The following is a 212,652-nucleotide window of genomic DNA, read 5'->3' on the forward strand; positions in this document are numbered from 1 at the left end:
AAATGAAATCCGTACAAAATTTTTATTTACAAGTGTACATTTACAGGCGTCAAGAATTTCACTCGTTAACTACTGAAACCTATTTGTAGTTTTGTTTTTTGTAAAAGTTTGTTTTGATAACATTCTTTTAACAAATGCTGAACCCTATCGAGTGCTCTTGATAACTTTGTTTGACTCTCGTAGCTTCACTGTTTTCTACATCCTCACTCATTGTATTGCGTTTTTTATAAGTCTTAGATGTACTTGAAAATATTAGTTAGTATAAAGATGTCATCTTTTTTAAAAACAAAGATTGTTTCGATTATCCCTACAGTTAGCCCTTGCTACCATTATTTTATAATTGTTTGTACACAAGACTGACTCTTCACTTTCTGTGTTCTTTATTCCGATACCATTCTTCCTTATTCTCATCATATCCTAGTAATTCCAAGAGTTACACTTATGGTCTCGTAAAGATATCTTTGGTAGGATGCTCCTCTTGTTGGTCATATTCAGTATTAAAATCGTTATAATCATTTCATTCTACAAAATTTAACGTTGTTACGTTAACTTCTCTGATAACCTTTATTTTAATGACTGCAAAAACTTTTTCAATACATGCGAATTGGAAAATGGAATGTATATTTCTCTCTTTGAATCAGTAATAAACAATTTTTTACATATATATGTAAAAACACACAGAGATATCTTCATTACGCAGTAGTACAACCTAGACCCGCGAATATTAACGCTATATGTTATTGTATTTTTCATAAACCTCAATACCAAGAACGTATCCTACACAGATGTGACTACAAGTTGGCAACTATAAACTAAATGCTAACAAGTAATACATAAGTCCTCATTAGGTTGGCTTCGTACCAATTTCATTTTTTTACAATGGCATTTTCTTACAAGATAGTGCTTCACTATAGTTCTACCCGTTGCAAGGCGGAAATGAAGTGGTAGGTGGTGGATGCACTACCTCAGTATTAGCCAATTCACACTTTTCTTGAAGACACCCAAATTGTAGTCGAAGGAAACACAGAGACAAGCAAAGTGTTCCAATCCCTCGCTGTGCGCATGAGGAAGGAGGAAGAGTGTCGCTTTGCCCGGATATGAGGAAGAGCTATAACTAAAGGGATGGAGGCCCGCCGTGCGTCTGTTTGTCGAATAATAGAAAAATAAAATAGCGAGGGGATTCGGGAATTAAAACTTGTAATTCCCCTGAACATTCTTCAGAGTGTATCCTGTAGATGACCGAGAGACAGTATATATTAAAGTATAAATAAGTCAAAGAATGACTTAACATATTCTAAGTAAGCTAATAAACCAGATAATAAATACTTCTCTCTCGTATAATAATTATTAAAAAAAATATAGGGTTAATTCTGAAACAAAATATATTTAACAATAATACTCATAAACTCCACATTCTAGACACTTTTCCAACTAGAAGAGCATCTAAGCAAGCGGTTCAGATATTTACACACTATGTATATAGTTGCTAGTAAACTTATCCTTTCACGAGAATCTCGCTATTTCTCACAGGGCGCATTACACAAACTTTATAATGGCCGATAACTGAGAAAATAGGACTTGAAAGCATATCACGAATATTAAACATACAATTTTAAGATTTTCATACACCCACGTCGGTGTTTGTGAGATAAAACATAAGATCGCCTGTAAGTCTTGTTCCCAATGTTTATTAGTCTTCAGTGGTAAGTTTAAAATACAGAATAAAACATAAGATTCGATAAAAACTTCTTAAACTGTATTAAATTAGTAACAAAGAGATATCATCGTGATGGTCAACAATTACTTTAAATAAAACTAACATCTAAACTTAGAAAAAAAAGAAGGTAGGGATAAGGCGACAAGTGATATAAAATAAAACAGAACCTTCCATTCCTTTTGACAGATAGAAATAAAATACACACTCAAAAGTTCAAAAACAATATTATCCAAGCTATATAAACTAAATACTAGCACTGTCACAACAGTTCCCGAAGAATAACTGAATCAATAACGGAAAGTCTATTTCTCAAGGAATATAAGAAATTACTTGAAGAATGTGTGGGGCGGCTCCGAGAAAGGGGACTGCAATTTAATGTTAAGTAATTTAATATGCTCGTAGAGTAGGGTGTAAATGTTATGGGAGTTGTCAAATAAAATGAAAAAGAGTTAAACTTGCGTGAAGTAGGAATAAAAATAGCTTCGCAAATAAAATGTGAAGAAATTCCCACTTCAACAGTGATAATAAAACTGGGCCGAAAAAAACACGGTATGTAAAAATGTGGACCAATAAACTTGTGTTTGAGAATGGTTTAAGGTACGATATAATATATGTTTGTAACATATTCATGAAGAAAATTGATATTTTAAAACAGATACGTAATACCTTGTCTTGTAAAAGATCTGGAACTCCAGAGTGCACAAAATGTTCACATTAGATTGAGAGAAATATTGCCAAAGATATGGACCTAAGATAAATTACAAGATTGTTCAACTCAGAAGCAAATCTGGTGTTTGATAACTTTGGATAATAGGTGTCAAGCTTGTAAGCAACACAAAAGAGTTATTTACGTACTTTATTGACTGTGGTATGCGACTTTAAATTAACAAATATTACAAGCCCTTTAAGATACTCGTTATCATGCTTATGAGGTTGCTTTTGATATCTGGACAAACCCTTGATCAGATACTGAATTGGTGACTATGGAATTACCTCTAACACCGTCAAACAAAATTGAAAATCAGCCTTTAGTTGAAGGAGTAATAGCGTAACAAACATAAAGTCGAACTGAGAACTCTCCTATTGGCGGTATGTTAAAAAGTAACCCAAGTTATTTTTTATGACATTGCGTACTTGCGACTGAAATTCTCGCCAAATTAGTTCAGCCATTAAAGAAATCAACAGCAACAAACAAACAGACAGACAGACAGATCGACAGGCATAAATGTTGCCATTGTATTTCGGTTCTTTCATATGCAGTTAATGAAAATTTTGATTATTTGAATATTATCTATTATAAGAGGAAGCATTAAGAAAGAAGTTTGCCTAATATGTTCACAAATATCCAGTTATCTAGTTATATATATAAAATTATCCACAGCAGACAAATGTGTAAACAGGGTCAACATAGAGGTTTATACATTTCTGAAAAATATTAAATTCCTTTTACAACTTCAACCCCCGCTGTTAACAAATAAAGGCAGCAAAAATTTATCAAATGTTGACTAATTATAATCAAACAAACGAAAGGATATTATCATATTGACAGAAAACTATTTTTTATTATAATAAAACCTCTGAAGAACACACTAATACTACATTTACATTCTCGCTTCGTAATTCGTCTTGTGCTTCGTCTGGTATCACAGCTCGCACCTCCCTCGGTCGCACCTCCGGACTCGAACGCTGCGAGGCGCGAGACAAGACGGGAGGCAAGCCGCGAGCGACTATTTACACTCTCACCTTGTGCTTTTACTCGTGCCTCGTCTCGCGACTCGTACGGAAGTGTAAATCTACTATAAAAAGCAGCAAGCGCGTGGTCACGTTCCTAGAAAGATGGTGACAGTATAGCACGATGTACATATTAGAATACGTAATAACATGTCAACAACATCCTATAAAGGCAATACTAATTTGCACTGCTTACTTACTATTTATTTTTCTATGAATATCAAACGCTAAAATGGTATACATATTTTTTACTACTTTTTATAAATATTGCCAAAAATAGAAGTAAATAAGATTTCAACCAAAGTTTTAAGAATGTTCAAAAAGTCCAACACAATACATAAGAATAAATAAATAATGTATCTTAAAATCATGTCTGTAATCTATGAACGTCGAATATATACGGGTTTATAATTAAATCGTAAGTACATGCGGTCAATCAAAATTTGCGTTAAAATTACAAAAACACACAGACAATAATACGATTCATAATATAGGATTGTCATTACGTTAATGAAACGTATGTTAACTATAATGATGGCTACCTATGAGACAACAACAAAATCCCAGAGTATATTTGTGCGTCGGCCTCTAGACCAGACCTATTTACATATATATTCGCGAATTTAAAAGCGCGTTGTGATAATAGAGCTTACGGTTCCTTGGGAAACCAACATCCCCAAAGACCATGCCATCAAGGTCAACAAATATTACGAGCTCACAAACGAACTCACTCGAAATAGGTTCGTCGTGGATGTGTACACGGTAGAGCGAGAGTTATAATGGCTAAACTTCTCTACAACCTACTAAAAGACTTGGGCCTGTACAGAACTCTTATCAATTCATTCTTGGAACGTACTTCGAAGGCAGCCTTAGTTGATTCTTTTCAAATTTGGTTAGGTAAAGAAAGGACCTTGGACGGTGGAGGTGAGCGTTTAATGCGAGTTAGATAGGGGCCCCTTTAAGCTGGGCTTATGCCCGCCGAATGTCTCCCCAGTGAGAGGAGCCTGCGGGTGTCGGAGGGGTAATCCGATGCCCGATGATCCAGGCAAGTGGAGAGCTGCAGGTCTTGCGTTCTGGCAGGCAGCTCTTGGAGAAGGAAGGCGGGTGTGGGTGGGGCCCATCTTTCCTACCGAAGGCGGAGTCCCTAGAGGCTCGTGCGTAGTGAACGGATGAATGGCAGGCCGTCCCCGTTACACTACCTTACGCACTGCGCTGAGAACGTCGAGGGGTTTTAGTGGGTGGAAATTCCACATACCCCGGCCGTGTTCCCTCGCGGGCGGAAGTCTTTGAAAGATCTCCCCTCATAAAAAAAGGGGGGGGCCCTTTAAGCTCACCTCCTCCTGCTCCAAACTCCTCTCCCTGCAACGCGATAGACCCGGCATCCGCACGGTAAAACCATTGAATGCTAAGAGATTTCGTCTCACAACCATGTCAATGACATTACTGCTTTGAAGATGTTGGCAAACCTGAACAGGAACTCAATTATTTAAATCCCATATAATATTTTGAATATATTATGAAAGCCTCTGTTACATAAATTCATTAATAATAAACACGTTTTATTACGAACCGCGACACCTGGTCGTTAATATAATGAAGGTTTAAATCCATAGTAATCAAAGTTTATGTTTTATTCGTTTAATTATGTATAAACTATGCTAGATTTATCCGAGTCTAAATATTAAGTTTTTCCAACACTAAATCCGAGTCGGAACTAATATTAATTTGAACAGTATGGCGCCGAGACTAAGATACTCTGTTGTAATTTAATTATCTACTTAGAGCAATATATTGTGATACGAGTATAATAATTATTTGATACCGCTAACGATTATATTATTTTAATCTCATTGCCCTATTAATGGTTCAACGCAATATTAATTTAATATTATTGGGTATGTATGTTTCAATCAGGTGGACAGAATTACTTTTAGACTCTTAATGCGGTTTAAGACCTGAACATATACATATATATATGTCTATATACATATATATATATATATATATGTCCAGGCAAGTAAGACGTCGTTAGGTTCTCATTATCCAGCACCAAGAACATTTACATTTTCATTTTAGTTGACAATAAACTCTGAGTATTATCTTTTTTAGACAGAGAATTATACGGTTGATTTGTGTTGTTGAGCTGATTTTATATTTTCACACCCATTATCATATTCGTATTTCCTTAATGTAATCTTGCAGATACTTTTTTCGAAACTTGTCTTAAAGTGTAATAAAAAGTCCTTAGAAAAACTAAATATTTGAACATTTGACTGCAATTTCTACTTTTAAAACACTTTTCCATTAAGGAGTCCCATTGGTTATCCTGTTTTATATTACGTTCACTTCTAAGTCATTGTAGTCTTAACTAAATAGAACTGCAATATTTAAGATCCCTCGTTTTACTTAAAGTGTTTTCAAATTCAATTAAAATCTAGAATTTTCAGCTAATAACTGTAATTAGATTTTTTTTTAACATCATGTACGCCTCATACTTCTTTGATGCGTTTCTTTCTCAACCAACGTAACATTTACCGTAATTCCTGTAAATTGGCTCTGAATGCAAGCTGAAGAAATTTATTCAATAATTTTGTTAATATCTTCGGTACATCAAGTCACCAACACTATTCCAAAGTAAATACTAGCTGTGTCCGCGACTTAGTTCGCGTAGAAAAAGTACCTTACTACAAAATTTTTTCATAAACAATGTTAGAAGTCGTATTAGCAGTTTCAGTGAGTATAAACAGGCTTCTTGCATTACTCACTCGAGATAAAGCTACATATAACTGTCCATAAGAAAAACAGGGCGTATGTAGATCTACACCGACACAAACCATGGTTTGTCCCTCGGAAATCAGTACATTAATTAAATAGAACATGTCATTATTAAACCCATTAAGTGTTCAATGCAAGTAACTTTACATAATTTTGGTTCAAAGTAGTTTAAAAATATTCCCATGGGAACGCGGCATTTTCCCGCGGTAAATGGTACCCTTAATGTTGCATCAGGTGATCAATAACCCCCACATAACATTTTATTGAAATCCGTCTAGTAGTTTTTAAGCTATAAGTGTACAACAGACAGACAAACAGACAAAAATTTCAAAAATGATATTTTTGACATCTGTTTCTTCTAAGAACACCCCTATAGAGATTTATTTTTTATTTTCAATTTACAGAATTGACCCCGTGAACGATTTTATTATATGTAATAGATATTTCAAAAATACTGTCATGTAACATACACACGCGGACATGCGAAAGTCTTTTGTTTATTTATACAAGTTATCTAGAAATTTAAACTTTAAGTCTTCACGTATAGAGACAAGTTTCGAATAATTGTATCAAATAAAAAATTCTCAGTACTTTTCACAAACCTAGACTTCTAGACACTATATAAAATATTAAGCTCCCAATACGTTTTCATACAAACCCCAACTAATAAAATATCGTTACCATCGATTAACGCTGAAATGATCCTCGACAAACAGGAATCGTAAACGGATTCTTAAATTATTTCAGGAACGAACCCACTTTCATTGTTATAGAAATTAATAATATTTGAGCAAAATTTTGTACAAAAATATCTCATATCCAAAAACCACAACGTCAATACGTAAAATTTATGAGAAATGTTAAGAAAGTTAATCACGCAAATTGTAACAACTATTGTAAAAATTTATATAAAACACAGAAACAAAAATTTTAAAAGATTTTATGTCCATGTGTCATCATAGATTGCGAAGAGATAAACGAAGTTATCAGCGCTGCTTTACTCGTATGTTTGCTTAAAATTGAATACACACTCGTTTATATGTGATATTATATTAATTATATATTATTCTACGTGACTATTAAAATCTTATTGCGAACAAACACTCTATGTAAAGTGATTTTTTTCAGCTGAACTTCGTCCGATGACAAGGAGAACAATTGGTTGCCATTACCCTACCTTTGAACCTTTCCTATCTACTCAGGTGTTTATGAGTCACCTGGTCTTGTTTCCCGTATCATTGTTTATTCGTTTTTAATGATTAAGGATTTATAATTAGCATAAAGCCTACCACTAAAGTGAAACGGCAAAACATTCAGCGGCTCTTGATTCATTGGAATTCTAAACATCTACAATCTACACTCTGTGCATGCATCCGTTTTCTCGCAGTGAAGAGATAAATGAAAATTTATTCAGAAAGCTGTTGAAATAAAAACTATCCTAGTTTCATTTAAGTAAATAACTGGTTAATATCTGACACGTAACGCCTTCATGAAAATTATATATCCTGAAAAACCTAAAGGCAAGAGATTCTTATTCCTGATCTATCCCACATAATACGGGAGAAAAATTAAGACTAACTGACAGAAGAAACTTTCATCTCATATAACTGTCATCGTTTTTGTTTTAAAGTTACCAAAATGCTTAATAATATCAAATATGTAATACTAAATTTGCGAAAACCTAGTCGAACTTGTAAGTAGTTATGCACTGATGACACGAAATCTGTAAGTCTTAGTTGAATCCAATGGACTTGTGTGAATGAGGTGTCGTTACTGCTAACTGCCCAGTAATAATAAGATCACCATCAAATACAGAACATATAAATCTATTTGTGATGTGATGCCCTAAGGGAGGAAGTCTCGTCCTAATAAACCCCATCCCTAACATCCTTCCTCATTTAATCGTAATTGGCACTCACTAAGAGCTGAAACACATTCACGGGCTGCCGACAACGACGACCAATTACCAGAAGATTTATGCATAGGACACATCTGTTCCATTATAATATTATGCGAGTTAATGGTTTTTGTTAAAGATTCAAATGTTTATACAATAAAATACATAGCTTGATTAACCAATATTCTTCTTAAAATACCAAAAATTCAAAACAGGATAAAACCAAAAAAAAATGATTTTGTGTTTTTTATCGCCGAGAGTGTGGAGTATCTCACCCAACATCCATATCTCGATGTGGATCAGTGATAAGATCAAGCGGTAGGTCAATATTAGTATATGTTTGTCTTTTGGACAATAGTCACAAAATGTATAAAATTGCATTTTTATTATCGTTAACAGTGCTAATATCTGCCTCGCCGCAGACGTTCGACAGGAAGCACTTTAAAGTGGGCATTGAATATGAGCGTATGTATCAATTAAATTTTAAGCACAGTTTATTGCTAGTTAAGGTATCTAGTCTTTAATATAACAGTGTTAACTACACGCCAAAATACAAAATTATAAGTTTTTTCTCTCTAAAACCAAATTCAGCCAATTTTTTTACCATTATGTATTTATCGGCGGCACCAGATCTATCAATTCCCTGTGTGTAATACATATTGATTATGCCACTAACCAATTATTATCTGGATGTCAGTTCGTTCGCACGTTACTATATAATTAACCTGAAAAGCTGTAATGATTGATTGTCTGCTTATTACGCTATTGTGTTGGCGAAAGAAAATATTGAAAAACATAATTTTTCTGATGGAGCATTCCTATGGCTCCAATAATTGCCGTAGAAAAATGTAATAAAAATTGATTACTCCTTTGAAAAGAAAGAAAAATACGCGATGAGACCATGGACATAAATAAAGGTATAAATATATTTACATTACATACATATATGTCAAGGATACATTTTCAATCGTCACGGTTCTTCGCGATAAAGATTTATCTCGTGTGATAGCATTCTTCTGTAAATAGCATTCCAGTATTTCCTGCAGAATTTTTATTTCACCGTTTACAATAAATATATTTATATGTTGTATAAAATACTTAAAACAGTTTTTTTTTTACTAATAATCTCATTGAAATCATTGATTCCTTTTTTTGGAGTCTGAAATATACAATTACCGAAAAAGACTTCTTATTGTATAGAGATTTCCAGATTTAAATGTTAATGCATGCTCCGAAAACAGGATGTAATAGTAGTCAAAAAGATCAATCGCAGTCACGTGGGAAGAATGTATTGGAGTTATAAAAGAGAACATGGAGGATGGGGGTTTGACTATCTGAAACACTGAGAGAAGGCCCACAAACTGTGACCACATATGACCCAGCGGTGAAATAAAACCCAAAAAAGCTTGTGACAAGGTCCTGGCAGTTCAGCTGACGTTTGTATTAAAGTTTGGACGGAATAAAATACAAATACCTCCACTCAATAAGTAGCATAATATGTAAGACGACTATGGAAGTATACAAATATTTAAAGAAAGAAAGAAAGAATAGATAGGATTATTAAAAAGAAAAAAATTAAGGATGAAGATATAGATGATAGTAGGAATAAATGCAGAGTAATGTTAACGTGTGGCTATTCTCTTCTGCTAGCAGTACTGTCACTGCAGTCATTAATTTCTATTGTTCTCCATATCAAGCGAACTCTTGGCTAATACTTCAATGTTTCCTTTATGAACCAATGTTATTTCACCGTAAGTTAGTATTTCGATATATCTCAATACTTCAGTGCAATTGCTGTGTTTAGTTACGATGTTCCTCACATTTTCAGAACAGACAAGTTGAGGGTTAATTTAAACGAAAATGTATATATTTGTGTCTCTTATATAGCCTCTGTTGTATAAGATATTTTCTACTCGGCTGTAACCATACTACTTAAGTGTGCGGCCACAAAATTGTATAGCCTCTTCAATTTACATTTATAAAACCTTTAGAGAAATCGTCGGTAAAAACTTGATTGAAAACTACAAACAGTGCTAAAAAAATTATTAGAGTGATTTTTTTGTAGTACCGATTATTACACAGCAAATGTGATTAACGTTGTGCTCGTTTGGATCGTTTTTTATTATTCAGTTTTTGGAAATAATAAAAGTTTCATTCATTATAAAATATATGTATTAACCAAACAAAATACATTTCCCTTATTTACTACACCTGAAAACTTAGTGCAATGAACCGGGGAGTACTTGTGCTGTTATTTATATTTAGGAGGTCTGATAATAAATGTCATGGAAAATGTCAATCGATATTTTATACCTTTAGGGCGTAAATACATATGTATATGTAAACTATTTTTGAAAGCATAAACGCTAAATTTTATAAAAATTGTTAGTAATTTTTCCATATTTATTAGCTACAAATATTTCATCCCGTTTTTTTTTAATTCCTTTTTTTTAGAGGTGGTCAGTTTGAATTAATATTTATATATATATATATATATATAGAATCAACATATTTTTATTTTCAAATATTTAGTTTCTACACTCTTTAAAAATAATGAATTGAAAATATTCACCGAAAATTTATATAAATAATTATAGCAATCACTATTATTGTATAATTTTCCACGGCTTAGGTTCTCTACCGATGACCGGAGGCTCTGACAGATACAAACACAGAAATAACTTCGACCCATTCTACGTAACAGTCACTGCATCCGCTAAGGTGAGTACATACTATAAGGAAGAAAATAAGTCTCTAATATTTCTGCATACCTCCAAATAAACTGTGCCATAGGAGACGTTTACTCAAGATATTCTTCAAAGCTATGAAGTAGACCTTCTAATATTATAGCAGTAGACCTTTGTAGGATAAGAAGGAATTGACGCCATTTAATCTTTCTTCTTTGTATGTAGTTTATCTTACAGAATAATAAAATCGACGGTTAAATATAATAAATTCAGTTACTCTAAGCAGAAAACTTCTGATTTAAGGTCTCTTTTAACTAACTTTTACTTGTTGCTTAAAGTAAGTCTTCCTTTTATTATTATAAAACAAGTTTAAAATTAATTTCTATAACATTATTACCGTGATACTCACTCTTAGTACAAGTTTATAGTTAACGAAAGTTTTTTTGGTACAGGAATAACATCTTATTTGCCTATTCTGAACCTAAATACTTTCGGTATTCGAGTACTGAACTCACGAAATTTCGTAGTAAAATATTTTAAAGTAAAAAAAAAAACAAATAGAAAGTAACTTGAATAGAATACTTTATACAGCATCCTAGTATATTAAGTAAAGAGGAAAACTTGAGTTTCCTGGTAACGTATGTTTATTTTGATCGCAAGTGACAATCTTACTGCACCCTGTATCATCACGTTTGTGATGTCTTTTAACAATATCTTGTATTAAAGGAAAATGTTGACGTTAGCAAAATATTCCACAATTCAAGTGTGAAAAAACCATAGCATAAATAAAAAATATACTTTCATTTACTAATGTGAAGTTTGATTAGAAAATAACAACAGCAACATACCTCACCTTAATATGTAACGTACGTACGTAGCTTGGATCGCCAAACTAAATGCGGAGAGTTTGTTTGTTTTCTTTTCACATATTATTCATATGATCGTTTAAGACCATTTTATAGTTTAGGAGAACAAATTATAAGTGACTGTGTGTTTATTTTTATATATTTTGATCTAAAGTCTGAAAGCGTTGAGATGTATTTTTAATTTAAACAGACACATTCATTATATCTCTATATTTAAATATAAACATTAATCCGACTGTATTAGTTGAGGTAAACTGATAACTTCAAAACATCTACAGATATATGTTAATCTCATTACACTAACATCACACCTACTTTATAAATTTTCAAGCTATCCTCCAACTCGTCATTTAAAGATAACCGTAGTTAGTGACTCTTAAAGATCGACGTCAGGTGCTTGTGGACAATTGAGCTTTATAATACTTATGCGGAAACTATAGAAAAAGGTTAAAATTAACCATAAAAAATCTGGTAGTAAACCCTTAAACCAAAGTTTTTTTAAGTAGAAATAGTGTGTGTATAATGTTACCTGATAAAATAAATTTGCACTCATATTGACTTAATGATATTTGATCACATATACTTATATTTACAGAAGAATTACGTGATTTCCTATATGGAAGTATCAACAACAACAGACGCGGATGGCGATGTGGTGTTCAGTCTGGTGCGGGGAGACACCGGCTCCAAGAGTTTGGTGTTCCAACTTGTATCCAACAACACTGAATTCCTGTCTTTCTCCTACATAGTGTATGGCATCAAGGAGGATGAGTACAAAAAGGTGATCAATATTTTTAATTTATGATTAGGTCGTTCAATAGAACTGATATACAACCAAGAAATTATATGTATGTAACTCAATGGTAGGAAAAATATCTCAACATTTTCTATGAAAGATAATTTATAAGTTTCTATGCAAACTGAAAGTATATTTTTCTTAAAATTCATTAAAGCGCCATCTATGTTACCATTTTCAAAACATGTTCCACCAAGTTAAGGTAGAGCAGCTTTCTCTTCAAAAAGTTACAATACAATTCCATAGATGTATCTAGTAGCTTGTTAACAAACTGAATTCCGTACAAATGAACAAAAAATAATTGAATATTTATATTTCAGGTAATGAATATAATAACCCTCCCAAGAAACAACAGCTGGCGATCTCAATGCCAGTTTTATTCCATTGTAATACTTATCTTATTAGCATTAGGTTATAAATAAATCACATACGAATAATGACATCAGGATTTTATTCTCCTACTTATGTATCTATTGCTCGATATTAAGTATATACATATAATATATGGATACAATAAAAAATATATACATGTATCATGAATCAGCTGCGTTAAGTTCTGCTTCTTAAAGTTAAAATTTTCTTGTTTGTTTTTGGTTGGTCAGGCGAAAATATTCTTTTAACTATGAACCATATTTTTGAGGCCATGTTTTAAGTGCATATTTTGAGGTGGTATAGTAAAGAGTATTATTATTATATTTACTACTACTACTTTAAATATTTTTCTAGCTATTTCGTTAACATTGCTACAGGTATCTTACTTAAACTCATCTAAAAGGAATGTCTACGCAGAATAACTTCATTACTTTGTATTTATGCGTAAGACAGATGTAGAATCTTGTTAATGGTGTTCAGATACTTTGCTAAAGCCCCTGTACTAGTACCATTACTGGGGCAATTATTGACACTAACACAGTCTCCATTGGGACCTCTCAGGTACCCCGGGGCGCAAATGCAGCCAGCGCTGCAAATTTTAGTACAAATAGGCGCCGGTTCGGAGCAAGTCGGCTCACATTTAGCGTTACAAAGATCGTAAGCCTCATTCTGGTTGAAGCAGTTTTCTGTAAATAATTCGAAATAAAGTAAATTTTATAGGATTTAGGTCTCGACCGGAGTAAACGTATTCATCTGACTTTGTTCAAGCAAATTTTGAGATCATGAATTACCTAATCTCATTTCATTATCAGAAAATTCTAAAAGCCATAAGAAATACTAAAATTACATTTTTTACTTAAGATAAAATTGATCTTGGAACACCCTCTAAGAATTTGAATTATACTTACGGGGAGGACATTTATCCAAAGTTACACATTTTTGGCTAGTCTCATCCCGGTAGTATCCCTCCCGACAGAAGCAGCCCATACTGCACGTCAGGCCGCATATCTCGGGTTCTGGTACGGAGCAAGACGCTGCACAGGCTGTTCCGCAAGGAAGGAATTCCTCATTCTCGCCGCACGTTATATTTGTTACTGGAAGATTCAGATTTCATTCAGTTCAATACAATTGGTAACATTTTCTTGAAAAGTAAGAGCATCTTCCAAATCATCTTAATAGCTATATTTATGTTTTAACCACTTTTTATTTATTTGTGTCCAAAATAAGGTATTTTTTGTAAATTCTTTTTCATACTATGAGAGAAAAAAATTGGAAAGTTGTTTTTGAAGAGCCGAGTGATTCTTATTTTCTTATTGGTACAACCAACATTATATACTGCTTGTAGATTAAATCTACTTGTTTCTTTTATCTTATGGTTTTTAATTGAAATGTTTCTTTTTTTTTCTGTGTTGAAAAACCCCACATAGTTGATCCCTTAACAACGTGTATGTTTCCAACGACTCACCACAACCATCACTACTGACGCAGGTTCCATTCCCATCTCTCAAGTATCCTGATAAACAGAAGCATCCCTCCACACAGTCGTCATTACACTGAGGGCTGGTATCCGAGCAGTTCGCAGGGCACGCCGACCCGCAGAGAAGGTACTCCTCATTGTTGGGACAGTTTTCTAAACAAAAACACATATTCTTTAATTGTATATTATTTGCTGTGATCCAAATGTATATCTCAAATTATTATATTTTTTTAGACGAATAATCGGTTTTGCATGGTGGGAATATTGATGAATAGAAGAAGAATACAAAACAAACAACATATTTCAGTTCAATAAAATTCCGATATAGACAATAAAATTCACTGGCAATTTTGAAAGTATTCATACAAATTAATAAAAAAAAAATACGTCAATAAAATGCCAATTATTGATTGTCATTAACGGCCGCTTTATAAAACGCCGTCGTCATGATTGGCATGTTTGGAGTCATATTAATTTCATGCTTAAATTTTAATCAACGATTGAATTACAAATGTATGTTTGTTTTGTAAGATGTGATATGAAAGCAATTTCTGTTTACGTTCACGTGTGTGTGCTGATGAGTTTATACGACTGTTTGATGTTAAGTGAGTAATTTGGTTTAATATATTCGATAACATTGAGATAAAATAATAATATCTTTTTATTATTATTGTCGTAAATACTTGGACTTTTTTATTAGAGTGTACGGTCAGTGGTCTTGAACAAAATTAATGTTTTTACGTTCGTCTAACAAAAAATCGGGCGACCTCGTTCCTAAGTTTGTTTTCTATTATAAGACTCGGAAAAAAATCGCCGTTGTGATATCGGAATGGGAAAAATGTACTATTTATCAACAAATGTAAATATAACGGCGAGAGTGTCTGATACAGTTTTGACATATGAAAATTAAAGAAAATCCTGGTCGATACTTGAAAGACTTCTTTATATTTCCTAATAACAGTTTTCGTTTTTTGCACAGAGAAAGAATGTCCCCAAGATGAGGTCCACAAATCGTGTTCCTTCTACGAGGAGTACACCTGCTGGGAGACGCCCGAGCTGAACAAACGAGTGAAGACCACACCTAAGAGACTCACACACTGTAGATCTGGATGTTTTTGCAAGTGTGCTAGTTTTTTATTTAGTAGACTCATACACACACATAGGTAAATAATAAGAGTTAATGAGTCCCTGCTCAAACAACCAATGGAAAAACGGTCTGTTAACTTCGTAGTTATTAATTACTATGTCTTTACGCCTGCGTATGTCAAAAGAATTTAATAACTTAAGTAATTCATTTATCTTACGAATCCGCTGTTATAAAAACAAATGAAACAAGAAGGATTTTTCATACCTTATTTTTTGTCCATAAATAATAATACGTCATTGACTAGGTTTTAATGGAAGATGTTTGTCTTAAATGATTCTTTATATGATATTTTTAGCAAAGGTTTCGTCCGATCCTATCCCGAAGGAAAATGTATCACTGAATTGACTTGTCGAGATCAAGAACTTTTGGCCACCATGAGAAAGATACCTAATAAAACCTTCGACTTTTAATAGTTTAATTTTTTGGCATAAAAATATTTCAGAAAATATGAAGCATTACTTTATATTTGACCGTTCAGTTTGCATATAAATATATTGAGAAAAAAAACGTGAATATAGAATCCTGTTGAATAAAAGATTCATCGCAATAATATAGAAAACGATAGTAATATTCATATGTCAAAGTTACTCACCCTTAGCTATATAAATGCCCGCACACACAGATACGCACAAAGCAACATGTAATGCAAAGAATTTCAACATTTTACTAAATTTTTAATGAAAAACAAGTTATCGAATTAAAGGCGTGATGTCAAATGAACCGGGTTTCGTGATGCACTTGAATAGTTGTAAAGAATGATGAAAAAATCGCGAAATCCTTGGCAGTAACGAACCGTTGCGTCGGAACAAAAAGAACGTCTCCTATAACCAAAAACAGGGAGGAAATCATATTGTCTAATAACAATAAATCGAATTAAATAACATCCGGTAATTCTTTTTCTTATGATTAACAGGTAATCTGTGACATTTTACACAAAAGATCATTTATAAAAAAATTTTGATTGAATAAATTTTTAGTCAAGGCTAAGAAACTACGAGTCGTAAAAAACATTTTAGCGGAAAAGATAATTTAAATAAAACGCAAAAAATTAAAGGAATTAAAGTTATTTTTAATACAAAGATTGGGAATATACTCTAGCATAAAACTACTGTACAGGTTTTGATGGAACTTTATCCTTCGATTAACATTACAGGTTATTATGAAAGCTGATTCGGACACGGCAAGTAGTTGCAACTGCTTCGTAGCGGTCTCTATGTAATACAAATATTGTATCTTATGAATTTTGAATCAAAATAGAATTAAGACTACTCACAAATCTATGAAATAGCTTAATAAAGGTAAAAGCATAAGCTCAGTACGAAAACGTAAACATTTACTTCAACCACACTCATCCTACTAAGTGCTCCACAAGTGGACTGAGACGACCACCTATCTATAATGCGTGCGTCAACTATCGCGTTACTGCGGAGCAAACATGTTGACCGAGGTTATTAAATGTTAATATAATAAAATATCACTATGTTTATATCATAAACATATTCTAGAGTTCAGGATTTATTTAATTTATCTTTTCTATAACACGTTGCCAATAACCTTAGCAAAAGCAATTCTTATAGGTTTCTTTTTTGTTCATTTTATACTTATTTGGTTTTTCTCTCTCTACGGTTGAGGGAAGACGAAAGTAATTTTCTATGTACCATAACAAACGCTCGGAATTAATAAAGATATATTTTATTTATACTCTTAATTTAAGACCAAAGTTCTTATTTGACATGTATATGACAAATTTATGGACATTATTTTTTTGTAGTCTTAAACTGAATTTATATTAAGTTTTAATCATTGAAAAAATATATTCTCTATAAATGTAAAGTTTTCCTAGGGAAGAGTTCATACTGAAAAATCGACAATAATTCGCAAACACTTGCTGGCATTCGTCACATCTCGTGTCAAACTGCAGATGATGGATGTGGCAGGAATAAAATAATGATGATTTTACTGCAGGAACTTGGAACGTCTTTGGTAACTCGCTAAACACTATTTACTTACCAACTCTCGTTTCATTTGTTATATCTATAAATCTCCATCATTGTGTTTGTATAATTTTCACATTTACTGGACACAAAATTAAAAAAAACTATGAGCCTTTGCTTTATTTACGAAATGTAACGTACGACATAGAATATTATTTTAGATTGAAACAATCACATAATTTTTCCTCGCTTATAATATGGTTCTTCATAAATAAAATTTGTGCGAGCAGTTGTTAGTATAGTATATATACGGACTTAACATACATACTTATATATACGGACGCATATTATATATAAAAACATAATAAAAATTCTCAGTATGCGAGCGGGTAAATATCAAATCAACATTTTTTATTCACAGCTCAAAACACATTCACAAATTTTTTTAACACCCAATTTCCAACAGCTGAAGTATGTATACAGTCTAACTCAGGATATTATTATTGTAACTTTATATGTACATTTTCTTTTTGTTTATGTTTTATTCTATACCTGACACATAAAAAGATATCCTCGTCAAATACTTATATCGATTAAACACATATTCAAGTTTCTTTTGAAATTAAACTTCAAATATAATTGTATTGTAAACGACCGAGTTTTTTCGAACGTCTATCGCATGTCGCATTATATTTGCCGCGAAGTAAGGTGTATCAGTAAAAAAGCTTGCCTCATGTCTATGTGTCTCAACTATGTACTCACATAAATCATTAAAAAAATATTGTTAACACGGGCCCTTAACGGTTTTGAGTGTATAAAACTAACATAATATATACATAAGTATTACTGTACTATGATACAATCAGATCAGACTTACAATCTATAAAAAATTAACCGAATTAACAACTCCCTAGTATTATATCCATAATAAAAAAAAAACCTCGGTAACAAATCCAACACATTCCAAGCCATTGTGGTCGCCTTAATTTACGATATTCATATTGCTTTGTTTTAAATGAAAAAATATTATTTCTTCAATGACATGACTGCGAGATACGACCTTCGTCATTAAATAATACGAACCATATTCGCTTGATGGATACTTTAATAAATGTTATACAAATTAGACTAACTAGGATGAAATTTATTTATGATTCCAATTTGCTATTTAAAAATACAACTTCATATTTTTGCGAGCACATTTCTATGTGTAGAGTTAATTTAGCTTTCCTTATACTTAGTTAAGTGATTTTTATAATGTTCACGAAAAATATTGATAATGAAAAGTCACAACAATTTTAATATTGTAATATTTATGGCTGCATACATTAACGATATCTTGAGAGTTAAATAGAATTAATCAGCCAGGTTGTAGATATTCCTAGAATTAGTATGAGTTGGCATCATCTTAACAGCACGCGAACGATCAGCTCGCACATCACAGAACGCACTACGCAGTATGCTTTGCCAGTTTGTGATTCCTACGCTTTCGTACAATACAGTATTAATATATGTTATTGGATAAGAAATAGAATAGATTTCGTATGTAGTGTGTCGAACCAAACTTATGGTAAGCATGCTCATGATCGCCTTGAATAATAATGAATGAGATGATTTATAAATTAAAAACTTTATGAGTATTCGTATTTCGGTAGGCGATGAGATGAGAACTCGTAAAATGTATAAAATAATATAAATAAAAATAACAATATTCATGTTTTATAACTAACGTCTTATATACATTAAAGCGGAAAGCCATTACAATAGCAAGAATTGTCTATGTGTAATGTTAAATCCTCGATTAGGCTTGTAGTCCAAGACAATCCCAACGAGAGAAAACAATTTCACTGTTGGTCAAAAATTTATTCATCTCCCTATCTTTCACTGTCTTTCTAGTTCTGTCTCAGTCGCATGAAAAAAATGTGAATGTAATTTTAGTTAAGAAAATAATATTTTTATAAACATTTGAAAAATTCGTTTTATTAACATGTCTTAGTAAAAAGTAAAGTTTTTAATTCAATTACCAATACTAACAGGAACAGTTTAACATCATAAGAGCTTCACACGATCTTTAGCCTAACCACAAGTGCATTGTCAAACTAAACACAAACAGTTTCTCGTTTTTTATGAATATGAATTGTGAAACGACTTATATTGAGAAAATAATCACCGTAACGCAGGTGAAATTATCACAAACTTAGAATAATCTCCTTCGGCTTAATTTAAGTCAGAATTTTTACTTTCTGGGTAAAATGTAATTTATATATATATGTGTGTGTGTACAAAAAACACTAAGGAAACTTAATTACTTTTTTCATGGAAAATGCCTATAAATTATCTTACTTCAAATTGTGATCTCTTGATTAAGCAGACCTGTTTTTGAGCTCACAGACAACATTGACCTACAGGAATAAAGTACTCCTCATCATACAGCAGACACTCAATTATAATAAGCATTGTTACAAATAAATGTAAAACCTTACTAATTACGAAAGTGACTGCAGTTCAAGTAATAAAACTTATAAAGTATTAGGCAAATTGAAACTTAGTACAATAAGCCTAAAGTTTGTTTTAATTTAATTTGCCTTCTACTTTAAAAAATTATTAATTTTCCCCATAATATTCATGATCCTTACCCTACTCTGTTACTTTGTGCCCCTATTACAAACTGTTTATGGAATTGAATTCTTGATTCTAGCTCTAGGGCATCTTTGTCTTTTGGGAGCGATGTAACGACGTCATCGTGGGATTTCCTCAGGACATGTCTCTTGGAAACTCTTAGATGTTTATAGAGCTCCTATAGCCATTTTAGGTTCATCCCAAAATTATTGCAATCCCTGAATAACGCTGACGAATCAGCCGATAGCGCGAGCCCGAGCCACAACTTCGACATCTTTATGACGCTTGCATCTAACTTTGACATAAGGGTTTTATTAAAATCATAGACGAGGAAAGGCCAATTCAAACGTAATATTAGATAATTATCGTAGATCCAAGCTTTTTTAACGTTACTAATCGGTTGGTTATCGTCCTTGTTGAGGTCGTTCAACAAGCTATCTACTATTCCTGCTAAGGATGGAGTACGATCTATATTATCTATCTTGCGACCGAGAGATTTAAATGGAGCATTTTCCGTAACCGCAGAAACGCATTGAACGCCTAACGATAATCCCGGATCGTATGAGGTATATTTTGTATATCGCCTACCAAGACACAGACAGTCAAAATAAGTCGAGATGAAACAACGAAAATAAATTAAAAGACCAATATTTTCTTTTTTACTTAAAACTTTTAGATTATAGTTATTGTAATATAATGCAAGCTTACTATATAACTCGCTTCCAAGAAACAGAAAAAGCCCATCTCAATATTATATCTTTACTAATGCGTTAAGTTCCATCCAAAAATAAAAATTTCAACCTTTTATGAAGCCCGAAAGAAATCGTGTTTTTTATGTTTATATTCTCGTTCTAATATTTCTGTCTCAGCGTGTGTTTGCTTATTATTTGTTTCTCCGTTTTGACTTCTGAATCATTCAGGTGAATATGTTGATTCAATAGCTGGTGTTTTTAAAACGTTCGTAAACATTCCGTAGGTCTCATACTATAATTTAACAAATCAACTGATAGAGTCTCGTATTTTTTCATCATATCATACTATTGAAACCACTGACCACTTTCTTAAATCCTTGTTTTATTTCTGTCCATTCATGTGTTAAATGATCCCGGGTGATAAGGACATAGTTGCAAATGAAAATATGTTATTGAATGATAAAATTATTGGTGAGAATGCGCTAACAGGTTGCACCCAGAGTCAATGTACCTACTGTAAATGTTCGTGTCACAATCTAGTAATAATAAAGTCTGTATACAACTAGATAATTTATGTCAATCAGTAGTTCTGAATTGGTTGTGGAAATGTCGTTTACTTCAACCGCTCTCAAATCGCTATGAAGTTTTGTTCATCTTCTTGCGGGGTCCAATTCATAGAGTAGTCATGTGCTTTATATAAATAAGGCTTCTCCACGTTATATTCAGGCTGCATTGAACAGCTTCCAACTTACCTCTCCGTTTCCCCACATTCACTTAACTCTGGTCTGGATGCTAAGCATTCTAAATAATTGGAAGCAATAATGGCCATCAACAATAAAACCTTTTTGATAAATTATATTATTAAATTCTTGAAATTATTTCAGTTTAAATTAATAATTAATGCAAACAAAATAGTGTATAATGTATATTTGTAATAATATGACTTTCATAGACATTTTCTTTTGTGAATGTAACTTTTAATTGAGATATAAAAGCGATAGTAATTCCGTAAATCTTGTACGTTTAATGCTTGTATCACAGAACCGTTTTAAATGATTTTTGATGAAAAATAACCTCAAGGAACAACATGGGCTAGATGTTGGCGAGTTAACCGACATCTACTTAAACGAGGTTTCCCAGAAAAATTAATGATAAAAAATAATGATTTAGAAAGCTTCAAAATAACATTATCTATATGATTATAAGTAATAATTAAATATATGTTATTTAATTTATGTTCCGTGAGTACCGTGAAGTAGCACATTAATATTTATATAGCTACAGACAAAAGTATTGTGACTATAAAAAGTTCTGTAACGTCATATCACGTGCTAATGCAATATGCATGTCCCCTGCATCATGAATTATATCTTAAATGAGGCGTGGGATGACACCAGCCTGTTCACTCATCAACAATGAAACAAGCAAAAGTATTTCTACCTGTGTCAAAGTTGTAATTATATTGTGAACTCTCTAAATCCCTCAAGAACTGCTCCAGATTTCTAAATCTATAACTTCGTAAATAAAGCCATGATAACAATTTGATCCCTGAGGACTAAAGCTGTATTAGCCGTTAAGGTTTTTTTTTCAAATGAATTTTCAGTCGAATAAATGTGAATTATTAAATATGAATCCTACACTTGTTGATGACGGAAGAAAATATTAGAAAGTTATACACACCTCATTAATATACAGTGCTTAAACAAAAATAGTATGACCAAAATTTTACAGAACATACGTACGTAAAAGTGTTTCGTGTCAACTAGATCGCTAAGTACAAGTTAGTATTGTAACCTGAAGACCGACGGTAGAAAGTTTCTCGAGATGAAATAGATTTATACTCGGTTTTTTCTCATTTAGCGTCTTACAAAGACTATAAGTTTAAGGTTTTTACGTACCAAACATTTTCTATATATATTAGTACGTTCTTACATCATGTAAAAATAATATTACTATTCGAATTAAGTTTCTTTGGTGCCGTCAATCAGTTATTAAATTTTTTAGAACCGTCGTCTACAACCTGAATTTTTATATATGTATATATTTTTTTCGTAATTTTTAAATAAGTATCATAATAAAAAAAATTGTACTAAACAATTAATTTAACAGACCGCTCGACCTTCATTGTTTAATTATAGTGAATAAATATATTGCTTAAAATTAAGAAAGAATCTATTTAGTATAAAAGAATTCTGTGTCCACAAAATACAGCACCAAGTATTAATGTTAGCTCTTATGACAACAGAAAACAAATATAAATTACATATATCCCGGGGTACTTCCGCTTCCCAGATTCTAGACGCTGACGTAGCACTAGGAACAAATAAGCTCCACACAACACTACACCCGTATACAACAGGTCACACTACACTATATAATATTATAGAAACGCAATTTTTCTCATATCCAAACTGAGTTATCACGCTTCTAAATCTTATTACCTATACCTTGTGTTAAGAGTACAAGCGACAGCTTCAAAGATTATGTAGATGTCTTTAAAGTTCAGTATCTCATAGTGAGATAAGGAAGGAACACAATTATTTCTTGAAATAAAAGAAAATGGTTGGAAAATAAAGGTTCTTGAAATTCTAGAGAAATTTTGAATTTCGATCCGTCCGTCTCTTTGATTAGTCGCAGCTCTCGGTTTACTTACATAGATGAAATTTTGGAAAAATACTGACCTTGTGTAAAGTCACAGTAATAAGGAAATGCAAGAATGGCTGCCTATAGAAAGTCAGAATATAATTGTTTATTACTTTAGCCACAGAAACTATAGCACTAGGACATTAATAGATAACAAAGATTTTATGTCATTCCTATTCATAACAGTGGCTCACCCAGCGCTATCCATAGTAAAGATTGACTACCAACCAATTTCTCCCCATGGCCTTTCTCTTCCAACTTGGACCACAACCAGCCACGTTCTAGCACACGTTGCAGGCGACTGCATGCAACAGACCCAGCTACCAATACTTCGTTATTAGACCCGCCTTCGCAAACACCCTTATACTGCTGTAAATAGAAATTTCATTTAATCGAAATGAACTTCTGTCGAATATATCAGAGGGATATTTCCATGCATCAGTCTGTAACATGTACGGTGTATTAGGTATATATCTGCGAGTACTCTTGTTACTTCGCTTTTGTTAAGTCTAGAATTGGTTCCAGTGACGAATAAAAAACAAATTTAATCAAAAATACACACACTTATACATAATTGAATGAACTCTGTCTATGGTTCTATCTTTGCATGACTCACCTGGGAACGGTATGAACCAAAATTGATACGGAGGTAAGTAAAATAAATTATAAACAAACGTTCTTTTTTCTGTTTCAATACATCTTTTACAATAATAATACTATTTACATTTGTATCATGTCAAAAGTATATTTTGCTTATTCACACACAAAGGAATATGACTTCTATGTTATAATAATTATACAAACTGTTGGTTTTAAATAAAATAACTTGTACATTATAAGTTATTAGCATATCGCTTGACAAACTCATAACATCTGCGTTGTGTATTAAACCTAAAAAAAACTATAAATTTCTCGCATTCCCCCAAGTTCATCTCAGTTAAATGGCGCATTGTTGAGTGGCTGAGACCGTCTGGAACGCGACACTCCCAGACCGAACAAAACTCCGCTTTTATCTCAAGGACTATAACAAGAATAGTTTAAGTCTTCATTTGATGGTCAGTCCAAAACACCAGCCTTTGACTATCTTGGTTTTAAACTTTCGCCTGAATGGAACCTACAGGTCTCTCTTCAAACGAAAAGAAGAAAAAAAACAGCAGTTTTAAACAATGATAAATCTCAGCTATTCTTATATTTGAAATCAATGTAGTATAATAAAAGAGCGTAATTACAACAGTTCAACCCCTCCCACAATATAATGCCTGAAGAAGACGCTCGTAGCCTTTTGTTTGAGATGTTCTATTGACTATTGTTTTGCTTTGTGTATTAAAATGCTTTATGATTTAATAATATCATCGAAACTAAAGGATTCTCGACAAACAGATAACGACAAAGTAAAATATGAGAGAGAATTGAAATAGATTTTGATATAAAAATTTTAAAACCCATGAATTGTTTGATATAAGTTAGCTGAATATTTGTTCTGTACCAAAACAAGCACGATAGTCCATAACTTCATGGTTTCCTGAATCCATAAATAATAAATTAGTATATATGTTTCATAAAGCCGCGCGAGCCGGACGCGAGGTGAAACGCACACAAAGGTTTTGATACTGTAATTTACATTTTCACTTTAAATTACGATGCAGTGAATACAAATTTTAGTGAAAATACATTTTTAACAAAATATTAAACCTCATCTCTATACTAAAATAAACGTTTCGAGAATAATCACTGCTATGTTTTGATTGAAAACGAGATACAAGTGTTTTAATTAAATCCAAATGTCCTTCGGCTGTTAATATCGCAATATTTTATAACCACACGCTAAAACAACAAACGAACTTGCGCGATGCAACCACGAAATAACTAAATAAATTTAAATAATTTTATAATAACCGCAACTGTTATCAGATTCGGAGAAAATCTCGCTTATATTATAAATGCAAACTTTATGAATATGTGTGAATATTTGTCGCTCCATCGCTTAAAACCTATTGAAATAATTTAATGAAACTTTTCATATCTATTTTGTATACCACAATGATACAGAGGCTGTGATTTATACCTACGTATTGAATACTTAGTTCAGAGATAGTTGTATGTACTATGTGGTATGAAGTTACGTACCGTAGAAAAATAATAGATGGCGCTGTAAGTACACAATATTTATTTCTATCTGAACGCAACACCGAAAACAATTGGGACGAAATCGATAACAAAAACGAGTATAATGTATGAATAACTCCTTAAACTGCCTAAAGATTCCTAAACCAACATTTTTTGTACTAACAAATAAATAAATTACAGTAAAACTTCACTGTAAAACATAAATATTTTATATAAATTGTGTAACTGTGAATATTTCCTTAATTTTCCGAGACGTCATCTTTTATCTTCCATCATTTCGATAATGACACTTGACAGTTCCGTGTTAAATTGTCAAGAGAATAAATAAGACAGATATTTGAATAATAACTCACTAAAATTCAAACTCTGGATTTACTTTCATTTAAAGGTATTCATAACTTAATAGATTTTGACTTTCATTTAAACTAATATAACAAGAGACAACAGGATTTATTCCGTGTGTATGTACATATTTGTAAATAGGAAGCAACGTCTTACCCACTAGGACTTATCCGAAAAATATTAGTTTCATTTAAATGAATAAAACTCGCGAAAATCTTAGATCTCATTATACTAGACTTACTCGAGGCTTCACCTACACAACCCTAAGAGTATTTTATCTTTGATGACAAGTAATAGTCATTTACTATTTACTTTATTTACTATTTTACTATTTAATTTACTTTATGTCCTCAAAATACCGATTCAAGTATAAAATAACAAACTTTCTGAAATCAAATATGTAGTCTTCTTAATTTATGAACATTGTGTAATTCTATTTTTGTAATCGGTACAAGAATAAACAAGTATCTATGCGTGTCTTGATGACAGCCTTGAACTTCTCTTTTCTAAATGAATGAGAGAATTTGAAAATAAACATATAGTTTACGTGTAAGAAATCACGCCAAATAGGTTTTAGGTGACGCGGTCAGAAGCCTATTACTTCAATTGTGTCACAAAACCAACTTATAAAATTACAGTAATTATAATAGTTAAAGTAAAAATACTAAAAAAAAAACATCGAATAATTTGTCGTTGACGCTCACTCGTAAACACCAAATAAAATAATCAATTCTAACGAAACAATAATTTAATGTATTCCTAGTGAAAAGTACTTGAACGTGATGAAAGTTTTCGCCTAAAATATAAAAAGACCCTTCAATCACACGTTTCTTTTAGAAAATTCAATATGAAAAACTAAGCGCCTGGAAAATTCTTTTCACGCAAGTTTTTCAAACGCCTGTCAGAACCTTATCGCCTGTAGTTTCGTGAAAAAACGCAACCGAAAAATGCGGGCTCGGTGAAGTTTTGCTTTTATGAAGCTTTTAAAGGAATATAGGAGGCGTCACTTTACGTTTTTTGTTCCCTGTTATTTGTCAAAACTTCGTAATGTAAAAAAAAAATTGTGTTACATAAAAGCTCATCGAAAATTAAATTATTTAATATCACATTTTTATCTCTATTAGTGATTTTTCTAACAAAACTATGATCTGATATTGATTTATTTTCAGACGTTCCGACATAATTTACCTAATTTTACATAAAAAGATCTGAACGTTTTCATAAAAAATAATACCAACAATTCGTTACACATCAAACGAATAACAATATAATAGTTATGGATTAATCATCCGTTAGTCACATAATCTCCAGTTAAGCATTACCTTAAATTAAACAGAGATTACGCTGGCACATGCCCAACTAATTACTTACTGCCTTAATATTACGTAACAAGTAAACTTGGCTGGATAAGGCTTCTTACAGAAACAGACGGTTAGTTCTCTTAAAATTAAGAGAACAAAGACAATTATCGAAACAAGTGCGACTACAGTACTAAAATATAAGTGCATCTGATGAGAGCCTTATATTACCAAAGAATTAATGCTTTCATTGTGAGGAAGACGAAATTAGCTGCTGCTTTTTATTTTATTGTAAATGAATCGTTATAAAGAATTTATAACTTAAACAAGTAGATGACATAATATAAAAGATATTGTAGTGTTTTGTAACTTTGATCGATGTTTAATAAAAAAAAATACGTCGGTTTTACATAGTGTTTGTATGAACGACAAAAATGTATTATTTCTTAAAAACTAATAATGATATCTCGTTTTAACCAATTTTCGTTGAAAGTTTTCATTGAAATCTACAGCGTATATATTTTTTGTTTTCTCACTCTTGTTTTAAAAGTTAGAGGGGGGGGGGGCACTCATTTTTCCACTTTGGAATCTTTCAAACAATTGCTTTGACGAAAAATGGTTATAGGAACCTTAATTTCTTTTTAAACCCTATCCATAGACACCCATCACGTATAGGTTAGCTGAAAAAAATTTTTTTAATCAGTTCCATGTTTGGGCCCCCCTTTAATTTTTAAATTTATAAATTTTTATTCAAAATTCGATTAGCGCTTACCAGAATACATCAACCTACAAAGTTGCAACTATGCAGGCCTAACAGTTTCGGAAATAAATGGCTGTGACATACGGACGGACAAACAGACATAACGAATCTATAAGGGTTCCGTTTTTTCCCATTTGGCTACGGAACCCTAAAAACAAAAAAATAATTTTTGTTTAGTGTAAAGGAGAAATAAATAGACTTCGTATGTTACATATTAATAAATATTTACATTGATCAATTATCATAATATACATATTTTTGTAATGTGTATCGACGTTAGCTCTCCGGCTTTAATAGCGTCATCGGGATGTAAGGGTTTAATGAATTAATTAAAGAGCAGATTTGAAATGTTTAAATTTACACAAAACATTCACAATAAAAACACAAATAACTGAAACGAATTATTGAACAAAGAAAAGCATTATACAATCACGAAAAGCGTAAGAAATATAACACTGATGAAGTCTGTCATCGATAAGAGATAGACTTCATTGATTCCCTTTATTTAAATTATAAGGTTCTTAGCATGCATAAAATTTTATCTCACACATGTTTAATTTAAAAAAAAATCTTAAATTATCAAACTTCCTCAAACTTGTAATCGGTTAATGAATGTTAAGGAAAGCGCCACGCTTTACAACCCCGGTTGTAAATTCACACTTGTTTAGCAAAACAATATAGCTGACTCTTTTCCCGCGTTCTGTTTGTTATCTACACTTCCTGGTATGATTTACGACGGACTTTTTATCTTAAAGAAAATTGCACAGAATATTCTACCGATTACTATTTTTTATAAAAAGCGAAACTTACTGAAGCTTCTATTATATAGATTCAATTTAGTGGCCATCTATCGCATGTCGCATTACAACGGAAACCAGAGTGGGATGTTTTCACTCTCGGCAGAGTAGGCTCACCTCGACTAGCTCGCTTCAACTGGCCGTGTGTTCCGCAGTATTTGTATGCTGTGCTCAGTGATTTAAAAAATATATACTGTGCAGAGGTTTTAATAGGCGCCTCTCACTTGAATGTGTATATTTATAATAGGTCCCGTCCTCGGCGGTGTAAACTGTAACACACCGATTGATATAAAAAACATCTTTCAATATCTTTTCTACTAGTGATTCAGGTAAATCACATCTATTTTCGACTAAGTCAAAGTAAACTAGTTTTTCAACTCCTCTATAGAGTAATTTAGTGAACATTTTTATTTAAACTCCCACGACCCCAAATAATATTTTACTTACAAATTGCTTTCACAGATGTTTTTTTATTCTATTTTTATTCATATATTACATTCGATGTCAAAATAGATTTTCAATTTATCTCTATCTGACAGAGCTGAAAAGATTACGATTTCTAATTCCTTTGTCATCAATAGGTTCAGAGTCCTTTGTTAAAATAAGAACCTTTCTTGTTTTGTTGTCCATTGTTTGCTTATAAATAGTCATGTCTAATTATTTATCTGCCGTTTATAAAGGACGTCTATATAGGATAATTTATAAAGAAGTGTCTGAATGATTTAAATGTTAACGTGTCCAAACTTAAACAGCCCTTCGTTAATTACATAACAAGACGAATTTCAAGGTTCTGAAACTCGTCGTATTTGTCGAGACGTTATCCTTAACTTGTCGGAAGATGGCAAACAGGCTAACTTGTCTCTTGTCTAAGTTCGGAACAATTTAGGTAACTTTGAATTTCCCTTAATCACCAATAGCTTCCAGTTTAATACTGTATTGGATTATATAATTTACAGTTCGGCGAATAAAGCTATGTCTACATGTTTGAACTCTGACGTCTAACTTAATAGCAAGCTGAGATCTATCTAGAATTAATAATAACGTTTCTATAAAAAAACACCAAATATTCATAGATTAAACTTTGAATTTAGAAAATCTAAATAAAGAGAAAGCTACAGGATGTTGCGAAATGTATCACGTGTTATGATGATTCCATTAAGTATTTATTGATGTCTTATTTTATGAGATACACTCGTAAATCGTGTGACCGATGTATGTCCACGTGGATCGTTAAAAACCAAAAAGTGTTCCATCGATCACGTGGCGGATCCGTTACGACACACGACACGATATATCGGCAGTTCTGATCTTTGTAAATATTTTGTGTGGTACATGAAGGAGCTTTAGAGACATGATAGAAGTCTGGCAGGTTATTTACAATAAAATATTTTATCATAACAGCTCCATATTAAGTGGATTATCAGAAATATAACTCTTGTAGTATTTTATAACGCCCGCTCACACATTTCCACAGTCATTAAGAAAACATGGCGTGCGCCACAGACATTTGTAAATCGATCACAGCCTGATTATATTTTTTGCTAAAACATTGCATGTTATCATTTTTATGATAAACATAATATATTTTAAATAACTAATGATATATTTTATTATAACAAACTCAAAGAAACCATAATATTTGCCAATGTAAAATCCATATAAAAAACTCACTAGTGTAAAAACAGAGAATGACCCAAAATAAATACAATATATAAAAAGTTAAGCCTGACGCCAATAAACTTAAATTATAAACATCGCGTGTGGTCTATTGGACAAGACTCTGCCCACAGAATAGATAATTCCGCAGACAAGAACCGCGTAATAGAAAGTTTATAAGTCGCTTGGAGCTCACTTCCACAGTGGGAGTAATGTCACCAACCTGTTCACCTATTTGTAAATATTCTGTTTAATTTTAATATATCACTTATTTAACATATAATATGTTGTTGTGGTCCTAGCTATCAAACCTCTCTAATGTTATTAATATAATACATTTTGTATCTCTTCCTACGTCTTTATTAATGTACGTGTTAAATATTTTACCCTTTAGTTTACGGTATACACAATATTTATTAATAACATCCAAAGTTAAAAGATACACTCACACATACATATACCTATATACATTTATATTTGTCTTAAAAGATAAAAGAGAACTGGCTATCATGTATATACCCTACAGCTTCATGTAAGGTTAGACACTGTGAAGGGCATTCAGTGATGCTATAAGCGATCTTTACCCCTCATCACAAATAGTATAAGTAATTTCATTAACAAATGCTGCACTTAGGGCCGACCCCTAAAAGAATAAATTATGAATTATGATTCCTTTGTCCCTTTTAATGAAAGATATTTTTTATTCCATTGCCTCAATTTACATATCCCTTAAAGCTGAATCTAAAATGGCCTTTAATTACTTTATTAACAGTCACTCCTCACATCCTTATGGAAGTAATCGGAAGTCATAAAATGTAATTTTGTCCTAACCTGTACGTAATATGTAAGGCTGTGCATACATCGTGTATAAAGGAGAACTAATAAAACACTAATTAATATTCAGATGTAATAGATACATAGGAAAAAATCACCGACAATAGCAGAGGCCACACCTGTGAGCTCCGGAGTATAGCGTTCCAGTTTTTGCTAAATAAGCTGTCGTGCTCCGGGAACTTCAACGCCGAGTATAAGCACAGCGTTGCGTAAATAAGCACAACATAATTTTATAAAACATGTTGATTTAATGTATTTCCGATAAAGCATCCGACCAATATAAATCCTGATATAATTAAATATAAATGAAAACATATAGACTTCATATTTTAATTAATTTAGAAGCCCGCGAACAATAACATGTGGAGTAAAAAAACGGTACAGAAATATTTAAATGGAATTGTCATTGACAAGACCGAAAGAAAAATAAAACACAAGCAAACGAAGCTGAGATATAATCAAAACAAAAGGATATTTCACGTTAACTTATTTCTTTGTTTACTAAAACGAATCGTATTGCCGAACTTAGGTTTGTCATATAATTGGCTCGCTATCACCTACCCACACGTAATACGTCTCGTGGCTCGTCTTACACTTGATAGTATTTAGTATTGAACTCAGTTAACCCATTTATAATCTGGGATACTGTTAGATCCGCACTTGGTGTGTGAGGTTTAAACGGGGCTGGTGAGTCCTCACAGAAGATCACAGCGGAGGGTCACAGGTTACAGCCGCAATACCTTTGACTTAAGGACACAGCATATGCTATCTCCTGCCTCATATCCTCACACTGCCGTTCCTGGCTGCAGTAAAAACATACACACAAATATATACAATTTACGTAAGCATGACAATTTTTAACACATAGGAGTATCTGTATTTTTCCCTTCGATGACTTACACAATCTATGTATCTATAGCTATGATTAATTAATTAATTTAATTAATTAATTAGAAAATATTAAATTCCATTTATTAAAAACATGTTATATATAAATAAGATTATTTGTTTTTTTTTTATTACAATTTAGTAATAGTTTTTTCGATACAACTACATTATCTAATTGTATCGCTGTAGGTTATTTAATTTACTTTGTTAATCCTGAAACGCATCCCAGTTATCATGTTTCTTAATTAAATATAGATTGTTATGAAGATGGGAACATGAAATATATAAAATTATATATATATAGATAATTTATGTTATTTAATTATCTTTTAATGATATATCATTTATTATATTTCAACATATTTAAATAAATAATAATTTATGACCTTCAAATCAAAAATTAAAAATCAGTTTTTAATTAACAACAATAGAAAATCATTTATTTCATATTTTATAAGATATTTACCTTTATTTCTATTTACCTTACAGCTTTATTACAATTTAAGAGCACCACATTCGTACAATCCGTTATCTAATAGTTATTCATCTACAAACCTTCGTTGATCCTATCGTGTCTCAATCTCTATTTATCAATGAAAAACTAGCACCGTGCCGCATGTCTGTATGTATATAAGAAAGTCTCTGTTGAGCTTTTTATAAGAAAAGCATTGTTGTGCTTTATTTCCTTATCGTTTTATCCAAAGTTGTCATTTGAACCGTCTATAATACGTAACAAACAACGAGTGGCAAAGGAAATTATGTCTGGAGCGAAGCAATTCAGTTGAAAGTAAAATGAAATTTATTATCAAAATCAAAACAAAAACAAAACAAAGCAGACCGCGGGCGAGCAACAATTACTCATAAACTTCGCCAATAACTCAATATAGCTGCTCTGAAACCAGCCGGAGTCAGGGCTGGCAACGTTGCCTTATACACAACAACAATCGTAATTTAATAACGACATATTGTGCACCGGTCAATTCTATTGTAATGACCCTGTAAAGTCTCTTTCACAGCATATCTGATTCCTTACAAGTATATAAATGACTGCAGTTGTATATATACATGTAATTATTACATGAGTTCTCTATATGTAAATTGAATAACCATAACTTCTACACGGTAGAAACCACGACGTCATAAGTAAAGAGACCCTAAAATATATAACCTTTTTTTCACAGTATAGTTTCTCTACATCGTGATTTTTTTTTAATTTCTGTTCTCAACAGATCACCCCTAACTCCGCGTCAATAGAAGTGGAAAGCCTGCACCAGCTCACTACGAGGCACCTGACGAGATTTAGACAGAGAGCTTTGTGTACTCGATAAGTTATATTAATTCTATAATCATTACAAAATAATTAAATAAAAATCACTTTCGACATTAAATACAGAAAATAAACTTAATTATATATAGTAAATTAAAGTGCAGTTGCCTGTAAATTGAAATGTATTTTAAGTTAACTTTGATAAAAATAAAATTATGACATCATATCATCATATCTTTTCATGATTATCAAACTTAAATTAATATATACCTAGTGTATTTTGTTATATGTATAAGACTATTGTTCCAACGGCATATATTTTATATATTGATTAACGTCTCCTTAACTATATCCGAATATCGTTTATAAAAGTTCTGATAGTGTTTATAATATCTCAACTCAAAGGAATAAACTATATAGGAAAATATTTTTAATAACAACATCTTTTTGTATAAATTCCTCATGTAATCATACTTTTTGTATGATAATCCTAAAGATATATATTGTTCGTAACTCTGTACGCTTAGATCAATTTGAGATCTACGGAAATCTCAGGATAGAGACTTCACAGTTCCATATTAAGTGATATAACTAAACAGCATTCAGACTGCTCCGACGTCGATAAAAAAGTTTGCTGTCAACACTATCTTACGAGACACCGTATAAAGAAATTGGTATTGAAAACTGATAATTTATGGGAAAATCAATATTAAAACTAACGAATCCACTGAGGAACTCCAAAAACAACCGAAATACCTATGAAATAGGGTCAGATTTACGATAATAATATATTTTTTAATAAAACCCTCCCAATCTGACAGGTGACAGATAATAAAAGATAACGTATCACGTAATAACATTACAAGATTTGACATCAAAGTGTGTTAAATAATGAAATTATATGGAAGTAACAGTATAGCACAGAGAGTGGAGAGGTAGTTGAATATACTTAAAACAACAGCATCAATTTCCTAAAGGAAAGATTAAAGATTTAAAGGAATCGATACAACAAAGAAATATAAAGAGTAGGATTATGGAATGAGCATGTTATCTCCAACTGAAGGACTTGACTTAACTGATTGATATCGTTGGTGGAACCAGTGAAGCACAGGCGATTACTAATATGACATGATGGAGACTGCTTCAGAATCTTCACAGAAAGTAAGCATGCCTGCCATACTCTCGTTACTACGTTCAGATATATTGAAGATTATCCTGTCATAATATATTATTGTATTCCTCTAAACAACTTCTTAGGTATCGCAAAACAGCGACCTTACCACGTGTTTGCACCGTCAAACCAAAGGTAGACAGTTCATTCATAAATCTCCTCAAGATATTATGATTAAAAACTATCAACTGTGTGTTTGATAGCTGTAACAATATGAGAGCTTTTTACCTTATAATACGTCACAGGTTTACTATTGACAAACATATTTTATCACTAGATATATTAAAGTGAAATTTCAATTTATAAATAGAGATATAAGATTTTTTATATAAACGATTGAAATATTCCGTTATGATGATCAATTTACTCATATTAACTTTAAAAAAATTTCAGCATTAAGGTATAAAAAGTGTTTTAAAACCGAACTGTCTGGTAGCCATTAAAATAATCTATATAACATACTTTCTGGTTTCAGAAACTTTAAACAATATTAGTAACCTGTAAAGCCATCAACGTTTTAAAATTAAATAACAGTTTGAAGTAAACACGAGAATAAAAAAATATCCGAAACTATTGAAGTGTTAACCTCGACCGTCTTTTAAAATTTTTATAATGAACTGAAGAGTGAGGTGTCGCCGCAACGTCACACAAAAACATCACTTACAGATGCTGCATCTTAGTTTTTAGAGTGAAATAATAATTTTTATCCACACTAAGAGGTCAACACTTAGTTACATCTTACAGATACTGTCCTTTAACTAACTTCTTGACTTAATATTTTTTTATTCACCATAACAAAATTCAAAAGTATAAATGAAACTAAGATTTTCGGATACTACGAGTTTTTCATTATTTTATAAGTACATTTAGGTACAGAAACCGTGATCACGGGCAGACTATGTAGTTAAATAACAATAATAAACGCGTAATATCCGGACACATTAATTTAATTTAAACGCGTACTCAACACGCGAAGATCTCTTATATCTTCAATATAAAAAAATAAACACAATAACCTTAAAAATGATAAAAACGAACTTCTACATGTTCCAACAAAACAGAGGTTCATTGAAACCTGTTTATATTTCAAGTTAATATTTTATCCGCAGACGTTTTAACGATCAATTATAAATCAATTTGTCATGTAATTAATGTTTGATTGTAATGGATGTATTGAGAGTTCAGACGTTATCTAGTTTTTACCATTAACGTTGATAACTCTATACTCAGGTCGGCATTGGTCGCCAACATCCAACTAGTGGACCAACGTCCCATATTTTACATTCATAACTACTGGAACTTTAAATATATAAGAATCGTATGTTAGGATCATCGAGCTATTATGCATATAACATTTTCTAAGCCACGGACTGTTGTATTTAATAAATGTTTAACAAAGTTTAAACTTATTAATAAACATTCAACATAAATTAATGACCAACAGATCGTGTAATGACTATTTAAATTAATCAAAATCCGTATAAATGTACCAATGATTGGGCCAACGTGTGAAATAGACATGGGCCAGCATTGGACCCAACAATACTCATGCATTCATATCTTAACGAGTTCTCGCACGACATGAGGGCGCCACAAATAGTAAAACTCGGCGATAAAGATAACTTAAAATTAGGAGCACACTGTACGAGCATTCACACACGACCTGACCTACATTACTCTGGTTTACAATTTTATTCTCACTAATGAAATTCATGAAGCATCATTTTAACCAGTATTGAAACTAGATCTAGGTTTCAACAGCTTTAGAAATACGGAGGAACTTCCTGCAACTTTGGTGTAATAGAGTCATCATTAGGCGGTGTACTACATTCACTACTTCAAAATATATGTTTTTGGTTCAGTATAGTATGATTATTACAAGTCTCTAGCGACCCAGCGCATTAAGAACTTCCCAAAGAAACGGGATAAGTATCGATACAACTTTCATAGCATCACTCACAGGTTTGAGGAGAGAGTGATGTCAATTTTATTAGAAAACAAAGCCCTGTATGATCAAAAAATCCTCATTAAATCTAGACTCAGATTATTACAGCACCGTTCGCGTTGTCAGTTTTACATGTTTCATCAAAATATTTCTAAGAAAATCTCCAAGGAACCATCAGTATGGATTTGTATCTATAAAGTAATCTATCCCCCGCTCTTTAATAATATGGTCGATATAAAAATCCGCGGAGAAATATATTTTATCACAAAAAAACACTCGCGACCGTAAATCGAAGCGCGGCCCGGGTCTCACAAGAGCGGAGGGAGAGGTTCATTTAAAAATATCTTGAAAAATTATTATAAATATATAATAGCACATATTAGTAACGAAAACTAGGTTACGACTGTTTTATTATGTTGTAAATATTTGTATTATCTCATTCTAAGTGAAACTGTTTTGAAGAGAGTTAATTCATCCTTGTATATAATAATGTATCCGAAACCGTACTGTTATGTATCTGTACTGCTTAAAATGTTCATGTTTTTATACAAACGAAAACACAAAAAAAAAGGATAATTACAATTACATACATACATATGTATATATATATAGAAGTAGCCATAATTAAATTGTACGTTTGTTAGTTTTAGATAAAATACAGTAAGATAAAAATATAGATAAGAAGAAGAAAATTAAAACAAATGAATAAATTGATAGTTAAATATGAAGTTCACAAAATAATGAAGTCGGAAACCTAATGGGATAAAACGGATGTAATCCCTACACAAATAGGTCACATTACATATTTGAATCCTTTGGTACAGATGCTGTATTGAATTCAGTCGCTGTATTGTTTAAAACCAAACAGTTTGATAGGCGTGTGCCGGGCTAGTAAACGGTTGTAGGGATAGCAAACAAATAAATATAATTAAAGGGCTCTTAAATTATTATTTTTATAACTTTTATATCACCTACAGGGTTTTGCAGGTGTATTTATTTAGCTAATATATATACATACATATAAAAAATCTATGAAACTATACCTTGATTGTGAGAATGTGAAATATTTAGTAGTTTTTTTAAGTTTATATGACATAACTCCGATACAAAGGAACCCATACCCTATATTGTATGTACAGTAAATTTAAAACCTATAAATTGTACGTATATGTAGTCGGTAGAAAGAAAGGGTTGAAACGCAATCGGAAACGTTCAAACTATTATAAAAGGCATCATTTGAATGTGAATAGCAAGTGTCGGATTACAACCACTTCAATTATAAAACATTTACGTTTGGGCAAAACGAGAACTCCATAAAATGTATAAAATGTGAGAGTTTAAAAGGAGATAAAAATGTTACTGTGCTGTCGTTTATTATAAGCCGTGTTAACCGGGGATTTCGTTTATATAATAAAATGTAAATCTTACAGCTGTTGATTTATCAAATATAAATAATACTACACGTACAGAATAAAACAAAATACTTATGTAAGCTCCAGCGCGGTATGTACTTTTGCGGATTGAGAAATATTCAATTTAAATCGTAGTTAACAAACATATATAGTATATAAAAAATCCATAAATTTAGTCAAACAAACACACACATCAATAGAAGTTAAGGATATAATAAAATTACAGGAAACATTTCCAGTTGTAACCTCAAACGAAAAGGCATCAAAGTAAGCCAGGAAACCAGAACTACCGCACAATAGAGACCCACTTCAAACCGACGTCACACGGAATAAACTCGGAATCAATCGTCCGAAATACGTCCAGCCTGTTCGGAACGACGGATCATGAGACCGAAATACTTACCTCCATAAAAATATGTCACTTGAAACAAAGACTAAACATATCTGACACACATCGAATTACGTCTTTGAAATACGATTCGATTTTTGTTTTGCAATCAACGGTATACGGAACTGATTCGTCTTTGACGGTCTGAAAACTTAATATCCTCTGGAATAACTGGGTTGAGAGCACTTTAAATTCTTTGTTAATGAGGGTGTATTGATTATTGAGAGCTTGAACTAGATTTACAAGGGACAGCTCAATTTTACTTTTATGCTTTGTGAAGAACACATATTAGTTCGAGCTTATCTCTCAACGTTTGATATTTCGCGCTAATTACACCGGAATCTAGACTGACCGCGCAGTCCGTGCTTACAAAATAAAAGAAAATAACGAATGTATGCATTGAAATAAGTACTTTATAATTATGTCATTAAGTTCATAATTGGTATTGTTTTGTCCTCATTCGTCTAACCATAAGTGAAGATTTGACTTTTTCTGTGTATAACTTGTAACAGCTAATAAGTGATAATCTGAAATTAATTCCGTTTGATCTTAATATCAATAATGCAAAGAAAGAAGTCAATTCTGTTTGTGTCTGTATGTTTTGTTTTCAACATTAAACCAGCAGTACTTTATATAATATATATGTTTTCGGTAAACAATTGATTCGGATATTTTCAAGATCCAGAGTTTAAGAACTGCCGGCAATAATTAAATCAAAATAAAGTTGAAATTATGTACACTTAAACGAAACAGGATTTAATTTACTGACATTTTTCGTTATCAACGAATAAAATTATTAGAATTGTAATATTAGAAAATGAATCGGACAAAAAAATCGTATTTTCGTGTTTTATGTTCCGCTGCCGATACAAATGTTTTTAAAGCTGGTAACACACAAGATTTAGCCGTTTGACATCAGCTGGTCGATGACACGACTCTTACCACAACATTTCCCGTATATGAACATAAAACTAACAAAACAAAGTTTTAATTTATTTGATACAGCAACTAATACTAATTGTTAAGATAGTACAACCTTGACATTTGACAACACAACCGTACTTTAGTCTTAAACCAGTAGTTTGTTTGTCATTTTCAAACGTCAGATTAAGAACAAAATACAATACATAGTTACATATCATACATAGATCTGTATAATAATAATTATAGATACATATTTAAGAAGCTTTCAGGTGTAAATAATTAAAAACTTTATATCTCACAGAGTGTGACATCAACGCCCAGTAAACTACAAGCATATCTCCCTCTGTTTGTATATCAATATCTCAAACGATTTCGTGATAATTGATGATATTTTTCCGTTAATGAGTTTCTTAGGTAAATTTATTTCACAAGCACAATAGCACACTGCACTGACCAAAACATCACTAAAGTATACGTCTTGACATTCAAAACATATTTAATAACAAAAAAATATTATAAGTACATCATGAGTTCGTGCTCCGAGAGCATTAGATACTACAATTAAACCAAGTCACGGCCAGTTGAAGTCGGGGTGAGTACCTCGACATATGTCGTGACACACGGACGTCCGACATTATTATTAGATCACAGAAATTGGAAATATATATAGTCTTATAAGGTATTACATTTACTAGTATTTTAATGTGTTACTGTAGAAAGAAATGAGAGAATTTAGTTAATAAAATAAATAATGTAAACATAGGGTGTAACTAGACAGATACTAAACAGGCATCTGGCGCCGCTGGTGAAACCTGGCTTCCTTAGCCTTAGACGAGACAGCATTCCAATGATCGAGCAAATTACTTTTTATACAGATGTCCATTATATACCATAATAGCCATTTAAAATATTTAATGATCTCCTATGATTTATGGCTATAAAATTGTTTTGACTTTTTTGCGTGACACTTAAATCTAATTTATCCCGTGCTACTGGTTCTAATGACTTCATTATTGGCTGCCTCTAGTTTTCACCGGTTTATCATTCTTGAATGAATTATAAAAACTGTCTCTCCTTGTACGACTTAAAACTCGCAACCTGAATACTGTCTAAGCGTTTTCCATTCATAAATTTTTGCTTTAATCGTATTGCCAAAGATAAGTCGATCGCTTGCAGACTTAAAGTTTTTAAATTTTCTACAAACACTATCAAATCTATCTCAATTCCAAACACATTAAAATTTTAACGTTTGTGTACACAGACGTACGCTTAGGTTTCGTTTGTTGTACTTACGTATTAATATATAATAGTGTTTGTTTAGCTGCGGCCGTCAAACGCTCGGCTGCTTAGTAAAACATTACTTCACGTTTAAACTTAACGTAATTATTTATTTAAATTCGGAATAAACATGAAGACATAAGTGAATATATATTCTATATAAATTATTTTATCAACAATCGTCAACATAGACAGGCCAATGATAGGACAATGCTTACATCCATTAACCTGGTCTCTAAAACGTCGTGACGTGCATCATTCTTCATACATCGATAGTATATTAAGTCCAAGTGTACGAGCTCACCTTGACACACCCTAAGGAGCTCATGAAAACATCGGTATCCTTAGTCCGAGCTTACATCACTATACGTTTTACGGAGCGTTACCAGGTTTTCAATGTTCAATCTTCGCAAATGTTTGTATAAATATCGGTTATTGAATAAGTAACTAGACACGCTCTATATGTGGTGATGATACGAACTTAAAATATACATACAGAAGAGATTTAGACCACACTCACTGCTGTCATGAGACTAACGATTATATGGGAGAAAATTGGTGATCCGTATTCATTGCTAATCGATATTAGGAGTGGTAATTTACAAAATACGAGGTATCCTGCTTGGATAATGGTTTAGAAGATATTCTACATAATGAAGTCCTTAAAGTATGGACGCGAACTTAATAAATGTAAGGAGTTTCTTTAAGAAATCTAAAAACAAATTAATGAAACATCACATAACAAATCAAAATAAGCTGATTGTGCGGGCTCAGGCTCCGGGCTCATCGGAATAGGTCAAAAACAACGCTCTGGAAATCCAAGACTGGTAAGCATTACGCCTGGTGACACAAAGGATTAACAAAGTATCGCTCATACAAGAGGAGAGACCTGGAATCCATTGAGGTTATACATCGATACTATAAATAAAATCACTCAATAAATAATCATCATAAATTATAACAATCACACAATATAAATTTAAACCGTTCAAAAAATACAACTAACGGTTCAAATCTACAATTAAGTATCATTAGTTATGACTAACCGTGGTTTTAAATCCGCATCGAACATAAGTTAACGCTATTATAATATAATTTTCTCATTACGTCCGTACGTAACTACTGGCCGGCATCCAAATATTGATTAAACGGGACTTGGAATTGATATCGACGAGCTTTTATTGTTGGTGACTTTAAATAACTGTGTCTCAGATTAAAATCATGTTTTTTACTTCAAGTAGCAAATCCCGGTGCCTTATTTTTTGATGTTTTGATCAAACTGTTTTGTCTATGTTATAATTTATATGTTTATTTTGTATGTCTTGGTTAATTTCATCTCACACTGTCGATATAACCAATCTAAAAGTTTGTGTGGAAACTGACTATAGGCATTCAGAAACTTTACACAGTATAAAGTATTTACTAGAATATTGTATGAACGTTATTTTAACCGAATTGTTTAATCGAATTTAAAAGTTTAAAAGCTAGAGACAATTGAAAAGAAAGATTTAATATTCAAATACATATATATATCATACAAGTTTTGAAAATATATAAAAGTCGGCCGTAATAAAACGAAAACTGAATAAAATCCAATCGGCCGCCGGCTCTTTCGAGATCATGTCTTGACTGAAACCGTTAAAGAAACCAGCCATAAAGAGTAGGGTCCTCGTAAATCGTGCTAATATTGACAAAACGAAATTTATGGTCGGCGTTGGACACATTCTGGACAAACAAATTGGATGGAAGACGTATTGTCAAAACGTCCTCAAGGAGCCATCTATCAAGAGGGAAAGTATTGCCCAATACTCGACATACGTGGATATTACTCATTGCCTATCAACATCAATAACATAATGACTTAGAATAACTTAAAACAAACATATAATGGTCTGTTACTGGTTAACTCCACATTGACTAGAGTTGTATAATTCTATATCCTTAGTCTATGTTTGAATTGCCAAATTTATGGTAGTAACGTATGAGTAAGGTTGATAATTTTTAATTTAAAAATCTACTTACATTATAATATTAACAAACAAGTTGTATATCGAAGGATCTGCAGGTATCTGTACTAGTTTTGTAATTTGTTCGTAGTGTACAATAAACATGGCCAAAGCGTCAAACAGAGACATTAGTGTTGTATACGGTGTTTAGTAATTACACGCTTACTCATTTCAAGTTGTAAAGGCCACACTATTTACGGTCAAATTAAGCTTTGTTATCAACTTTTTGACGGCTATTATATTTCTATTTCATTTTCACAAATTTTTTATATATAAACGGGAGAATTGAAGGAAGTACAGGTTCTATTCTATTGATAAGCAATTATGATCCTTAACAAATTTCGAAAATCGTTGTTCGAAGCCCAAAATTATTAGGACAGAATAACTGGCGTTTTAATAAAAATAATCTGAAGACAAGAAAAATATACATAGATTAATTTAAACATAAACTCACCTAATTATTACAAGAACATTCAAGTCGAGTGTTTAACGGGGACCAAATTAATTACGAGCAGTTGTTTCAAATTAAAAATCATGTAATTTTTTTTAATGTACAGGTCACGTGAAGCCCGGCTCGTATTAGAGATGTAATCAAATGTAGACATATCACGTAATTTCTATTAACCACAGGACGCTCCGCTTTTAGTGCACACCGCAGCTACAAATTCCAGAATTCGGAGTGGACGCCGGAGAGATTATTAATTTAATATTTAATACATTATGGCAACACTTACATCTTACTTCAAATATACGACGCCCTTGAAAACATTTAATGCTCTAGTTGAGTCTAAAATATAGTATTTTTCGTTTTGTTTATTTTTATTAAGTGTAGGAAAATTATAATTATATTTTTTAATAATAACAATCAAACATTTGTTAACAATAAAATAATTCTTCTGTCACAATATTTTTTTTTGTGTTTAAGTTTTGTATAATTAAACAAATACGTATTTTTCATTAAACATTTTGACTCTGAGCGACTATCTGACATACAAAATTCAACATTACCAAAAATACAAATATCGAATATCTAAACAAAGTTTATACTTCAATAGGTATTTGATTAGCAAACATAATCTGACGACATCAAACCTGGTGGATTCTTGACATAATAAATCTTGGCTCGAGATGTAATATTGTACAATTAATATATTAATACATTCAAATGGAAACGTTGGACAGAAAAACCATTAAAATTATAGTAGTTAATTATAAAAATACGAATTAGATAACGCTGAGCTTTGTATTCGTTAATTAATCCGGATCCAATCAGATTACAACAATAGAAAGAAGTCTTTCCTACTATGAAGGAATATTTATTCAGAGGAGGCGACCAGAAACATTATATGTATTTGCTAGACGTGAAACTAAAGTCTAAATATTAGGAAATGTATTCGCTATAAAATTTACTACAAGATATTTGGGGCGACGTCATTTCCTGCCGTTTAATTGTTCGGATATTCTTGGAGTTCATTAGTTTTCGTTGAGGACCTTAACGATAACGTACCTTCAATATAATATACCATGATATTTTAGTAACATGCCTGAAAATAATTGTGTTGTAAGTTTTAGGTTATTTAGTACTTCAACAAACCCTACTTACTATGAATGAGAATATACGAACCTTTTATAGAACCGTAACATCAGAATTAATAAATTAGTTCCTATCATGAAGCGACGATTAATTGATGAACTTATGTCGCGTACAGCAACAAAATAAAACGTTGACTCATACAATAACAATCAAACAACAGTTATTCGATAATAAAAGTGTCAAACAAACATTCAAACAGAGGCACGTGTCCTTTAATTTGTTCCCCCATAACAGGCCCACGCTCCACACTCCAGGGGCGCGGTACACTCTCCGATACCCTCATAACTTTTTATGTGAACTTCGTATTGATTTGTTTTAAGTGCACACGTCCGCTCTACGAGACAACTATTCGGCGTTGCTATAATGAAGGCAATTTTAATAGTTCTGTTTACCTGTATTTATAGATTATTATAAATATTTGAACACATTGTTGTCATCTTCGGTAGTATAGTGGTCAGTATCCCCGCCTGTCACGCGGGAGACCGGGGTTCGATTCCCCGCCGGAGAGTTATCTTTTTTTGTATTGCTTCAATAAACTTTCATGACATAGAAAAATAATAAAACAACTGCAATAGAATAAACTCAACGCATGTGATAAGGCACATGTACTCTTTTTATTGTTAAAAAACTAACCAAAAATAGTTTTATTTTAAACGAGCGGAAAACGTTAATGAGGCATGTTCAAGCTTTAATAGACGATAATGTACCCACGATTGTTCTATTCTAGTGTTGCGCGTGCGCATTTCCGGTCTCAGAAGTCACTCGAGGGCTCATTGTAACAAGAGAACCCAAAATACATGCATTATACATTCAACTCTAATGAATAGTATAGCAATTAACAGGAATACGTCTAATGAAAAAAATATTATCAAAAACTATATCTCTCCGGCGGGGAATCGAACCCCGGTCTCCCGCGTGACAGGCGGGGATACTGACCACTATACTACCGAAGACGTTATTATATTCATGAAATAAGCAACTTGGTTCTGTTATATTATTTACAGACAAGATTATACGTCATTATAATGTTGAGTGTTACGTTTATTATTAAAGTTTTTATGAATGCAAAATATACGTTCCAATTTCATTTGCAACACGAACCGATCACGCAGTTAATTATTAAGCTAATTATACAGCTGATCGGACCCCAGGTGTCCCGTATAATAAATTGCTACTATGCCATACTCTAATTAGGGTTCACCCTACAATAACTGGGTATACAACATATGGCATTGGTTAAGAACAACAAACTGTTTACCGGCATTCTTATTTATAGTGACACAAAGTTCAATTTCCTTTGACAATAATGTAAGTTTACTCTGATGATATAAAATGTGAGTGACAAATCGATTTTTAAAATTAATATTCAAATGTATTATCATAATGTACGCCATAGATCACGTTTTTATTCTATTTTGTGATATATTTTATAAATATTTCTCTATTAATTATATATAATAATAAATAATTTATAATGCTGTGTGGGCGGACGTCGTCCTAGCGACTCGTCATAAAAGATATGACAAAATAATTAAAACGCCTACAAATGCCAGAAACGTGTACTATTATATTAACATTGTATTATATATTTAATTTAAATTTACTCCAGAAACTTAACAGCGAAGATCTCACTCTTTTCCATATTCATGTTTCTTACTGCGAGAAAACTTAGCGTTTATATTTTACTCGAAATTTTAAATGTATTTGCATTTTTTAAACAGCTCCATTATGGTTAACACAAATTGCTATCTTCACTACATACGCAGCGTTTCTCGTTTCTTATTAAATAACGCTCATTACAGTGTGAACACTCGGACTTTTGGTAAGCTTAGGTACGATCTAAACTTAGTATTTGTGAGTAAAATACATTTACTTTGACGTAATAATTGAATCAATACGTCATTTTAAAGTTACACCGCCCGTGTTCTATTCAATAAACGCTATAAACTTTCCCTGGCCGGGATGGCTTGGCCTCGTATCAGTGGTTTGGGATTTATTACTCCGGCACTATCCCTGGGATTAAAGAAAGTCAACCAGGGTTACTCACAAGGTATATGGAATAGAATAATGCATTGAACTATCGAAACAGTCATTAAATTTTTATCATTGATTTGCTATTTATCGAAATTTCACAGACTCTAAGTAATTGTGACTTCAATATTAAACAATAATAAATAAAATTTTACTTCTCATATACTAATTAAATCTTATTTTTGACATATACGATATATATATTTTTAATATATCCTCGTTTTAATAATAGGTACGTCAGCACTCACAATCAGCGTGTACGTTTGACTGTTCTAAGCGAGGGACTGGGTGCTGAATAGGGTTATAAAAGTTATTTTCGGCTGAAGTCGCGCTCTACTGTGAACTCAATACTTAAAACTAAAGTTACGAACTCTCTTCGATTTACCATTACAGTGACAATGGCCATTAATACAACGATACCAGTATACAGCTATGTATTTATTATATAATATAGTTTCATTTGTTTAAATATAATGTTTTTAAAATATAAATATTTAATTAGGATTGTATATAAACGGTAATAAACAAGCGAATATAACAGTTAACTGTTCTTGTGTGTTCGGACTTATTGCTTAGATTTTAAGATAGATACGTCCAAGGGGACCAATTCTCAAAAAAGACCGTTGACATTAAACTTTCCGATGTTAGCAATTTATTATTTAAGACTATCGCAATATTTATGTTAGTGAGCTTAAATTACTGCCTGTGTCAAAACTACTAAAATTTTATCTTCTTTGGATTTTATTGTATATTGTCTGTAAGATTTTAATGAGTCGATATCTTTACCAAAAAAAGCGTGTCTCTCCGGCGGGGAATCGAACCCCGGTCTCCCGCGTGACAGGCGGGGATACTGACCACTATACTACCGAAGATGATGACAATATTGAACAAAAAATTGGCAATAATAATTATGGTTTATAAGAATATAATATAAATTGAATCTTATTTATAATAATTGAGTGAATAATCAATTCTGATTTTTTTTATGCTATGGCTTCATTAGCACTGGAATCGAGGAATATTTGCTCATGTCGACGTTTTTATTTGTTGGACGAATTTTAATCTTGACTGCTGTGTGAAAACACGAAGAAATTTGTCGAATGGAATAAAGGCGTTAATTTATTTATTTATTATTATTATTATAAACAAAGACTAGTTATATTTTTACCAGCACCTTTCTTTATTCTTCTTCTCTAGATTTGAGAATGTTAGCATTCTACTTGTGTCATAACAGAGCTTTTAAATAAATAATTTGTACGCAGACATTACCCGTTCTAATTTAAGATATATTTAAAGCACATTTCTCACAAAGATACTGACAACAATTTATTGACTTGAGGTTCCAGCGGTCAACCAAAAACCGACATTTCTTTATGTCTTCCGTCTCTTTGCCTTCAGAAGTTGTCGTGCAGTGCCATCCCCCCCCATACCACTCCCCTCCAAATACGTCCTAAGCCGAGGTCCGGCCTCTTACAAGCATCCTTACCCCTTGGGACGGAAGTTCCTTCAGGCCCATATTTAAACGGTAGGTCCGATCGGGAGACGGTGACGCTGTCAAAGCTAATAGGGCTTGTAGCTACAGTCAAGTGGGAACTAAACAAAAGTCTTTTGTCAGACGAAGGACGAGATAAAAGAGTGATGCAGACACAAGAAAAGATTCTGAAATAGAACAGGTTCTAAAGTTCAAAACTCACAGCTTTGACATTAGAACCAATTTGTCGCGACATTTTTTAATGTGAGGTGGATTACGACATGATGACATAAAACGTGTAAAAAGTATGTCTCTCCGGCGGGGAATCGAACCCCGGTCTCCCGCGTGACAGGCGGGGATACTGACCACTATACTACCGAAGATGATATTGGTTTCAAAATATCTGCAGCGTATAATAAAATTGATATTACAATAACTATTAAAGGTCTATTATTTATGGTTTATTTCCATATTTATATCTCTAATAGTAAGTCATTTACATCGAGTAAACATCTGATTGAATTTGACATCAATTAAGAATTCAGTAACAACATATAATAAAATTTTATCCTTTGAAATGTAAGTTTATTTATTTTGTCGTTCCTCACGAAAGAATCCTCAAAGAGGTCTGAGAGAGCACTTTCTTAAAGACACACTCGTTACATCTGGGTGGTCTTTTTGGTGAAATGTAAAACTTCCCTTACCTTTTAACATTCATGTTATACATTAAATTCGTAGCTATGCAATCTTTTTATAACCAACCGAGTCTCAAAGTCGATACATATGCCTGTATAATTTACACAAATAACTAATTACTTATGGACCGGTTTCGTGATAAATATTAAAATGTCCCATGTACCCGTGAACCGCGCACAAACCTGTAGTTTTACATGTATATATTAATTAAGAATTGTCCGTATTATAATCTAGTCAGACAATGGTCGGAAGTTGAGATTTATTCTCGACTTATGCAAGTACACTTCCTTGGAAAGTTCATTTCGAACATCTGCTGTGATTTTAAATCATTAAGGCGTAGTGCACACTGAGCGAAGAGCACGGACGAAGATTGTAATGCCTCTTCTCAAAATACATCTTTACGACTGTATTACAACCATTAATACTTTTATAATCTGATGAGTATGGAGAAATGAAGATTAACTAATGTTTATAGATTGTGATCATTGGTCAACTATATATATAGTTCGAAAAAATATAGTTGTATTTTTTGTCTTATTTTGTTATCTGTAGTAAAAAACTACCTACATTTTATATGTTGTTTTACGATAACAAATTTAATATTGTAGAATAAACACCAACTAAGGTTTACGAGAATATTATGTTTGTTTTTCATAGACACGGCATAAAATAAAGAAAGTTGATATACATACATATTTGTAACGAACCACTTCATTATTAACGCCTGAAACTAAATAGTCTTTTGTCTTTTCAGATATCTATGCTCATCACGAGTTGCAATCGTCACTACAAACAAACTGTTGCCCGTTATTCAGTCAATGACACAAGTTAATATTATAATGGGCGAAGATTAAAATGAAAAACTATTAACGCTCTGTATTGTGACGTTGCGTACTTGTGGTAAACATAACATTTACATTATTTATATTTTATACATTTATAGGTGGTAGAGCCTAGCTGTGGTCAGATAACTACAGCTCAAACATAGGCTGGCTCGACCGGGGAAGTACCACCCTCTCACAGAAGATCGGCGTGAAGTAGTCATTAATGACTGCGTATCGTCCGATGACTGAGAGAGCCGATTGCCCTTTCCCTGTTCCCACACTTTCCTGTCATTCCTTATTCCCACACCTCCCTTTTCCTCAACAACCAAGGTTGGCAACGCATCCACAACATCTATGTTGCGGATGTCCATGGGCGACGGTGACTACTGCCCATCAAGTAGACCGTCTGCTCGTTTGCCAACTTTTACATAAAAAAAACATACTCCTCAAGGTATTGGTGTACAAAAGAGTATTTCTTTAACATAAAACCAGCTGACAAAATATGATAAATTCTTTGTACATTGACAGTCACGCTTGTATCAACATTGTAGTTTTGTTTTATATTGGAACGACTTTGCATTATTTATTTAAAGTCAGATTTTGTTTCTTGGAATTGAAGATCCGATTATCGGTTTATATTGGAGAACTTTCAATTTTAATATTTTTATTCGTCTTTTCAAATTGCAGAAGATAATTAGATATTCAAACAACTTATATAAATATTCATTGTATTAAGTGTTTTTTAAACAATACTATAATATTTTTGGATTTAACTTTATTCATGACTTTTATTTGAAATTAAATTATTATAAATAATTTAATTTTTATACCTATTCGAATAATTATTGTTCTGAATGGCAGGGATTCCGATCTGTATACATATGTGCTAATTTCAATACAGCCATATGTTTTTAATATACACATATAAAATTACCTAAATTACATTTAGCGATTAATTTAAATAATAACTTTAATATCTGAAATTGTCATAAACCAAATGTCACTAAATCTAGACAACATTAGTCCCTCCTCTGGGTTTCGTTTTGTCAATGCTAAACCATTTAAACTGCTGAATTTAAATTATTCTGTTTGACAGAGTTAAAGTTTATATCCTAGGAAAATAATATAATTATTATTGTTAAAAATATCTAGGACATAATTACCTGAAACTGTCGCATCAAAAGACACGTGGAGCGGCTAAAAATGTTCAATCTCATGCGATCGTTTAGGTCCCAGAATAACGAAGTATTCGATGGAGTAAAGAAATGTGTAAAAGCGAGTACAAAAATAAAAATGCCTATTTCAGTAAATCTCCATCCCAGCAGGTGTGCCAGTTAACCTCAAAATCAACTCTCAAGTCGTAAGGATCTGGCAAATGCATTCCTTCACCTGGCACTGTTTAAACTCTAAAACCGAACCTCTCCCGAAGTCAAGTGAGGCAGGAGAAGAAAAAAGCTTCACGCTTTATAACGTATAGTACACATCATCAAGAGGTAGCGATTTAAACATGTTGTGAAGGCGTTTATTTAATGTTTACTATTAAATTCTTTTTATCAGCTAATAAAAAGCAGTATTGGTTTATTTTAATACAAATTCATCATCATCTTCGGTAGTATAGTGGTCAGTATCCCCGCCTGTCACGCGGGAGACCGGGGTTCGATTCCCCGCCGGAGAGACACCTTTTTGGGGATTATTTTTATCACCATGTATATAACGTGAAGGTCACATGAATATCGGCATGTAAATAACGACTGTATCCCATCAAAAATAATAAAATAGTCGCAAATAATGTCCAAATAGTGACACAACCTTTGGTCTTCACTACCAAGATTATTTCTTCAGATATTTAAGACACCCTCTCACCAAAGGTTTCATCTCCAAATCCTCATCATTCCTGCTCTCTTTAAGTGTATCAAGTGTTATTTCCGCGTCTCTTTACAGGGTGTTCTGAATCCGCTCGAACCTCTCTTGTAACAAGTAACGCCCTGGTCATTGTTCTTTTGAGTTCACGTCAAATTAGTGTTATCCACTAATGAAGGACGAAGGATCAGGACCGAGGTGTGAGGGGCGAGGGGGAGGGGGGAGGGGTAGGTGAGGGGCAGGACTCAATGTACTTTATTTTGCTATCCGATAGTTTTATTTCTGGTCTTTCTTATAACTATTTGTTAATTGAATCAATGTTATATAAACTATATTGGTACAGGAATAGAAAATTCTAGACTTGACAGGACTTCAGTTTGATTTTAATTCTATATAAAAATAAATTATAAAAATGTTATAAGTTGCAATATAAATGTATGGCAACATTTTTATTACGATATTATAATAGTAAGTAAACTCTACTAGTTAGTAGTATATAGTTTACTCCGTGAAATAGCTTATATAGTTTTTTATATCGGGTTAAACATACCGACCTTCTTCATTATATACAAATTAAAATCATTTATTGATAGCTTCTAATGTTATAGAGGGCATTTTTGTATGTTATGTATAGACGAGTGAATGTATGTACGTCTGTTGCTGTTGTCAGCAAAAATTACTGAATCGATTTTAATGAAACTTTACAATAGTATAGACCGTGCATTGAAATAACTATCAGTATATCCTAGTATATCGATATACTTCCGCGTGAAGACCTCATAGCAGTTTTGTGTTGTCAAAAGTCAATAGGGATTGATTACCATATATCTATTTCTTTAAGTAACAAATGTTATTCTTTTCTCTGTTAAATTAGTTCCAGAGGAAATGCGGACGAAGTCGAGTAAAAACTTTAAATTCTAAATTTAAATACCCCAACAATATAAACCGATATTATCTAGTAGTGAAATATTCCTCGAAATATTATTATCATAAATAAGTACCTACAATAAAAATAAACTCATCATAATTCATAGACATAATAAAAACTGTATACATAAAATACGAATATTAAGAAAAAAGAAGAATAAAAGTTTCCGCGAGTTCGGCAAAAAACATGTAGAAAATTGTGAGTTCAGTCCGAACAGCTTCCGAGATGTTTACGAATTGCCTACTTGAGATTATTACCGACTCGAAACATCACAAAATACTCGAAGAGAAATAAAACACACTCACGCAATTATAACGTGCTGAGATTTTAAAGCGACGCAAGTGACTTTGATGTAATCCTTTGTACTAATAAATGTAGTCTAAGATACCTATTAGACACCTAGTTCTTGAACAATAAAAGGATATAATAAAAGCAGAATATCTCTTATACTTGTACGTTACTACAACATTTAAGTTTGATGTGGACTCCCGCAAGGTTACCACATGTAAAAAGCTATTACAAACAAACAATACAACACTATACAAAACAAATAACCTAAAAATACACTTTCATAAACTTATCAATACTAAGGATTTACGTAAAATATGTAAAGTATAAAAGAATGTTACATTTTTTTCATTAAAAACGCCAAATTTCATATCTCACGGTACAATGTGGAACAATTGTCAATTTAAAGTCAAGCCACTTTCATTACAGAAGACCGAACGATAAAGCAGGGTATAGACATTGTATGTATTACAATTATTTTCTTTTAACTGTAAATTGTATTTAATAAATCTGCCTCCAACTTTTGGTTTTTCATGTTTTCTTTTCCTTATATAAAAGATAATGGGAATTAAGAAAACAATTCAGCTTTAATTAGAATAGAACGTTGATTCAGATTACGAAGTAGATTTTATTTTTGTTTCGTCGAATGAATAAATGACAAGATATTAAAGTTAGCTTGTTTCGTTGGCAAGTTTTTACAAAACAATCTATTCGCAAGTTTCAATATTATTTTATAGTATAATGGCAATTGGCAAAAAACTGTGTATCTGTAAGTGTGTAGGTCGAAGACGTAAACTTACTGAGCGAGCATAATGGTTTTGTTAGTGTCGAATTGAGTGTTTAAAATGGAAATTATATAGATAAACCAGTTTTACCATGAGCGTAACTAATTGAATATAAATAAAATGGAAAAAATTATTCAAATGTATTAACTAAGTATAAATTTATACTCACTCGAATAGCACTTATTTTATTTTTTGCTAAAACGCTTCTAAAACCCGCCATTTCAGTTTCAACTTAAAAGTTCTGTGTTTAAGAAATTGCCAACCTATCTAACAGTGTTACTAAGACTGGGAAGTAACATATTCAATATTTAAGGTCAGTTTTATTTATAAAGACTTTTTTCAAATGTAAATGGCACTTTTAAACAAAAAAAGTCTCTCGACAAAATCGTTCACCATTCAAAAAACATTGGAACACGTGGCTTCATAAACTTAGCTTCAACAAAAACGCGCCAACTCTCAATTTGTGCAATGATTGAACCAAACAAAATGCGTGCCATGTGGTCATTCCCGGTCACAGCTAGCTTCATTCTGTTCTTCCATCTCTTTCGCACTCGCCATCTAATCGCACATCGTGAAATTTCTCTTTCACTCCCGTCAGTCAGCAACGCTTCACTGTCGGTGGTGGTTGTGCTGGTCGCTCTGTGGTTCGCGTAATAACTTTCGTAGAATAAAAAAAAACTTGAACATTTATCTCGTCTTCGATAGTTATGTGATTGTATTTTAGTGAACAGAAATCGTGTTATTTGATATTATTGTGTTATGGAATGTTGTTTATTGTGCTGTGTATTTCAGTTGCTTTTTGACGGATTTTTAACGGTAGGTATTTCTTATCTTTTCTTTACGTAGCTGATTGTAGTGATATCGGCCGATTGTAATAATGTCGATGCTTGCGTTCGTGAGAGATGAACGTTTGATAGTCTTATTAATATTAAAATAACCCGCATAATAAAACGAAGGCTTCGTGAAATCGATTTACAATCCTAGACACTTGTGTAAACTTTAAAAATACAACAAAGTTGAACAATAGTATAACTTATTACGAAATACACGTAATTTTGGACCCGCAAGTCTCGTAGGTGGTACACATTTATAAATAAGATGCTTTCGAAGAAATGTAGACGGTGATTTATTCTCTATTCTAGGAATTCAATGTCGTCTGACTCCTGCTATAAAAACAGGCTGTTAAGATTTTCACTTTAGAGCTCCAATGCGAACGGTTAAATTAAAGCCATTTTAATGAATAATGTTAATTAAATAATATACGAACTACGAATAGGTAATACTATGTGTGAACTATGAAACCAGATTACTCTTGTTATCTTTAGGTAATACAATCATAATGTGTACATGCAGTTATGTAAGTGTTGTATGTTCTTGACATTTAATAGCGTGATAATAAATATAGAATTAACAAGGTGAAGAATGTAACGTTAGAAATGTACTATTGTGTACAGTTTACGACTTGTACAATAATAACTATGTGTATAATGTGACGTTGGATTAAGACGATAAGTCTCGAAAGCATTATGTAATCTGTAATAAGTATATATCAATGTAAATATTACCCAATTTTTTTGTATAAATAATTATATTTATTAATTATGAAATTAAGTTTGTTTAAGTACTAAATAAAAGTCAGTCACTTCACCTTGAAGCGTTATACCTTTCGTATTGAATTAACACTATTGTTAATTTATGAATAATAATCTTTGTCCTAACCACGGGTGTGTGGTCTAACTGAATAGCTAATAGTTTATATTATTTGTTGGTAATGTTGTATGAAAAACTGTGGACTGATAGTGTTTAGTTCGATGTAAATAAGTGGTGACGATAGTGTGAATGCTAAGCGAGCTGAGTCCATGCAGGTTAGCGCTAGTGAATATTTATCATTATTGAACAATTATTAGCTGCCTGTGTGTGTCGAAGTCTAACCGCGGTTTGGCTAACACATCTTGGTGTAGTGTTGCCCGCAGAGGATTTGCGGCTAACATATTAATTATCAGCTACTACGTTCTTTGAAGTCGGTTACAGTGATACCTCGCTTGCATCTGACCGACAAACTCGTTAGTAAGTATATTTTGTTGCGTTATTGCGACCCACTGTCACGAAACGTGAGACACGGTTAATTTTTTTTAGAAATTAGCATGTTTTATGTAAATGTTATAAATCAACTTTCATTCTGTACACCTACATGTAGTTTGCGGAGTCACTATACGCACGTAGCGTTTCGAGTTTTTCGTAAGTAATTCACTCATATTATCAAAATACTACTGATTGAAAACTGAGAACGCTCCGTTTGTAGTGTGATGCAAACAAGTGGTAAGTCTGGTTTAGATCCGTCACAACTTGTTAAAAGTAAATGTATAGCAAATCAAAACATTTATTATAATTCTTTAAAGCACAATGCATTATGTTTATATATAGTTGTACATATATAATTTACAAACCTAAGCGTTTAGTGTTAGCTCTGTGGTTGTTCTAATATATTCAAACATTTAAACCTTATCTCTGTTGTAATAGGGTCCATAATTGAATGGAAACTCCTTGGAGGTATTTGATTCTTTTCTGAGAAGGCTTCAAACTTAAATTCTTTGTAATCGCATGCTTAGATTTTCTATTAACAATAATCAATTGTGTTTAAGTCGGTTTTTATAAGTTGTATCTGTAAGTTATAACCACTAAAACTACAGATAATTTTATTGTACTAACCTTTTGAAGGTTTTTTGTATCTTAGTTTTAGTATTAAGTAGTCACGGGAAAAACCAGCTTTAAATATTGGGTGTTTCCGTAAGTGTAGTTTAAAGAATTGGTTTTATTTAATTCTTGATAATATTTATTGCTCGGGAACTTATTTTCCAAAAAAAAAATGCAATTGTTGGATTTATTTCATTTTATTTTTATTTAAGTTGAATGTTATTTTGTAAATGTGTATTTGAAGGTCTGTGTACTGACATAAGTAACTATTAAGATTTTTCATTTATATAATGTCGGTATGTTGTATTGTTATACAAAGTATATACATATACCTAAAACAATTCAATTTCTTGAAATAGCTAGATTCATACATCATGAAAAAACTGAATTATTTTTTCTATATAATCTATAGCAAACATATTAAATTTAACTTAATAAGAAACACTTAAGTCAAGGTTCAATTTATCGAGTATTTTATGACCGGTTCAGTTTAATGTGTAGTTACTTTAACTACGTATTTCGTTAACTGCGCTGGGTTAACACTGATAACTTATCAATTAGTTTATTTAAAAGTTAAAAACTGTTTTTCGTTTAATTATTCCATATAACGTGAAACGCGTTGTATCTATTGTTTTATAAAGCCGACGGTTAAAGTGCGGTTCAACTGTAACTATTACTGGGACCGAGTCTCCTCGACCGCGGTTGAAGTTTGAACCGGTTAAAGCGGAGGCGATTATGCGATTATTCAACTATGGAACTTCAGCAATTATTGAATCATTCGTTGTATTTATAATATTTTTCGATTACCTCATTCGTCTGTCTTGACGTTTGCACCTCTGGTACGGTTGGCGATTACATCTTGGTGTTTGCCCTGGTTGTTGTCTTCTTAGAGTACTTAGTATTGGCTCCCCGGACCTGTGTGTTAGTCTGTTTGTCGTTTATGCGAGAATTAGGTGTCGATGTAAATCTAATATACATATATATATATATTTATATATATATATTATATGTGTGTGTGTGTGTGTGTGTGTGTGTGTGTGTTTACATGCAATTGAAATCGTTCGCAAGCTAAGTTAAATTTGACAACGATTTTCATATGTATAACTGTTTTAAAAACTGTTCAATATCATTTTGCTATATACACATCTTCATTGAAAAAGAAACATTAAAAGAATGTAATAGAATTGTTTATTGACAGAAGCCTTGAAGTCGTAATGCCTAAAGTGTCTCATTCAAACCGCGTAACTCATTCATTACACACGACACTCAACACTCAATAAAACGTCACTGACACTCGAGCGTAACAGAATATATTTCCATAAGGCTATGAATCTTACCATTCATTATAAAAATCGTTATTTAAAACATATTAAATTTAACCGTGATCTTACCGTTGATAAGTAAAACGTTTGCTAATTGAATATCAAAGCGTCCGAATCGAGTAAAACAGTGAAATCGATTGTAATGAAATTTATTATACAATAATCGATTCAATAATCGTTTGTTAATTTAATTAAATTAAGAAAACAGAGATCGTTGTAATAGTGTATATATGATCAGTACATACACCAGGTTAGTGTTTAATTTACATAATCAGGCATAATGGAATTCTTACTTAATTAATAGTTTATGTTAGTTATATTAATAATAATTGTCGCGTGGTAGTCTACTGAGAATATTATATTGAATTGTTGGTGAGCTCTCCAATATCACAGCGACCGCTGGAACGACGAATGCAAAGTTACTAGGAAGAGTTAACATCGAACACACTGTCAGTTTGAACGTGTTTCATATATGAAGATTTTTTTTATATGAAATTATATTAAAGTTAACATACGTATGTATTGAATCAATTCCATGAATCAATTTGCTCTGTCTTATACCTCAAATTGATTAGATCGTGGTTATGTAATTTTAATTGATAATATACGTAGTAACCATATTGTCAGGACCCTGAAGCATCATCGCGATGAAATCACAGCACACATGTCAGATCCTTCCTTTCAAGTCTACATTTGAACGAATCTTTTGATTTGATACATTAGTGTAAATTTCTTTTAATAGTACAGTCTCGTCTAATAGTTTTGTCATACTGACAACGGAGTATCTAAACAACCAATTCGTTATTTCACTAACGCAATAATGTTATTAAAACTATACCGTAATAATACTATTTCGCGGATTATGTGGCGTGTTATTATATTATTATTTATAACAAATCACTTTCGTGTACCAAGATATGCGATTACACGCAACTAATGTTATTTATATACATATCACTTATTATCCCGGTGAAGCGGTGATCTCCCGCCCTCTTAAGAGGACGTCAGTTACTCTACAATTCTTTATGTTTTTTTCTGATCCATTAAGACCAGAGGGTGTTATTTTAGTTTCGGAACTATTTCCGTTTGTTAAATGAATATACGATAATAGATTATACGTTTTTAAATTTATTTTAAAATAATTTAAATTCAGTTTTGTCTTAATATATATGTATAATGTTTTTTGTTACATTGCTCGCGTATTTTCCGCTCAGCTACCCTCTCCGCTCGGCAGTGTGAACTCTATGCCAGCATGTTAACCTCGAATAATTCGCATAACAAGTACAATGTGAAAAGAAATGTTAAAAATGAACCGGTATGATACATTACCGCTACTTTCACATGTCGCTCTATGACTTTAATCTTATAATTGAGATTAATTACAGCAATAATGCGCTTTTCTTTGATTATATTTAAATAAAAAATAAATTAATTTATTACTAGAAAACGAACCTTCTCGTAATTTCCTTTCAAACAGTAGTAGTATGCTTACTTCTAGGAGTAACTGTTGGTAATATGCTTTCGTTTTAGAGTTTATCGTGAAAAGACAAACGGACAAGCACTTTGTTTATAATATCTAGTGATGAGTGGAAGTAATGAAAAAACAACGTAATAAACGGTCCGAGATCTCGTCCAGTAGGAGTCGAACACCTGCCAAATAGGGTTTGTAATAATTGTCGTCAGATCAGCTGGAGTTGCGCCAAAATTGTTTACACCATTTTTGGGCAGAGGTTACTGACCTTTCCCACTTTAATCTTAAGTAACGTACTATAAGGAGTCGCTCATCGTGTGTGTGTGTATTTAAGAGACGTCCTTAACATTATTCGTTTACGTTTGTAATGTCTAAGTGAATGTCGGACCGTTCCTATGTAAACGCTACGGAGCAAGGTTTCACATTCTCTAAAGGCTTAGCAAACAATAAGTTCATATAAGAATTGTTCTAAGCCAAGAGTATACACTGTCCTTTTAATTTACGTTTAATGTTATAAAGTCGATAAAAATATAACGTTTATTGACATATGTTCTGTATAATAGATGTGTACCTACCTTTATAACATATCGTAACTACCATATAAGTCGAATAAGCGTAATTTCAATACATTTCTTAAATTTTTAAAACAACGTCAGTCGTATATAATTTTTTAATACTTACATAAGTTTAAATTACGGAGTCGTTATCCAAATTAGTTATGGAGATACGCCAATTTTAAAGTGTTTTGGCAACCATTGAGACACGCAGTCACATGAAAGGCCTGACTACATATTATATCATGATGAGGTGGACACGCTTACAGACGGACTAATGGTTTTACGATTCCATAATATGGAATATGAGCTTTAATAAATCGCAATCACTATACTTATTCAGTTGGCATCGTCACACTACATACAGAGCGTTAAGAGTTTTTCATTCATACATTTACGCTTACTATGGTATACGTTTCGTATGTAGAGTCGATGTCGACTTGTGGTAAGCGTCTAGGTATATTGTTAACAAACTTACTGAATATCTCTTATATATTTATCCTCGTATCCATCTAGTATGAGCCATGCCATAAAGAATCCACGCTGTAATTTTGTTTCACATAATACGATAAATGTTAATAACTTCGCTCTAACCACAATTAATAATAAATCCTATGAATCTATATTTAAAGTCTATATTCCTGTATACTCATCGTAGCGGTCGAGCGACCATCAAATTCAAGTTAGTCTAGTTTTTTTCTATAGAACCTCATACATTTTTAATTTTGAATAATGTACGAAACTTTATTATTCGATGTTACCATATTCTTTTTGTTTCTAATAATATTACTACACTCAAAAACTACTATATCTGTAATGTTACAGATAATAAAAGTTTGTAACGTCAAAATCTTTTACATATCAGAGTTAATATATATTTAAATCCAAAGTCTTAAAGTTGGGTAACTTCTCAAGCTGAAAGCCTTTCTTATGAGTTCAGACTAGACAGTTCCATCAAGTCACTGCCAAATAACCTATTGTATACCTAATAACTCATGACGTATCGTATGTCCGTCCGTGTGTTGTGTAACGGAGCTACAAACAATTACTCCTTTTATTGTATTACTGATTAAAGTATATATATATTTTCAATTCACTTTAAATCGTCGTTTAAAAAACTTTAATAGTAATTTCATTAAACGCTGTTTAAAACTTTTATCATCAAATGTTTTTAAAAAAAACTAAGTTTAATGTCAGCATATAATTCTATAGTTATTGCACACTGAAGATTATAACAATTCTATCAACAGAAATTAATATTTATAAAATATTTTATCATAGGAATAACAAAACGTTTTGAACGTATTATCTGTAGTGAGCCCCGTTTAAACTGATGTGCCCACACTAAGCACTTAAGTCAACGCCACCTTAAGCACTGACATAATTACAAAGCAGTATGACGCTAATGATATAACAGTGGCATTAAACAGCCCAGAAGGAATTTATAGAAAACTAGTTATTATATAGATTTTCCTATCCGCATGCTAGTTGCTCGGTAGATTTAAGAGATCACGTAAACGGATAATTTGTATTTATTATGGCGAGTGAATGTACCTCTCGGTGTGGCTTAAGGTTAACGAGACGCTGTCTTCCTCTATGTGATTTGTTCTAACGTTATTCTATGTTCATTACGTTTTCATTATACAAAACTGTTTATTATACACTAATTATTATATGTAATATTGAATCGATTGTAACTTAATTAATTATATGTTATAAGTTGATATAATGTTTTGACAATCATTTTTTATTTCACTAAGTTCTCATGTGATGACGTCATTTGACAGTTGCTGTTTTAAACATGGCCGAGCGATCCTGAATTTCGCGCCTATTAACCTCAACCAAAGGGAACAGAATCCCGTCCCACGATAATATAACTTATATACCATGCAATAGAGATTTAATTCGCATTGTGCGGTTTAAAAAAATATGATACGTGAATGTTACATTTAATCCGAAATCGCTACATATGGCGGATGTTGTTTTTGTAAGGTTTCGGGACTGTTATTTGACGTTCTTAATTAATTAGACGAGAAAAATTACATGAATAAACATATATGTATTATGCATCAGCAGGTACACTAAATACATAATAAAAGATGCTTTGAAATAGCTATTAGTGCGAAACCTTGACAACAGTTTTTTTTTTTCCTTTAAAACATCCTTCACACTTTCCTCATTTTTGAACGAACAAAATATGCAGAATGAGATAAACCGAGGCTTTGAGAAAGAGATGGTAAATATTACTAATAGTTTTGCTAATGTGTGGGAAAGAGAAGGAAGACAAAAGGCGCAGGTGGTAGATGGAATAACGCGCGGCTTACAGATAGAATTCGTGAAGTTGGCAACTGTTTTGATAGTTTATAGTCAAGTTAAAATATTACGGTATTTAAAACAGTTTTTGTTGAAATGTAAATTCAATTAGCGTCTGGATATATTCTGGATTTATTTGTCGTTTGAAACCTTTGCAATTTAAAGTTTGCATTTTTATTAAGTTATTATTCGACAACAAAATTGAAATTTATGTATTTGGAGGTTTCTGAAAGGAACTTGTTTAGGACAAAAAAAAAGGTAACAAAAAGCCGTTTATGATGTACGGTTATTTACCTGGCGTGTTCAAGGACACACGGCTTCAAGACAGCTGTAACTACCAAGAAACAACAGGTGCTCGTTGAAAATCTCATTTAGTTTTTTTTTGCATCTTCTCGGAATATGTCATTTGTGTAATGCTTTTATTTTAAGTACAAACATAAAGACGATTATTAATAATTATTCTTAATATTAATGAATAAGTATCGTATCAGATACAAGTATAATTGTCAATGAAATCAATGCATTTCAAACCCTCGTCTTCAGCAGATGGTGGGCTGTAGACTATAGTATTGTGAGTGTAATGTAACAATGAAGGACTCACCCGGCAGTCGTAAGACACCTGGACTATCAACGCGTGCTCCTCAACACACGTCGTCACTTTTTTGGATGAAGAGATTTTATTTTCGCTCCTAATATTGTTAATGTTTAATAGCATTTTTTTCATTGATTTAACATATAACTATAGCGAGCTTTTTGTATTGTATCTATACCGTTATATCCGTGATGTGTAAGTGTTCGTTAATAATTGGTTAGACGATAACCAAGTACATATCTGTATTTTTTATTTATACGATGAAACTATCGGTTTTTGATTTGGATGGAAGTACTACGGATATATTTATTCCGTAAGTCTAATGTATTAATTAATAATACTATGATATATGAACGCAATCCGCCAATATTGGTTCTGTCAATCTAACGGGGGTCCGTTGATTATTTTGACGCTATACTTTTCTGCCCTTGCGCAAGTTGCAACATGTTCACTATACAGCGTGTTCATAACTAAAAATATACAGTGTGATTATCATTTCTATGATACTAAAATTTCAATCAAATATATTTCTCTTAGACTAAATACGTTACATTCTTCATTATTAATTTCTAAACATATCAGTACATTTTAATTACTATTTGTCACTTATACGGTAACGGTTAGTTTCAGCAAATTAATCATGTATATGCGTGTAAGAGATTTATGTCATAATCTATAATTAAACGAGCGAATCTAATGAAGACTTCGTGTCTCACGCGACATCACCTTCATTACTGATCACCACTCATTATTATTAGATAATATATAGCCTGCTTTAGTTTTCTAATTCCACACAACAGCCTGTGTTAACTTTAAATGTACAAATCCGAGGATAAAGTTGCTGTCCCCGGGGGGCCGTACACGTTTATTGAATACCCCGTAATGTATGGCCCATGGGGCTTTTATGGCGTACGCTAGAATCTTTCTTTACAGCGGCCGCTCATTTCAAATGACTCTAAATATGATTTACTATACGAAAATATATTATATATTATTTTTTATATCACTGTACGTAATGTACATATATGATGTGTATTATCAGTTTATTATACATGAAGGAAGATCAAATGGATCAAATCAACGTGATTTTTCGTATAGTGCAAAGCTCAGACATCCCAAAAAGAACTTCATTAAAAATTACTTATTAATTAAATAATTATTTTCACATCATTCAAAACATATTTTTCCTAAATGTAGATGAATATGATTTATAATTTTCCAGAAAATGAAGTTATAAGTAATTTATTAATAATTATTTAACATTAAAAGTCAGCGTCTCGGACGATTGTGAACGAATTTGAATAATGTAGATGTTTTATTGAAAACCTTAATATTAAAGAGCCAATTAACTAATCGTCATTATTATTTTTTCGTTATAATTGAAAACGGAACAATATTTTTATAAGCATATATACATATGTCTTAATACATACATATGATATTCTTTGTGGGTAATATATATATATTGCCTGTCTGTCCATACCCTATACAACACTTGTAGCGTTTCCGACTGTCAGTTGATTTCATTCACATTAATTCATAGCTCCTAAAACATTCAAACGCCAGCCGCGAGTCAAAAGTTTCAGCTTTCAGAATTAATGACAAGCGTATCGCGTCCCGGTAGGATTTTAACTTAATTCAATTCAATTGTTTATTTTGAATTAATAAAATAAGTTATGACAGACAAAAAATGAACGAGCCATACCTACTTTATTATTATAAGTAAAATATGTATATATTTTTATAAATTGTGGTCACGTATTTAAAAAGTGCATACATATATGATGCGTGTTTAAAAAAAAGGCTATGTTTATTTTACTGAATTTGAAAAATGTCTGGAATTAAGAAAATACTTATTTAATGCCAATAAAGTAATAAGTAAATGATAAATATAACTAAAACAAAATATAGAAAAAAACATATAAATTAATAAATGTTTTTCAATTAAATGTTGAACGTTATATAAGTTAAACCGGCGACTTCGCCCGACGCTTGTTAAACTAACGGTTAAGTCTTTACCGACAACTTTTAACTTCGACTCAACTCGCCGTTATTAACTTTCCCCTTTGAGTTTCTTATTTTATTTTCTTTTTCGTTATAATTAATAAAGTATATTTCTTTTCAGGTACAAAGTGTTTCGAGTGAAACAGTTCCGTCGCCATGGCTTTATAAATCATAATGGCGCTGCTGAGGCGCTGCAACGTCGCTTGACGATCACTAACGAAAATGGCGGACACCAGTCCCGCCACTTCAATCATCGAGGGGACTGTTAAATTTCGGGACGGAAAAAAGGTAAAGAAATATAATGTTTTATTATTTAGAAAAATATTACAACAGAAAAATATTCAAAGAGCGTACGTGTTGTATCAACTTTTAATGCACTTGATGACCGTAAACTACTCGCGGTCCAAGTTACGGGAGAGTGATCTTTATGTGCACGACACAAGCAACATTATGGCTTATCAGTGTGATAATATTTTGCGTATCGGCAATATCGATATTCAGAAATATGTCGCTGATAAGATAATGGACACCTTCACCGCTGCGGTATCACCACGAAAATATATTATGTTATATATATATGTACTAATAGTCGTAACTAAAGAAAAATGTCTTTGACTTTCTCATTAAATAAAATAATCGTCTTAAATCCTACTATATACTCTATTTGTCGTAAATATATTTTATTTAACAAATATATTATTCATTGTTTATATCACGGAAGTGTTTGTATGACACGTCGGACGCCATGTTAGTCATTCAGCATCCTATGATGAATAACTTCCGTTTCGTTAGATATATGTTATAACATAATGCTAATATCCAAACTAACGTGAACCTTGACCCTTGGCTTTTCGTTAGCTCTATATTAAGTCTAGACTGGAAATATATTCTAAGGTCGTAAAAACAAAATATATATATTTTATCATTGAACTATTAATCATGTGATATCTTGAGACAAAGATATTTCAATATTATTTTAATCTTATATGTGGATTTAAGTAAAAAAAATAAATATAGCAACACCAGTATAACTAGACACATGTAGATATATCAGCTGTACTGAAAGGTTATCAGGCGCATGTATTTTTGAGAATGGTGACGTCTCATGATAAGCTGAAAGAAACAATAAGATCATTATCTTAAGAGATCTGTCATCGTCAACACTTGAGAGTGAAAGAACTGGAACATCTGTAGATATATATATAAACTTCTGAGGATAGTTAACATGACTATGTATTTACTTACATACATACCGTTCTTACGTAAATTACAATATAATATTCTTATATATAAAAAATATATAATTAAATTCCAGTGCGCAATGTATGTCCAAGATTTATATCCACCACAGGGTACGTGATGCTGGTGATAATCTTCATCATCTTCATCACCATTCCTTACTACTGTCGATTCGTTTAATCGTAATTTATCTGAACTCACTCTCCTCCGTGGTGATCACGATATTTTTCAAACCTCCCTCGCTCCCTCCTTGCTCGTATCGTCCTTCTCCTTCTTATCACTCTTCTATGAAGAGCCATGCTATAATCTCTTAGAGATATCCAGAACCCCCTCTCCCATACTCCTCGCACCCTGTCTGATATCACTTCCTAATCTTTGATCCGAATACAATCTGTTAGATCTATAATACCTTACTGGAATCAACATTTAATATGATAACATTAATATTTTATGTATGTAAGTTAATTTAAATGGTTCTATCTCTTTCTTCTCTGTTTCCTTCTCTTTCCATCAGTTCTGCAGACAAAACTCCCACGTGAAACATGTCCGCAGGCAGAGCCGCTTCTAAACTTCCAGGACAATTTCAAATAAGTTTAACTTAAAGGGTTGAAATGTATGTAATATTAAAACTACGCGTATTGAGTACGGTGTAAGTAAATGCTAGTACAATACCGTTATCTTGCTTCAATGAAGCTTCGGCATACGATTTGTACAAAGTGTATAACACGCATACAGTCTAATATAGAGCGTTATGTAATGTAATAAAGTCTACATTCCCTTGTAAGCGAACGTGTGTATTTTAAAGTCTAAGCTGAATTGTACCTTACGGCTGTGAGATACGGTTTAAATCGCAATGCAATTCTAAAAGTTAATTCGTTCCAAACCGTCTCCCTGTTTCCTACTGCGTGTCTTGCGTTCCGTCTTTAACCGCACTACCGCGGTGCTGTTTTCACATTATTTTTCAACTGTTATTCATATATATTGCAATATTATAATATACTATTGTGATGTGAACGTTTGACGCACTTTGAGCTATAACAAGATGGCGGCGTAACTATGACGTCAGTACACGCAGCAGTGTCACCGTTAGATATTTGAAGTTGTAAATTATTAAAAAATATTTAAATATAAATATGTTGTTAGTCGAAATGTATTAACTTGTGATCGACTTAAAATATATAATAATATTTGATTAAAATAAAATGGTCTATTAAATATTTAATTTGTTACCGAAGCCGTTGTTATTATAACTATTTTGTAATTATTCAGCAGATATTTTTACTATTCTCCTTCCTATATCAGTTCATCTCTATCCGCCGAGAGGACGTCGGTCCTGCGTCTTGAATATTTCATCCAACTAATATTTTTCTACCTGGCAACATTACAGGGTGTAATTTTTTTATATGTACATTCAAGTTATGTTTGTATGGCACACAGTTTAAACTTTTCGATCGTTAAAATTCACAATTACTTTATTAAAAAATGACATAACAATAGTTATACGTATCTTTAGTATACTTAAAAAACTACAGCCAGTCTTTCATAAGAAAATATATTTCTAAGAAAACTATGTATTGTGGTAACGTACGTGTTTATCTGGTTCTAAGTTAACCAATACTCATATATTGAAATCAAATGACCTTGAATCCTACCAATTTCTACTAAATATATGATATATTTGGTAGAAATATTTTAATAAAAAAATCCCAAATTTGTTAAACCGAATCGCATTATCTGTAATAATTGACCTCTCCTCGTCCCGGACCCTCGGGCTTTTAATTCTGCTGAAACGTATTTCACCCTTTGAGTGTATACTACGGGTAACTCGTTCAATGTTTATTCTTTATATTGAATTTACTTTTGTTTCATTTGTAACTGTTATTTCACTTTTGTATTTACTGACTTGACTTAACTGTGGTCTCAAGGTTCGACAGCGGCCGTAATTAAATTGATTTACAAAGTTTAATTAAAAATATATAAAAAGGATTGGATTTAAAATTTTGGGTTATCGGTTAGTGAATTTTTAATAAAATTATTAAATGTAATGTGTTTTTAAATATTAATTTACTTTGATTATATAGTCAATAGTACTAAGAGGTTGTGTTTGCCCTTGACTTGAGTGTTGAGCAACGACTTACTGAGATTATCACATTATATACTGTGAAGTCGTTTGATTACGCAACATTAACCTTATTTACAAATAAGAGGCAGAAGATTTTTTATCTTTTAAGAAAACATTTATTTAATACTTTTTTTTTTAAAATTAAATCTAGTTCACGTGAATAGTAAGCTTTAGAATTATTGTACGAGTCATTATTGTATGAAATGAACAAATAATAACTTTTTTTTGTCAAATAATAATTACGATCTGTCCCATATCTTGTTCTATCAATAATTCACAGCGACTACAATGTTTACCCAATTTTAAATGCGGTAGGTTGTGAGTTTAACATCCAAATCCTCATCGGTAAAGTTTGTTGTGAACGTCCGTATATGTGCCGAGTATGTTCTGTTTGCCTTTCTCATGGTTTATGAGAACTAATAGACTATTTTATTCAGGAAATATTATAGTATGGTCGTGTGGCCATAAAATAAAACTCTCATCTTTTAATCCCAATTACAGTTTATGTTACAAAGACTATAACAAGAACATTTATACATACATCTGTGTATGTACATATCTATATTTAAATAAATAATTAGTTTATGACCGAGATTCCGTGTGAGTGAACATAAGAGTTGCGCTCAGATAAAAATGTATGGTGTCTTAAAACAATAAGTATAGTAACCTACGTTATAGCCTTTTCAGCTTCAGCAATATATATACTGCCTGCAGCGCCATCTGTTGATATGATTAGTGACTCTATACCATCCAGGGCGCCGCGCCGTCCAAATTCATCCAAAAAATTCACTCAAATCGGTCCAGCCGTTAAGGAGTTCGATGACATACAAACGTACAGAACATAACAGAAATATATGTATAAAGATTTGAAAATTATCAACACATTGATTGATTTGTAACAAGAATATGAACATGTAAGAGTTGTAACAGGACAGGAGCGTGTTTAGGAACTCACTACAGGTGACCAGCGCGGTGGGTAGTTCGATACTAAGTCGAGCGTGAACCGCTTTGTTACACCTCTGTTGCAATGGACACGGTTTTCTTATAATAACATCGACCACAGCAACAACAAACGCTTTACAATATAACTGAGCTATAAACGATATATATAAGGTACGGGCGAGTAGAGCGTTTACACGCGATCATGTCAGGATACCTTCGATACTTCTATTAGAATGTAATCTTCTAATTGCCTCTCATATATATATTCAGTACTTCTGTTCTGAATTAAAAGCACTCTTATATCGCTACCACTATTCATGATGTAGATTTGAAACTACCAAAGTTTTTTGATTAGTTTGAGAGTCCCAACTTCAACCATAAACCACATCGTTTTTAATATTATACGCCGTTAATATTCAATCAAAGAATTATACATGGAAACGTTTGTATACACTTTCATGTCAGTATTTTTTTTATATAATTACATATATTTGAATATCATTTTCATAGATAGTAATTATTAATTATAATGTACAGATATATTAATTATAAGATATAATATAAGATATAATAATTGGACAAATATTTATAAGGGGTTTTCCAATAGGGACGCTTGAACTTTGACAGCTGATTGCGGCCATGTTGTTTAAGTGACAGCTGTCAAATGCAGTGTGTTATATTCATTCCGTCCTCCCAAATCACCATGGCAGGTTACAGTGTCGAGCAGCACGTGCAAATCATAAAATTGTTTTATGAAAATGGGTCTTCAGTTCGAGCAACGTTCCGCGCACTTCGCCCGTTTTACGGTCGCGATGATCGTCCTGCCGAGTCGACTATCCGTCGATTGGTGGACAAATTCGAGTCAACCGGGTCAGTTAACAATCAGCCGGTTCCCGTGCGTCAACGTAACGCGAGATCTGCCGAGAATATCGCCGCTGTGCGCGACAGTGTCCTCGAAAACCCGCGGCAGTCAATTCCGCGTCGCGCACAGGAACTCGGCCTTTCGCAGACGACAACTTGGCGAATTTTGCGTTGTGACTTGAGCCTGCACCCGTACAAGATCCAGCTGACCCAAGAGCTCAAGGTTAATGACCATAGACAGCGCCGTGTGTTCGCTGACTGGGCATTAGAGCAGTTGGAAGTTGACGCCGATTTTGGCAAAAAAATCATCTTCAGCGACGAGGCGCATTTTTGGATGAATGGCTATGTCAACAAGCAAAATTGCCGTATTTGGGACGAGACCAATCCACACGAGGTTCACCAAGTGGCAATGCACCCGCAGAAAGTGACTGTTTGGTGCGGATTTTGGGCCGGAGGCGTGATTGGTCCGTATTTTTTCGAAAACGATAATGGTGTGGCCGTCACCGTCAATGGTGAGCGATACCGGTCGATGATAACCAACTTCTTTTGGCCTGAAATCGAGAATATGGATCTGGACAACATGTGGTTTCAACAGGACGGCGCTACGTGCCACACAGCACACGCTACGATGGAAGTTCTGCACGATCAAGCGCCCTTAATGGAAAACCCTATACATACATCATGTATAAATAAAATTAATTAATTAATTAATGTTTCAGTCGTTAATTGCAAGTTGGACGTTCTTGGCTCTTCTTTGGTAACTGGAAGTTCCCTTTGTATTTATTTAGTCAAAGATATATTTGGATATATATATATAAGAAATAAGTTTAATGTCTGTTGGCTAATTGATATTTTATCCAATTCGGAAGTGAACAAAACTAAGTCTTTATTATTTAGTCCATTTGTCGCATGTTGCATTACACGCGGTCACGACTGCAGCCGCGGAGTAGATACAACGGGAATGCGCCCACAAGACCACCTTGTTTATAATAATAAATACTAATAAACTATGAAAAGAACAAAACAAAATATATCAAGATATTATTTTTATTTCTTAAAACTTATTACATATGCTTTGTTTATATATATTACGTCTGATTTAACATGGCGTCACTGGCAATAAAATCACTTTCTATACACAAAGTTGCAAACACCAGGTAATAACTTAGACCGATCTCATAGGTTCATACTAGATCCAAGTCTAAATCAGACTGAAATAGAGAGTGAGAAGCAGTTAAGGTGCTTACGTTTAAATCGAATTTATACATCCGGTGGGAACATGGCACTTGTATACATTTAACAAAGTACTCGTCTCTAATTTCAAGATCTTGGATACGGTTGTCTCCACTCACAATATGTTGAAGACTTTTTCTATGAATATAAAGTGAATAACAGATGCAAGTTTTTACTAATTAGATACAGCTATATTTTGATCTACCCTCATAAGTGATTTATTGCTGAAGTAATTAATAGGTTAAACTTGTTTGAAATAACATATTGTTTAGACAATTAAGTTTTACAACTTCCAAATAAACATAAATGAGAACAATCTTACATTGGTTCATATTAATATAATATATTCAATTAGTTTTCAGTTCTCGTCATGAATCTTAACACATCAATGTATGTTTATTTCATACGAAAACCTATACACCGACCGTACGTATGTTACGATGCAGTCTAATAGTAAGGCCTACTATTATCTTCAGAATCATCTTCCTTACATTCTCAATATCTTTTAAACACATCGTCTGCTAATGTTCCTATATTTTTCTTGTCTTAATCTATAACACCTCTTTCTCCCTAATTATTACCTTCTGAAAACAATATTTTGTATTTAGGATGTTTTAACTACTTCCAATACTTTTAATTTAATAACCATAAAAGTATTTTTGATATGTATTAAAAATCTAATTATTAACAAAATATATAGTGAATGAAACCTCTGTAGATTGTTTGAAATATTTAAATAAAAAATCCTGTGCAGCTGTTCACATCCTTCAAACATGATCTTCTGTCACTCGTGCCCATGAAACAGTTTTGGTTTTGAAGGGATACAATATTATTGTTGGGTTCAAATTGTAAACAATGATGCTGACAGTGTCAATGACAAGGCGTCTACATTTCGCCGTTCGCGGATACCGCCTCTTCAATAGAAGCCTTTTTTATTACCTCATTTTAATTACATATAAACGCTCTTTTAAGCGTATATAACATTAACTTTTATATTCTCATAATTTAATATTATTTTATTTAGAAGTATGTAACATTTTTATTCATATTATTATTATTTTATATTAATTTTTATTATTTATTACCCTCCGTTACAGCGTGTCATAAAACATAATTACGAGATGTGAAATATAAATAAAATAACTTAAAAATTTTAAAATCCTGCATATTAATTTGAATTAATAAGTTGTTATTTATTAATACTTGTAACATTTATAAAACTACTTATTTTAAAGTGCAAATATTAATGGGTTCAATATAATCATAATGGGGTCCAAACTTTGTCATTACACTTCCAGAGACTTTGTACTATATGTACAATATTATTTATTACACAATATGTTGTAAATAAAATGAAACATCATTAAATACTCATCTTTAAACTTAGTTTTTATTAAAGTGTAACTTTCATTACATAACCTATAATTCACTTTTCTGCCTATTGCATGTCGCACGTAGACCCCGTAGTGGAGTGGGGGTAAAGAGTAACTCTGAAGAGTGGCGGCGGATATGGCGACGCCAAGTGCTCGTATCAGATAACTGTCTAGTATATATTATTACTAATTCGTGCTAATGAGTTGCGATATATGCTTGTTTGGTCAGTGATTTAAATGAAAATTGTGCTCAGTTTTTAACACGCGTCTTGTATCACAATGATGATACTTATTGCTTGTGTATGTTTCTGGTATTCTAAAACAATGTTTAGTTGAACCTCTCTAATATTTTTTCCTTATAATTCCTATTTTATATTATAAATTGAATGGCAAAAATCCTAAAATGTCAGCTGAACCCTAAAGGCTAAGACTAGCATCATGTTTAATTACACACTCAATTTTTTCTATCCATGTCCACGTAAGCCAGCATTTATGAGATATTTTTTTCTTCCTGACGTTTATACTTCCCATACTCTGAAATATATTAGAAAAACTAGTGTACTATAAAAAATGTAACTATCATTAAACGAATATAGACATGCCATACATTACAAATGCAATAACAATTTCAATTCAATTAGATTTTTACGATAAAATAACATTCTTATGATAATACATTGATTGTTATGTGCTGTGAGTAAAATGAGGTAAGGTTTCTCTGCCACATTGAAATATAATGTATATTTTTATTTATAATAATATTCAATGTCTTTTATTGCGTAAAATGTTATCTTCGATTGTCTAACTGCTTACTTAATGACACAATCGACAGACGAAATGAACGCACAATGTTCCTATTATGTAATAATTATTCCAACCAATTAAAATTGAAAACAATTTGATTTTCACGTATTTCGTTAATTAATGAATACATAATGTGTATATATTTTTTCACATTACTTAATATTAACTTTAAACATGTCTTGAACAAAATCGTTCATTATTATCACATATATGTGTTATAATAATATCTTTTATATTGTTTCAGTGGAAATCACGATGGTGTGTAATGAGGAAGCTGTCTCCTGTAGCAGGTATGTCGAAAATTAATTGTTACTTAGCCATATTTGAACCAATGTCCTGTAATATAAATTTAAATAGTGAAGTTTTAAATAAGCGGAGTAGGTATTTGCTTAATATTGTGTAGTGTATAATATATTCAGTAAAGTAGTCTTTGAGACGCAGGTAGTGTAAGAGGGTCGGTCTAGACTTGGAGAAACTTTGCTTGGCACGACATTCTCTATTAGAGTCACAATAAGCAGTTCATCACATAAATAAATAAATGCTATCTAAGGCTGGCTATATAAAACGCCTAGCAAATAAATTTATGAGTCCTATGACGTCGCTTTCAAAATTTTATTGTAAATTACTTCATTATACGGACAAACGTTCCTACTAGACTGTTTTATTAGAACTGAACGTGTACTTAATACATGAAGTGAAACAAAGCCGCAACATGTCATTAGTGAATTCGGACATATCGAACGAAAATAAACAAAGCGTGGAATTACCGATAATACTGACTTAATCACGTGATTTGTCGCATCACAGGCGAGTCGTTTATATTATATCTTATAGTCTGGTGTTAAAGTCCGTTTTGCCATTTGATGTATAATCTACCCTCACTTATCTGAGATTAATTAAACGAAGGGTTCCGTAAGTTTGTGATAAGCCTCGGACCCTAATCTTACTTTAAGTGCAATAAAAGCTATATTTATAGCTTTCGAGCATTCTGATACAACGTTACAAACAAACTACCCTCGGAAAATACAAAGAGAAAAATTATATTGAATATAATTGTTGAAGTTGCGTGTAATAGTAAAGAATGTTCAAAGCATATTTACTGTCTCATGAATAACGGGATCCAGTTCTCACGGCGCCTTTTCGTGTGACGTCGTTCAAGGCCGCCCAGTCTCTACTAGGAAGATCGCAGTCTCTTAATGTTCATTAATACATTACTAGTTCTATTAAACCGCAGTCACGATTGCGTGCTTGTTTTGTTACCAGCTGTTTTAATGACGGATCATTCCTTATTCATTCTTCTTTATAATTTTTCATACATATCTCCTTCTGGAATCTTCATCATTCATACCTTTTGTGATTCAATCTCTTTACAAAGTTAGGAACAGTTACTCACTTATAAACCTACATAGACACTGCCTTTACTTTGATAATAGATATTCTTACAAAAACATAAGCTTTCAAGAATTATAAGAAATGATCACAAAATACTGAACTCATTACAACCATACATTATGCAATGTAATTAATTTGAAGTTTCACTAAAGGATTATACAATTTTACAATTTACTTTATAACTGAAATGAAAGCTGTACAGTAATGTTAAATATCCGAGCTATGCTTGAGTAACAACACAACATGCAGATAACATTTATAACCGGTCGCGAGCCGTGTAAGAAATGCAAACCACAATTATTATACGAATTTTTAATTAAGACGTCTTGCTCGGATGGGGCCTTCATTCATGCTTTATGTTTTCAATTGAACTTATAAAAACTGGATGTTGTCGCTCTGTGCTCCTTTCGTGGACATACAATGAGCTATATTGATACCTGGGCAGCAAACCTACAACAGATATAAGGCATATAATATATATATAGGATACGCATACATAATATACGTAACATTATTTTTTCACTCAAGTCATATTCACAAGTTGTCACAAATATATAACAATTTATAATATGCAATAGATAATTTTAATGTAACGAGTGTCGTTATGGTAGTCTATTAAAAGAGAGTGATCGCCGGGATATATTGGTTAGTTAATACGCAGGCTCTGACCGAATACAGTGATAGTTATAGCGTTAACTGAACTGCATCAGTAGATTTAATTTAACTGTGTCAAAGTGAATTTAAGATACATTGTCAAAAGTTATAATATACTAATAAAGAAAGAATTTAATATTTTTATGTGGCCGTTCTGTCACGGGTGTTTACATAAAATAATTTACGTTACTTATAAAACATGATTAATCTATCGTACGAAAAGTAAAATTTCAATCTTGAAATAAAAGAGTTGAAAAATATAATTTTATTATAAAAGAAATATCATATTTGCAATGCTTCAGTTGATAATAACTTTAATGTTTAAGTATTAAAGTACACATTTCTTTTGCCTCCATCTTAATTTATAACTGTGTATAATGTTTTAATTTAACTGCTTTCTACTCTATTATCAGAATGTCCTCCATCCCTTTACAGTCATGTAAAGAGAAGACAAAGCGGGCTATGATGTGTGTAAGAATATTTACGTGAAAACAGAATCCGCTACTGTCATTCATTATGCAGAAGCAAAATATATTTGATATAAAAAAAACATCTCATTTGATACTCTCACCACGGTCGGTTACCGAGAAATATATATTTTCAACGATAAAATAATTCCATTATTAGAAACATGTTTGTTTGTCACATCTGTCCGCATCCCGCAACGGCTGACATTGCCATATAATATATAACATATCAGTCTTAAAATTAATAAAAATTCTAACACGACAATATCAAAAGGCGTGTCGCCCGTGGAATATTAAATCTAGACGATAACTTCATATTGAAAGTCGACTTTCAAATTAAAAGAACAGTTCAAGATCTATTCAAATACAAACAAAGAGCTCTCAAACAAACGTTCCTTGAAGTAGAGTCGTTCAGAGACAGGCAGGCAGACAGATGATCACGACACCGTGAGAACTGAGACCATCTACATTATGAATGTTTGTCTTGTGATGTGTAACTCATTTAGGTGATATCTCATAAATTACAGCCAGCTAAAAGATGCTGCGACTCTACTGTACAGACAGCTCTGGAGTGTACGGACTTAAATAAAATGTTACTCCACGCTATATAAATGTAACAAACGTTCGGAGTTTTTTATTTTAACTAAACTAAGCGAAAATCAATGAAACAGTAAAGGGTTGCTAATTTGATACATCTAACGGCTTTCAAAACACGAACGAAACCTGCTCTATGTATTTATAACACTATGGTCCGTGATTATGACATTTAACGGATTCCCTTATATACAAACATTAGAAACTCACAAACATTATTAGTGTATTCAATGTTAAAGATCATCTAATGACCGTCTCACATATAAACAATTTATAGTTTTAATAGTTTTACTAATATCAATTCCTCTGTCGCCATATGTGTAGCTTAAAATGAATCAAAATTCCTTTACTCAATGCTGATCATTGATAGAATTTTTCAATATATGTGAAAATAATATAATAAACATGATTTGTTATGCTATTAATCAATATATATAGGTGTGCTTTAAATCTATGCAGCCTATTATAACGACCTATACGCTTTGCAACAGTAATCAAATATCAATACAAAGCTTTCAATTAAATCTATAGATCTGTGCAAAAAATCCTTGACCTTTCTTTATTAACCAATACTATATTGTATAGTATATATAAGCTATTAGACAGTCTCATGATAGTTTTTTTAATACCGTGTGTATGTATGTACCGGTGTCGTCTCTATAAATAAGTGAATCTGCTTTCCCGAGAAGCCAAGGTGACATCAGCGTCAGGGAATCCGAATCTATTTTAAAAGTAACTATAAATCTGCCAATAAGTCGTTTGTTTTCTATGATTGTTCACTGTCCTTATAACTGTGACTAATTATTATAATATATACACATATATATATGTGTATAGCAATACTAAGCATCCTCATTTTAACTTCTTAAAAGTTTCTGTTAGTAGATTACAATTTTTTGTACCAAATATTTTTTAATAAGTACTATAAGTACTATATCTTTTAAGGTTATAAATAATATTTGTTTTTGAATTGTCTCACCTAAATGCTGGTTGTAAGATATTTTGTAACTCCCCGTTTTTTGAAGAGGACAAGGGAAATAAAACGAATACGAGACTCTCCAACGTAAATTGAGAGCTAACAGCTTTCATAGCGCGTGTTTTATATTGTGTACACTGAATTTATTGCTTAAATAATATCATTAATGTAGATGAGATGCTCTTTTAATAAAGGCAAACCAAAATCACCTCAAAAACTGAACTTAAATTATATATACTAAGTCGAGCGATTTTAGTTCCAGCTATAATGTAATAAGATTTAGAATCGGTTGGTATTATTTGTGCTGAATCAGATTTGATCACTGAACATCATAGTTGTACATTGATGCAAATATCGCTCCGCCCTAGTTGTTACAGTTCTGTGCCGTCATTGTTGTTGCTGGCGTCTTTATTAACATATTTTTATTATTTTTATATAAACACGTGTCTCGCAATTAATCTTCAACGTATATATTTTAACTGTTCCCGTTTTATTTGACATAATCTGACTGCTGACACGTAACGATATATTTCATAGCATTCGATCGAATGAAAGGAATCGGTGGGATACTAAACTTCTTCATTTTAATTTCTTTAACGTTTGCGATGACTCAACTTTGTTAAACTTGTCAATGTTCAAATAAAACTGCGGTTACCGAAATAGAACCTTATTTGAAGACATTAAATTTAAACCCACCTACCTCACCGGCTGCCTCCCATACTATATTGATCATGGATATTATCAATCATTGTTCATGAGCTCGTTACTTCACTATTCATATTTCCTCACTGTTCATAAAGTTCCGTCTGTCTGTTCGTCTTCGTTTTCCCATATAAGTTTTAATTATATTCGGCATTAAAATGTTTACTTGCTCGCTGCTTCAAAGTAGTCACATACTATATATTTCTATAGTTCCTTATCAAGATGTTAGTATCGGTGAGCGATTTAATTGAATATCAAGTGACAGCAGACGTCCCATCAACTTAGCTAACTCCCGGACAACTTCGACTTTAATGACTTCCTAAGCGTTATTGAATTTATTTTTGTTATTAATATAATAATTTTAATTCAACATAATTTATGATACTCGTTCTAGTTACACCTTATTTTTAATATATTTTAAACAATTATAGACTCTATTTGTAAGTATTAAGGTTACATTTAATTTATTCGTTAAAATGATGGGAAATTTTAATACAAAATGTGTATTTAAATCATATCGCGTTACGTTTGTAACACAACACTGTGGACGTCTGTTTTAAATGAAGCTGTTCTGCTCTATCTGTCTGCATGTGTGCGTGTACCTCATGAAATTATTGTACATGTTTGTCTGTTTGTTACCTGATAACTACTATGTTTTATTATTATTCTCTACACTAATGTTCTATTTTAGGTGAAGTTAAAATGTTAACTTTTAATTAATACCCATCAATATTCATCGAACACAAGACTTTCCAAGTCGAGTTAGCTCAAAGGGATGTTACAAGGCTAACTACATGCTTAAAGTTAAAATTACTGCATCGGAAACTGTGTCTTATCGTATTACCACAAGGCGTGTTATCGAATGTTCTTAGATATCTTTAATACATCACGTGCTGTCTGAACTAACGTCATTAATGTTGTCAACACAAAAAATATCTTTTTTAACATAGAGATTTAATACTTTACCTTAATAAGAGATTATGAATTGATTATGGATAAGACTAAAGTTAATGAGTTTACACAAGTATTACTATTATAGGATATATGTAGCATTCGCTATACAATGATATATAATAATTTTGCTTAATACACCGACTAGAGTCCGGTCACGATAGCTTAGTTGGTAAAACGTCTGGAACTCGACATTCCGCAAATAGCAGGTTCAATAAGTGTTCATTGTATATTTTATAATTAAAATTCAAATATGATTCTCAACTTAACATTATAGAAAAACAACTGAAAATATTTTTAACGTCTATACTAATGAAATGATATTTATGTACTTATTAAGACATCAACACAAAATTATTAGTTATATTTTAAATATATTTTTTAAATACTTAAAAAATAGTTCTCTCCTTATTTAATACAAAGATATGAAAGTTTGAAGAAACAAATATTTCTGTAACTGCGTGTTCACTGTTCAGTAATCCGTTTTAAAATGCTTTAAAATTGAAAATATATTAAAACATGGTCAAAGTCGCGTTTCTAGCCAGCATTAAATAAAACATTGTTGAATTATTCATTGATTTTAAAGCTAACAATATCCACTCGTAGTATATAGCACCTTAATATGACGTTAATAGTTAAAAGTATACATGAATTAAATGCAATCTGGATTTTATTACCTTACGCGCGACCACCTCGAGTCCTGGAAGCAGCTGCTGTCAACACCTGCTAAGGAACAGGTCTTAAGAGATTGTCGTCCGCGTTCATTGAGGACGTTACACTCACAAGCTGATTATTTTTATTAAAATAAAAAGCTATTGTAATGTAAAATGCATCGTTTCACTTATTATGACGATTTCTTTTAGTTAATAATCTTATAAAGTATTTGTACTAATTTGAAGGATGTTCAGATTTTAAATATTACATGATTTACATTTAGTTTAAAAGAACAGGTAATTTTTTTAATTAAAGAACCTAATACAGTATGTCTTTGACTGTGAGATGAATCTTTAATAACAACGGTCCGTTCTGCTCTCATTTTTAATTCATTTAGGCTGCTTACCAAAATTATATCGACACATAGTTTATTGTATGTACTTTTTATTGTTTAGCAGATGTTTGAGTGATTCCATTACATATAAACTTTGCTAACCAGACAAAACATAATACAGATATCTTGATATACATCCTAACTAATCTTTTTTACAATCGGTTATGTATATGAGAGGTTATATATATCGTAGCGACCTCGTGTTGCTCAGTGTTATCTCAGACACGAATTACGAAGGTGACAGGTAACATGTTAATAGCTAATACAAATCACCGCTTAAAATTTTATGTCAAATATCTACATTTACATAAGACCTTCAGTAAAAACTATCACACCCATATATATATAAACCAGTGTGGTTTGTATTGAGATTTCCGAGAAATATGCAGGGTTGATCTGAATTGTATTAGTTATAAGTCAATAAAGGTCAATGTTTCTCGTCAAATTTCAATAAACATACAAGATTCTCTAAATAAATGTAATGAAACTATACATTTAAATAAGAACCTCCCTTTTCTATGTCGATAAAAATGAACACTGGTCTCATAACACCTAATATACGTCTCCACGTGTCAGGCATCTGTATAATGTTTGTTTCATTCTGTCGAACAGAACAATATTGTTAACTGTTTTCAAATGTCCTGTTTACCTGAATCTACTCCATGTAACCCCCTGTATACCGTCGTGTTACAGGGAGTTCACTGTCCTATACAAACAAACAGTTTTTAATATAATTTAAACTCCTAAGTGATCTCGTCGACGTCTCTCACGTAAACAACTATAAAGGACTTGTTTACACCGCCCGCCACTTTGTTTACGATACTAAGTGTTATATTGTTCTAATTTTGGCGTTAGTTTTTTATGGTAGCAACATCAAAAGGGCCGATCAAACCATCTCCACCTTAAGCTGACCGTCTTGGGTCCTCGTCTCCTATAACCTTATCAGGTTACATCAAACGCCTCCGCTATACCTATTTCTGAGATCGTCTGTGATCTTTTGTAAATTCCCTAACCTATTGGAAGCTGTGTGATATTAAGATCAAAATCAGTTCTGAAAGCGTCTCTGTATGTTTGAATATCGATAAATTATTTTAACTGTAGTTTCCACATTTAAAATCCGACTTTATTTGTAGTAAATTATGACAAAACTTTCTTCATTACAAATTTTCAAAACTATGTATGTATATACATATACATGGTATATATATATATATATATATATATATACATATGTATGTATGTGTGTGTGTCCTTAAGGTAAAAACTATGTATATTTGAAAATACTCATGTATTAAAATAGTTTTGTAATGCTAATATTGTTAGAACAATGCGGGTTGTGTTATTGTCTAGCCTGTAGAGTGTAGTCTATAGTCCCAGGTTGTGAGGTCTGTGATGCTAATCGCTGTATAAATATAGGATATCAACAATGAAGAGGAGAAAGCTGTGTCTGAAGAACAAGAAATTACGGGAAAGTCTCAGAATTACAAAGACGATCGTTACATGCATTACATGTCCGTATAGTCGAATACAACAGACTACACGGCTAACAATTAAAAAGTATTATACACAGATGATAAACAAAAAGGTAATTTTGATAAAAAATAATATAGTCTCTATGAATGTATTTTGTGTAATACGTTATAATTAAGTGATTGTTCCTGAACGGTTGCGGTCACGGAGGTTGTATCCGTCAAATGCCTTCAAACAAAGCCCCCGTTCCAAATACCGCTGTCTATTGAATTGATCCTTTGTCCCTGTGAGTTTCACATAAATTTTTGCTAATTGTTCAACGTTTTGGGTCAAAATCCCATTCTGTGTGGAATGTTTCGAAAAATCGCTTATGAAATATATTTGGAATATGTTTAAGAACTCTGAGTGTAATTCAGCTTCACATATATTTGTGAATTTACACTTTCAACACAATGAAGCGTCTTAAGACATATTAAGTTTTAAAATAATATATACTATATGCTGCTATTAATGTTACACCAATATTAATTCCGCGATCATCGAACAAATTATTGTATTTCAAGAATCTAACGTTTTGAAAAGAAATCAAAGCATTCGTGTAGACGTGATAATCCACAATCTATAACTGCGTTGTAGGGTGTACAGTCGGCCGCGCAGAGCGATATATAAATGTTAATCGGTCGGAAGTATTTTATGATAGTCATTCGATCGTCGCCCTATCGGGCTCCTTAAATTCTATTTCCTTTGACCAGCGTTCTATCTTTAAGCGAATGGTGTTATACTCTTGGATTCACCGGAAACACGTCATATGATATAATTATTACGTCATTTTTAATAATTTTTTTGAAATACTTATCACGATTTATATAAGCTCATAAAATACTAAGTTTCCGCACTTTGTAAGTCAAGTTTTTCTTAAACTTCGACTATCTATAGATTGATGTTAGCTGTGTAGAATATCAATAAAGAGCTCGGATGTCATATCTTGCTGTACATTAGTTGTAGTAGTAGGAATGAAGCGATAACGTCAATGGCATCGAGAATTAGATTCAGTTGAAATATCTGTCTGAGTACTAATAGTTGTAAAACAGTCTGGGAAGTTGGGGACGACTTAATTCAGGAACAAGACAAATGCATTTGCAAGATTGTCCGGTTATGTTTTATACATTCCCTCCTGTTAATGTGACATGCACTGTCATAGCCCGTATGTATGTACATGTTCCGGGTGATATATTAAACTAATATTTTATTATTCATACACCAAATACGAACAAACTAATGGTATAAATTAATTACAATTTAAACATCACTTAACACCAACATTACATATAATACTCCGATTCCGTTCCAGTTATGAGATATTAATACTGTGCAGACCAAATAAAAATGATCGGCGGCGGAATTTCAAGTGTGCTCCGATGTTTCCCACATCCGGCGCGAGATAAAAACACGCTTAGCTTCATAAACATAGAACACACAATCCGTTAAACTAGCGTCTGTAAAGCTTAGTTAGTTCTAAATGTGAGATCTAGTTCCTCTGCAGTTGTGAATGTTTCCTTGTCTCTAAATAAACACGTGTTCCATTACCCGCGGTAAATAGCTACAATAATATATATTAATAATATTCTTATTTTTAATACAATAAATTGATTTATTCAATATCATATTTTATTTATTGATTATCTGTATTTAAATCTTAATCTAAATCCTGTTACAAACAAACGAGTCAACTTCTTAGTGTTAAGGTCGACAACAAACGTATGAGAATACGAAAGTCACTATGAATTTATTACAAACTAACAGTGTCGGTGACATCGTTTATTAATTGAAGGATAATATTCTTATTACCCCAACTACGCGGTAATCGAATTTCCATCAAAATCTATCCAGATCAAATAAAATATCGAATTTGTGAAAAACAACCAATACTTCATTTTCACTAATCAATGTATATTCTCTATTAACTCATTCTTCTCAGCGTGTACTGCTATTATCGAGGAACACAATATAATCTTTCTCCTTATATTATATACACCATGACCATGAAAACTGATTCCCCTTTGTTTCGTGTTTATAAACAGCTCCCGTGGCACGTCTAATACATTTCCAGCTACAAGCTGATATGACTCAAACCTTTAACACCTATTACAGAGTTAGAATTAAACAGCAATATTCAAGAAGTACTGTTGTCGAACACTGAAACGACCAAAGAGGTTTTACTATCAAATATTAAAAAGATCTTATATGAGATGCATATTCATTGAGAACCGCTGCCCCTTAAGTCGTTCGAAAACCGAATTTAAAAATAGTGCTGCCATTAGTTTAATGTGAATATTTTATCTATTTTAAGATTCCCTCGGGAGTGATAAGTGTTTACTCTCTTGTTAAATATTCATTGTCCCCGATGAACAACCAGATAGATGTCTATTTACAAGATCTTACTTTATACATATATTGTACAGCTGTCTGTCCGTCTGCCTGTGATGCGATCAATCAGGACGTATTAAGGGTTGGATTGAAATTAGGACGAAGGTTGATGGCTTGGCTGAACTGTTCACAAAAAGTTTCAGATTCAACACAACACAACAATATTATAAAATACAGTAAAAATTTCGAAGCAAACAAATCTTTATATCGTCAAAAATTTAACTGAAAGTTATGGTGATATTATTTAATTAGTTATGAACTCGAAATTAATGTCGCGTTTTTAATATTCTGTTCATTATTCTTAAACAGCAATGAAATTTGATAAACACAGAATAAAGTTTTCTTCATACATATTAATAGCGATCTACGTTTTGCAGGATGGTTGGTATACATGATAAATAAATTATTAATGTAATAAACATGGGGTTAGACTGAATATAATAAGTATTTAAATCACACGCGCAACACATACAAAGTTAGCTCTAAGTATTTGAACAAATCAATGAGACTATCAATCATACACGAATAGCGTTGTTGCGGGCCAACGGCATTTTGGCTTTGGCTGCTCTGCCAGGCGCCTTTCACTTGATCCCCACTCTGCGGTCAGTTGTAACGCGATACGCGATAGAGAGACGGAAAACTGTTAAAGTCATGTAATAAATGTTTCGGCCTAATATTTTATAAAAAAAGTATTTAGTTGTACATTACTTTGACTTAGTTTTGTGTAGTTTCCATTATTATTTAGAAAATATATATAATATTTAGACAAAAAAATAAAATCATTGTCATCATTAAATAATTATATGAATAGATTACATACGAATCATAAAATCTATGTACAGAAAATGAAATCAAATATCGCGTGAAACGTAAAAATGTCCCATAGTACAGTACATTCACCTTTAATTCAGCGCCATGTTCCAATTGGAGCGTTTCTTGCGCGCGCGCACCAAGTAATTGGTCCACAGCTTTGATCTCGCCGCGCACGAATTACCACTATTTCGATTACGTCTTACAAATTTTTAATTGAACTATTTTTACACAAAATGTTTGAAACGTTTCGCTTACGTTTACTATGTGGGTTAAAGCTTGCTGTCATTCTATTTGACGTCACTCAAAATAAAACCGAGACATTTAGAATTAGGTTATATCTGTTAAAATTACGTGTGCCAAGTTATTAGGAGGTTGAATATTAAAACCGCTCACCCGGAACATTCAAAGACAGCAATCTTATAAATGATCAGCTGTTTGAGGAAATTTAGCAGAAATATTTCTTTAATGAGAGTCCAATTAGCCAGTCTATACGCAATTATTGGCCACACCGGCGTTACCTTGTCGAATAGAACTATCCGGAAAATATTCAGTGAAAGCGAAGCGGTATCTAAGTATCGTATTATAATATGTAATAGGAAATCATTTGTTCACATTATCGTCGCGTGCGATCTTTTTCCTCCTTGTTGCTCCACGTTAAACCGGCGGCTAGACTTTTTAATACATCACTCCATCAAGCTGCACTCTATTTAAAGGAGAGCGAGCCCTCCCTCCGCCGCTCGTCATTGAGGAATGGCAGGAATACTTTGATTGACGTGTCGGTAACGTTTCGAGGGAATCCATCGGGGGTGGCTTAGTCGTGATAAGAAAAATTGCCCACCGCTGTAGTAGAGTGAACCGAGTGACGTAATTTATTCCGTGGAGGTGTACCGTGATAGCGTCGTTTGGGCCTGTAATGATTTGTATACGCTCGAAAGGAATGCTGCACGTCGAAGTATTATATTCGTGCCCGACGGATTTCTGAATAAATACGTCATTACGGATGAATATGTCGGCGTTTCGATAACCAAATTCTGTTTTCGTGAATCTAAATAAATAAAAACATGTTGTATCGGAGCTGTCGGTAATATATTAGTCGAGTTGTGTCGACGCACATTTCTCATCTCCCGGTTCGTGATTTTATTTATGTTTGTTGGTAAAGAAACATTCACGATTGAAGTTATCGAACGTTCCAATAACAAACAAACTTACATTTATATTACTCGGTTACTGATGTTAATGTGTTTTATAAAGAAATGTTTTCGCCTCCGACATCTGCCAAACTATTATTAGGTATTCTGTCGTTTCCTTCTTCAGGTAGCTTTTCCCGGGAGAGTTCAGTTCAGAGTTTCAGGAGTCTGTATGATGGCGGGCTGTCCACATCGGTCAACTGCTGATTTAACATATATCGTACTTAATATGTTAATCGGTTACCATATAATAATTAATGAACACAATCTCAGGAAGATGTTTCACGCATGAAGTAATATTCTTGTCTCCAAACTTATGAAAACAGTCTAAGGGGTTGTTCAACCCTTCAAATTAGATATTAATTTAGTATCCCGCCCTTCTCGAGGACTTAAGAAGGGTACGAAATTAATCGCTCGATTTTCTTGATAATTCAAATTATCCGAGAAGATTGCCATCTGCTTAGGTTAGGGGTAATTTTGTGATTTATTTGTAACGGGGGCAAAATTTAAATGAACGCAGATAAAGAGAAAACATTTAAATTGTAATAATTTTGTTGCTATACACACTTAAAAGATAAAATCTGTGTTTGTGTAAATTTTGTTTGTATTCTATATTATTCTAAGTTACAAAAACAATTCATCAATTAGCTATCAATCTTCCAATAAATTATGCACTCCAATACGACACAGAAGTGGCCGTGAAACAAAAGTTTAAAAAAACATCATCATCATCAAAATCGTCGCAAGAGTCTTCGCAGACTCGTCGTGGTCATCACGTATCAATCAGTGATCCGTGATACATGATGACTTTCTTGGAAAGAGATAGTTGCAGTGGTTTCCCCTTGCCTCCTGCACCAGCACTTTTTTGGGGTTATTTAGACCCCAAGGCTTGCTGTAGCCTCTCTTTCAGCCAGTGGTGCCTAAATACTCTTAGAAAGTACATATGACTCGGGAAAGATCACATTGGTACTTGCGAGGTTTCGAACCCCCGCCCTCACGTATGAGAGGCGGGCCTTTTAATCTCCAGGCCACCGCGACTATAAAAAAACAATATAATAATTAATAATTCCAACTTAGTATAAACTGAGGTAGAAATCCAGAAACTCTGAATGCTTGCAGTTATGATTTGGTCAGAATAATAAATAGTTAAAATTCAATCAGGTTAGTTAAATATAAGAAACTAATAAATAAAAACACACTGTGAGTGTCCGGGGGGTGACCGGTCACCGGGGGGAGTTCTGGACGTGCTCACCCTAAAACAGGTGCGTCAATTTTAAAATACTTTGAACAATTTACCTTCGTGTGGTTCAAGTTATGAACTGCTGTAAAAGCTTTTTGTTCATATATAGCTACAGTTGGAGGTGTGAATCGTCACACTAGATACAAATAGCCACCAGTTTTCCATCCAAATATATGAGATGAAAAAACTACATAATTTCTGTATTTAGTATGTCAATGTCAGCCCGTGTTAAGAGGAAAACATATTTAAAAACAATTTACGAAATGTTTAACTCGTTGTTTGGCAACACGGTTGGGCAGAGTTAGAATTTTCTCACTGCTGATCGCGTAACAGATATATAAAAAAATCAGCCTATTCAGTTCAAAGGAAGAGTGAACATTCCTCGCAAATACTGACAGGCGACGAATAAAGTAATAGAGTAATAGAGTAATGGCTAGCTTAAAAGTACAAATAGGTTTCTATATTGGACTCGCCTGTAAGTTCCTGACTTGTACTAGAGGGCGGAGGGCGGAGGGCGAGGGCTCAACCCTCAGTCGGGCGTCCTGTCGTGATCGGTGCATTAGTGACTAAAGTGTCATTTTCTTACGCAACCTTATCACGCCTGGACCGAAAACGATAAAACTGAACGACACCCCATTATACGAAATATTTAAACAACGGCCTATACATTTTCTCACCAAATATTTACGATCTTTCTTGAAATTTCGGTATACGTAAGAGTTAACTGTCAGTTTTGATGTCTTAGTAAGCGTTTTATATTTATTACAAAAATCTTACATACGACATAAAAAAATGGGATGACTTTCTCAATATTGATCATTGTTTGTTCCATCAAAATCTAAAAAATACTTCGACTGGACTATTCGCAGTCAAATAATCTTACACTTGAGAATCTTTGTGTAATTTGATTTCATCGATATGTCCGAAGACGCGGGCTACGCGTTACTACAACTTATTTATGAACCAACACTCATTTTACCCTTCAAGTGATTTTAAACTGCAGTCAGTATATATTTGCCAACCGGACGTTGAACTCTGTATCGGAATAAATGTTTGTTCACCAACAGACTTATTGAGCTTACGACTCGAACACAACTCGCTCGCGGAAGAAATATTGACAACTGCTTGCACCTAGTTCCGCTCTCTTAACATAAATACAACTACAATTTGAAGATTTTTCGATATAACGGCTGACATTAAGTTTTGTATTTGTCTTCGCGGCTGACAATATTATTATAAAATTTCACAAATATCAGCCGATGCAATACTTAAAGCGTTACAAAACAGCATAAAAATAGTAAGTCACTTTATTATTTTGAATATAGTCGCACCTTGAATAAAAACAAAAATGGTTTTAATATCATAGGACTAGAAATATCAATCTGCATAACTAATACTTGTAGCGAATATAAAGCAATATAATATAGGCTGGCGATACGAAAATAACTCAAGCGACCGGGCGTCGTATTGTGTCTATTTTGATATAAAAAATAATAACACACTTACATTACCTCAATAACAATCTCCGTTCTGATGTTTAAATTAATATTTAAACTGCTACTAATAAGATAGTTCTTAGGACTAATTAAAATTCCAGCGATGTCTCAATCAAAAAACATGCATATTTATATCACATTAAAGTTTCATAATAATTGTTTATGCTGCTTGAAAGATACGGAGGTTTTAGAACCGTTTATTCAAAGATATATAAAGTATATATTATTAATGTGTAACGTAAATTAAATTCCTAACACAAAAAGTAAATGAAAGCGGTCGCAGCAAGTCTGGAGTCCCACAGGACATCATAAATCTATATAAAACTATTGCACTACGGTCTCGGTCCGATGATATGATGCATTAACATACACACATACACACAGACACACATACACACATACACACAGACACACAGACACACATACACACATACTCACATACACTTTTTATCATCTCTATAGTCTTGTTAAATGTAGAATAACATAACTACATAAGATGAATAGTTTATAAATATTATTTTTGCAAAATTACAAAACTTTAGACATAAATTGAATTTATTTTATTAAAGTAATGAAAACGTGCTAAATGAACATATTTGTTGAGAAACTCGGAGACCTCCGTCACTAAAGACACCTCTCCAATACAACGCCTTTAGAAACCGTGTAACGTTTATCAACAAACTAATAATTAGTTCTGGAGCTATTTATAAAGTGTAATTGATAGACGTACATTCATATGAGTAGAGAGTTATTCACATTCAAAAGATGAATTGTGGCTGCTGCGAGGTGTTTAGTTATTCATTATATTAATGAGTTTCGGAGATAAATCTTCGACGAACACACTCACTGTTAATTAACTGTTTTTATTGTACTAATTGGTCCTTAGAAGCGCTTCTTGTTTGTACATTTCTATTGTATCTTCTCCCTGACAGATATCTTTATTTTTCTTTTACTTCTTAGATTTCACACATAATACTCCTATACACTATTCTTTTTAACAATCGTTCTTCAATATCTTCCCGAATATCCTGCTGAATCTTACATCAGCTGCAGTTGTATTAGGTGGTGATAGTTCACATCAAGCCTCATAAAAATCTGCTTAGTCGTTATGGTGTCACAAAAATCGCTTCAAAACAAAAACCATCTTTGTATGAAGAATACAGTGACCATTTAAAAAGTACTTTGAGAAATTCCCGAGAAGAATATTCATATACTTAACCTTATACAAAATATACTTTGAAATAAAACATTATATAACTGTTTTAATATTATTGGTTCCATCGTATGTTTTGTTATTCTCTCTGAATATTATATCTTTATATATATAATTGTTCTGTACTTTTGTATGTCACTCATCTCCTAAACGACTGGACCGATTTGAATGTATTTTTCTTCATGCTCTCGGTTGGCGCCCTAGATGGTTTAGATTCACTAATCATCCCAGCAGATGGCGCTGGAGTCGGTATCGAAGTTGTTTATTATGTGAAAGCTGCAACTTGTACTTACTTGTACTACTTGTATATTTTTTTTACATTTTCCATGCATTTATCCCTGAACGCAACTCCGATGTTCAGGCGGTGGGAGTTGCGAGCAAAAACTAGTATATGTATACTATACATGTAACAGCACATTAATAAAATTAAATAAATTTTTGAAGATTATTAATATTAAACATTTCATAGATATCAATTGGGTGCGAGATCTTTATTACCCTGATTATTTTTACATGAAGTTATCATTTAATACGCTTTAGAGCTTTGTACATGACGTCAGTGAAATTAGATTGTTCGATGTACTTAAATTATATATGTGTGTGCGTGTGTGTACATTGGTGCGTGGGTTTGTGTGTGTAATGTTTTACACATCACAGCCATGATAACGTTTATGCGTTTGACCAGATTTAATAAAATCATCATACGTACATCACGTTAACAAATACAAAACAAATCCTACACGCCACAAACGACTTTATCATATATGACATAAACTCTATAACCGCTTAAGACATCTCTGTCCGTCGTGTCGACTGTACAGCCTGTCCGCAAGTAGCCAACTCTATTAGACACAATTGTCCTGAGACTTCACATGCAACTAACACCATCATTATAATATATATATATTAAAATGATATATATAGTGTGTGGATTATTTGATATAAAAATACTTAGATAAGCCATACAATACATTATTTAAAATGTTGAAAACTTTTTTTAAATAACAGATGATAGTATTATTATAAATTATATACTTATAAAAATATGTCGATTTTATACTACGAAGAAAATAAATGAAAGATAATCGTAAATCGTTATGCATAGCACCTATATATTATTTATAATCACAATCAGGTAAACAAACAAGATTTTAAACTTCTAACAGTATAAACCGATGTAAAGTACGAAAAAATAAAATAAAAAGCGAAATTAAAATTGCACCAACGAAAAGCAAAGAAAACATCGACAATGTTCCGTTGCGTGACGGAAAACCAGCGATGCGTTACAATTCACAATCAATTTGCATGTTTGTGAAGTTTCCTACATTTTGGTGCATAAAATATACGAGACAAATGTTGCATTATACAACATACGGGCGGATTTCATTTATATATATATTAATAAGATAAAAAAAACTAAAAGAGTCGCCGTTCAGAAAATAGTGTAAGCATTATATGAGTTAGGTTGGAGGTTTACATTCAGAACTTAAAATCGGTAAAGTAACCTTAACATGCTGATAGTTTAATTGTTAATGAGGTCTAAGACTCCCGCGAGTATTCATTTAAATGAAACTAATATTTTTAGTATTATACTACGCGTATTTTATTATTAAAAAAAAAACGACATACATAAGTAACCGAAACGTCGCTAGTATGTAGTTTTTTAAAATAATAAAATAGTTTTATTTAAGTTCCATTGTTTCTATTTCAGCACCAGGATCAGATATCTAGGACTTTACTTAATACCTCGGTACAATTTCTCCACAAAACCGCAAGCTATATTTAGTTTGTTGAGGTTTACATGCGAGTAGGTGACGTTCTGATACAATATGCACTCATTAATACATTAAACTAGCCGTTATCCGCGACTCCGTCTGCGTAGAAAAAACAATGAAAAATTTTAACGCCGCACGCGCCACGGCTCGAGCGATATAATACTCAATTTCAGTATCAGTGTATTACATCAGCCACCCGCCAATAAAAGTCCCGTCAAAATCGGTCCAGCCATTTCAGAGAATACCCGGAATGAACTGACAGACAAAAATCGTAAAAAATGTTATTTAATGTATGTACTGTATATACATTACTCTGCATGTACTCAAAAACGGTCATTTCAATAATACAAACAGACACTCTAATTCTATTTATATGTATAAATATATTATGTCCCTTTGTAAGTTACATAACTCGTAATGAGTTGTACCCGTAAGTTAAGAATCGCTTAGGTTAAATTCTTCGACATTTTCTTGTAACACATATTTCGCAGCATCCCGTCTCTCATCTTAATATCAAACATCAATTAATGTATTCCATTAATCATTACCAATTAGTCCAAGTGGTCCGCTGGACAGCTGGTATGGTCATATCAATATCGCACTACCTACATACAACTTTAATTAACCTTCAAGGCTATATTGCTATTCTAATTGTCTGTTTGCTCGTGTTGAATGCATCCCTAACTCCTAAACTGAACTAATCGAATATATCTCAGTTGTTTAAGAGGCTGTGTTCCAGATGTGTCAGGACTTTGAAATGATTACGCTTTTAATAATGATGATTTAATATACAAGTCATCTGAAAATAAAATAATATTATGACATCACTTAATTCTTTTATACCTAATCATATGTAGAACAATCTGCCTTATTTGCATAATTGATTATCAGTACACCTCTTTATATCTCTCTTGTCTAATATAAGGTAATATGTCATTTTTTATGAGCACCATAGTGTCAGTCGATGGAAGAACGATTTATAGCCGGTTGTGATTTATGGTACACAACAGGCTCACTTCCTCTACGGAGATAGAGCCTCTAATTCGAGGCAAGCGAACCCGCCGGGAGTGGCTATATAAAATAACTTGGTGCTTCATTTTAATATAAAACATATAAATTATTTCATTAAATTAAAATCTAACAATAACATTATACATTTTATATGTTACAAATGTTATTTTTCTTTAATAAAATATGTAATTTACAAAAACGTTCTCGTAACGGACTCGTAAAATCACGTTCCGTTTGGCTAAGTCGTGGCGTCATTTACTTAAGATAATTCGTTCAAATATTATGTACATTAAACGAGTACAGAACAAACAGACATATTACATTGATGTTAACTTATCATCCACATTATAATATATTAATATTAATCTAGCTTGTTACAGCTGATTCGTTTGATATTGTAAAGCATATCAACTTTAGTACTAGTTCTCATCGTCTACTTAGATACTGACAGTTTCAACGTGTTTTATTAAATTTGATTTAAACCGTCGTCGCGTCGGTTGAAATGAGTCATGCAGTAACATACACAGTGAGTAACCTTTACGGTCACCGTAGAATCGCACCGTAATATTGTCCACTATAAAGCAACAATAGCTTCTTTTACATATTCATATAAAATGCGTTTTAATTAGTTCTATAGACCAACGAAATGAGAAGCAATTTTTATTTTTATGAATATTTCCGTATTTCATAATAATAAAGATATCTTGTTTTATGTACGTATTTATGGCCGCTGAATAAACACTATACGCTTATATACAATGTAATCCACATCATAAAACGCTTGTAGTTTGTTGAGAGAATATCTGATTCAGCTGTAATAAACATCTCATACAGACATCAATACACAGTAACTACACCTTACATTATAATGATTTTTACTTTAAAGCAATTTGAACTTTAAATCATATTCAAATGCAATATATAAAGTGAAAATTTCGTTGACACGAGCACGCTTTGAATCTAGAATCTCCGGGATAAGGGATCGCAGTTGCTCTTCCAAATAATCAATCGTGTTCTACATTTCACATTTTATATTCTCTATGTCAGTTTTTATTTATCTACAGCGTGTGACGTCACTCCCTTTGTATTATGGCGGAATAAAAGATAAAAAAATATAAAAAAAATCAATCGACAGTTTCGTGTAAAAAGCTACCTTTATGCGAACGTAACAGAAAGTTATACTTGTTAAAAGTTTACGGACCTAATGCTCTCACGAATAACTTGAATTTGTTTCGGAAAAAATATGGATAAGAAATGTTTTACATATCGACACCATTATGCTATGTGAGGAAGGTGTTTTTCCACGACACGTGTGTCACGTCACGGCCGCGTCACGTTAACGAGACGACACCGTTTCTATCGGTTTGTTTGTCACTCGCGTGTTATTAGTAAACAGTGTCATATATTTAACGAAGCCGCATGTCAGTAACGATGTTGATCTGGGAGTCATTAGCTCAGTAACTCAGTAATGGCATCCTTGTATCGTTTTACGATGTCTATAAAGAAATTAAAATGATTTCCATATATTTACGAATGAACATATTTTTTGTATTGCACAGATGTTACAGTATTGTAGTCCTTTTTATTCTTCTTGTGGTAAAGTTTAGAATCAATTTAAATACTATGTTTGTAAACGGTTTAGTTAGGCTAACACGTTTAAGGGTAGGGCGTTAAGTTAAAGCTGCGCTGTTCTTAAAAACTTTTTGTTTTTTTACAAATATCTATCAAAATAAGTATAATTTTTATTAATGAATATATTTTATTTTAATGAAGAGAAAAAACAGTGTCGAAATAAATTAGCAGGTCAAAGTAAACTCGGGATCATTGGATATTTGTTTTCGTTACCCCCGCGTTACCCCCGCGTTACCCCCGCGTTACCCCATACATCTCGCAGGGAGTTCTCAAACGCCTTTGTGTTTCTCGCTTCGTATTACCGGCTTTTCTGATAGCGTGTTATTAAATTTGCTCTCAGGTAGATTTGATTCCAAAAGGGAATAATACATTGCTTTTGTGTTATAACATTTTATAAACACCCGAACTATTCGTTGTATTCTTATATGAATCAGAAATTTCTTTCTCTCATTTTTCTTTTCCCGAAAAATTTATAATTTTTCATTTTTTTTATTGAAACTGCAATTCCTTAAACGGTTTGATTCAAAAAGTTTTATTTACCAATTTCTTTTAAATACTGAGCTGACTGTAGTTTTTTAATACAAGCTTTTATAACATCACCCTTATTTATCTGTCTATCGCATGTCGCATTACCGCTGGACATAACGTACGAATAAAGTCAGGGGTTTTTAGAGACTAGGCGAGACCGTAATATTAATATTTCCTTTATTTGTGTGATACTGCCTTTTTATCCTGCGTCCATCACCTATATTTACGACGTGTTCCTTCTCACTTCCTTCCTTTTAAACTATTGTTATTATCATTTTCAAAGACTTTCACTTAAGTCGTGTCAATAATTTTTTATTTAATCAAACCTCTGAACGTTCGTATACTTCCAAAACGTTTCAACATCCCTTCAAATCTTAATCTCAATCAAACTCTCTATAATAATGTTGATATATCTGTCACGTTGTGTACATTGCCAGTTTATTGCAGTAATGATGAGTTCCCATGAAGTTGGCGCTTATGTGACAATAGAGGGCGCTCGGAGAACTATTTCCACATAAAATTTAATACACAAAAACCATATAAAATAAATCAATGTGTATAATTTTCCGTGAAAATTATTAAAGGTTGGTTTTGAACCATTTATTAACAGTAGTTAATCAAAAGACATATTTCATGACTTTAGCATTTATCTGTAATCAAAATCTTTCATTTTCGTAAAAATTAATTTCGACACTAAGTATAAAAAAATATGTTTCTCTTGTTTATTACATACATAGTTTCTCTTTAGCTAGAACAAATATAATATTAGATTTTCTATCAATATTAAAACCTTTTTTCAAAAATATTTAAATATGATCCTCGGAAAAACAAAGAGGGAATATTCAGTCGACTATCCAGTGAATGTTAAATACGTTCTTATTGTTATGGCGATAAGGATCATGGTCCTATGTCGTAGACACATCAGATCTCATTGTTAATTCAGCCACACTTAGTACGTAACGAAGGACGACGCTCACACTTTGTACTTAATGCTTAGTTAAACGATAAATTTTATATGAGAACGGTATCAGAACATATTTAGCGAGTGTTTTATTAATGTCCTATATGTTTGGGATCAAATATCATTATTACTATGCATAGGAATTTATAGTATTGTAAGAGTTATTCAGACTTAAGAGTTTACCGATACGCTAACGACACAATTGCAGCAGTTTTATTGTACTGGGAATGTCTTATCTCGTAAATTTCAAATAACTTTTCATATATACAAATAAAGTGTGTAAAATTTTTATTTTCTAAAATGATCTCCTTTTACTCATATTTTTATTTTTAAATAAATAAAACAAATAAATTATGCCATATCTTTTGAATAGTATTTTATATATCACGGGCAGACGAGATGTGATGTAATCACGGTTACTGCAAAGTTACCGAAACATCGGAAGTGTTTAGTTTTTAAAAATAATAAAAAACGCGTAGTAATCCGGAAAATAATAGTTTCATTTAAGTGAATACTCGCAAGTCTTAAATCTCATTATAGTAAGGTAGTATGAAGCGATACAAACAATTGTCGTTTTAATTAAGAAAACCTCGAATATTGTCTAAGCTATGAATATTATTTTCAATAATGTTAATTATATATCTATTGACACTGATGTCGGTATATATGTAGTGTACCGATTCAATGGACAGGTTAATATGAAGGCGTTTGAGAGCATTCACAAAAATGTCACGTTTTACGTACGTGCTGAGACGCGGAGTCTGGAGAGAGTTACAAACGGACAGACACGCCAATATTATGTTGTATGGGCTCTCCGTAGATCAATACTGAATATTATATATTAAATAATAACATTTCTTATTTAGTTTATATTCTGATAGAAATTGTATTAAAAAAAATGATTTTTAGAATATTATATAAACAAAAATTCATACATAGAAAAAAATTATAAGTTCGGCGACTTCATTAAATATAATAAATGAAACGTACATTTAACATTACATTCATTGATATTAAATGTAAAACTACATTTAGGTATTCAATCGATAAACAAGCCTCTACATATAAATTGGTATTGATTGCGTTTAAAAATCCGTTTTAATATGATTGATACAAAATTATTTACATATAAACATTAACTAATGGAGTGTCTGTTTGTACTATGAAAATAAACTATTTTCTACTAAATTTTATCGTATGTAATTAAAATAAGATGTAATTTTTGTCTGTTTCGACTAATCTCTGTAACGGCTGGGCAGATTTTGAAAGAACTTTCACTGGTAGCTAATGTCTTCACGTGCCGTTAATTTTAGTAATATTTATGAGAGGTTTCGTCCCATTATAGATAAGTAGTTAAAAATCTACTGTTCTACAGACGAAGTCGTTGGTACAGCTTGTATTTTATAATAAGTACACTCCAACCAATTAGTCTTTCGTTCTTTACGTCAATTTAAAGTTTTTAAGTAACAGAGCAGAACGTTTTAGTTAATGAAACTCTACTTTATAATATACACGAACAGTTCGTGCATTCACAGTTACAGCGTAGACGATAACACCCTTGTATTAAGTTCAATAGACAGTTTACATTACGTACAAAATATGTTTACCCTGGTTCAGCAACTTCATTAAAATACTCTAAAACGGAAGTTCAACGTTACTAGTTTTATTTTATATAATTCAGTGTCCTTACTCCAAGTATTTTCATCACACTACAATCAGAGTTACCAGTTCTTCATGAATGAAGCTACGTCGATACTATTATATGCGAATGAACGATATACTTAACACTCTTCGTATTAAGTCAAATATGAAAACTTTAGCAATTACTCTTAACATATAAATATATATGTTACAAACAACGTATATTTGATTATCAATGTCATACTAGAAACGTCGTAACAGGTTAACACAGATAACTGTTGGACGCTTACAGATCTAATAAAAATACTCCCGACTTGGAAAGCTTCACCAAAATGTGTTTAGCAAATATACATTTTATTCATTTATAAATACTTGTGTCACGTTCTTTGCTGCATATTAATATAACGTTTGGGAATATATGATAATAAATATTTCATATGTTATAGTGTAATGGACAGACGATCAGATACACACAGAACGTTACACGTGCCGAGATCCGGGGACTCCCCGTGTCCTTCATGATTTATTCGAACCCACAAAATAATTCCATACATGTTATGAGTTTTTTACTATTGATTCAACTTGTATAAGAAATCTATAAAAAGTCGTAAATATATATTAAAATATATTCGAGAAAAACCTAGTTGAATTCATGAAATTAATAATTGTATTGATTAAATTCTCTTTAATTGTTGAATATATATATAACTAAAATTAAACAAAAAACTGAGACAGTATGCTTAGTACAAGTCAGCATCATCACACAATACGGAGCGTCAACAGCTTCGTAAATGGTCGCACTTTAAGGTAGGTTATGGAATTAGAAACGAGAAATTCTCCGTATCATGACAATACAAACTTGTGCTAAGCGTACTATTTGTGTTAATAATAATTTTTGCAACAATCCGAAATTAACACACAACAAAGGATACAGAATCTGCTATTTAAGTCGTGTAAAAATCTATAAATTTGAAATGGTTACAAATTAAAATCTATTTATAGATAATTAATTTTGCTATCAAGTGATTTATAGTGGAGGCTGCATTTACATTACAATACGACATGAAATATTAACAACGAAGAACATCCCTCGGGATCATAACACACAGGTTACATGGAAATGTTTTACACTTAGAATGCATTCAATAAAAAAAATATTTAAATTAAAAATAAATAAATCAAAAGAATTCCCAACTCCCATTTAACATCTCATTTCCAGCGCTCGACATTTTTTCCGTTTTTGATAAATTGCCAAATTTTAAGATTCCAAGCCCCTCCGTTAAGAAACGTCATTTTGAAGCGCGTCTTGAACCTAACTGAATTGCTCTCACTAATTAGTTCGAACGCGTTTAATGTATAATATAATTACAAAAAAGAAATAATAAAACAACCGGTCGTAGTATGTTAGAAAAGTTGTCCTTGGTTATGTTCCTCTGAACTCTAAAGACGTCACCAGAACATTTTTTTTTATTTAAATTCACACCGAATCTCCTCTTGAGGAAGGTTCAATGTGAATAACGTTAAGGACCTTCTGTTTTCTATCCATTATCTTACACTTAGTGTACTAGTTGTTAAAACAATTTCGACTCTTTTAATACTGCATTAGAGTCGAATGTTGTATAGTTTTAAAATACCAGAGACACATGACGTCCACTACATCAAAATCGAGCGTTCCATTTTCGAATTAATTCCGAGCCGTTTTCTAATTGGCGCGACGTGACTTGTCTGTGTTCAGATCTAATCAACGTGTTTGAATTTCGAATGTAATTTCTATTTGGTCCTTTGTGTCCGCCCGCGCTCGCCGCGGACTACATCCCGATACTCCCTCTATCGAATTCATTGGAACAGATTAACAAGCTATTTGACAGCCGCTCAACAGTGATTATATTACACAAATAATTAAAATTACCTTCACAGTATTAAATTTAATACACTTGTTGCGACGCAGAAAATAATTGCAAGTTTGTTTTTCTATTTTTGTAATATCGTTAAGTTGAACGCTGGGGATCATTAGCGCGCCTCATTAAAGGAAGGTTCGTGTAACAAAGTTGTCATTACACAGCCGCTATGAAAACTGAATAGTTTTAATAAATTTTCTCTAAAATATATATATATATATATAGTTGTTTTTTTATGTTATTATATATCTTGATATCTTCACGAGTTCGTAAACTCTTGCAATTATAAATATAACACGAAACTAACTGTTAATTTAGGTGTACATTTTTGACGTTTCGTAAATCCCACCAGATTGTGTGCACCTTCAGCTGTACAAGGATCTGAAGGAGCGTCAAAAGAGCGGACAGACAAAGGCCTCGCTGTCCCTCCAGCAGTACTTGGGCTTCGAGTCCGGCTTCACCCTGGACAAGGAGTCTAACACGCTGGCCATACTCTGCGAGGACGTGGTGCCGGTGCTGGCCTTCGACACCAGGGAGATGCTGATGCAGTGGAGAGTTAAGGTATACGAAGTTATTATATAACAGACCAGTCTTTTGAAACTGTTTAAATAAACTATAGATTATAAATGAACTTAAGAAAACTCGCGATTGTATGAAACCGATGTTGTTAATGTGAAATAGCTTATTACATTGATGTGCAAAATGTATAATAAATTTAAAAACAATACGTTAGTGAGGCAAAAAATATATATATACCTATATTCGTGAGCAGAATATGAAAAATATTTTTCTCTGATGAGTTCGTTGTATTTAGTGCTAAATCAATGATTCGTATAACCAATCCAGGTACAACATAACCTGGGCAGCAGTAAGGAGTTCGCGGCGGTGATTATATCTTCTCCGTCAGTGAAGCCAGGTCCAGTGAGGCTACACGCCTGCGGGCCGAGGCTGGCCCTGTGCGGCTCAAGGCCCCCAGAAGTTCTAGCCTTATGGGACATCAAGCTACTGAGGTGAGTCCTCGAATAGGATAGACATACACCTGCATGTCAACAGCAGACAGCATAAGAATTTAGAAGATTCACTTGTAGAGACTTATTGGCAGTTATAACATATAACTAGATAAAGCGAGAATTATTTTAGAATGTATGCAAAATATTACGTATGTTGTATGTATGTATTCATTGACAACACACCGAATTAAAGCTGAGGCGCCAGCGGCTGGAGAGTCGCGGACAAACATACGTTTGCCGTAATATATAACGAATGATGATCTTGTTCACATTATATTAGAAACTCCTTCATACCTCACTGAACGATACGTCAATAGTTAATTCAGATATCAATGTTTGAGATCACTCAACACTATGTCCTGGTGACGTCACACACCCCCCCCCCCTCCCCCGTCGCACGCCACTCGTCCTGTAGTCGACCTATTTTTCGGTTGCATCTGCTGTGACGTTTAAATCGAATGCCATTTACAGTCTAGTGAAGTGAACTGAGATACCTGCATTGGAAATATACTCGTAAACATAGAATACAGATAAATATATTAATCGAGTTAAGAAAAAAAATGTCCATATAATCCGTCGGTCGTGTTAAATTATTCCGAACTAGGATTCAGTTGAAAGTTATAATTAGTTACATGGAGTTCGTCGCGGAAGCGTTGCGCCGCCCTCAGAGTATAAACGTAATATTTTTCCTCTCATTCCTTCCGAGCTCTTTCTTACTGAATGGTCGTAATACAATCATCTCCCGGGCCGCGTCGAGTCTACTTCGATGTTTGTATTGTTAAATTCAGCTAGTTCACTGTTTTATATAGCGATGTTTCTCCTCACCGCCCCCCGCGGGATTTCATTCTGTTGAACGCAAGTAATAAAGCGCCTCACGCGAGCTTCTGTGTTTTTTTTATAAAATTTCACTCCCCGTGAAAGCTACCCGCGTTCCGTTTGCCGCTGAACATCCGCAGCAACAATTGCGCTTTAAATTATTATAAGTGTTCCATGATACGTGTGTTTTGGTATTTTTCTTTTATTATTAAAGTCTGAAAGGAAAGTCTTCAGTATTCATAGATACGATACTTACGATTCTCGAACAGAATACATCCGGTCCTTACTCCAGACGCCGCCAGGCTCGGAGAGATTTAGAAACCGTCTTCTGACGTTTTTAAAAAGTTGCGGAGATAATTCATATAATTTCGTGGCAAGGGTTCCGTTCCGGCGCCGCGGGATGATTTAGGGTCAAGTTATCTGAACTTCCGCTACGAATATATCACGAGGATTAAAAATTACCACAGCCAGGGCCGGGTGAAGTTTCCTTTAATATAATGGATTGCTTAATAGAATTACTTTGCCAATTACTAGAATTCTATACAAGCACGACTCAAATAATACCAGAGGTGAGCTAGCGTAATACTTGAAAGCCGCAAACGCAATCGGCACGAGTTCAGAGGTCGTTCACTAATAGGGGTGAGGTCGGGTGTACCTCACTAACTGTCATTTGTCGTAGAAGGCATTAATAAATTAAGAACACGTCGCAATTACATGGATGAGGCAATTTATATAACACTACGAAAATACATTAAAAATCAGAAGTTCCAGCATAGTTGACAATGAACGTTTTTAGAGTGATGAAGTCAAAAATATCTCGTAAACTAAGGCCTACGTCCCCAGTGACAACGCTCCTCATACGAACCGACACCAGTACTATTTATTTCTCAATGAGTTTCCATATCTACATATATACAATATTAACCGTCGATACTTCCGTTTTAATCTGCGACACACAGCGGCCATGATTTATGTCCTATAATATCGGCAAGCAGCTTATTTACAGCGATATTTTAGGATCACGTCGAAGGTCTAGGCTTTTTGAAAATATTATTTCATATGGCATTAAAACAACATAGTTTTCGTTTGAATTAACATCCAGACATGTACGAATTCAGCGAACAGCTTCGACGTTGGGTCGGAATTAAGCTCATTAAATAAAATTGGTGCTGGATCTCGCCGTGGTGGTAAATTGATAAAGAGCTTCCATCCATGAGCTGACAACCACGGGACATGATGTATGGTTGTCATTGGACGGCCGCCGGGTGATGCGATCGATGGTACAATTAATCTTCACCAGGATATTGGAGCCGTTTTAATTAATGCTCACAATTATGATGCACGGGATTCAGGCGCCACGGCGGGAAACGAACCTTTCCGAGTCCCATACAATGGAAATATAGTCAACTTTCATACCCGGTGCACCTTAAATCGGTTGTATCTGTATACTATATTGTTGACTGCTAAATAAAACCTTGGTCCACACAAGCTTTACAAGACGCTGCTGTCCTATATATATATTAAATTATAATCAGATCTTGTTTATCTCTTTCGACTAAATTGTCGTAAATAATCAAATAAACATACTCATCTGGTGTGATTTTATTTTGCTGCTAATAATGTTAGTTGTATCTGTTGTAACTTACAAAGCGGCTATCGACTAATTACATAATGAGGATCCCGCTCCAACAATACATGAGGGATTAAACGAGCGAACAGACGCTGTCCAAGATACGACCTGGAGCGTTACCCGTATATTAACATGTATTAACAGAAAAACTTATCCTCAAGTAACGTTTCAAATTAATGTAATAAAAAAACCCTACCAGTCTAATGTTAATGAAAATCTATTTAAGAGATATCACAGAACAAAGAAACAAACATTCATCACAAAACACACATTTATACTATATCACGTCGTGTTTATCACACCCGTCCCCTGTACCACAAACGCCCCGCAGCGACACCACCCTACCACGCTAACTAGTTGCGGGAGGAAATATTTAAGCTTTGATATCCCGACGTCAGACATCACCAAATATTATATTGTTTGTTGTTTAATTAATAAGCAACTCAATGTTGTTAATTACAATTAATATATTTTGATGCCCTGATACTCAAACAAGGGTCGATGTATGGCTATACCGCTCGGATCACACTCGGATGTTCCGATTCCAAATCATTTAAGAAAGTTATGCTAAAATATTCATCAGTCGTTATTCAATTCATAAATATTAATTAATAAAGTTTTAAAGTCGATTAAATAATACGTAGATACTGTTAAGCGGAATCACATTACCTCTGTATAAATAGAAGCGTCCCGAGCATCACGGGGAGCGAGTATTTGAGTTGCGAATTCAATCTTGGAGGAGAACTCAAAGAAGATCTAACATCCTTAATTTTTATCTCTTTATTCCAGCAATTAACCTTCCCTGAGTGCCCTTAACTTTCAACGGTTCGAACGGCTTTGTTCCGCTTGGAACCATTTATATCACTCCCGTTCTACAAGAGAAAAATCTTTTTGTTTTGACGTATGTACATATAAATGTAAGGACTCGCTACTGAATAGATTTTCATTAAATTTAACTAAAATATATCGCATTCACGATAAAAACTAAAGGTGTAATTTATCATAACATAATTGTTATCTAAGAGTTATATCAAATAAAAGATAGATAGATGGCGCTCTCGTTTCGCTACTACTTTTATAAATTCCTAAGCACAACTATTCAGTTCTCACCAAACACCATTCTAAATTCCATATGGACGAGGTCGCGGGCAAAAAGTTATACTTTAATATCATTAACTAAAAATATTTTTTTATAAAAATTGTTTCAAACAAAATAGTGGTACCTTAAAGCGCGTTCCATTTATCACTTGATCTGAGTTTTACTACACAAGTTAAAACACATATAATTCCTGTCTTAACTGCGGACAAACAAAAACATATTTACAAATGATGATGGACGTGGTTACTGTTACTTCTCAATTCAAACATTAGGAAGAGGTTAAGATGTTATATATTTTGTTTAACGTCCCGCATCAGCGACTTCCTCTGTGCTGCCACTAATCACACGAACAATACAAACTCCGGCCGCCATAACGAGGATCTACAACGGGATTGTATTATTTATTTAGTGTCTGTCGTGTCGCGTAATAAAAACAGCGACATCGGGGTGTCGTAAACTGTCGCAATCATTCCGCCAGCGGAGTGGCTCGGATTTAAATATTTTATGTCTCTCCAGCCAAAGCTTACAATTAAGATGGTCTGTTTATAGTCGCTTTATTTATTTGCTTATAACTTTTTCGATAGTAACTTTTATTATTAAAGGTTTACAGCGAGCGCGTTTCGGAACGAACCTTTAGGAATCCGCTTACAAAATTTGAATTTATAACAAAACTGAAACAACCGGTGGAAATCCCTTCTATATAATACAGTCATTTTATTAGGTTTTTATATTTCAATTGTGTTTGGATCGTTCAGACAGGTAGCGGTATTCCCGGTGACGTCACAGGTTCCGCACACACGCACCTCGTTAAGCACTATTCGCCGACTTTACCTTTCCTCGGAAACCAAGTGAATCTTGATAACCAAGATGGCGGTAGGTGGTCGGAGGCGCAACTTACGTTGTGTCAATAGATTAAGCTGTTATCAGCGAGTCAGTTAACTCACGCCGTGCAGCTTCGTGATGATTTATCCCCCGAGTTGAGAAACATTGATCAAACATGCCCACAGATTATAGTCGAGTGTAAGTTACGTTGGGAGTCGCGTTTAAAACTAAAACGGGGTGTTGGGTGATGCGACAACAGGTATTGATACGAGTGATAGTACAGTCATACTATTGTGTCTCGGCTGGTAATACGGAAAGAATACATTAGTCATCATAATACAGTTCGGCGGACGGAAGCTGCTAAGTCGTAGGACGTGTAGTTACATCAATTAAATTATGAGGCATTATAATATTAAGGCTGCCATTAAAGTTGAACGTGGCGCGCCTCCCGACGGTCTACAATGAGGTTCTCGAGGAGCAGCGGGCACTTAGTACTAGTTATCTTTGTAGTAAATAAACAAAATTAATATACGTGTATAGACATATAACGTAAGTGCTTTCGTACATTTTATTATATGTATTTATGTTCTGAATACTCGCCGTTATATGACTAGCTGTACATTCAACACAAACAAAGTAATATATATCATATCTAATAGCGGTATATTCCTGTACCTCGATAAAAGTTCATTATCGACGTTAATTGCGTTCTAAAACCAGGAGTAATGATGGACTCTTTGTTCCCAAAGTAATTGAGTTTGAAAACTCTCCCGATACTTGTACGGTTTTTCACACCGAGATATTGTTCTGTTGATTGGCTTTGAACGGATGTTAAATTTATTGATCCCGTAAGATCGATCGGTTGAGATGCATCTCACAGCTATACAGCGTTTGAACTATTTAAGATGATGCTATATTTTTAATTTAATTAACTCTATAACTGTTTGGGACCGAGAATATTTATGTGTAGGACATGTTAATCGCTGTTCATATAGTGAGAAATTGATGATACCTGCTCTGAATATGAACGACGGAACTAACACAGATGACGATTACAAACATTAATGTACATAAAATGTGTTGTTTAGTGTAGTGAGTTAGATTCTCGTTGCAATCGGTGTCTGAGACAATTGACGTAGAAATATATATAGAGAAACTTCTCACACAGACAACATACAAACTGTCTGTGGTGCTGAATCAATTAAATTAATATGAAAAAAAATTCCCTCTGAACTAATTTTCCAAACTATTAAATTGATTTTAATAGGACTCTATCGGGTAGGTTGATTTGAAAAACCTTAAATGATTTTATATCAACAGAAAACCTACTAAATTGTAGAACGTTATTCACCTTTTTTGACTCCGATTAAGACAAGTAATAACTATAACAGATTTTGATTGTTCTTGCATAACTAAATATCGTGATATCAAATGACATTCAATATTCAATTGATTGATCACAAATATAATGCCAGCCTCGCGCACAATAATTCTAATCTACATTTTACACATAGTTTTATACCCCGACTCCGCCTCTACATCCCGAGACATCGCAGCGTTTGAAATTCAAACGTTGAATGTCCAAGGAAATGAAATTCCCTCGAGGTCGTTATCAGTCCACTCGCAGGATATTAAATTTTTAATGTTTTATTTTGTTATCAGTTTATTTTCGTGTATTCAGTATCCGGTCACTTTGACGGTTAACGACTAAATTTGTTAAATGTTAATAAATTTGTTAAATGTTAATAAGAAAATAAAAAGAAAATTAAGCATGAAATGTACTAACAAAAAACTCAGAAACATGAACAATATCGCACGGTTGTTTCAATTTAAAACCTAATAGCAAGCCATTACAATCCGATGTCCATTTATCACAAAATAATTTATATTGCCGATACCTTACAAGGTGAATACGCGCCCGAAACACTTGCTATACAGTCGTTTGCACGTGATTTACGAACTGAAAACGCACAAACCGACGGTGTTGAGTTTAATTCAACACACGGTTAACAACGACTGGCTCGGAGACTATTTCGGACTTGGTCAAATTTAGTTATTTTGTAAGGCAATGTGAATACTGCATCAATCACATTGAACGCAGACATTAAAACTACGTAGATTACAGTAGTTCAGATAATATAATATATAGTAATCCGTGCGAGTATAATTGGGTAATAAGTTGAGAGTCGAGGTTGTGATACTCTCTGTTTCTCTAACGAGTTTTTAACAAGCCGTGAGTTCTTGATGCCCGATTGTCGTCAAACCTGACCTTCATCACAGAACCTATTTATTTGTATATAGTTGATGAAATAACTTTCAATAATTATCTTATTTGATACCTCACCTACCGTCCTGTACCATGTTTCATAACTTTATACACGTAGCTGTATGTTAGTCATAAATTTGTTTTATCGCAGGAGATTCGGTATGGTCGATAAGCGGTTCTGTGTGGAGGGGGGCTCTCGTTGCGGGAGGGGCGAAGGCCTATTCGTGTTCGCGGCGGAAGGAGGTCGTGAGTTGACCGAGCTGCTGAACGTGTACACTCATGAGGCTCACTCCAGACTCAGCATCGCCTCTAGGAGTGGATCAGGTACGCGAACATTGACATATTACAAATATATAGTTGTGAGAACAAATGTGAAGACGAATATATTAGTGATAGCTGGACGTATTATATTTGGTTGTCGGATCTGATTTTAAGCTGAAATAAATAGCATAACAGTGATTAGTTGTTAAGAACTTTAAAACTGTTTTATGTGTTGGCTTCATGGACGTCAACAAAATAAGCACTCTTATAAACCCTTGTAAACTCGTTATAAACATAAAGTTATCAAACAGTAACTAAGCTACATCTTTAATGCCATTAGTTCTGGAGAAGCGTTTCTCGGACACCAACTCGTGTATGGAGGACTGTTTCAACCAGTCCCTCCGCTCGGTGTCCCCCGCCTGGCCCGCCCCCACCAGCCACACTATGCACTGTCTCTCAGACTTGGACTCCAGTATGGACAGTAATGACGACAAGTTCCGACGACCGACCTCACTGCCGCGCTGTTCCAGTTGTGTGGGGAAGATCAGTCACTTGACCAGGTCAGGAGCTTTACCGGTTAATGCAATGAATCTGATGATCGACAGAAAAATTACCGTTCGTCGTAACATGATCCCCTTTTTTCCAGATCATCTACAATGAACACACCCGGGTCAATGATGTCTCCTGTATGGACGATGGACAACATAATGGAGAAGAGATCAGATTCAGATCGGGCGTCAATCTATTCGAGATCCAGTGGTAGTGCCTCAGAGTACTCCGTGCCGCGCAGCGCCTGCATGCTCGACAAGAGCTTCGAGGCCAAGCGCGGAAGCCCCGTCGCAGGGTGTACCCCTACCGTGCCGGTGAAGACCGGCTGCACCTGCTGGCAGCAGACGAGGACCTGCTGCTGCAAGAAGAAGACCTTCAATGGACCATACGAGAACTACGACGTACCAAAGACACCCATGCCCTTAATAAAGGTATCAAAACGAGTAGTATCGGTTATGTGATGTTGAGCAATTCATAGCGATGAAACCTTATACTGAACATACAATATACGTATCTATAATACTGAATGTCGTTTCAGGAACACCCCGCGGACTCCGCGGAAGCCTCCAGCTTGTACGACACTCCAAAGAAACTAAAATGTCTGACGGGACAGTGCGCGTGTTCACACAACGACAACCAGGAGGAACAAACACACACAGCATACACGGAGACAGGTGACACTAACGCCAACTACGTGAACGTGACGCCCCAGCAGGATATAGACCTGAGCAACTACGCCAACATAGACAAAGCCACTCTGGATGAGTTCGAGAGCTCCCTGAGGATACTCCGCAGCGCCGGGTTCAGTCAGGAAGAACTGGACGCGCTGGAAGACATACCGGAACACGACCGCGACATGGCCGCGGCGCCCAACGACGCCGCGCATCCGCCGGCCGAGTGCTGCAACCGACACGCGAGCTACATGCACATGGAACCTCTGGAGAACAGCAGCTGCAGCAACAGCAAGCACTCGGACAACATCAGCAGGATCAGCCACGTGTCGGATCCCACGCAGCAGTCGGAGTCAGACAACACCATCAGCACCAGGAGGTCCAGCTCAGCGGACTTCACCAAGAGGTACGACGACGACAGGCTCCAGGTCAGGGGGTGCTACACCCCCACCGTCATGAGGAGGAGCTTCAGAACGGATCGCATCAACGACGACTCCGCCAAGAACGGCGACACGGACAAGGACAAGGACAACAAGACACCAGCGAAGACGGAGAGCGTCACGCTGGTGACCAAGTTAAGGGACGCCGTGAAGATAAGGCGGTCGTCGAGCGTTCCGAGCAAGTCAGATAAGAACAGGGATTCGTCGAGCTCCAACGACTCCGGCGTGTCGACCGGCTCGCTGAAGCATCACAAGGGCGACTTCGAGTACGACGCCGCCAGCGGGAAAGCGGCCAAGAAGAGCAAGAACAGGTTCCGCAACACGCTGACCCCGGTGCGCGCGCCGCCGCTCAACGGCAACTCCTCGGACCCTCTCAAACACTTGACATTCCAGTTCGAAGAAGTCGCCGCCATCACGACGTGCGGCCCCTGCGACGACGACACCCTCACCAAGACCAAGAAGCGGGGCGGTGAGTTCCCACACACGCTACAACATAGAACTAACCAAGACCCCTCCTGGCCAAGCCGCTCCCATCAATCAATATTCCCTTACACTCCAGCCGAGCCGCTCTCTCCGTCCAAGCCACCACATCTACCAAGTAATCTCCAGTACCTAAACCCATTTCATCACAGCGATCTCATCAAGGCCGCGTTCCGCACTGATAACTTCCCGATAAAAACACTCGCTAATCTTATCGGGAAAATCGATGCATTGCTATCGATATGACCTTCCTTCACAAAGACAAACATTATATGTAATGTTACATTTACCTTCGTTTGTTGCTATAATACATTCAATTCATTTACATTACCGCGCAGCTGCGTCGCCGGGCGAGGCGGAGGGCGCGCGCCACAGCCAGGCGACCAAGAGCAGCTCGTCGGGCGCGTCGGACACGTCGGACTACATGGAGTCGCTGTCCGTGTCGTCGTTCAGCTCGTGCGACGCCTGCGACCGGCACGCGGCGCGCCCGCGCTCCGGCAAGGAGTACGCCACCATCGACCGGAGCGCGCTGGCCGGGCCCGCCGTGTGAGGCGGCGGAGGCCGTGTGCACTATAAACGAACTGTTTCTGTGCTGACCTCGGAAGGTTCCCCGCACCGTGTTCCACCCCGAGCGGGAGCGCCGCGTCCCCGCGCGAGTCGCCGGCGCTCGTTCCTATGTATATACTTAATTAGAGAATGATTTTTACGAAGTGAGTTAGCCGTAGTGCAGACCGAATTTAGCTGAGTGCGGCCTGAACGTGGCTCACGCTGACGGCTCGGTGTAAATGTAAATTATAAGATGAAATGTAAGTCGCACGACATATGAGACGTTTCATTCGGGACGAAACTCGTCACTCGGCCGGGAACGATTTAAAATCGTCACGGGCCGAGTGACCGCCGCAGATCAATTACTCGATGTAAATGTATCGTATATTTTATTACCGTAGTGTAGGTCGTAACCGACGCTAGGGACTTCAACTCTTTGTGCCTTCACGTACAGTGTTATCGTCTCGCGTGTTACCCTCGGAGCCAGCCGAGCCGTGGACCGGTATATAACTTCGTCAACACCGGCGAGTGGTATATATATATATATATATATGTCGCCTCCGTGAACTCGTAAGCAATAGTAACATAATAAAGTCTATTCTTGTAATACAAAATTTATATGAACCGCAGCCATTTTGGATATTAGCGACCCAGCTTCGACTCCTGCCGGTATTTTTAAATACGCTAAAGTGTTTTATATTACGATAAATATATATACTAGTTCTTAAGTTTGGTTTTTCTTATAATTTTGGAGAGTGAATTGTTTAAAACAAATCGACTATAGTTGCTGGTTACAATTTTTTCTCTGAAATAATGTTTTGGTGGATTTTTGTCTAGTCAAAAATGTTCCGGCGGCCATATTGTAATGTTCGCCAACAAAGATTTCCAACAAAAAATTATATATTTTTTTTTATTTGGAAAATATTTAATATTAATATGAATTACAAAAACAAAATTATTTATTACGCAACAGAGGATTTTCATAATAAATCTATCAACACCAGTGTCATTTTGTTGCCAGTGATAAAAATTACAGCTGCCTACGTTTGTTCCGCGCTCGTTACAACATGGCCGCCTCACGCGGGTTGGTGTCTTAGTTCATGTGATGACTTTCGTATTACAATACGTCGCTACTATATTTTATTGTAGTTTATTACAACTCAGAGAAATACAGCGCATTACAAAGAAACTTATGCATTTTTATTCCGACCATATTTTTAATGACAAGTCGTATTCTCATTTACCCGATCCCATGCTCGTTTCCCGTGTGTTTCCAGGTGTAGTGAGTAGCATCGCGCCGCAGCTGTTATTGTAGTATATGATTTCCATGGTGCGGGAACGTCATTCCGGTCCCTCTCATTAGCAGAATTTATTATGCACTGCCCGTCGGAACGGTCCCAGTCCTACAAATAATTTTAACATATTAATATTAGTTTTCATAACTGATATGAATTATAAACAGGATTTTATTCTCATTCAATTTACTTATTTACGTCTCGATGAAGTGTATACAATAATTACAGTAGATAAAAACAATTCTAAACATAAATTTTTCTCGTAGAAAACTTGTTATTTTATCAAATAGATGTGATATTAAAATATGTACTAAAATTTCACCATGTTAATCATCATCTTCGGTAGTATAGTGGTCAGTATCCCCGCCTGTCACGCGGGAGACCGGGGTTCGATTCCCCGCCGGAGAGAAATACTTTTTTAGAATTTCATTTCTTCTTAAGCAATTTTCTAAATGTAAACATATTTTTTTTATTTTATAACAAATATCTTAAAATAAATTTTATAAAATCATTCAAAATAATCCGCACATTTATATTTAGACAAAATTTTATGAGGTTGGAACCTCCATATGTTGATCAGAGTTCTTTATGAATTAAATGCAAGAAAATCTAATAGGAGTCCCTTTGATAACGTAATTACATGTATCCTGTTGATTGCTGAATGTAATCTGAGTTCCTTACTGATCCGTTCGTATCCCTGCAGTTTAAATGCACAAGTTAATTACTTTCCGCAATCCCTGGCGCTACAAACGAGTTCTGTGTGACAAATAACAAACTTTAGGAGTTTCAATTACACAGAGTGTTTTATTTTATTAAGATTGTGCACCTTATAAAACACGTTTGGATTAAGTTACGTGCTTTAAAAAAAGAAACAGTCACGTTTTTTAAATACATATGTTGAAGGGAAAAAAGTAGTCTGTATATTATTAATTACCTTCTTTATTACAATTTAGGTAACAGCCATAACCTAAGTTCCGAATATTTTTAAGCTACGATTCTTTTACTATGCATTGAATCCTCGTTACAAAAATTTCATAAAATAAAAAAAAAGTTTTGAAGTAACTAATATACATATACCTACTATGCCGAATTTAATCATAGGGTTGTATACATTCATATTAAAAGACAAAGTAAGCGAGCCCCTGACCTCACCTCTCCGGGCCCCTTGTATCGTTAAGGTCTAACATCGCTCGTTAGGTTACTGTACGGTGATATCAACATTGAACATACTACATTTACCTTTGAATATATCACGAACAGCCTGAAGGGCTTGCAGATGCTTTATGTTAAAGGTCAAACAATCGGTCCCCGCGCTCCTTACAAGTGTTCATATCGAAATGTTATAACAATACACTCATTTTAATTTATAAATTGAAAGCTGACATTTGATTACAAATGTGAAATTATATAAGGTTGTTTGTGTTAGGGCTATGAACGGGTCACTGGAAAATAAATTTATAGAGATATTGATCTATTCCGTAATGTTGTGAGCTTAGAAATAATTATTGTTAAGATAAATAACTTGAAAAAGCTTACACACATTTAAATCGACATAACATTAGTGAGATAAATTCATTTTATTCACAAATTTCATAAAATATTTAAGCAACCCACCATAGATTATTTTTAAATCTGGTCAAAGTTGATAAGAAACATTAAACGCGAGGTTTGTAACGAGAGATTATCTGGTGCATTAAGAAAATTGTGATCGGATGATTTGTAGCTCAGTTCAATGGTTCTTAGAAAGCCAATAATGTCAGTGAATAGATAATATAAATGTATTACAGGGATTTGAACAGAAACAAAACGAAAAAATAATACTAATACACTTGTTTAGAAATGTTTTGGTAATCCGAGAACGCCATTTTATATTTACAGACTGTTTCTTAGAGATTTAAACAATCATGACAATATGGCGGACGACGTGATGCGGAAATAAAACATTACATTTTGATGAAACATTCTTACGGATATACACTGTCATAGTAATATTTTGGCAAAAGTTCATTAATGAGTGATTACTGAACATTAAAATTTCACAGTTACTTAGGAATTTATTGTAAAATACAATTTGGCAAATAATTTGCGAAAAATATACATATATATAATATTTATGTTTATAAATTACTTAAAGGTTTTGAATACTGGTTTAAATAGTTTATTACTTTGGGAAAAACGTTTTTAAATGACTCAATTCTGCATAAAGCTTGTCATTAACAAGAAAGCACATAAAAAGACAAAGAGTTGTTCTTGACTGTTCCTTCAATGTTCAATCAATATGGAAACAAACGTGGACAGTAACATTTTGATTTTATTATTGTCATTTGTATTTCATAATACTTGTGAGTACAAAAATAAAGTATTTTGTTTATAAATGATATAAGTGATTTGTTATAAAACTAGTTACCCACTTGTTAGTAATAATATAAAGGGACTATTCCTTTTTCATTCTGACCATTTGATATCTACATATGTTTAGGGTCTGCGTCTAGAATTTAATAAAATATTTGAAAAAAAAATGTTAATGAAACTCTTTACATTTTACAAGATGCGGGTAAAATATCTGAAGGTAGTGCAGCCATCCATCACAATTGTTCAGAAAACGAAGTGTTTGTTAAATGTAAGTCTTGTGAGGTGTCTTGTGACGGTCTGAAGGTCTGTGAGGAGACCTGCCGCAGTGGATGTGTCTGCAAACTCTTTAGGGACGGACACGGGAAGTGTGTTGATTATGAAAAATGTCCGCCTCTTACAATATACAACAACGGTAAGTGAAAGTATTCGGTCCTTGACATAAACTTTACTGTAGAAAATAATATAAAATTTTGTGACAAAAACTAGCCAGGTTTGTTATTGATTTGATATGATGGGACCATCTCAAAAAGTCGGCTGTGTCAAAACTGATCAATAAAAGTGAACACGGATGTCAGCTGTTTCCGACACCACAATCGCTTTATAAATTGAACTGACTTAGAAACGAATAGCAAATATAAATTTTAAAACAAGGATTTCCAGTAGGGAGTGACATTAGTAACCTAAGTCATACAATAAATTAACAACGAATTGTTAAAACTAATCTTTATTATGTCCATATTTCCTGGTGACGTGTTAACTCCCTCCATGTGTCCACATGTCAAGTGAATCCCAACTCGGGCATGTTCTCGAGCGTGTCCCCGTTTTCTCACTCGTCTATCGAGGACTGCGCTCCTGACGAGGTGTTCTCGTCGTGCGGCTGGTGTGAGCCGTCCTGTGTCGAGCCCTCACCGAGCTGCCCTTCGGCCTGCACGAGAGGCTGTCTCTGCCGCCCACCGCTGCTAAGACACCACAGTGGACATTGTGTCAAGAAGGAGGACTGTGTTCCACGTGTGTATAACAATATAATATCATCGAGCGGCTCGTACGACAGTAACGATCACTTCATAATGATGAAATCTTCTATATACATATATAGTTTAAATGAAACTAAGTTTTTCAATTCAGTGTTCATGCTCACGGTTGATAGCTATCCGAAAAACTTAGTTTCATAATTAAATGAGTACACGCGAGAACCACAGTAAGTGATAGTAGTTTTTACAGAAAATAAGCCAATTCATAAGAATAAATGAAATTCAAAATGTAAGTAAAATATGAAGAACAATTTGACAGATTTTCCTCAAATCTGTCAAATAACCAGAAACGGAAATCCTTTAAACGGAATCTAAAAATACGGTAAATGATCAATGATTGTGAGTGTGAGATAAAGTGAATAGCATTACTGGTGTCTTTTAAATATGTTAGTGTAAAAACTTATTTATTTAGATATTATTAGTTTCTTCTAAAAGTATTCCAGGCCATATGATAAATATTTGAAAAGTAAATGAAATACTAATAGTACTCCAATTCCTAAAATAAAGTGTTCGACAGTGTCCCTCGGGAACTGTAGGCTGAACAGTAAACTGTAAATACTCTCCAGCTGAACCCACTTACAGTGAGAGGTCAATAAAAGTCTTGAATTGTAACAGTTTATTTATATAAAATTAAGGAAACTCTGACATGTTACATTTAGAATCAATTAGAAGTTGATATTCGAATATATTATTTATTAAATCAGAAAAATCTGAAAAGAAACGTTAGAAAAAAATAACTACGACAGTCAATGAGGAATGATTTAATTTTGTATATTTTTAAACTTAATTCATTACTTGTGTTGCGAGATGTTGGTGAATATTTTACTGTCATACGAATGTTACAGGCAAATGTTCACAACCAAACGAGGAGTTCGTGTGCAGGCACGGGTGTGAGGGTCGCTGTGTGACTTTTCCGTGTGAGAGACAGAGCAGGTGTCGTCTGGGATGTCACTGTAGACGAGGGATGTTGAGGGACAGCAGAGGACAATGTGTCGACCCTGAACAATGTGATCATGAATGATTTCATTTTATAATAAAATATTCAATTACAACTATGACTTTCTTTAAGCAATTAGAACGTCAAAAGAATAATTTTCTTAAAGTAACTGGTTTTACAGTTCTTATAATACTAAATACATTATATAAAACCACAATTATGTGATTTAAAAAAACAAAGTGTAAAAAAAAAGGTTTCTCTCCGGCGGGGAATCGAACCCCGGTCTCCCGCGTGACAGGCGGGGATACTGACCACTATACTACCGAAGATCATGAGAGGTTTACAAAATTTAGAAACAAAATTGTTTGGTCCTTTAAAAAATTTAAATTACTTTATGCAAAATATTAAGTTCGTAAATCAAAACCACTATTCTCTAAATATGTAATAAATATTTAAATATATATAACTATGAAAAATTTTAGGAGCTCTAGCATAGAATATGAGAAATTTGTCAATACCATGGCAATACTTATTAAGGACGCTACTATTATCTGTAGTGTCAAGCCTCCTGCCATAGTATCACTTCACTTTCAGTGATCAGTTTCCCGTCATAATTTGGCAATCCGTAAAGTACTGTAGTTTCACTGTTCTTAAAAACTATTGACGTTACAAACAATGAGTGAGAAGTTGAAAGAAATTCGTGAAAGATCACAAAAACGGAAGAAACTTCTAATACAGACGGTAAAGACATCATGACATGTGTTCTGGTTAGTGCAACTAATGAAAAAAATACTCAGTCCGGTGACTTTTTGTATCTGAGAGTATGTAACCTGTTTGATTGTGGGTTTTATCTCAATAGCGGTTGAGGTATTTTATTATTTACGTTGTCGTGTCTATGATGTAGAATATATATTAAGTGAAATTGTTCCTTATTATCTAGTTACTGTAACCAACTCTTAAATAAAAAATATTATAAACATCTCATAACAGCTCGATGAGAAATATAATTAATCTATCTTTTCATGTCTTAACCGACCCTTACTTCTATAGAACTCAATATCAATTCGCAGTTAGGTGTTTCAAGTGTGGGCGAGCTGCGTAATGCTCTTGGCGCCACCCTCGACGTAACACCTAAGAAACAAGCCTCCTCAGAGTACACCTCTGATGGCAATGAGAAACCTGTTCACAAGGAACCAGACAGCCTCGTGTACACTGATTCATCCACATTCTTGAAGGTAAGTTATACCAATGACTACAACGTAATGCATACATAAAGACGAAATGGTTTCTGTGACAAACTCTAGCAAGTAACTTATAAGTGATAATTCAAGTTAAAAGTTCCTAATCTTAGCTTAGACACTTAATGACCTGGTTTAGACATATTTCAGTTGCAAAACTGCTCTCATTAGCAGGCTGTATAACCTTTTGGTTATATTGTAGAATAGTAGATCAAGAAAATATAAGCTCTGCATGTCAGCTATTTGAGAAGCCAATTAAAAAAAACAGTGTCCTAATTCTGCTTCCTATAAAATGTTATACCTTTGATAGTTTTAAAGCTAAGAAGACTAAGTCAGTTCCAGTGTTTGTTTTCTGGAAATTTCTAATAAACTGGACCCGAATAAATGCGTAATTAGATACAAATTAATATTTCATCAATTAATTTCAATTTATAAGTAGCTAGAGTATATGGAGCTGATATCTACTGGATCTACTGGTATCACCGCCTTTTATATTAGGATGTGTTATAGTTTCCTATTGTTTCAGTACGACCAAATCTCCTAAGTGTAAATATTGATTTCATTATAGGGAACACAGTCTTCAAATCCTCACAATGACTACTGCCAACATTTTGTGGACACGGGTCAAAGACCACAGAACTATATTCGGGATGTAGGACTCGCTGATCGGTTTGAAGAGTATCCTAAACTCAGAGAACTGATCAAATTGAAGGATGAACTCATCGCCCGGACAGCAACACCGCCTATGTACTTAAAATGTGATTTGAAGGTTGGTAAATGATTTTTTTTTTATATTGATTGGATAATTCTTGACCGTCACTCGATGATGTGTAGTTGGTGAATGCAATCTCCTATTCACTCAAGCCTTAAATAAACCTAAATTTTAATTGTTGAGAAACTCAGTACCAATTCCAGGAAGGTCGAAAGTAAGAACATGCCCTCTGTATGTCTTGTTGTGTGATAATAAAAAGGTTATGCAGGAATTAAAGTGTACTCAGCCTGCACACGAAAAACGTATCCTATACCAAGATGCGAACTTAGTTTTGTATTACGTTACGGGAATACCTCATTACCTGATAAGTCAGCGTTTTATATTTTGCAAGGGTGGAGTCAGGGTGAACGGACTCCTTGACGGTAATAACACACGCTCGCTTTTGGTTGATGTTAATTTCACCAGATTGGCATCGCCCTCCTCGAAGACTGACGTATCACTGATGTGAATATATATATAATATATTACTGAATAGCGTCCGCGCGTCGCGACGGATCTCAAGTAGAGCAGCAAACCTGCGAAAAAGATGTCGCAACTCATCCTATCTGCTGTCTGGTACCGCCACATTCCCGTTACATTGTGAAACTCGTGATTGAGCGGAAGATATGTCTGAACAAACTTAACTAGACACTAGTCAGAGGATCCCAAACACGGTTGGATGATTTGATAATTAAAGTGAACACTCAGAAATATTGTTCAGTCAGTACATTATTATAACAGATCAATTTTAAACTCGCGCGGAAATAACAGAAATGAGTTGTGGTGAAGATAATGTGATATTAAATTCCAGACATTTGATCTTAAGACGATGGGTAGCAAGTTTGACGTGGTGCTAGTGGAACCTCCTCTGGGAGCCGGCTGGCGCTGGAGGGATGTCCTCGCCCTGGAGCTGCATCACCTGGCTCAGCCCCGGTCCTTTGTGTTCCTGTGGTGCGGAAGCTCGGAGGGTGAGTGTCACGTTTGTAGTAAATTATCAACTAATATCATATTATTGTGAGTTCCGTGTGGTACAGGGTGGTTCCTAAAATATAAAGCTTTATTTAAATTTCACAGTATGTGTATTTTAAATCGATTCGTCATAAGTATTGTTTGAGCTAGGTGGAGTTAGCGTGCCAGTTGTTCCTAGAGTAGTACACTTACAGGTCCCCGGTCAGGAAACAAAAGAGAGATAACTCTGTTGGTATACATCTCAATGATATGAAAAAGTTTTAAGTTTTTATAATTCTTTTTATTTTAACAATAACATACAAAAAGATTGTTAACTATTTGCAGAGAAACAATGTTTAAATCAGGTTTTCCTGCTCATGTGATATATATATAATTATTTTGCTCATTACTTCATAACTGTTTTATACAAAATATTACTCACAAATTCTAAAGGTTTAGATATGGGAAGGGAATGTCTGAAGAAATGGGGATTTCGTCGTTGTGAGGACATATGCTGGATCAAGACTAATATCAAAAACCCAGGACACTCCAAGAACCTGGAGCACAACGCGGTGTTCCAGAGGACCAAGGAACACTGTCTCATGGGAATCAAAGGGACGGTGAGGAGGTCGGTGGACGGCGACTTCATACACGCCAACGTCGATATAGACCTCATCATATCTGAAGATCCCGAGTTCGGCAGCACGGAGAAGCCCATCGAAATATTCCACATCATGGAACACTTCTGTTTAGGACGAAGAAGGTACTCAATGATAGTTTAAATAAAGACTCATGAGTTATGTACTGCGAGGGCCGCTTACTACATATTTTTTTATATCTCACATTCCAGAGTCCATCTGTTCGGTCGAGATTCCACGATCCGTCCGGGCTGGGTGACCATCGGCCACGAGCTCACCAACTCCAACTTCAACGCGGAGCTGTACGCGTCCTACTTCACGGAAGGTCGCGACACGACTGGCTGTACTGAACGGATAGAAGCCCTCCGACCGAAGAGCCCTCCCAACACCAGCAAGACACGACCCAGGGGCCGGGGGGGCTTCAGGGGTCGCGGGCGGGGCCGGGGGGCCCTCTAGCGGAGTCTCGACCCCAACAGAAGCGCGATAGTGTCGATGGGACTAACGTATACAGCCAATGTTGATGTTACAATGAACACGCGAGTGTGGACGAGGCCTGACTTTGTTATAACGTATACAGCCAATATTGATGTCAGTTTATGACATTGTTGTGTTTTGTAACGCGGACACTACTCGTTATAATGAGTTACATTATATTTTTTAATAAAATATTGACGAAATAAAATAATACAAGTTTTATTGCATGTACCATGTTCACTATAACTTTTTATGTGAGTGACGGACTTGAATCGTCTTACTCGTTGCTACTGAAAGATAAAGTGCAGGAAATCAACTAATAAATATATCGTCGCTTTTAAAGTAAATAGTTTTCTTTCCTTTTTTAAAAACGTTTTTTAATTTTTCCATCGTTACGGACAGGGTTCTATTATATGTAATCGTAAAGCAATATCTGTTTACAGTTCTTATATATTTCCTTGTCCTCAGTCGTCGGTGTCTTGGGCTCGTTACACATTAAGTATGTATTCACTGTCACTCCCCTGTCACTGTCACCTCGCTGTCAACCCACTTCGCCTGTCACCCGCGTGTCAAATAATATAAAAACCATTCATCGCAATCATGTAATCTGTGTCGAGCCGGCCACATGTCAGTGAACTCGTCTAATCATTAAGATCACACTCAATAAAGATATTTTTCTAATCAAATCATGACATTTTATTAAAAAATTATGAAAATAATATACTTGTCGCTTCGTAATATATAAATCCCTCGGACAACTTTAGCCGCCACGTTACACGGAACCACCCCGGTCCGTCCCGGGAGCGGTAAATGAAAAGCGTTTTATATACATCAATATATTTTATTTTACATAGGTTGTCTTTAAATCAACTCGACTATTCTGAAGTTCATCAAAATATAAAAAAGACAAAACAAAAAATATGTCATATGAGATCTTTTACTTACTAAGATAAGAAAAAATTTACATATTTTTATTTTAATTATTGTGGAACTAAGAATTTCATACGATTCATAAAAAAGTTTTTTTTAAATAATTCTGCGCGGGGGGCTCCGCCGGCGCGGTGACGAATCATTGATTGCTATAAAAAAATTTTGAACACTTTTTTCCCAATAAAATGGTTGATCCAAAACATTGTTCTATTATACAGTCTACCCACACTTGTGCTCCCCCTGCCTCCCGCGCCTCCGCCTGTGAGCGCCCGTGTCAGCGAAGCCCCTCGCGCTATATATCTGTACTCAATTGACACACTCCTGTTCCTATCATAACCGCACATTGTCAAGTCTTACAATACATAATTCATTTTGTTATCATTATACAAGGCATATTATTCCTCTGCGCCGCGGCGCGCCGTCACAGACGCGCGGTGACTCTGTTATAAATCGTATCATTAAAACCCTTCACGGTCACCGCGGGCTGCGGGCGCCGCCGCGACACGAGTCCTCCCTTTAAGTATAATCGTCATAAGATCACATTTTTAAGGCAAACAACAATCTTTTAAAGCTAAACAGTTGATTGGGACAGTCGGGGGGTAGTCGGAGAGAGATAACGAAGGTATCCCGAGAACGTGGAATGAGGGTTGGACATCGCCGGCTGAGTTACATAGCGTTTCGTATGAATCGACGCCCGACTAAGGAAGGATCGGAACAGTTGGACTTGTCTTCGACAAAGACGCGTCGGAGATACCCGGACGAAACACATCGATCAAGCGGACGAATTAGGGATCTAGCAATATTTACATTTTATTCGGATATAAAGAAAAAAAAACAAAAGTGACGTACATTAAAGAATTAAATTACATACTAATTAATGAGAAACATGTTAAACAGAAAATCATGAACCTTATAGAAAATAAAGTAAAACAATTTATTTCATTTGGAAGCATTCGTGTGACAGCTTTAGCCTTTAAAAAAATTTTAATACCTTTACGATATCCTAAAAATAACGAGGCTGTTTCTAACAACAGAGAGCATAAATATATTTTGTAAAAAGAACAATTTAAAATTGACAAAATCAATAATGAATGTCTAGCTCCGTTCTGTTGTTCAAAATCATCAACCCTTCACGTTTAATGTTAAATTTATAATAAAAATATATATAATAATAATAATTCCGTTGTTTCTATGACGTCCCTAAGCTAACCTACGACACCTTACACTATGTTGTTAATACTAGCACTCCACCCGCCTCCCGCGACACACCGCGCGCCCTCGCTTCCAAAACGGTCCGATAAAAGAGGAGGGATTCGCTTAGTAACGTTTTGTAATAAATATTAAGAAAGAAATCTTTCCTTCGTTCACGAATCACGACAAACACCTGTCCGATATATGTGAATGTTAATATGTAGTTTTCTACATAGAGAATAGTCAAAAATCAAAATAGTCCCAAATTCCTTCAATAACCCTCCATCGTTTCTGATGAAGTCCTCTTCCTGTTTCTGAACAGTCCCTAACGTCATAGAAAATATAACTGCGGACGGCCGTCTCGACCCGAGCCGAGACATCGCCTAACTTACAATATAGACAAATAAAAACACAGATCTGAACAACTCTAAAATAACGATATTTACAAAACCAAATATGTCTCACTGCCGAATTTACAAAATAATTGATTTAATATAATTAGATTGTATAGTAATTTGCACTTTCAACCCGTTTCGTGTAGACTAAGTCGTTACATCTGTCGCTGAAGGATACTCGCGTCCCGTGTCGGCGCGGCGGTGACAGACGAGACCTAATGTTGTCCTTCCAGAAATATTAAATCAAAGTCTGTTTCCTATCAAATTAAACTTCCCTAACCGTAACTTAAGGCATGAAAACACGCGTCACTTTAAAAAAAAAATTTTTTTCGTAATAAAATATATACATACTAGATTGTTCGTAACCGTTTCCTACCGCCAAGTGTCCACACTCGAGCAAGTCATCCGCCCTGCTATAACATTAAACGTAACACGTGTAAGGTAGGTACATTCACTTTCTTTGGATAGCGTTTATTTGGATTCAAACGAGATAAACATATTGTTGATGTCAACTGTTTTGTGATTTTTCTTAATGAGAGACTGCCATATGGGGCTTTTGCCAAAACGTAGGTGTTTCTAAAAATTTCGCCGGTAATTTGTTTCCGAAAACGCAAATTATGAAATTCCAATACCAAATAAGCTAAAACTAAATTCCCATACAACGCGATGATAGCCTACAGAGATGGCAGTTAATGAGATCTATGAAAACCTGCGGCCCCGCGGACCGAACGAATAGTTACGGACCCGACCACCCCGGACAAAAGAAACCATATGGCTCCGTAAGGTATAGACTCGCCCGGCACACCGAGCGCGGCGAGCGAATCTAAACCTTAGTGGCACATGAATAAGATTCATTTCGTATTGAGGTGATCGGTCCTATGGTGGGATCTGCCTCGCCAAACGACAATGTATTCCTCTAATTAAAATTATAAACTAATCGAAACCAGTAAGTTATCGCGCAGCAACAGAATCGGCGAACGAAGCAAGCCATGTGTGAGGAAGCGTTTGTACTGTCTTGACGCTGACTCCTAGCCGTGGAGGGGAGGGGTAACACAAGACACAGGGAAGCACCGCCGACCGAGCTAATGCGCATTCAAATGAGAAACATTCAAATTTAAGACGGCGACATTAAATTATATTCGTATAACAAATTAAATTGAAAAAAAAAACAAAATACACTAAAACTATTTCTTGTATCGACGCATATTTTTTCACATTAATCATTACCATTCGTATTTATCATGTACACACTCCCAAACGTTCCAAGCCTCCTCGATGTCGGCGATCGAAAAAATAAACCCAGAAAACAAAAAAAAACCCTACAGTTAATAAAAAGGACGACGCGAATCTGTCCGACACTGGCCATTAACTATCAACAGTCTAATAAACACCGGAAACACGTCATCGGATACAGTACAGAATTTCGAGAGATTAAATAATCGAAATATTTCAAAAACCTCATCCAAAAAAAAATTATAAAGATGCAAAGAAAACGTCTCCCGGAATTACAGAACACATCGCGTGTGCTCGGTCCGGTCGTGTCCGGGCGCGACCCGCACATATACACACACCACGTGGCTACGTTAACACACACAGAACACTAACTGCTCGGCACTACGCGTCCCCGGCGGCTCCGAGCCGGCCAGCTCTCACACAACACAGCGACACTCACAGGTATGTAGATTCACCTGGAAAAAATTCAAACAACCCATTTAGCGCTGGAACGTTACAGATGCCACGTTCTACAGGCGACCTGGACCGGCGAGCGCGGTCCCTAGAGGACGTATGAAGGCGTTCAACAATAAAAAAATAAAACGTGGCATGTGTGATGCGTTCAGGAGAGCGAAGCGTGAGGCGGGGTGATGGTTACGGTGACGTCACACACACACACACACACGCACACAGACGGCTGTCATCATTAATAATATTAACACGACTGTTTACATGTGTGGGTGCCATGTTAAATGAATATTATATGCACCTGGACACAAGACACATCCCACAAGGACAACGGTATATACAAGATGGACGCGGAGCGGACAGAAAACCACGGTCACAGGCAACATGTATAGAGAAAATATCTTTAAAATTGTAGTTTTCTGTTCGTCCCGTGTGTTGTGGCATGCACATTAATAGAAGCGGAATATAATCTGTTTAACACGTGAGGGTGGGATTAAACAAACAGACCTGAAAAAAGCACAAAAAATTAGAAAAATAGAGCAGGCATCGAATATTAAAAAAAAATAATAATGTGGTGATAAGAACAAGCGGTGCCGGGCAACTAGAAACCAACATAAGAAACGCTCTCACTGCAAGCGGGTGACGGCCTCCGCGGTAGTGTTATAGGTAAATGGAACTACCGCCCTGCGGCGCAGGCGGCACGCACACACACACACACACGCACACACAAACACACACGGGCAAAGGAGAAATGTCTTAGTGTCAAAATGTATTTTTATTTATGGATTGACTGTTACAGAATACACTGTACTCTATTTATGAATGTTCTCTAGTGATGGTCGGTGGTGGGGATGTGGTGGGTGCGTGGTGGGGGCGGTATATAAGCAGCGTTCCTGCTCGGCTGGTTATATTTACGTGTGGTCGAGGTCTCTAGCGGGCGACAGCGGCCGGTAGCGCCCCACGCGCCCGCACGACGACGCTACAACCACATACATACATATACACCTGACACGACCTCTAGTCACTACACAGGAGACACATGGACACACTGTTTATAGTCAACCTGCCGAGGTCGAGGCTACTCTACATGTAACGGGAAATGTATCTCCTGCGCCCATCTCTTTGTTTTAGTTAGTCCGTGACTCTACTATAGATGGTTTGTAATAACTGTATGGAGCAGTTCCTCAGACACACCTCGGAAAGTATAGTCTCTGTATTTGAATATTAATTATTATTGAAAGAATTTTGACTTTAAAGAAGGCGTCGCTTGTTGTCATTAATAAAAAAAATAACAAATGTGATGTCATATGATAACTTTGTAATAAATAGATTGTCGCTCGCGACATTTCTCTGTTAAGACGTATTTCAAATGTTACGTATTAGGGTCGTCACAATGTTTTTTTATATAACATAATTATAGTGATTAAAAATTTATAATCACGTTACATTACTGGATGATAACGTACATGTTTTGTAATGATACTAATTTTATTACCAAACGGGACATATGTGACAACCCTTACACTGAACGTTGTTTATGGGGCTGTGCCAACCCTTTTCGTTATTAGCGCTAACCCAGGTTTGGATTTCACATTTAATTTGGAATAGTTTACAGTAAAACCATGAACGTGTGTCAAAATACGCCAGACTTCTTACAGTAATAAAACGAACATATCTGACCCATAGTCGAGACCTACCTGAAGAGGCGGCACTTACCCTATCACTACACAAACTGATTTGGTATATTAACAGAACAAACGAAACTAACACCTGCTACCGACTATCGATGGAATTAAGGTTTGCTCCGAGAAGCGGTCGCTCGGGCCGTGACCGAGGTCACCCGGGGCTCACGTGACCACAACCATCACAATAACTGGACAGGAACGCCCACGCTGTGTTAATCGATAACTATTCTGTATCCTATGGTTCTGTCAGTCGTCCCTATTCTTCTTTTTCCTGCTCTCGCCGAACTTGCCGCTGAACTCTCTCCACGAGGCCCTCATGTCCCCCAGCGACAGACGCGGCTTGGTGAGAGGGTCCTTGCACTTCTTATTCCTATCGTATTGTTTGGCGTCGTCCCCGCGGTACTCCATAGTGTCGGCGTCCTCCCCCGCCGGGTACTCGTCCCCGGGACACACGTCGTACCGCGCCATCGGTACGTTGAAGTTATTTCTGTCGTCGTAGTAGCCACTGTGAGTGTACTCCGGCAATTTCTCTAAGCGATAGTCTGCTAGTTTGTGTCCGCCGAACATGACCGGCTCGGTGTCGGTGTACAGGAGGTCCTCGTCACCGTTGGTGTTCGTCTCGGGAGGGTGGGTAGTGTGTGTCGGGGGCGGGCGGTCCACCCTCGTACAGTCTCGAGGGAAGTGTTCGGGATATTCGGGCACGTTTGACAGATAGCGGTAGGGAGGGGAGTGCTGCGGGTCGGGCCCGGGACGTAACCGGGGAGGGAGGTCGGAGGGAGCGAACGGATCGCTCCGGGGATAGAACGGGTTCGACCCCGGTAGAGCGTCGCATTCCCGCTGGCGATGGTACTGGTGACTGGTGTGAAGCTGCCTGTCGGAGTCGGCCGCGTCGGATATCCCGCGGTCTATCTCGGGATCTATCTCGGGATCTGTCTGGAGATATTTGTCCGTAGTGTAGTCTGTCTCACCGGAGTCCCACTCCTGCTCGTGTTCCGTGTCCGGGTCCGAGGAGGAGCTGGCCGGAGAGGACCCGCGGGGAACGCTGAACGTCGACGACTCGGGCAGCTTGTGAACTATCAGCTCCACCTGGAGAATCAATGAAGCGATCAATGATAGAATCACTATCCCAGGGTTTGCTGACACTTCGTTCAAAATAAAGGCGATTTACGGAATGTAGGATTTTTGAATTTGTTATCCGTCACACGAGTTCTGTGAGCCGCACCTCCGGCCTGGATCCCGAGTGGACCCCGGCATACACTCCAACAGCGCGAGGTCCTACCAGTAGTCCTACGGTCCCCTGTCTACGTGACGTCGTAATGCCGAGTGCTCACCTTAAAGTCGGCGCTGTACATTTTGTGTTGCTTGTCTTTGTGCGCGTCGTCCAGCTGCCACTTGTCCAGCGTCAACTTGAATGTTTCTTGATTTTGACCTGAAACAGAAATTGCATCTTCATAATTTCGCCGTCGACGGGAACGAGTAGGCCCTATGGTTTTTTACTCCATTTAGCTATTATAAATATTAAAGTGTCAGTTTCCGGTGACAGTCTATCGTCACACATGTCACATACATTTAAATGTTTTTTTTATTATCAATGAAACTATAGTATTTGTTAGTAGTCTGTGTGACTGACTGTCGATGGGCGCGGGCACGTTGGCGGCTCCGACGCCGGCGGTGACGAAGTACGTGTTGAACCAGAAGTGGAACAGCCTCTCCTTCCTCATCTTCATCTTGGGCTTGCAGTACACGTCCACCCGCACGTCCCCGGCCAGCGGAGCGCACGCCGTCGCCACCACCCGCGCCACCGACTCGTGGCGGCGCACCTCGTGGCTGCCCAGCGACGTCTGGCCAAACGATATCGGTCCTTATTATTAACGGGGTACAGATATAAACTACATCAGACAGAAGCTCCTCTCTCTACATAATCGAATTTGCAACGAACCTACTAGGAAGCACGTTCCAAGAATGGGCTGGTGTTAGTTCTGGACAGGCCCGAGTCTTTTAGCAGGTTGTAGAGAGATTTGGCTGTTATACCTCTCATATTATGATTGGTGAGCGTGTGTATGTGTGTGTATGCCGTTACGTGATAGTGACCTTGTGGAAGGGGTCAGCCTGCGTGACCGTCAGCTGCAGGGTACACTGCGAGCCGTTGAAGGCCGGCGGAGGGTACATGAGGATCTCCCGGACGTGCACCCTGGTGGCGCGGTACGAGAGCCCTCCTCGGACCAGCGCCGCGTAGTATTCCACGTAGCGTCGCTGGGACGGGATCGTAACACCTGGACACATACATACATCATATATGTACAGTGATTTTAATTTAACTATTGTTTCCATATAGACTTGACAAGTAAACTATCAGCACAGATGGAATACAACCTCTGATCATAGCGACGAGTTAATGGGAAATACCTATCTAAATGTTAGTTTCAAGTGTCCTTTTCCTGGTTACATGAATATTAAGTCTAATTATTACCGCGTACGATGAGTCATACCAAACGATCCTCGCGCCCAGCATCTCACCCGCCTCTAAGCTACCTGTACTGCTACAAAGCTCTACCACAACGCGTATGTTAACGTTCGCTACCTTTCTCGTCGTGTGTGCGTTTGTTGCCATAGTATTTAAGAGCCTCATCCGCCGTGGTCTTCTGTCCGCTGTACAGCAGGTAGCAGCACACCATTGTACCTGAAAGTATTTAACATGTCATTGACACCGGCGTTGCTTATCTCCTGAACCAACACGGGGGGGCACTAGTTGGGTTTTATATATTAATATAAAATGATTGTTTTTTATATTTAATATTACTAGTGTTAAAAAAATTACAAACAAAAATAATTTATCACCTATGAATAATAATAATCCATTTCCGAGTGTAAAAAAATAAATAAAAATATCCTACAATTTTTATTACTTATAATGTAAGTAATTGAATCTCTTCGGTATTCTAAGTTAGGTACTTATATCGTGATATATATTGTCACATATAAAAAAATATAAAATAAATGTTTCAAAGACCCAAATAAAAAACGGTAGCAAAAAAATACCCTAAAATAACCCTCTTCATCGGAACGTACCTCGATGTTAGGACTTTACCGCAATTTTTTTATACAAATTTTTTGGGGTGACCGCAAAAAAAAAAAAGAAAAAAAGGGATCCCAAGCAAATTTACGACGCCCCGCGAAAACCGACGCCAGCGATACGACCAATTACAGGTCGTAAAGAAATCTCGTAATTACACAACCCGAAAAATACAGCCGGCCGGGTCGCGTTGTGTTCGCATCACAATAGGAACAATTTAAGTCATAAGCTACGTATGTAATCTGCTGGCTGCTGCCTTTGTCCGGGCTCCCCCGCAGACTGCCACACGGAATGTGGAAACCCACTCCGCCGCGGCCCATATATATTATAGGAATTCATGTAAATCGCACGCCGCGTGACCTTTGAATGCGCCCGCTTGTATTATATGTTAATATATTGCTATTATATAAATTACTCCTCGTTTCGTCGTGTTTTTTATCAACGCCATTAAAATAGACTTAACCAACTCGTATGTATGTCCTATAGATTCATGCTTGTTAAGTAATTACCCCCCACCACCCCCCACCAATATTCCGAGTTACACTGGTGCTGAACGCTATGCTTAAAACAACATATTGTCTTGTGTGTTAATGAAATTTTTAATAATTTCGATCACTATTCACAACAGTAAATCACACGGAGTGATTAGTAAGTTTTAATTTATTTCGAAATTTAATGTTGTTTTAGGGAAAAAATACGAAAAAAATATTAGTATTGCCGATTAATTATCTACTATATACTTTTTTTAGGAATTCAAATCTACGAGGGGAAACTCGAGGACAGAAACGAGTGAGTGTATGTATGTATATACATATATATATATATATATATATATATATATGTGTGTGTGTATGTGTGTGTGTGTGTGTGTAGTAGACCAGATAAAAGCTCACCGGTTCTTCCTTTGCCAGCCTTGCAGTGCACGGCGGCCACGTTCCGAGGGTCCTTGCTGAGCCAGTTGTGAACGTCCTCACAGAACGGCTGGATCTGACCGATCTTCGGCGGCTCGTGGTCCTTGAACGCGAACACTTGCACCTGGAAATGCGTACACCAGATCTTTTTTATAAGGTCACGCCTGGTTTTGATGCTCACATTACTGTATTAAGTGGCTTGAGTTATTATATTTCTGTGACGGAATAACTGTACCATCATCTATGGAAACCATGTCTGTTGCAAGGAACACCTTTACTATTATGTCTCCACTTCTTTTGTCGTCGTTAGGCTAAATAATTCATAGAAAATCCGATAGTCTATCATGATTCATGAGATACACCCTAGTGACAAACAGACAGATCGACGGAGTCGTTACTAAGCTAATGTTTGACTCTTTGAATACTGAACCCTAACAAAGTATTTACATTCCATCGGAGAGATTTATTTATGTCGACTTCACTTCAAGTAATTTCTAGATAAAAAAAAATGTCTCACGTTACAAGTGATGTTAGTACCATTGATTAAAAGTTTTTTAATTTACATTGAAACAATAGCAGTTTATTGTAGCCACCGATGTAATATATTTTATGATTGAAATAAAATCAATTTAACGAATGACAGACAAACAGACAGGCATCATGTCTCCCGTCTCCTGGCGAGTTATTTGACAATCACAAATATACCGGTAGCCAAATACGAGGTGGGGTGCAGTGACCTCTGCTATATACGTGGGCGTCTCCATTAAACCTCAACAAATAATAAATAGTTATAGGTCTGGTTATGGCTTGTGGCTAGTTGCTAGTGGCGTCCCACAGTCGTGGGTATTGTAAATATTTTAAACAAATTTCGTGCTCAACTCAATTTCTAATTGCTTGTAAATAAAACCGGAACGATTCATAATAATTTCCATGGCTCGGTCAATTGATGACGAAATTTACAGGCGACGACACGATCACGATCGCCATACGACAGCTTCACGACATACGACACACAAGGAAAATTTTACATATAATACTCCGCTATTCTCCTTTCTATAACACCGTATAACATCTATATAATATAAGTTCTAATTATTTATTAAAAAATGTCGGTAACATCACAATGGTTACTTATACATTGTGGTCGGCATCAATTGCTCTCGCCGCCTCTGTACGGCTTCAGAGATTGATCGAGCTAAGCTTTTCAGTGTGCAACATGATTACAATAATACTATCTTATATATACTTTAAAATTATATAAACAAAATCACTTAATACACCCGTGTGTCATATTACTTGCTATGTATAAATGTACCGTTACAAACATTATTTTATTTCTATTAAATGTTATCTGTATTAACACGTATGTATTAACAAAAATATCTGAATGTTTTTTTAAGGGAGTGAGTCGTGTTTTAACGTAGGGAATTAGTTTTCACCATACGCGTGGAAACATGAAGCGTCCATACAAACAAAGCTAAAGCCAGTGTTCTCGATAATGCTATGGTTCAATTATCTGTCTGTTCATTTGTCCCGGATAGTGTACATCTTGAAGACGTGTGCTGCAGACCTTATATTCATTTAGATTATTCAAGCATTCTCGTTACTACTTTTGATATATTAATTTTAACATATGTTTGAAAATAATTAAATCGGTCTGGTAGTATTTAAAAAAAAAAAAATTTCTACAACTGCATGAAGTTAATTAATTATAACAAGAAATTATATCAAATAAAATATTAATGTAATATTTATTATATATAAGTATACGTGTTCTATACGAATCAATACCGAGCGCTCGACATATCGAGAATACATTCCAAGCATACATTGTTCAATGTTCAGTGTTCAATGACACTACAGAGTAAGATATCGAATAGTCCGTATAACAATATATCAAACGTATATAAGTGATATAAACCGTACTTATAAGACATCTTAACCATAAAATTACAACAAAATTTAAATATATTTTAATAACCGCACATATATCAGGAATTATCCAAACCCTGGAATCTCCTCATCATACGTTTTTCCAGGACGTGAGCCTGAAACTCTGCTCCACATTTAATACACATCATTGTTTATATTTATCGTTGAAGTTTTGCGTTGAGACGTGGAGCGAATCATTTAATTCAATAGATCTTTTACTATACTATATATTTGTACTAGAAAATCATTGAATTTCAATTACTATTTACAATACATATATATGTGCGCTTAATATGAATCTGCGTCGTTACACTCGTTACGGAGCGTTTCCAGTTTATAATTTTTTAACCTACGTTGATACAGCAATGTGTTATGGTTTACGAATGAGAGACGTGCTCCGTAGCGTGCTCCGTGCGGAGTGACCGCTGGCCGTGCGCGCCTGCGGTGGACACAGTTAGCGGTAATCGCAGTCACATAAAACACCGCGGGTCTGATAACAGTGCGGTCGACTTCATCTCGGCCGTTTAACAGAATACTATCGGGGTTCCTTTACACGTCACAAAGTAAACCTGTATATATATTACATTATATATAACTTCATCATTGTATTCATATGTAACTAAATCGCTATCAACGAATATAATTTTCGCGTGATAAGCCAGTCCAATCCCGAGTCCCGCTGTATGATGCTATCATGGCATCCTTATCAGCGAAGGGCGGCCAGCAGCCAGGGCGAACCGTGACCGAGTACAGTCATCAGTGGCTCCTTGTTTTTCCCATCAGCGACGTTCAGTCCAAGCACGCGTCCGTAACATGATACAAAAATAAAACCAGCGAAAATAATCGATCTAACCGGAACAATAACAAACGAATAAAAATAGCATTGATTGAACTCACAGTAATATATAATAAATATGCAACAGCGATGCTATAGAGTATAGGTATTAGTATTATAGTAATATTTTATCTACGTTTCAGGAACATTTTTCACGCTTAGAAAATAAAAAATACCCTTAGAATATCACAACGAATTGTAATCACTGATCATGCGAAAGTAGCGACCTCTAGCCTCTTAAAATAACACGAGCCACCAAAGACATCTCAAACAGGCACACAGACATAATGTAACACTTAATTTGATAGATACATTGTATACATTTAAATTAAACAATTAACAGACAGACAAGGAAAACCTGTTTTATTATATATTGGCATAATAAACACATAATGCTCGGAGGCGACACGACACGAGGATACAATTTTTTAACTTATTCTAGTAATCAATAACAAAGCTAGTGGGACGTTTAATACCACTTATATATAGATATGTATGTTTATATAGACAACACTGTATAACGGACGTCTGCGAGTCCGTCTGACTCGTTAGCAAAGACACGGCTGGGACGGATTTGATGAAACTTTTCTTCACAATAACATTTATATGAGCATTGCAATAACCATATTTAATACAGACCCTACGTATGAGGCAGGCGGGGACCGTTTATATCTGTAATGTTTTGAACAGGACATTGTAAGCTGTTTCAAACATTTAAATCTCTTTCAAATTTTTCCAGGCGGTAGTGAGTGGTGACTGATAATCTCACTCGTTACATCGATGTTATGTAATCTAATTCAGATCTGACGACTTTTCCCTCACGTTTCGAAAATTATACGCGGAACAAAATGTTTTTTTTTTGCCAAAATATTAATTTCATACAATATTTGATAATGATATATATAGTTGTTTATATATTTCTATCTTTATAATATCTTAGTTTTCTTATGCAAGGTTCAGAATCATCAGAAAATCATCTAAACATCCAACTTACATAATTTTGTTTATAAACAAGGAACGTACTCAATAAATACCCATGCATATATTATATATATAAGGACTCCAAATACACATATGGATAAGTCGCGTATATAAAAGTTACTTATACATATGTGTGTATAAATCAGCTTACATCTAACCAGTCTACATGTTTCTAGCGTGCGCAAGAAAAAAAAAAAAAAAACAACCTTCTATTAAATAAAAGTCAATAACAATCACGTGTGTAGTTGGAACGCATTTAATTTAAAACCGTTACAATAACAACATTGTCGCATGGCGTTATAAGACGTAGAATGAGAAAAAATATAATAATATACATATATTATACAGTAATCAGAGATGACGCAACATAAAATACTATTACATTCATATAGACCGTAATAAAATATAAATCGATCTACGATGAGGCTGTGTGGATATCGGTACTGATTAAAACACAGTTACGATTAAAACTCGCTAACTGCCCGACACAGATAATCCAAACTTATTATATCAAATATCGATATATATACAAAGCGTGTAAAGTTAATAGTTTAATACGTCCAAGGATTCCATCCTTTAACCGGCAGACCTCGTGTGATGCCCCTGAACGAGGCCGGCGGTCCACAGACGACAGACCAACACATTACTAACTTAATTAAACATAAACATTATTATCGTTTTCATATAATAATGTTCACCCGCGACTTTGCTCGGCAGTTAACACGAAAGCCAATCGTTATAAAAAATTTACAATGGCCATAAAGAATAAAAACAATGTGTTAATTATTATTACTATATATATATTTTATATTATCTACACAGAATTTACTTGGACATTCATAAACAATCACACATTTGAATAACTACTAAAACGTATACCTTAGTACGATCTTACATAATTAAATTATACACGGACAGTTACAAGGTATTTTATTACATTGAGATACACTACGTATAGCCGATGACTTATATGTCGAAGTTACGACTGATACGCTAACTAGAAGATTAAAGAAAATAATTTAAAAAAAAAATTCAATCTTTATATACCAAAAAATAACTTGCTTTTTAAATTTTTGTACTAGATGCATACAGAATTACAAACATACCAAGACATTGTTGTTTACAATTTGTCTATCTGTCTGTTTGTATGGACTAATCTGTGAAATCGCTGGACGGACTGACGAGATATTCACTGGCAGACAGCCCACCCATGTAATGAGGTGTAACGTTGGCTACTTTCTCGCTAATATTTTTCTATTACTTAATACGAAAAACCAACAAAAAAATATATTCCGAACTGACGGAGTCACAGCAGGGATGGTGTAAATTTAATTCGAAATATCATATCGTAACGGAAACGATTTTAACGAAGAGAACTAAACGAATCGTGTAATAATAACACTTTTAACGTAGTTATTTGCGTGGTTCGCACTGTTAGAACAGCTACAAGCCAGTCACTCAGTCACTCACCCTCTTGTTGAACTTGGTGTAGTCGTACTCTCTCTCGGCGCACAGGTTGTATATCATGTAGTGGTCCTTGTGCTTCTGTTCCAGGAAGCGGTACACTTCATCTATGTGGTTCCTGTACACACCCTCCAGCTTCTCGGCGGGGAAGCCCATAGCTATTAACCTGTCCGTTATATCTGATGCTGCGGCTCAGGAAATTTATGAACACATATATAATACATAAACAGATATATAATAAAAAGGTTCTGTTGCGTCAGTATATTTGTTTGTGAGAAAAAAAAAAGGAATTCTATAGTGCTGGAAAAATAATTTCTTTCAAGTCCCACATTAAAATTGTACATCTAATTGACCTTATATGAAGGTTAATCTCCTTGAACCGTTTTCTGGTCTAGCCATCAAATACTCTGACAATTATCGCTTGGCGTCATCACAAAGACATCAAATACTCTTTACACGTAATACATGAAACAACGAAATGAACTAGTCTCAAGTCAATCTCGTTTCCGTCAATAATTAAACAGTGCAAATACTATTTTCACATATATACACAACTAAAGCGAATCCAACAAAAAAAAACTTCATTATTACCTTAGCATATTAAGGTAAGCCATACTTTATTTAATTACATTAATTTTATTATATATTTCTTGGGAGAAAATATCTAAAAACCAATATATATTTTTTGTACAATTACCGTAATTTGATTTTAATAATAAACACACACAATGATGGGAGAAATCTTAATACCTCTTGTAACAAAAAAATTTAAATCATTTTAAATCTTCATGTATCTAAATGAATTTTAATATTTTAAATCTCAAATGTAATATGCAGTAATATTATTTATAGCTATAGTAACATATTAGTGTTGTGTAAAATAATAATATATGCCTTATATATCAGTAAAATACTATATTAATATATAAGTGACTAAACTATGAATAAATTATTTCTTAATAATGTATATAACATTAAAATCTAATTTGTTTATTGATGAGGACTTAGATTTTTATAAACCACAAAGGTATTATTTATAAAATCTAAAGACACACACACACGCATATGTGTATGTGTGTGTGTGTGAGATCAATGAATATGACATGATTTATATATGATAAAAAATTATTCAAAACTTTTAATATATTTGAGATAATAACTTGAATAAATTTAATTTAATTAGAAACGGATATATTTATTAATGGTTTTATACAAAAAATGATATCAAAATGATTTTTATATTTACAGTTATTCTATGTGAGAAACAGAATCGTTTAATAAATATAAAGTATTCAACTATGGATACAATATATATGTCTGTCTTTGCATTACACTGTGAAGAATAATTTATATATATATATTTATATATATTTGTATTTTGAAATGTAACTTTATTTGGAGTTGTTTCTATGTGTATGATCACATACACAGGAAGTAACATCAGACGGCGCGTGTGACGTCACGGTCGGTGGGAGGATGAATTGTTTTATTAAGCTGGAAGGGGATGTTGTTTATGCCATTAAGTCTACAGACTAAAATGTAACATTTAATTCAGTTAATTTGTTATGAAATTATAAAACAATACTGACGTTACGACTTATTAATTGCTTGTCAATTTTTTTTTTATTCAGTGCGTAAGGAGCCATGGCATTTGGTGATTTCATCTCAGTAAACATTATAAATTCTTAAACAAAGTAAAATTGTCAATGTATTTCTCTTAACATATGTTTATTTCTCTCCTACTAACTTTACCATATGACTTCATTATACCTGCCAGCCTTTTGTTTAGTATATATGAATGTTTGTTAAACTTTTACTCAAAAATTGCTTAACAGATTTCGATGATACTTTATATATAATGTAGATTAGAAGTCAGATTACTACACGAGCTGTACCGTTTCAATAACCGAATGAGGTTTGGTCATCACAATTATTTTTTTAAATTCTTTTCTTAGACTTTAGACTTCTTAACATAAGTCGCGGTGAAAATGGACATTTATAAAATAAAAATGCTAATAGATGCATACAAAAAAAATATAACGAATATCGCGAGAGAGTCCTCGCGTGTATATCTAATTAAATTGACAAAAAAATAATAATTTAAAATCAACTAACATAAAGGAAAGCATAGAATTACATTGAACTAGTCACAGATCACCCGAGACGTGTGTCCGCGGCTGATTTGAATAATTTTTATTAGAGATATTCAATTTCACAACAGACGATGTTAGCATAGAAATTGTTATATATTACGTAAGGCCTCCACTCTACGGAATGCGACGTACGTACGAAATACGATGGAACAAAAAGACTACGCATCCAAAAATTTTACTAACATATGTGGAAAACGTATAAAGAAGCATATCAAGTGGAATACGAGATAAAAAAAATATCCATTACCGCTTTTTTTTTAGATCGTCAGTTACAACTTACGAGATTAACATCGGAACAATATTATACAGTATATCCAGTCAAATACAGTTCGTATCACCTGATCTAGGCAGTGCCGTCCCTGCTCGGTGTAGTGTTAAGTCATTTGAATAACAATCATATGTTTCGCAACAAGCACTTCTCCAATGTGGCGCGATTACAATTAAGCAGTTTGGAGCACTAAGTTGGGATTTGTAACCGCAGAACGACGGTGGGAACGGTTTCGGAGATCCAATAAACTTATATTATTAGTTTCCAGCACATAACTGTGAATTTGAATGCTACACAGTAAATCAAGGAATTGTTTTGCGTGAAGTGACTTAAGGCAGGCGATAAATGTCAATGATGATTTTTTTATACATCAGAAATTATTTAAGAATACATTATTTCACTGCTGTCCGAGCACAGCTACAGAATCCACGCGGGAACAGTCGCGGGCGGAGTCTTGTATAATATATTTGCATATAAAGAAACTACTGAATTCAACTGTTAATTAAAATAATATATTGCTTCGCCTTCGATATTAAAATTTCGGTATTTTTCCACTCTCCGAGTAGAATAGTGAAGACCACGGACGCACATACCCTTATATACTACTTGTTTATCTTTAACAAAATATTTAAAAAAACTAAAAAAACATATAGTTGTCGAACAAGCGATACTTTCACCTATATTACCACAAAAACAAAGAAATTATTTTATCAAATCTCAAAGATGCTGTTAAGCGTTAACCCACATATGATATCTCAACGATAAAAGAATTACGTCCCGATACAAAACCTACATTTAAATAAAAAAAAAAATAAAACTTCAATGCTTTTAACAAATAAAGAAAATGGTGAATATTGCGCAGACAGAAATTATAAATCGCAGAATACGATCAAAGAAAAGATCGCTGACGAATATCTTGAATAAATCACTTTCATATATAATGATGTTGTTTTGTAAGTCAATAAACGATACGTCGCTTACAAAATATAGCGACCAACAACACGACCTACATACGAGCTACATTATAATGAAATCATTTTCATATTTAAAATATACTATAGATTTAAATGAGACTAATATTTGTCGGATAAATTACGCTTGCTTTATTTTTGTAAAAAAAAAACTACGTACTCCCGACGTTTCGGTTACTTTTGAGCAACCGTGATCACGGGCAGACGAGATGTGAATGTCCGTGATCACGATTGCTGAGAGTAACCGAAACGTCGGGAGTATGTAGTTTTTTACAAAAATAAAGCAAGCGTAGTATACCCGAAAAATATTAGTTTCATTCAAATGAACAAAACTCGCTAAAGTCTTGGATCTCATTATATACTGTAGATGTTAGGTGTATAAAACTTAAATCATTTTACAATACGTATTTGACTTTCCTGACAGAAATATTTAATAAATAAAAATCATTAAACGTATGAAGTGAATCTATTAAGACTCCGACTGTAAATAGTATGTATAGTACGGACTGTTTACAACTTTTTAGCTGAGGAGGTCCACATTAGCTGAGAACACCCTGCATGTATGTTATTTATTTTTATTTTGAACAAATGCATTATTAATACATTTATATAAATATCATTATTGTGGAATTATGTTGTTAGCACCAGATATCAGTCTGATAATTGTGGAATGAAGTAAATCTTTATTATTATTACGCTCACAACAAACATACGTTACATAGCCAGACTGTACAAAGAGCGTTTTTAATTTCCCATTCATAAATCATCCCACATTATAGTATTGAAGTAGATAATTAGATGAGAGACGGGAAACGGTTCGTTTCTAGTGCAATGTAAACTTCAGCTAAAACTGAAATTCTCATATAAAAATGCAGTTTTACCGTATACAAGATAATATTACTTCATTGTTGTAAGTGTTAAATAAATCCCCTCCCTGGTCCAGTGTAGACCTGTTTTCATTACGAGCTTCATATTATTTAATCCTGTTTTGGAATTCTCTGTCATATTTTATTTATACTGTGTTGTACAAAAATAAACAATAAAATGCATTATCGTCTCGTGACATATAAACAACGGCCTTACGAAAATTGATAAAAATAATAATATCATAACGTCACCGAAAATATCTTGAATATCGATATACAGCCAATATAATAAAAATAAAAATGATTTATGTGCATAATACATATGTATATTTATAGAAGTCAAACATTTTAATCAAAAATTTGCTTTAGATAATAGAAACTCTATCAAATTCAGACACATCTATGGTTCACAAGAAAACCGCTTTACGCTGAGAACATTACCTCGTTTGTCGGAGTCGGTTAATAGTGCGATAAGTTTGTAATGAATAGAGTATGGAAATGAGTGTGGATGCTCGTTACGCAACAGCACGAAAGCTACCGAATAAACATTATGGAATTTTACAATAGAGTAAGTAAGTTTTCATTTCTAAGCATATTGTTTGATTTATGCAACGTACAAGACTAGCCTTATACCGAGGTGATATTATATATGTACAACTGGCAAAACGACAACCGAATATGGAGCTTAAGGTTCAAGTAACAGGGGCGAGTAATGTTGAACAGCGTGTGTTGCTAGGCGGCTTCAATTTCACTATTGAACGGCGACCTTGAGATCGTTAAGTGTAGCTTTTATTACCGAGAGCGATGCCCGTACAGCCGCGCAACTTAGAGCAGAAAACATCTGTCAAATGTACAACGGCTATTGTGACATCTATATTAAATAACGTTAAGCTATATTTTCGCATGCATGCATATGGCACGGGTATCGGCAGATCGGCAGTTTTTTTTAAATCTATTTCTGTCTTTCGTAAATTTGATTCTCAGTTCCAAAATGTTGTAATCTGTTTTCCTGTTAAAAAAAAAAAAGAAATGCCTAACAGAACTAGATTATATGAGATCAAATATGAGGAGCATGTTAAATATATATTGAATTTTCTCATAGTAATTGTATCAGCGACCCTGGCTTCGGGCGTGACCGAAGCTTTAAGCAGTTTAAAGTACGTTACCCGATGAAATGCGTACCTAGTATTAACAAATAATATTATGTAACTTTGAGTTTAATCGAAAAAAAATAAATTTAACCTAACACGGAGTCAGATAAGGCAACCTACCGTCAGTACACTAATGGTCTATATGTTTGAAATATAAACAAAAGACAAAACATGTAAACTGTTAATTCGTTTGTTTGTTATAGTTATTTCAGACTTAACGTACACATATTTAATGTTACTATCCTTTCACTGAACCATCCCTATCCCTATCCAACCACTACGTATTATATCAACGATTTAATATTTTTATAAAGATATTTGCATTAAAACATCATTTAAAATACAAGTACATATTTTGAAGAACTGTTGTAGTATTCGCGTAGTCTTCTACCTAGCCGTTTAGTTTGACTTTCAAGTGTATAATAATTAATTACTAATATACATGTTGTGTATAATTTAATGTACGAATTAAAATTTTCTAGAATATTGTATCCAGTTTCTCCTAGCAGCTATTAATGGACCCTAATGAGCATGTTAGCATTTTTAGCCATAAAGTAAAGCAGGGCAAAAGCTTTCTCTTCTAAAAACAGGATTTAGGTACAAACACCCGGCATAATTTATACAGCATTTTAGATAAAACTTACTTTAGTCTCGTTTCTAAACTATATGAATATTAAAAAAAAAATAAACACGCAATTCGGTCGGATCAAGCTATATTACAATGTGTCCGTTTTAAAGAGACGGTAATTTAAAACTATGGTCGTAAATGTTGACAATAACTAAGTTGAGGTAAGGTGAGGCCTGAGGCTGGCGACGTGCAGTCTAGCGATGTATATTGTATAGTATGATTGACTTCACCAACTAATAAGAATACGTTCACGCCTCACTGCAATTCTACTGTTGCTATGCCGACGCTAGACCAAAGTGACAAAGGATTTTTTATAATGGCAACATTACATATAAATAACGAACCGTTATAGACGTTCCAATAAAGAGGTTGTATGAGTACATACGTACGTATATATAAATAGATTTGTTAATATTTTTTGGTGACAATAACGTTTAGATGTTAAGAGTTTTGGGCATTTTTTTTTAATAATTACAATTTCCCAGAGTATATGTAAATGAATTATAGAATTAGAATTACCTATATATGTAATTAAAACCATAAAGATGAAGTATATAAATACAACATAGAGCGATGAAAAATATGAAATAATCTACGCTATTACGAAATAAAATATAATTTGGTTAATGAACTGTGATTGTAATTCGTATGAAGACTATAACTTGAAAAGTAAGACAGTCGTTTAATATTTAATTAACGCCCGAGTCCATATCTGTATCGATTGAGGCCAATGTTAAACAATACGTTAGCAAATGTCTGAACGCTGAGACCCTTCGGACAATTACCACTTTATAGTGTTAACGTGGGTAATAAACAGCTGATTATAATTTTAATATATCTCATTACTGTATTACGTATGCAATTTAATACATAAGGGGGACCGAACACTTATCATATGACGTTTTTGAAATACGAAAATTAAGAACACTTAGTATTCGAACATCTTTAAGGATAAATAAATCTTACAAAGTTTTGTTTTCCGTAAACGAAACGAATTTACAGAATCCTAAAAAAAAATTAATATTTCAGATAATTTTAATGTACGACAACAGTTCGCAAATATAATATGAAATTGTCCACACGGAAAAAGTGAAAACAAAGAACATTTTAGAAGAGAACCTTATGTTACGAGACACGCATTACACTGAAAGCAAAACAAATCAATCTTCAACACACAGACATCACATATAATGTTGTATTTTATAACAATGGTGACATTCAGATCTCTAATATGTAGTGACCGACGAGTGCTTAGTAAGGTCTTGACAAATGACTTGACTAGACAATTCTAACCAGTTATATTATAATAATATGCTATCAGTAATTCCACTATCAACATATTTCACTTGGTCTCATGTATACAAAATCATCTAGAGATGATGGACTCAGAATAAATTAAAAATTCATCTTAATAACAGAACACTCCTTATTTATTATAAGGATCAGTAAAATGCCAATCACATTGATAAGGATAATTTGACATAAATTGTTAATTTAGCAATAACTTGATTGGTCGGGATGAATGACCTGAACTGATAGCGGCCAGTGCATTTGTTGCCCCATATCTAACCAGAACCACACAGACATCATTACACCACTGATTTGTATACAACAATAATTAAATTATTTGTTTATATACTACTGATATTCAACAGTCTGTAAGTAGTGATCCTTTGACAGATATAAAGACCTCAAACAACTACATTAAATATGCATGGACTCTAAGGATTATGATTGATTAGAAATCAAGGCAGAGGACGGAGCTACTGAGGTATATAGCGTAAGACAAGTCTTGTGATAATTAATTTAACATTTTTACAATCTTAGAACTTAAAACATGTTATTTTAATAATGTTTCTGTATATGGAATTACTTACATACAATTTGTATATAAGAAATGCTTCCAGATACAATACTATATGAATAAATTGAAGCTCTTATTTTAGACCTTCATAAGGATATATTTTTTTTTGTTATTACACTATACATAGATTACTTTTGAAACCTTCAATAAGGAACTGGTCAGTAACTTGAATTGAATTTATAGTTCAATGATGGCAATGAGAGTAGAATGATTTGAACATATCAGGAACATTTAATTCCCCCTTTATAGAAAGCATAAATACATGAACAAGATAAAAAAAGATTAATTTTTTACTATGGACCGATTACTGTAAGTGCTCTAGTTATAAGTGTATAAAATGTGTTTGGCATGTTAAGTAAAGAGTGTTAAATTCAAATTAATATGTAAAATTTTCTTTTAAGGTACTATTATATGTTATAAAAATAGTTTTAATACAATTCATTTGACTATTACATATTGGAATCTTATTGTGACGATGGACATTTAAGCATCAGTTGAAACATTGAACCTGGACTAAATATAACCAATTAAAAATAAAATATAATTTGGGTTTTAATGTAGCGGCCAGTGACACAGCAGAATCGCTGCCAACACAACATCTCCATATATTTCCCACAATGGTTTCTTGTTAGTGACAAGCAGGGATTCATGTACAGAACCGAATTAAACTTCTATTCCTTAATAAATTTAATTTTTGAGAGGAAAGACAGTTACATACAATTCCTAATAAAGAAAACTACAACTAACCATATATTAAAATCTACATATATTTTGCTGAACAAATTCATTTTGTTTTTGGTATATATTTCAATGCAAAATCATATCAATCTAATCAGGAGACATATTATGTGCTCATTTTTATACAGCTATAAATATTGAGAACGGTTTATGGCTGTGCCTGGATTGTTATCTAAAATTTATAATAATCTATAACTCAGGGAAAATTCAAATCTATCAATGGACTAACAAGATCCTGAGGTTTATTTCTTCTAATGAAAATGTGTATTTAACAAATTTATTATTCTCTACTTAGTTATAAATATAACTATATAAACTGTGTAAGATAGTCAATTAATGTGACATTTGTGTAACAAGTAACTAAATTTTAGCTTTCATGAAGTGTAGCACAGAAATACATTACAGGATAAAATAGGATTGGTTATAATTAAAATGTGTTATAATTTGTTTAAAATAAAATTGTATGTGACTGTTGCATTCAGTATTAAAGTTGGTAGGAAACGGTTGTGACCTTTTTTAAAATCAAATTTATATCAAATATGCTTAAGTTAATTTCATGTAATTATTCTTAAGAATGATGAAACAGAGAAAGTGAGATTTTCTAAATCAAAACTCTTGCTAATTCCACCTCCCAATATTGATGGCTATCAAAGCCTGCCTGGGGTGCACACAGGCCACTCATCTCTGCCTATTTAGGTTTCTACATCAGATAACATCTAATTATACACACTTGTAGATATAGGTTATGTGTTGCTATGCAAGATATCAAGCTACATGTAGCTAGCCTCACATGTAAACTGTTGACTTTTTGAGAGGTACAGTCTACTTCACAGATAATAACTTTAATTTCTTGAACAATGTACTCAAATTATATCTCAGATAGATTTAGTTCTATGTTTACCTCTAAATATAAAAGCAGAGTTTTCTCTAACCTATGACGTGAGGAAAATTTAAAATGCTAAACTTTAAATATACTAACGCAACTTACATGTTCTTTCGATGTGATTAAGATATTTTTTTAAACACCATGAACCATGGGTTTCCAAAATGCTAGAATAGGGAACGCTACTTTTCAGAGCTGCAGCAGTTAGCTCCACAACTAAATAAACCATTTCACAAATCACTCACAAAAGGATACATGCTAAGTCTAAATTAAAGCCGTCCTTCACGTATCGTTTTCGGCGTTTGCTCACGATGCCCTTGATAGGGTTGGTCATTTTGATATTGGAGATAGAGTTTGCCATGGCTTGCAGGTCGACACGCCGCGGAAGCAACTCTGCCACCGCGCCCTTAGCGGGCCCGCCCGCGATGGGCACCCAGTGCTTCTCGGGTGCCTTTCGCTCGCGGCGCCGGCAACTCACGCAAACACCCATAAAACCTCCGGCGCTCGCATGGGGCCGGCGGAGCGCGAGCGGACGCCGCGGCCGCCCGATCACCTCGCGCCCGCCATGCCTCTCCGCCCTGCCTGCTCAGCCGAAGCTGCCGTACACTCTCCGTACTCTCTGCACTCTCCACACACTCCACACTCCGAGGCCACCCGACCGGACCAGTCACACATATAGCATACTCCACGCCCGCCACTGATGCACGCACTGTCGCTACGTGAGCGAAGCCACAATTTATCTCGCACGAATGGCGTCCATCCTGCGTTCGCACTAGATCCTAGAGGCTAGAACACGACCGACGAGAAACAGTTGCACAAGAAAGAAAGATGGTTATGAATTGATGGCCGAGAGTGTAAACTCCGTCTTACTCACACTTAAAATGCACAGCCCCGACGGACAGAGATAAAACACAACCTTAATTTCTAGTAGTGGCTAGCTAGCTCTCTTTGTTTTTGTAATACCAATTTTATACGTAAGATGTCGCGACGATCGCAGAATTTAGCGCCTCTTTTTAAATTTGTAATAAAAAAATAGAAACCATTTGTAAATGGTGAAACAAAAATAATAAATGTGTTCTTATTTATTATATTTGTGTAATACCACTCAAAATTCATTGATAAACTTAATCTTTTCATTTAATTTTTAAATAAAAAGATATATTTAATATGGTAAGTTGGATAATCGTAAGAATAGATGGCGTTACTTTCAATTACTGAATGCTGTTATGGATGCGATCAAAATAGATATTGTTAAATATAAAACATTGCGACTTGACTTTATCAAATGACAAAAATATTTTAAAATATTGTTATTAATATTATTATTATTTGGGTTTCCTTTTATATTTCTACGGAGGACTTATTAATTTAATTCTGATAACAAATTTACAATGTTTCTTATGTCGTAATGTTCTTCTATATGCTTTTTATAAAAAGCAATTTGTAAGCTATGATTAAATGATGTATAACTAAAACTTTGAACGAGTTAAAAGACCCCCTAGAAACTTTTTGGATATCCGAATCTTAATTATTGAGTTTGTTCATTAAGAACACTTATGTAAAACTAATACTGTTTTTTAACTCTAAACCGTGGCTATTAACACAATCTTGTATTATTTACCTTGATTTGACATTTCGGCCAGATTGCACTGACCGTGGTCACAGGCTCACTGAGATAAATAATTCAAGCAAGGTATATAATACGTGATTCCTGTATTTTAAAATCATATTGTTGGTTCTACTTTTATAATAATTTATGTAAAATATGTAAATTTTTTTGTAACATTTTCGGAATAACTTTATTAATAAAATATCTTTTTGACAGGCCGATAAGAAAATTCATGTATGTAGAACAACATGCTTATTGAAGCGCGTTGAATACGACTGTATAATTAAATCAAAAAAGACAATGAATTCGTCCGGATTAATTAACTCATAAATCATTTGTGAATTATTAGTACAGAGATAGATCTCAACATAGAAATGAACAAAGATAATTTTTCATAAAATTTAAAACTTAACTAAAGCGGACAACTTGTAATGAAGTTGAACAAACCGAAAATAGCCAAATTAAATGAGAAATAATGATTTCTTTGGGGTGAAAATCTTATAAATTATAAATATATGATAATGGTTGATTTTAGTACATTGTGTATATGTGATTCAAAACCCAATTTTGATGTTTTTTTTATTCATTTCGACAATATTGATTCTTGAAATACATTTTATATAAATATAAATTAATTTTAAAAATATTCTAAATATGCTTATGATAAAAACGATTTCGAATGAATAAAATTTAAATATGACACATTTTTATCAATTTGGTAAAGCTAACTCATAAATCTAAATATTATTCAGTCTGTTTTCGTACTTGAGCATTTACCAAAAATTAGAAACCGTCACATCAATTATTTATAAATATTTCACAGAGTATTTATAATAATTATGTAACGTTAAAGCAAAAATACAAGAAAGTTTTAAGCGACATTTTAAGAAATCGATATAACTTCGATTTTTTTTTTATAATATAAATTAACAGTTATTTTTAACAAATACGTAATACTAATAAAGGCACAGTTTATGCGAAGAAACCCGTGAACGAGAATAAGTACATTTTTTCAACGAGTAATCATTGTAATAGCTTTGTATTTTGAGTACCTTTTCTTTAAAACTGATTTAAATCATAATAATCATTAATAGCATTACCTTGTTTAACATCGTAATGCAAATTGTCCGAATGGAATATAATTTTATAATACTACTTATCTGTAGTTCAACAAGTAATTGGTTTCTTTTGTATACGATAAGGCTAGGTATATGTTAATGGTCGTTGTATGTACCTTACCCAAATAGATAGAAATCATTATGGAAATCATATTTCATAGTCGGCTGCTCCTTCACACCATTTGCGCAACCAATTAATTCAATTAGAAATTTACATAACAGTGCCTTTATCAGATATGTTGTATCTGTGCGTACAATAAATTGTATCTTTTGAAACAGATAAAAAATAGCGAAACACGCAGTTCCTGTCCCGTCAAGCGTGAGTTATGTTCAGATAATTAAGTTATAGTACGATTAACATGTGAAATCTTCGGAAAATATATATATATATATATAAAAAATTCAATTGTGTATGATAAGCATGGTTTATTTTAGATTTTGGTATTAAATCGAGTTAATAAGATTGAGATTTTATTGTAAATCTAATATGTGTTATATTTTTAAGTAATAAAATAACCGAGCTGTTGCTATGTGAACGAAACCATTATCAATATTTCGATAATAGATAACAGCTCCAGCAGACACAGATAAGATAAACTGACGGCTGCGGCCTGTGGGGTGGCTTTTGTATCTGTGGAATATTTCCCTACCAAACATACATACATCGATTATAAATACTAATACATAGTTCAAATATAAACAAGCATATAAAAAAATATTAATTGTGCGTTTAGTCTGGTAATGTTGAAAAGAAAACAGGAAGGGGTAATTTTTTAGTGTTTCTTTAAGACAAACTTTATTAATATTACTTTCGATTGCCCGCACGCGTTCTAGCGCCACACATTCCCTCTCGCCCTCTCTTTATACAAGGAGCGTTATACGATTAACGCAACCCTGCTGGGAGTCGCAGAAGAGCTTTCACTTCAACAATAAATAAATACACATAATATGCCAATTCTTGGCTATTATGTATTTCTATCACATTATGTAGCTATAGTGTATGAGGAATGATAAAAACAAATAAAAAAACATAAATGTATACTATTTTAATCAAAATCTCAATTTAGTTTCGTGCATGGTGAGTATCTTATCAACTTCCTGTGCCCGTTCCTTCAAGGTTCTCATCTCCTCTTCACTCAACACCGCGCTCTGCTTGCCGGCGTTCTTTATTAGGAAGTGCTGTATGAATAACCTCAGACTCTCCCTAAACATGTGCAGCTTCGGGGGTTTGGCTATCCTGTGGAACACTTCCAGCGACGCCTGCATGTTATCATTCATTATGACAGCCAGGAGTATCTGTCTCATGAACCGGACGGTCTTCTTGTTTAAATCGGAGAATTGTATTATCTGTAAATAATTAAATCTATGTACCGAGCTAAGACTTCAAAACACTTGTAACGGTAGTGACATAATATAACTATTATATTTTTTAATGTATGTTATGTATTATTTAGTTTACCTTGAGAATGGACAGCGGCAGTGCTTTGGATATAAACAGATGGATGAGAAACTGTGCCAAGTTGGTCGTTGACTGTTTGGATAGAGTTTCAATTTCCTTTATTTTGTCCCACACAGAGTACTGTATTGATAGCTGTGAACACGCAACAATGGGATTATTAGTTATAGTAATAAGATTCATTTTTACTTATCATAAACATGGTTGGAGGGGTGAGAATATTGAATCATGTTTAGGAGTTGTGTTTAAGACAGACTTAAGTCACCAAGTTAACCTTAAGGAAATTCTTAGTTTTTTTTTCTTCTGACATATGAGTATTTTATCTTATATTTGTTATTACCCATAACACACTTGACTACCTATAACACACTTGACTACCCATAACACACTTGACTTTATTTTATAATATAAATTTAGTTGTAGGGGCCTCATTTGGAGTCTCGTACCTGATATTTCCTATCTACACTGCACAGTTTGTCAGCCAGCACACTGTAGTAGGGGTTGTAAGCCTTCTCGTGGAGAGAGCAAGACAACAACACATGCGATATCTCACGCTGCTGTTGTCCCTTCAGGGAGAGCTGTTCCAACTTAGAAAAGGCGTCCATGTAGTCCTAAACGGAACATTTAATATATAATTTAGAGACAAAAAACGAATTTTGTGTTATTATAAAACCTAACTTTTATTTAATTATCTACAAAAGCTCAATAATTTTGTTTACAGCGACACAATGATATGAACCTGACTGCTGGGATACAAAAGGCAATAAACATGGCAATCATATTGAGCTACATTCAAATAATATGGATTTTTAATTTATTTCAATATAATCAATAGTCACTCTCAAAAAAAAAAACTTCCTATGCTAGCCCTGGGTCAACTAGTTCATTCATTTCAAGTTATATATATATATATATCTCCATGATCCTGACCTCAGCAGACATAATAACACAGAAGATGCTCCGCCTGACATCAGTATTCATTCTCTGTTTCCTCGCCAGTTCCATCATTCTCTGGTCAGCGTGCGTTGTCTGCTTGTCTATCTGTTTGTCTCCGACCTCAGCCTGCCCCTCCCAGGCCGACCCGACCACCCACCACTTGCCGCGTTCCTGGGCTGGAATATACACATGGTGTATAGATTATAATGTATATGGATTTGAATAGTTCAAATACATGGCGTTTGCTGTTAGCAGGGATATTTTTTTGAAGTCTTAAGTTAAGCAAATGTTTATATATATATATATATATATATGAGAGAGAAAGTATATATATAGATATATACATATATTAAGCCAATTAATGGGGACTTTTTCTCTCAATCTACATTATGTTCCAGTTGACCAACGTCTTAAATCCAATTCAGTAGTCTCATATAAGCATGTATGTCACCTTTCAATAGATCCTCCAGCCGTATGTTCAAGGGTGTTATATAATTTCCTTTCCTGACAATACTCCGAGTCATCTTCTTCAGGTGCTCCACGTAGCTCGGATCGTAGTTGGGTATTTTGTTTAAATTATTATTCTTTATAGCCAGCAGCACTTCCAGCAGAAACTTTATACGGGACCTGAAAAACGAATAGTTACAATAAAATATAACACAAACTATCATTATTATTAACAAATAACATTAAGATTATATTAATATATACATGTTGCTCTAGTTTGCATAAAATATAGGATGTTGATAATACACGACATGTGTGTTTATATCTGTATCTCATTTAGTGTGTATGTGTGTGTAATGTATTTATATTCACCCGTCTGTCACACCAGCCCCTATCTTGGTACTTCGAGCCTGTGTGTCATGTATGAAAGTCTTAAGTTCGAGAGGCGCTTCCTTCCTCAGAGCTGCGCCGGCGCACCTCACGCACACTAACAACACGTCTATACACTTCTCGGACAACGTGTGCGTCAGTCGCGACAGAATATCGAATAGTAACGTAGATTGGTATAACTGTGGAAATTAATAAGAACAATTTATTAAAATTATTAAAAATGTATTTTTTTTTCAACTTAAAATTATATTCTGATATTCGTTAAACGTTAATTAATGTTTAATATATTTTGTTATAGCTATGTATTGGTAATATACTCTTGTTGGCGACGCCATCTAGTATCAGTTACCTTGAAACAAAACAAATGTGCCAAGCAAGCAACTAGATTGTCTAAGGTCTTGTCCTCGACTGGTTGTGATGTGTCCATCATTGCGTCAAACCTCTTACACAACTCCTCCAAAAAATGTGCTCCTGGAAATAAAGTTATCAAATTATCTAGAAATGAATCTTACAACATTTTTTGTATCATTACTAAGTTTAACATTCCTAAGGAAACACAAAGCAATTAACTAACATTGGCTCAATGGTTCTCCCTAAATATGATTTATCAGTAATTTCGGTCTAAAAGTAAACCCTTTATTAGTCCACTATTAAAACTTAAATTATGAATTACTAAAAATAATAATGATTGGTTGAATAATACAGACAATAATAAAAAAAAAATATATATAAAGAAACTAATAAATTCATACAGCATGTATGTTTTTTTATACAAAAATATTAAATGCAAAACATTGGCTATCCTATGGGTTGGGCCAATTCTCATACCAACATGTACCACCTACCATCACTCACCAATTTCGGAGCCAACATTGGCATGCAACACAGCTATCATAGCCGCATGTTCTGCCAGCATTCTCTCCGGAGTCATAGACCTTCCAACGACTCCCTCCATATACAGCGATGTCAATACTGTATTCATCGAGTGTCTGCTGTTGCTGGTGTACAGATTCTCTATACTGGTGCAAGCCCAGTGAAGGTTTGTACCAGCCAACTTGTTCAGAACACCTGGAATATGAAAACCATTGTCAGTCAGTGATATACTGACCTCATATAGTCTACTAGCTTATAAATAATAGTTGCTAGTAGTTATAATAATATAACCAAGAAAATATAGTTATATGTCATATGTAGGAAATTTAAAAATGCTACATCTTGTTTATGAAATATTTTTTCTTTACTTAGTCGCTTAAAAATTATACATACCTACATCGTCCTTGTGTTATAATATATAACGTAGGCTCAAACATTTTATGTACCAGCTATCTTGTTATTTTAATAAAATCTTACTTTTAACTTGCCGTTTCAGTTGTGCCATCTCCTTCTCAGATGTTGAGTCCTTGTTCCTCAAATGTGGTGGGATGTAAATGCCTTTTTCCTCCTAAAACACAAATCTATAAATAATCTGATGTATAATAACCGAAAATAATTTATTAATGCTATCCACCTTAATGATGTTCCCTTCTTTATCTCTCTTCCTTCCATAAATGTCCTCCCATACATCCGGCTTCTCTTTAGGTTCTATTTCTGAATTCTCTTCACCTCCGCTCAACTCTTCATCATCGGATAAATGTGACACTTCATCGTCACTAAATATTTTACTCAAATCTTCTTCTGCAATTATCTTTTCCTTTGTCTTGTTATTGTTCTTGTTATTTGATCTTTTTTTTCGTTCTGGTTCTTCGTCACCATCAACTTCACTGTCATCTTCTCCATCATCACCAGTTTCTCCATCATCATCAGACTCACCATTATCTTTAAAATCGGTTCCATCTTCACTCATTTCACTGTCTTCACCCAGCATATCGTCATCACTTCCTAACTCATCATCTTCATCCATATCATCAACTGAATCATGTCCGTCTTCTGTTATCTCTATCCCCTTTTCCTTTTTACGTTGTGGCTCTTTTCCTGTAACTGCAGCCAAATCATCTTCAAAGTCGGAATCTCTTTCAACTTCAGCCAAATGTTTTTCCGCTGCCACAATTTGTTCTGACGTCGTTCTATCACACACCTCTAGTAAATCTAGAGTTTCGTTAAGGAAAATAACAAAATATATCTCATAATATTGGATTTATACTAGATAACTGTAGAATACATTTGTAGCCGATACATATATAAATATAAATGTGAAATATGAAATAAAATTCGAATTATTGTTGTTACATGAAAACACATGACTATTTTATAAATGTTTACGTTATTTATGTCCAATAAAATGTCTTCACAAATTTCTAATCAAAAGGCTTTTACAGTGATAAACAACAGTAAACAACAGTATATTTTTACTCTTTTTTATCTTTTGCTCTGGCACTTATTGTGTTCCACATGGCTGCAAAGTATAATCGTAAACAAGTCTTTGGATATGAAATGTGATTAAAGTATTGGAAAAATTTTTATTGCAATAAAAAATATATATATATTAGCAATAACGTCTCCGGTTGTATTAAAATATAATGTCATGTAGATGATATGAATGATAATATTTAATTCATATATTACAATTATATTTCTGTGTAAAGATATTTGGTTAAAAGGATACAATCCAGCCCATCGTCAGCAAAAAAGTTATTTTTGTTTCGAGTCTTGTTCAAGCCGAGCTGTTTCTCTAGCTTCTTAATAATCTTATCCTCCGCATCATTAGCTTCCAATAACATCTTCCTTCTTTGTTCATTCATCATCGATTTTAATTTATCAGTGGCTCTCTTCTCTTTTTCTTGCTCCAATTTTAATAATTCTTGAACAGTAGGCGGATTCTTTGGTTTTTTATTTTTCTAAAAGCATTAATATTATGGTATTTTGTCAAGAAACATTAGGAGAGAGAGAGTATATTCCCTTCGAAAAGTTAATGAGTATCATAAACTGAAAAATAAACAATTACGATTTACCTTAACCACATTATCAGGTTCAGATGTTTCGGGTCTTATTTTTACAAACTTTCCCGGTGAGGTGGACCGGTGAAGCTCATTAGAATCAATATTCTTTTTTAAATAATGTTCTTTCCGTTTTACTTTTTTTTCTTGTCTCTTTTGTTTTCGAAGCACTTTACGTGTATTTGTAAATTTTGGCTTATTATTTGGTTTTTTCATTGTAGTCCGATTAATAGGTGAGATATATTTTTTTATATTATTAAACTGTTTAGTGTGTTTTTCTAATTCCTTTTAGGTTATATGTTGACAATATTATTTCAATCATAACAATGTGTGACAGTGTGAATAGTTAATATATCAATCTACTTAAATCATCAATTGTGTCATAATGACAATTTTTAATGTTTTTGTGCCGTTTCTTTTAAGCAAACTTAATCCACATATTTATCAGCATTTTATGTTTATTACTTAATATCGATTACTTATATAGAAAATAATAAGAAATTAAACCTTCAAAGTATTGAATACGATTTTGATATAAATAAAGTTGTATATAATTAATTTCAAATAAATAATTTAATGAAAATCTAATTTTAAACTTTTTATTCACAAAATATCATGTCATATCAAGAATGGTTCAATCATACCAAGCATTTATAAATTATAAAAAAAAATGAACATCAAGAAAAAAAAACAATTATACTTATAATTATGGTTAAATTTTATTGCTAGCAACACATCCAATTGACAATAAGAATGGTAATTTGTAATTGACAATTGTCTTCATGCCTTCAGCCTTGTCTTTGACAGATAATTTTTCGGAGCTGATGGGAAACAATATGAAAATTGATATTATTTTATCTTATTAGACTTAAAGAAAAAATCTTTATCGTTTAGTTAGCGAGAATAATTATTTACTTTCTAATAATAAAAAAAATATTGGAGGCATGATGGTGGAAGGTTCAGCATTTACGCGGAACGATGTGTTCCAAATGGCTATTCGTGTTGCTTTTGTATCTGCGGTTACTTATTTTTCTATAAAATGGCTCGTCAATCAAATAGATCCGACTTCTAAGAGTCGAAAGAAAGCTGAAGAAAGAGCGCGGGAACAGTTACGCAAGTAAGTATCGATTTTCAATACGACATTATTAACAACTAAGAATACATAACTGGACCTAACAGGTGTTCCTTTACCAGCATCGCTTTAGTGAATCTATTTAAGTACACAGCATAACACTTACTTATTATATATATTAACTCACTTGCATCAATTTAGTGCAATATAATATAGATTTTCATTATGAAAATAATAATATCATATTAACATACAAACCTAAGTTATTATGTATATAGTTTCGAAAATCATACCATAATATGTGACTAGTTTAATTTATTCTATATTAGAATATCTTGCAGAGCCGGATTGGTCGGGAAGCAGGCCTTGGCTCTGGACAAGCTCACCGATCATGAAATGATCATCGCCTCACAACTTGTGGTACCTGAAGAGATTAATGTGAGTATCTTGGAAATATTTGGAACTTTAACCTTATCCAGATACTTGTAACTATTATGCAATATTTAATATTAATTACAAGTTAATACTAAAAATAATATTGAAATGATTTTTAAACTAATATCAATAACAAGGTCTTATTAAAAAAGAATTGTAGGATTGAAATTTTTTTTTTTTTGTATACAATGTCGGTACCATCAATTACATCACCAGATTTTTTTTTTATAAAACATAATATTATTTAATTGTTTTTTACTTACAGGTTAATTGGAAGGATATAGCGGGACTAGATCATCTCATCAATGAACTCCGTGAGACTGTTATTCTGCCGATACAGAAACGGGAGCTGTTTGCCGACAGTCGACTCACACAGCCACCTAAAGGTGTATTGTTGCATGGGCCACCCGGTGAGAGAAATTCCATATCATACACAACATACTAGTTCATACCCATGACTGCTTGCATGGACTTGTTAATGTGCACTTTAATAAAATAGATATCAATACGTACAAACATCTATAGACTAGGACTTGTGATTTACATGCCATTATAATTAAAGGGCAGAATAATCTTAGAAAAAGTTATAACCTTTGTTATTCCGATGTCTGAGCTATGGCACAGGAAAGTTTGATCAAAATCCATCCATTAGGCTTACCTGAGAAGTCATTCAACATTATAAATTTTTGATTATATAATATTTTTAGCAGGGAACAACAGATAGAGCGTTCCGTTTAGAGAAATTGTTAGTGATCTGAGTGATATGAAATAATTATATGGCACAGAGAAAATGTTTACAAGATATCTTAATATTGACTGCATAGAGGTCTTATTTGAATAAAACTGAGTTATTTAATCTTATAATGTACAAATCCTTGCAATCTTCTACCACTGTTATGGTTCTTAGGATGTCATGTGATAGACCACAGATAATAATTGGAAGTTTTATATATGCACAGTTATTCAAGTATATTTGGCAGTATACAGGGGGTTTGGCAGTAGACAGTGTACAGGGGGTTGCATGAATCTAAAAGAATGCGCAACAAGAAATGTATTGCTGTACCATAAACAAATTGGTTTTTTTTTTCTCATGACATACTTTAATAATGCCATTGAAAATGGACCCATGGACTAAAATTAAAAATCGTACCCCAATATAAAGCCTACTTTCATGACTTATTTCAAGCTTTGTGTTACAAAAACTATCTAAAATTATTTTATTCAACTAAGATCAATTGAACTTAACCTTTATTAAATTAACTCTATTTTTGACTAACTTCACAAATGATTTCATTTTATATAAAACAGTAAACGAATGACGCTCAAATCGACTTCTATAATACCTACGTGATTGATAATTCACAATACATACAATGATAATAAAATGTTTAATGAAATTAATATATTCGGATTACTACGCGTATTTTATTATTTTTAAAAGGCCACATACCTCCCACGTTTCGGTTATTGGCAGCAACCGTGATCTCATCTCGTCTGCCCGTGATCGTAGGGAGTATGTAGCTTTTTTAAAAAGGCTTACATTTCATTAATAGTAAAAATGATCATATTCCCAGGTTGCGGTAAAACTCTGATAGCCAAAGCTACGGCCAAGGAAGCCAACATGAGCTTCATAAACCTGGACGTGTCACTGTTGACTGACAAATGGTACGGAGAAACACAGAAGCTGGCCGCCGCTGTGTTCAGCTTGGCCGTTAAATTACAACCTTGCATAGTTTTCATAGGTGAGATTGATTTTTTTATTCATCATTAATATGCCATTAATTTAACATATCACAATATATTGTACAATATTGCAAGGAGTAATAATGCTGCTAATTTAATTCACTTATAACATTGTAGTATTAAAAATAACTATATCAAAATATGCATTGTGTTAAGTAAGACTAATTAGTCTTACTTAGGTTAATTACTTACGTCAATCGACAGAAGCTAATATAATATACTTACATTATATTATTTAACAATAACAACTCAGTATAACTGAAATACAATATATATATATTGAGATCATTTTGTATGAATCAGCTGATAGTTGTTAATTAAATCAGCTGATTTATACCACCTGTTTCCTGGTGTTTGTGTGTGATGTAATGACTGTTAAATCGATCAGCTGATAGCTGTATTATAATATATTTCAGATGAGATTGAATCCTTTCTCCGGACCCGCACGGCTCATGACCATGAGGCCACAGCCATGATGAAGACACAGTTCATGTCGCTGTGGGACGGCCTGATCACCGACAACACGTGTAACGTTATTATCATGGGTATGTATGTCTTATACATATTATATCAGAAACTTCATAACATTGTAGTATAGAGTAGATGTCTGTGTACTATGGAATCTTCTTTAATTACAAAAACCCATGGTGTTGCTAATTTAAACCCCATAAAGGACTATTTATTCTTATTACTTACCCATATTATTCTACTATATTTTCGTCTATCCACTTTACTCGGTGATCATTTTATCACATTGCTGTCTTCTTCTTCCTCCTCCTTATTTTATTACTTCAGCATTAGTATGTAGTTTTTAATATAATAAAAAACGCATAGTATATAATAAAATATTAGTTAATGAAATCTAAGACCTTCGCGAGTAACAGAATCGTAAGGAGTATGTAGTTTTTAAAAATCGTAATGAAAATATGAGTTTTATTCATGTTTATTTTTCCAGGCGCTACGAACCGTCCCCAGGACTTGGACAAGGCGATCCAGCGTCGTATGCCGGCCACCTTCCATGTGCCGATGCCGAATCTCCAGCAGAGAGAGCACATCCTCCAGCTGATACTCAAATCAGAACCCACAGCTGATGATGTATGATTAATACTAAGCTATAGCTCGGCTATCGAATATATATACATATATATATAAATATGTATTATATAATTAAGATATGTCAATAGAGACATACATAAAAAATTATAATAATATTATTGGTATTTTAAGATGTATATTCTGTAATGATTCAAACTACCCTCAGATCGACTACGCCCGTCTAGCCTCGAGCACAGATGGATTCTCAGGCTCCGATCTTCACGAGCTCTGTCGCCAGGCGGCCGTCTACAGAGTTAGAGATCTGGCCAGGGAGGAGTTACAGAGGGAACAGGTCTAGAAACTGAGATTTTATATAAAAAAACATAAATTTTCAGAGTTTAAAATTAAAGAGCCAATTTATGCCAGCGATTATATTTCGGAAATAGATTCACAAAAAAAAATATACTTAATACGTGTGTTTATCTATTGGCAGCGCCATCTGTAGTGTATACAGTGACTTAATAAAAAACGCAACTAAATAAATTTGTTATTAATTATTAATGCTATTATTACATTGGCATGTGTTATTTTTCAGTCAAAAACCAACAACACAAACTCAGATTCTGACGAGGAGTACTGTGATGCTGTCAGACCCATCACAATGGAGGATTTAAGGATGTCGCTTAGCAAGCTCAAGGAATCCAAGATACAGTGCGGATCACTGGCTCCCGGGATGAGAATTGAACTCGACTAGAGCTGTAATGAATATACTAATTAAGTTTTGACGGTTAACCAGGTTAACTGTTGGGTTAAACCTACCGTATCTGCTCACTGTTGAACTTGACCGTTGATTCATATATAAATTTGTTTTTGTTAGTGTTTTTTATTTTGCTATTTATGAAAATAACAAAAAATATTGCTATTCAATAAAACCTGTTATATACTGAATGATATAATAATATCAAAAAAATAGTGGTACTTACTCTTTTATTTGTTTTAAATATATTTTATCACGATCTATAATGCATTGCAGATTTTTGTTTTAAAATCTATATTCAAATTGAATGCTCTATCAAGATATTAAAATTTTTAAACAAAAGTAATATAAATAAAGAGTTTCAAAGATATTTTTGATTGATTAAATTATTGAAATAAAGTATATTTATCACATCTATGGGACATTCAGCTGAATTGTGACCGTAGCAACAAAAATATGTATTGAACCGCAAAATTTAAGATATTTTTCTATAATGAATTTGAAATTTGTCATTTAAATAACATTCAAGAGTTACTCACTTACCGTACACGTGGTGAGGGTGTTCCGTTATACTTATTGTTCTGTGTATATTGTATTGCAGAGTTTACGTTTACAAATGTTGAAATTTCTGTATATATTTGTCAAAAATAATTAATTTTTTAATTGTTATATCGTAATTCTTCATAGAAAACTTTATATATCAAAATTCTATTTACATTTTGAACTATGCGTCACTTTGTAGTACTAATTGTTAGAATTGGGTCGGCTGTGTTTTATATCTTGCCGGCTATAATTGCTACTGACCCATCAATTAAATCTTAAAGCTATAATTTTGTTATATTGTTTGCGTTGATTCTTTATGTCATTGATATTGAAAACTATTTTAATTTCGAAGTCCAACTATAGCCGGAAAGATGCTTAGATATTATCTCAAGCTTCCAAAGAAGCGTTGTTGTGAAAGTTATTATTGTGTGTTACAGTACGAGCTGTTTGATTGTCTGTGTGTGTGATGCATATGCGATATGCGATGCTTCTTCCAAAGCCTAGGTTGTGCACAGCAATAAATACCTTTTTTTTAATTAAAGAGTGTCTTATCATTTGAATGCGGGTAGTTTGATAATTAATATCAACCAACTACTGTACTGCTTTTAAATCTTGTCCGATGTCACATGTGTTGTGTAATGATGGCACAGATTAAAACATCCAATAAAATGTTAATAAATATACAAGTTGTCAAAAGATTTTTAAAAGGCTTATAAAATCCACACTGTAGTATATTAGATATTCATATGTAAATAGACGGAATAAATAATTTAAAAGTTTCAAGTGTTTTCTTTTCGTTTATTTAAATATATTTCCTATTATATTCTCCAACCATTATAAATATGTCTGAATGGAGGTAGCTTCTTTCATCAACTTAAGGATCAATTTAGTTAATTTATATATATTTATTTCACTTAACATTATATAAAGTGCCAATCCTGTAAATGATCGAATAATTAATAAAATTAAAAAAAAAACTTATTATATTTTGTTAAATTAAAACCTTTTTTCTTTTCGAGGGTCGCGTATCGTGCCTCGGTTTCCGATGATTCCTATTTTTCTTTTGGTTCGGTTTTGGTTTCGTCTTCTTATATTTTGGTTTCGCGGTTACCTTTCGTAGTAAATTCAAGATTCTATTGAGATCTGTGAAATAAAACTAATTCGTGTATACTGTAATTTTTATAAGTGCAAAAAAGCGTGTGGTGACATTTAATTATATGTATTTATTTGATATAATAATTTTTCTAGTGTCTATTGGTTGATTGTTTTAAATATGGCCTTCATCCTTGCTAAGACGCGAACAGTATACACTGCTAGTGTAGTGTAGAATGGAGGATTGAGGATTTCAATATCTATGTCGTCAATTCAACGTTTGCAGTTGTTGTTGACAGTTTAGTCTTGAGGTCGTTAAACAAATCGAAAATAAGTAAATATTTTTCTTATTTGACGTAAATTCTCGTATTTTATAAAAAAATAAAAAAAAAATTCCAAGACGTCATAACAATTTCGTTTAAAATTTCATTAATACGATTAACATTAAATTGAAACATTTTGTTTAGACTATTTGTTATCTGTCAGGCAGGTAGTTAGTTGCTGTCAACGATGTTTTATAATTCAAGATAAACAATAAAGAGTTAGCGTCACATAATCTAATCTTTTCTATTATTATAGTGCAATCAAAGACAATATTCATTACAGTGTTATATTGGGGCTGTAAAGGTATAAATTTTATTCGCGAATTGTCACAAGCGGCGTATTTACACCATTTTGATTGTGCAATAATTGTAGATATAATAAAATTAGTCAGGTAAATACTAGGTAATTTAACATGCAAGTAAGAAATTAGTAAAGATATTTTACCTTCACTTATATCGTTTGAAGCAGTAGCAAACTTCACTGGACGAGCATCGGTATCGATAGAATTCTCGCTAATAGAAATATCAGAACAGGCGCCAAAAGTTTCTTGGTTGCCACATCCCAGCCCCGAGGTCCCGTTCCCACAGAAACCCCAGTTATTTCCAGCTACATACCTCCACTGTAGCACGCAGTGGTCGCAAACTAAACCTTTAGGAAGACGATACTTCACTTTATATACACCACCTTTTGAAGGATAGAAATTTGTGCCACCCGTCGCCAGTTCCACTGGATATTTGTCGAAGCAGGATTGCCTGTTAGTCTTCGGATTTGGGCATATTTTAAAATACCAGTAGCCTCTATGATAGGCCGTTATTTCTACTGTGACTGTAAAAATTTGCTCTGGCTCGAAATTTGAAACAATAATTCCTTGGCCATATTTGCCACCGAGTTCATGGCTTTTTGGGGGCTTCATATCGTAGGCGTCTCCGCAGATTCCACACCTGTAAAGAGTACAAAAGAACAGTTTTTTTTATTTTTGCAATATAATATAAACTAAATTAGTGGAAGAATTTAGTCTCACTTTCCCTTGTTTATGGCATACTGTCTATAGAAGCCACCGCAGTTAAGTCCATCGTCATCATAGTTGTGAGGGGTTGGGAACCCACTCCGCCACATGGAGGCGCGGGATGGGGGTTGGAGCACACGACCGTGGCCGACAACAGATACGACCATCAAGGAAAACGTTAATAAAATATTTAGCATCTGAAACAAAGAGTTAAATTGTTCTTTAAGTTAGATGTTAAGCTCGGGATTTTTATAATGTATTTAATCTTGAATGAAACCAATATTTTCGGATTACTACGCGTCTTTTATTATTTTTAAAAACAACATACTTCCGACGTTTCGGTTAGTTTGAAGGAACCGTGATCATGGGCAGACGAGATATGATCACGGTCACAAAGTAAACGAAACTTCGGGAGTATGTAGTTTTAAAAATAATAAAATACGCGTAGTAATCCGAAAATATTAGTTTCATTTAAATGAATACTTCAGAAGTCTTACATCTCATTATGTATTTAATCTTGTGTATTTGTAATAATTGCTTCATTAATTAAAAAAAAATTGAGGAACGTCAATCGTTGCTATAAATTTGGTGAGTCTGACTACTGCACGTTTTCTGATGCGCCAAAAACAGAAAAAAATCCGTGATTGAACCCGATACAAGGTATTCGTGGCTAGACGTCGCGAAATCGCGAGTGTCTGAGGAATCCGACGCAAAATAAACTTGCAATATTCAAATTAATCTCTTAAGAACCAAGTGTCGTGACAGCGGCTATATGTATAAAATTTTACCTTTAGGAAATCTCGATCATTTTCGTATAAATGGGCTAGTTTTGTAATTATTTAAAATCCACCCACGCTGTCAAGGATTATAAATTACACGAATTTTATATTTAAAGATCTCTTGAATTTTAAAAGTTTTATTTTTATTTATCGCGAGTAGCTTCTACAAGTTGCATGTTCCGTTAGTTCAACAATAATCAGCACTAGTTGCATGTTCAATAATAATAACTAATATTCGAGAGTCAGTCAGTGAGTGCTCTCAGTCCGTGACCAGGTCGACGTCCGCCAAGTAAAGCGGTAATAACCATTGATTTACCAGATGTCCGTTCACCATTATCGAAACCTGAAATATCTGTAGCTGGACACGATGCGGTTAAAAGAGATTTTAAAAAGAAAGCGTCTTATTCGCCGTCCTTAAAATGATCTTCGATTAGTCTTAAGATTTCTTATTAATGTTAAACATATATATTTTTGTGGAGAAACTATTGCCCTGCAAAATTTTAAATGGCTGTCAGTTGAAAGGAAGGGAGATAAACGAAACAAATCGTAAGACTTAATATTATCTGTTTCCTTATTACAAATTTTTCATCTTCCCTAACTGTCTTAACGAATTTAAGTTCATATAAGTTAGTTTAATTTAAATACTATGCAAATAAATTTTTTTAACCAAAAATATTATTATAACCTGTAAGCTTAGAATTTTAAGAATACCTCCCAAAGAGACAATTAAAAGGCAATAATACGTATAGTATACTACAAAGCATGTGCATAGAATATTCAAGGCGGACGATATAAAGTTCATTTGCATAGTTTTGGAGTTTAATTACTTCCCAAAATACAAAACATTTAAATAAAATACATAATTCATAGTGAATTAAACTGTTATGGTAATAAGGCGCGTGCGCTGCGGATCGGCGCCGAGGAAAGTAAGTTTGAGCAATGAATAATTAATGGCATTCACTAAATATACAGACACGTTGGTGAAAAGTTAGTCATTTAATGATGTAATTCTGTGGGTATAATCTGCGAGAGAAAGCCATAGCCATAGCTATCTCTGTAACTATTTATGATAATTGCGAGAGTCACACCCGTTTTCCCTAAAACTCGATAGCTGTGGCCTGTGAGTAATTTTATAACGACAGATTATATCACTCGTCTGACAGCTATGATGGTATCAAGCAAACATTGTAACTATCTGCACTAAAATCGATGTCACAAATAAAAATGTTCGTATATAAAAAAAAAAATAACACAAAGTAACGGAGAAATTTGAACACTCGCGAGGACCATAAAGATAACAAGTTGAAAACGATTTGTCAGAGTGAACGAACTTTTATCTTATACAGAAAGTTACAGTGACGGCCGTTTGATATTAATTTATAAAAAAATAAAACTTTGAATTACACAGATAATTAAAATTAGTTAGATTCTTCGACTTGCTGATTGTCATTTTTATTATAATGTTATTATATATGATAACATCTCCGTGTCAGCAGCGTTCTATCAGTTGTCCTATTTAATTGTACACATGGTATGTCAGTCACAACAACAGACATCGATAATTAACTGGTACAAATAAAAAGTTTATAATATTGTAACGTAAACAATATTTAATTTCTTTTTTATATTCCAAAATAGTTAGTGAGTAAATTTGTTGTAACTTCATACCTGTCATTTAAATTTCCTAAATGTTGCCAAAAAGGTTTTAGTGCGCAAACTTTACAGTGCACACACTCTAAAAATATTAAAACTATACTCATTGACTAATAATAATATTAATAGTTTTTAAGGTTTGATTGAATGATATTTATAAAATTTTTGTTAATTTAAGTTCTTAATATAATGTATTTAAAATTAACTTACTTTTAAATTTTGATCCCTTATAAAAATATTTACATTAAACATAGTAATGATTTAAAAAACACTTATCATTTTAAAAATATTTTTCAGTCATCTTTAAATAACATTGTCAACAATAAATTAATACACTACAAAGAATAAACAACAAATACTTACAATGCCCTTGTTATCTTCACATATTCATCTTAATATTTTATATCAATTAACTTTTATTTTAATAAATCACAACTTTTTTTCACATTTCACTGTAACATCGTCCTAAAACTTTACACAAATCTTTCATCTTTAAAAGACGATATTTCCAAAAAAAAAAAACACATAAATTGTTAATATTTTTTTCTCTCCTTTGTTAGTCGCTGATAATTTATTTGTGATATAAATATATTTTTTATGTTATTAACTGTCTCGGTTCTGGCGGCTGTATGGACGACGACCGTCTGTTAAGTGCAGCGCGAGGTAATGATTTTTTCTCAGCCTTTCTAATCCGATCAATCTAAAATACATCGCTTTCTCCTAAAATCGATCTGGAAGCCTGCGTGCCTCAAATATTACTGATTATTTTTTAATTAGTTCAATTTATTAAAGGAACTAAATGTTATGATAACAACAATTTTTTTTTATTTTGCTTTTTTAATTGTGTTCGGTTTTATACAAGTTTTTTCTTTAATTGTAATTATTATTTACAGTTCTGAAACATACAAATATTTCACAAGTTTTATGAACTAATATTTTGATTTAATAAATATGAATAAGTCGTAGTTAATATGAAACAGTAAGATTTCGTAGAGTTTTGTTTCCGCGACGGTACCCTAACTACACCGTGTAAATATCTTAATTCTGCTCGTCACCGCTTAATACAGTTACCACTCGTTACAGCGGCGCCATTTTATAACAACCGCAATTTATAACATTTGATCTAATAATTTACTATTTTTACTGTTTATTCAGCTTAAAGTTAGACAAAACATCTCTAGTTTTTTCTACCCAAAGGTTTATTTGGGATTATTTAATTTATCAATACGCAAAATTTTATCGTCTTATTTGAATTCTTATATTTCAAACGTTTGTCGTTTAATATGAAGATAGGAAATGTTAAAAAAATGACTTATATGTATCATAATATTCAATGTTATCGCGGATTAACGATAACTCCATGCAAAAGCGTTTTCAATCTCTTTCCGCTGTTGTAAACGGATAAGGTTTAAGAGAAATCAAAGACAGCGGTTTTATAAAACTGTTTATTGCTAATAATAAATAAATATACGTTTAACGAATACTGGGAAAGTTTTATATTGACAGATATAGAAATTGAGTTACGACTATCCTGCGAAAATTTTGCTTCAGATTCCAAAATACTTTTCAAGTAAAGATGTCTTTTCTTTTGCGTTATTCACTAGTTTAACTCTATGGGTATACCTTCTGGTATTATGGGGGTTTTGGCTTTAATTGTGATGTCCGTGCAGGCTCCAAAATATTCCTGGTTTCCGCAACCGATGGCGCCCGAGCCGTCCCTGCATGTTCCCCAGCTGTTTCCGGCTCTGTACCACCACTGAAGCACGCAGTGGTCACAGGTTACGTTCTCAGGGATGCGGTAGTTCACTTGAAAGATTCCCGAACTGGGGGGATAGTAGTCGGTGCCGCCCTCTTCTAATTCTACCGGGTATTGGTCGAAGCAAGATTGTTCGTTGCTGGAGGGGTCTGGGCATATCTTGAAGTACCAGTAACCCTTGTGGTAGGCCGTAATCTCGACTGTAGCTGTGAACACCTCACCAGCCTCGTACTCCGCCACGATGATCCCCAATCCATACCTCCCTCCTAGCTCGTGACTTCTTGGTACTGGTTCATCGTAAGCATCACCGCATATTCCACATCTATATTTAAGCATAAAAATATACAATAATTTAGTGACAATAAGATATCGCCGGTCGACGCTCTACCATAATTCATTGATGATTTCAAGTTCAATAGTAGAATGGAAATGTCATTATCTTGGGCATTCGGTGACAGACGCATGTCAAAGTCATGGTGAAGTTTATAATGTTTGTCACAACGAGTATGAACCACACAGTGATTAAGAATATTATTCGTCCTACAAATAAAAACGTCAAAATTATCCATGACTTCAGTGCGAAAGAAGCCATGGCATTAATAAAAAAAAATGTAGTACCTACAAAATAAAGTCTGTATATTTTTGGATTTTTAAGACTTTGTAATTAATTTTGATGTGATTTTTTTAAATAGATAGAGTTATTTTAGGGAAAGGCCTATATGTATAATGCATACAAAATAGATATAGTTATATAGTTTTAGTGGTTTTTAATATGATGTGTTAAACAAACCCATTTCTCCGGGTCGCATACCATAAGCTGGTTGAACCCTTACAGATATAACAAAAAAATGTGCGCTGTATTGGTATCTCTGAGGGCTACGGAACAGTTCGGAAGGGTATCCCCTGTATTTATTTTAAATACTTAAAAGATTGGAAAATTATAATAAGGTGATTGGAATGCCGGACACTAGACCCTGTTGAATTATATCGTTTAAAATTTTCAAGTATTCTTTATAACATTTAGATTATTTCTTCTATTGAGTCCGAAAGCGTCGGTAGTGCAGTCGCATATTGTAAAATAAATAAATACTCTATTAATACCGATCATAGTTCATACTACATATAGTTACAAAACAAAGTCCTTTCCGCTACTGTCAATTAGTCCGTCTGTCTGTTCGCAAAGATCTCCAAAATTTCTGCCCCGATTTAACGGAAAGCTACATCTGTTTGGGGTGCAGGCACATCTGGAGCGGGTGAGTAGTTAAAGCTAATATAATGACATTCATTTTGCTTAAATAAGGAGCTTTGTAATTTTCTTTTCCACATATGTACTTTTAATCTTTCCCCGTCTTTAATTCTACTTTTTAAAGTTTCAGAAAAAGGATAGTTTTCGCTTTCACTTATTAAAATTATAATTATATATTTTTATTTGAAATTTTGATAAAGATAGCTTTTCAAATTTATATTTAGTAATAACCTAAATACATTTTTTTCATTTTATACATTTCTTTCGAGCACTATGTAGTTGATGTTTTATAACCTGGGGAACAGAGTAGGAAAATAATAAGTTGCACATAATTTTTAAAACTTTTTGATTGACTTCCTCTCAAGGTTATACTTTACATTCACTTGACATATTCTAGAATACAGATGACACCTGGTAAAAATCTCATGTATAAGCTGTTTGGGTACCGTTTAAATCAATGAATGTAAACAAAACTTACTTTCCCCCATTGATGTCATATTGATGTCCGTAACCGCCGCAGTTGACGCCGGAGTCGTCGTAGTTAGCGGGTGTTTTGTACCCGTAACGCCACATTGAGGCTCGGGAAGGTGGGTGCAAAACCCTCCCGTGACCGGAAACGTATACCACTAGAACAGCCAGCGCCACAGCTTGGAAGATCACCTGCGGCAGGAGAAAAACTATGTTAACATTCGTCGAAAAATGAAAGCATTGTAACAACAAATATGATACATATATGAAGTAGGCTGCAAATAGGGAAAAACATTATCATTTCTATAATTTTCAAGTATATAACTAAAAGTAAGCATAAGAATTCCTGTGCTAAATGATAAAGACGTCTTAATATTATTGTCTCCATTGTTTTCAATGACTGCTCCCGGGATGTGACGATGAAAGTAAATACCTATTTTTACTTTGTTACTCATTCACTGAAAATCCATACTTACTGGAAGCAGGGACCTTCGTTGGTGATACAGTGTAAGAAAGATGACAAAAACAGACATACCTTCATTGTGCTCTTTAAAAACAATATTTTTGTCTATGTCACACAAGCAGAGTAACTGTTAACAAATCAGGCTCTCGCCATTTATATTAGGAATTTCAATTCGTTGTAAAACATTATCTATAGATATCAGTACACTCAGAATTACATGTATAATAAAGGATTATTTAATTTGTACTATAACAGATAAAAGAATAAAGACTTAAGGTATTTGCCGATTCTCTCGATCGATGTAGAAAGAAAATTAAAAACTCTGTGTTAATATTTTTTTTATTAAACAGATACGTTATCTATATGATGAAGTTTCCCGCTTTTTTTTCTATTTATAATTTATCGTTTTATTCGGTTACAATAAAACCGTCTTTATTTCCAACATTTCCGACGACTCGACACGTCATCAAATGTTTTTGTGATATCAAATAGCTTTATCGAATGTTTTCTTTGAATCATAACAAATATATTTGCTTGATGTCGGTTAGCGTTAGCAACGCTATAGTCAGAACGACAACGAACAAAATTCTTGATTTTTAACAAGCCTTTATATTCACTAATATGTATTTTTCAATTTAACCATTTTCCAAAATTATCGTGAAAGCGGTTCGTTGACGAAAAGAAATATAATATATATCGGCGTAATTCTTATTATTGGAATAACTAATAATTGAGAGTACCTAGTTGAAGTTATCAGGTGTCAGCCGCATAACCTCCTGCGGGGCCACCTGTGCAAGTGTAGTCACAACAGTGTTGGTATACATAGAGGCGAGAGTAAAGGTTATGAGATTACAGAATACAGATAGGCTCGCTCGAGCCGTTGCAAAGATCGGACCTCTTCGAAGGAAGAGGTTCGTCAAACCGTCTACGAGGCTACCATCTAGGGTCTGAGATCCTGACGACATTCAAGAATAAAGTTATGCTGACGTCACTCTTTTCAAATACGACAAAGTGTTTCCTACTCCGACATATATAAAAGTAATTGTTTTTTTCTAGTACTTTTGACGAAATCCTTTTATATTAGATTTCCTCAGCTATAGAGTTCAAAGAATTGTCACTAATCATTTTTATTTTATATGATAAGAGGAAAATTGTATTTTACAGAGCCCCAAAAACTGGCATTTAGGAAAACTATTGGGATTTATTATTAGTAATAAGGATTTTATTTATTATTATATACTTAAATTACGTACGCGTTCTAATCCTAAATTATTAACTCAACAGCCGCGAAATTAAAATTATCTCTGTTTGAAATTAAATGAAATAAATTGTATACAATTTATCTATATGCTTAGGCTTAGTTTTCATAGTTACACTACGCACGAGGCGTTCCCTGTTTCTTATTTAATTACCTACGTTAATACGGTAACGTGCGGAAAACGATGCTAACTCTGGTAAGCACACCGCTCTTTTCCAACGTCATAAGATAAGATAAGATTTGTCTTTTTTAAGTTTCTTTGGTTGAAATTATTTTTGTTGTATTATAAAAGTACAAGGGTTCGTGAGATATTCTCGCATTTAGAACAATGATTGAAAATACTTACTTTCCTTTTATTTTCGCACAGTCTTATAGAATTTTATTAAACTCCAACAAAATCGCCTTATTTATGAACAATTTGTGAGGTCCAGAAAGAAAATCAATAGGTGTTACAAATAGGGTGAATGCGCTATTTAATTTAAACGAGTATAATGAAAATTATGTAGCTCGACCTGAAGACTTCCTCTTCGTTATATAAATTATAAATGGACTCGAATTTAATGCGTAGTAGTTAGTGTTACTAACAAAGTAACATTTAGGCAATTCTATTTCTTTATATGTTCGTGTCTAGTTAAAAAATGGATCAACCGTTTGTGACAGATTGGTGTTAGTTAAATTCGTTTTAGTGATGTCAAAATGGCGGGTTTGTAATAATGTCTTTTAACCCCAATCGTATTACCTACATATATAATCTATGTATCAAATTATGAGAACCCAAAACGTGACAACAGAGGTAATTCTGTTAAAGAAAAGAAAATTAATTATTAACAGTCGGAGTCACGATGCGAAATGGAACGAACAATCGTATTTACGTTTTATATTTTAACGTTATATTTATTTGTTATTTCCGGTTCGAAAATTATCGTCCATCTTTATTGCTGTCATTCCAGTTTATTGACATTAAATGACGAGTTTATTTAGTTGAATATAAAGCTGATTCGGGCTTAAATATTTTTATAATGGTTGTTCGATAATTTTCCAATTTGTCCATTTTGAATCAGAGAATCTCCGACTTAAGGATTGGATTATTACGATAGGATATTAAGGCATTAATAATGGAAGGCTGTGCGTACCAACACAATCTACCAACTTATATACCGTTTCTAAATTTCTAATAAAAACTTAGTTTCCAAAAGGTAGGTAAAGTATTTTCTTCCCTTCTATCCGTTCAAAGAGTACATCAGACAAAGGGAAACTGGCTGCAAGGGTATCCACAGCTCTTAAATAGCATTAAATAGCTTCCCCAGCTACGTGTTCGAATTTGGTTTTCTAAACACTGCTGAAGTGAGTCTTATAACGGGGAGGATAGACTATATATGATATAACAAGAGTTTGCTTGACAAAAGGTTGGGGAGGAGTCAAGCCCACGTTTTTTAGTGAACCAAATGATAGTGCGCATCCTTATTGAGGCTCAACGCTCTTCCATCCTTTTTATTAAACACGTAGTTTTAATTTTAAAGCAAAGATATTAAAAGGATACAGAACTTTAGTGACAACCTCTCTGCTCTACTTTTGTATGGAACACGGTATGAATAAAATTATTATCAAGCGAGGCAACTGGTCACACTCACTACCTCGGTAGCCAGAAAAAGGGGTGACAGCGAAAAATATCATGAGATTTAATTGCACTCCATTTATGAAATTTGTGATACATTTGTGTAACAAATGTTATTGAAAAGAGATAGGTAAAGCGACCTGATTATAATCACTAAAAAGCCAATTTAGATGACTATGCACATTATAACTATTAACTTCTGAACCTCTAGTCAAAACAGAGGAATTATCTCTGATCAGTTTTCGAAATCCTATAACGGAGCCATAGTTAAAGTTTACAACAGGTAATCTAAGATTTTCACGAGTAAATACATACTTGTTTCAGATTTTTTTTGCGTATTTAAGCATCACAATTTTTTGGATCATCCTAGTCTAGGGGCCGCGCTAGTCTTCTATGTATCTTCCATTTTTAGTGTATCTACTACCGAATCAGTAGCCTACATAGTTCAAGGACCGGCAGCTCAAGAACTATCCAAACAAACGGCGTAAACAGTAACGACTTCCAAGGAATTTAATCATCGGTACAACGACCAGTCGCTCTGAAAACCGAATAAAGGCCTACAAAGCCTCATCCAGAACAGATTGAATAAGTAACATTTGCATTACAGCGATAACAATATTCATCTTCTTTGTAGAAGCTTTATTCCCAAGTCATTTAATTTTTATCCAAGGTAGGGCTAGTACCTACGTGTCGAATAAAACTCGCTTTAAGAAACAACTTTTGTATTATCATTAGAAGTTCCTGGCCATAATTTTAGGTAAATAAGTTAATTAATAAAATCACAACTTAATGAATACTTAAAATTAACTTCAACGTCAATATATATATTTTAAATTTATTTTTTTTTTAAATTTTGAAACCAAACATTCACGAATCAATATTTCTACCAAAACAATGTCTAAAAGACGTCGGCAATTCACTTAATGTCTATGGCAGGTAAAACGTAGTCAAAAATCATTTTAAAAAATAATTACATACGAACGAGTAACAGCAAAGGGTCAAATTTGATAAAAAAAAATAACATTATACTCATATAAAGTAATATTAATAATAGTGGGGGTAGCCAACGAACCAAGAGCTTCCTGCAACGAGGATAGCGTATCTCGTGTCAACTCCAAAGCAACATTATAAGAGTAAGTTTCCATGCTTTCAATAGTTGCTCATTATAATTTTCTCAAAGGAAAATATAATACTTAAATAACTTTCCGAGCGACATTGGTTATTTATTTCGACTATTTACATCTAATTAAACTAACAATAGGGAGGAACGATTCAGATAATTAACTTTTACCTAACTATTATACATCACAGATCGAGATATAAAAATAAATAATTTCCAATACAGCGTGCGACAGGTGACTATCGGTTATGTAATGCACGAGTTTTCCTTTCAGAACATAAATTTGTTATTCTCCATTCAGACACGGATCATAATTATCAATAGAGTTAATGAAATAACTAGGAACAATTAAAGTAAACGAGTAATTACTAACTAAATAGATAAAACAAGACAAGAGAAAAAAAAGCAACCCATACATCGAGCCTCAAAAGTCGGTTCAAAAAGTTGGCAGGCACTTACAAATTAACTTGATAATCTTATGTATTACTAGTTCTGGTGACGTCACTGACATTTGCTAAAAATCATTTCGTTCGAATTGACTAGAGCTCTCAATTAACCTAACGAACAACTTTAGCTTTTTACAAGTTTAGATTTGTCGATTACATTTTAAAGAAATTGAAAATAAATAAATATTAACAAAACAAAGAGGATTACATAAAAAAATCAATAATATTCCAAAAGGAACCGATGATCAGTTCCATTACAATATAATCATCACCCGTGCGGAATGCAGATGAAACGTACTATCAATTTGTAAACGGATCAACGTCACGTCGCAGCCCAGTCCTAGCCACTCCCGTCCTCGCTCGTCTTATAGTCTGCAACGATCTCCCCCTTCTTGGAATCAGCTTTATGTTTCTCATTTTCCTTTTCATTGCTCTTACTATTCAAATCTTTATTTTCTGCGTTATCTATGGATTTATTTCTTCCCCCGTCTTTATTGTTTTGAAACGCTTCGTTTAAAATCTTTTCGAATTCCGACGACACCTTGTTGAGGTTCTTTTTCATTGTAGTATCCGGATAGTTCTGAGATTAGTGCGTTTTATTAATGCAAGTTTTTTGGGTGGATAGTTTTTTTTTTAAATTCATTTTAGGATTCGGACACTTACCTTGAGGTAAAGTCTTACATTGTTAAAAATGCGTCTAAAATCTTGAACAACCTGTTCGTATTCGGTGTAGGATGAATTTTTGAGCTTTGTTGAAATATCGTTAAGACACATAGGATACTTTACGACCTCATAAAATCTCGGAGCCTGGAAATTAAAAATAAAATAGTTACTAACCTCTTTAGTCTGTTTGTCTCTTATGCCATTCAATTGCATTAAATGGCAGCTCTTAAAAACACCTATACGGCAAATGTAACTTTGGATGCCTTAATTTTATGTTATTTAGTATAAAATTAAAGATTTGTTTCCAAGAGTAAGATTCGAACCTGTAACCTCCGGCGTTTATATCTATACTTTATAGCGACCAGAACATATTAGCGACATATTTGCAGGTTTATATTTCAGTCTATCTCAAAATATTGTCTATGGCACAACAAATTTTTCTTTATGATAATAACCAACCTACCACTTTTATGTCCATATCAAGCTGTATAAAATTAGCTTCGTTGAAATGAGATAATTGGGTTAATATATCTTCAAATCTCTTAACGATCGAGGCAGACAGGGGTTTTTTCTTTTTTGGATGGTACCACATCCCTGATACAGCAACTTTTGACTTTTGTTTTTCATTCCTTATATAATGTCCCGTCTGATCGTAATTGGGACAACGGTTACTTTTTTCGGATTCCTCCGATCTAAAATCGATATTTTCAATTGGTTCTTGGACTGGTGATTGTCTTTGATCATTACTCGTTACATCAGTGGTAGCATCTATTGTGTTAATGTTATCTAATGATTTGTTTTGAGGGCATTCTTCACTATTAAGGTTATTAAAACTATTGTAAATTGTCTCTCGGTTCCAAACATCATTTTTTTCTGAAGGTGAATTTCTAACATCACTAGAGTATTCTACGTTTGCGCAAAAACTCAACGCGTCATAAAGGCGAGCTGTATCGGATTTAACACCTTCATATATGAAATCCATTAATTTTGGAGCAGACTGTTTTGCAGCTTCCCAAGCTCGATCCGACATCATAGAACTTAAAATGTCCAAAGACTCAACAGAACGCATATCTAAACAATTTAACGTCGGTCGAGAACAAACCTTTTGATCGTCATGGAAAGCGTCGTCTGCGCGTCTTTGTATCAAGCAGGGCCACGATTCTAAATTATATTTTGGTTGCGGTGCCAATGTAACTTGTGAAAATGGCACTTTCATCTTCATATTAGAAATCTCCTCAACCGGATTTTCGTAAATTATATCCTGCGTTGAACTTTGCAAGAAAGGAGATGACGTTGGTTCTGAAGGTTTTATTGGCACTTTATAGCTGCCAGGTTTCATATATACTTTGGATATTTCATTAAACTCATCATTTTCAGGATCAATAAATTGCACGGGGCCAGAAATATTATTCGAGATCGTCATAACATTAGAAGGAACTTGAATGTTATGAGTGTGATGAGTCAAAAATTCACTAGGTTCTTTTTGGACCATCTGACCCCACGCCGCAAAAAAATCTGCCTCTTCCTTGGTATCGCCACAGCTGTTATTCTTTGGTACATAGCAGCTTCTTAGTTCAGTCGATGATGACATGCTCGGTATCAAACTTTTTTCAACGTGACTTAAAGGAATCATTTTAGCTTTCAGCTCCATTTCTCTTCTTTGTAATATTTCAGAAGGTATACTACTTAAAATTGGCTGTTCAGGTGATTTTCCAAGTTCTGCGTCCATTTTATGTTTTAATTGTGTATACAAGTCTTTTTGATCGGCCAGGCACATTCGTTCCAATGTGCGAAAATCTGGCACATTCGTAATGGTCCAGGATTGCCGGGGTTTTGTTTCACGGAGGCATGGATCGCATTTGTATTGAGATTTTTGGTAATTATCCATATCGACTTGATCATTGAGAGGATAAAAGTTCTGTTGATTTGGAGGGTGGACTATAGGAAATTTTTTGTATGTCACATTAGATCGAGATGGCCACGAATTGTCATTGTAGGTTTGTTGTCCCGCTGGTGTTTGACTTTGAGCCCATGGTGGTTGCATTACATTGTAAGCTTGGGGTGATGCGCTGACAGGTCGTGGGGTACTAACATGAGCCTTTGTGGTTTGAAATTTGTTCTGGTTTTGGTGTCTAGGCGCGGCTGAATTCGTAGCGTAATAATTATGTGTAAAACTTTTTTGTTCCATTGTAAAGCCGTGATCGAGGCATTTAAATGTTTTATAAATGTGAGTTAACATTTCTTTTGTAACTGCTTGCCATTGAACAAAACACTCTCTTATGTTTTGGCTGTAATATTTGTTTTCGATTCTTGAAAAAGTCTCATGTTTTTCACTTAACAATTCCTTGACACCCTTCCACCCATCGAGAATTCTGACAAAGGAAAATATGAAATTCTTTATCACCCAAGGAATTCCTTGGGAATGCAAATTGGCAACAGCGCTGTCTGGTTTCTGCACGTTGGATCTCGTCTTAGCACAAATTGAATGGATATTTTTAAAACATGGTCTGTTATGATGCGCGATTGCTATATTTTCTGCGTCAGTGCAAGCTTCTATTGCCAATTGTACAATTTGATTAGGAATCTGATCGTGAATAACTATTTTATCCAAAGCAGTAAGCAACATGTCTGAAGATCCAGAGGCTTTGTTTTTATCGTCGTCTTTAATAGATCCTTTTTGATTTGGTTTTAAACTATTCCCTTCATTTCTATAATTAGAGTCAGGTATATTACAAAGTTCTGAGACCATTTTTTCTCCTTCAGCAAAAAAATCTAAACTAGAAGTAGAATCCGAAGCTAAGTTCCTATCTACATTTCTGTGGCGATCCGTTTCTGTACTGTTATCTTTGAATCTTTCTTGGTAACGAGGATCTGCGTTATATGCGTTCCTTTTGTCGTGACTTTTGACAATTTTTTTCTTTGCCCCCGTACCGATTGGTTCCTGGTGTGACAAGGACCAAGTATTTTGGGTACGCCGATCCGAATTAAGGCGTTCAGCCATCATTCCAGTACTAGAGTAGTTGGAAGACGTTGGATCAAATACTAGTCCAACTAGTGGTGAATTTGGAGGTGAACTAAAAGTAGGGGCCAAGGGATTGGTATATCTGAAAATATGTTTAAATATAATATATTTAAATGATTATTAAGAAGAAGAAGATTCAAGTATTTTTAATTATTTTGTCTTTTTTAACCACTTTTTAGCTATCATTTTGATCGTTTGTACACCTTACCTAGAATTATGATACTGTTGACTCGTTGACGCTTCACAGTAACTCGTTATACCTCTACTATACGTCGTTACTTTCTGATCTGATAATTCTTTGTTTGGAACACCTTTAAAGAGTAAAGGTTATTAAAAAAATGATATGTCTGTTATGATTTCATTGGCTTCCTGCTGATATTACCATAGCCCTTCTGTATCACAGGGTAGTGGTGTTGTATATGAAAGCCGTCCTGACAGTGGCCGTCCGTGGCATCGCGACTTTCTCCCGACTTATTTGCAATGCCGCTACCATACTCTTGCATTTGGCTTGCGGTCAGCTGAAACATTATTTTTCTTAATTATACATTAAAAAGCTCCAAAAACTGTAGACATCCGAATTAGTCCTCTACTCTTATTGTTCGCCATATGAAGTGCAATGTTATATTTTTCATTAATTTTAATATATTCCTTCATAGGAGATTGCCGATGTTGATTTTTCTTTTATGCTGATTCTCGAAATCATTTCGAAAACTCCCTCTAAATGGATAAAAGATAAGTGATAATTTTTTCTTGACTTGTCAAATAGGACCAATCTAGTTGGTAGCAATGAAAATGACGTAATGAACAATGTAATTACCAATTTCCTTTGGAATTCGTATAAAATAGATAAGTAAGAATGGCATACTAAGACCAAGATACCTTCCAATTCTAAACTACATGTCTAATAAAGAATATTATAGGATTTCCTACTCGTCCTAAATAGTCAGGAATGAGATTTTTTACCACTCACCTTTGAAAATCCTGTCCCTTTTCTGATACTATAGGTTTTCTTTATATCAGAACATAGCGAGTGTAGTAACAAACATCTACTTATGTACTGTCAAAGTCCAAACTCAAAAATCTAAGTTTAAAATATAGATAATACTTGTAATAAAACTTGTAAGAGCACTTTTGGATATTTCTTATTTCCTAAGTTATTTTTTTTAATAAGCTGATGTTCATGTTGGTATTCTGTGCCCGTTGTTCAATGCACAATGTGCGACTTGCCAATAAATTGAAATCAACCATATGATTTAGTTCAATTGTTTCCTGACATGAGTCTTGATTTTTCAGCATTTTTTTTTAATCCAAAGAGGTATCATATTTAAAGAGGTAGAAAATTTCAACAAAAAGGCCCAAAAGCTTCATTTAACTTTATTCACTTTATATACATTTCACAATATAATCGGCTGAGGAAATTTAATATTTTATTGGCATTAAAAATAAAATTTTGCTAGTATTTAAAACTGTTGGCCGTGTCAAACAGGAGGACAAATACCAAGCCGGCAAGATAATAGGAAAATTCAAATCTGCCGGAGTGGTTGCAGAGATTTTTTGTGCAAGAGCACACTTCCTGACGCCCGCCATAACCAGATCTGTGATAGCACATTCCCTGAAACAAATGTTAAAAAAAACATGATACAATTATAAAATATATTGTATATGTATATCACAGCTAATTAAAATTAATATTTAATGTTAAACAATGTTTGATAATTATTATTTAAGTGACTTAAAATTATTTATTTACTAGTTTATGCCCACGACTTCTTCCGCGTAAATTTCAGAATTAGTAATATATAGCTTTTACCCTTGACTTCGTCCGCATTCGATAGTTTTTTTGTATAGTAGTATGACAAAACCTGAGCTGTACTTTTTTGTACGTATGTTTGAATTGTGCCGAGATGGGATGAGGCCATACTAAGTGTGATTGTCATAGGTTAGGTTAGGTTAATACATTTTAAGAAGAAGATAGGTTACTGCAATACATTATTATATACGATGTTTTTTATTTTTTCTTCCTTGGCCATAAAAGTTATTTTTCCTATGGGAATGCGTTGTTTTTCCGCGGTCAAAAGTAACTCATGTCCTTTCTTAAATCTCAAACTATCTCCTTACCAAATTTCATTTAAATCTGTTCAGTAGTTTAGGCGTAAAAGTGATCGGCCCACTTGAATTTTCCCATGGGAATGCGTCATTTTCCCGGGCTAAAAAGTAGCCTATGTCCTTTCTCGGGTATCAAAATATCTCCATACCAAATTTCGTGCAAATTGTTTCAGTAGTTTAGGAGTGATTGAGTAACAGACAGACAGACAGAGTTCCTTCTGCATTTATGATATTAAATATGGATATACAAAAATATATGTTCTTATGTTACATTATTATCATTTTATAACATGTATACATATACCAATTTCTATATCCCTATAATTATATTTTTTATAACGCGTCTATTAAAATTCTATTTCCGGGCTGGATCGCTCATTTAATTCTCAGTAAAGTAATTATTTTTCATTTCTTTATGTGTATTTATTACTCTGGTAAACTATTCTTTGTGACAAGTGATAAATTTTTAGAAAAGGAAGTTTTTATGATAATTTTTTCAAATAAACTAAATAAATTCAAATTCTAAACAGAGATAAACTTATATGATCCGCCTAATTCAAAAAACTACAAATAATTACATCCCCTGTTTTGAGCTAAGCTAGCTAAAAATACACACATAAAACAACATAATAGTAAAATATATATATGTATATATTAAAGACTGGTTACAGTTTTTGGGAAGAGCCATAGTCTTTCAAAAATCAGCAATGGTCGATGTCCAGGGTTATTGGGTGGAGTGTGATAGGTTGAACTTTGAGAAAGAGACGAGGAGGGTTAAGAATTATACTAACTTTATACTTGGTCTCATCCCAGCCACAGCTCCTGATGACCCTGCTGGCTACCTGATGTCCGTTGATGTCGTGGTCCACATGCTGTACGATTTTCCTGCAGAGCGTGTGTGTAACTCCTCGATCGTGATCGCTGCAGTTCCGTTTCAAACTGTCGGGCAGCACCGCCTCCGAGCACATGGAGTTGATCGCGCTGTTGCACTCATAGCAGATTAATGCGGATCCTGAAACGAGAGATGCATACTGGTTTTGGTATTTCCTTAAATATCTAGTCCTACAAGATGGACAACACTTTTATATATTTTTTATAATCCGTCAGAATGGTGGGTATACCAACCAAAATTCCAATGCGGTATTCCTCGGTAGTTGAGGTAAATTTTGGAGACTTTGAGACCAGATCTCTCTGTTGACAAATCACAGACTAATAACTTTTGTTTCTGAGGGTACATTTGAAACGCCTTCTTCTAAAACTCTTTCTATTCTGTCCATTACAAGGAAGCTTCTTTTGATAGCTCCCATCTCAAAATTTCCTTAACCCTTAAGATCTTAAATATAATTTTAATATTTCAATATAGAATATATGATCTATATATTGAATTGATTATTATCTTGTTTGTAACTTCGTATGTTCTTTAAATCTAATAACAATAAATGGTATTATGTTAAAATATATTCAGCATTAAATTCAGTTTACAAAAAACAAACATTTCTTCGCCTACCGTGAATTTCCTTTGAAAACTTTTTATTCTTTTTAAATGTTTTCATATGTTTTTGCTAGTTCTACGTAAGAAATCGATTGCGGAGACCTAGTGATTGGTAGTATCAAACACTTATATTAATGTCATCACAAGCTTACGTCAACAAATAACAGACGCCTGGCGCTCCCAGCGCCCGACACACCCGCTTTTACAATATCACCATTCATTAGACATTAAAATTTTACTGTTGTTACATTTATATTAAAAAAATCGAAGCTAAGAATGTATCGGAAGATTTTATCACGGTTATCTTAATAAAAATTTTGGCTTTTATTTTATAAGTTAACCCTAAATATATACTAATTATTAAAAGTCTTAAGTGTTTTACCAAAACACACGTGACTGTGGCGATGTAAATGGTTTTTTTTTCTGTTAGCTACATTAACGGTCGGAAACCTTAAATAATTTAAATCTTAAGATGTATTAAAAAATAAACATTAAAGCTGCTATTTTTGTACAGGCTTAGATTTAAGATGGAATATCCCAAAAATTGTTATTTAAGTGAGATTAGAATAACATAAATAAAATCCGTACCGTACTCAAGGGCCGCCAACAGTATAACAACAACGAGAGATCTCATGCTTGCACTTCCCTGACCAAGACTGGCTTAGATTCAGCTTACTCCATGCTGTTCCAACGAATTGAATAACGCAACGGATGTGCCTCGTTCAATCACGAAAGGAAGACTCCATTGAGAATATAATTGAATTTCTTACTCATAAATTTGGATATTACGTAACAACGAAATAAAAATAGGGGCATTTTCATCAAAAAACATTTAATAAATATCGAAATTAAACAAACACAACAATACACGTTTACTCTTATATGTTACATTAGTTTTGTAATACAAATCTGTCAGATTAATATAAAGCTCTACGTTCTCTACTTAATTAAGGCAGTGTGACTCCGCTATAAATAGACTGCTCGTATTTAACATTTAACACAGAGAACTAACACATTGTTTCTAACACGAACATCGTCATGTGCATGCTAATTGGACCTGGTTCCAATAACTCATGGCCTAGATTCGGCTAATTCAATTAGAACTAATGTTTTTTTTCTATATTTTTTGTACAATTCTACGATATCTTTGGTACCTAGCTCGATACGTCCTGGAAACAGCTAAGTGAGGTCTAGAACCTAAGTAACGCGAAGGTGATCAGCATGAGAGCGGTTCCAATCGCTGGCAGGCTGGCGGAATTACAGCCGTCTTCCAAACACGAGCACACCTCCTGTCTACCTCCAAACCCTGAGCGCTGGTAGCATTGTCCCTGTGGGGCCACGTTCATATAAAATTACACCAATTCGTTACGTAACTGATCAATATATTGTTATAAATCTATGTCTATATCCTTAATATTTAAATTTGTTAACATTTTTTTCTACTTATTTTCCAGAGTTCAGACAATATACCTAATAACTTTATTAATATATACACCTAAGAGAGGACAACACGTTTGCCATTATATTATGAACTTTCCAGGTGTTATGTAATCCAGACCTTATAACTGCTGTCGTCCCAGCCGCAGCCTCTGATTATGCGGTTGTCTGGGGGCATCCCGTTCGACTCGAACTCCACAACTTGGGATATCTTCCTGCACATGGTGTCTTTGGGGCCGCAGGGCAGCCTCATGGAGTCGGGCAGCTTGTCCATCAAACATCTGGAGTCGTTGTGACTGTTGCATTGGTAACAGGTGATTGCTAAACCTGGAGGAAGATGCAGGACGTTGATTTGAATTGCATTTACAAAATTACTTGAAGGGTTCATTGCTTTAGGTGATATATATGTAATTCAGCATAATATTCGCGTACTGCCATATACTATCTCGATTTTATTTTCACATTGAATCAAACTTGCAATAAAATCTATAAATCTTTTAAACATATATATTAATAGGGTAATTATTATATTTTTTTAATTTTATGTAATCTACTTTTCCTGTCACTAGTCAGTACGTATAGGTAGGCTACAATAGCCTGTAGGCTGCAACCGTTTCCTTGACGAATGTCTTTTATATTTTTTGTAAGTATAAATCAGTTATTCTTATAACAAAGGGACTTTAATTTCATTCATTCGTATCTATACATATATGTATTTATATTAATAGCTGAATAGGTATGATAACAGCGGTGACAAGAACTAACTCACTACAGATAAGGACAAATAAGGTAATAAAAGGAATACTTCTAAATTAAAAATTACACAAAACAGCTCTACTTACAACCAGTGCACAGCGACCACACGTGTAATAAACTACATAGATTAAAATACTCGTAAAATTAGCAGAAACAATTATATTTGTCGTTAACACGAGAGAACAAGTTTTTTTTATTTGAAAATTAATTTTTCACGTTACTTTATACCACTATTATAATAACTTACAATTAGTTTAATATATTTCTTTTTTTTATTTTTCTTTTCTTTTTTTTTCTTCAATTTCTTTAAAATATTTCAAACCACTAACCGGGTCCAAGTTTGTTACATTCATCCAGTAACGAGATAAGTTTCTTAAAAGTTAATATTCTGTCCCCTTATATATGAAACACAATAGTATTAAAACAATGTAAATGACTGTATGTAATTAAAATTGTATTGGTTGAAAATATATATTTCTTATTAAAATGTTAAATTTGAATAACAGTCATTATATCGTCTATGACTCACACATATTATAAGCCGAGCGGAATTATATGAAGAATTTTAATAAATATGTATCATAAGCCGTAATGCACTCCTTGATTAAGTCTTTAGCTTTCTTCTGTTATATATATAATATATGAGGTGAGTTGAGATTTCCAAAGTATCTCCAACAAAGTACTTCAATAGAATTCTACAACAGATACATTCTACGTCATGATCGTTCTGATCCATTTTAGCTATAATCTCGTTATATCTGAATATAAATAATATACCTATGATTATCTTAACTTATCAAGACTACAGAATATTTCATTAAAAGCTTTTATACTTTCTTTTAATGTGAAAACATATATATATGTTAGCGTATGACCTCGCTATTGAAGGACAATAGTGTCATTGAAGTTGAAATTTTAGCCTCCAATTAGTGTTCTATTTCACGTAAAACAGTCTCGTAGTATTGAAATGATTTTATCAGATGAAACAAAACACTTTTAAAAGTATGCTTTATTCAGATACCTTTAAATACTATTATATATTAATACTATTACGTATTTTGTGACCAACAGATTGTATAATACACGTACACTTGTACATGTACACTTAATATATTATAACTTTATGACTTAAAATTTTTGGCATTTAAACAAAAAACTAGTATCAATAAACGCAAGCATTTAAGATTAATGACAAATCTTCTCTAATAAAGTAAAAAGTATTATAACGTAATATCTAATACAGGAATTTTACGTTATTATAACGTTAAATAACGTAAAATTCCTGTATTTAATGTTATGAAGATATATCTTTAAATAAAACATTTTTCTTTTTAGGTTTCATCCTGAAGTTTATTAATAATGAAACGTTTAAACTTTAAAGTTTCTTCATTTGTTATCCGAAACAATTGTGAATGGATGACTTTTAGTTAAAGTTATAGTTTTTACATGAAATCTGCTATAAAATAACATGTGTCTATCAAAAGTTGTGACGTCATTTCCAGTGCTCTATATTTTTAAATTACAAGGTCATTCACGCTGTTAATAAATAGCGAAGATTTATTGAAATATAAAACACAAAATTTTTAAGAAGCTATTTCTGAAATATATATTTCTGAAAGTACATTTGAGCATAAAAACTATAATGATTTAGGGATAAATATTAAGCCATTAAATCGTCACACATTTGGCATATCCAAAATGTCTTTAAACTAACGCAGTCATAATTAGATAAATCACAAACCTTGTTGGAGCAAACTACATAAAACCGCTAAAAAGCAAAGCGTAACTAGCGCCATCTTTTCCTGTTGACACTGGTTTCGTCCGCTGTAGACCGCGCGCGTATCTGATCTCAATGCGACTGAATGGTGACTGGGCGGGGTGTTTAGATCCTATACAAATCAACAGTGCTTATCCAATTGCTGTAATACGTACAAATTGAGGGATATATAGAGCACGAGAGTATTGGTTCCTGAATGAAGGGCCACTACATATATTACCTTTAGTACCGGACACTTATGTCATTACCGATTTAGTTTTACTTTTAACTATGAAGTTATTGTTTAGAATTATTCCAACTATCGAAACTTTTCACTGAAACTGTTTTTATTTTGCAATTTATTAAATAATCTCAGTAAAGCCAGTACTTTCTCGATCTAACCACTACAAATTATTGCATTGATGTTCCTCCTAAATTAACATGAACAAAGGAATAGTCTGTCATGTGTACTTGTGTGTTAAACGCACCCTAATTTCATGTCACATAAAATAGAAATAACATCAACATATTATAATGGTCTCGTTTTAAAAATTTTAAAAGTAATTTTATTTACCAATTTTATACTGACAATGAGATATTCTAGAGAGATAATATCACATACGGCTGAAAAAAGTGCTGACCCAACGATCGATTATTTTTGCCAAAAACGCTAGTGCCTGTCATCCGATGGTACGGCAGCATTTATATTTTACCTATCAAACTTGTCTACCATAAAATTATATATATAATTTTATTGTAGATCTTATTTACCTTACCTTTTAACCTATACTAGCTGGCAGACTAGTCCCTAAGCTATCCTAACATGTTTAATGTTTACAGTAAATTGTCTTTGAATTACGAGTACATTTTGCAAGTATATATTTTTTGTGATACATTATAAAAGAAAATAAAGGTAACTCCAATTAAACTCGTGAATTTCTGTTGACGCTTAGTTTTTTAAAGAATACACAGATTGATCCAAAAAATTTATTTATGTATATGTACTTTATATTACTTATAAAATGTATCTCATTTTTTGTATTTAAATTTATCTATTTCTTAGGTTCACACGTCGACTAACTGACTCTATCACTCAAGTATCATGTCTTGTTTGATGGATTCTCAAGTACTTTGATTTTTGTTAAACGAAAGCCATGATCCCGTTATAATTTAGTAACGGGGTCGTTAAGGAGAATGATTTCCTCTTTTCCTTGTATGCAAGTAGGGTAAACATAACAAAGATACGGTTTCTAATGTTCCTAGCATCCTCCAAACTGTTAATTCTCCTTAAACTAATATCATTATATGAGACAAAGCAAGTAGATGTTTCCTGCGCCCGCGCACGGTTCGTCTAACAAGCTGAAATACGGGGAGCAGCGCTAGTCATGACTACCGGCTTCTCTCGGATCTAATACATATAAAACTATCTATACTTCTTTGGTGTAAACTTCTGTCGGTCCTAAGTAATATAATCGTGCCAATGAATAACAAACAATTAATAAAACATATAATATATTTTTATAACTGTATAATATGTTTTATACTATACACAGAGTATGTATAAATGTTTTGTAATAAATATAATGTAATATAAAAATATAAATTGATGATTTTTTTTTTTGTTAATGAGATTTTTTTATTAACTTTCAAATTTACATTTATTGGAATCGTAAATTAAAAGAGGCAGGAACTTTTTATTTTAAATAAAATAAAAAAAAAATATGAAGTTTCGATATTCAAAAAATATATAAATAATCAATAAGGATTAAAAAAAAAAAGTTTTCCTAATATCTTAATATTTTTTTATTATTTTTTATTCTAATCGCCTTTGACGGCTGCGATGGAATGAGGTGAGTGGAAATATAGTGTGGAAGCAATTTGTTTCACGGTTTGATGAGGTGATGGGTCACATCCGTGAGACAGGTCCCCTGGCCAGTCAAGGACAGGCGACTGTCACACTTACGTTATAGTGGCAAATATAATTAATTATCATATAACTTCGTACGTTCGATGCTTAACACCAGTCACTCCAATATTAGATATTATCGAAAACTTTAGATTTTCAAACAATTTTCATATCATGTAAATTTCATATGTACGAACTATATAAGTGTAAATATGTTCGTTGGTTTTTACGTAACAAAAATATAGACATAAATAACTTAAAAACAAGAAGTCACTTTTTGAATTTTTAAAGCATTTACGTGCTAAACTAAACAAGACATTTAAACTTTAGAGACATTCTTTATATTTTATGCAAATAAATACTAACATAACAAAATTATAGCTCAAAACATTAGGTACATCTAATAATAATTCTCATTATATCTGTCTGATAATGAGTGAAAGAGCAAATCAAGTTGTCCTTGAAGGTTTACACGCTGCTGGGATATCCATAAAACATAAACTGAACTTAGAGAACACGAGTATAATGTTAGACAGATCGTAAACGTTAGATTTAAATCACTAGAGAAGTTTTTTCACTACTACATTGACGTAGAGTCTAGAAGCAACAACAAAGACAATTTTAGTCTAAGATATGTCAAAACAAAGTTACTTTTGTTACGGTTTACGTCCTTATAAAAAAAATTTAGTGCATAAGACTGCAGAGACTTGGACGATCAGAAAACTAATACTGCAGACCTTATCAAATACAGCTGGACGTATAGAAAAAACAAAGATGAAAACACAAGAAAAAAAATTGCAAATCACGCAAAAACATAAATAATATATACACAACCACAACACAATAAAATTAAATCAGTACATAAGGTTTATTACATAGGCGATACAATGAGCTCCAAACAAACAGAAATACAAACAACTGCTGACAACAACACAGAAATAGGAGGAAGTATGTTGTCAGACACACCAAGACATGACATCGATGATGGGGAACACGACCAACAGGGAGGAAAGATGGAGGAACGGCAAACGTCGTCTGAGAAAATATAGAGCATTAGATTCTTTGGCAATACGAAACTAAAACAGAATTCAAGACCACTTTAACTTTTACGATATCTGTTGCGTACTGTCCAACTAGACGCAGACGAGTTAACTTAGCGATAAGACATACACAAATCTGGCAAAGAGACTGCGTCTATATATAGGAACTAATGGCAAAACGACATAAATTATGATGTTTCTCACGAAAATGTCACATTTCTTATAAAAAATTGTTTCACAGGTTTTGTGATGTATCAAAAATTCTGTTACAGCCTTTTAAAATCAGCATTTACAGTCATTTCACCCACTTTAATACAAATGACTAATAATGGGAGGCCGCAATACACATAGAACAACCGAAAACTCACACACCACCGACGTAAAATTGATCTGAAGACTGGGTTAGATTAGATGCAGAGAAACCGAAGTACTAAAGGAATTAAAATCGTTGAACAAGAAACATCTCCTTGATATGACCTAATATTAGACAATTCCAAAAAGTCATGATCATGATTTAAAAAAAAGTCTAAGTCTATCTATGTTTAAAAACGAACTCTCTCCGTCACCCAGCTTCCTAGCCTGATATCTTTGACATGACGGGGCAAGATCGGTCTTTTCTGCTAGTAACTAGTGAATTTAAAGGATAAAACCAAGAAAAACACATGTCAATATCTTATACTCGTATATCTATAGTTATGAACTGATAGACAGGTCCTTGCGTGATACTCGAGTCGGCTGTTTCCTGCTGTGCTCTGTTCCTCCAGGTCAAACGTTTCTAGTCGTAACTATGAAACTTAATCCAATAAGGTAATGACCTAAACCGAGTCTAGCTCTGTATTGGAGCGGAATCGATTAATCGAGTCCGTTATATCCGAATATTGGTGCACAAATATAGACGTACCGTATCGAAAAAAATAATGCTCGTAGCAGAGAGCACTATATACATTTTAATGTTTTGTCTCACTTTTTAATTTCGATCTCACTACTATTTTGCTAACCGACACACGGATATATCATAAATAAGGTTATCTATCCACCTGAAAGTAAAATCAATAGAAAATAGAAAATCCCAGTTGGACTCAAACACGCTTACAATTTGAACAGGCGCTTCTATTTGACAAACTTTAAATAGTCGTCTATGGCGTAGATAGAAGAGAATTAAAAGGATATAAATTATAAGTATGAAGTAAACATCAGTCGCATCTTGAACTGTCAGGTGTTTGAAATAATATGGAAGAATAGTTAGTTGTGAACTTTCGCTTTAATCCAGTAGTTAAACATAAAAAAATATACGGAGTTGCCACTTCAATTAATAACATTGATTTCAATGATTTTTGTACATAGTTTTGCTAAAAACTTTTTGGATTTGAGAGAAAAACGTTTCCATTCCTTTGGTGAATTCGAACTAAACAGTCCAAGTCATTCTTAGTGAGGAGTCTCCCCTAAAAAAAACTCCCTTAATAAAATATATTTCATCTTGTGCCTTATGATAAAATGACTAACAGATATTTGCTCTAGAGTATTAAAAAATATATATATTAAATATTTCCTAAAGAAAGTTAACAATATATTATATTACTTTATATAGAAAGCGGTTTAGCTAAATTTTTTATCATTGCTCACAATCTCACCGCTGCGAACTATAAAATCCTGCTCTTCCTATTTAAAAAAAAATTGGTAGAAAAATATGTCATAAGTTTTTACTAAGTGCCAGATTAAGCAATACATCGATTTAACAGCATGGATATCGTTTCTTAACTGAATATAATTATGTATTTCTAATTATATACTAATCGAGTTCCTAAGAGAGGAGAGCCAAGCTTGTGAATCACCTGGTTTCAATAATGTTAACTTGTACCTATCTCAATAAAACTGAATATAACTAGTCCCCTAGTATCGTTGGCCATGAACAAAACATATAAGCGTGTCTATATCTACGGTGATGTCTGTTCAAACATTATTTATTGAATATACCATAAATATTAAAAGTAAGTATTGGGAATCTTATGATTGTTGGGCACAGGAGCACTAAGCGATAATATTAGGTAATAACGTGTTATTGATAATCAATTTAAGTATATTTTGAAGTCAAAAATATATGATAAAGTGTTTCCCTGTGTTCCTTTTAACAAATAATTATAAAATATACACAAAAATATATAATTTCTTTGGCAAGACTTATTAAATTGACCAAAAAACAAATTTAATGTATACTGTGAAACGCCTTGACAATTTTAATAGCAGTATCTACTTTGTGTGTCGTATGTGAGATTTTGGAAGCACACCAATTTCGCAATACAAAATGTTTTCATTCAAAATGATGTTTCATTTTGAATTGTTAATAGTTGGAGTTCCGCATAAATATATACAGGTATTACTTAATGAAATAATGGAAAATATCATAGAAAAAAAAATAGCACGCACTACATTAACAAAGCAAATAGTTCAAGGAAATAAATTTTGACATTTTTACATGTTTTAGAATAAAATTTTAAAAAGCATAATGATGGATAAGGTATATTTTATGTAGTAGATAATGTTTATTTACATACTGTACATAATACAGCGTTCGATAATTAGTCAGAGCTAATTCAGAATAAGCAGTGCGTGCAAACACTTATTCTGTAAGGGCATACGAAGTAATTACTTAATTAACCGACCACGGTGACGGTTCATGTTCGTCGGTTTTATTGATGAAACATTTGTTTAAATACGCCTATTCCGATAAAAACACATTTTAATTCTGAAATTAACTAATGGCAACATTTATGTTTAATAATAACAAATTTTTGTTCATTAATAAAATTAACTACGATCAAATTAACATAAAAATAATATTTAATTCTAGTTTGATTTAATATTTTATACTTATATATAATATTAAGGACAGTTATATTTTCAGTTTTCAAAAATTAAATACATATGTTCTAACCTATAAGTATTATAATCATATTTAATTGACAACAATGTCTTCGAGGTCATTTGTGTTTCGTAAATTTTAAATTTTTATCATATAATAATACGTTTATGTTGTACTTTTGCTGTAACCCTGCAATCCTGTATTCGTCTTAGTCTTTTCAGACATATTTTATAATATCACTATCACAATCACTGATGGATTACCGAAATAAATAAATAAATAAAAAATATTATTAATATAAAATGTCATGAGCGACCCAAATACTGGTTCTGTTAAAGTTGATTCACGGAATCAGGATGTGCATTGTGGTGGAGTTCAGTAAATTACTTCATTGACTTGACCAGCATCAGTCGTCCGCTGTCGGGGTTGGCTGGCTGTCATCATGGACACCAAACGTTTTATAACTCTTATATGGTTTTTTATAACTATAAGAAACGGTGAGAGGATTTATAGATAGACTTGATGTCGGCATTATATTTAAATTCATCGCAAAAAAAAAACAATTAAATCGCTGTTATATTAACGAAAAAGATAGTTTGATATCTAATTGATATATATGTAATTCTGTACGTTTGTTTGTCATCCGCAGGTCTGTCGATTCGTTGCTACGAATGTAACAGCGCAAACAACTCGATGTGCTTGGACCCTTCATCATACGATAAAGAGAGCCTTCACAAGTATCTTCAAACCACCAACTGCGAGAGAAGCTCGCTCCTGACGCAGGATGTTGACAAAAAGAATCTGTTCTGCCGGAAGATTACACAGACAAGTAAACATGTTTACTAATTATTAAATTATAAAATAATTCCTTTTTAAATGAACGGCCCTTATTTATGATACATTTTAATTTATTTAAGCAAAGATGGGTAACGTATTATTGTATATTATTTTTGTATTTATCAGTCTCTGTTTACTTTACCTATAACCTGGTTACAGATTATTTTAATTTTCGAACTGTTTCGATTCAAACTAAATGGTACCTTAGATTTTCGCGTGTATACGTTCAAATGAAACTAAGTTTTTCGGATACGGTTGGAAATGAAAAATTCATCTCGTTTATAAATGATCACGGCTGTAAAGGTACCGAAACGTTGAGATCGTGTAAATATAAAATATCCGAAAAACTTAGTTTAATTTAAATAGAATTTCTTCTCTCACACGCACCGCATGTCCGCGAGTTATGTTATTAATAATTGTTATTGTCAGTTCTTTACAAAGGTCATGAACCCGAGGTGCGGGTCACTCGGGGTTGCGGCTGGGTCAAACATCGCAAAGACTGCTACAAAGCTGACAACGAGGACCACCTGGAAACTGTGTGCCAATGTTTCTCAGACGACTGCAACGCCGGAACACCACTGACATTCAGTTTATTAACAACGTTATCCGCTTTATATGTTGGCGAAATTGTTTAAAAAAATAATAAAATATTTACCACTCGTAAGAAATGGTTTCTAGAATGATTATACTGAAAAAAAGTGGATCGTAACAATCTGTGTTGAAAAATATTGTAGAAAAGTAATATCTAAAATGTTATCTGTGAACTTGTGCTGCCATCTGTGATGGTTTAGTTAACGTCAAAACTACTTTAAATAAAAACGTTAGTTCTGTTCTGCACTAAATAGCGTTGTTTTATTATAGGTTATGGGCCCAGAAAATTAATGAAAAGTAGTGTTTTAACAAGTATTTCGTCACGGTACGAGTGTTAAAAAGACTGTTTCGACACGCGTTTACACTGTGTTGTGTAGATTGGCTGGACATTCGTGAAATAAAAGTATTTTATTCAGAATTACGATGGCGGCAAACTACTTGGTAAATGTACCCAAATTACGCGGGCGGGAAAATTACAGCGAGTGGAGCTTCGCGGCAGAGAATTTCCTAATCCTTGAAGGCATGAAACATTGTGTAAAGCCAGAAGGAGCTGTAGTAGGAGCTGCAGACGACGAGAAAACTCGAGCAAAATTGATTATGACAATCGACCCGTCTTTGTTTGTACATGTGAAAAGTGTAAGAACAACGAAAGAACTCTGGGATAAACTACAACAGTTATTCGATGACAACGGTTTTTCAAGAAGGATAAATCTGTTACGGAATCTAATTTCGATAAGATTGGAAAACTGCAGTTCAATGACGTCCTACGTGACTCAAATTATTGACACGGCTCAAAAATTAAGTGGCACGGGTTTTGAAATAAATGACCAGTGGACAGGCTCATTGTTATTAGCAGGATTGCCGGATCGATTTTCACCGATGATCATGGCAATTGAGCATTCAGGCATTAGCATAACGGCTGATTCTATCAAATCGAAATTGTTAGACATGGAGTCAACCATAGAGGAACGTGATGAAGTTGGCGGCGCGTTCGCAGCTCGTTCGAATTCTAAGTACAAGAAAAATAAAATGGCGTCAAGAAAAAATGTCAATGTTGGTAGCACTGCCGATACGTCAAAGTCAAACGTGACATGTTACAGATGTAAACAAAAAGGCCATTATAGAAATCAATGTACTAATAACGAAAATAACGCGTCGAACTTCAAGGAAAAACCCCGAATGCAGTCTAATGCGTTTAGTGCTGTGTTCCTGAGCGGGAATTTCAGTAAAAATGCATGGTATATTGACTCTGGAGCCAGTGTACACCTTACGGCAAATGAAAGTTTGGTTATGAATGCGTCGTATGATCAGAAACAGGAAATTATCGTTGCGAACAGTGAAAAGTTGTCAGTTTTGTGTTCTGGCGATGTGAAAATTATAACTACAACTGGTGATATTGATTACGAAATTATGGTTGAAGACGTTTATTGTGTTCCAAGTCTGGCGACTAACTTGCTATCAGTCAGCCAACTCATAAGCAAAGGAAACAAGGTATCTTTTTCTGATAGTAGTTGCTCGGTATATAACAAAAATAATAAGTTAGTAGCAACAGCATTACTAGAAAATGGAGTGTACAAAGTAAACTTACAAAACCAGGAACATTTGGCTGCATCAGTTGTATCAGGTGTTACATGGCATCGCAGATTAGGACACATTAATAAAGACTACCTGAATCAGATGAAGACTGCAGTACAGGGTATGTCTTTTGATGAAAAAGTGGATATTGGTAAATCTTCATGTGATACATGTTGCGAAGGCAAACAGTGTCGGTTACCTTTCAAGAGTATCAATCAGAGAAGCAGTGACCTATTAGATATAGTCCATACAGATATCTGTGGGCCTATGGAAAATATATCCATAGGAGGATCCAAATACTTCTTGTTGTTTGTCGATGATTGTAGTCGAATGGTGTTTGTTTATTTTCTAAAACACAAGAATGAGGCTTTGAGGTGTTTCAAAGAATTCAAAGCCCAGGTGGAAAATCAAACTAAGAAGACAATCAAAGTATTAAGGAGTGATAATGGATTAGAATACTGTAATAAAGAGTTTGACAATCATTTAAAAGGTGCTGGCATAATACACCAAAAAAGTAATCTATACACACCGCAGCAAAATGGATTATGTGAGCGATTCAATCGTACTATTGTTGAAAAGGCAAGATGCTTACTCTTTGATGCCAACCTAGGGAAAGAATTCTGGGGTGAGGCTACTAACACGGCAGTATATCTACAGAATCGAAGCGTGGCTGCAGCATTGGGTAATAAGACACCGTATGAGATATGGACTGGCTGTCAGCCCGACATAAGCCATATCAGAATCTTCGGTAGTACTGCAATGGTCCATGTAGCTAAAGAGAAGCGCAAGAAATGGGACAAGAAGTCAGAAAAATGCATTCTCCTTGGATATCCAGAAAACATAAAGGGATACAGGCTGTATAACCCAGAAACAAAGAAAATATTGACTAGTAGAGATGTGGTTATAATAGAGCAGGAATCAAAATCTGAATGTCAGATGGAAGTTTCCTCTCAGAGTTTTGATTCAGTGGGGGAAGAAGAAGTTAATATAGATGAACCAAACTCGGAATCTGACCACACAGATAGCTCAGAGGACACATTTCTGGATGTGGTTGATGAGACATATAAACCTAGTGATTCTGAAGCTGAAGATATCCCGCAGATTAGACCTCAAAGACCTACACGAGAGAGGAAGCAACCAGACAGGTTCAAATGTTCAAATTTTTGTGCTGGTGAGAGCACATATGATGATGTGACAGGATTGTCTCTTCAGGATGCCTTAGCCGGACCTGAAAAAGAACAGTGGAAAATAGCTATGGCTGAAGAGTTACAAAGTTTCAAAGAGAATGATGCATGGGAGATTAGCAATCCTCCTCAAGATGTTAGAGTTGTAAAGTGCAAGTGGGTGTTACGTAAAAAATATGATTGTGATAATAACATTCGGTTTCGTGCGCGTTTAGTGGCGAAAGGTTTTTCACAAGTTCAAGGTGTGGACTATACTGACACTTTCTCACCTGTAGTGAGGCATACCACATTGCGGCTTTTATTTGCTCTGTCTGTTCAACTTAATCTTGATATAACACATCTTGATGTGACAACTGCTTTCTTGTATGGAATTCTTGAAGAAGACATTTATATACAAATACCTGAAGGTTTTTCTGAGAAAGTAGAGAAAGGTCAAGTTCTTAAATTAAAGAAATCTATGTATGGTTTAAAACAGTCTTCAAGAGTATGGTACAAGAGAGTAGAGGAATGTCTTTTAAAAATTGGCTTTGTTAAATCTAAGATAGAACCTTGTATGTTTTTGAAAACACAGGATAAGTTAAAAACTATTGTTACTCTGTATGTCGACGATTTCTTCATTTTTTCAAATGATATTATAGCTACTAAGCACTTAAAAGATGTTTTATCTGACAATTTTAAAATTAAAGATTTAGGTGAAATCAAGAAATGTCTTGGAGTAAATGTAAAAGTAAATAAATGTGAGAAAACAATATCAATAAGTCAGGAAGATTATATTGATCAGCTGTTACTTAAATTCAAAATGAGTCAATGTAAAACTGTTCAAACTCCAATGGAGACTAAGTTACATGCATCTAAAGATGAGAATAATGTAGATAAGTTATTGTTTCCTTATCAACAAATGATAGGTTCTTTAATGTATTTAGCGGTTCTTACAAGGCCAGACATTGCATTTGCAGTTAGCTTTTTAAGTCAATTTAATAATTCCTATACCAAACAGCATTGTTCATATGTAAAACGCATATTGCGATATTTAAAATTGACCAAACATTATGGTTTAAAATTTTCTGCAGATGGGAACTCTGTCATTGAAGGATTTGTAGATGCTGATTGGGGTGGGAACACTATTGATAGAAGATCCTACACGGGTTTCTGTTTCACTTTGTCAGGTTGTGTAATTTCTTGGGAGACAAAGAAACAGAAGACCGTGGCTTTATCAAGCAGTGAAGCCGAGTACATGGCTTTAACTGAAGCATGTAAGGAATCTCTTTATTTAAGAAATTTACAGTTTGAAATAACTAATAAGAAGTACACTATTGAATTATATAATGATAACCAGAGTGCATTAAAGTTAACTCAAAATCCAATCTTTCATAAGAGAAGCAAACACATTGACATACGTTATCATTTTTCTAGAGAATGTGTAAATAATAATATTGTGAATGTTAAATATTTACCATCAGCTGAGATGCCAGCTGACTTACTTACAAAGAGCTTGTGCTCTAATAAGCATTATTATTTATTGGATAAGTTGGGGGTTCAGCACATATGTTAAAGTTAATAATTGTTCATTATACTGATTTTTATCAATATAACATTGTTAGATATAGTGGGGGTGTAGAAAAGTAATATCTAAAATGTTATCTGTGAACTTGTGCTGCCATCTGTGATGGTTTAGTTAACGTCAAAACTACTTTAAATAAAAACGTTAGTTCTGTTCTGCACTAAATAGCGTTGTTTTATTATAAATATTAGTATTGTATTTATAAAAAAATGTTATTAATGACACTTTAAATGGTTTCCGAACGATATCGTACCTATTATAAAATAAAACCGAATTAAATTAATGCAAAGCTATAGTAATGGTTTAAATATTTTTCTAGTATATAACTTCCAAAATTTTATTTATTGATACTTAAGAATGTCAAACTATTTTACTTTAAGTTTAAATTATTTTAACACAAAATGGCGAACGGTTCTCTCTACTATTTATTTAATTAAATGTGTATTCATAAGTTCCGCCAATAACGTCCAATAATGTAATTTTTATTATTATTTTATTAAAATATTATGTATTTTTTATTTGCAAGAAAATAAAACATGATTATTTTTTTTTTCTAAAATAAAAATCGTAATCATTACTTTTTCATTATTTTATACGGTGTTGAAGAAAAATTTTTGTGAATTAAATTTTTATTTTGCTTCTAACCCATAAAAAAATTAATTTTATGATTTCAAATTACAGTTTTTTCTATACTTTTACAAATTTATTAATAAAAAAAATAGTGATAAGATTATTTAATTAAATCAAATTTATTGCCAATTTTGTACGTAACACATGTCTAGAAATAGACTTCTTGAACAAAAAACTCATACAAAAATATGGCGATGAAGTTACACTCCGTATAAAGTGATATTAGTATTTTGATTAAATGCCCATATTTGGTAGATGTTGTCGGTGGACATTAATTTGTAATATATATATATACATATATATATGTGTGTGTGTGTATATGTATTACATTATTGCTCATAGTGGATATGTCTCTCACAATCTTTTGTTTCGACTTCCGCAAACAAGTATATACTTAACAATGTAGCAAACAAAAAGCCGGAAAGTATTTTAGGTTATGTTTTGTTATTTACTCACTCCGTAACTAATTTGGACTCCGATGAATAGGGTATTATAAGAATGGTTTAAAATCTTTCGTATAAATGGTGCAAAAAATATATTGTTTTTAATTTTTAATAATATAATAAAATATTATCACAGTTACTATATATACTGCCATCTAACGGCGGACACTGACACCGTGTGTATAGTAATTTAGAACTTATAGAATTACATCTAGTTAACATAGATGGCAGATTTGTGAAATTTTAAAAATATTAATATTTTTATCAAAAAGTTTCTTGCAAAAATAATCGAGTCAGATGATTATTATTAAAGTTAAACATTTCGTCTGAATGATATATAATTATAAATAAAAAAAAATACCATTTTTACACAAAAAAATATCAAATAACAACTGCTATTTTGTGGTTCTCAGCAAGTCAGGTTGGCCGAGTGGTCTAAGGCGCCAGATTTAAGCTCTGGTTCCCGAGAGGGAGCGTGGGTTCGAACCCCACACCTGACAAATAGTCGTTTTTTTTAATCTTTCCAGTTTAATTTTTAAATGTTTTAGATTAAACAACCACCCTAACTAAGGTCTATTCAGATAATAAATTTGAATTTTTGATATAACCTGGATATTTCTTGACTCTCATTATATAATCACACCTGATAGTGAATGCCCGAACGATTGTTTCCAGTCAAAGATGGTAAACTACAAACTCATCAATACAGTAATAAGTTAATAACACAATCACTTTATCTTCAAAGACACCTAAATAAAAATTGGAAGAAAACAGACGAAAAGCAAATAGAATGCGACATTTTATTTTTGATGTCAATCGTCAAGGCGAAATCAAAACTAATTCAGCTCTTAATTTTAATGTTCATTTGATTATATATTTTATAAATGTTTCTTATCTACATGCTGATCACAAGTTTGTTCGCATTGCATTGACGTAACGAAGGTTGGTGAATGAGAAACGGGTAACTTTTTGTATGTTGTACGAAAGAACTTCCGCAAAGCATGCCGCTGTAAAATGTACTGTTAGGTGTGATAACAAATTTCAAATCCGTAAGTATTTTAGAGATACTAAACATTAATTATATAAATGCAGTGTTATTTAATTAAAACCTATTTGAATATATGTCAAGAAAATTCATGTCAATGTCAAATAAACTACCGCCATTTTGATCATATTTCAAATGACTTGTAAAGATATATATAAAATGAATATCTGCTCGTGACGTACATAAAGCAACTGAAAACTGCGCAATTGTCATCAAATGAAAATAGGAAAATTCCTGCTTTGATATTTCGATAACGCGACGCACAAGCGAAAGAGAACTTTAATAATTGCAGTTAAAGTGTACATTCGTTTCATTATATTTATCACTGACACAAACACGAACGCAGAGCACACACATGTATATGCCATTAGTTTATTTATGTTTTGTTTTGTAAACAGTTTCCGACCTTTGAATAAATAATACAGCTGTTATAAACATCTCTGAATGTTCATCTCACTTTTAGTTCTTACATTTTATATGGAATATAAATTTAATTACATATAATAATTCCAGATTCACATCTTTTTATATGATTTATTATAATAATTTAATTCTAGACAACCGTATCTGAGTTTTGGTCTTTTATATTCTTTTTTTAATTATGATTTATTAGTTACTACTCGTTTGGAGTTCCAAAAAAAATGATAATTGAACAATACAAACATCTATGCAACAGATAAAAAAAAAACTTATATTTTTCAAAGAGTTTATTTCAAGATAAAATTTTGTTTATAATTATTACCTCGTGAATTAAAAAAGCTTTTTTTTATTATGGACATCAATATTAAGTTAACCTCCGATGCAAAACAAGGTAAGGAATGATTAAAATATATTGTCTATGCCTTTTTGTGAATCCATTATTTATATAATTTTGACCAACTTGTCAGATACTTAACACTCAAATATCAATTATTTTTTCACTTTACAAAGTATACTAACACGCTTCAAATTACTTTAAAATCACTAAACTAGCAAATTTTATTGGCTAATTTTATTAAAATAAACTATAAATGGACTTTCATTATTTCATTAAATTTTAATAATAAAAGGAGATTTAAGAAATACGTTTTTTTTTAAGAATAAGAAGTTGAGATAAGGAGCACTTTTGAAAATAAAAAGGTTAGTATATAATAAGACCCAGTTTAAACACGCTTTATAAATAGCAGAAAAATACAAAAATATTTATAATCTTCTAAGCAACAGTCGGTATTGATCCGCGGTATACAACCATTAGCAGATTAGATTGTGGCAGAGTGGCGTAACTACACTGTTCGAGGCTCGTGGCAAAATTCATCGGATGCCCCCCCCCCCCAGTTATAAAAAAGCTGAACGTTTAATAATAGTATTTTTTAATTTAAAATACTTATATATACACTTTTATTTGGTAGACTTTAATCACTGGAGGAGGCCTTTACCTTGAGGTCTTACAGAATAACCACAATATCCAATAATTTTAGTATATAATACACACACACACACATACATACATACATTAGTATACATACATACTAATGTATGTATGTATGTGTGTGTTATAGTTAATAAATATATATATTTAAAAACTATTACTACTAATAAAATTATTAACACTAACACAAATAAAAACTTTGTATACAAATATTTTTCTCTCAGAAATAAAAGGAATTTACATATGAACATTCATATCCTCTTTATACCCACTTTCCCCTATTTTTTGCAATAAAAAGTAGCCTATGTTGTTCCTCATGGTCTATTCTATCTCTGTACCAAATTTCATCAAAATCGGTTCACTGGTTTAGGCGTGAAAGCGTAACAGACAGACAGACATAGTTACTTTCGCATTTATAATATTAGTATGGATGTGATAATATAAATGTTGGGAATTTTGATCTGACCAGGGGCCCCTTCCAGCTGGGGGCCCGTGGCATTTTGCCGACTTGCCACCCTGTAGTTACGCCACTGTTGTGGCAACACCTGAATGAAGTTCAACGAAGACGGCCATTACTTATTAGTTATTAGTGGGTACATAATGGAGATTTATGAAACTATTACAACAAAAAAAAACATTTATTCCAGAATAATTCATTATTTTAAGAATAATTATCTGAATATATGTATTATATTTAATAATATAATTTAATGAAAATTACAATTTACGATTCCCGGTTGTGTAGAAGATTTTTTTTTGTTTATATTTCATATTCGAATCACATTTCAGAATTCGTACATTGGTTTAATGTTAAAAAGCGAAATTATGGATAAAAAGTGCAATGAAAACTAACAAAATTCAGTAATAACTAATGTTATTCAAATTTATACTGATACTTGTGTTCGTAACTGGTCGACTTTCTCACGTTTCAGACAAGTTCAAGCTGTGGATCGTAGTGAATGTCTCTCCAGAAGTTTCCATCCAACCGTACGACGCTATCTGTTGCAGGAATCTATTAATAAATTCATAAAATAATAACAGTTTATGAATTTCTGTTTTTCGTATAGAATGAACGTGTAAAGCCTTCATTATTATCTAAAAACTTATATTATGATATAAATAACTTAATACAACGATTTTCTGAATTCTGACCTATCTTTTTTTTATTATGCTATGGCTTCATTGAAACTATGGAATATTTTGCCAATATCAAGGTTTTTACTTATCTCAAGAATATTATAATCTTATCAATAAAAAATCTTATTCATAATATATCAATCTTATTAAATTCAAGTGTCATGCATTGCTCGAATTTGACATGACAGGTCATAAAAGATTAAAAAAAATTACACAAAACATATGTCATATGCATATTTAAGATATATAAAATCAATTCGAATTAAGATATTAATATTTAATTACAATCAAATTTATATTCAGTACATAGATGAAGTTTAAAAAAAAACGTAATTCTCGATGGTTTATTACATGAGGCTTCGGCCTTAATATAAATAAATAAAAAAATATTTAAGAAAAAAAAGGATAATAGACAGTTCCGGCCTGATATATAAAAATAATTAAATACAAAAAATACAAAAGACATGGCTGTATGGGCTTTGATTTCTTTGCCTGTTCGGAAACGGAACGAAATTAACCAAAAAAAAAAAGTTTATTAGATAAAATATTATATTAAAATTAATTAATTCAAAAAACGTTATTATTTTTGAAACGTTAATATATCACACTCACACAAGTGACAAGTATCATGTTTGTACTTTGTGTGTCACCATATCGCGTTTTGTTGTGCCGTCCTTGTAAACATGTGTTTTAGAATCGCTGGTATTGTATATCACTGTAAGCAAACACAATTAACCAGAAGCTTCCAGAAATCAAAAACAGGTGACATCCATAATTATACAATAAGATTTCATATAGTTAATTGAATTAAGTCGTCATCTTAATCAATATGACCAAGATATAAACATAAAACCGTTATTATATATTTTACGGATGGAAAGCTTAGTATCTATGCGTGACATAGTAAAAAATAATATGACTTTTGAAAGCATAGATACAAAATTAATTGTTATTATTCCTTGAAACGTCATTTTTAGTCATAAAATTAAAAATAAAAAACTGTAATGATTAAGTTCATATTCAATAGATGTGAGAACGTTAAATATTTTAAATTATTATTCAATGAATTAAAAACTATATCGTTAAGTCCATATATGATATAGCAATATAGTCTTCATTCAAACACGAGTTATTTTCCAACACATTGCACAATATTATAACCAGTGAATATTAGGATGGAGATTTTTTATTGACGTATTATTATTTTTTTTTAGTTCAGATAAAACCGCAATTCCTACGGAATATAATATATTACGTGGATATTACACAGCTTAAATTTAATATCTATTTAGTTATTATTAATTTAAAATTCTTATTATTTTTCACTTCAGTCACTTTACACTTAACCTAAGAGCCCTGAAATTAGGTCGTGATAGAACCGATTGAGACTAATAAATCGTAAATTATTTATACAATACGATCACGAAGTCGTGAATCATTGCGTAAATATTACTCAATAAACGCTAAGTATTACGATGACGTCACTGTCCACGGGAATTACACGGCATACATGAAAAATTCTAAGAATTAATTAATCTTTATGTAACACGAAGCCATTTGCGAGAATGGAAAAGAGACAGAGATGGAAGATAGTCCATCTCTGTCTTTCACTTATATTTTAATGAGATTATTCGCGATTATTTATTTATATATTCATTTATGTTTTTATTTCAAAAGAAGCATCATTTAAGGTTTTATAGTATTATTATGTTTGTTTCACTTTGTATTCCACTACTTATATTATTTATCTTTATTTACTTTAATACAATAAAATGAAAATATGCGTAAGGCTTGGCTAATGAGAATATTCGATAGCAAGCGATATTTCTAGCCAAGCCTTGCTGTGACATATGGACGCCGAAGACTCGGTAATTTGCCGCTCTCCCCTTCCTAGTATCGATCTCTGACCATTAGCTGTAAATAGAATATGTAGTCGGTGACGGAAAAAATGTACCCGAATATGATTTTTGTAAAATAAAGTAGTTAGTTATTATTAATTTAAAATCACAGACAATAATATTTAAGTCCTAATCGTAATTTGTTAATAATAATAATAATTTTTACATATTGATTTTTATCGCGTTTCTGGACGTTTATTTCAGAAGTAAAGTTAATTTCTTTTGGCACACTTATTATTATCAAAATAACTGTATGACGTTGAAAGTTATGAATTATTTATCCTGGGAACTTTTTTATATTTTCACGTAATTTTGGAAGGTTTTTGATATTTTAATGGAACTCTTAATATGGATGGGTTTTAGTATTACCTCTCACGAAAGTATTTTCTTCTCTAATGATATTATTTTCAAATTTTGCTCAACCGTTTCAAAGATATAAGTACTAGACAAACAAAAAAGCATGGAACATTTTGGAAATCGCTTTTTTGCCATAGAACTAAAGAGAAAAATTTGTATTTAAATTACAGTCACGTTTGATGTCACATTTTTTAGTATTTCAAATTAGCTGCGGAACCCGCATAAACAATTTGAGTTATGAGAAGTCACGTTTCTTTAGTTCAGACATATAGCAGCCATTCTTGGAACACGTGCGTTGTTTGTTTACGGTTTACAGGCGCTGTGTGTGTATGTGTGAGTGAGTCGCACACACACAACACGCGTCTGCTGGTGATGTCTCGACGCAGTAAAGGTGAGTTCATGTTGACTCTCAGGAGCGTATTCGTTTAAATATTTACAATATTCGTCAAAGTTAATTATTATTACTATAGAATATAGATCTTTTTCTTGCTATAGCTGTTAAATCTAATTTCAATATTAGTTTTTATTAAAAAGCCTAAGATTAGCAGAATTTCCGTCTCTCCTAAACATGGAACAAAACAACGTTGAGAGTATATTGAAAAGTATAATTACTTTATCGGCCCATAACACAACATACAGTTTGTAAGTAGTAGCGATAATTTAAAATTTCAATACTGATTGTCTAAAATCAATTTATAAAATCAAAAAATAAAGACATCACTTTAAACGCCTCCTAATTACGCGAAGCTTCCACAAACACATTTGTAATCCAATAAATAAGACACATAGCACACATAGATAAGTATGAATGACGCAGTTCAGTGTCGAGGGTAGAGGGGAGAGGGGCTGAAACCTTTATATAGACAGCGTCAATACCGAACAAGCCAGTTTAACTCAAGAAGTAAGCAAATAAAGTTACAATCAGAGTTTACAGTTGTCCGGCTTCAGCCCTAACAATGGGTATGTTTATATTTTATTATTCGCATTTTATACAGCAATTAACCTTGAGCCTTATCAATTATCTCATATATAAACAATTACCACGTTTGGGTGTGATTTTTCCCTTAAAGATATTTAATTGTTTACAAAAACTAAACGAATTCGTTCGATCAGTTAACGCTAGAGATATTTTATTATTTATTCCTAAATTTATCTCGTGTAATCGGAACAATAAATCGATACGGTTCTAGATGATTTATTTCTTACTAACTTATTAATAACATCAAAAAAATCGATCATGTAAAATGTTTTGAGAAATTTCCGAAGAGTTGTGATAATTATGTCGCTTTTATGGTTTTGGTAAGAAATATCCTTCAATATAAACATATATGGAGGTGATGCTAGGTTTCAGTTAAACAAAATGGCTTCCAATTGCGTCATATTTGACCTACTGTTAAAAATGAGTCATCAGTTTCCGTTACACATAAAATCAGTTATTTCCTTATACATATTACAGGAAAGTATTGATGATCGTAATGAAATTGATAAATCTAATATGGTAGCTTCATCGTAAAGAAATATTAAAATAAAATTACCTTGAGAATTAAGATCTATTTTTAAACATAACGTGCATAGTTACCCGTTATTAATATAAACCGAATATAATTTTGTTGACGTCACAGCGTCTCTCATTTGGCATGTATCCATTTCTAAATACGGTTATTTTTCATTCCAGATACATTAAACATAAAACCGTTAAGTCAGGATCTCGAGTGGTCTCAGGAAGCGCCAGTTGGCGTCGAGGCCGCTCGGGACGTGGGCTCGGCTTGTGTTCCTAATGACATTGCGTCTTCATCCAGCGAGGAGAGGGCTATACGCCGCGTGACGGGCCGCTGGGGTGCCGAGTGGTTGAGCTGACTCGGCTCGGGCAAATATCTCCCAGGGCCCCAGTGGCCACCGGAACACCCCCTACCGCCGCCGCGTTGGGGGTCCCAGCGCCCAGCTTTGCACCTCTCCCTCCAGAATTACGAGGACCTGGTCGCCAAAGCCGAGGCGCTATTGAGCCGACTCGTAGTAGCCGAAAACTACGACTCCGTTAACAACTTCATCAGTCTCTACGATGCATATATGTCAGCCCCTGATGATACCCTCGCAGAATTCTTCCCTAAATACAACCCACCGATCCGTCCCAGGAAGCACACTTGTGTAGGTCTGGGAATGGAGGTCATAAAGCGTTTGAAAGTTCTTGAGAAGGATTTCCCCGGGATCTCGAAATCTATGATGCTAGTGTCGTGTGACGAGAACATCCAAGACCTCGTGGATTACACCACATCCAGCCCTGGACCTCAAGGATTCCTTATAGAAACTGAGAAGGATCACGTGATGGTGGCCATTCATGTAAGAATCGGGGGTAGAGCTGGTGTCTTCCTGTCTGACCTGGGTTACCACATCTCCCGTGTAGTGACAGTCATGGCTGATAGATGCTACCCACACACAGGTAACAATCTCTAAGCTTTATAGATGTTTTAGAAGGTCACTTAAATATCTTATACCAGCTACAATTAAAGTAGATTTCACTCTGTCTATCATTAAAGTACAAGTTACATTCTCTTAGATTTGTTTAACTTTGCACTTGTTATATATTTTCTTTCAAGAACCCTGACATACAATTTCATCAATGTTTTATTAGAAAACACAAGTCAAACCATGAAGCTAAACTGTTACTTTTGATTTTCTAGGTTGGTTCACTCAATCAGACGAACCACACTGCCGCAAGGAGTACAACTATCAGATAAACACACTCAACTCACACTACATAGAGTGGCATGAGCGGGAGACTAGAGGAGAGAGTGTCAAAGAAAGGCTCTCCCTCATATACACGGGGAAGGCATACCTGAGTGCTGTAGCTGTCACCGAGAAGAGAAATCTGGTGTGGGATTTGAGGTTAGTTGGAATGATACTAAATTTTAGACATCTTTAATAGATTTTTTCATGTATTTGATATATCATTACAATTAAACTTGCTATATGAAGTTAATTTAATATATATTATTTCTTATAATACATAATTCTCATAATAATCATATATTAACTGTATATTCCAGGAGTCTCTTGGCTCGTAACCCTAAAGGTCACCTCACTGCCGGCATCTACTTCCCTTTGAAGCGTAAGGAGCAGCAATTCACCATGTTCTTTGATGGTCACAGCGGCAAACAAAGGAAGAAACTCACCTTTGATACATTCTTAGAACGACAGAAGGTTATATACTTTATTCTTATTTAACAATATTTTTTTTTTAAATAACTGATAATTTGATATAATATTTTGTTGATATACAATTGTATGATAATTAATTATTTATTTTAAAATTGTCTTACTTAATACTGATAGTTCCTATTAACTTCCAGATCCCTGATGAAGTAGTGGATGAAGTGGAGCAATGTAACGATCAGCTGAGGTTGAAGGACGGGGAACTGCTGTGTATCCTGAAACGACTAGCGACCATCATGGCTGACGAGGAGTACATGACAGAACTGTTGGACATCAACAACAAGATTACAGAACTATCAGCTGGGAACTAAACATCACACAGACCTGCAACAGAACAACAGCATTAGACGGAGTCATTAGATATTGTAGCTTAGAATCACAGAATCGGCTCAATTGGGAAATAAAATTTAAAAAAATATATATTTTTTGTTTAATTTTCATTGTTGTTTTATAGTAGTCTGAAATTTCATAAAAAATCTGCTTAGCAACTCATGAGTAATACAACCTCATACATGTGTTACCTTAACAAAAAAAGTCGAATATAATCTGTCATAAGATTATAAGAACACAAATCTTTTTTGATATACTCAGTATTTTTTTTTAAATATATAAAAGTTAACGTTTAAAAAAAACTAGAAGTTAACTATTTGGTTAAAATGTTCATTAAACTAAATACAAACTAACAACCAGTAGAGTATGTACAAAAAATTCATTTTAAAATACGATGTAGTCTGTATATTGTGTGCCTTATCATCATTTTGATTATTTAATAATTTGTCTTTAGTTTGCTGGAGTTAGACTTTGTTCTGATTGATTCATATTAGAACTATACAAAGCACTTTATTAAAACTTGTATTCCTTTGTCAGTAAAGTTGTTGGTTGAAAATTTAAAAACAGAATAATATACATTTTGAGATTTTTAATATATCTTCATAAGGATTGCCAATGGTATAGGTTTACTCATAATGTGATTTAAATTATCAAAGATAATTTTTAATCTGTGCGGCCTGTTTGTGAAACTATTATATTCCCGTGCAGTTTTACTAATTGTAAATTGTAATAATTATTCCTCTACGGTAATATTACGTTCTAATATTTTAAATGTCTTGTCAAGATTGACTACGTAAAATCTAACAAGACTTTTATATAATATTTGAATATAACAATAGATCAAAAGTTTTATGTTGAGCATCACACCGGTTGTCGGCTTATTTTGTGAAATTATAAAGTTATATGACTTTTATGTTTTAAGTCGTGACCACTTTGACCGTTGTTAATTTTTTTTTTTAATTTTTCTTATAGTTTCATTCACACCGAATCTGTGGAATATTTTGACAGTGTCAACATTTTTTTATTTATTGAACGATTAATATAATTTAAAAGTTTTATGTGTGTGGAAAAAACACAAAATTGTTTCCCTAATGAAATTATGAAGTGATTTTATTATAGACTTCAATTATATTTTTACCAACACTTAGAAAAACATTGTAACTACATAAATAATAGCTTGAACATTAAGTAAGAGATACATTATGTGACAAGACAATGAGATATCGAACCTTGTTCAAAGTCACATTAATACAATGTTTGATCTATTATCCTAATTTTCGCCAAGTGACCTGCACTGCTAGCTTGGCCAATCTTAACCGAATGTTGCAAGTATTACAGAGTAACTACTTTTGCTTTCTTTCTTCTTCTGCTCTTGTATAGGAAAAGCCAAGGATTATTTAGAAACGATAATATTTATTGCTATCGAATAATTATGACTGGCTCACGGAAATTTCGATTTTGAACAACTGTCACACAATTGTAATTCACCCGTCATTGCAACAAAATTGTTCAAATTACTTACGATACTTATCAATGTTATTCATTAAGAAGTTTTAATAAAAAATCCTTTTCATAATAGTTTTCTTTTTGTGTATTTCCCTATTAAGGTCTCTGAAATGAAATATATATAGCAGAATTTTAATTTGTGAAATTTTCACAAAATACGTTAAACTAACTTCAATGAAGGTATTAATTCAATTCAATATAATATTAAATGTGTTCCGAATCTTTTTGCAAACAGTAATCTCATGTAAGGTGCAAGTAGACATTAAGTTTCAGAGCTAATTTTAATGCGTCTGTGCTTATTTGATTTTTTATTTCAAACGGTTGAAATTTTTTTGTTCGTACAGATCTGCTTATTATTTGATTGTCCTAATTTACTTAGATCCAATTTTATGTCATACTAGCTGTGTCCGCGACTTTGTTCGCGTAGAAAAAGTACCTTACTACAAAATTTTTTCATAAACAATGTTAGTAGTCGTATTAGCAGTTTCAGTGAGTATAGACAGGCTTCTGGAATTGCTCACTCGAGATAAAGCTACATATAACTGCCCATGAGAAAAACAGGGCGTACGCAGATCTACACCGACACAACTCATGGTTTGTCCCTCGGAAACTAGTACATTAATTAAATACTACATGTCACACCTATCCTGAACTAAGGAATAAAATGATATAAAATCTGTTTTATAAATAAAATTTCTAACTCATAAATCGATGAAACTCAATCGAAAGACAATAGATATAGATAAAAAAACATATAACGATTATTTTAGTTTATTTATCTACACGTGTTTATACTGTATTGTGTGACGTTAAAAACATTTACCCATTGAGCAATTTACATGATTTATCTCATTCCTATAAATAATTTATTTTATCAATTCAACATACCAGTTATATGTATTGCACTCTATTGTATCTGTACGATAATTTTTTAATACTCTTAAATGTATAATTAATAATAAGAAGATAAAAGTAGATCTTTGCACTATCCTACTTTTTGTCACTTCAAGTTAATATTTCAATAGTATGTAACCTCATTTATAATCCTTACGATTGAATTCAACTGATTTTATTTACAAAAAAAAGTACAGTAAATTTAATGAGAGCAATAATATCATAAGCATCTATTGGATCATCAAATTGTTGTTACTCTTAGCAGAGCAGCTGAACTTACATATGAGGCCCTTTTAATAATAAAAAAACGCGTTATCGGCTGGAATAAACATGTACGTGAGCCATATGAGAATGCACATAGTAAGTTCCGCGACTGGTTGCTTATGAACCAAGGCATGGCCGGGCTTGGGACGACATGCGTGAGGTTAGAAAGATTTTTAAAAGTAAATTAAAATGGTGTCAAAAACATGAAGACCAAGTTAGAATGGACAGTATTGCCTCACACAGGTCGTCTCGTAGTTTTGTTAAATTTTGGAAAGCAACAAACAAATTAAATGTGAGGACTGGTCGACCTGCGAACATAAAGGGTTACAGTGACCAGGAGGGATTGCCACTATGTTCAGAAGTCAATTTCAAATAACTTCTCCCTTGGGCCCTGCATCACCAATGAATGATGCTGAGACCATTACGGCCACACCTTTGAGTTTTTCTGCTGCTCAGGTAGCAGAGACTATTAAAAGAATAAACAGGGGTAAGTCGCCTGGTCATGATGATCTCAGCATTGAACATCTAAGACATGCGGGGGTTTATCTACGTAGAGTATTGGCGATGTTTTACTCCTTGAGTTTAAAACATTCTTACCTTCCAGCCGATATGATGAGAACGGTGGTGATCCCTCTAGTTAAAAATAAAACTGGAGATGTTTCTGATCAGTCTAATTATAGGCCCATATCATTAGTCACGGTACTTGCTAAGGTATTGGACAGTCTGATAGACCAACATTTGAATAAATATTTGAATGTACACGACGCGCAATTTGGATATAGACCTTAACTCTCAACAGAAAATGCAGTTTTGTGTCTAAAACAGACTGTCAAATATTACACGAGCAGGGGAACACCGGCGTATGCCTGCTTTTTGGACCTCTCAAAAGCTTTCGATTTAGTTTCTTACGATTTGTTATGGACGAAACTTAGAGAAGCGGGTTTACAGCCCGAAGTTCTTTATTTATTGAAGTATTGGTACCTAAACCAGGAAAACCATGTAAAGTGGGGTGAAACTATGTCAGACTCGTATCGATTGGAATGCGGAGTGAGGCGGGGGGTATAACCTCGCCTAAGCTGTTCAACCTTTACGTAAACGAACTAATCGTGGGACTCAGCAGCAAGCCAGTCGGATGCTGGATAGACGATGTGTGTCAATAACCTTAGTTACGCAGACGACATGGTTCTGCTGGGTCCTTGGCTGGTTCTATTAGGTGTCTCTTAAAGATGTGTGAGAAATATGCATTAAAACATGGCCTTACGTACAATGTCAATAAAAGTGAGTACATGGTCTTTGGGATCCGTGGAAGGGTAATCGAATATGAACCAGTTTTAAAACTAAATGAGAAACAGTTAAGTCAGGTTAAAGTATTTAAATATCTTGGTCATTACATTTCCGAGGATCTCAGAGACCATGCAGATGTTGAACGTGAACGAAGGGGACTTGCCGCCAAATGTAATATGCTTGCCCACAGGTTTGCTCTATGTAGTAAAGAGGTGAAAATAACTTTGTTTAAGTCGTATTGCCAAACATTACATAGTTGTAAGGGTTCTTTTTTTCTGTAACTAACAAGTGGACTGTAAATTGTCTGAAATAAACAAATTATTATTATTATTATATTTTCTATAACAACTTGAGTGAAAAGTGCAAATATTTTTTTTTTCTTTTTGCTGCATTAAATTTGAATTTTGAGATCACATCAAGGAGATGTATCAAAGTGCCTTTATTGTTTTGGCTTCTTGATAACGCAGAAGAGCTTTGATTACTAATTTCATACAATATATTGTGATGGAGCTCCTCAGTCTTTAAGCTGCTGATTTCTAAAACCACGGAAACGATATAAAAACACTGTGATAGCGTTACGCACAGGGCTTACTTTAGGTCTTAATTGACATAATACTGTAGCTCTTCTCAAAGATAGCTGTCTTCATGGAACCATTGTACATATGGGTTCCTTGTGGTTTCCGAAGTCTATGGAACATATTTACAAAGTTATTTATATATTTTTTAAGTACATACTCCCAGCGTTTCGGTAACATAGCAGCAACCGTGATCACTGGCAGACGAGAAGAAAATATCGTAACGAAAAAACGAAGTAAAATACGAAATTAATTGTTTTATTTTAAATTCTCGCAATAGTCTTTTATCTCATTATATATTATATTATGCTTTACCTTCAAATGCATCTGTAATCACGTGTAACTACCCTCATTTATATTTTGAAAACCACCTGCAAATAACTTTAAAAATGGAAATATTGTGCGAGGGTATTTATTCTATAAAAAGCATTAATTAAGGAAACAGTGTGATTAGAAACTCTTGAAGTTTGTATATAAATCTTTTACTGTGAAATATATGCTATTATTATTAAACAAATTATAAGAAATTGATAACAATAACGGTCCTGAGCACGATACTCCGACGCATGCTTAGTCCGAGTTGTCGTCATGACTCTACTCATAGCGTTTCGTATTTAACTTTAATAAGCTACGTTAATACTATAAAGTGCGAAGTTTTTTTATCTGTTACGCTGTTTTTGCACACTCGTCAACAGATAATTTCTATTTAAATAAAATCATATTATACAAAAGGCGTCTTTGTTGCCCAACAAACGTTTTCCAGATAACCTAACCTCATTTTAACATGATATCAAACAGAAGGAAAGGCCGATCAAGTTTGTAGCGATTATTTTGTGCATGCGACATAATCTTTACTGAATTCGTTACAGAAATTATAATTTTATAACATTAATATGAAAGAATGTTTATCTTTTTAGTCTTCAAAATAAGATAATCACTTTTATAAGTCAATCTTTTCAGGAGAATAAATATTTGTACTGTCCGACCTTAGTTTTTATCTGTACATGACATTGCATGCTTTTGTTAATACCTCATTTGGTAATTAATAGCTCTACTGAATTTATTACTATAGGTAGGTATTCATGACGTCATTATGGTATAACTTATAACTCATACTTGGGGGCTGTCCATTAATAACGTGACTTTTTTTTAATTATTATTATAAGGTTTAATGTGCAGGCAGTATCCTCAGACTACGGGTTCTCTTCTACACCAATAATTGGATATAAAGCATCCTGCAAGTCAAATGTTGGAACAGTGCTTGGTTGAAGATCATCATCCGTGTCGTCAAGCCACTCGGCGTCATCGTTTTGGCGCACTACGCAGAGAGTCTCTCTCGATCTACCGTTCGATCGTCGCGTGAGGATGCGGGTAGGACGAACATTGTACACCACACTATTATTGCTCGGACTTGGTTGCATATGACAAGAATTCACATGAGCCTTTGCTTTTTTCTTAGTACAGAAGTACAAAGAACACCGCTGGCATGTGCTGGCTGGCTGGCTGGCAAGTTAGCGTGAGGCCAAAAAGACGAACGCCGCTTTTCGGTTCAGTATCCCGAAAAAATAAATACACGTGTTATATTATTACAACGCCCCCCCAACCCTCTGTGATATTTCGTGATTTTATATATACCTCCCCCCCCCTTCAAACCTCACGGGATTAATGGACGGCCCCTTGAACATATAGTATCCACCACCGTCCTTATATATAGGTATTACGTGAAAAGTATTTTTATCTACCATTAATATTATCATGTATCCTTGCCTCTAATTTTTGTCAAACAATATTTTCTCTTGTTAATTCTGAATAAAAAACTGAGCAGACTGTGTTTAATTTGATGACGCGTGATCATGATGAGTAATGAGAGTGTTATATGCTTAGTGAATGTCTGCATCCTGAATACGACGTCAGTTTAAAATATAATTATTCGCAAGTTCGCGTCTAGTCCTAATTACTAATAATACACATGTTTTGTTAATTAAAAACTTCATAATATCCGGTCATACCAATCTGAACAATAAAACATATATAAGGATATCTAGAATAAATAATCGCTTTGAGTCTGCATCGCCTAAGTACATATATAAACATGAAATTATAGTTTGCACGATAACTTAGTTTGAGACTAGAATTTCTTGAAAACATTTCTAATATAAGGTAATAAATCTTCATTTATTTTTATTAGGTTAAGTTGGTGGAAACATTATAAAAATTTATATCTTGTGGTCCTTAAGGAAGACGGGAGAGGAGACGTGAGAAGGCAGCGACGAAGAGTTGGGTTGGAGCTCTAGTCTCTTCTTATTTTTTTATTCAGCACATTAGGTTATTTTTATTTTAGTCTGGCATTATTATTTATAATTGTCTTTGTCAATGTCTTTAAAATCAGTATGACAATATTTAAAACTTATAAACTAATTTAATTTCTCAAAACAGCAATATATATATAAGTGTGATTTTATACGTATGGACATCGGAATTAGGCTCAGAGAGAAATGTAGGTAGGTTTATATAAACCATAGATACAGTAATCAGCCGGAAGCGTTATCTGAAGTTTGTGTCATGCGACCTCATACACAATACAAACGCTATGCCTTGTTCCTGGGGGAACTACGGACAATTAAGGGTTAATTCATAGTCTATATCCTATTCTGAAGCCTCAACTACATTACAGTAAAGTGATACCAAAATACGTTTTTCACTTATTGATAGAAAGAGCAACAAACGTCTACACATCCAGAGTGTATCCTGTAGTATAGCCAGAGGCTGGGTAATTCATGCCTATGGTCATAGCTGACTATATTGGTTTGACCCAAATTGTGGTCACCAAAAAGCCTTTTTGCAGGAAAGACATATTTCAGCGCCGGCCCAGATGTTTGGGTGCGGTATTCCACACACGACTGGACCTGTGTTTTGAATAAACTAAGAAGCTTTGTTGTGAAGTTCTGCCTCACTTTTGAAAGGACCCCAGGAATTTTGGAAGTTGCCTTATGTTAAGGCTCAATGAATGAAAATTAATGTTCGTTGATAACTCAATACCTAATAACACAAGACGGTTAGAACATTCCAATGACACACTCCGAAAAGATGGAGTCAAGGCGAACGGACTGCTCTTGGCGGTGACAGACGCGCTAGCGTTTGGGAGGCGTTTAATTTCACAAGATTGGCAAGAGAAGTGTGATATTGTCACGCTCCACCATGACCTTCTTTCGGACTCTTACTTTTTTAAATCCTTATTTCAAATGTTTTCTGTGTGAGGATTTATTGCAATTTTGCTGTACCCCATTTTGGCATCATAGGACGTCTTTTTGTCCTAAAAATCTCAGAAAGGATTAATATAGAACTTAAAGATCTAGTATCAATATGTTGATATGGCTTGTGTATGTGTAATATTATTGTTGTTAAATTCGGAAAAAGAAATATGTTTTAGCTACCGAATCCATGTTAGCCGTTCTCATAAGCCAACATCAGGAGGAAGGTCATCCGATATTTCATGCACTTTCTTCGTGATCACAATTATATTCAACCTTGGATAAAGAGAACGAGATAAACATTTCCAAGAACGGACAGACAAATCTTCTAGGAATTCGACCGTTCAGTGTCTAGATGTTATCAAAAATGAATTGTATAAAAAGTTAATTACATAAAGATAGAGTGTTGCATAAATAATCATTATTCTTTGTATAAAGTTGAAATGAAATTTAAATATGTATACTACCTTATATATATTATTGGTATATTAATTTCAGACGCATACTTTCACAGAATTTAAAAAATGAATGTCCAAGATGGCGCATGAAAATAGAATT

General features: G+C 33.6%; 16 protein-coding genes and 9 non-coding genes across 32 annotated transcripts; 12 read left to right on the top strand and 13 right to left on the bottom strand.

Moving 5' to 3' along the window:
- The first annotated feature begins 8,461 nt into the window (after positions 1-8,461).
- Positions 8,462-12,944, top strand: LOC116771460 (uncharacterized). Its single transcript, XM_032663304.2, has 4 exons — positions 8,462-8,585; positions 10,753-10,841; positions 12,269-12,454; positions 12,790-12,944. Exons 1-4 carry the CDS (start codon positions 8,486-8,488, stop codon positions 12,889-12,891), a joined length of 477 nt encoding a protein of 158 aa, XP_032519195.2. The 5' UTR covers positions 8,462-8,485; the 3' UTR covers positions 12,892-12,944.
- A 328-nt stretch (positions 12,945-13,272) lies between these two features.
- LOC116771459 (serine protease inhibitor swm-1) lies at positions 13,273-16,181 on the bottom strand. Its single transcript, XM_061523383.1, has 4 exons — positions 16,058-16,181; positions 14,307-14,471; positions 13,750-13,935; positions 13,273-13,527 (listed from the first exon to the last, which is right to left on the bottom strand). Exons 1-4 carry the CDS (start codon positions 16,125-16,127, stop codon positions 13,280-13,282), a joined length of 669 nt encoding a protein of 222 aa, XP_061379367.1. The 5' UTR covers positions 16,128-16,181; the 3' UTR covers positions 13,273-13,279.
- On the top strand, positions 14,710-16,477 carry LOC116771298 (uncharacterized). The gene is made up of 3 exons (XM_032663118.2): positions 14,710-14,923; positions 15,298-15,439; positions 15,761-16,477. The coding sequence occupies exons 1-3, from the start codon at positions 14,830-14,832 to the stop codon at positions 15,873-15,875; spliced, it is 351 nt and encodes a 116-aa protein (XP_032519009.1). The 5' UTR covers positions 14,710-14,829; the 3' UTR covers positions 15,876-16,477.
- Positions 16,478-44,476: 27,999 nt separating this feature from the next.
- Trnad-guc (transfer RNA aspartic acid (anticodon GUC)) lies at positions 44,477-44,548 on the top strand. Its single transcript has one exon. It is a non-coding gene; the product is annotated as a tRNA-Asp (tRNA).
- A 373-nt stretch (positions 44,549-44,921) lies between these two features.
- Positions 44,922-44,993, bottom strand: Trnad-guc (transfer RNA aspartic acid (anticodon GUC)). The gene has a single exon. It is a non-coding gene; the product is annotated as a tRNA-Asp (tRNA).
- Positions 44,994-46,871: 1,878 nt separating this feature from the next.
- Trnad-guc (transfer RNA aspartic acid (anticodon GUC)) lies at positions 46,872-46,943 on the bottom strand. The gene has a single exon. It is a non-coding gene; the product is annotated as a tRNA-Asp (tRNA).
- A 910-nt stretch (positions 46,944-47,853) lies between these two features.
- Trnad-guc (transfer RNA aspartic acid (anticodon GUC)) lies at positions 47,854-47,925 on the bottom strand. The gene has a single exon. It is a non-coding gene; the product is annotated as a tRNA-Asp (tRNA).
- A 2,740-nt stretch (positions 47,926-50,665) lies between these two features.
- Positions 50,666-50,737, top strand: Trnad-guc (transfer RNA aspartic acid (anticodon GUC)). The gene has a single exon. It is a non-coding gene; the product is annotated as a tRNA-Asp (tRNA).
- A 2,794-nt stretch (positions 50,738-53,531) lies between these two features.
- Positions 53,532-110,302, top strand: LOC116771129 (uncharacterized). The gene is made up of 10 exons (XM_032662859.2): positions 53,532-53,739; positions 63,995-64,161; positions 72,692-72,737; positions 98,876-99,084; positions 99,370-99,533; positions 106,318-106,490; positions 106,768-106,987; positions 107,074-107,407; positions 107,515-108,556; positions 108,906-110,302. Exons 2-10 carry the CDS (start codon positions 64,096-64,098, stop codon positions 109,115-109,117), a joined length of 2,466 nt encoding a protein of 821 aa, XP_032518750.2. The 5' UTR covers positions 53,532-53,739; positions 63,995-64,095; the 3' UTR covers positions 109,118-110,302.
- Positions 110,303-110,744: 442 nt separating this feature from the next.
- Trnad-guc (transfer RNA aspartic acid (anticodon GUC)) lies at positions 110,745-110,816 on the top strand. Its single transcript has one exon. It is a non-coding gene; the product is annotated as a tRNA-Asp (tRNA).
- A 1,721-nt stretch (positions 110,817-112,537) lies between these two features.
- Positions 112,538-114,841, top strand: LOC116771299 (zonadhesin). The gene is made up of 4 exons (XM_061523264.1): positions 112,538-112,750; positions 112,957-113,172; positions 113,544-113,768; positions 114,637-114,841. Exons 1-4 carry the CDS (start codon positions 112,687-112,689, stop codon positions 114,810-114,812), a joined length of 681 nt encoding a protein of 226 aa, XP_061379248.1. The 5' UTR covers positions 112,538-112,686; the 3' UTR covers positions 114,813-114,841.
- A 144-nt stretch (positions 114,842-114,985) lies between these two features.
- On the bottom strand, positions 114,986-115,057 carry Trnad-guc (transfer RNA aspartic acid (anticodon GUC)). The gene has a single exon. It is a non-coding gene; the product is annotated as a tRNA-Asp (tRNA).
- A 231-nt stretch (positions 115,058-115,288) lies between these two features.
- Positions 115,289-118,988, top strand: LOC116771210 (N6-adenosine-methyltransferase non-catalytic subunit). 3 transcript variants are annotated; one of them, XM_032662999.2, is made up of 6 exons: positions 115,289-115,469; positions 115,799-115,963; positions 116,535-116,735; positions 117,529-117,685; positions 118,119-118,428; positions 118,516-118,988. In XM_032662999.2, the coding sequence occupies exons 1-6, from the start codon at positions 115,404-115,406 to the stop codon at positions 118,757-118,759; spliced, it is 1,143 nt and encodes a 380-aa protein (XP_032518890.1). In that variant the 5' UTR covers positions 115,289-115,403; the 3' UTR covers positions 118,760-118,988. The 3 variants fall into 3 exon arrangements, with proteins under 3 accessions (XP_032518890.1, XP_032518889.2, XP_032518891.1); XM_032662998.2 differs by having other exon boundaries at positions 115,321-115,549; XM_032663000.2 differs by having other exon boundaries at positions 115,322-115,495.
- A 609-nt stretch (positions 118,989-119,597) lies between these two features.
- LOC116771209 (phosphatidylinositol 3,4,5-trisphosphate 3-phosphatase and dual-specificity protein phosphatase PTEN) lies at positions 119,598-144,347 on the bottom strand. Of its 3 annotated transcripts, XM_032662996.2 has the most exons (10): positions 143,632-144,345; positions 133,861-134,033; positions 128,625-128,766; positions 127,240-127,338; positions 126,750-126,931; positions 126,289-126,499; positions 125,990-126,087; positions 125,627-125,744; positions 123,889-123,952; positions 119,598-122,981 (listed from the first exon to the last, which is right to left on the bottom strand). In XM_032662996.2, exons 1-10 carry the CDS (start codon positions 143,864-143,866, stop codon positions 122,978-122,980), a joined length of 1,326 nt encoding a protein of 441 aa, XP_032518887.2. In that variant the 5' UTR covers positions 143,867-144,345; the 3' UTR covers positions 119,598-122,977. The 3 variants fall into 3 exon arrangements, 2 of the variants coding, with proteins under 2 accessions (XP_032518887.2, XP_032518886.2); XR_009752984.1 differs by having other exon boundaries at positions 123,889-125,744; positions 143,632-144,347; XM_032662995.2 differs by having other exon boundaries at positions 119,598-125,744; positions 143,632-144,347.
- A 2,777-nt stretch (positions 144,348-147,124) lies between these two features.
- On the bottom strand, positions 147,125-152,609 carry LOC116771224 (nucleolar MIF4G domain-containing protein 1 homolog). Its single transcript, XM_061523302.1, has 12 exons — positions 152,281-152,609; positions 151,935-152,166; positions 150,840-151,417; positions 150,683-150,773; positions 150,188-150,400; positions 149,682-149,803; positions 149,315-149,511; positions 148,947-149,122; positions 148,490-148,671; positions 148,006-148,170; positions 147,563-147,694; positions 147,125-147,450 (listed from the first exon to the last, which is right to left on the bottom strand). The coding sequence occupies exons 1-12, from the start codon at positions 152,479-152,481 to the stop codon at positions 147,154-147,156; spliced, it is 2,586 nt and encodes an 861-aa protein (XP_061379286.1). The 5' UTR covers positions 152,482-152,609; the 3' UTR covers positions 147,125-147,153.
- A 433-nt stretch (positions 152,610-153,042) lies between these two features.
- LOC116771120 (outer mitochondrial transmembrane helix translocase-like) lies at positions 153,043-158,629 on the top strand. 2 transcript variants are annotated; one of them, XM_032662843.2, is made up of 8 exons: positions 153,043-153,382; positions 153,667-153,775; positions 154,038-154,182; positions 155,347-155,514; positions 155,932-156,060; positions 156,471-156,610; positions 156,777-156,902; positions 157,146-158,629. In XM_032662843.2, exons 1-8 carry the CDS (start codon positions 153,210-153,212, stop codon positions 157,302-157,304), a joined length of 1,149 nt encoding a protein of 382 aa, XP_032518734.2. In that variant the 5' UTR covers positions 153,043-153,209; the 3' UTR covers positions 157,305-158,629. The 2 variants fall into 2 exon arrangements, with proteins under 2 accessions (XP_032518734.2, XP_061379206.1); XM_061523222.1 differs by having other exon boundaries at positions 153,679-153,775.
- LOC116771121 (uncharacterized) lies at positions 158,039-163,543 on the bottom strand. The gene is made up of 5 exons (XM_032662845.2): positions 163,068-163,543; positions 160,288-160,469; positions 159,711-160,207; positions 158,854-158,993; positions 158,039-158,788 (listed from the first exon to the last, which is right to left on the bottom strand). The coding sequence occupies exons 2-5, from the start codon at positions 160,467-160,469 to the stop codon at positions 158,771-158,773; spliced, it is 837 nt and encodes a 278-aa protein (XP_032518736.2). The 5' UTR covers positions 163,068-163,543; the 3' UTR covers positions 158,039-158,770.
- A 592-nt stretch (positions 163,544-164,135) lies between these two features.
- Positions 164,136-166,832, bottom strand: LOC116771550 (uncharacterized). Its single transcript, XM_032663431.2, has 3 exons — positions 166,710-166,832; positions 166,185-166,366; positions 164,136-164,782 (listed from the first exon to the last, which is right to left on the bottom strand). Exons 1-3 carry the CDS (start codon positions 166,713-166,715, stop codon positions 164,305-164,307), a joined length of 666 nt encoding a protein of 221 aa, XP_032519322.2. The 5' UTR covers positions 166,716-166,832; the 3' UTR covers positions 164,136-164,304.
- A 3,008-nt stretch (positions 166,833-169,840) lies between these two features.
- LOC133319354 (U6 spliceosomal RNA) lies at positions 169,841-169,945 on the bottom strand. The gene has a single exon (XR_009752996.1). It is a non-coding gene; the product is annotated as a U6 spliceosomal RNA (small nuclear RNA).
- Positions 169,946-170,215: 270 nt separating this feature from the next.
- On the bottom strand, positions 170,216-176,006 carry LOC116771530 (uncharacterized). The gene is made up of 6 exons (XM_032663406.2): positions 175,732-176,006; positions 175,144-175,279; positions 174,970-175,072; positions 172,203-174,843; positions 171,740-171,883; positions 170,216-171,656 (listed from the first exon to the last, which is right to left on the bottom strand). The coding sequence occupies exons 2-6, from the start codon at positions 175,262-175,264 to the stop codon at positions 171,417-171,419; spliced, it is 3,249 nt and encodes a 1,082-aa protein (XP_032519297.1). The 5' UTR covers positions 175,265-175,279; positions 175,732-176,006; the 3' UTR covers positions 170,216-171,416.
- Positions 176,007-176,116: 110 nt separating this feature from the next.
- On the bottom strand, positions 176,117-179,098 carry LOC116771251 (uncharacterized). The gene is made up of 3 exons (XM_032663053.2): positions 178,948-179,098; positions 177,659-177,879; positions 176,117-176,373 (listed from the first exon to the last, which is right to left on the bottom strand). The coding sequence occupies exons 1-3, from the start codon at positions 178,991-178,993 to the stop codon at positions 176,215-176,217; spliced, it is 426 nt and encodes a 141-aa protein (XP_032518944.2). The 5' UTR covers positions 178,994-179,098; the 3' UTR covers positions 176,117-176,214.
- Positions 179,099-179,174: 76 nt separating this feature from the next.
- Positions 179,175-182,450, bottom strand: LOC116771252 (uncharacterized). Its single transcript, XM_032663054.2, has 3 exons — positions 182,294-182,450; positions 179,918-180,123; positions 179,175-179,687 (listed from the first exon to the last, which is right to left on the bottom strand). The coding sequence occupies exons 1-3, from the start codon at positions 182,346-182,348 to the stop codon at positions 179,550-179,552; spliced, it is 399 nt and encodes a 132-aa protein (XP_032518945.1). The 5' UTR covers positions 182,349-182,450; the 3' UTR covers positions 179,175-179,549.
- Positions 182,451-188,463: 6,013 nt separating this feature from the next.
- On the top strand, positions 188,464-194,439 carry LOC116771172 (uncharacterized). 3 transcript variants are annotated; one of them, XR_009752946.1, is made up of 4 exons: positions 188,464-188,611; positions 188,764-188,943; positions 189,381-189,674; positions 194,045-194,439. XR_009752946.1 is itself a non-coding variant. In XM_032662936.2 (3 exons), the coding sequence occupies exons 1-3, from the start codon at positions 188,557-188,559 to the stop codon at positions 189,584-189,586; spliced, it is 441 nt and encodes a 146-aa protein (XP_032518827.2). In that variant the 5' UTR covers positions 188,464-188,556; the 3' UTR covers positions 189,587-189,675. The 3 variants fall into 3 exon arrangements, 1 of the variants encoding a protein (XP_032518827.2); XR_009752947.1 differs by having other exon boundaries at positions 189,393-189,674; XM_032662936.2 differs by lacking the exon at positions 194,045-194,439 and having other exon boundaries at positions 189,381-189,675.
- Positions 194,440-195,351: 912 nt separating this feature from the next.
- Positions 195,352-195,435, top strand: Trnal-uaa (transfer RNA leucine (anticodon UAA)). The gene has a single exon. It is a non-coding gene; the product is annotated as a tRNA-Leu (tRNA).
- Positions 195,436-201,589: 6,154 nt separating this feature from the next.
- LOC116771170 (uncharacterized) lies at positions 201,590-204,410 on the top strand. The gene is made up of 5 exons (XM_032662933.2): positions 201,590-201,740; positions 202,456-203,217; positions 203,459-203,663; positions 203,825-203,978; positions 204,128-204,410. Exons 2-5 carry the CDS (start codon positions 202,848-202,850, stop codon positions 204,299-204,301), a joined length of 903 nt encoding a protein of 300 aa, XP_032518824.1. The 5' UTR covers positions 201,590-201,740; positions 202,456-202,847; the 3' UTR covers positions 204,302-204,410.
- Positions 204,411-212,652: the final 8,242 nt, after the last annotated feature.

Source organism: Danaus plexippus, chromosome 17 (assembly GCF_018135715.1).
Source record: "Danaus plexippus chromosome 17, MEX_DaPlex, whole genome shotgun sequence".
Classification (NCBI taxonomy): domain Eukaryota; kingdom Metazoa; phylum Arthropoda; class Insecta; order Lepidoptera; family Nymphalidae; genus Danaus; species Danaus plexippus.

What these genes read in the sequence shown, in the direction of transcription:
- LOC116771460 (XM_032663304.2), top strand. Translation starts at nt 8,486, where the DNA reads ATGTATAAAATTGCATTTTTATTATCGTTAACAGTGCTAATATCTGCC. An exon ending in AGTGGGCATTGAATATGAGC is followed by an intron (nt 8,586 to 10,752) that starts GTATGTATCAAT and finishes TCCACGGCTTAG; the next exon opens with GTTCTCTACCGATGACCGGA. An exon ending in AGGAGGATGAGTACAAAAAG is followed by an intron (nt 12,455 to 12,789) that starts GTGATCAATATT and finishes TTTATATTTCAG; the next exon opens with GTAATGAATATAATAACCCT.
- LOC116771298 (XM_032663118.2), top strand. Translation starts at nt 14,830, where the DNA reads ATGTATGTTTGTTTTGTAAGATGTGATATGAAAGCAATTTCTGTTTAC. An exon ending in ATACGACTGTTTGATGTTAA is followed by an intron (nt 14,924 to 15,297) that starts GTGAGTAATTTG and finishes TTTTTTGCACAG; the next exon opens with AGAAAGAATGTCCCCAAGAT. An exon ending in AGATCTGGATGTTTTTGCAA is followed by an intron (nt 15,440 to 15,760) that starts GTGTGCTAGTTT and finishes TGATATTTTTAG; the next exon opens with CAAAGGTTTCGTCCGATCCT.
- LOC116771459 (XM_061523383.1), bottom strand. Translation starts at nt 16,127, where the DNA reads ATGTTGAAATTCTTTGCATTACATGTTGCTTTGTGCGTATCTGTGTGT. An exon ending in GGGCATTTATATAGCTAAGG is followed by an intron (nt 14,472 to 16,057) that starts GTGAGTAACTTT and finishes GTTTTTGTTTAG; the next exon opens with AAAACTGTCCCAACAATGAG. An exon ending in CGTCAGTAGTGATGGTTGTG is followed by an intron (nt 13,936 to 14,306) that starts GTGAGTCGTTGG and finishes TGAATCTTCCAG; the next exon opens with TAACAAATATAACGTGCGGC.
- LOC116771129 (XM_032662859.2), top strand. Translation starts at nt 64,096, where the DNA reads ATGGCGGACACCAGTCCCGCCACTTCAATCATCGAGGGGACTGTTAAA. An exon ending in CGCCTCTAGGAGTGGATCAG is followed by an intron (nt 106,491 to 106,767) that starts GTACGCGAACAT and finishes TAATGCCATTAG; the next exon opens with TTCTGGAGAAGCGTTTCTCG. An exon ending in CAAGACCAAGAAGCGGGGCG is followed by an intron (nt 108,557 to 108,905) that starts GTGAGTTCCCAC and finishes ATTACCGCGCAG; the next exon opens with CTGCGTCGCCGGGCGAGGCG.
- LOC116771299 (XM_061523264.1), top strand. Translation starts at nt 112,687, where the DNA reads ATGGAAACAAACGTGGACAGTAACATTTTGATTTTATTATTGTCATTT. An exon ending in ATTTGTATTTCATAATACTT is followed by an intron (nt 112,751 to 112,956) that starts GTGAGTACAAAA and finishes ACATTTTACAAG; the next exon opens with ATGCGGGTAAAATATCTGAA. An exon ending in GAAGGAGGACTGTGTTCCAC is followed by an intron (nt 113,769 to 114,636) that starts GTGTGTATAACA and finishes CGAATGTTACAG; the next exon opens with GCAAATGTTCACAACCAAAC.
- LOC116771210 (XM_032662998.2), top strand. Translation starts at nt 115,481, where the DNA reads ATGACATGTGTTCTGGTTAGTGCAACTAATGAAAAAAATACTCAGTCC. An exon ending in ATTCATCCACATTCTTGAAG is followed by an intron (nt 115,964 to 116,534) that starts GTAAGTTATACC and finishes ATTTCATTATAG; the next exon opens with GGAACACAGTCTTCAAATCC. An exon ending in TTCTGTTTAGGACGAAGAAG is followed by an intron (nt 118,429 to 118,515) that starts GTACTCAATGAT and finishes CTCACATTCCAG; the next exon opens with AGTCCATCTGTTCGGTCGAG.
- LOC116771209 (XM_032662995.2), bottom strand. Translation starts at nt 143,866, where the DNA reads ATGGGTGTTTGCGTGAGTTGCCGGCGCCGCGAGCGAAAGGCACCCGAG. An exon ending in ACGCACACACGACGAGAAAG is followed by an intron (nt 126,932 to 127,239) that starts GTAGCGAACGTT and finishes GTATGTGTCCAG; the next exon opens with GTGTTACGATCCCGTCCCAG. An exon ending in AGGCTGACCCCTTCCACAAG is followed by an intron (nt 126,500 to 126,749) that starts GTCACTATCACG and finishes TCGTTTGGCCAG; the next exon opens with ACGTCGCTGGGCAGCCACGA.
- LOC116771224 (XM_061523302.1), bottom strand. Translation starts at nt 152,481, where the DNA reads ATGAAAAAACCAAATAATAAGCCAAAATTTACAAATACACGTAAAGTG. An exon ending in AACCTGATAATGTGGTTAAG is followed by an intron (nt 152,167 to 152,280) that starts GTAAATCGTAAT and finishes TAATGCTTTTAG; the next exon opens with AAAAATAAAAAACCAAAGAA. An exon ending in AAGAAGGGAACATCATTAAG is followed by an intron (nt 150,774 to 150,839) that starts GTGGATAGCATT and finishes TTTGTGTTTTAG; the next exon opens with GAGGAAAAAGGCATTTACAT.
- LOC116771120 (XM_032662843.2), top strand. Translation starts at nt 153,210, where the DNA reads ATGATGGTGGAAGGTTCAGCATTTACGCGGAACGATGTGTTCCAAATG. An exon ending in GCGCGGGAACAGTTACGCAA is followed by an intron (nt 153,383 to 153,666) that starts GTAAGTATCGAT and finishes ATTCTATATTAG; the next exon opens with AATATCTTGCAGAGCCGGAT. An exon ending in AGGAGTTACAGAGGGAACAG is followed by an intron (nt 156,903 to 157,145) that starts GTCTAGAAACTG and finishes GTTATTTTTCAG; the next exon opens with TCAAAAACCAACAACACAAA.
- LOC116771121 (XM_032662845.2), bottom strand. Translation starts at nt 160,469, where the DNA reads ATGCTAAATATTTTATTAACGTTTTCCTTGATGGTCGTATCTGTTGTC. An exon ending in TATGCCATAAACAAGGGAAA is followed by an intron (nt 160,208 to 160,287) that starts GTGAGACTAAAT and finishes TACTCTTTACAG; the next exon opens with GTGTGGAATCTGCGGAGACG. An exon ending in TTCAAACGATATAAGTGAAG is followed by an intron (nt 158,994 to 159,710) that starts GTAAAATATCTT and finishes TTTATTTCACAG; the next exon opens with ATCTCAATAGAATCTTGAAT.
- LOC116771550 (XM_032663431.2), bottom strand. An exon ending in TATGACATCAATGGGGGAAA is followed by an intron (nt 164,783 to 166,184) that starts GTAAGTTTTGTT and finishes GCTTAAATATAG; the next exon opens with ATGTGGAATATGCGGTGATG.
- LOC116771530 (XM_032663406.2), bottom strand. Translation starts at nt 175,264, where the DNA reads ATGCAAGAGTATGGTAGCGGCATTGCAAATAAGTCGGGAGAAAGTCGC. An exon ending in TGTGATACAGAAGGGCTATG is followed by an intron (nt 175,073 to 175,143) that starts GTAATATCAGCA and finishes TACTCTTTAAAG; the next exon opens with GTGTTCCAAACAAAGAATTA. An exon ending in CAACAGTATCATAATTCTAG is followed by an intron (nt 174,844 to 174,969) that starts GTAAGGTGTACA and finishes ACATATTTTCAG; the next exon opens with ATATACCAATCCCTTGGCCC.
- LOC116771251 (XM_032663053.2), bottom strand. Translation starts at nt 178,993, where the DNA reads ATGAGATCTCTCGTTGTTGTTATACTGTTGGCGGCCCTTGAGTACG. An exon ending in GTTGGCGGCCCTTGAGTACG is followed by an intron (nt 177,880 to 178,947) that starts GTACGGATTTTA and finishes CTCTCGTTTCAG; the next exon opens with GATCCGCATTAATCTGCTAT. An exon ending in GGGATGAGACCAAGTATAAA is followed by an intron (nt 176,374 to 177,658) that starts GTTAGTATAATT and finishes CATTTGTTTCAG; the next exon opens with GGAATGTGCTATCACAGATC.
- LOC116771252 (XM_032663054.2), bottom strand. Translation starts at nt 182,348, where the DNA reads ATGGCGCTAGTTACGCTTTGCTTTTTAGCGGTTTTATGTAGTTTGCTC. An exon ending in ATGTAGTTTGCTCCAACAAG is followed by an intron (nt 180,124 to 182,293) that starts GTTTGTGATTTA and finishes ATCTTCCTCCAG; the next exon opens with GTTTAGCAATCACCTGTTAC. An exon ending in GGGACGACAGCAGTTATAAG is followed by an intron (nt 179,688 to 179,917) that starts GTCTGGATTACA and finishes GTGGCCCCACAG; the next exon opens with GGACAATGCTACCAGCGCTC.
- LOC116771172 (XM_032662936.2), top strand. Translation starts at nt 188,557, where the DNA reads ATGGACACCAAACGTTTTATAACTCTTATATGGTTTTTTATAACTATA. An exon ending in TTTTATAACTATAAGAAACG is followed by an intron (nt 188,612 to 188,763) that starts GTGAGAGGATTT and finishes TGTCATCCGCAG; the next exon opens with GTCTGTCGATTCGTTGCTAC. An exon ending in CCGGAAGATTACACAGACAA is followed by an intron (nt 188,944 to 189,380) that starts GTAAACATGTTT and finishes TGTTATTGTCAG; the next exon opens with TTCTTTACAAAGGTCATGAA.
- LOC116771170 (XM_032662933.2), top strand. Translation starts at nt 202,848, where the DNA reads ATGTCAGCCCCTGATGATACCCTCGCAGAATTCTTCCCTAAATACAAC. An exon ending in AATCTGGTGTGGGATTTGAG is followed by an intron (nt 203,664 to 203,824) that starts GTTAGTTGGAAT and finishes TGTATATTCCAG; the next exon opens with GAGTCTCTTGGCTCGTAACC. An exon ending in CATTCTTAGAACGACAGAAG is followed by an intron (nt 203,979 to 204,127) that starts GTTATATACTTT and finishes ATTAACTTCCAG; the next exon opens with ATCCCTGATGAAGTAGTGGA.